General features: G+C 45.3%; 2 protein-coding genes and 3 long non-coding RNA genes across 6 annotated transcripts; 3 read left to right on the top strand and 2 right to left on the bottom strand.

Moving 5' to 3' along the window:
- Nucleotides 1-18,168: 18,168 nt before the first annotated feature.
- Nucleotides 18,169-32,427, bottom strand: LOC103163367. Its single transcript, XR_003482375.2, has 4 exons — nucleotides 32,147-32,427; nucleotides 28,870-28,991; nucleotides 19,822-19,969; nucleotides 18,169-18,352 (listed from the first exon to the last, which is right to left on the bottom strand). It is a non-coding gene; the product is annotated as an uncharacterized LOC103163367 (long non-coding RNA).
- Nucleotides 32,428-32,505: 78 nt separating this feature from the next.
- Nucleotides 32,506-120,762, top strand: Map3k4 (mitogen-activated protein kinase kinase kinase 4). 2 transcript variants are annotated; one of them, XM_027401100.2, is made up of 27 exons: nucleotides 32,506-32,812; nucleotides 68,456-68,646; nucleotides 75,136-76,499; nucleotides 84,365-84,607; nucleotides 87,460-87,606; nucleotides 89,963-90,120; nucleotides 93,025-93,141; nucleotides 94,625-94,724; nucleotides 94,809-94,892; nucleotides 96,212-96,478; nucleotides 97,674-97,823; nucleotides 99,572-99,733; nucleotides 100,205-100,338; nucleotides 101,008-101,086; nucleotides 101,753-101,819; nucleotides 104,810-104,906; nucleotides 105,647-105,799; nucleotides 108,155-108,255; nucleotides 108,776-108,856; nucleotides 110,042-110,233; nucleotides 111,178-111,248; nucleotides 111,939-112,055; nucleotides 112,799-112,958; nucleotides 114,658-114,780; nucleotides 115,162-115,268; nucleotides 118,832-119,011; nucleotides 120,248-120,762. In XM_027401100.2, the coding sequence occupies exons 1-27, from the start codon at nucleotides 32,682-32,684 to the stop codon at nucleotides 120,266-120,268; spliced, it is 4,797 nt and encodes a 1,598-aa protein (XP_027256901.1). In that variant the 5' UTR covers nucleotides 32,506-32,681; the 3' UTR covers nucleotides 120,269-120,762. The 2 variants fall into 2 exon arrangements, with proteins under 2 accessions (XP_027256901.1, XP_027256902.1); XM_027401101.1 differs by lacking the exon at nucleotides 105,647-105,799 and having other exon boundaries at nucleotides 32,682-32,812.
- Nucleotides 120,763-129,217: 8,455 nt separating this feature from the next.
- On the bottom strand, nucleotides 129,218-220,914 carry Agpat4 (1-acylglycerol-3-phosphate O-acyltransferase 4). The gene is made up of 9 exons (XM_027401102.2): nucleotides 220,762-220,914; nucleotides 193,230-193,489; nucleotides 145,284-145,453; nucleotides 135,812-135,973; nucleotides 135,451-135,604; nucleotides 134,079-134,181; nucleotides 132,633-132,708; nucleotides 131,629-131,827; nucleotides 129,218-129,791 (listed from the first exon to the last, which is right to left on the bottom strand). The coding sequence occupies exons 2-9, from the start codon at nucleotides 193,405-193,407 to the stop codon at nucleotides 129,697-129,699; spliced, it is 1,137 nt and encodes a 378-aa protein (XP_027256903.1). The 5' UTR covers nucleotides 193,408-193,489; nucleotides 220,762-220,914; the 3' UTR covers nucleotides 129,218-129,696.
- Nucleotides 220,889-223,535, top strand: LOC118238374. The gene is made up of 3 exons (XR_004768486.1): nucleotides 220,889-221,483; nucleotides 221,582-221,637; nucleotides 221,742-223,535. It is a non-coding gene; the product is annotated as an uncharacterized LOC118238374 (long non-coding RNA).
- Nucleotides 223,536-247,606: 24,071 nt separating this feature from the next.
- On the top strand, nucleotides 247,607-254,517 carry LOC118238375. Its single transcript, XR_004768487.1, has 2 exons — nucleotides 247,607-247,712; nucleotides 253,863-254,517. It is a non-coding gene; the product is annotated as an uncharacterized LOC118238375 (long non-coding RNA).
- Nucleotides 254,518-256,330: the final 1,813 nt, after the last annotated feature.

Consider the following 256,330-nt stretch of genomic DNA (forward strand, 5'->3'; position numbering starts at 1 on the left):
CCGATAATGACTGTAATGAAACCATTGCCAAAACTAATGAGGTTAGGTTAGCCAAGAGCCAATCGTGGCAGTCTTTACAGCATGTTAGATTTGCATATAAGCAGGCAATACCCTGGGAAAGAGGCTGTTGGAAGAATACAAGTGCAAAGTGAGAAGCATGGTAGTGACTACCTCTGGAAGGAGGTAGCTTGGGGATAGACTTAGGTGGAACTGAGCTGGGGAGGCAGTAGGCAAGGAGTGGGGAGGGGTGCAGTACCGAGCCCAGGGATGTGATTGTAAAAAGGTGTCAATGTACATAGGAAGGACAACAGGTGGGGACATGGAGAACTTGAGTGCAGGGACATCCAAGAAGATACAGGTGCTGGTGCAGCCTGAGTGGAAGTGTTTTAGTTTTAGGGTTTCTACTGTGATAAAACATGAACAAAACCAACTTGGTGAGGAAAAGGGTTATTTCACCTCGCAGATTATAATTGTAGTGCATCATCCAGGGAAGTCAGGGCAGGAACTGATACAGAGGCCATGGAGGAGTGCTGCTTGCTGGCTTGCTCCCCGTGGCTGCCCATCCAGCTCTCTTACACAACTCACGATCGCCTGCTCAGGGCTGACACCACCCACGGTAGACTGAGCCTTCCCGCATTAATCAAGAAAATGTTCGATAGACTTGGCTATAGGCCAAGGCATTTTCTCAGTTAAGAGTCCCTCTCCCCAAATGACTCTAGCTTGTGTCAAGTTGATATAAAATTAGCACAGGAAGGATGGGAGACATTAGACACAGGTTTGTTGAAGCCGCAAGAGTGGGAAGTGTGTCCACGTTTACAGGAAGATATTTGTGAGTTAGGGAAGAAAGTACAGTATGATGTTACAGGTCTATCTGTGAACAGACTCTCTCGCCCTCTACAGTGAACAAAGGTTTGGTCATACAAACATCAGCACTCAGGAGAAAACTCATTTTCTTTCTTGAGATAAAAATATGCCAAGTGGTTTCTTACCAAGCTTCACTACATATAGCAACTGTGGGTAGAAAAGCCTATAAATACCTTGGCCTATGAACTTAAAATATCTTTAACAAAGCAAGTCACTGAAATAATAGCATTCATGACCAAATCCTTATACTTACCATGGAAGCCAAAATTACCAATGGCCTTGTGGAACTTTTCCCTAGCAAGTCTGATTCTTCACATATAGCCCTCTCTGACAATGCAAGGGCTCCCTCCTGCTTCCGAGTTCTGTAGTTTCATCTGAGGGATGAAAAGGAATCTAAAGACAGCTAGTGTCACCCCAGAAGAGGACACTTCTTGGAGCTGTACCTTGGGTGAGCATAAGGCAAGCCTACCAGGTATGTTCTGCCTGGGCAGCACCATACTTCAGTGGCCACCCAGCAAATCACATGACCCAAAGGAAGCATGTGCTTAGCCCTGAGTGTTTGAAATCTGTCAACATGGACTTGGGGCAGCCATTCTCTTAGAAAAGCCGAAGGAAAGCGCCTTACCTGAACTGAATCATCCATGTAGCAGAGGAGTTTGCTGCCTCATGAGCAATTCTTGAACTGAAACAAGCAAACCACAGGGATCTAAAAATGTTCATTTGATGGTGAGGTGGAGACTCTCACTATTTACCTTTGCTTTGTTGCTTGGATGGTTTTTCTATGGGTATAGACGGTGTTTACAGTTATCTGTCTTATTGCACGTAGCCATCTGCTCTGACCCAGCCTCCAAAAATGAAATCAAGGGGCTGGAGAGATGGCTCAGAGGTTAAGAGCACCGACTGCTCTTCCAGAAGTCCTGAGTTTGGTTCCCAGCAACCACATGGTGGCTCACAACCATCCGTTATGAGATCTGGTGCCCTCTTCTGGTGTGCAGATATACATGGAAGCAGAATGTTGTATACATAATAAATAAATAAAATCTTAAAAAAAACAACTACTAAAAAAAAAAAAAAAGAAAGCAAAGGTTACCCCATCTTCAGCCATCCTAGGTCCACTCTTAACACAGATGCTATCATTTCTGCAAGCTCCTTCTTTATCTTCTGGTTCTTGATGTCTCTTCAGCAATGTAACTTTTTTTTTCTTTTTGATAGGTTAATAGGTTGGGGATGTGGATTCATTGGTAGAGTGCTTACCTAGCATTCATGGAGCACTGGATTATGTGCCTAGCACCACAGAAACTGCACAGTGGTGCAGTCTGTAATCTAAGCACCTTGGAGGTGGACAGGAGAATCAAAAGTTCAACCTTGGTTCTGCAGTAAGCTGGGTGCCAGACCTCCAGGAGTCTCCCTCTGGGCAAAGAAATGACTGAAGCCCTGGGGACAATCAGAGGAGGACCCTGTTGGCTAGAGATGGAACTTGTCTCCTTGAAAGAGGCTGACAATTTGTCACATGATTTTGCAGGGGAGACTTGGAGCTGAGACGGTAAAGGGCAGGGAACCACACTTGGCTGGACTCTTCTGTTCTACATAAATTATCCCTCTTCTCGGTGTGGCCACAATGAGTGAATCACTTCTTTCTGCTCTTTACTGTTTTTTTCAAAAAATTAGAAGATACTACAAACTATGTTTTCTCTTTCCCTAATTGTTAAAGAGTCACTCCCTTTGTTTTAAAATTGTTTATGAGCGGCTGGAGAGATGATTCAATGGTTAAGCACGGTGGCTCTTCTTCCAGAGGACCTGGGTTCAATTCCTAGCACTCACGTGGTAACCCACAACTGTTTGTAACTTCTGTTCCAGAGGACCCAACATCCTCACACAGACATAGATGCAGGCAAGACACCAATGCACATAAAATACAAATAAATAAACTTTTAAAAAATGTACTTATGAGCAATTTCTTTCCTCCTCCTCTCTGCTCATGTGGTCCATTCTTTTGCACTGGCCAGTGGGACTGCTCTCACTTGTGCTCTTTATTCCTGTTATTCATCGTCACCTGACTGTTTTCACTGTGGCTTTTCAACAGTCGCACTGTGGAGATTGTCTTTGAACACACGCACAGCACAGGCTCCTGTTTCTTTGTAGACTTTTTATTTATTGCCCCATTTTGACATATTTTCTTTCTGCTCCCCACTTTAAAATGAAAGGGTGAGTTTTGATAATAAATAGAAAGAGACTAAAGTATAGTTAACAGCAGGTTGCTTGGCCTTCTGCCTTTCAGAAGAAACTCAAAGGCAACAAACTCCCTGGAGATGTCTAGAAAACACCACTGAGAACTGTTTTATGTAGTTTTGATAAAAACTGATTTGAGGTTCCCTGCCATAAGCTGTTCCAGCTGGTCACTGCACTTGGTGGAAAATATAACTGTCAGTTTGTTTTGAATAGCAGAATTATCTGCAATCTTACAAATACATTTGTACAACTGTGAAAGCTATATATAATCTATCGGCTTTCTCACAAATGCATTTCCCAAATCAAAAGACTACTATTTGACTAGGCTATGTTCAAACTATGGTTTCTTTCTTTCTTTCTTTCTTTCTTTCTTTCTTTCTTTCTTTCTTTCTCTTCTTCTTCTTCTTCTTCTTCTTCTTCTTCTTCTTCTTCTTCTTCTTCTTCTTCTTTTTGGTGTTTCAAGACAGGGTTTCTTTGTGTGACAGCTTTGACTATCCTGGAACTTGCTCTATAGACCAGGCTGGCCTCAAACAGCCTCTGCCTCCTGAGTGCTGTGATTAAAGGTGTGTGCCACCACCACCCATGGAAACTATGGTATTTTACATGCACCTACAAACCAGATTATGTTCTGTACTCATGTCCAGAAGGAAGGTGGAAAATATTTATCCATATTGATAACATTGTAAATTTTTAATTCATATTTTAATGGAGCACCTCCCCCTGCCCCAGATAGATGGTTATCTGTCACACAGACATCTACCATTTCTTGGTGTTGGAAACTTTGAGATCCTTCTTTAGGGTAATATTCTATTAATTTTTCTCAACCACTGTTGGTCTACTGGATTTTTCAAAACATTTTTAAATGCTTCTATTCCAGATATAAAATGCTCTTTTCATTTTTCTAGATATTTTCTATGCTTTTTAGATTTTGTCATTTGTGAATTATAGTCATTTTTCCCTACACATATGATTTTCTAGAAAGCAATCAAACAAACATTTAAATTTTAACCTTTTGTTAAAGAATTTTTGCCAGGGGCAGCAAGTTGGCTCAGCAGATAAAGGGGATTGCCACCAAGCCTGGTGACCTGAGTTCCATCCTGGCAGCCCACATAAAGGTGGAAGAAGAGAACCAGCTCCCCAAAGTTGCCTTCTCACAACATGTACAGTGTAGAATTTGAGCACACACACACACACACACACACACACACACACACACACTACATGCTCACATGTACATACACACATTCACACACACACTCACACATACATACATACACACACATACATACACATATACACTCACATATACACACACATATGCACAGTGATAATGATGGCAAATTAAAATTTAAATAATACCAAGAACTTTGCCAAAGGCCTCTTTCTGAATCTTCTTCTGAACTGGTAGTGTTTCCCCTAATGTGGTGTAGCATGGGGCACGTATGGGTGTGTGCATACAACCTCAGTGTTCACCAAATACCTATTTTTAGATAGGTTCTGCACTGAACTATACAGTTTCCTTTTTTTTAAGTTAACAGCAATATTTCATCTTAAGATGTTTCTAAAACTGTGGTGGAGACTTCATGGGAATAACCCAGCTGTTTTGCAGAGCCTCTCTTTCAAGGTTAGGGAGCTACAAAGAGTTGATTCAATTTGTTACATAGAGGACTTGCTGATGGGGGACCGGGGAGCAACTTCTGCTCACTTAGCCAGTTCTTTGCTACCCCAGTGACAATTTATCACAATGTGACAAGATGTACTTTTCAAAGTCAGGGCTGAGAAGAAACATGGAATTAGTTTGGAGCAGAAAAGCAAGGCTCCTATGGAAGTCTTCAGTGTATTTTGCCCCATATCCAGAAAGGTTATAAATAAACACAATTGAAATATGCAAATGTCCCTAATAGGCACTGGGCTAAGCTTAAAGTACATGAGCCATTAAGGGAAGTGGCACGCGTGATATTTTCTGTCACAGGATTTCTTTCTCTCTTCAAAGATACTTAGGGATTAAAGGTCTTTATGAACTCTATAGCCATCACACAGTTTGCATGTCCAAGTTATAAGAGTACATGAGGTTAGATGGGGCATCCATTTGCCTTTGCAAACTCTGTGGATTATTTGTAGGCCGTTGGCTATCTCTGGTAATCATTTTCAAAGCTTGCTCACTTCTGCTTTCCCTCTGGGCACTTCCTGGGCTTTCTTTGTTTCCAAAGACCTCTTTTAGTTGTGTTTTCAGAATAGGGTTTGCTTCTAAAGCTAGGAGAAGCTGTGCTTAGGAGAGAGGAGCATGTGGCCATGGCATTTGGAGGTAAATGCATGTCCCTTGGGTGATCTTGCTGTAAGTTCTTTGAATGATGACATAACCAGGTAGTGTCTCACTCCCAGAACCAGCCCAGGTGCCAGCCCTTCCCAGTTTGTTTACCTCAGACTATTCTAGAAACAAGTTAAGGGATGACTCAGGGCCAGGGCTGTGCCATCCACTTAGCTCTTAAAATAATTTAGCAGTGTACGTGCTAATTTCTTTGGTAATGAGGCAGTGAGAGCCATTGTATTTTGAAGACAACACTAGGTATAGATATCAGCCACAATAAACACTTCCAGGGACTGAGTAATTCCCTTTCAGGAAACCAACATCTCATATTTGACTTGCCCACATCATCATATCTAGTGCTGGTATGATGAATTATTACATTTTACATTATTGTCAATCTTCTTTCACGAAACAAATGTGGGCTGATACCCTTCCTTTTTATGTGAGGACTTGCAAGGGCGAGAAAATCTTTGTCTTCTATAAGGCCAACAAGTCAAGAGAGGGAAACTGAGTCATTGAAAAATTATCAAAATTGCTGCAATATGAAAATGTTCCTACACACCACGGCTTTCTTGAGAACACAGTGGAAGGGCATGGGGCTCTGCTTGTTGGGGGCAGGAGTATGTGAGGAAAGACTCATGGAGTGTATGAAAGGGTTAACAGCAGCATGCAGCCAAAGGAAGGGCAGGCACAGATGAGGGACAAGCCCATATAACAATATGTGAAGTGAGTGCCTGGATGAGCTACAGTAGTTGTGGTTTGGGGCATTAACAGGAAAGAATGGGGACCGGCAGGGAGAGGCTTGCAAAGGCAGCAGGGCTGACTTTAGAGCTATGTCAGTGTGGCAGTTTAAATGAGATTGTCCCCCATAGACTCATGCATTTAAATACTTGGTCCCCACTAGTGGAACTGTTTGGGAACAGCTAGAATTGAAGAGAGCCAGAGCCGAAAGATGGAGATCATGAGCTTCGAAACGGCAGACCTCAGTGACTGGTTAAGTGTGAGAAGGGAGGGACTGATGAAACCTATGGCAGCACTCTAGTGTAGCAGACTGTAGAGACGGGAAGATGAGAATCGAGGAGTGGGGTCTACTCCGAGGGGAGGTGACAGTGAAGGCTTTCTCTAAACCTGTCACCAAATGCTCACACTCCCATCACATGTCATACTGTCCAGGGCATTTATGCATTCCTGAATTCTCGGTCTTCCCTACCAGGTGGTCAGCCATAGAATCAAGGATGGTGTTTTTACCTTCTGTCAGCAGATGCCCTGGCACTCTGTAGTCATCCATAGAGACAAATGAAAGGCATGAGCTCAGTTTTCAGATCATAAGTAGGAATCAGCCATACGTTGTCAATTTAGTTGCATGAATGAGTGCCTGTGTGTGTATGAGTGTGTGTGTGTGTGTGTGTGTGTATGTCTGTGTGTGTGTGTCATGTAGACCAGAGCTCTACATGACAATGAGTCTGAGTTTACTGCTGTCCTTGCCAGAATTAGGGTCTTGAGCAAGGGTCTTACCATTCTTGTGTTGTGAGCACAGTTAAAGCTTTGGAAAGCTCAAACTGCTCAGGTCTTGCTTAGTCCTAACACTTTCTGAGAAGGGGGTGTGTTTTGCAGGTCTAGTCAAAAAGAGATAAACAGTAATCTGTTGCCACCATTATTGACTATTTCATGGAAACAAAAAGCTCATGGGGTAACCCTGCTGTAAACCTGCTTTGTGACTGCTTGGATTTGGGTAGACTCACTAAATCAAAGAGAATCCATGGTATTTGCTGTGCACGGTCTGGGCATTTTCGAACTTGTCCTGTAGTCCTAACAGTTCCACAGAGGAAAGGCTAAGAAATAGACCCCTTCATTTGCAGTACACTTGGTATTCCCTGAGTCCACCCCCACCCAGCATCTCAGTGTGCACTGCCAGTTCACTCTTGGCCACCAAGGCTTGTCTGTCCCTAAGAAGCCCTGCACTGACTCAGCTCTTAAATGTTTCCTCTCTTTACAAAACATCATTATGCCCCAGAGAAAAGAATGTGAGCTCAGATGTGCCTTTGTCTGAAAGGATGTTGAAGGCAAATTCTTTGCGCTCTCAGGACATTCTGCACACAGTAGTCCCTTTTCTCTTGGAGGCCTGAGCTTCACTTTGATGTACTTTTCCCCCATGGTTCCATCTATTGTGACTTCCTAGGGGTGCTTTACTCTTGACAACTGAACTAGAGAAGAAAGTATGTGTTGTTATCTCTAGTCTTAAAACAAGCTTGAGAAACTCTTGTTTACAGTATTGGGTTATGACTCTAGCTGTAACTATGGTTGTTGTAACTCCGTTACTAATGCACTTGTGCTCCAGACAATTGGTGTGGATCAGACCAGGGAAAATAAGCAAGCGTCTGACAGACGCTCTTGTAAGGATATGCAGGCTGGTCATGAAGACTGTGGCTCACTCTGATGACGCCAACATAAATCAAGTAAACATGCCTGGCTTTATGATCCTGGCTCTCCTGATGACCTAAGACACATAAGCAAGCAGACATACATTGTTCATGTCCCATGTCCTATTGGAAGACCTTTGGCCCCCTTGCTTGGGCTTATTCTGAGACTACAGCGGTAGTGGCTCCATAGACGTGCACTTGGGTATAGGACATTTTCTTCTGTCTACCCAGTAGGGCTCACACTTCATGTTTATTGTTGCTTTAGATGTTCAGTGTCTTGCCCTTGTGTCATGTCCCATAAGACAGGTAAAACACCTGCAAACATGCTCAGTCCCAGGCTGCAGGTAACCTGCCTTGACCACAAGTACCCTGAACTCCAGGGGAATGTTCTTTTTGCTGTTCAGAGACTTTGTTATTCATGGGACAAATACTGGAGGGCGATGCCTGTGTCCTCATGGAAAATTTGTTACCAGAGCAGGGTCACAGACAAGAAGCAAACACCACAAGTCAGGTTGTAGAAAACTGAAACAGGGTGAGAGGGCTTGGACACAGCAGGGTTGTTCTTTGACACAGGGAATTCAGATAAAGCCTTGCTGACACTGTGAAGAGACTGAAGTAAGTCTTGCAGACATCTGGAGTGTTGCAATGGGCACAGCAAAGGCCCTGAAGCGGCACCGGGCCTGCCTATTTGAAGCACAACAAGGAGACCATGAGAATGAAGTAGGTAAGTGGGTGAGAGTGTAGACAGGTGGTCAGAGAGCTCCAAGGCACTCATCTCTCTCAGCTTTCTGGGCTACCAGGGGCCTTTGATTTTACTGAAGGAGGAGAGGAGAAGGCTGGGAGGAGTTGGAGGAGAGAAATGGCAGTTGGTGACTGATCTTTGTCAGACTCATCAGGCCAAGGTGTGAAGAACAGCCCAGGGGGAGAACTGGGAAGTTGGGGCGGTGGCCTCTGTAGAAGGTGTCACTGGAATGATCCTGGTAGCTGAACCAAGGCTAGGGCGGTGAGGTAGCTGAGAAGTGCTTCCGTGTCGCTGTGTTACTAGGTGAAGGTTTCTTCTTGGTTCGTTTTGTTTGTTTGTTTGGTTTCGTTTTTCGAGACAGGGTTTCTCTGTGTAGCTTTGGTGCCTATCCTGGAACTCGCTCTGTAGACCAGGCTGGCCTCGAACTCACAGAGATCCTCCTGCCTCTGCCTCCCGAGTGCTGGGATTAAAGGCGTGCGCCACCAACGCCCGGCTTCTTCTTGGTTCTTGTCTTGCAAAGGGAAGGAGTAAATGGAGAGACACGTATTAAGCAGAAGTTTACTCAGCAGAACAAAGTGGATGATAGATAGTACATGCCAGAGGGAGAGACTGGAGTAGACTAACTCCAGTAGCTGCACGCTGGGTGCTCTGTTGTGAGTTTTATGGATATTTATGAGGCAGTAGCATATTCATGAGATAAGATGGCCCTTCCCCCCTTCCAAATCGTACTGGATCCAATGTCTTTTTAGAATATTTCTTCCCATGATTTTCTGGAAAAGCTTACAAAGGAGTGGAGGGGGACATAAAACAGATTATTGTAATGGTGCTGAGTTTTTTTTTTTTTTTTTTGAGGAAGCAGGATGAGATGTGGCTCAGAAAGCACCTGGTGCCTTAGTTTCTGATGCAGCAGGGATTATCTGACTGCAACTCATGAAGGGGGCATTGGGACATGAGGAGCCACAACCAGCAGGATGCAGCTGCTGCTTTCCTTAGTGCCCTCAGGCCAAACGCCTTGCCTACTCAGCCTCAAACATATCTTGTGGGTAGGGTGGCAGATTGTGATCAAAGATGACTCTAGAGTTTGAGATATAGATGTTGACAACCTCTAAGTTTGGGGCTGAAGTAACTGGAAGAATGATGCTGGTGCTAAAACAAAAGAGGTCAAAGGTAGGGTGTGTTTTTATTGACTCTCAGGAGCATAGTCAGTGACATTTATTAGGCATCATCTAAACCTTCTGGTGACAGCCAGGGCTCAGGCTGGGAGGAGGCAGCTGTTCAGAGTACATCTGTGGGTAAAGACGTTGGACTCACGTAAGCCAGTGAAACTATCTCAAAAGTGGGGTACACAGGGAAGCAACTGAAGGTGAGGACCTGCAGCACTCCAGTGTCATCCATGGCAAGGGGCCAGTGCAGGAGCCTGTGGGAAGGGGTGACCGTGATGTGGGAAAGTCAAGGAAGGCGTGGTGGTTTGGAAGAGCTGTATCACACACACTCTCAGATATTCAAATATTTGATCTCCAACTGATGGTGTTGTTTGAGGGGCTTAGTAGGTGTGGACTTGTTGGAGGAAGTATGTCACTGTGGGGACAGGCTTTGAGGTCTATTTTGCACTCTCCATGTGATCACCAGTTGACTTCTGTTGCCTACAGGATGTAGGACTCTCAGCTATTCCTCCAGTACCATATCCGCCTGCATGCTGCCATGCCCCCCTCCATGATGATAATGGACTGAGTCTCTAAACTGTAATTGAGCCAACCCAAGTAAATGTTTTACTTTGTAAGATTTGCCATGATCATGGTGTCTCTTCGCAGCAAGAAAAACCCAAACGAAGACACTAGGAAAACAGCACTACTAAATGAGGGTGATTGTGATATCATTGGTGTTTTTGATGAAGAAAGAGGAAGACAAAAAGGACTTTATAGACCCCCCACTCTCTACTTCCTCCAATGTTTTTTTTTTTTTAAAAAAAAAAAAAAACAGAAACACACACGTTTCCTTAAACCAAACGACTTTGCTTCCTTGTCACCCAACCCTACAGAGGCAGATGGCTGCCAGGAGCCCTAGGAGTGTCCACTGGGCCAGACTTCTTGAGTTCACTTAACAAGAAAGTGAGACTTGTTGACTCTCTAGAATGTTTATATAGCAATAATGTCAATTCCCATATTACTCCATTTCCTATGCCTTGCCTTTGGGCAAATCTATTCCAAATGCTATATAGAAGTACTTGTACTTATGATCTGCCATTAGTGCTTTGTTAAAAACTGTATGAGAAGGCTCATGAGGTGGCTCAGCAGGTAGATGCTTACTGTCAAGCAGAGATGACCTGAATTCAATCCCTGGGACCCACATGGTAGAAGCAGAAAACTGACTCCCTCCACATGTACACTGTGGCATGTGTAGGTCCCCAAATAAAATGTGAAAAGAAACCTGTGTTATGTGTGTGCTAAATCCCCTGTCTTGGCCCAATCGTGCATTTTTGTTGTTGTTTTTTACACATTGCAGTCCTAAGATTAGAACTGAGGGAGTCTCAGTCAGAGAAAACTGTCAAGTACACAGTCCACTTGGCCACTGAGTAGCTGAAGGCTGGGCGTCCTGCTGGTTGAGCAGCAGAGTGCTAGCAGTAGGAAGAAGGTAAAAGCTCTGCCTTCAAGGTTTGAACACTAGAAGTGGGTGAAATGGAAAATGAAACAGCTTCAGTACTCATGCTGAAGCTCAGATCTGCCCTTTAACCCAACAATTTTCACTTACGGGGACCCACCCAGCTCTCCCGACTCTTCATTATTGCGACTGAATACCAGTTCTGTTTTTCAAAGGCGTCAACGTGCCACGAAGCCTTCTGATGCCAGTCAAATGAGACTGGCGTTGAACACTAGCTCATTAGATGCACACCTCAGCTCACTCGTCTTCAAAGCCCCACAGTTCTACATGCTGCCCCGGGGGCTATTTTCAAACAGTATTTCCAAAGAGTAATATGAGTAGGCCTAGCAATTAACTAATTTCCAGCCAAGTCTGAAATATCAAAGGTTAGTCCCCAGAGATGACAGCCAGCAAAAGAATGGGTCCTCTTATCTGAAAATTCAGCTGTGTTGGTTCTGTCACCCAAGGCTGGAAAGTGGCCAGCAGATTTATTAACCTTTCAAGTCTTCTCTAAGATTCCTCTCGTGTCTAGGATACCACTTATGCCCAAGAATTCAGGCGTCTGCTGCATCTGGAGGGAGGCCTGTTGCAGTGAGTAGAGTTTACTGCCATGGGAAGGGGTTTGGATCAACAGAGTTTGAGGTTAAGTTTTTAACTGAAGTCTAGGTGTCTGTCACTTGGAGTCTCTGTCAAGTTCAGGACCTCTAAGGGCATAGTGAAGGCCCACAGAAAGGGGGGGGGATGTCCCAGCATGTCTCTACTGGGGGATCCGTCCTGATTGTATCTTGCTTTATGGCCTGTCTCTCTCTCTCTTGCCTTTACTTTCTATAACTGTGACCTCTGACTTTTCTGATCTTTTGAATGTGGCTTTGTTGTTGTTTTGAACCAGAGTTGCATTTAACTCGGGCTAGCTTCAGAATCCCTAGTGAGGACCTTGAACTTCCCATCCTTCTGTTTCCACTTCCCAGGAGCTGGGATCTTAGGTGTGCACCACCATGCTCTGTTTGTGTGGTCCTGGGGATCAACCTGGGGCTTCATGTATGCTGGGAAAGCATTCTACCAACTAAACCCCATTGCTTTTCTATTTCTCACTCCTATTTTTTTCTTATCCTCAATCCCTAATGTGTGCCCTGGGGATCTGCCCCGGCTCTAAGGATAATGTCTGCAGAGCTGTGTACCTCAAGTCTGAAACAGCTACTCTCACCTATGAGGAGCACCGCAGAAAATACAGACACATACAAACTGTTGGCAGTGTGATTTAACCAGTTTGAATATACATCAAGAAAAATAGCACAGCCAGGTGGTGGTGGCGCATGCGTTTGATCCCAGCACTTGGAAGCCAGAGACAGGTGGATCTCTGTGAGTTCTAGGCCAGCCTGGTTTACTGAATGAGTTCAAGACAGCCTCCAAAGCTAAAGAGAAACTCTGTCTTGAAAAGCCAAAAAAGAAAAAAGAAAGAAAGAAAGAAAAAGCAGCATATATTGATTCAAGTGCAAAACTTGGAATTTATTCAGAAATAGGTAAGCCAGTAAGCTTTTACAGGCATATTCTTATCACATGAATATGGCAAAAGATTTTTGCCATGGCAGTGGCTCCCAATCCATGGTAGCACAATGACAGCCTGGATTTCACATCCATGGGAAGCTGAAATGAAACACAGCACACAAACCTGTAATTCTTGAAAGAATGACTTATTACATTCCCTCTGCCAAGGGGGTGGTAACTTTGTGTACTCATTTTTCTTTCAGTATTAATTCTGGAAAAGATTGTGTTCATGTCATCATAATTAAAATTTTGTAAGTTGAGTAGTTTCCATAAATGCTAGCTATCAAATGTTTGAAATATCTGAAATATTGGTATAATCAAAACCCACTTTGGAAATTGCTAAGTGTCTGTGCCCTCCCTTGACATCTAGTACACAGTCATAAGCTGCACTTGGGTGCAGATTCAAGACACCCCAGGAAGTAGGGCATGGTGGTGCACTCCTGGAATCCTAGCACTTGGGGGGTGGACTCACAGAGAATGAGGAGTTCGAGGTTACCTTCTCCTTTGCTACAGAGTTCAAAGCCAATGTGGGCTATGTGAGACCCTGTATCAAAACACCAAAACAGAGGACAACATCAACAACCACAAAAGACTACAGGAAACTTATCAAGTCTTTATGGCTTATTATACAAAGAAACAACTATACATATAGCCTTTTAAAAAAGATCAGAACACAGTACCAGATTGACTATTTGGAACACAAAACTTAGTGAGGGAGAAGATATTTTTAAAAAATGAATACAAAGCTCTTGTTCTAAAAAGGCCCAGGGAGTTTAGGCAGGTATTGCCCACCTCGAGGAGATGGTACACACACCCTCACTCTTTCCAATGAGCTCACATCAAAATAGGGTCACTGTACAGTGGAACAACTTGACAAACTGTGCAGGCAGATGGCCAAGGTTAATGCCAACAAGTTCACTGCTCTTTATAGGAGATGATGAAGACACTTCAACTCTTGTTCTTTTTCCTCAACCTACAATCCTAATCTAAACACTAGAAAAACACCTGGCAACCTTCAGGTACTGTTGTAGTTTTTACAGAATCCATGACTGCTGTCTCTTAAAATTGTTATCCTAAAACAAAACAAACAAACAAAACAAAAACAAAAACAAAAACAACAACAAAAAAAGCAGGGATGGCCTGAGACAGCAAGACAGACCAGAAGCTCCTGAGGACACATGGTGACTAGATGTAGCATGAATCTGGGATGGGATTCTGGAATACAAAGAAAGAATGTTAGGAATCTGAACAAGGTGTGTGCTTCAGTTACTAATGAGGCATCCATGTTGGCTGACTGAACCAAAGAGACATTTTCGGGAGAGGAGAGGCAGACTGTGGGGCAGGCGGGAACTCTCTTCATAAGTTCCACAACAGTTCTGTGAATCCAAACTTATGCTAAGTTTGCATGGAGAGTGGTTGCAACAGACCATTCTCATGATCCAAAATGGCTTCCTCCAGCACCTTGCATGCCTGTCAGCAACCAGCAGATCTCCCTCATGTCTGTGCTCTGACTCAGACCCAGTGCCTGTCTCTAGACATTTCCAAAAACAAATACTTAGTTGGTAACATCTAAGTTACTCTACACACCTAGAACTAGGTATAAGTCCATAAGAATCAAATGAATGAGATCCCAGCCGTATGGTTGTGGTGGAAGACCCTTGCCCTTGGTTACTTACTGAGACTTACTTACCCTTCCTATATTATAAGTCTCCATGTAACTTCCTAATTAATATAGGAGTCAAAAATACAAGACACCAGCCCCCAAACTATATTCTGCTGCATAGTTGTGCATCCCCGTGTCAGAATTAGAATCAGTGGGTGTTGCTGTGTTGAGGATGGAGACAATGTGTGTGAGGGTGTTGCTGTGTTGAGGATGGAGACAATGTGTGTGAGAGTGAAATGGGCTGTGAGCTGTGGTGTCTATGGATGGATAGCAGGCTCCTCCCAGGACATTCTTGTGGGCATTGCTCTATTTAGAAGCCCCCAACCTTGCTTTTACACAAAAAAACACATTACTTATTCTCAAAATTTGAGAATTTCATATATAAATGCTATATTTACAGCATTCCCTCCAACTTCTCCTATGCACCCCCATACCCTCTCAAATTCACAGTCTCTTCTTCTTTGTTATCATTATATAACTATATATCTATACACATATATAACAACCTGCTGAATCTATTTAGTGTTGCCTGTATGTGAGCATTTTTAGGGCTGTTGGGTATTGAATGAAATTGGGCATGTTCAGGGTAGTATGGTCATATACATGGGGTCCATTTGATGCTGGATAATCAATTATGGGACTCATCCCTGGGGAAGACTAAGTCTCATGAGTCATTAATTGCCTGTAGCTCTTCATCTGGGGTTGGGCTTTGTGAGATTTCCTCATCCTTGCTGACACATTGGCTGTTGTCGCTGTTCAGGTCTTATCTAGGCAGCCATGTTGTTGAGATTTCATAGTTGTACCTTCCCTGTCCACCTGGTACTCTTTGTATGAAATGGTAACATACTTAGCATACATGCACAAATTGTAAGAATGGAACTAGACCACTTGTCACAAAAAAATAACAAGTCATTCTCATGACATCAAAAAACAAGACCTTGGAAACTCTCTTCATGCCCAGCATCAAGTCCATATGGCTCAAAAGTAATTCCTGCTCTGACTTCCTTGGAAGCCCTCTCATAGCTGAGTTCTGGCTGCATCATGAGGTTTGAACCGTGGATGAGGCAGATGCCTTGATTGTTGAGGTGCTTTGGCTTAACAATTTCAGGAAGGAGCCTCCTTGTGCATGGTGTTTCCCATGCTCCATCCTCCTTGAGACAGACAAGCATCCACACCAGGAATCACCTGCCCACTGTCATGGTCATTTGGCTTGAGTTCAGGTGTGGCTCTTCTGCATACTGATGTCATCAACATTCTTGTACACACACACACACAGACACACACACACACAGTCACACAGTCACTCACTCACTCCATTTTAACTCAGTCAGTCACATCAGCTCCTGTGACACCTCATTTTGTATACAGAAATAGCTGAAGTCCAAAGATGCTCTGAACAGAGAAGATAGACTCCCAGGAAGACAGGAAGGTGTGACAACTCTGTTCCTGAACCTACACTCTGAGACTGATACTTATTTTCAGGTTGCCTCTGCAAAGGTATTTGGCTAACAGGAATACATTTCTGTCTCAATCTGATAACATTAGTTTTTAACGGGATGAAAAAATGATGAGCAGTTATATCTCTTCCCTTAGCTACTCAAGAAGTAGGATTTCCTCCTATTACAGTGAACACCAGCCTGCAGATGCTGGACTTCTTGCTCCATTGTCTTATCAACTCTTCCGAGTCTCTTTTCCTTATAATAAAAAAATAAATTAAGATTTTTAATTTACATTTGTTAATGGAATATACCCATTGTACTTTACTCTGGCTTTCACAGCAGCCAGTATTTAATGTATTTGAAGTATTTATTGTACTTTGATTATATTCGCCCCCACACACTTTCTCTTTCCCTCCTCTCTCTATACTCTCCCTCTTTGTTCCAGCTTCCCCCGTTTTCTCTCCTTGCATATATAAAAATGGTTTTATGGATCTACCTAAAAATCTAAGACTCACACGTGAGTGAAAATTGTCTTTCTGAGTATGGCTTATTTCACATAACATGATAATCTCTTATACCCATTTTCCATCAAAATGACAGTTTCATTTTCTCCATGACTGAATAAAAATGCCACGGTACATATATACCACATTTTCTTCACCCCCTCACATGTTGGTGGACATTGGGTTAATTTCATAGCTTGGCTGCACCTTCTGAGGTCTTAACAAGTTAAGTCTCAGTGCTTAACACAGTGTTTTACTAATGTGATCCATTAAATATTATGATGATATAAACTTTTGAAAGAAAGTGTGATTGGGTCAGCACTTCCATTTCCTTGAGCTCAGTGTAGAAGACATCAGGAACGAGAGTTACAGTAATAAGCTGGTTCAGTTGGTTGCTGGGTTAACTTGTATTTGTACTAAAAGAATCATTTCTATGACAGGTTAAGATGAGTGACTTTAAGGGCTTGGTCCTTTTCCAGGGAGCAAGTGCGCACATTGTTGTAATCCAGTGACTTGTGTTAATGATTTTATAACAGTCCCAGAGTCACCTCTTGGTCTTTATTCATGCATGCCACTCTGGGCAAAGTCCAGCTATAGCCAGAGGTATGCAGGGAACTAAATCTATGCTATCATTTCCTGGCAGGAAGATTAGAGTGACATCAACATTTATCCTCCTGGTTTTTCATGGTTTATAGTGGAAAAGTGCACATAGTGAAGTTAAGTGCACATGGGTTCAGATCTTGACTCCATCATTCAATGGCTGTGTGAATATCTGAAACCTTAGTGGCTATAAATAAAACTGGGGCAGTGGCACTTGCAGGAATTTGGAATTGGAAGACTTAGGTAAAACTGTGCATATAAAATACTGGCATGGTGGTTGGTGCAGTATATCTAATATATGTGAATTTTTGCCCGCTGAATTTACTTTCTTTCTTTTTTTTTTTTTTTAAAGATCTTATTTGTTTATTATGTATACAACATTCTGCTTCCATGTATGTCTGCACACCAGAAGAGGGCACCAGATCTCATAACAGATGGTTGTGAGCCATTATGTGGTTGCTGGGAATTGAACCCAGGACCTCTGGAAGAGCAGCCAGTGCGCTTAACCTCTGAGCCATCTCTCCAGCCCTGAATTTACTTTCTTTATTAGTTCCTGACATGACATCTGGTTTCTAGATGTTTCTTTGTTGGTTTTCATGCCATGAGGTTTTGCTTCTGTCTCTGTGCTGTGCAAGACAGGCCTTCAAGTATCAGAAATAGAAAGACTTTAAGATTCATTTCCCACTCAGCCTCGCTCCTTTGGGTAGGAAGACATGTATGGTATATCACTCCCACCTCCCCCAGCACTCAACTCATCCCCAGTTTATCAGAGTTGTGCATCTACCTCAAGGAAAAAAAAAAAAAAAAACAGATCCAAAGTCTGGCAGGGCACTTTGAGTGGCTGGGCCCAATGAGTGGACTCTGTTGAGAATAGGGATTAGTAAATGCTGGGGTGGCAGCTGAAGAGAAGTTAGAGTCAAGGGCATACACTTTGACCGACCATGGGGCAGAGGCTGGAGGCCTGCCTTCTAGCTCAGGTTGCATTTCTGTCTGACTTGGGTCCTGTGAGGAACCCCTGCTTTTCCTGAGTTGTAGGACCATGCCTCTGCCCCTTGAAACCAAAAGAGCTTGTGTAGAAAATTGTTAGTACCAAGCACACAGAAAACACATACTTCTCCAGGAAATATGACTCTCCTGTGTCCAGATCTCTTTGAAATGAACACTTTCCAGATCTTTGGCATTAGAGAGATGACTAGAAACACAATTGCATGACAAGTTACCACTCAAAGGTTAGGCTTCAGACTGATATTTATAGAGTTAGATCTAATACTGGCATGGAGAACAGAGAACTGGTGGACCAGCAACAGTCTGCCAAGTTTAGATAGATGGATGGTCTTTGCAAATTGTTTCTCTATCTCCTTGCCTGTTTCTCCAGTGGCCATAGGAAGACAGCATTACCAGCCTGGAATAAAAAAAAAAAAAAAAAAGTAATGGAGTAAAGTGTAATGATTATGCAGGCAAAATTTTAATTTGCTGTCAAAGTCAGCCAAGCTCAGATGTTGGGAAGAAAACCCTAGATGACAGCTCCAAGGAAAACAAGACCACCTTTTGCTCATGCATTTGTTAGGAACACAAGCCCATCAAATTTGATGGCCTGCATTTGTAAGCCCCTGGCCGACATTCAAGGGGTCACCTGTGAATTCTCTTTCATGAACTGTAAAAGCCACTGGGACAATTTAGCTAATGGAACTGAGGCTAAGTTTGTACTAAGACAATGAGGTTGTCTTCTCTCAAGGCATTTTGTCGTGTGTGCAGCAGATGAGAATGCACACAGACATTACAGAGACATGTGCTACCATTAGAGGATGAACCATCCCAGTAGCAGCGAACGCCAGCCCATTAGGCTGCACACTCAAGAGTTCTAATTGCTCTGCCCTATTTTTCCTAGTTTGTATTATGAGATATATTTACTTGAAATTATCTTTTTAGCTCCTGCAACACACAATCTTGTAATTTCCAGGTTATGTGAGTAATGCTTTTCTTTCTATCCTTTTTTTTTTTTCTATTTCGTCTGCTGTGAGCTCCCAAAGCTCAGAAGTTCTGTCTTTTCCATCTGTCTCTTCTCAGCCTTGGAGGCAGTGGCTAGCTGGCAAAGAGAGCTTAGAGGATAGTGAGTGAATTTGTAACATTGTAACACGTTAATCTCCAATGGGGATTTCATCTTTTAAAGCTGATTGAAGCACAGTGTGCAAAGTTGAGACTGGGTTTAGCTCTTGAGTTCACATGCCAGCTCTGATGTCATTATCTATACCTTGATTAAGCAACATGACTTCTGAGCACAGCCCTGATCTGTGCAATGGGAGAGAGATCACTGCATGGCAGGTGTCCTCTGAGGCTGAGCAGAAGGGAGAGGATGTGAAGCTCCCAGTACAAAGTGGTACCCAGTGTCTTTCAGAAGTCTTAGAAGGCAGGAGTGGCTGGAAGTCAGGGCTGTGGAATGTGATCTAGGCTCTAGTCTAAGTTTTAGTCTTTATGTGGGATACACAGAAATCACACAGCACTGTGCCTGGCACAAATGAATGATGGACAACTCACTATTGCCAACAAAAGTCAATTGTTGGGATTATCATTCAAAGGGAACAAAGAATTTCAAATTCACTTAGGAGGTAGAGCAGGAAACTTTAAAGAAACTCAGGATGAGAAAATTTCTGTAATTGAACACCAAATCCAGCTGAGAATTTCCTGGCAACCAGGGCAATAGTCACCATAATAACTGCCAACCATTAAATGTCTGGTATACCAAGTATAATACTGATTTATTTACATATATTCTGCCTTGTATGATTTTTCATACATTGAACCAGAAACTTCCAAATACCAGATGCTAAGATATAAAAACATCTATCACCCCCCCCCCATCGTTGGTGGTACCTTCTAGTGAGGGGCCAGCAAATAAGATGGAAGACCTTGGAAGACGTAGAATGTATCCATTTCTTTACTCCCTTGTTGCTCATCTGTCCTGTGCTTCTGTCCAGTCTTGACAGTGCCCAAGAATTTAAAAGTCTGTGCACTTTGTCACCTACAGGTTGAAGATAATTTGTGTCTGTAGGCAGGACACAGCATGAGTACTGGAGAGAGCCACGTGCAACTCTTGTCTCACCTGGCTTTCCTGGGGCATGCTGGGCCAAGGTAAACTGAGCTAGAATAACAAAAGATACAGCTTTTGCTATGGCTAAAAACTGGCCTTGAAATGCTCAAGAGTTTTGTAGAAACTACATCTTGTCTTTAACCTGATTATATTTTTTAAAAGGTTATGAAGAATAAAAGTTTTTTTATGGGGCTGGTGAGGTGTCTCAGCAGTTAAGAACACTGACTGTTCTTCCAGAAGACCGGGTTCAATTCTCAGCATCCACATGGCAGGTCACAACTGTTTGTAACTCTAGTTCCAGGGGATCTGATATCTTCACCCCAATGCACATAAAAGAAAGGTTAAATAAATTATTTAAAAAAACAAACTTTTTTTATGAGCAATAAATGTGCAAAATGGAGTAAGGAAACTGGCCTTCTTACTCCTGGCCCTTTACTCCCAGCTGAGATCAGAAGAAAGAAACCATGGAATTTAGGGAAAGTTTTAATCCTAAATCATGAGTTTAAAAACAAAACAAAACAAACCATGTGTCTTGTTCTGAATACAAGTTACCAGAGGTGCCAAGGACATCATCATTTAATTTGAGGGTTCAAGAGCAGAGAGCAGAAGAGAGAATGACAGCTATTGAGGCTGTTGTTACCTTTGAATCTGAACTGTCACCCCTGGCTCAGTTCCCTGGCTGGTGGCACTATTTTGATAGGATGCTAGAATCTTTAGGAGGTGTAGTCTGACTACAGGAAGTAGGTTACTGGGAGCTGGCCTTAGATAATTAGGACCCTCCCTGGTTTCAGCCAGTCTGACTCTATTTCCTAGTCCACTGCTCTGTTAGGAGTCTAGTCACACTCTCCTTTTGTCACAAACTCTTCCATATCTTCCTTGATCCGATAGATTACACAATCTGAAATCCTGAACTGAATTAATCTTGAGCTATTTTGCTAAGTATTTCTGTTACGGTGCTATAAAGGTAACTAATAAAAAATGGAGGAAGCGATTTAAATATGTGTATGCTATTGCACAGGATACGAGTCCATAATGGGATTCCATCTACACCAAGACTGGGCAGAGTGAATGGTCTTAACACTCTTCTCAGCCCGAGGTGTGGTACACTGGGGCACGGCAGGGAAGCACCATCTTTGTAAGCCATTCCTTAGGCTATGCTTGTAGAAGCCTGGGCTAGTCTGAGTTTGCTCCTGCTAAGGGAAACTGAATCCCTAGGGATTCTGCTTGAACAGCAATGTGTTAAATGTGGCTCTGTTCCTGGAAACAGTGGTCTGCACAGAGCTTTTAGATTCCAGATTCATAGGATTCAATACATTCCTTCCACTCAAAACACATACAAAGCCAGGCATGGTTGCACACACTTGAAATTCCAGTACTCAGGAGGCTGAGGCAGGGGGATTTCTGTGAGTTTGAAGCAAGCTTGGGTTATATAGTATATTATATATTACATATATATTATATACTACATAATTACATATATGTTATGAACTACAGCTTGGCAAACTGTAGCATGAGACCCTACATGCAGGAGGCAAGAGAGGTGGAGTTGCTCTTCTTTCTGAAGGAGTTAGTTTGAGAAAACAAGCTAGTGGGCAAGAGACTTGCTCTTGGCTTCACAAACAGGCCCAGGACCATAAAGGAAATGGTTTCAGTTGTGCTAAGCCCTTCCCCAGGCACTGATGACATACACCTGCAGGAACAGGAGTTTTGAATGTTAAGCTTTTGGATTGCACTGCTTATATTCTAATTCAACACGGCTGTCTTGGGTTTCCAAAAGACCTCTCCAGTTAATGGAGACACACACACACATACACACACACACACACACACACACACACACACACACACACACACACACGATATGTTGTTAGTAAACTCTGGAGACCCAGGGGGACATGGGACCCTCCATAATGACAGTTCTCTGATCTTGGTGGCTAGATTTTGAAGCTTCAAAGGTGTTGTGGTTGATTCATTTCAACAAACCACAGACATCTCAGTGAAAATCACTGATGCTCAGAACCTGAAGCCTGGGAGGAAGTGAAGGCTCTCCCACCACGATGCTATGGCGGTGGTTCCTAACAGCTGCCTCTGTGAAGATGCTGAGGACAACATGCAGATACGTTTCCATCAGTCCTTAGAAGACGCCACTTGCACCTCTGTGACTCACTTTGATATACACACGTGAATGTGGCTCTTAGGTACCTCAGTCTGAGATGAGCATTGATTTTTAAAAGAATGCTTACGTAGGACTATGGAAAGGATATTGATAACGTCAGAGCTGGCTTGCCTGTGACTGGCCTCTTTCTGGGAAGTTAAGACTTTCCAGACAGCCCATGCTTCTGTCTGAACTCCTGGAGGGCTAAACAGGTACTGTGTACATGGTTCAAAGCAAGTGCAAATCTTTCAGTCTAAGCCCTAGGTGTTATCTGGGGACTGCTGGATCCTCTCCATGTGCTATTTGTATGACAGAATGCAAATGAATGAAATTGCCTACCTACTCTCCCTCACCCCACCAGTGGTCTCAGAAAATAAAGCCTCAACCTAGCTGAAGGGACAGACATAACACTGACAGGACCATTAAGTCTTCAGTGAAGGCCGTGAACACCGCGGAAGTGGATTCCTGGGTTTTGAAACTGGCATTTAGAAAAAGGACAAGCTATCTGGAGAGGCTGAGACCTTGTCACAGAGCAGGGGACTGGAGCTAGATCCCTGTGGGTGGAGAGTTCAGTGGCACAGATTGCAGAAGACACTAACTGACCGAGGCTGTCATTAAATGCGTAGGTATGCCTGCTTATCTCCACCTAGATTACATACTGCCTGGTGACCTTTCCCTCCATGACCAGCACACAGCCATGCTTACAGCCAGTGAACAACAAACATCTGAAAAATGAGGCTGTGACATATTCAGAAATAAAGAGGGGAGGGGCATGCATTGCAATTGTTAATGTTAGTGAAAACGTGCTTTCTATCACCGTCATACCCCTGTGTATATGCTTCAGATGCAGGGAATCTTAATGGCTCTGTGCCTTCTGCTCTTACATTGACAACGGTTTGTTTTGTGGATACTGGGAATTAACCCAGGACCTTACATGAAACACCACTCCACCCCTGAGCCACAATCCTGACCCACACAATGCTCTTTTTTAAACCCAGCATGTTTTTTGTTTGTTTGTTTTTTAAACAACAACTTTGATCCTGTTTTAAAGAACCTAAAAGATGTTTCTAAAAAGGGAAAGGCCTGCTTTGCAAGGTGCGTTCTAGAGGGCTTGGCTACTGGGGGAGGTCACAGATTTGGGGGCCCTAATAGCAATAGGCCCCTCTACCCAGGGAGAGGGATTTCTCTGTGAACATGTGCACTGGGGCAAAAAAAGAACGAGTGACAGAGCTCCCTTTTGGACTCTAAGTAAAGAAACAAAGGCAGGGGGGCACTGTATTAGAAAACAGGGACTGTCTTCACACAGATATGTTGTTTCTATTTTCACACATCAACAGCAACTGTTGCTTCATGTTAGAAACACCTTGGATTCTTGTTTTCTAAGATGAAAAGGGAGCAAATCCCGAAGCCAGGCTGAGGAATTTTCTGGCTCTCTCACACAGCTGCACTCCCATGGGCCAGGCATCCTGCTAGCTCATAAACACCTTGATGACTGACTCTGGGAGACTTGCAGGCCTCGCAGGCAGCAGGGGACCTGGGGAAGTTTCATCTGAAATACTGATAATACCGCACCCTGCTAGGGCTCATGTGACCCTGAACCCCCAGAGAGGATGTGGGGATACTCCTGTTGGGATGAATGAGTGGGATGAAATCGCTAAGGGGGAGAGAGAAATCACCTCTAACCTGAGATCTTTGGGTTTTTAGAGGTTCAAGGGGCTGGGACTCTCTGGACATCTCTAGGTGGATTCCTCATTCTAGGGAACCCTTGTTGTCTTGGAATCACCCAAATCTGCCCTCTTGTTATGACAATTTGCATTATACTGAACATCTACAATTAGGGCTCCAAACAGTATAACTTGAGGGCAGCTGGGGATCAAAATGCAGACAAGCTCTGAGGAATCTTCAGTGTCCAACCTTCACCCAGATCTCCACCCTGTCACCCAGAGAATCTGACTTTCTGTCCCAAACCCTGCATCTTTGCTTTCTGCCACCCCCACCCCTGCCATCTCAGTTCATGTCCTTCCCTCTCAGCTTAGTGACACTTTTATGTCCTGCCCAAATGTCACCTGAAACTAGCCTCTCCAAGTGGTCTTTCCTTCTCTATTTCTTTTGGACAGTTGTGGTAGTTCACTGTGATGAATTATGTCTACCTTCCTGCACCAGGTGCAGAATTAGACACTGCAAGCAAGGATACAAAGAAAGGCTAAGAGTTAATATGACACTAGACTCTGCTTTGCACTTGGATGTACATATTTCTAGTGTACCTACAAACACACCTTTGTGTAGTATTTACATAGCAGGTTTCCATCTGAGATTTGTAGATAATTATTTGCTCTTGTACAGAAATGTATTGTGTATGTTTACTAAGTATGTCTGCACTTGATGTATGTATGAAATTATTGTACATACACTTAGAATGTCTAAATATAACAGAAGGAATTGATTTGTTACGTAGAAGCCTCAGTCATACCCAGATTTACTGATTCCCAATGGGGTCTAAAGATCTGTGTCTCCATGGAAACCTCCAAGGCAGTTATCTAGGGCCAGACTCCCAACTTTATAAAATTGAAAGAAGGGTTTCATCTCTCCTGCCTGTTGCTCTTCTTAAACTGTGTCTCTTCCAATGCTGGAAATGGTGAGAGTTCGTGTGATGGGTGACTGGGTTCGTCAGTGTGGTTGGATCATGGTGTCCAGACACATAGTCAAACATTATTCAGGATGTGTCTAAATGTTTCAGCATGAGATTGACATCAGAATTGGTATGTTTTGAGTAAAGCAAATTGATGTCTTCCATTGTGTTTGTGGGGGTGGGCTGGGGGTGTCATCTAGGTAGTTGAAGCTCAGACTAAAACAGGAAACAGAACCTCCACCCTGAATATCATAGTAGTCTCTGAACAGTCTGCCTCCCACCTGTAGCTGGGCACCTAGTCTTCCCTGGTCTCTAGCCTGCCAGCCTACTTGGAAGATTTTGAATTTGTCAACCTCTCTGTCATCACATAAACCAGTTCCGTCAAGTATATCTCTATGTGTCTTCAAACACACGACTGGCTCTGTTCCTCTGGAGAGCTCAGACTTACTGTCTCTGATAAGAACTGAACTCAGCTCCTCACTGCAAAATACAGGAGACTCATGTGCAGTGCAGTGCCCAATGCTCAGTGCGCAGACGAGGTAGGAGTTTGCTGGGATGGTCCAAGGAGCACTGTACAATTCAGGTTCCTCACCTGAAGCTTTCGAGGCTAGGTCCTTTCAGGGCTTGTGTAGACCTGGAACCTGTATGTATAGGAGGCTGGGCTGTTTTTTTTTTTTTTTTTTTTTTTTTTTTTTTTTGTGACCCAAGTTCATCTCACACTGTTAAATTACTCTGATTTAGAATACTATTTTTTTAAAAAAGTTCCTCCTAATAATAAAAACCAACCCTCTGGCCAGCAGTTTGCAGTTTAAGTGAAAATTTCTATTTTAGAGTAACAGCATCACAGTGACCCACTGTCCTGGGTTGCATAGTGTCACCCTAAAGCACATGTCTTTCCGGGAACCTCAGAATGTGACCATATTTAGAAGTAAGGTTGTTGCAGATGTAATTAGCTTAGATGAGGTCATTCTGAAAGAGGGTGGGCCCTTAATCCAGTCTGACTGGTGTCCTTTGATGAAGGGAAAAAGAGACACAGGGACAGATTCAGAGGGAAGGTGACCATACCATGGCAGAGACAGAGCTTAGAGTTAGGAAGTTGGAATGCCAAGGAGCTACTACTGTCAGAACCCAGGGCAGAGGCATAGCTTCAGGCTGTGCCTCAGAATCCCCGGGGGAGGAGCCCACCTTTGTCATTTCTTGATTTTGTACTCGGGCCTTCAGAATTGTGAAAGAATGAATGTCTGTTGCTTTAAGTCACCCAATTTGTGGAGCTTTGTCTGGACTGTTCTAATAACCTAGCTTGTCTACCTGCGGTACGCAGGTCAATGGTTGGATGCAATAAATGCAGTTGTTTTCAGACACTGGACAACTGGCAACGCAGGTCTATAACCCTAAGAGCAGGCAGACAATGGGTGGGGCAGCATCCATGGGACCCTCCATCACTATCAAAACTAACTATGGAAACTCTGCCCTTGAAGAGCAGGGGTTCCTATTGGGAGGAACTTCCCATAAGGGCTGGTACTTAGCAATCTAGACATCAGAACTTCCAACCTCAATCTGCACGGTGCTGCTTACTTTAGGTGCTAAGCACATGATTAAGAAGCACTGTGGCTCCCAGGCTGATCCTGTCCCTGAAGGTTTAGATCTTTAACAGTGATTCTCAACCCTGGCTGGACATCAGATTGCCGGAGGGATGCTTGCAACCCATGGATGTTTACTGCATTTCAGACCAGCTAAATGCAGATGTAGGGGGAGGGTGAGAGGCAAGCATCTGGCATCTGTGTTTCTTCAGACCTTTCTTTGCCTGGGATCTTGAAGATTTTAAAGGAGGTATTGCTTGGTCCTTTGGTTGCCTGATAAACCACTCATCGGCCTCTTTTTAATAATTTCTGTGCAAACTCAACATGAATAGATTTCTGTAGTAAGATGTGGACATCTTCTAAGCTACCCCTGTACTGCTGTGTGAGTGCATTTGCATATCCAACCTCCCAGACAAGAAGGCATTCTGTGTCATGTGACATTGGTGGCCTGATGTCCTCCCCATTTCTAGGGATGTTTTTCTTAGATGACCAGTCATAGCTTCCTGCTGATCATACTCCATTTCCAGGGAAGCTGGTGCTTTTCCTATCCTCGGTGTGGACCCCAGGGATTCTATAATAAAAAGCCATAGACCAACTGAGCAGCCGAGGACAGCAGTGTGTACTGTCTCAGTTCTGGGAGTGAGCCTAGGAAAAGAAGGCATCTGAGGAGCGAGCTGCCTGTGCAGGTTCTGTGGGACACTCCTTCTTGGTCTCTTTCTTAGCTTCTAGTGTTGCCACTGAAACTTATGGATATGCCACTTCTACCTGTGTCTCCTGGTCGTATATTGTCCTCCTTCTATGCTTGTGTCGAAAGCAGTCTCTTCTGAGAAGAATGCCACTTTCCAAACTCAGTACCGAGGAGTACACTTATGATGTAGAATTAAGAAGTATTAGGATTAAAAGCATTAAAATAAGCCATATTGTGGCTCTTTCCAAAACAACAAAATAACCAAACATCAGCAAAAAATGGTGCCCGTTAGTTTGAAAGAAAGGCTCATCCTACTCCAGTATGAACTTATCTTAGTTCACGGGTACTGGGGCCATTGCTTTATTATGACCTGAACGTTTGTGTCACCTCCAAAATCCATGTATTAAGAGGTAAAGTCTCTAAGTGGTAAATTCTGAGGTCAGAGCCTTCACAAATGATACCAGTGACCTTATAAAGGAGGTGAGAGAGGGGCTGGGATGTGGCTCAGTTGGTAGAGTGCTTTGCCTGAGGCTCCATACCATATAAAACTGGCACAGTGGCAGATGCCTGTCATCCTAACACTTCTGAAATAAAAGGAGGAGGATCATAAGTTCAAGATGTGTCTTCTAGTGATTCCAAATCCAATCAAGTTGACATTGATTAACTACCAGAGCTATGGTCATCGTGGTATTATGGGCCGTGTGTCCTTCAGAGAGACATGTTGAAGTCCATCTTAGTCATCCGTGCTCTGAAACAGGGTGGTTTGTAAATAGTATAAAGTCACTATTCGTGTTATGGAGGCCAGGAAGTCCAAGAGCAAGGTTCTGGCTGGCTCAGCGACAGTGAAGCGTCTGGTGTCTGTTTCCAAGACGATGGGACTCCCCATAGGCTGTATTCTCACTCTGCATTGATGAGGCCACTTCCTTTCTCCTTAAGTTTTACTTCATTGAATAAGACATACAGTTCCAACCTTTGAAACAAGATTGATTTGGTAATTTTATGTGTATATGTGTACACCTGAATGAGTTTATGAGCACGGCACACATGCAGGAGAGGGCCAGAAGAGAGTTTTGTATCATGTGGAATTGGAGTCATAGGCGGTTGGTTGTAAGATGCCATGTGGGTGAACCCAGGTCTACTGTAAGAGTGACTGCCCTTAACTACCAAGCCATTTCTCCATCTACCTAACTTTTTAAAAGTATGCAACCGCCTTTATTCTATGTTTAATGAGGATAGAAACTCAGTTTATACTTTGTACAGAAGCAAATGTCTGAAAGGATAGTTTGCATTCCAGTGGAGAAATAACAAAACTAACAAATCTCTTAGATAAACAACAACAAATAAACAAAAAATCCACTACAACATCCCCCCCCCAAAATCCCCCCAAATTGAAGGTTCCGGCTAACTTTTCACTATTCAGAAGTATGCAACTTAGTGTTATAATGGACATTTAAATAGTCAAGTAAATATATTTTATATGCATCCGGTGATTGAGTGTTTTAGTTAGCAAGCAGAGATATAAATGTCCTTGTATCAATCAAGGACAAAAAGGGGCTCAGTTTACCTTGTCCTTGTCCCTACTTGGCATGAGGCTTTTATTCTCTCTCTCTCCCTCCCTCCCTCCCTCCCTCCCTCCCTCCCTCCCTCCCTCCCTCCCTCCCTCCCTCCCTCCCTCCCTCCCTCCCTCCCTCCCTCCCTCCCTCCCTCCCTCCTCTCTCCTTATCCCTTATCTGCCTTTCTCTTTGAGCCTGAAGTGACTGTGAATCAGCCTCCTCCTACCAGGTGCAGATTGGGAAGTCTGTCCTGTTCTTTCCTCTGCAGAGCTGGACAGAGCTGTAAGGAGCCACTGGCAATAGAGATGGCCATGGCTGCTGAGGTCTCCGGAAAGGTCACACAGGAAGCTGGTTGGCAGAGTTCACAAATACCACCAGGAAGGGAGAAAGTTATTTTAAGTAAAATGTATCACCATGCTAGCAATGCTGTTAAAACCTACAGCTTTGAAGTTTGGTCCCTTGAAACAGTAAATTATTGTATAGTTTGACACAAACTTCTTTTTGGATCATTGTAAAAACTTTTGACTAATGAATTACTGTAGAGAGGATTCTAAGATGCTACCATAGTAACCCCTACAAACCCATTTTTCCACCCCCCCCCGTGTGTGTGTGTGTGTGTGTGTGTGTGTGTGTGTGTGTAAGATATACAGACACAACAGTGTGAAGTCCATAAGCATGATGACATGTGTCCATAGTTTGTTACCTGTATATGGGAAGCAGAAGTGTTTACACATGAATGATTTGTGTGTGCATCACCATTGAGCTAGAAATTACTGGTAAATAAAGGTATGAGTGTTATGTACCTTAGCATAAAATTAGTCTTACTAGAATTTTTCTTTTTAGATTATTTTTGAACTGTGTGTATCTGTGTCTGGGTATATGTACATGTGAGTGCAGGCAGTGCCTTCCAGACTCTAGAGTGGATTATTTGGAGCTAGAGTTCCAGGTATTTGTGAGCAGAGTCCAACATGGGTGATGGGAACAAAACACAGGTTCCCTTAAGAGCAGTGTGCTCTCTTAACCCCAGAGCCATCATCTCCCTAGCTCTGAATTGTAACATTGTAATGTTTGAACTATAACAATAATAAACTGTGTGTTGGTGGCACAGGCTTTTAATCCCAGCACTCGGGAGGCAGAGGCAGATGGATCTCTATGAGTTCGAGGCCTGACTGGTCTTCAAAGAAAGTTCCAGAGCAGTCTCCAAACCTACAGAGAAACCCTGTCTTGAAAAACCAAAAAAAAAAAAAAAAAAAAAAAAACAACAAAACCAACCCCCCCCAAAAAACAACAACAACAACAACAAAAACATGTTTGTAAAAATACTGACATCAAAATCTATGGGAAATCATCTCTCTGTGTCTTCAAAATTAATTCATAAAGTGTCCGTTGCATATTATTATTATTGTAGTAATTGTATTTCTTTTTTGAGGTTGTCCTGGAACTCCATCTGTAGATTAGGCAGGCCTCAAACTCACAGAGATCTGCCTGCCTCTGCCACCCGAGTGCTGGGTTTAAAGGCGTGTGCCACCACTGCCTGGCTTAAGAACATGATAAGGCAATGCCACCAGTCATGTGCTGAACAGTAATTTTAATCTGTAAATTAAAATCTCAATGACAATAGGAGTTACTGTTAGTATTTAGGCATCTGTACTGGACTGTCCTTGGGGTCTTGATAGGATACGCCCTCAGCTGCAGCCACTAAGAGCACCACCTGTGCATATTCATTACATTCCTTTAAAAAGGGCCCTGCCCACCTCCTATCCTCCTCCTTCCTCCTTTCCACCCCCCCCCCCCCCGTCTCTTTCTCCCCTTGCTCTTCTCTTCTTCTGCATCTATTCTCAGGGGCAGGTCTCCCCTCTCCCCTCCCCCTTTTCCCCCATTCACTTTCCCCCAATTAAAAAAACCCTCCACTGCCCTGTAGTATGGTGTCTTCCTACTGTGCGAAATTACAACAGTTACTGATGTAGCAACAACACCCTACCCAATGAAATGTCACTTATCTCTTCTGTGGGCTTTTCAGGATTGAGGAGCCCAATGAATGCAAGACCTGGTTCACAAGAAAATTTTATGGAATTTTTATTAATTTCCTAGGATATTCACAAAAGAGGAGAATTCAAAATGACCAACCATGATGTTTTTATACATTTTAGACAAAGAACATTAACTTTGTGAAGAAATGGCAGGAGCAGTCTATATCTGAAAGAGTATTAAATTCTAGGGGTGTTATTAAGAAAGAGAGAGATGGTGGGGGGTGCAGGGACTCCAGTAAGATGTTTGCTTTTTTAGGTTTACAGAATTCTCAGTTACCAGTCTCCAGAGAGTAAGGGCATCTCAGGTATTGCTCTGAGAAGTAAGTCCTCCCACAAAGAATCTTGTCCTGCTGCAGGAAGGTAGTAGACCAATAGCTCCTCCCAAAGGGATTTCAGAGGGAAATTAGCAAGGGGATGACTTGTCATGTTTTGATGGGTGGCTTGTCTTCAACACCTTCAGATAACATTATTTACTAGGTTCTTACCATGTGTCAGCACTGAGCTCTGGTGGCTGGGTAGAATACAGGACCAAGAATGGTACCTTTTCTGAAGGAACACACACTCTAGAAGTAAAGAAACACCTCTGGGAGTCTGAGGGGAGCATGCTGCAGGCTCTCCTGGATCCCTGGAGGCACAGGAGATGCTACAGGGGGAGGGGCAATCAGAGAAACAGTGAATCTTGCACATGCAGGCAAAAAGGCCCCACATACAAACAGAGAATTAGGAACCAAGTAATTTAGGTTTCTATGCACACTGCTTGGTATGATAGAGTGGAACGTAAATTTGTTTGGCTCCTTCTAGAATATACAGTACCCAGCAGAAAATGAAGAAAACATAGTCATAGCTCTCCTGAGTTATGTTTGTCAAGTGTTTTGTGATTGGGAGGCACAAGTGTGCCCATTTGCTCATTTCCAGGCAGTCCGACTTCATTATCTGCTTTTTTTTTTTTTCAATATGCATTCTAAGGAGGTCTCAGGCTCAGCAACGTGTAGAGGGAAATGAAATAGATAATTAGAATTACAGAGAAGTGGAAAATGCTCTGCTGAGCTTTCTTCACACAATGGAAATGAGTCATGTAAAAATTATGTAGTTTTTATTACGAGAGAATCAGTTCATTTCCTTTGAATGCTTGCATTTGCTTTGTCTTTCTCCTTTTATTAGGCTACTTGCTCCATGCAGGAAAGAACCTTTTACTTTGCTCGCTGCTGCATCCTTAGCGTCTCCGAAGTCCTAATACGTACACCGAATACTTGTTGAACGGCACGTTGTTGAATACAGAAATTCAGCACTAGCAGGCCATACACACAATGTAATCTATTGTAACAACAACAAGGGAATGAATGCGGCAACTCTTTTAGAGGCATTTCTGTGGCATAGCTAACTTGTTTAGTTCTGAAATCTTACTTTTTTTTTTTTTTTAACCTTCAGTGCAGGAACTGTGCAGCTCAAGTTTTTGGAAATGCGTTTTCTAACCTTGGGATCCGGGGTGAGGACGGTGTCCTCTGCTGCCCGGCTGATGTCACTCCAATGATCTGAGTCTGCAGAAGGCCGGTGCTTCCATGTCAGAGCCGTGGGCGTCTGGGTGACATCATCCTTACTCCGAAAGGCAGGATCCAGCGCGGCCGTCGACCTTAGGAAGCATCCCCGCTCGTCTAGATAACCCTGCCTCTCCTAGTGTCTCCGGAGCCCTTGGCCTCAGGACCTCCGGCGGCCACCCGGGGCCACTCGGCTACACCTGACGCACCGTGGGCCAGTGTGCTCCTCCCCCCTCCTCCCTCCTTGCTCCGCCCAGGCGGATTCAGCCGCCCGCCTAGGCGTGTCCCTCGCTGCCCGCCGTAGCCCGGCGCTCGGCCGGCCGCCGTTCCCAAGATGGCCGCGGCGCGCACGGCTCCCGCGGCGGGCTAGAGGCGGAGGCGGAGTCGAGTCCCTCCCGCACCCCGCGGCTCCGGGTCCCCCGCACCGGGCTGCAGCTGACGACCGCCGCGGCCATGCGGGGCTCGGTGCACGGATGAGAGACGCCATCGCCGAACCGGTGCCCCCTCCCGCCCTCGCCGTCACCCCTGCAGCCGCCATGGAGGAGCCGCGGCCGCCGCCGGAGCCCGAGCCCGAGCCCGAGCCCGAGCGCTGCCCGGCGGCGAGGTGAGTGCATGGCTGCAGCGGCTGCTGCGGGGGAGCCGGGCTGCGCGTGAAGGGGGCGTGGGGTCCTCGGCTGCGCGCCAGGTGGGCGCGGAGCATCCAGACCTCAGCGGCGGGAGTGGCGTGGTGCAGCCCGGGACCCCGTGCTCGGGCACCGAGGCCAAGCTCCGCGGCGACCCCGGCCCTGGCGCTCATGCTCCGGGGCCCTGCTGCAGACCTCCCCCGTTTGCCTCCAGACGCCGCCGCCGCCGCCGCCGCAGCGCGGGCTGGGCTCTGTGATCTGACGGAAGGAAAGTGGTCCCTCGTTTTCCTCCTTCCAGGAAAGGAGAGGCGTCGTGCCCCTCCGCTCCTTCGCCCCTTCGCACCCCGCCTCCCAGCCTGCTGTCCCTAGGGAGAAGCTGCACTTAAAACTGCAGGCAGGGTTCCTTGCTAAGAAGGTCTCTTTCACTGTCCCTCAGCGGCAGCCCGATGCGGAGAATTGCGCACGTAGAAACTGAGGGTTAACGTGTGAAACTTTGCTGCTGCCGCAGGAAGCTCCAGGATGGAACTTTGGTGCCCAGATTATCTGTTGCGTTCTCTCTCATAGAAGCTCTGTGAACTACTTATAGAAGTCTTTAATTTTTTTAATGGGGAGGTAAACTCACCGTGCCCTGTTTTTGTGTTTAAATCCGCCCTCCCCCCCTTTGCATCCCAGGATAAGCTTTGGCTGCCCCCTGTCCCCTATAGTGAAAACTGTCCCACAGCTCCTCCCGGTTACGGTCTTGCCCTGTAATCCCAGGAAGAAGGCAGTTAAATAGCTCTGCTTTTTCCTGCTTGAAGAAATAGAAAATTTATAGCTTTTTGAGACCTGGACACAGGGGCCGTTACTTGTCATCCTTACTTGTCACCACTGGGTTGCCTGAGAGGAATTTTTATTATTTTTTTTCAAAGCTGTGAAAGCCACTGCTTTATGTTTCTTAATTCCAAGATAGTCCGGTGACATCTTTTTTTTTTTTTTTTTTTTTTCCGAGACAGGGTTTCTCTGTGGTTTTGAAGGCTGACCTGGAACTAGCTCTTGTAGACCAGGCTGGTCTCGAACTCACAGAGATCCATCTGCCTCTGCCTCCCGAGTGCTGGGATTAAAGGCGTGCACCACCACCGCCCTGCAGTCTGGTGACATCTTAAGGGACAATTTCTTTAAAGACTTAAGACAGAGTGCTAGGAGACTCCTTCCAGGATTATTCAGAAGTTGTGTCAGAAAGTGCATGATTTTCTTAATGGGTGGAGTGGTTGAGCTATTTTGACTCCTGCACACGTTATTTTTAGAAATAATAAATTGAGTTCTTAATGCTTCAAGTGTTGCCACTTACCCATCACCTCTTTTAATTCATTTAATTTTTACTACAGTCTTACGAGTTAATTCTGCTAGTCATCTCCTTTACATAGGAAGAAACTGAGGCAAAAGGTAAATAGCATGCATAAAGATTAACAGCTGGTAATAAACACAGGTCTGGCTGCATAGTTTGTGCCTTAATTATCACGAGGAGGAGGGATGATTTCATATCCACAGGCCCGACGTTATAATTCTGTGTAACTGTATGCTGGGGGGGGGGTGCAGAAATGGACTTGAATGTTGTCAGGTAGATGTGGATAGGGCAGAGGGATAAAAATCTGCTGTAAAAACGCCACTTTCCTATTGACAAAGCAGCCTTGCTTTCTGGCCAGGGTTCTGTCTCTTTGTTGTAATAAAAATAGGTCAGGATGATGGGCTCCATCCAACTTTAAGTGAACAGCAGTGTACAGAACAAGACGATCTTTGAAATATTTTTTCTTAGCAACATTGCAGTTGATTTTACAATAGCAAATCTGTAAAGCCGATTCCCTGGTAAAGCTGTTGCTTTGCCTTTTCACTGCAGTGATCAACAGGACCTCTTCTTCAATAGGCAGGGGTGACCTCTGGCACGGTTACTGTAGATCTGTGGTAAGTGGTGTTGCAGGGGATCCCCAGTTGTTTATATGCAGTCCAATTCTTAACTATTTACAAGAGGGCTCACTGTGTACACTGAGAATATGCTCAGCACCTCCTTCCTAACACAATGGAGACCACTCACGTGTTCTTGGTGATACCAGGTTAGCTGGCTTTCTGACAGACCAGAATAAAGCTTCTGGCATTGTTGTTCATCTGCTGTACGTGTGTGTCATTGATCAGGAAGGCTGTATTAGCGCACAGGTCTTTTGTAGGAGTCAGGCCTGTACATGTTGGCCTCCAAAGCTGTATGGCAAGTGCACCACTGGCAGATGCCAGCGCCCAGGACGTCTGCTGTTGGTGCGCTTCGCTCCTGACTCGTGAGTTATGCAATGATGGAAGAACACAAAGCAGGTTGCCAGCTGACAGTGCACTGTCATAGTTAGTGCTTATTGTCCACCTTGGGTAATTCTGACCCTTATTTTTGGTGAAGAATTCTCAAAGGTGATTCTAATTGTTCTTAGAGATTAAGTTTTTGAAAAAGCATTCCTATTTGTTTTTCAAGCATCTGGGTCAGTTTTGGGAAGATCCCGAAACTGCTTAGGAGAACTATTAGAATTAATTTGAAGCAACTTCTGTGATTTTTTTTTAGATTTGTGCATTTACAAAGCAGAATAAATTTGATATTAAGTCTGATACAATGTTCCTGGCTATTGCAACCTTTGCTTTAAAATAGTTACATTAAGTATGGCCTCATTGTTCTCACTCACTGGCTTCCTAAGTACATGCCAATAAATCTCACTACACCTTTTTCTAGCCAGCCGCTTTCTTATTTACTCTATGTCATGTGGCTTTCTTCTAAGTTAATTGTGGAAATAGGATTCGCTTCTTAAAAAGCAGGCAGTCTGATCTAGCTGTCTGTCATCTGGAATCCCTACCTTGAACTTGTTTGTTTCTGTCTCAACTCAGAATGTCACCTGTTCTTATGAAACTGCAGACTGTTTTGGCATCCAATGTGCCATGCCTTCGCAAGGCAGCTCTAGACAGTGAGGAAGGAGCAGGCAACCGGCAGCAGTGACCTAGGGCTCCAGCAATGGCAGAAGCTATGTTCCGGCGAGGATATGACTTGACTGTCCCTGGTTCCTTACTTCTTGAGGTCACTTTATTTCCTTCTTGTGTATCCTCTTGGTGCCTTGAAAATCTTGTTCTGAACTTTACCGAAAAATGGGGATACACTGGTCTTGCCTACTTAATGGATAGATCACCTTAACTTCCTGCTAGTTAGTTCCTCATTCCTCACAGATTATCTGCTCATAGCATTCTCCTGTCTCCATCTTCCCATTAGACCCAGGTGGCATGGATTCTGCTTAAGGACACCATGTAATGATGTTTACAAGTCGGCAGGCTATAGGACATAGTTTTATCACAGGAAAAATGGACGCAGTGTTAGGACAGGAGATTGGTTACTGTTCTAGCTCTTCCCAGGTTGGTGCCATATTGGCAACAAGCAGGTCCAGGTGCTGGGTCTCAGCTTGCTGGACATAGTGTCTCACTGTATCTCTAGCCTGTGTGTGTGTGTGTGTGTGTGTGTGTGTGTGTGTGTGTGTGTGTGTATGTATGTATGTATGTATGTAATTAACGCCAACAGGCTGGGGAGGTAGGCTTGCCCTTCTTGAGCACAGCCGTTGCTTGCATTCTGAGAGACAAGGGTCTTTCTCTTAGGTGTTCCTCTTTTTTGACTTGACATGGGCTACTTTCCCCACCCCTTGTCACAGATTTCCCTCGATTGGGTTATATGGTTTGTTTTTAGTCTTTAGTCTTACTTTAATTAGATTATGGCAGCCTTGTTTTTTTCTGATTTAATTTGGGCTATAGAATGTCCTTACACATGTTTGTTAGGAAACCCTCAATGGTAGGATAGGTATTTTTTTCTCTTCATAATTCCCCCGTCTCTCAAGGAGTCCTTTAGAATGGTTTCTGACAAGGTGTGGTGGGGATGTCCGTGCTTGGTTCTTTCCTAGCTGCCTTCCTAGCTGTGCTCTTCATAAAGGATCGTGATAATATGTGGTTTTTCTGGATTTGAGTCCACATTTTAAAAGTTAATTAGAATTCTGTAGCTATTAAAACCCATGTTGTTAAAGAACATGTGGTGACATGGGAAAGGCTCACAGAGCAAGTCTCTCTGGTGGGTCTTGACTGCCTATTTTTAGAAAGATCCCCAAATGCCTCTACTGTCCGATGTGCCCTCCTTTGAGCCCAGTGGAGGAAGTGGATTACCAATAGGATTTGTAAAGGACAGTTCTGAGTGAGGAGCTGCTCAGCTCCCAGCTCTCCTCCTCCTGCCCCCACCTGAAACCACCCCCCCTCCCTGCGTTGACCCTTCAGCACTGCCCACTTCTTGCAGAGTTCTGCCTGCAGGAATAGACTCCATACCAGACTGTGAGCTGGGGAGAGGAAATAACCATTTGATAATTGAAATGCATCATGTAAAGTCGAGTTGAGAGCTAACTTCCAAAAGCTGTGGCTGGCCTTGGAGAGGTTTGATTTCAGATGGTGATGGAAACTCCCAGATAAAGGTGGAGACTGGAAGAGTCTTGGGCAAGTTATTTCCCTGTGTGCCCAGTGGATTCTCCCTTGCTCTTGCTTTGACCTGTAACCTAATAAGTTCTCCCTCCCTCCCTCCCTCCCTCCCTCCCCCTCCCTTCCTCCCTCCCTCCCTCCGGTATGGTACATGTGTTCACGTGTGTATGTATGTGTGAATGCATGCACCTGTGTGTGCACATGTGGATGCTAGAGATCAATGTCGAGGTCAATGTTGAGTATCATCTCTTGCTTTCCATTGTAGATTTTGGGACAGAGTTCCTCACAGAACCTAAAGTTCTCCATTTCAGCTAGATTGGCTGGCTAATGAGCTCCTTGTATCCCCCCCCCCCCACACACACACCACCTCAGCACTGGGGTTACAGATGTCCATCATGCCTAGCCTTTATGTGGGTGCTAGGAATCTGAACTCAACTCCTTATGCTTGTAGAGCAAACACTTTACTCATGGAACCCTCTTTTCAGCCCCTAAATTCTCTAGTCTTAAAACTATAAATTTGATTAGGTGTCTTAAAATCCTAACACATAGTCTGTTCTCATTTTAAAAACCACACACAGAAAGAAACATCAGGAACACTCATTTTTTCTAAAGCTTTTCATAATGAGCAAGTTGTGTTTATTTTAAAATAAGACATGATGATAGGACTTAGATCTGTGTGTATGTATGTGTGTATATGTGTGTAGTACATGTATTTACACATATGTGTATAGGTACATGTGCCAATGCATGTTCCTACAGAGGCTAGAGGAGAATATCAGATATCTTCCTAAATTGCTTTCCACCTTACCTACTTTTCTCCTTCCTTCCTTCCTTCCTTCCTTCCTTCCTTCCTTCCTTTCTTTCTTTCTTTCTTTCTTCCTTCCTTCCTTTCTCTCTTTCTTTCTTTCTTGAGACAGAGTCTCTTATTAAATCTGAAGTTCAGCATTTTGGCCAGGGTGGCCATTCAACAGGCCCCAGGAATGTTGGGGTTACAGGCTTGTGTAGTCATCCTGGACTTTTACGTGGGTGCTGGGGATCTGAACTCAGGTCCTCTTGGTTTCATGGCAAACACTCTTAATCACTGAGCCATCTCTCTAGCCCCCAAATTCTATTCTTTAAAAAAATTGTTATTTTTATTCATATGTCTGTACATGTGTGTCTAAGAGTGTCTGCCGCTTGTGTGCAGTTTCCTGTGGGGACCAAGAGGTAGCGTTGGTTCTCCATGGTGCTGGAGTTACAGTCGGTTCTGAGTGATCTGATATGTAGCCCCCAAATTCTTAATTACTACATTTATTATTTTAAGTCTCTTTATTTTGAATTTTTACTAAAAAATTGAAATATATGAGTTTCCATATACCACACAAAGAGAATATTGTTACTGAATTTTAAATGAACTTAAATTTTATTTTATTAATTTTTGGTGCGTGTGAATTACCCAAGTTGATTAAAGCAAGCTGGTTTTCTTTAACTGTTCAGTTCATCTTCTATTAGAGGGTACTTGAGTGGAAGCAAAAGAAAGGGCTGGTGTTCTGATGGTCTTTCATATTTATAGAGAGCTTATGTGAAGCCCTTAACTATGCTCCCAGCACGTGTGTCTTGTGAAAAGCGTCCTCTGTTTGCAGTGGCATATCCGAGATGGCCTCATTTGAGAGGGCCATCATTCTGCTGGCAGGGGTGTGGTCGGCGTGTTCTCAGATCTCTGCAGACCTCAACCTCCCATAGCAGTGTTTGCTTTTCAGTGTGTGTTCACTGGCAGCCGAGTGAAGGCCGGCTTTTCACAGGCAAGTGCATTCCCTTGTCCCATTTTTCGGACCTCAGTGCACGCGTTAATCTCCTTGATCTTACAGAAGGCACATGTCGATGAAGCAGCATCGAGTCCTATTAAGAATATATTAGGCATTCTGTCAAAGTGTTTCATAAATGGATTTCATGTCCGCACTATTTCAGAAGGATGAAGCCGTCTGTAGAGAAATGAGAACACTGAGCTATGAAGCTGACAGGTTGCCGCTTTAGGGAGCTCTTTGCTTGTGAGCTGTTTGAAGATGATGTGCTCGGAATTTTGACGAAGGGTTGCTAGAAGACAGCTTAGAGAACTTAGTAGGAATTGTTAACCTTTTTTAGTCTTTTGATAGGGGAAATTTTGAAAACAACCTTTAAAACATTTAAAATCTGAAGTCCTTTTTTTTTTTTCTTTTTTTTTTTTTAATGAATTGTGTTCTCATGTAGCTCAGGATGGGTTCAAATGCCCTATGTAGTCTACCGTGGACTTTGAAGTTCTAGTCTTTCATCTTACTGCCTTTCTTTTGGGGTGCTGGGACTACAGGTATGTGCCACCATGTCTGGTTTATACAGTCTGGAGATTGAGCCTAGGCCTCTGTGCATGCTAGGCAAGAACTCTACCAACTGAACTATAGCCTAGCTACCAGAGTCTAAGTTCTTAAGTTTATTAACACATGTTTCTAATACAGAATAATGTATTTCACAATGGCTGCATGTTCCCATGCTCTTTGATCATAGTCATCTCTCTCATTGCTCTGTCATACTGTCTTAATAATTTCTTCCTCTTTGCATGTGATCATCCTGATAAAAATGTAGATGAATATAACTTGAGTTTCTCATTAAAATTTTGAAATAATTTGTTCTACGGTTTTTCCTGAAATAAAGAATTATGCATTTACTGAGGCAAGTCTCAGGGGTGGTAGGCACTTAATATTCATTTCATCCAACTTCCCAGCCATGAAGAGTTTAGAGTAGGACACACGTTGTGCCTCTCAGTGTAAGAAGAGAAAAAAGTTGACAGAGGCTGTGGTTGTACCAGGTTATAACTCAGGACCAGGTCTCCAAAATTGCTTCTTGCTCCCTTTATCACCCTGAGCCCAAGGTGCTCTTTAGTCCCCTGACTCACATAGCCACGCTTCAGCTCAACCCACGGGAGCAGGGCCCTTGGCCATTATGTGTTCTGGGTAGATCAGTTAGGCTTTCTAGGATCAGTTAGAGGGAATATTCTATTCAGGAAAAAAATGAGAGAAAGAGAGATTGAGATAGAGGGAGAGGGAGGGAAAAAAGGTGAGAGAGAGAGAGAGGGAGGGAGGCAGGAAGAGAGAGAGAGAGAGAGAGAGAGAGAGAGAGAGAGAGAGAGAGAGAGTGAGAGAGAGAGAGAAGAAAAGATGAGAGAAGAAACCCCTTTTCAACTCATTTTACACAACTTTTCCCCCATGAAAATGTTGGTCCTAGGATATACACATGCTAGAGTGCAAAAGATTTTTACATCAGTGGTTGGTCTTTTCCAGGTTGTCTTTACAACAGGCAGGCAGTAGCTCAGGAACTCCAGTAGGATTGTGACCTACAGTAATAAATTGTGCAGAAGTTTGAATGTACTGTATGGTAGAAGTGCATTTATGAAACACTTGACCCTGTAATATGTAATCTATAGTAATTATCTGCTGTACTTAATGTCGTTCATTGTGACCTGCTAAATTTATTTTAAAACTTACAAATGGATTGTGACTTTGATTTTGAAATACATGGTTGTACTAAAACCAAAAGGGATGCCATTGTGCTTTTTGCTTTGTCCCTTGAAACTGAATCAGGAGGACATTAAGAGTGTCATGGTTTGCAGGAGAAATGTCTTCAATAGGCTTATATGTTTGAATACTTGGTCCTGTTGTAGGTGATATTAGGGAGGCTGTGGGCCCTCTGGGCATTAGGCCTACCCTTGACCCCAAAGAGCTATGGGGTCAAGGTTTGAAAGTTATAGGTAGCTGAACTTCCATGTAGAACTCTCTGCTTCCTGGTCTGACAAGATGTAAATAAGCTCTGCCTCAAGCTCCCCCTCACCACAGATGTACTTCCCCATCGTGGTGGGACATGTTCCCTGAACCCTGAGTCAAAACCATGAGTTTCCTCCCTTATATTGCTTGTCAGGTATTTGTCACAGTGGCAGAAATTGTATTCAGAAATAAGGCCTTACTATGACTGTGTACTCTGTAAGGCCATTATTATGGCCATGTGATCTATAAGGCCATTACTATGACTGTGTGATCTATAAGGCCATTACTATGACCATGTGATCTGCAGGCTGTTACTATGACCATAGTCTGTGTAAGGCTGATTACTATGACCATAGTCTGTAAGGCCATTACTGTGACTGTGTGGTCTGTGAGGCCATTACTATGACCTTGTGATTTGTAAAGTCGGTACTATGACCGTGTTATCTATAAGGCCATTAGTATGACCGTATGATCTGTAAGGCTGTTACTATGACTATAGTCTGTAAGGCCATTACTATGACTTTGCAGTCTGTAGGTCATTACTGTGACTGTGTGGTCTATAACGCCATTACTGTGACCATAGCCTGTAGGTCTATGGAACTGGTTTGTGGAAAAGTTTCAACTTGTAGGCACAAAAGCTCTAGAACGTTGTGAGCAGAGCTCACATTGTGCTTGGAGTTGGGAAGAGCAGAATATCAGTGTGCATATAGACAGGAAGGGTGGGCTCCGGAGGTTTCAGTGAAGGACAGGAATCTGTCAGAGATGGGCTAGTGGCCATTCATGGCTGTTTGTGCACTGGGGACTCTAGTGTGCTAACGAGGTCAGGAATGTGGGGTTCCTGGAACAAATTAGAGTGAGACTGATTCAAAGCTAGTGAGTGAGTGAATTTATTTGGTGGCAATGAGTTTAGTGCAGCCTGGCATCGAAGGTGCTGCACTGTTGTTACTGCTTTTGGTCAGGTTTACAGAGTGGAGCAGAAAGGTGTGACGAGTGTGCACTTTGGAAGTAAAAGAGTGAGTGAGCGTAAAGTTTGGACAGAAATGCAGTTAATAAAGCTGTGATGACTGGGAAGCCATTTCCGTAAGTAAAAAGAAGGTATGTATGCTCCATATGGGGCGCACAGGAAGTGTCTCTAGGGTGCTGTGCTCCAACAGGGTCACCTCTAGAAATCTTTCCCTGCCTCCAGCTGTGCAGGGACTTGGAGGCCACTGCAGCTGTGGTGTAAACTAATCGAAGTGTGCAGGCAGACCCTGGTGTTGTCATCCATCTAGTCCTGGGTTTGCGTGTGCGGATCAGCACATGCAAGAGTTGTGAGGTCATGGAGGCTTGCACCAAGGTCCCAAGCTGAGCTAGGCAGTGTGTATGCAGCAGGGTTGGCTTCCCTGTGCGGAGCACCTGAGTAGGCTGTCTGCGAAACTGTGAAGGTGAAGTTTCAGACGCACTGGAGACTCCAGTGTGCAAAGATGTCAGAAACGTGGGATCCCTTGGGAGAAAGCTGAAGGTGACTAGTTACACGTGCTGCAGGCACCAAGATCGTAGGGGTGAGGCTGCACAGCCCTTTTGCAGTCCCAGAACATCACCAGGAGCCCCAGGTATGGACACCGTGCTCCAGGCTTCCCACTTGTCCTGCTGTGCTCCTGCTTTGCTGTGGCCAGCCTTTGCCTGCTGTCCTCCTGTTCCTCTCTTTGGAAATGGGGATTTTTACTTGGTACTGCTTTATATTGTAAGTACGTGTTTTGATTTTACAGGGGTCGGAGTTACAAAATGGCCTTTTGAGCAAGCAGGGTAGGAACTGTGAGACGGTGAGACATTTTGAAGTATGGACTAGATTTGTTCTGCATCATGAATGGCCATGTGTCTGTAGGGTCTATGGCAGACTGTTACACAGCCTCAGTGGGAAATTTCCTCTGCAGACTCACAGCTGGTGTGTGAACAGCTGGTTCCCAGTTGGTGACACTGTTTGGGGAGGTTGTGAAAACTTTGGGGCCTGGGGCCTGGCTGGCAGGCATAGGGTAGGCTATGGGTGCTGGGCTTGAAGCTCTAGGCTGTCTTCCCTTGTGTGTGGAGCTCTGAATCCTGTCCAGTGAGATTCCACTAAACCCTACCCCAAGCCTCTGCTGCCATAATGAACTGTATTCCCTGAACTGGGGGCCAAACCAAACTCCCCATTAAGTTCCTTCTCTCAGGTATATGGTCACCTTGATGAGAAAAGTTAGCAAGCAGAGTGGGGACCAAAAACAATTTGGAGGAAAATAGGCAAAATCTCATACTGCAATGTCACTCACTGTTGGTACACAGGTCAGGCTTTTGTATCTGGTGGAACAGGTGGTTCTCATGCTGTTTGTCCCTGAAGCAGGATGGCTCTAGAGACTGCTTTAAAATTTAGGATTCATTTCAAAAAGTAACACTGGGTTGGAATATATGAGTCCCTTAGATGACCAATTCACCTTTCTCTAAAACACTGACACGTGTTTTAAGATTTTTCAGATAGTGTAACCCTTAAAGATGAAAATTGGAACTCATTTTTTCATTGATGTGTGTGTGTGTGTGAGAGAGAGAGAGAGAGAGAGAGAGAGAGAGAGAGAGAGAGAGAGAGAGAGAGAGAGAAAGAGGGAAGGAGGGAGGGGGAGGGAAGGAGGAAGGGAGGGGGGGGAATAGATCAGGATACAGCAGTGTTGCCTTCACCCTTTCTCAAGCACTGCCTACTTCAGGGTCACCCTTGGCATCTCTGTTGCCCTAGATTAGGGTCCCTCTGTGTGTGTCCTTCCAGCTCCCTAGTTCTTTGTGATAGTGTGTTACATCTGCACTTGTGTGCCCGTACTCTCACTGGTTTATTGTTGCTTGCTGTAAATAAACATGAAACTCCTTGAGGGCCAGGACAGGAAGTTCTGTCGCTTCCTTATCTCATTTACTGGCTGGGAGCCGATTTGCTACCACTGATAGCTCTGGCTGAGAGCCACAGTGCCCCTGTTGCTGAGAGTGTAGGTTTTGAATGTGACCCTTTGATAACTCACTATGATTTGGGGACAGTTATTTAACCTCTTTCTCAGTTTCTTCTGGAAAGCAAAGGCAGTAATGACAGGGATTCCTGGGTTGTTACTGACTTGTCTATAGAGTGCTCAGTGTCAGTGCCATTATTAAATTTCTGGTTTGTTTCTTTGTGCTTTAAGGTAAAAGGAAGTGGGAAAGCCCACTGCAATTGTCTTTAAAAGCCATCCATCAAATACCCCCTGAAACTAGAAATCTGCCCCCATCTGCAGAGGCTGAGAAAATTGAACCTTTAGACCCAGCTTTTCCATAGCCCCTCTTTGTCTCTAGTTGTTACTTGTGCACCCCCCCCCCCAGCCTGGAATTTTGGAAGGTGCTTGGCAGGAACTCAGTCTTGTTGCTAAACTCCATGGTGTGACTACTGATGAAATGTCTTATTGCAGTAAGGTGAGACAGCCAGCTTTTTCTTTGGAAGTTCTCAGTTCTCCATTTCACTGCATGTTTTTATGTAGCTTAATGTGCTTTTCCGTTTTTAGATGTTATACACTATATTTAGCAGTAATTTATTTCTTCAGATTGATATAGTTCCTTCCCAGAAAAGTACATTAAAGTAGCAAACTGCTCACTAATTAAAGTAGCCAGTTAGAAAGGCAGTGCCAGTCCATTGTAGAAAGATAAGACAAGCTCAAAGACTCAGCCGCCACTGCGTCAGGCCACCTCAGTACTTATCCTTGGCATTGTGAAAATGATGAGTAACAGTCACTCTCTGACATTGGGTTGTCTTGTAGGTCTGTGAGCTCCCTTGTCTGTATGGTTTGTAACTCATCATGCCATTCATTCCCTGTGGCATAACAATGGCAGGCATGTTCTTATTTACACGATACAGACTCGTGGATTATGTTGCAGCATATTTATGTTACCAGTAGTTTGTAACTTTTTTTTTTTTATGGCTTGATACAGATATCAGTGTGCATCTTCTAGTATTGCAGTTTTTAAGGGTAAACGTCTAGTTCCTAATGTAGAATTTCAAAGCTCGGGAAACATGTGCTGCATAGAGATACACCTTTACTTTTATTCACTCTGGTGTGAAGGACTCTGCACTGGGTGGTTCAAGTACAGAAGCAGTTTAAGTTTTTAGGAGTTATGTAGATAGTGTATTAGTCTATTTTTATTACTGTAAATGACATACCTGGGCCAGATCAATTTTATGAAGAAGTTTACTTGGCCTAAACTTCTGCAAGTCAAAAGTTCAAACATCCCGGCACAAGCTCTGGGCACAGCCCATTCTGGTGTTTCATGGCAAATAGCAGTGGCTGGGATGTGGGACATGTGTGAGCATGAGGTTCCTTTGCCAAACAGGAAGCCAGAGTGAAACTGGAGTCCCGAGAGAACTGCCTTAATCCCTGTTGAGGGCACACCTGCAGGTGATTTTGGGACTTCCCACTAGGTCTTGCTGGTTAAGGTTGTATATTGTCACTCCAGGGGCAAGCTCCCAACACATGAACCTGTGGAGACAGGCAATATCCATGGCATAGTATACAGGTTTAGGGAATGGTCTTTATTCAACAATCCTTCAAACAACCCATAACCCCCCCTCCCCCCATCTTCAGAAATTCTTCCTCTTCTTGATTTCAGTCAGTAGTCTTATGGACCCATCTGGGAATCCCAGAAATCCCAACTAAGTCCACTGGTATTTTCTCAGAGTTGTTCAAACATGCCTTCAGAAACCTGTACCCAAAAGCACCTGGCATAGTACCTATTAGCCTGCCCTTTTGGAAGACAAGTACCCTGGCCTATGGCTGGCTGCAGGTGCCAGCAGGAAGCAGCAGAGGAAAAGGGAATTGAATCTGTGGCTGCAGAAACTTAGAGTGGCTCACAGCTTACTGCTGATAGTTTCAAGTGTTCAGGGCCCAGTGGGGATTGCTTGTCAGAATAAGGTAGTTGTTTTAGATGTTCGGTTGCTCTTACCACATGCCAACAAGATAAAAGTCAAACCAGAAAGCTCTGGATGAAATCAGCATTGAAGGAAGCATGGCTATTGGATCTAGTTTCCCAAAGTGGACACATGGTCTTTATGGAAGAAAAACGTTTAGCTGCAATGTAAGACAGTCTAAGCATATATTAGACTACCTACACTAAGAATCTGTCAAAAATACCAAATAAAGCTATGCCTCAATTACTCTGAATATTAATAAAAATCCAGAGATAAGTTATGAGTCTTAAAAAAAAAAACTGGTCTAGAGGATGCTACATTCAAATAGAAGAACCTGAGCCCAAGTGAGCATTTAAAAGCATATCTGAAATTATGACTGATAATATCAAACAGAGTAGTGCCAGGGCACCGAAAATGTATTACAGCCAGTGAATGGATTGACACTTCAGTCACTGGAACTTCTAAAGCAAGCAGTGCCCAAAATATTTACATTTGACTTGGTACAGATTTAAACTGGGACAGCTGTGTGTGTGTGTGTGTGTGTGTGTAAATGTGTCTTTTGATTGGATAATCCATGAAAAGTAGTGTCAAACTATCCCAGTTATTTTAAAATAAGGCAGCAGACCAAATCTCTGGTTTTCCAAGGGCTTTCTGGGAAATCTCAAGGACAGTTTTGGGTGCAGAAGGTTTATTTATAATTTAGTTTGGAGAAGGAAGATTCTGCAAGTGGGATGACAAGAACTGTCGTTGGCTGTATACTCAACCAAAGTACAACAGAATTTAAAAAATGTCAACATACACAAGTGGCATGTAAAGGAACTAAAGAGACTTGCTTTCCTATGTAGTTAGGGATCTATGTAAGATCAGTAAGCCAGGGTGCAAGGCATAGGCGGTTATTCCCGGTAACACACAGTTTTGCATGGATGTAACTTAGTTCCCAAACAACAACAACAACAAAAATTTAGAAAAATCGGCTTTGACTGTGAAAAACAAAATTCCCTTCTGTAACTGTGTGTGTCATTAACATATTTGTGTATATGTATCCTTTTTGTGGCATATAAAAATAAACAGAGGCTTATAAACCTAAATCATGTTTAATAATTAATGTTTTCACACTACGGTCTAGGTATATCCAGTGGGCAGCCAGACATTAACTTAGTTTAGTACCAGTTAGAGATGGCTGTGTTGTTAAGGGCAGTGGCTGCTCGTAAACTGACAGGATAGAGCTAAGGACCTGCGTGCAGCTCCCAGCACCTGTACAGCAGCTTACAAACTCCTGGGTCTCCATTTTCAGGGGCTTTGACCCCCCTCTTCTGGCCTCTCCAGACACTTCATGCACCTGGTGCACATACACATACATGCAGGCAAAATACTCACATACATAAAGATCTAGCCACATAGTATTATTATAATAGTTTATCAGGATGGTGATTCGCCTTGATTAAGTGTGAATTCATATTCTCTGTTGGCTTTCTCAGCTAGTAAAATTGCAGTTCAGGGAGGGTGTGTGCATGTTAGAGCAGAAACCTCTACATAATTTAATTGGGAAAGTCAAGAACAAATGTTCTCACTAACCAATGATACAAATTCATTTCATTTCCCAGAGGGTTGCCTGAGTGTTATGAACTTGAATTCTTGGTGTTTCTGACTTAGTTTCTGGAAGATACTTCCTTATTCTCCTCATGTTAAGCAAAGATCCATTTTCCTTCATTTTTGGCAGTTTTAGTGATGTAAGACACATTGAAACCTACTTTGGGGTAGCTGTCTAGAGGTGGGAAATGGTAGTGAGAGGCAAAGGCCCTGAGGTTCAGACATGGAAGTAAAAACTTACATACCCAGTTAAAACATTTTAGCTATGATTAAGAATGAGCACAGGAGTACAACATCCACCGCTTCATCGATCTGGGCCTGTGGGCTTGAACCCTAATTGATTTGTGATCAAATCACAATGAGTCAGTAGACAAAGCAGAAAACCCTGTGCTCTGTCATCTTTCTCTCAAAAGAGATGTTGACCTGTTACCTGTTCATTTGTTTATAGCAATTAGCAGATGCTCAGACCATGACACCCACAGACTCTCACAGAGAATTGTCATCTGCCCCTTACTGGTAGGTCAGTGGTGAGGGCAGGACATAGGAGGAGGCAGATTCAGCCTTGGCCTCTGACTGCAGGCCCCACGCAGGCATCCTGAAGTCAAGTCCCAGCTGCAGTCCACGGTGCCAGAGTAAACTGCATGGCCATGGTGGTTTTATTTAGGCTGGTGTAAGGAGGAAGCACTCACTGATGAGCATGTAGAGAAGGAAGAGGAAACATGACTTGGGAATCAGTGTAGACGGATGAAGGTGAGGTTTTTCTCAGGACAGGGCCAGAGCACAAAGACATTTCTTGTCTGTTATGTTCAGAGCTCAGATGTGTCCAGTTCACTGAGCTCTTTGTAATGCTAAGTATCTTCATTTGGATCAAATAGTTGGAAGCAGTTGATTTTTATTTTATGTGTATGTTGTTTTGGCTGCATATATGTATGTGCACCACATGTGTTCAGTGTCTGAATAGGCCGGAAGAGGGTGTTGGGTCCCATGGAGCTGGAGTTCCAGACGGTTGTGAGCTACCCTGTGGGTGCCTAGAATGAAATCCTGGTCCTTTACAAGAGTGGACCGTGCTCTGAACTGCTGACCTGTCTCTGCAGCTCAGGAAATAACCCCTTATCTGATTCTAAGGATTCTGGACATATGTCTTTACAAACCTTGAAACTCTGTATGGAAAGGCTTCATTCATACATTAAGCCATCGCTTTGGTTCTGTAAAAGTGATTAGACTCCATTTCTGTCTTTGTTCATTTGGAAATTGAGCTTTTGGAGATACTTCTTTAGCTGTCAGATCTGTCATCTTTAAGATACATTGTAATTTTATATATCATTAAAATTTAAGAATCATTAAATTGTAACAGTGGTTGTAGGATGTAGGGAAAGATCTGCGATTACAATGTTGAAAAAACATGTTAAAAATCAGCAAAGTTTGGCTTTGAGTCTTGCTTTTAACTGAAGTTTTGGCGGGTATGTATATGGTAGAGCAAATCTGTTGGCTTCCTTTACATGGCCTTGATAAAGTCACAGAGAGGAGAAAGTGGGACAGGGCAGAAGAAAGTGTGATATGGTGGTTTTTATTGTGTGGTGTTTGGTGCAACCTTTATCTGCCAGGAGAACTTGTGTGGCCACTGAACAGCGAGCGCCCTTCATTTCTCAGGAGGCAGTCAGTGTGTGATTGGAGGCACAGTTTGTCTTAAGTCCTTTTGAACTTTCTGGATGCTTCAGATTCTTTTGCTATTATAAACTTCGTTAAATATATCTTTTTCAGCTTAGTCTTTATGTATATTCAAGGTGTTTTAATAAAGTAAAATCCTGGAAATCTATCTCAGAGAACATTTGTGTATGATCTGTCTTAATTACAGGGTTTTTCTATTGCTTTGTATGTAGTAGAGGCCCACTTTTAAAGAACTTTATATGTTGCTAAATGCTCAGAATATTTGTCTAGTTTGTACTACAAACCCCTGAGTTTATTCTTGCATTATGGTGATGATTTTAAGATGTTATTAGACTTGGGGGATGGGTCAGTGGGTAAAGGCACTTAACCACATAAAGCTTGATAAGCTGAGCTTGATTCCCAGAGCCCACATAAAGGAGAGAATTCACTCTACAGCGTTGTTCTAGCCACATGTGTGTAACGGTTTATGTGTACCCTCAACTCTCTCACCTCTCTCTCTCACCCCCCCTCTGTTTTTTTTGAGACAGGGTTTCTCTGTGGCTTTTGGAGGCTGTCCTGGAACTAGCTCTTGTAGACCAGGCTGGTCTCGAACTCACAGAGATCCGCCTGCCTCTGCCTCCTGAGTGCTGGGATTAAAGGCATGTGCCACCAACGCCTGGCTCCGCCTACTCTCTTTACTCTGTCTCTTGACACACACACACACACACTCTCTTTCCCTGCTACTCCTTTCCTCTACTCTCCACACTGCCTTTAACTCCAGCTTCTGGGAATCTGACGCCCTCTTCTGACTTCTATGGGTACTGCATTCACTCTGCATAAACCCACACCTAGACAAACACATTATTCAAAATAAAAATGAAATATAAAAAAATAATAAAATAAGCTAACGCATCACTTGTAACACTTGTCATGTGTTAATCAGCATTTACATTTCTTTGTTATGTTTTGAAAGTCTTTACATGTCTGTCTTCACTGAACTTGGGGTAGTGCCTGTCACATCAGACGCTCTTAGCATCCCTGTGGCAAATGTTGCTGTCCCTGTCACACGAAGGTCTCAGGGTATTTGTAAATGAGCAAGTGGATTTTTTTGTGGGTGTTTTGGATGCCCATGAGGAATTCCTACAGTATTTCAGATTGTTATGACACGTTTAAAAAGTTAAAAACATAAAGCAGAAGGGTGACTATGAAGGGGAAGGAAGAGGTCTGAAGGGAGGAGGAGGGAGATCGGGGATAATGGGAACAAAGAAAGACAAAATAATGGATGTTTCCTCTCACGGCTGGAACCTAGATTATACATACAGATAGATATACACATATATGCTTATATATAACATAACAGGAGGGATTCTGTTTGGAGTTGGGAGAATAACAAGGTTGCAGACATAAGCAAAATAAAATGATAGGTATGTGAAAATGTCATGTAATTAAAAACAAAAGAGAAATTTAAAATATTTTGAAAAGAATTGTACAGTATTGTAGATAGGTGGACATAGTACTTGATGAGAAAATACCCATTTTAGCCTTTGATTCCAGTGTTCCAGTGTGCTTCAATTGTGTGGTCTTTCTCACACTGCGAGGCTGCCACTGAAAAGACTCGGGTGCGTTTGCTGTGGCCCTTTACCAGTGTGAGATTCTGGACGTGCTTTTAGTGAGGGCAGTGGAAAGAAGCCCCAGTGAGGGCTTGTCCTGGGGTTTCTGCTGCTTTGATAGAACTCCATGGCCCAGATCAGCTTGGGAAGAGATGGGCAGAGAAGAAGGAAGGCTGCTGGACATGGTGGGAGAATGCTCACCTGCTTGTCCGAAGCCCTTGTGATGCGCCTGCGTTGCTCACGTTTTGTGCTTTCACTTAGTCTTATAGCATGTACGTAGTTTCTGTCGGTGGAGCAGTGAAGTTCTGCTGAGTTATCATGACATGCATGGCCTCTTGTGTGCCTTTACCGATTCGTGGAGCACACTGCCTTTTGTTTTCTCAACATGTTCATGTTTTCTGAGAATGAAAAGTAAATGAATGAGTAGAACTAATAAAGACTAAGGCACACTTCCCTTTTCGGCTCCTCATGCTAGACTTGTTCTGTTGGCACAGTTGAGTCACACACCTTCGGTACTTGGACAGAGCCTCCTGAGTGTGGTACTTGAATGAGAGCTAATGCAGAGACTGTCGTAAGGTCCCTATTTCCTCTTGTCTTAATGTAATAGAACTGCCTTCCTTTCAAATACAGCTCTCTTGCTTTTGAATTGCTTTTCAGGATTGGAATAGTAGGTGATTAAAATGGGCTATGTTGGCTGGCAGAGGTCCTTCCCTGTCCCTTGATTTGCCAAACATACTGCTGTTTTGTTTTCTCAGAGGAACAGGCGAGGCACTCTTCTGTGTTGGAGCACTGACAAGTTGTACCTGTTGTGAAGTGTGTATTGGAATTCTGTACCACTGAAAGCCTTCCATCCCTGACATCACTGCTCTAAACTGGATGGGAGGTTACTTGGAGAACAAGAGAACTAGGGGTAGCGATCTTGTCTGCATTGTGGTGTTGTTTCACATGCCATACAATCTACTCTTCAGTGATTCTGCATCAGTGTTTGGTGAACACACAAGGGTTGTACAACCAATCACCATGTAGAGAAACCTGTGCCTCCTCTCTGGTCCCCACTCCTGTGGACCCCCTCCCTCCCAGCCCCCAGTCAGCACCAGTCTGCCTCTGACATCATGTGTTTACTGGGTCTGGACATTATACATATAAATCTGTATGTGATCTGAACTAGCTCTTATCACCAGCATATTGTTCTCAAGTTTCATACATGACATGGTGTGTACAGTCCTCCATTCCTTTGTGTGGCTGAGAAGTGCCCCACCAAGCTATGTACTGCAGTTCATCCTTTCAGCAGTGGGCTTTGGGATGCCACGTTTTTACAGTTAGGAGTAATGTTTCGTGGCCGTACGTGTAGTAGTTTTTGTATGGACGTGACTTGAGTTTTCTAGTCTGTGTCCACCTAGGAATAGAATTGCTAATCACTTGTTCTGCATGGCCTCACTGTTTGGCATTCTCACCACCAGTGTAGAGGGTTCTGATTTCTCCACATCCTTGCCAACACTTATTCTTGGACTTCTAGACTGTCCTCCTGGGTATGCACTGCTCCTCAGTGGACTTTGATGTTAGCATTTTTTAAATGGTGTCCACCTTTTCATGTGCCTGTTGGTCATTGTGTGTCTTATATCATTGTGCCTTTTGCATAGGTCTCTTACCAGATCTATGACTTGCAAATGTTTCCTGCCTTTATATAAGCTTTATTACCTTCTTAATCATAATTGTACAAAAGTTTGACATTTTGTTGATGACAGTTTACCAGTTTCTTGGCCTTTGTTTCTTTCTTTGATAAGGGATTTTGTAGTAGTAAGATTGCATTGCTGCAGCTAAGATCCTGTAGAGGCTCTGTTGGCTGCTAAAATGTCTTAGTTCTTACTCTCCATTGCTCCAGTTCAAATCAATTTTCTTTGCTCAGGGCTCCATTTCATCCCCTTTTCTTCAGCTGGCTGTTGCTGCACAGTCTCTTGAGAACTCTTCCCTTTGAATGATGTTGATACCTCAGCTGAAGCTATTTGGCCATTAGAATGGGTTTATTTCTGGACCTAGTTCTGTTCCATTGATCAATACATCTGGTTTTCTGTGTTATCATGTCTTTCAAGGCTCGCAAAGCTATGAGTAAGCTATGAAAGTGGGAAAGGAAATGCTTCGTTTTTGTTGTTTTCCAGGGTTGCCTTGGTCTCCCTTCTCTGCAACTCTACGTGAACACAGTACAAATGTCTCTGTCCCTCATCCTTTCCATGTTGGTAGAGTCTGTCCACAATGTGTATCAGGATGTGTATTGCCTCAGTAAAGATCCTGTGTGCATTGGGTGAGAGAAAAAGGTGGCTGAGGTCTTAGTGATTAATCAGCTTGGGATTAAGCTCCAAAGAAATGGTTAGACTCAGTACAGTTAAAATTATCCTCGTAAGAGGAATTTATTACTATAACAGAAAGTCAAATTTAAGATAGGTGTTAGAATTACATAATGATTTTGTGATAAGCATATGAACTGTCAGAAGGATTGTTTGTCTTTAGGAACCATCTGTATTCTGAAATATGTCAATTTTTTGTAGTTGGGTATTTTATTTTATTTGTTTTCACTTTAATCAATTTTTTTTATTTGAATTAGAAACAAGATTGTTTATAGGTCAATCCCAGTTCCCTCTCCCTCCTCTCCTCCCCCACCACTCCCCCAAGTAAAACCCTACCTATCACATATCCTTTCTGCTCCCCAGGGAGGATGAGGCCTTCCATGGGTGTGGGTGGGTCATAGAGTCTGTCATATCCTTTGGGATAGGGCCTAGGCCCATCCACGTGTGTCTTGGCTCAGGGAGTATTCCTCTATGTGGATTGGGCTCCCAAAGTCCACACCTATGCTAGGAATAAGTACTAATCTACTACAGGAGGCCCCATAGATTTCCGAGGTCTCTTAACTGAAACCCAAGTTCATGAGGTCTGCATCAGTCCCATGCTGGTTTCCTAGCTATCAATCTGGGGACCAAGAGCTCCCCGTTGTTCAGGTCAGCTGTTTCTGTGGGTTTTACCAGCCTGGTCTGGACTCCTTTGCTCATCACTCGTCCTTCTCTGCAACTGGATTCTAGTTTAGTTCAGTGGTTAGTTGTGGGTGTCTGCTTCTACTTCCACCAGCTGCTGGATGAAGGCTATAGGATGGCATATAAGATGGTCATCAATCTCATTATCAGGGGAGGGCATTTAAGGTAGCCTCTCCTCTGTTGCTTAGATTGTTAGTTGGTGTCATCTTTGTAGATCTCCAGACATTTCCCTAGTGCCTGATTTCTCTGTAAACCTAAAATGTCTCCCTCTATTATGGTATCTTCTTTCTTGTTTTCTTCTGTTCTTCGTAGTTGGGTATTTTAAATGATGTTAGTTTCCCCAGTTAAATTCTAAATTTTAGATATTTTATAATCTTCCTTAAGAAATAAATCTTCAGAAAATCTCGGTGTTCTCATGAATAATCTGAAACACCGGCCAGGGCCAGATGAGGTTAATTGGTACCAACAAATATGTTGAATTTGGACTAGCTGTAAATATTTTCACTTCCAAAACTGAATGATTTTTCCCTTTTGTAAAAATTTATTTGTTTTTGAATAAAATTTCCCATCTGTTTTGCCCCCTATAGGAATCCGTATGTAGTCCCTGTTATGAGTGAAGCTTTTAGATGTGTTAAATACTGCTTTTTCTGTACATGTGGTGAATTAAGTGATATTGCCTCACTTTAACACAGAAAAAAAAATAGCGTTGTTACTTATAAAAATATGAATGTCCTGTTTTTCAGTGATATACAACAAACAGATCCCAATACAGTTAGAGACAACTTAAGTGTAGAGTGGCTGCTTAGGACACTGAGTGCCAGGCAATGTGATCCTAAGTCCCAAGAAAGGAAGCAGACTTGGGGAGCCTCTTTCTTCCTGGGTGCCTGTGTCAGGCTGAGGTGCAGGAAGGGCAACCCCAGGCATCAGGTGGAGGAGTGGATTGAACTCTGGGGACTGAGGCAGTTGGAGGTTGAGGGGCCAGTACTTGAGAAGAAGGAAGAATGCAGAAAAGGGGCTTTAGGCGTCTGTCAGGCCTTTGTAAGGACAGACACACTTGGTTCCGGTACAGACTTCTCAGGGTGAGTCTGCCACTGAGGCGCTGTTCCCAGAGGCACGGCAGCCGCTCGAGGCCAGCGTGGTGATGATGGAGATGTCTGTTGTGCTGGTCTTGGAGCACACAGTAGACTTGGAGCTTTCTCTTAGCGGCGGGCCAGACTTCCTGGAGAAGGGCTTCTCCGCCATTAGCCAAACTGAAGGAAGCATGAATTTCATGGGTGAAGGGAGTTAGAAACAATGAAAACATCCAGCCTTCACCTGAGATTCTAAAACACAGCAGCAAAATTGAAACGTCACTTAACTGTATGACATCTGTATCCAATAAAAAGTGACAGTGAGTGCGGTAGCACATGGCTAAAATACCAGTGTTAAGGAGGCTGAGGCAGGAGGCTACATAAGACAGACCCAGTGGCTATAACAAAACAGAAACATAAAACCAGTCATTCCAGAAGAAGGAAAGTAGGACTCACAGCTGGGGGAACATCTGCACTCTGTGACAATCCCAGAAATGTAAAAAGTATTGGCGGGAGCTGGAAGTGCTATTAAAATAGATAATTATCTTTAAATATCTAAAGAAAGGCATGAATGTTGAAAAGTTTAAGAAATGCAGAAGGTTCTTCTAGAGCTGCCTGAGACTAAAGGTTTGCCATCTGCAGTGACAGCCAGAGAGGGATGGTCGGCCCAGTAAGGACTGGTCTGTGCACTTGTGATCACAGCAATAGAAACTGCACATGTGGTGCAGAGAGAGTGGCCAGAGGAAGGCACTGGGCACCTGGCTCACGTGGTGTGTGCAACTGAGTTCTAGAAATGAACAGCAAAAGGAAACAGGCAGGAAGGACTAATGGCCGTGAGAAGTGTTTTAAATAACTGGCTTCATGCACAGGCTTCACAAAGCATAGGCACCCCCACGAGCACTAGCCAGTCACTGTGAAGTCTCTGTGGGTCTGTATTTTCAGTGTTTGTCAGCCCTGTGAGTGAGGTTGGTGGCTTTCCTCCTACATTCCTACCCACAGAGCTCTGACAGCCACTTCCACTTTGATCCTTCACCAAATCAGTTTTTCTTATATTTCCTTAAAAATCTTTCCTTTTGTTTCCTTAAAAAGCTTTCTCTTGGTTATATTTAGTCTTAGCCTTGGGAGGATTGTTGTAATTATCCTTATTTAATGGTTACTTAGTTCAGTGCTAGCTTACTTAGTTTGCACTTTATTTTGGAGTGTGGGGAGGACTACCACGTCTTAGACAATGTCATAAAACATTGAAAATTATCTTCCTTAGGGAACATCTTAACTTGAATGTGATTTTTCAAGGATAAAGTGTATGTATGTGTATGGGTGTGTGTTTTGACAGCAACTGTAGGGTGAACATCCAGTTTGAGTTTGTTTTGCATCTGGCATCTGTATCATTGTGTTGTCCTTTTGTATTTGTCAGGATGAGACACTTTGGGAAGAAAGCCTAAATCTTACCTATGTCAGTGCTTCTTAGCCTTTGAGGGGGGGGGGGCACAGACTGTTCTAGAATGTGATGAGAACTGTGGACTAGAGTCAGGAAAATGGCATAGGTATTAGGGAAGTATGCACCGAGGAGTTTCACAGACACCATGAATGAGCTAGGAAGTCGTGTGTTCTTCATGCGTGACCTTCATCTTGGACGTGTTGATTACATACTGAAAAGCAGTTCAGGAGCCGCCTGTAATTTTTGTGTCTGGGATGTACAAGGCCTCAAGATCTACATTGCCGGTACATTCCATGTTGGTCTTGGGAGTTCAGTTGCACTTAGGGGTTATGTTTTCCCATGGAGGAAAACAATTAAAAATACCAGCTTGTATGTTTTTATCTGGAAGCCTGAACTTGTGTTTAAACTTGCCTCAGTTTACATAGTTTTCATTTGTAAAGAGTTGTGTCAATGAGTTAAACCTTCTTTTGTTTTACAGTCCCTTCGGGTGTTATTCTCTGTTCTCTCAAGTAGACAGTTGTGTTTCCTCTGTTGTCCCGACAGGTGAACTGGCATTATCGTTGGAGCATTATGGACAGAATAGGTACTTGGGCTAGCTTCACCCATAGTGGTACTCTGAACCATCAAGGTCCCATTGGGGTACAGTGGAGCTGCACACCTTCTGTTGCATAGTGACCTCATCACTGGCATGTTGCTGTCATATTTGTGGCACCCCATTGTACTGCCAGCTGTCAGAAAGTGTAGCACATACAACTATACACAGTATATAATACTTGACAATGATAGCAAACATGTTTCTGCCTAGTGTGTTTGCTGTGCCTTTACTGACATACGTGTGTGTGTGTGTGTGTGTGTGTGTGTGAGAGAGAGAGAGAGAGAGAGAGAGAGAGAGAGAGAGAGAGAGAGAGAGAACTGTACTTATGTGAACAATGTGTTGCTGTGCAGCTGTCATATCCCCAACACGTGTGCTGAGATCAGTCCACGTCTGTCCAGTGACTGGCTTGCATGCTCTATAGCATTTGCACAATGACAAAATCACCTAGTGGTGGACCTGCTGGGACGTAAACACCCCCCCCATGTTGAAGAACGCATGTCTAGAGATGGGAAGGAGAAATCAAAAATCAAAGTAGTGTCGGGCAACTGCATGTCTGTTTGCCTATCTACTGGAGCAGAGTGCTATCTACTGGAGCAGAGTGCTAGGCTGAGTCCTTTGGAGACAGGTTCACAAGCTTCTCTTCCCTGTGCATGCCTTCATTTTATGTTGGGATGAAACACAGAATGCCTGCCCTGTGCCTTCCTTAAGTGCCCTGGTTTTCTCTGCTCGTCTTGCTGTAGTGTATCCTGGCCCCCTTTTGGCCTCTCAAAGGAAGAGCTGTTCTTTCTTCAGCCTCAGGTCCTTTGTACGTGCTGTTCTTTGTGTCAGCGCTCCCTAGACCCTTAGCCCCTTCTGGTCAGAGCTTTGAAGTCTCCATTGAAATATTCTTTGGAGACACTTTTGTTTTCCTCCCAGTTCTCTGGATCTTCTCTGGCAGCATCTTGTCATGGCTGTCTGTTCCCTATGATCTGCCTTGGTTACATAAGCCCTAACTACAATCTAAACTCTTGGGTGTGTAGTTAATGTGGAGTGAGTGGATTTTTCTTATTGTTTTGTTTTTGTTTTGGAGACAGGGTCTCACTATGTAACCGTGCTGGCCTGGTACTCTCTATATAGATCAGGCTGGCCTCAAACAGACAGAGATCACCTGCTTCTTCCTCCCAAATTGCTAAGACTAAAGGCATGTGCATGCCTCTCTACTAGCTTTGTGCTGAAGTCCAAGAAAACAGCAAGAGTGGTTCTTCTGTTCAGAACTGTATTTTCTCACCTCAAGTTCTGTCCAATCAGGTCAGTGCTAAACTTGGTGAGTTCGGCATTGCCCCCAAAGAGCTGACCCATAATTGGACGGTGCATACTATGTACATATGATGGGTGTGCAACAGTGAGTGTGTACTTTCAACTGCAGACAAATTAGAGTGAAGCCCAAGTAACAAAATAGAAATGACCAACAGAAAATAACATCTTAAAAGTTTTACCATCTGTCTTATAAAGAACCCTTACTTCAATAGAAAAAAGGTTAGTGTTAATTCAGATTTTTGGAGCGCTTGTTTTTCCATCCCTCTCAGGGCCAGTTTTTCCTCTTAGGTATAACACACAGCTTGCATGGACCAAGCTGTGCCACTGCCCCATTAAAGGTGCTATGCTGTGCTGTGCGATTGTGCAGGCTTCTTGGTGGGAAAGGTCTGCTCTATCTGAGGGAGAGAGGTTAGCCTTAGGCCTATGACTGGGCCTTTGATCAGTAGGCAAAACCTCAGTTTTCCTCTCACTCACAGCATAGTCAGTGTGAGTCTCCTCCACCTGGATTTAGTCTACTGTCATATCTCTGTTGATGAGGATGTCAATCCCAGCAGGCACTCTGCCAGCCATGAGCCCTAACACTGGCCAGGCAGTTAGCTCTGTGAGCTTCAGGCAGTCCATCCTTCTCTTCCATCCCTGTGGTGTTCCTCTAGCCAGTGGCCCTCAAACCACAGTCTGTGGTAGAAGGGACCTTGCTTGTCTGCTCCCCCAATCCCACCCCCAGAATAAAAACACCTAGTGACTCAGGTGAAGGGCGACCATGGGAGAAGCCTTGTCATTTGGATTAGTCCAGTTCTGGATGAGACATAAAGTTAAGCAGCTAGGCAAATGTCAGCAGCCCATCCAGTGCCTCAAGAATTCTCCTAAAACTGTAGGATCCTCGGGACTACCCAGTAGGCAGAGCTCCATCTAGGGACTTGGGTGCCAGTCTGGAAAAGGTTCTTATGTGAACACATCAGATAACCATCTGGAACTGGCAGTCTGAGCAAAGGGTCTTTTCTCAAAGTGGCCCCAAAGGTTCTGGTAAAGATTAACCTCGGTTATGTGTGGCATTTGGCAGACTGCCTAGCAGAGGCCAGTGCTCACTGTATAATGACAGCAATTACACCAACCTAATAAAAATTATTCTTTTTGTGTAACCAATTACAGAGCCGATTAAAAACACAGATATAAAGTCTGCTTATTGGTTTTAGCCATGGACTTACTTTTGGGTCTTCCTAGGTCTGCCTCTGCCACCAGGATGAATGATAGACACCATGTTTCTCAGGCCCCATCCTATTAGAGCCCACCTCACAAGTTTTTGCTGTATCCTTATTTACTCTTTAAAAATAATTTTCCTACAGGGATTACATTTGTTTATAAGGGGAATTGAATTTTATTGTGATGGTAAATAGAAAGCTGTAATAGTAAGTAGCCCAGATACTTTTTAACATCTCCCTGATGTCCTTTGTATCAGGAGGGGCTGTGCACTGGTCTCTAAGACTGCCTCAGAGCTGTTGAGGAGCCCGAGTTGCCTCTGTGCTCAGCTCCTGGAGGAGAAGTGGTAACCCTGGGAGGGTGGATGAGTAGAGCATGGTATTTAGATAGGAATTCACCACACAAAAATGTCTAAATAATATGGGTTGTGAGTGGAAATGTGTATAGCAGCCTCACAGCCAATACTTCCTAGTTATAATTTCTAGTGTATTTTGTATTTTGACATTAGAGTTGGGATTCTGGTGCATTACTTTTCTCCTCTGGTAGCGTGCAAAGTACCTTCCAGCACCATGAGTGCTAACTAATAGGGAGAAGCTTCTAGTTGGGCAACAGCTCGATTTTTCCTTGTTTGATGACTAAGTAAGCAGTGTTTTCAGCAATAGGGCCTTACCATCAAGTTGTGGAGCGTAACCAATAACCTTTACAATAGCCTGTGATTTGGAGTTGGGGAGGGGCATTGTCTGTGGGCTCCCTTTGGCCAGTCACTCAGCATTATAACTCATTCCTGGCACTGAGGCATACGTTATTTAGTTGGGGCATTGTCTCCTCCAATACGGTGATTCCAGTTTAGTTCCTTTCATATATGCACATATTTCAGAGAATTTCTACAGTAATAGGTTTTAGTTGTTTTGTTTTTGTTTTTGGTGTTTCAAAACAGGGTTTCTCTGTTCTGGAACTCGTTCTGTAGACCAGGCTGGCCTTGAACTAGTGCTGGGATTAAAGGCCTGCACCACAACTGCTGGGCCGCACTAGAATGACATTTCAAATGCCTTTCATTTAAGTTATCCCTCCCCATAGTCCCTCCTTTATCCTGTCCTTCCATCTCCCTCCCACAAACTGGCATTTGCAAATGGATGAAAAATTCTGTAAGAAAGAAAGAAAAAGAAATGATCACACCCTGCAGTTTCCCTCAGTAGCAGGACTCCGTTTTGCTACTGTGTTATTCAGAATAACACACAGGTGAGCCACTGTGGTTGCTAGTGAATCAGATGCCACTTAATTTCAAAGGACATGCTGGAGATGAAAATCCGTGGGCGTTTGCAGAACCCCAGATGTTTCTGAACTTGCTTCACCCCATTGCGCTTCACTCAGGCACCGTTGTAGTTTGCATTGTGTGTCACAGCAGAGCTATTTAACCCCAAGGTCTTTGAAGTTGTGTCTTGTTTTCTTTTTCCACATTTTTGATTAAAAGACTAAAATCCCTTGGACTGAGTTCCAGATGTACTTTTCTGTCCTGGGTTCTAGTGTAAAGTGAATGGCATTTAATGGGGTTTTGTGTTAGAGAGAAGCATTGATTTATGTGGCTGTCAGAAGTTGGTCCTGGAAAGACACCTCACATTTGTAGGTTTTTAGGCACAAATAAGGCAAACATTTCAGGAAGACTCCTGTACTGCTCTCCAATCTCAGCTGCCTGGTATTGTGTAAATAAACACTGTGCACCAGTCAGCCGGCACATTAGCTCATCTCACGTGTGCTGCTGCAGAGTGAGGGTTGGGATGCTTGCGGTTGCTCAACTGAAGTGATGCAAGCTCTTTTGAACACAGCACTAGTATTTATTTTCCTGGCTTTTTGTATACACATACTTTAAAAGAAAACAGTAAGCTTGTTTGATACCTTTCCTCTGTTAAATTTCACTTTTGAGCAAAGGCTCTTCAGATGAGTTGTTTCTCTTTGGCTGCCTTAAATTCAGTACCTACTTCCAGAAAATTGTTTATGATATGCATATTAAATTATGCCTAATAAAACAGTTTTCTTCATAGCTTTCCCTGAGTGTAGTTCTTGAAGTTTGTTGGCTCTATATGAAAAACTTCAGCTCTCATTCCTTTTCGGATTTTCCTGTGCCCGCTTCTCTAGCTTTGGACTTGCAACATGGGTATTAGACTTCTTGATGTGGGCCTGCTGGTTGCTAAGCCCCACCCCTCTTCCCTTGGATCTCATCCAGCTGGGATGGTTTCTGTTGCTGCCTCTTCTGCCTGCCATGTCCAGTTTGCTGTTATTTCCAAAGTATTTATGGCTCAGGGTTAGTGTTCGTTTTTGCATGCTCTGTGTCACTCACTTCTGAACTGCCCCCCTTGGCTTTTCTCTTTGTGACATTTTCTTTTTTATGAACTTTGATAGGTTAGCAGAAATCATGGGTTTTGTATTTTGGGTATTGGATGTTGTTTCAGACTTAGTCCTGATGTGTAGTTAAGTTGCTGCGTTTCCTGGATGAATTGTAAACTAATAACGTTTCTAATCAGGGTGAAGACTGTCTCAACCAAATTAAATGCATTTTAAGAAAGTACAGTGGCAGAGCTTCACTGTCACAGGGTGTGGCCTTTAGCCTTCATGTTAGTTATGCATTGTGAGCAGTGGCTGGCTGGCTCATGGGGTGGCTTTCCTAATGCCTTTTCTGTGCTGTGTAATGATGAGGAAGGGTGTTTTGTGTTATTAAGAGAAGCTGTTTATAACAATGTTCACCTATACTTCAGTGTGATTCTTTAATGTTTGCTTTTATAGTAATTAAGTCAATTAAGTTCTTTGATTTTTGCAGTTTATTGTAACCATATGAGGTACCAATTAAAATCAATGTGTTTTGTTTTTTAATTAATGGTAGAATGGAAAATGAGATTACCAACTTCTATAGAATTATTCAAAGAGTGTATTTTTTTTTAATTTTTTTATTTGAATTAGAAACAAGATTGTTTTACATGTCAATCCCGATTCTCACTCCCTTCCCTCCTCCCCTACCACCCCCAGGGAGGGTGAGGCCTTCCATAGAGGGTCATCAGAGTCTATCATATCCTTTGGGATAGGGCCTAGGCCCACCCCCATGTGTCTCGGCTCAGGGAGTATCCCTGTATGTGGATTGGGCTCCCAAAGTCCACACCTATGCTAGGGATAAGTACTGAACTACTACAGGAGGCCCAGTAGATTTCTGAGGTTTCCTCACTGAAACCCATGTTCCTGGGGTCTGGATCAGTCCCATGCTGGTTTCCCAGCTATTATCCTGGGGACCAAGAGCTCCCCCTTGTTCAGGTCAGCTGTTTCTGTGGGTTTCACCAGCCTGGTCTGGACCCCTTTGCCCATCACTCATTCTCTGCAACTGGATTCCAGTTCAGTTCAGTGATGAGTTGTGGGTGTCTGCTTCTACTTCCACCAGCTGCTGGATGAAGGCTATAGGATGGCATATAAGTCAGTCATCAATCTCATTATCATTGGAGGGCATTTAATGAAAGAGTGTATTCTTTATTTGGTGAATGCAAGTGAATTTTTCCATGTAAGAGAGCACACCACAAATAATGATTGCTCAAGTCATAGTGTCCACTAGAGTTCTTTCACATGTGCTTTCTGTTTATAGCTCATGGCTCAAAGCCATGATGTGTAGATCGAATGAGGACTGTGTGTGTGTGTGTGTGTGTGTGTGTGTGCGCGTGCGTGCGTGCGTGCGCGCGCGCGCGTGTGTGCGCGTGCATGTGTATTGGTATGTGTATTCATGTATATGTGAGTGTGTATGAAATGACCTCTTCCTCCTATTTCACACCCACCCAACTTTGTGTCCTCATTTCTTAAGAACCCACTACATCCCGTTCGTGCTACTTGTATATTTTTAGGTGTGGGGCCATGTGCTGGAGTATGTTAGTCCTGCCAGACTCACACCCTTAGAGAAAACCGATTCTTCCTCTCCCAGCAGACTTCCATTGCCAACAGCTCCTCAGCTAGGAGTAGGACTTCTTGTCCACCTCCCCTCTACGTGCCTGGACTCTGTCTGGCTAAAGCCTGTACAGGTCTTTGTACATGCGCTCACGAACCTCCATGAGTTCCTATGCGAGACTTCCCTGTTGTGTTTTCTTTCCAGGCATGCATCACCTCTGGCTCTTACTTTCTGCTCCTCTTCCACCAATATCCTTGAGCCTTGAGAAGAGGAAGGGTGTGCCACAGATGTCTCATTTAGGGCTCAGCCCCCCTCAGTCACTTAATACCTTGCATCGTGGCCAGTTGTAGGTCTCAGTGTTAATCACCATCTACTGCAAACAGGATCTTCCCTGTGAGGTTTGACAGCTACACTGATAGATGCGTATAATGAGAAATCATTAGGAGTTGGTTTAATACCATGTGCTGTTGGCAGAATAATTGTAGTGGATTCTTTCCTAAGGGTTATGAGCTGTCTAGCCACATGTTCTTGAATGCAGTAACTGTGCCAGGTATGGGTTCCATCTCGTGGATCAGGCCTTAAATTCACTCAGAATGTAGTTGGTTACTCCCATGACATTTGTGCCACTATTGTACCAGTGGGCATATCTTGCCAGACCTGTCATTACTGTAGAGTTCATAGCAGAATAAGATTGGTGACTACTTTTCTCCAGTAGCATATATAGCACCATCTAGAACTGTGAAAACCTAGCCAGTAGGGATGAAGCTCCTAGGTCAACAACAGCTTGATATCTCCATGTTCTGTGACTCAAGTGTTGGTGAATTCAGCAATAAGGCCTTACTATCAAGTTTTGGAGAGTAACCAAGAGTAGTGGCAATAGTCTGTAATGTTTGGGGGTCTGTGGGACCTCAGTGACCAACAACTTCAGTAGAGGTAACCCATTCTTGACTTTGCCCTTTTTGTGTGTCAGTCTGTGATATGCTGTCAACTAGCGGTGTTGTTGCTCCATACAGGGCAACTGCATTTAAGTTCTTTTTAGGCTGTATGTTTATATTTTAGAAACCTTCTGCAGTAGTAGTTTTTCATGTGCCTTTTCAGAAGGTTAATTTTCCCTCGTATTCCCTCTCCTACCCTGCCCTCCTACCCCTCACCCCATCTAACCCTCCCTGTTCACTATCTCTTTCCTTCCTTATGTCATTGCAGTCTATCTCCCCTTCTTTGATTCCCTCCTCTCTCCAAGATTGCGAATTCCTGACCTCTGTAGGTATTCCAGATGAGATACATAGGTCTAAATATTGAAAGCTAACATCTGTTAATGGACAAAAACATGTCTTCTTTCTGGATTACCTTACTTAGTGATGTTTTTGTAGTTGGTGTTGAACCCAGAACCTTCTGCATACTAGGCCACCTCTGTACCATTGATCTGCTGTGCTATCCCAGAACTATTACTATTGATGAATAACATGTGGAAAAGAAAGAAATTACCTTGAGATGTGTAGCTGTGACAGTTAATATTTTTCAGTGAGTACAAAAGTGGAAATAAGAGTTCCCAAGTTAATACATAAGCTATTTGCTATATTACTTAAATGATAAACCTAGTTAGCCTAGTGAATAGGTAGGGGCCTTAGAAACTTACAGTTCAGGGTATTATTGTGTATACATGTTTGGGACTCTGTAGACATTTTTATGAAAGACCTAGAGTGGTCTGGTACAAGTACAGTCACTTGAAAATCAGTTTTAACTTGCTGATGGAATTTATTAATCTTTTAAAAAGTTTTAATTAGCATATTAGTTATACACAGTAGGTTTTATGGCATTTTCATACACATATTTACATGTATCTTGATCACATGCACGGTCCCTTCCCCAGCCTCTCGCACTCCCTAGTTTCCTTTTCCCCCATAGCCTCTTTGTCTTTTGTGTGAGCCAGTGAGTTTCATTAGAGCTACTTATGTGACCTGGGCATCTCACCAGTGGCTATGCCACTGAAGACTTTCGGTCCCATCATCCATATCATCCATCATTGTACAACGCCTCAGGGAACGAAGGGCCCTCATGAGCCCTACCCCTTCTGTGACAGTGTGCAGACCTCTTAAAGTGTATGTGGGCAAATGCAGGTGTTAGAATGCCAATTGCTTGATGTATCCATGTAAGTCAATTGAGAGACTACAGATCTCATTCTGTAGTCCAGGCTTGCCTTCTGCCGCAGCCTCCAATATGTTAGTATTCCAGGTGTGCACCACTATATTCTCAGCAATAGGTAGTTTTCATTGAGCACTTACTGGGTGCTAGGCACATGGTGTATTACATTGGACCTTTTAGTTAAGTGCTTATGGTTTATTTTCTTCCGTGTTAGTTATAAAAATGATATGAAACATTGATTTGCTTAGTTTAACAAAACCCATGTAAGGAACACAGACAACAAGGACTATAGTAGTCTTGGCTAGTGAGAGCTCTGCTGTGCCTGCCCATATCATAACATGCTGTTCCTCCAGTCATAGTGACGCTGCTCTTGCAGGAACAGGGTTTGGAGTTTTGACCATTACAAATAATATGACTAGGAGCCTTTTGTGCACATGTCTGCTACCTGTCTTTAGTATATGTATGTGCCTTGGGATTAACTTGCTGATCTGTAGTAGCCCTTGTGTGGCTTTAGTTTCCACAGGCAATCCAAAACTGGCCTCGTGTTGTCCTGTGCAAGGTATTACTTGTACAAGTAGTTACAGTGATTATTTCTCATTATCTTTTCATCCTAATAAGTTTCAATTTTCACCAATTTGGTGTTGGTTTTTTGTTGTTGATAGTAAAGTTGGGTACTACTTCTCGAGTCTTAGACTTTTTTTTGTAGTATAGGAACCTTGTGCGTGCATACAAGACAAGCACTGTACACTGAGCTATATCCCTAGCCCAATGTTTTCTTTAAAGGTTTGCACAAATATTTTGCCAGTTTTTAAGTGCATTGTTTTTTCTGATACCTGTATTTTGGACTTTGTTGTTTATGTGTGATATTTTCTGCTTTGGCTCAGGTTTTCACTCTGTTGTCTCAGTTGAAATTTTGTGGTTTAAAATTTACTTGATTAATTCCCTTAAGAAACTTTCTTCTCCTGCGAGTTAATGAGGATTTTCTTCAGGGTTCTGTTTAAAAGCTTCTGTTTTCCTATTTGACATGTAGATCTTTATACCACCTGGGATTAATTTCCATAGGCCAGCACCCAATTTCATTTTACTTTTCTTCCATGGAGTGCTCACTTGTTTCGATTAGCTGTACTGCTTAACTCATTTAATCCTCACCACAGGTGTGGTTACTGCTCTTAATCTTTGCTTCTTCAGTTTTCTTGGTCGGATGGAGCAGGGGTCATTTCCTTCTGAATCCTCAGCAGTGAATTAAGTGAGTATGTATTAGCATCATCTTCTGCAGCTCTGCAGTCTGTTTTGGTAGAGTATGTTGTGAACATCCATCTCAGTCGCATTTATTCTGGCCTGCGTGTTTGAGAGATAGCACACCATTTTATCCTCTCTCTCTCTCTCTCTCTCTCTCTCTCTCTCTCTCTCTCTCTCTCTCTCTCTGTGTGTGTGTGTGTGTGTGTGTGTGTGTGTTTACCTGCTAGCACATGAACATGTCTATAGAGACGACTTGATGTGATATCTTCCTTGATCTTCCTTGGTTGCTTTTTACTTTATTTTTTTGAGACAGTTTCTCACTGAACCTGGAGCTCACCATTTATCTGCCAGACTACTTGCCCAGTGATTTCTCCTCAATTCACTTGCTTCTTTGGTGCTGGGACTTGAGGCATAAGCCACCATGCCATACTTCTCACATGGTGCTGGGACTCTGAACTCGGGTCCTCTTGGCTTGTGTAGCAAGCGCTTTACATGCGGAGCATCCCCTCAACCCCCAATCCCTATTTTTCAGGTGATAGCTTCTGTTTTGATTTTTCGAGTTCAATAATGGTGATGTCACACATTATTTCCTTGTGATTTTTGGATTAGCATTGATTTTATATTGTGACATAAGTTACTAGAAAGAAAACTGTATTGGACACAGTTTTGGAGTTGTGTTTCAGATGTACATAAAGCTTATCTTGTTGGCAGCGTTCAGAAACAGATGGGCTGTTGTGATGTATATATGAGGACATTAGTTACCGTTATCCCCGCTTTGAGGCTTTAGAATTAGATTAGCTCTCACATGGCATGACTGGGTTTTACTGTGTGAGTTTCGCAGGAAAGGAAATTTGTCAAAATCGTGGTATTGTTTGAGAATTGGCTGGTGGAGAACAGCAGGCAGTGATGTCAGAAAACAAGTTGTGGAAGCCTTGAATCTTTCAGGGAGGAGCAGGGCAGTTCTTTCTGATGATGCCTCCTCCCTCTCCACCTGAGTGAGGTTTGTATTTACTCAATTGCATTTCTTTTTGTTTGGGACTTAAAAGATTTTTTAAAACTATGTCTTTGTTCTTTGGGAATTTCATACAACATTTTTGACAAATTAAAGCATGGATAGCAAGTGTCACTGTCATAACTCTTCTTAGGTGGCTCAGTGGTGGTGGGTGGGCATCTAGTATTGTCTGGGTGCTGTTCTGTGCCAGCACTCTGCCTCCCACGTGGGCCACAGGAAATGCTGCCTGCTTCTGTTCAGTCCGTGCCCTTCAGGAAGAGTCGGGTGAGGCCCTGGAATCCAGGGCGGGACTGTGCTTGCCCCCTCATTGCAAACTTGCCAAAGCTGGTGCACGGGTCTATTTTTAGCTCTGTCTGATTTGTAACTCTTAGTCTTTTGCTGTTTTCTCTTCAGTTTGTAGTTTTCGGTTTGAAGCTCAGTCAGTTAGAAAGAGCTCCAAAGGTGTCAGAAATGGTGCACTGATTGTGCCCACATTGCACCTGACAGTGCACTCCCAATGTGGCCATGAGCACCATCATCGCTCCCTTGAAGGGTTATGGAGGAGGGGTTAAGATCCTGAGGAGACACAGGTGGAGAAGTTCTGCAGCGTTCTCAGAGAAAGCTGTGACTGCAGTTCTTGTGTGACTAACAGGCTCTTTCTCCATTTGTTTTCTTGTAGGCCGGAGTGCATGTTGGGAGAGTCAGCTTGCAAGAGCCTGGAATCTGACCCAGAGGATTTTTCTGATGAAGTGAATACAGAAAACCTCTACAGCACCTCACCCCCAAGCACGCCACGGCAGATGAAACGCCTGTCAACCAAGCACCAGAGGAACAGCCTAGGGAGGCCGGCCAGCCGGTCAAATTTGAAAGGTGAGCCTGCGATCTAAAAGATGCACCTGAGAGGGGGTGTGTCAGGGGCAGTGTGTCACCTTTATGTGACTGTATCAATTGACAAGTCTTTTTGACAGTGCTAATGACTCTTTTGTTTTAAACTTTACCTCAGTGTTATCTGTAGAGTTTGTTATTTTGAATTATCACTGATAGCTGTGTTGCTAGTAGAGAGACAGGTGGTTTGTTCAGTAGAGGAAGCTTTGTCCTGGGTTGTGGTTGAAGTCAGTGTGTGCCAGCCTACAAACCCAATACTACATTGATGGCCTGCAATTACTCTTTATCTCTTGCCTGGGGTTTCCAAGTCTTCTCTCCAACTGTGGTAAAGGTGGGGGGTGGGAGGAGACAGCCAGGCTGTGGATTCCTGAATTCTGGAACTAGCCAAAGCCTTTGTCTACTGCCAGTGATACAGAGTGTAGGGGTCTTGCTTGCTGTCTCATTCAGGGTTCTCTTGCTGTGAAAAGACAACATGGCAATTGGGGTGCCTTACGATGTCAGAGGTTTAACCCATTATCGTAGTGGCGGGACATGGCGGCACACAGGCAGACAGGGTGTGCTGGAGGAGGAGCTGTGTGGGGTGGTGGGGCTGTCTCCTGCTATATAGGGTGTGCCAGTGGGTATAGCTTGAACATATGAGACCTCAAAGCCTACCCCCACAGTGACACACTTCCTCCAATAAAGCCACATCTACTCCAATACCACCACACCTTCTAATAGTGCACTCCCAATGGGAGCCATTTTCCTTCAAACCACCACACTTGCTAAGCAGCTGCTAGATGGGACCCCCAAAACCAGAAGCCACAGAGGGAAATGAGATGCTATCCCAGATCCAGAAGTCATGGAGGCAAACTAGATGGTGCCCCTGATCTGGGAACCACAGAGGAAACTGGATGGCACCCCATATGTTTGATCATGAAAGAGACATAGATGGTACCCCAGATCTGGGATCCACTGAGGGAACCTATTCTTCCCCTTTCTCTTTGTGTACGATCTCAGAGCCCAGCTATGTCCTGTTCCTAGAAGCTGATAACATGGCTCTTTGTCCTTTTACTTCCCCAGAGCTCATCCTGACTGCTCTTTCCCAAGGCGGGTGAGTGGAACTATGCAAGATGCTGCCTCCTTGTGCTGCCAAATGCGGCCTGTCAGCCCAGCCACTGAAACCTTGGCGCTTAGAGTTTTCTGTTGAGTTCAGCAAACTGCTTTTCTCAAGTTGGATCCCATGGCTTCTTGAAACCTGTTGTGTAGATTTGGGTCCATTTTCACCTCAGCTGAGGTTTTCACCGGTTGACCTCTAGGTCATTTCTTCTCTCCCTGTCCTCAGCCAGCTTTTTCTTTTCCTTGGTCAGTTCTCATCTCCGCCTCCCAAGTGCTGGGATTAAATTTGTGACACCCTCCCATCCCCAACCCACACCCCCACCATGATTTTTTATTTTTTTTTACAAATAGCTAATTTTAAACTCCCTTTTAAAGTGTTTATTTACAGTAGAATTTTTGTTGCAGCTACAGTTTAGAAACTAGTAACAAGTTTGTGACCTTGAAAATCTGTCTCTGTCCATTTTCTCAGAGAAATCTCTCATATGTGCACTGGGGTTTCCGACCTAAAGTGTCAGAGAAGGGGCATCTGCTGAGTCTGGTGTTCAGTCAGTTGCTTGGTGGGGGACAACTGTCTGTAGTATGTCCTCTTTTCGTTGCTCATTGGGCTATGCTCTTCAGCACAGGAGTTGGGCATCAGCTCCCCATCTTACAGACTAGGAGCCTAGGGGATTTAAAGCAGAAGACCTGATTTTGTCTCTAATTCTCTTTGAATTGGTTTTGACTTTTATCTCCAGTTGAGTGACAGAGAGTTAAGTGTAACCAAAGGCACCAGTTGGATTTATTTCACGACTTCCTGCTCCTGTCTTTCTGCTGTATAGAGAATGGATGGAAAAGAAAAAATTGCCTTTTCCTTCTCAACTGCTTTGAATTATTTTGTTTCATAAAATTATAGAGTTTTAGGGATGGCAGGGTCTTAGTTACCTACACGTCTGCTGTTTTTAATGAAGCAGCTGATGCTCTCAGGCCTTTAGAGTCATAGCTGTCTAATCTGAGTCCAGGAACATAGGGACCTTAGTGACTTCTCTTTCTTACTGCAGAGGATTATACACTGGTTGTGAAGCTTAGAAACACAAACAGAAGCATACTGACCATAGGGAAAAAATGAGCTCTTTGAGCCTATCAGCCTGCCATCTGCTTGCATGTCTTTACACTGTTTACTGTTGACAGCTGGCTTCTATGCTTCATACTTCCTGAGGTGCTCATGCCTCAGTGACCTGGGCTCCTGGCTCCTGGCTCTGCAGTGTCATTTGCAGTTTGTCTGAGCCTCTGGGTTTCTGTTTCAAATGTTCTTGTGGGTTGTTAGAATGTAGCCCTACATGTGTCATCCTGTAAGTTATTTGTTGTCAAAAATTTTGTTCATAAATGCCTAGAGCAGATATAATGAGGCATCCATCTGGGGCAAGTGGGCCATCTTAATAATGAGGCATTTGTATTCTAATAGTACAGTAGCCCCTTAGAACTCATTCACCCTCAAAACTTACCTGGGCAGTGTGATGCCCAAGAGTCCAAACACAGTAGCTGTACAGTGTGATACACAAGAGTCCAAACACAGGTGCCAGGTTGTCTGGATTCTCGTCTGGCTCTGGGATGGTCAAGGTGTGCAACCACTGAGTGTCATTCTCTTATCTGTAAATTTTTTTTTTTTTTTTTTTATAGTGTGTTGAGGGTTATGTGGTAACTGTCAGTATTATTTAAACTAAAAACACTTCCTTCAACACTTCATTTTCTCTTAAAATATAATTAAAATCTTATATTGTTTATATATCTTATTAATTGGCAACCCCCATTTTAGGACATGAAGACTAGCTGTTTGTGATCATATGGCTATTTTACCTGCATCTTCTTCCTAAACATCCTCTTCCTGCATCCTCTTCCTACAGTTGTGACTGTAGCTGTTGTTGCTGTTTAGACTTCCTTTCTCCTTCTTCCTTTCCTCATGTCTGTCTTGTGTTTCTCCTTCATTCTTTCCATTGACTCCACAGATACATCCTGTTTTAGATGATGGATAAGCATGGTCCATCTCTTGCAGGGAGCCCACAGCTCAGAGGCAGCACACTAGTGTGGTCAGGTGCATGAGGTCATCAAGGGTGCATGAGGTCATCAAGGGTGCACAGGAGGGGCATTGAGAAGACCCGCTGGAAGACTTCTGGAACAAATGGTGTTTGTGCTGTGGCCAGGCTGAGTCAGGGAAAGCACGATTTCAGACTTGTGCATGAGTCATAACAATCTGCTGGTCCCTTGGTATTTTGAAGAGCTCCTTAGAATCAATCAGATTGGTCAGATTTCTTTTCAGAGCTTTTCATGGTCTGTGGACTAGAGCATTCCTCCTGCTTTCCAGTGGCTCTGTGAGTCATACTGTAGTCAAAGTTAGACTCACTGGACAAATAAGTACCTGATGAAATTTCCATTATTGTGGTTATCTATTGCCCTTTATAAACCACCTTGAAACTCTGGGTGACATTGTATCTAGTCATTGCTCATAATTCTGTCATGCAAGAATTTAGGCAAAGTAGAAGGTCATCTGCCCATGCTGTCTGGAGCCTTAGCTCGAACAGTTCCACTGGCTGGAAATATGGCGTGGTTTGGCTAGAGCCCCAACTTGAGTGCTTAGCCCTTCTCCATGTGGCATCTGCCATGTCTCAGATGTCCCAGGTGCCTCCCTTGCTTTCATATCTGGATCTGAGCTGAGGTAGCAAGACCAGGCAGGGGCTGGCCGACTTTCTATGTGGTAGTTTATGTGGCTGGCCTGGATGTGTGCAGGTGTCCTGGTTCCTGAGGAGTTGAACCTCTCACATGGCAGGTGGCTTCTCTCAGAGCAAGGGTTTTGAGAGTCTAGTGTAGAGGTTCTGAGGCTTCCTGAGACTCTGTCTTGGAAGTCTTGATGCATCCTTTCTGCTGCACTGGTGCTCTGCTATCTCTGTGGGGTTAGAGGATTGGCTCTTACTGAAATTATTTGGTGGAATTGCAGAGTTTCCAATGGATTTCTGTCAGTAATGTGCTGGGATGGTAAACTCAAACAGGAGACATCAGAGGTGAGACACTGGTACTGAGAAGAGCACTGCATCCTAGCGGGCAAACACTGCATCCTAGCTGGTGAGCGCTGCATCCCAGAGGTGCTCTGCATCCTAGCAGGCCAGCACTGCATCTTATTGGGCCAGCACTGCATCTTATTGGGCCAGCACTACATCCTAGCAGGCCAGCACTGCATCCTATCGGGTGAGCACTGCATCCTAGCAGGCCAGCTGTGCTTTGTAAAGCTGCACTGTCACGATGCTTTAAAACTTAGTTGTTAGAGCATGCAGTGCAGGTGAAGGCTGCTATTTCCTGCTGTGTGATGGGTGACTGCCATTCTTGTCAGCACATTTAAACTCATGTTTTCTTTGGACCCATTTTCCTTAGGGGTTTTCTCCCATATTTTCAAATAAGCCCCCCTCTGTGTCTTTGTACACTGTGGAGTTATTTTGGAGACTAGCTACTTAGTGATGGATCTGCTGTACTGCAAAGTGTGTGTGTTTAAAGTTGGTAGGTAGTGCCTAGGCCATTCCTTGGTAGGACTATTCTTGCTTTTACTCTTAGCACAGTATGTGAAAGCCTTGTTTGTTTGTATTTTCTACATTATTAATGTTTTGAGTTTCTGCTAGCCTGCTTTTAGCTGTTTAAATGTGCTTTTTTTTTCTTTTCCCCAAGACAGGGTTTCTCTGTGTAGCTTTGGCTGTCCTGGAACTTGCTCTATAGATCAGGTTGGCCTCGAACTCATAGAGATCCACCTGTCTCTGCCTCCCAAGTGTTGGAATTAAAGGTGTGCTTTGCTACCACCACCCAACAAATTTGCTTGTGTTTCCTAAGGGGAATTGATGATTGCAGTTACATAAAGGTAGTGTGAAATTTGTTAGAAAAAGGAGGTCCAATATAAATACCATGTGTTGACATAGTGTGTATCTAAACCATGATGTGTGCACACCAACAGCTTGAAGCACAGTGTTTTCGGAAAACAGCTTCGAGAAAAATGCAGGAGCAAAGGCCAAGTCGTCTGCAAGTGTTCTTTGTGCCACTGCCATGGTGACTCCAAAGCCCTAGAGTTACCATCAGATTCTCAGATGGAGTCTGTCACCCAGAAAAGGGTAGGAAACACTGACCTGGGCTGCAGAGATGGTTCAGTGGTTAAGAGTGCCTGCTGCTCTCTGGAAGATGGGAGTTCAATTTCCAGCACCCACATCAGACAAGCGGCCTTTAACCCCAGTTCTGGAGATCTGGTACCCTCTCCTGGACTCTTCAGGCACATGCACCCATGCACATGCACACCTATCACATGTAAATAAAAAGAATAATAAAATGAAGTACCAACCTAGGATTTGTCCTACACTTGAGAAGTTTCTCTTCCTAGAATGGCTCATCCCAAGATGTGTTAACACCATATATGTATGAAGGCTTTCATAGGCAGCTAACTCAAACCCATTGCTGAAGCTACAGTCTCTCTTGGTGTTGGTCAGGAATAGACCACTACCAACTCCAGCTGTGTATGTGAGTTTTTCAAAATCCTGACTGACAAAGCCCACAGCAAGGGTGTCAGCATAATTCCAGCTGTGGGGGACACACTGCCTGTGACACTGTGATTGCTGCCTCATCCTTTTTAAATTCCTGCTTAACTTATTTAAACTGTGTGAGTCGGTTCACGTGGTGGGCAGAGGTCAACACTGGGCTTTTCCTTGATTGCTCTGCAGTTTCTCTTCTGTGGCAGGGTCTCTTGCTGAACCTGGAGTTCAGCGGCACTGACCTGCCAGCAGGTGTCGGATCCTCCTGCCACCACCCGGCAGCACTGGGCTCACAGATGCCGTGAGTCCACCTGACTTTGATGTGGCAGTTAGGATTTCAGGCTGCTTGAGTGGAAGGACCTTACCCACTGAGCATCTCCTCAGCCTGGTGCCTCAGGTTCTCATGTCTTATCACCTCATTCTACCAGGAGATTTAAATAGTTTGCCTCTAAATGAAGACATTTTGCAAGACAAAGGCATCAATTGGCTGTTCTCTTGAACTCAGTTTCTGTCACACTTCCTGTGCCATTTCCCCTTCTTAAAGTCAAAGGTGTTTACATCAAATTGAGGGGTTCAGTACATTTGTAGTGTTGAATTCAACAGATTGTTCAGTGGTTGTGAGTATAAAAGAACACAAGTATATAGTAAGAAAAATGAATACAAGCATTAAAATATTGCCAAGTGCTAGGTTTTGATGACTTTCAAGTTTCAGCTTAGGAACCTGTGTTTCTCACAGTGATAGCCTGAGTGGAAGTACATGTGAGTATCAGTTTGGTTTAAAACAGTGACTAGCTTATATTTTAGAGTTTCATACTGCTGATTTTTTTTTTTTCCTTTTCAATAGAAAAAATGAACACACCAAATCAGTCTCCACACAAAGATGCAGGGAAGGGAGTAGAGACTGTGGAAGAATACAGCTACAAGCAGGAGAAGAAGATCCGAGCCACCCTGAGAACCACAGAGCGAGACCATAAGAAGAACGCTCAGTGCTCCTTCATGCTAGACTCAGTAGCCGGGTCTTTGCCAAAAAAATCGATTCCAGACGTGGATCTCAATAAGCCTTACCTCAGCCTCGGCTGCAGCAATGCCAAGCTGCCGGTCTCTATGCCCATGCCTATAGCCAGAACTGCACGGCAGACTTCCCGGAGTGACTGCCCAGCGGATCGCTTAAAGTTCTTTGAAACACTGCGCCTTTTGCTAAAGCTTACCTCAGTCTCGAAGAAGAAGGACAGGGAGCAGAGGGGACAAGAAAACACGGCTGCTTTCTGGTTCAACCGATCAAACGAACTGATCTGGTTAGAACTCCAGGCCTGGCATGCAGGTCGCACCATCAATGACCAGGACCTCTTTTTATACACGGCTCGCCAAGCCATCCCGGATATCATCAATGAAATCCTCACGTTCAAAGTCAATTATGGGAGCATTGCCTTTGCCAGAAACGGAGCTGGTTTCAATGGCACCTCCTTGGAAGGGCAGTGCAGAACCCCTCACGGGACAAACAGTACGGGCTGTTCAACGTACCATGAGCATCTCCAGCGCCAGAGGGTCTCCTTTGAGCAGGTGAAGCGGATAATGGAGCTGCTGGAGTACATAGAAGCACTTTATCCGTCACTGCAGGCGCTGCAGAAGGACTACGAGAGATACGCCGCCAAAGACTTCGAGGACAGGGTGCAGGCGCTCTGTCTGTGGCTGAACATCACGAAAGATTTAAATCAGAAGCTGAGGATTATGGGCACTGTTCTGGGAATCAAGAATCTATCAGACATTGGCTGGCCAGTGTTTGAGATCCCTTCCCCTCGGCCATCCAAAGGCCATGAGCCAGAAGATGAGGGCGAGGACACAGAGGGAGAGCTGAAAGAACTGGAGAGCGGGACCGAGGAGAGTGATGAAGAGCGAACCCCCAGCCCGAGGGTTCCAGAGCTCAGGCCTTCCACAGACAATGTTTTGGACATCCACTCACAGGATTGCATATCCAGGAAACTCGAGAGGCTCGAGTCCGAGGAGGACTCTGCAGGCTGGGGAGCAGCAGACTGTGGCACCGAAGCCAGCTTCAGTAGGCATTGCTTGACTTCTATTTATAGACCATTTGTGGACAAAGCCCTGAAGCAAATGGGGCTAAGAAAGCTGATTTTACGACTTCACAAGCTAATGCACGGCTCCTTACAGAGGGCTCGTGTTGCTCTGGCGAAGAGTGACCATCCAGTGGAGGTAGGTTTCAGTGGGCACTGTACCACACTCACATCTTCAGTCCCTACTTACTGGGCAGTATCAGCCATAGAGGGCTCAATAGTCTTAACGTTGCAAGGCCTAAGTGGCAGATATGAGTCGCATGTGTAATTATTGCCATAAAGTATTATGGTAAGGGGAGCTATGAAAAGCTCATCTAGGTTTAGTGAACGAAGTGAAGGTGGTGTGTGGATGGAAGGCAACCATATAAATACTGTCTAGAATGGGTGAGCTAATCGTACAGTGAGGAGGCGGTCCTGGGTAACCACAGGCCGCAGCTAAGCCAGGAATAAAGTGGGTGGCACACACAGGTATTTCAAAATGGACACAGCCTTCAGAGTCACAGATCAGCCATTCGCTCATTTATTCATTCACTCACTCATTCACTTACTCGCTCACTCAGTCACTCATTCGCTCACTCACTTATTCACTTGCTCGCTCACTCATTCATTCACCCTGGTCCTGAGGAGCCTTGTTCATGTTAGGCAGTACTCCACCACCGAGCTGGATCTCTAGCTATTTGGATTCTCTGAAAAAGTTTGTTCTGGTCTGGGATGCAGTTGAGCGCTAAGCCCTGGATGTAGTCTTGGTCTCTAGCATGGCAAAACAACAAACACAAAACACCAGAGAGCTCTGAATTAGCATTGGAAGTAGCTTACCGCCACACTACGCAACAAAGCCCAGTTTTGGTGACTGGATTTTAAAGAGTTAGAAGTGTGAAAGTCACACACGAGGGACTCACATACTGCCGGTCAAGGCTGACTTGCTCTGTGAAGGTAGAGGGGCTTGGTTACTAAGCGCATCTTCCAAGCTCTGGAGCATGGCCGCTAGAGGAAGAAGGTCGTGATTTGACTTTGGAAGCTTGACTCTTTAGAAAGTCCTTGTTGTTGAGGGTGGTAAAATTAAGAAGGGCCGTATTGTGGGGCACTGATCTAGAGTCTAAAATAGAAGAAGTAGTTTTTCTCTCCTGAGGTTACATGTTCACATGGCTGACAACACAGGTCTGAGTCCTCTGAGATTCCAAGTTCCTAAGTGGGTTGGTGAGTCCAATTTTAGCAGCCATATATGGATATACTTACCACTTTATTTTTTAAGATTTAATTCATTGTGTAATCTGGCTGGATTTGGAGTCAGAAACGACAGAAGGCGTTTCATAAATCAGAAGACACCTGAAGAGAGCCCAGGGTTTGCAGCTTTGTGTCTGCATCCTCACAACCAGGTCAAGTGCTCATACACAGCGAATGAAGTGTTTTTCTTTCTCACACATGAGTCATTATATAATACGATTTCATCGTGCAGATTTCACAAAGCAAAACTGTAGATGTCAAATAAGGATTTGTTGCTGATTTCACACGGTGAATTCTGTGCTTTAGGAATTAATCTATAGGGGCATCAAGACACATGTGGCAAGGCAGGGTTGGTTTTTTATTTTATTTTATTTTATTAAAAAGTTAGTTTTGAGGTGATTCAATTGGCAAAGGCTGAATGAGAATTAACCTTCAGATGGCTGAAGTAGGAAGCGTCCGCTGTTTCAGTTGGGTTCGTACAGTGTCAGATAGTCAAAGAGTCACAGGTACAGCTGGAGCCCTGCAGCCCAGGCCAACCACACTGACAGGTGAGGAGGCCCTGAGGTCACAGTTAACTTGGTGCAAAAGTAAGAGTCTGTGTTCTTCATCCCCACTTCAGGAATACAATGCCTGTAAGTGCAGGCATACGTGCATGTGTGCCACGTGCATGTATGTATGAAGTGTGTGCTGTGCATACATGTGCTTATATGTGTGTATACACTCATCCAGACTTTATTTTGTCGTAGTCGTGTTTCTTAGTATTTCAGGGAAAGAGCCAAATTGTTTTCAGGGCTGGAGGACAATTTCATTAAGGTTTCAAAGAAAACCCCCAGGGTGGGCCAGCTGTAAGTCCCAGCAGCTGCCTGGAGGAGGAGGCTGGGGCAGAGAGAAGGGGAGCACACATCACTGGAGTCAAGCTGGCATGGAGGGAAGGGGCTCCAGAGAAAGAGTGGAGCCCACAGTGAGGGAAGCAGGCTGAGGAGAGAGCAAGAGGAACCAGCAGTGGGCAGCCTGTGGGGCTGGCTGCCTGCTGCAGTTGTGTGAGCAGCTGGCCAGAGCCAGTGACTCTACTCATCACTGACTCAGGCTTTCTGATCCTCAGACTTGTTTCTGTCTGGGAAATACATGTAATAATCCCTTCCTATCTACCCACAGAGTAGTTGAGGGCCCCAAAGATACTTGTGCATATGGTAGAATCTCTATGTGTTGGATACAAACTCCTCCATTATTATTATTATTGTTACATTATTTGTTTAGCTAACCAAAGCTAAGTATAAATCAGTGTGGACTTCTCTTTATTTTTAAAATGTTGTTTTCCCTTTAATGTCTTCTAAATAATGGCACATTGGAGGCATCTGAGGCTTAGGGGTGAAATGTGCTTGTGGTTGTGAGGGGTGAGCCCTAGTACTTGCAACAGTATGCAAGCCCATGTGGTCCTGCTTCAATGTTGGCAGCCTCCAGATTGGCTCAGGCCACAGACAGGGCTGAGCATGCCTGTAATTGCATTTTGTCTTTGTGGTTTCTGGGGTAATGCCATTGAAGGACTTTATAGAAAAGAAAGAACATTTATTTGTGATATTTGGTTTTTTCTTATGTATGACTTTATATCTTTATTCCTTAAGATTAAATTATGTGTAAGCAGTGTTTGTAAATGACATTTAATCACTCTTTGGAAACAAGCTCTACAAAATACGTGTCCTCTAAAGCTTTACTGTATAATTTAAAAGAATCTCAAGCTAGAAATGTTCCGCATCTGCTTCATTTATTTTAGTAACATGAGCAGCATCTATGTTAATGGCCTGTGTGAACTCTGTGGTTGTTGCTTGCTGGTCTGCAGACTGACCTCCCCAGGACACACCCTGACTCCACAGGCTCGCTCCGGTTAGTGGATGCCTTACTTGTCAGAGTTCCCGCATAAGGCACTTGTTTGCCATCTGGAAGAGTGTTTTGTGAGAGACTCTCAGGTTATCACAGGAAAGGCATTTAAGCCTGTATGACAGATTCATAATGCCAGCAGAATCTCCCCTAAATCCAGGACAGTGTAATGTAAGAGGGAGAAAATGGATGACACTCTTGCCTTCTCCCCTCTGCACCTAGAGCTACCCTGAGGTCTTTGTTGCTTCCTGGTTTATCTTCTGGTTGTCTTGCTCCTTTTCCATGGAGCCTGCTTGGCCCTCGGGCCCCCTGCTTCGTCTCACCTCTCTGTGGTCTGAATCCCCAGATGTCTGGTGGCCATTTCCAAACAGCAGGTTGGGCTCCCTGAGTGTGTGTGCAGAGTGCTTGAGTCTCCAGGGCCTGCCTTTCTGGGGATACTGCCTTTGAGTACAGTGACCCCGCCTTCCCAACAGTGCCTGTAGCATGGCTGCTGTGTTGTCATTGCTGTTTTGGGGATGTCTTCCGCACACACAGGGGTCTGTAGTTACTTGTCCATCTACCTACAGCAGGGAGGATGCTCTTGCTATGGTGCTAGCGCGCCACCAACTCTTTGCCCCATATTTAAGCTTTTTTTTTTTTTTTCTTCCTGGTGAGAACCTGTCTGATGTACCTGTTCTCCTTTACCCTGTGAAGACTAAACCTGGAGCCACCACGTTTAAGTATTTCCCTTTGCTATTGTCCTTTCATAGTTAGTGCACTTTCCTAGTGCTCCTCAGGGAGGTTTTATTTGTTTTAGTACAGTGTATTAGATATTGACACTACTTGGCTGCATTTGCTGTATCATCACAAATACTGAGAATGTCTTGATTACTTTCTTACATTAGAAATTGTCATGTAGTTATATATTTAATGGCCAGTAAAATACTGTTTGTCTTTGACAGTTAAACACTCTGACATCTTTCCTGTAACACAGGAAACCTGAAGAGCCTGCCTTTTCTTTATGTTTAGAGTGGACACAGCATCAGGGACTACACTGCCACTTAGTCTTCCCAGGTGCCAGGCAGGGTCATTTCTCAGTGTCATTTCTCTAGTTTACACCTGAGGAAACTGGCTTAGAGAGGGGGTAATCTTCTCCGAATCACAGTGTTGTGGATTGTTAGGGGAACCTGAGCTATCTGACTTTAAAACATGCCTGGTTTCCAAGCCTGGCTACACATCAGCATTGCCCGAAGAGCTTTAGACACACATACCACTGCTTGTCCTGGATAGCAAGCTAGAATCCACTAGTGTTGAATGCAGGGCTGACATGAATCATGAACACATCTGTGGTCTAGCCCAGTGCAGTTCTGAGTCTGGCACTCCAAGCACCAAGGAGGCTGAGGTAATCCTCTCGCTGCCATCCAGTGCAGCATCCATTAGTGTGAAGCTGCTGGGGGTAACTTATTTGCTTCTGTCATTGCCTGTCTGATTTCAAAAGTAAAGTTACAAGAACTCTGGTTGAGTTACAGCTGGAAGCACATACTCGCTCCTTTGCCTGGAGGTTTTCTGTTTTAAAACAGATTTACATGGGGGGAGGCTCTGCCACATGGTTTGACAGCTGTGAGCCAGTGGAATCAGACTTGAGAGTAAAATTGGAGTTGGATGGAAGTCATGGGAAGAGCTGGATACTATGGTAACAGCATAGCAACAGAGAGAAGAGAGCCAGTAGCACCCTGCGCCTGAGGAGAAGGAGAGTCAAGTGACTTGGTCCACCCCAGTACACCCTGTCTGCTGCCTGCTTGGTTCCATAGAAATTTCAGTTTGTTATGGCATCCTTACGTAGCACAGGAACAAATCTGAGAACCAGGGACTTACTGTAATTGCTGTAATTGGTCAAGGGTGCACACGCTGTTTGCAGCAGCACCGGGATACGAGTCCAGAAGTCTGGCTAAGCTGTGCCTGTTCTTGGCAATACTATACTGCCTCCTAGAGTTAACCTTTTGCCTCATGTGCTTTTAAAGATAATATTCTGATCTTATACACACAATACTACTTCTTAACTTAGTGGCTAATATTTTAAATGGGAGGAGTTCATCTGAAACTCTGGGCTGGGGTTTTCCATTGGAACACAAGGGTTGTTGATTCTGGGCCTCATTCCCACACAGGGACTGCTGGCTGGAGCTGACCAGCCGCATAAGAGTGAGTTCACCTCAGCCCCTCCCACCTCCACCCCAGTACACCCTGTCTGCTGCCTGCTTGGTTCCATAGAAATTTCAGTTTGTTATGGCATCCTTACGTAGCACAGGAACAAATCTGAGAACCAGGGACTTACTGTAATTGCTGTAATTGGAGGTCTGGGGGTCAGATGTTTCATGGTGCCGTTGGAGGAGCTGGAGAAGAATCGAGGTGGGTTCTTGTGGGAGTGTTCTCCATTAACTTACTGCTCAGACCAATATTGGTTCAGCATTCTTGTAATTAGCTGGTGATAAACAGTCTTTTCTTCAGGACCAGTGCTCTACCAGGGAAGAATTCAGGCAGATAACTGCACAGTGCTGGATACAACTGAGTAACTAAGCATACATCTGAAAGACATGCAGATTGTGAGAAACATGCTCCCTGAGGCAGCCACAGACAACTGCCGGAGGTGGGCATTCAGGCCTCCTCTTGAGGAGACTGAGTTGTTTGTCAGGGATTGGCCTGTGCAGATTCACATAGCATGATTGCTGTAGTCAACACAGTGTAAGACCTTATACCAACCTTCATGGTTGGTACAGTCAGAGTCTGTGTGTGGATATCAGACTTTTGGGCTAAGTAGGTACTTAGTGTGCACTGAATTTCAACTAGAAGGGCAAGCAAGCCTGAGAACAGAGGCATGTGGGACTGCTCAGGGTCCGTGAGTTATGATGTCAGGATCTGGAGAAGCTGTGGAAAACCAGCTCAGATGTGTAGAAGGTAGACGGGAAGAGTTCACAGAACTCATGTATGGCCCAAGGTGGCTGAGAGCCATATGCACTGGAAACAGGAGAAACACAGGGACAGGAACCCATCTTGAAGAGGGTAATTGACATGAGTCATCAAGTCAGAAGCCAAGGTTTATTGTAAGTCAGCTATTGAGCCCTGGAAAGTTGTAGTTGAGGATGTACATCATAAACCTAACTTAAGATGCCTTTGCCTGGGCTGCATAGCTGGCTCAGAGGTTTAAGAGCACTGACTGCTCTTCCAGAGGTCCTGAGTTCAAGTCCCAGCAACCACATGGTGGCTCACAGCCATCTATAATGAGATCTGGTGCCCTCTTTTGGGTGTGTAGGCATACATAGATGCAGAATTCTATACACATAATTAATAAATAAATCTTAAAAAAAAGATGCCTTTGCCTCCATTTGCTCCAAAGCAACAGAATAGGAGGCAAAACAAATGGTTTTTATAAGTACCCTTTCTGCAGGTTGCTGTATTTAATCTGTGTAAGATGGACAGTGAGTGAGAGGGAAGGAAGGAAAGGGAGAGAGAGAATATGTGTGTTGAGGTTAGGCAAATACATTATACTAAGCTACAATCTCCATCCCATGTCTGTTTTTAAAATAAAGAAACAGTCTGAGGAACTCCTTGATGCTTCCAGAATAGAGCTAATTAAATGACCTAAATCTAGGCTTTCTGACTTTTTGAACCTTGATTTTTTTTTTCCCCCTCATTGAACTATGATATTCTATGATGGCAGTCAAAATGATCTCAAGGGATAGTGAGGTTGGCATGCTGTAGGGTGCAAGAAATCTTTAGAAAGGTACCATTGGGTGAATCTTGGAAATTAGAATAAGGTAGGGAAATTCCTAGAGGAGCAAGCAGCGCAGGCCAAGGTCAAAGATGGACACATGTGTGAGGGTCAAAGAAATCTTGTATGGGAGCACTGAGGAGAGATGAGGCCATCTAGGAGGGTGGTAGCTAGGCCAAGGCTTTAGTTGGTAGATGGAAGGTGGACTTGAAAGGGACAGGAGAGTCTTTGCCTGATACAGACATTGGATCCTGTAGATTCTGGCTAAGACTATAGTTTAGATACCATCAGGTGAGTCCTCTGAGTATGTTTTGAGCTTGGCTCCTGTGTGAGGAACAAATGAGGTCAAGATGTGAGTGGAGAACAACCAAGGGTTCCCTAAGTGACAAGAAGGACAGACACCGATGATACTATAGGCGCAGAACGAGCTGCAGTTGGAGATGCAGAAAGTTGAGACTTTCAAACTTTGATGACCTCACTTCATAAAAGAGTTCAAGGGTTTTTAATACTGGTGATAGATGGAGGAGGTGGAGGTGATGGTGGAGGTGGAGGAGGAGTTGGTGGTGGTGGTGATGTCAGAGGCTTAAGAATGATGGGAGAAGGTTTCAGGTTCTCTATTTTCTGGGGAAAAGCTTAAGAACTCTACAGGAGGACACCTGAAGGAGGAGTGGGTGAAGACACCCAGGACACTCAGCAGGACCTCCAGCTGTATGAGGTGACAGGTGACTGAGGGCTGCTGTGGGAAGCAACAGTCTTCTGCAGCATGAGGAAGTGTGACTCCAAATGAACTCAAGGTTGGCTGAACTCTGTCATTTATTTCACAAAAACAGTTTAAGAGTTTTGTAATCTTTTTCTTGTAATTTTAACAAGTCCTTGATTTCCCAGTCTAGACATAGTTGTTGATAGCACTGTGTGTAATATGTCCCGATGGTTTTGTTTTTTTTAAAAGAAACTTCATTGTTCTGCCTTTGAAGTGTAAGTTGGCTTTCTAACACGCGGGGACTTGAGGGCTCTGTGTAAATGCTGGATTTTTGGAGATCCTTTTTCATTTTAGAATGAGAACCTTGTAGATACATCAACAGGTTGTAGCAAAGCCTATGACCACAGCTTCAGGCAGCGTCCTGTGCACAGTTTTAATCTGTCTTGAACTTTTGCTGCAGTTCTCTGACTTTCCAGGTCCCATGTGGGGCTCGGATTATGTGCAGTTGTCGGGGACACCTCCTTCCTCAGAGCAGAAGTGCAGCCCTGTGTCCTGGGAAGAGCTGAAGGCCATGGACCTGCCCTCCTTTGAACCTGCCTTCCTAGTGCTCTGCCGAGTCCTGCTGAACGTTATACATGAATGTCTGAAGCTACGGCTGGAGCAGAGGCCTGCTGGGGAGCCTTCTCTCTTGAGCATCAAACAGGTTTGTTTCAAACACTTTAACAGGCAGAGGTCACCACATTACTGCTGCCTCCTCCCTCAGTTACTATGAACAGTGAAAAGAACATGTCTGTCTTAGTGTTTGTTTTTACTACTCCCAAAGGACAACCTAGAATGTTCTTTACCTGTAGTCGTCAAAGATAAGAGTATATTTCAGATTTTTTATCATTCATTTTTCTGAAAAGCATAAAGCAGGGTGTGTTGTGACTCTGTCAGTCCTCTGTCAATCTTGATGTCTGGCAACAAAATTCTCTTTAAAAATGTATTTATTTTTGGTAATACTTGGGTTCAGACCCGGGGCCTTACGTGCCAGGTGACATGTCACTGAGCTATATCTCCAGCTTTAAAAATTTATCCCTAGAAGATGGTTTAAGTCCATTTGGGTTCTTTCTTTATTGTGTTGGAGGCATGTGTCAATAGGAAACTGGAGATAATCTGGACTTTGTGCTTGCATAAGTAGCCATGGAGATTCAGCGGTAGGGTCAGCTTTTTCCTTCTGAGCTGTGAGTTTCAGAGGGTGGTCTTCGTTCAGTGGGTTGTGTTTCAGGAGCAGCAGCGGAATGACTGGAAACAGTTTTATTGGACAGAGTGAAGGCTGAGGAGTATCTTTTAGGCTTTGTGCTGTTAACATGTTGACATGAACTGTATAGCATAGTCTTTCAGGCCCTCACAACCACCTGCTAGAGGCTGAAGGGCTACGTGGTTCTGTGAATCATAAGACAGTGCGGTTGAGGAAAGACAGGGCAATCAGGTCACACAGCAGGTCCAGATAGAATATGTGTCTGTTTGTTTGGTCAAGTGTAGATTAGGGTGACTAATGAGTCATTTGGGAGTAGGCCCCATGTCACTTGTCACTCCATCTGAAATTCTGCACCAGCCACAGCTGTTGTCTCTACTTCCTTCACACTGTCATTTTTCCTTACTGTCTTCCTGGGCTACCTGGCCATAGTTTTATCTTGTTCTATGTACTGCAGTAGGCAGCTCAGCCCCGCTAGTGAAATAAATACCTATCTCTGTTCCTCATCAGATAGTTGAGATACAACCCTGTGAGACAGGGTGGGGTCCACTTTGCTAATGGAACAGTTTATGTGAAAGCACTTCAAACAGTGACCAACAGTAGTAGGGCTGATGCACTATTTCAGAGAAAGAAGAGAAAAGAAATTTTCTGTTATAAAGATTCAAGGATCATGGCTGGGCATTGGTGGCGCGTGCCTTTAATCCCAGCACTCGGGAGGCAGAGGCAGGCGGATCTCTGTGAGTTCGAGGCCAGCCTGGTCTCCAGAGCGAGTGCCAGGATAGGCTCCAAAGCTACACAGAGAAACCCTGTCTCGAACCCCCCCCAAATCCCCCCCCCAAAAAAGATTCAAGGATCAGCCGGGTGTTGGTGGCACATGCCTTTAATCCCAGCACTCAGGAGGCAGAGGCAGGTGGATCTCTGTGAGTTGGAGACCAGCTTGGTCTACAAAAGCTAGTTCCAGGACAGCCTCCAAAGCCACAGAGAAACCCTGTCTTGAACACCACCCCCGCAAAAAAAGAAAAAAAAAAAAGATTTAAGGATCAGTGTAAATACCTACATGGCATTTAATACAGAAAAGTTGACATAGACACTTTTAGGACATTTGGCTTGTAGCTATAGTTCTTGCACCATGAATAATTATTTTAAAAACATTCAAGGGCTTCTGTCTATAAAAGCAACCTAGTTCTTGTTTTAGACAAATTGCAAAAGCATAGAAAATAACACAAATCAAAAATAGTTCCCATTCTCCTGGCACCCAAGAGATAACCACAGAGCATGTGTGTTTCCATTCAGTTGTCTTCCCTGCACACACACTTCCTACACCAACCAGTAAGAAAGAGAGTTGGTGTGTATGTGTTGTACATGTGTGTTCACATGTGGGAAGTAAGCCTTCCCACTTTTCTCTAAATATTCTATCAAAACCAGATTTTAAATGGTCACAGCAGTCCCCTGGTACGTACACACACACACACACACACACACACACACACACACACACACACACACACACACACACACACACACACACACACACACACACACACACACACACACACACACGGGTAAGTCTCCTTTGCATCTCTGATTATATCTTGGGCCACAAGTGTAGTGGTGAACAGTGCATTGCCCATCTTAGAGTCTGGAAAGCTGCAGCCTTCGCTTCCGAGCCACTGCTCTGGACTCCTTTTGTGGTTGCTGCCACTACAAATTAGTGTGGCTGTGTAGGTCTGTCCTCAGTCCCTGGGACTGTAGTTGGAGTGTGTCATATTCCAGCTCTGATCATGGAAGGGGCTTTCTAGGTTGCCTCACCCCTGTCTTCCGCCACACATCACCTACTATGCCAGTATAGTGCAGTTATTGCCATCTTTTTCTGTTTCCCTTGAATTCTGATTTGCAGCTTTTCATAGTAAATGAAGCCATACCCTGCAGAAGGTAAACTATGCTACATTACTCAGAAGCCAACGTTTTCTGTGGTTTGTTATTTAAATCTTGGTTTTGATTAAAATTCCTATTTCATGAGGTTCCCCCCCCCTTCTGCTTCTTGTCTTACAGTATACATTGGTAAAAGTGGCCTGATTAAGTGAGTTTTGTTTTCACTATGAATTTATCTGTAGACAGCTGAGCAGTGGCTGTCGTGTGATTCTTCACTGTGTGATCATATGTTACAGATGGCTGAATTGTCACACACAAACAGCATCTCAGGAGTCAGTCTATTTCAGGTTCCTCAGAGCGAGGTCCCTCTGGGGCTTCTGTGAGGGTATTTGTGTGGCCAGGGTATGCTGGTGACAGCTGTGTCTTTTGTGTGTGCTCTCTTGCAGCTAGTGCGAGAGTGTAAAGAGGTCCTGAAGGGGGGGCTACTGATGAAGCAGTACTACCAGTTCATGCTGCAGGAGGTTCTGGACGGCCTGGAGAAGACGGACTGCAACATGGATGCCTTTGAGGAAGACCTGCAGAAGATGCTGATGGTGAGCGAGGGGTTGTCGGGCTGTGTGCAGTTTTGGGGAGGGGCAGTCTGACCTGCTTTTGTCTGTATGGCAGTGGATGACATTTTTCTCCCCAAAACCATATTTTAAAAAGTTCTCAATGATTTTTAAATTGACATTTTGGACTAGCCTTAATCCAGTCCATTGTTTAATTATAGGGTAGTGAAAGAATTAAAATTGTTTCTTACTCTGTCTAACCCCCAAACAGTAGCCCTTTTTACAATTCCTGAGATGGGTGCTGGGGGCCTTGCATAGCTCAGGACATACTGGAGAAAAGGAGAACACCGCTGGTGGCCCTGGCTACAAGAGCCGCTTCCATTCCTGCGTGTCCAGGGCTGTGGAAGTCTGCTGAGCCAGGGACCCCTCAACTTCAGATTGTCCACAGAGCGCTTCATTTCAGAGATGGGTCAAGGTCTCTTTCCAGAACCAGCCTATTCAAGGACTCACAGTGGCTCGACTGGTCAGAGCAGGCTGCGTTTTATTTCTTCACAGATTCCATACTTGCTGTCTTAGTTAGGGTTTCTGTTGCTGTGAAGAGACACTGTGACCATGGCAACTCTTATAAGGAAAACATTTAATTGGGGTGGCTCACGTACAGTTTCAGAGGTAGGGGCATCATAGCATTGCTCCCCTCTGCTGTCCCTGCTGCTGCCTTGTGTGCAGGGTTCTTACATTGACCCTAAGACAGCCAAGGTCTGAATTCAGTAGATGGCAATGTAAAGGGCCTCATAGTGGAGGTGGTAACACAATCTTCAAGGCAAGATGAAGTTCCTGCTGTGTGCTCATGGCTTTAGTTTTGCTTTTATGAGTAAGGATATGGAAGAGTGGTTGTTTTAAAGAACAGTGAAGACAAGAGGATGCCAACTCTTTGCTGACCTTGAGTAGGCAGTCACTCCCTGAGCCTACTGGGAGAGTGGAGCCAGCTTGCAAGGATGCCTCTAGAAGTGAAAGGTCAGCCTTGGGCCTGGCCTGGAGGGGCGTGTTGCAGCAGGGAAGATAGTGTGGGATCCATGAAGGCTGGGTTCTTGTGTACAGCTCCAATCATAGAGAACCTGGGCCTACCGGGTCCTGAGCCACAGGTTACAGTGTGCAGGACCCAGAGCAATCAAAGATAGCACAGAAAAACTTCCTGGAAATAAATATAAAATAGTCTGCTGGCTGAAGGATATTCCTTGTGGGGAGTACTTGGGAGTTGGCATCAAGGCTGACAACAATCTCTTCATGGCAATATCACAATGAGTGTGGGAATGTGGAGCTGTCTCTCCACAGTTCTGATGTGGAGAACATGGCTCAGATATTTTCTACTCAGTCATCTCATCATTGGATCAGAAAACGCACCAGTGGCATATTTTGTAGCAGCCTTCCTTTCACAGCCTGCTCAGGGGAAACTGCTTGTTGGTGGAACACTGTCTTAGCTTCTTTACTTGCTGCTAGAATAAATTGGTATTGGAAAAAGCAACTTGAGAGAGAAAGGGCTTTTTGTGGCTCACAGGCCACAGGTACAGTCCTCATGGCTGGGGTGCCAAGATGGCAGGGCCTTGAAGCAGCAGGTTACATCAAATTCACAGTGCAGAAGCAAAGAGCAGTGAACACTTGTAGCCACTCAACCCTCTTTCTCCATTTACATAGTCAGGATCCCAGCCAGGAAATGGTGCCACCCATAGTGTCCTGGTCATCCTGCCTCAGTTAACACCAACAAGGCAATCCTCCACTTGAGGTAACATAGTCAAGAATCCTCCACAGGTATGTTAGGGACCCATTTTCTGAGGTTTCTATTGGTTCTGTCAAGTTGACAGTTAATTCTAAGCATCACACACCAATAGAGAAATGAAGGTGGGAATTTAGGAAGACTAGAGCTTGTAGTGGGTAGAGTCTCAACCTCAGATCACCTGGGCGTTTTGACCATGTACCATGATTTGTATGTTAGAAACCTTGGAAAATTCATGTCACAAATTTGGACATCAAGAAGGGTTGGTACTAATAACCCTCTCCAGCTAGAATAAGTAACCAAAGTAAAATGCTAACCTCTCAAAGGAGCCTTGTCCATGCTCACGATGAACGTTTTTAAGGGCTATCTTTTATGTTACTGTGCTTTCCTGTATTTTGTGACTATGAGTTATTTTACAGGAGTCTGGAAGGTGGTAACTGGTGTTGCTGAAGACTCATGCAGTTGAAGGAGAGCCCTCGTTTAGGCACCAGTTGGCTGCGGTCTTGTTCCCCAGCATGCCATGTTTTCCATGGTCGCTCTGTCTCACCCTTCCATTTTATGTGTGTTAATAGGTCAAATTATGAGTTGCTGGATTCTCTGAAACATGTCGTTTTGTATTTTTGTTTTAAGGTGTATTTTGATTACATGAGAAGCTGGATCCAAATGCTACAACAGTTACCCCAGGCTTCCCATAGCTTAAAAAATCTGTTAGAAGAGGAATGGAATTTCACCAAAGAAATAACTCACTACATCCGAGGAGGAGAAGCGCAGGCCGGAAAGCTATTCTGGTAGGAACCTTGTGCTCAGAAACACTTCCCTCCCTCCCTCCCTCCCTCCCTCCCTCCCTCCCTCCCTCCCTCCCTCCCTCCCTCCCCTTGTACATAGGAGTGTCAGTTAGGTGAAATCGCAGGTCCTGCCTGTGTGAGCAGGTTCTCACCTGGGTGGTTTTGCCCTCATTGGGACAATCCCAGTGTGTGGAGACAGTTTTTATCATCTTGGTGGGAAAGGGCACTGTGCTAGTATGTGAGCCACAGAGGGCAGAGTGCCTCGGCTCCACTGCCAGCACCGGGCAACAACAAAATGATCCACCTCCAGTGTGGGTCTTGAGCCTGAGATCCTTTGAATTGGCCTCTTTCTCTTGTTTTGTTGTTGTTAATGAATGGGTGGAGACATTGGGTCCTGGAAGGGAAGACTAGAGCAGTGTGTTTGAACTTGGTGGGGACCCCCAGAACCTAGGTCTTTAGTTCTCATTGAGTGGTTTGCAAATGTAATCGAATTGTGTCTCTTTATAAACTCTATACAGTGGAGGAATAGGAGTGGGCTCAGGACACTTGTCTGCTTATTGTGGGAAATGAGCGTCTTGTGCTCAGGCCCTCTGTAGCCTCTGGCAGGTCCCTGAGTTCCGACACTGAAGCAGGATGAGGCCATGTGCTTTGTAGACCCGTGGCCCATGTGCTGCTGAGCCATGCCTCCCCTTCTTCCTCTTCTTACTTCTTTAACCTCTTTCTGTGAGGCTGTGCACAGGCTCAGGTGTGCATCCCTCCCTGTGAGGAGTGTGCACTGGCCCAGGTGTGCATCTCTCCCTAAGGAGGAGTATGCACTGGCCCAGGTGTGCATCTCTCCCTGTGAGGAGTGTGCACAGACTCAGGTGTGCATCCCTCCCTGTGAGGAGTGTGCACAGGCTCAGGTGTGCATCTCTCCCTGTGAGGAGTGGATCACTAACAATTGGGCTACAGGACTTCTCTGCCCTCTCTTGGTGTCAGAATTTTGAGTCTACCTTTTTTCTTCTTTTGATGTCTCAGAAGCATGTGCCACTTTCCTGTGTGGATCTTGGTTCTTACACTGCGTATTCATCTTGAGTTAGCAGTGAGCTTGCTGGCTTTGCAGCCCTTCAGGCTGTGGGGATATCCCTTGTGTTTTCTGTCTCCACATTTAGAGGGTCCCACTTAGTGTCAGTCTGTCCTGGTGTTCAGTTTCACTCTGCTCTCACTTCTCCAGTCACGGTTGTGTCTATGTTTCTACTTGTGCAAAAGCCATCTCTGGATTTGGCCTTTGCGCCCCTTGTTCTGTGAACAGCTCCCAGGGCTCTGTGGCTGCCCTCCTTTCACTGCCACCGCTGGCCTAGCTTCGTGCTCTTCCCATCCCCCGAGTTGGAGCAGCCACTTCCACTCCAGGTTCAGGCAGGGTGGAACCACGAAACTCCTCCTCAGCTGGCACAGGTGCTCCTCATCTTTGCCTTTGGATGCCCCTGGTCTGGATTTCCTGTCCCCTTTCCATCTCTCTGTGTACTCCATCATTCCTTGTGTACACAGCTCTCAGTCCCCTGTTCCTGTCCAGATCCCCTACCCCCACTTACTCTCAGCATCAGCTGTGTTAGGCAGTCTGTCAGTCAGACTGTTTCCTGGGGAACGCTCAGCAGCCCCCTGTCAGGAAGAACACCCAAGCAGTGGGAGATGGGGCTGCATACAGTCGGCCTTCTCATCCAGTGTGTGTCCTCATCTCCCGGACTGCACACTGTGTAGCCACAGCAGTCCCTTCCATGCTCACAGGCTGGGCAGGTGAAGCTCACTGCCCCAAATGGACTACTCGTCCCAGTGATTTTCATGACTAACTCATTTCCCCACTTCCTGCAGATCTTTGTCCATGTGCTGCCCTCCTATCACACTCAGAAGCTCTTACCCACTCAGGATTTCATTTTTTGTTTGTTTCTTCTATCCGTAAAGGGCTTTTGTCTCTTAACTTCATTGCTGCCCAGTAGCTTTTAAATAAATGCATCCTGATGTTTTATATAATATTCTTAAAATCCTTTTCTGGTCAAATCTCCTTCCTACTCAGCCCACCTGCTTTGATGGCCATGTGCTTAAACTAGTTATCATGGTAGCCAGGCCCTGCAGAGTACAGCCTGACCTCATTTGCTTCGGAGTCTCTTCAGGCTTTGCAGCCTGAACAACTCTCTCTGCTCCTTTCAGGTCAGATGCTTTGCTTTTTCCAGGTGTGCCTTCATACCTTAGTCCAGTTCAAGTTCCTTGTCTTTCCTAGAACCCCCTACCCCCACCCCCTGTCTTCTCTCTGAAGATCCACCCATTCCCCTTTGGATGACCCTGCTGACATTCAGTCTTTACCAGGATCAGGGCTTTCTGCCCATGAGAGGCTTTGCTGCCAGCTTGCTTTGGTCTCCTCATCTGATACCCTGTGTTCCCCACCATTTGATGGTTGTATACTTACCACTCTCTTTCTCTACCTTTCATCAATAGTGAAGGTTTATCACAGTCATTACCTCACTCTGTGTGCTTGTCTGTTCATTAATACTAGTGTTTAAATGGTCTGTTCATTGAGAAATTCAGGTGTGGAGTATTTGTCTTCAACAGCTGTAAGAGCTAACCTCAAGGGGAAGTTTAAAACCATCTGTGTTTCAGGAGTTTGCTTTTTCCAGCCTATCATTTGGGTTTTTTGAGGCATTTCATACCATCATGAACATTTAAGCAATAACAATGTAGAATCACATAGCTACTGCATACAATTTGCCGCTATGGTTTATACTCAATGTCATGTAATAGAACAAAGGTGGGTTGTGTTATCTAGGTTTCTGTTTCTCATCTGTCATGTGCTAAGAGAAAACTCCTGTTGATTTGGAACTGTTGCGATGACAGCTGATTTTCCTTCTGCTTTGCTGTTTGTCCCCGTCCCCCCAGCGACATTGCAGGGATGCTACTAAAATCCACAGGGAGCTTTCTGGAATCTGGCCTGCAGGAGAGCTGTGCAGAGCTGTGGACCAGTGCCGATGACAACAGTGCTGCCGATGAGCTAAGGTTGGCACCACACTGGCTTTCTGTCTTACTGCAGGAATCATACTTCCCCATGGGCTTCCAGAGATCTTTGTTCAGACTGGTTTGTGATGGACCTCTGGGGGTGTGAGTGGGGACACGAATGACATGAGGAGGAGGCATTGTTAGTGGTCTCCTGGTTGTGCCTTTACATGGAAAAAGAAAAACTTTAGAGACAAACTTCGACTTTAACATGATAAAAATATAATGGATATTAACTGAAAATGGCCATAGCAACAGTCTGTACCCATGTTTTCCTAGAGTGTCTTTAAATGTTACGTTTTTGTCCGTTAAACTCCTGTAGCACATGCTACCTTTTAATGCCATTTGGCACCTTTCTGTTGTTTATGCTTGGCTTATCCCTTCTGTTGAACATTCGGGTAAATGCATGAGCCATGACTCACCTGTGGAATTCCCTCCAGTGTCATGCAGATGCCACTGATCCATTGGATTGCACCCACTGTGTGTGTGTGTGTGTGTGTGTGTGTGTGTGTGTGTGTGTGTATGTGTGTGTGTGTGTGTCTCAGTGTGTGTCTCAGTGTGTGTCTCAGTGTGTGTCTGTATGATGTCTGATGTGTCTCTGTGTGTTGTCTGTGTGAGTGTATCTCTATGTATATCTGTCTGTATTCTGTGCGTGTGTCTGTATATGTGTATTCTCTGTGTGTATCTGTGTGTCTCTCTGTGCATATCTGTATGTGTATTTGTCTGTGTTGTAAGGTGTTGCCCATAGAACCATTTTGTGGCCATCTGTCTATCAGGTGCAACACTGGTCAGTCTGTACAGTGCATGTTCAGAGCTAAGGCATTTTACTCACTGACCAAAATCTGGTGAAGAGCAGTTGGGTTTCAGAACATCTGTATATAGACGTTCCCACCAAACTGGTAAACACTGATGGCTGAGACACCCAGTGAGCCTTTGTATTTTGAGTTACAATGTAAAGTCCACATGAGACTTAAAGAATGGAGGCAGTAAACTAGGTAGCAGCTCTTTGATAGCTCCCCTCATATGCCAGGGATGTGGAAGGGCCTTTGTGTGCCACCAGGCCTGCTCCATGGTGTCCCACTTCTGTGACCAGCACTGTGCCACACAAGTCAGCACGAGCCTCCAGGTGGTCCTAGGGGTACTAGCTGTATTCACTACACTGGGTGTGTGTTTTTTTTCAATTACTATGAGCTCTTAAACTCCAAGAACTTGTCACAGCAATGTCTAGAAAACTAAACATACCATGATTTGAGGGGTATTTGATGTTCCCTGTATATATGGAATATTCAAGTCCTTTCTGCCAAACCTGGAGGATCAAGCTCCCAGTACTGTGGCCACAATCCTGGTAACTGCTTGTTCCCATTGATGAAATTAACAGGTGCTATTTGTTGTTGTGATTTGAAATCTGCTGCATGTCTGTTACTAGCATGTCTGTGCTTAAACTCTGGTGGCCCCACGTGAACTAACTGAACTTCACCCCTGGCAGGAGGTCTGTCATAGAGATCAGCCGAGCACTCAAAGAGCTCTTCCACGAAGCCCGGGAGAGGGCCTCCAAGGCGCTGGGCTTTGCAAAGATGCTGAGGAAGGTGAGTCCACCAGCCTGGCTGCTGCTGCCTTTCTCATCTTGATCCTAAAGCCGATCCTAAGAGGCTTCTCTTCTGTGATCCTAGGACCTGGAAATAGCTGCAGAATTCGTACTGTCTGCCTCGGTCCAAGAGCTCCTGGACGTCCTGAAAGCAAAGCAGTATGTCAAGGTGAATCCCATGGTGTTCCTGGAGCCCTTCGTGTCCCTGCATTCTAAACAGGCTGTGGAGGCCGCACACTGACTGGACATGTTCCCAGAAGAACACACATTTTCAAGTTAGCCTTCTTATAAATGCAGGCAAAGAATCAACCACAGTGCACACTGGTTATTAATTTAGTTATGCATATTTAAAGTAGTGACTACAATAGTGGATACAAACGATATTACTGACTTTTGTATCGATTTTAGCGTTTGCCCGCAGGTCTCTGCAGTCCAAGGTCTCTGTGTGATTCTTTGGCAATGCATCCTAGTTGTCACTGTAGTTACTTCTTGGGCCCATCTTTACACATCTTTAAGTTTGAGATTTATCACTTTGGGACCTGCATATGACATGTCATTGTCAACTGCATGCCAAGCCCTGGTGTCTTAGTTAGGGTTTCTGTTAATGTGTGATAAATCACTATGACCAAAGCAACTTGGGGAGGAAAGTGTTTGTTTGGTTTATACTTTCACATCACTGTTCATCACTGTAGTAAGTCAAGACAGGAACTCAAACAGGGCAAGAGGAATCTGGAGGCAGGAACTAATGCAGAGGCCATGGAGGGGTACTGCTTACTGGCTTGCTCTCGATGGCTTGCTCAGCCTCTGCCTGCTTTCTTATGGAACCCAGATCCATGAGCCTAGGGATGGTACCACCCACAATGGGCTGGGACGTCCCCATCAATCACTAATTAAGAAAATGCCTTATAGGCTTGCCTGCAGTCTGATCTTATGTAGGCATTTTCTTAATTGAGGCTCTCTCCTCTCCAGTGACTCCAGCTTATATCAAGTTGACATAAAACCAACCAACCCCAGGGATGTGTGAAGTAGGCCTGGATTTTATTGCAGCTGTCATGGCATTGATTTCCATGTTAAGTGATCCTCACCTCCTGGTACCTAGCACTGAGTTTTTTCCAGGCACCCTCGTGAAGAATGCGGTGTTGGATGTGGGATAGTGAAGTGGTGCCCTGTATCTGGAGAAACTTCAGCACTGTCCCCCAGTCTCCTCCCAGCCCATCGTCCTTCTTCCTTCAACCTCCCATAGCTGAGCCACTCACAGTTGAGCTTGCTGTTGACACTAATGCCTCTCTCCCACACAGCCTTTTCCTTGAACCTGCTTGTCTATCCACTCCTGCCCCCAAACCCCTAGGCTGGCCGTGAATTCACTATATAGCCCAGGAAGGGCTCAAACTCATGTCCTCTGAGTACTAGGAATGCAGACATGTATCTCTGCCTGGCTGCTTTTAGTCTCATATTTCTTAGCTTGAGACTGGGTTGTTTGCTTTCTAGGTACAGATTCCCGGACTAGAGAATTTGCACATGTTTGTCCCAGACAGCCTTGCAGAGGAGAAAAGAATTATTCTGCAGTTACTCAATGCTGCCACAGGAAAGGACTGTTCAAAAGATCCAGATGATGTCTTCATTGATGCCTTTCTGCTTCTGACCAAGCATGGGGACCGAGCCCGTGACTCAGAAGATGGCTGGGCCACCTGGGAATCACGGGCTGTCAAAATCGTGCCTCAGGTGGAGACTGTGGATACCCTGAGAAGCATGCAGGTAGGTGAACTTGCCATTCAGTTGTGATGGCAGTTGGAATTCTTTTATGAAACGGACTCTGGCAGCTTATAGATGTTACCCCTAATAATCTGAAGTGTATGTTCCCCCCAAATGGGCCTGTATGCTTTATGATATGAATTGTTAGCATGATTGTACTAGAAGTATCCCAGCAAGTTTAAGTGTGACAGACTATACTGGAATGTTTGAAATAGCCTGTATGCTTGCTATATACCTTTTAGTGTTCAGTGAGTTAGATTTAGAAAATGTCATTTCATTGATGAGTCCTAATTCTAGACAGCCCAGTCCTAGAGTGCCCCCCAAAGGACAAAAACTGTTTTTACTTGCATAGTGAAGGGCACCTCATGGGTCCTGGGCAGGTTCTGAGACTCACTGATGACCACAGTCAGGATCCTCCTCACATGTGTGTCCAGCTCAGGGGCAGTGAAGGCAGGTGTTCACGGGCACCTGGAGTTCTGCTGGCCCAGCTGCTGTCTCCTCCACCCGCCCACCCCTTCTCTCTTGTGCACTCTCAGGCAAGCCTGCCCACTCACTTGTCTAAATCAGAAGCGTGGCAGCAGATGAATGTAAACGTGCCCTCCCACTCCTCCAGCTAATCACCAGCCTGGCAGCCAGACGTGTGTTCAGCAAATGATCTGTCTGGTGTTCCCAGGGCCACTGCCACAGCTCAGGCGTTGTTGCCTTTCCTGAACAATTGTCTTTCTCGTTTGTACTTTTCCTGCCTCAAGCCCCTTTCCCTCCCCCAGTTCTCCAGTTGGCTTGTGGTTTGTTGGAGAGTAAGCATATCAGCATGCAAATGTAGCTCTATCCTAAATACTGCCATGACTCTCAGTCTCTTGAAGGTTAAAAACCATACAGCCTCGATGCTTTAGTAATTGATGCCAAGGCTCTCATCCTGTCTTTTCCATCTCCACGGCTGCTCCAACACATGCAATCCTTGCATGCTGGCCCACGCCCTTCTCCAGTGGAGTGTGGGGGTTTTCTTTCCTTTGCTGAAGCGCTGGGTCACCAGTGCTTGCTGCCCTGGTCTATGGGAGCTGTGCCTACTGGTGACCTTGGTCAGGTGGCTAGCTGTTGCATGGTAGTCTTGAGGGTGGTGCCGTTTGAGGATGGCAGTTGCAAGAGTGGGACAACGGCCATTGATCTGTTCTTATGTCGTGTTTGGTTTTCCTTCCAGGTGGACAATCTTCTCCTGGTTGTCATGGAGTCTGCTCATCTCATAATTCAGAGAAAAGCCTTCCAGCAGTCCATTGAGGGACTGATGACTCTCCGCCACGAGCAGACTTCCAGTCAGCCGGTCATTGCCAAAGCTTTGCAGCAGCTCAAGGTACTGACCATGCTTGCCTCTGGGTATAATGCTGTGGAGATGTCACATGGTGTGAGGTGATGCCATTGGAGGGCTGTGAGCGTGGCCGCCATTCTTCCTAGTATACACGTGTGTGCATGCATATATGAAACATTTCTTCTGTGTTTCCCTGAGCCGTAGAACTGGGAAGGATGGAAAACCAATGGTTCCTTGACTTTGTGTATGTCTGTCTCAGGCAGGGCTGGTTGTTTAGCAAAGTTGAGATTGGGGCTAGGTGTCTTACTTCCGTAAGTTTCTCTTGCCTTTAGCAGTGTCCAGTATTTGCTGCAGGTGTTCCTTATTGATAATGCATGGTCTAAAAGTATTTATTGTGTTGTTTCACACATGATTCAGCCAAGTTGTGGGCAGACATGAGAGCCTCACAGCTTTGTAGCTTCCCATTCTTCTGTTTTCATTGCTGTGTTTGATGCTGCATTCTGGGGCCCTGCTTTTCTCCGTCAGTTAAGCCTTTGTAGTCACAGAGCTGTGGCTTGTTGGAGGCTCCTGGAAGGTACAAATCTTTCAGTGAATGTCTGGTTTTCTTCTGCCAATCCAGTTTATTGATACATCTCTTATTAACTGTTGACGCGCCCCCCCCCCCACCCCAATACCAGGGCAAGGGGGACTGTTGTCTTTTCTTTTAGTTCAAGCCAGGGCACTCTGGAGAGCATAAGTTGTTGTGAGGTGTTGATTTTACTTTGATTTAGAGCATACTGGCTCTGGGGCACGAACTGTCACACTGAGAGGTCATTGGTCAGCACCTCCTCACAGCATCTGGAAATCACATTATGGGTAGCATAGCTCCGGAGAGTTTCGAAATAGGAAGGATTGGGAGTAACCGATACAAGAAACGTTTGGGCATCGATGTCCATGGATCAAGGTTATGGATCTGCTGTCAGTGCGTCACAGTCTGGCTTGGTGCACACATAAAGTGGGGAATAATATAGGAGCTAAATGGTGACAGGTCAGCAACACAGACTGGTTTGTTGAAAAATACCAAATTTTATTTCCTGAGCCTCGGAGGTTTGGGAGATTTCTGAAGAATGCTTTGCAATGAAATGTGGGTGATCGATTCCCAGTATACAGGGTGTGAGATGGGTACAAAGAGGATATGCTTGGAGCCAGCATGATACTGCACACAGAAGAGCTTAAACTAAGATCTGTTTCTCAGCCACTGCCCTGTTGACATTGGGGCCAGTGATTGTTGTATGGAGGGATAGGGTGTCTCTTCTGCTGTGTGGGGTGGTGGGGCTGTCTCCTGCTATATAGGGTGGTGGAGGTGTCTCCTGCTATGTGGGGTGGTGGGGGTGTTTTCTGCTCTGTGGGGTGATGGTAGGGTGTTTCCTTTTGTGTGGCTGGTGTCTTCTGTTGTTTGAGATGGTAAGGGCCGTGTCATGTGTGTTGTGGGATATTTGGCAGCATCCTTGGTCTCTACCTACCAGGTGACAGTAGGCCTTACCTCCTCCTCTTGTTTTGATGATCTCTCGTGGAATGCACAAAAGTGCCAGTGACATCAATGCCTATTCAAAGGCGAGTTAGGTGCAGCCACTTTATGTGGGTTGTTTTCACTCCGTGTGTGTTAAAGAACATCTCAGACAAACACTGGTGAAATAGGATTTCTCTGTCATATTTTTGAAGTGCCTCAGTGGTCTCTGTGGTGAGTGTGGTGTCTTCCTGTGGGTAGTGCCGATTTGCTTCTCCTTGGACTAATTGTGGTTGGGACCCTTCAGAATGATGCCCTTGAGCTGTGCAACAGAGTGAGTGATGCCATTGACCGGGTGGATCACATGTTCACGCTGGAGTTCGATGCTGAGGTGGATGAGTCCGAGTCTGCCACGCTGCAGCAGTACTACCGAGAAGCAATGATTCAGGGCTACAACTTTGGGTTCGAGGTAGGTACCAGGCGTGAAGGAACACCACATTCCAGAAATTGCTTTGTGGATTACAAGAGACATTGTGGACTCTCTATGACAAGTCTTCCATTGATTATAGTCAATTGCATTGTCAGGAATGTCACCCTACTGTGAAGTGTCCAAAATGTCAGTTTCCTTTTAAACTGTCAGATGTTGCCCGGGTTTTAGTTTCTACTCACAGCTCTCTACTATATTTCAGAACTCCCTTTAAAAGATACTTAATATCATAAAAGTACATTATTAAATTAATTTAAATACCAATAAAGTATTTACCAAACTATATTTTGTTACTATATTTTGTAATTCTATGGGCTATTCAAAGTATATGTACTAATTAGATTTTGCTGTTCATTTTTAGAAAAAGACATTTTAGGTAGCTGCAGCATTATTGTGTATAGATATCTCTAGGTTGGTTTTGTTAATTATGATATACATGAAATCTTCTTACAGTATCATAAAGAAGTTGTTCGTTTGATGTCTGGAGAGTTCAGACAGAAAATAGGAGACAAATACATAAGCTTTGCCCGGAAATGGATGAATTACGTCCTGACCAAATGTGAGAGTGGCCGAGGTACCAGACCCAGGTAACAGCTGAGAAGCACACCCAGTTCTTATAGGAGGCATGTGGGGCTGGTAGTATTTTGTTTCTTTGCGCCATGTGACATTCATAAGCAGATCATAGAAGATCACTCATTCTAACACAGTTCCAGTCAGTACTTTTTAAGTTGCAGTAGGTGTATATGAAGCTTGTGACTAATAATAGAGGAAATAAAATCTTTAATGTGTCCTGAACGACCTGCCTCCTGAGAGGGACCTGCAGGGACGTGTGTAATTGTCCCTGTCTGTAACACTCTGCAGTTGTTCCACTAGCATAAAGTGGCCCCTGAGCATGAGTGAAATGTGGCCAGACTTTGTAATCCATATGGGCAAACGGGACATTTGGAAGCCACTTCCAAGTCAGAGCAGTGCAGACACGTGAAACTCAGAGTTAGAATCTGAGGTGACAGGCTCCTAGATGATTAGGTGTGCCTGCTGTCCTACATGTCTTCAATTGACTTTAAAAAGCTATCCTGTCCATTACTATAAGCTTGTGCTGCTCAGGTGTTTGTACAGTGGCACCCTCCCCCTCCCCCCAATTCCAAGCATTTGTCTTAGATAGTAAGTTTCCAATTACTTTTACACTAATTTTAGTATTGTGTAGTCTGCAGCTTTCCCCAGCTATTATGTAACTGTTAAATATTTTCATGTGACAGGTGGGCCACTCAAGGCTTTGATTTCCTACAAGCCATTGAACCTGCCTTTATTTCAGCTTTACCAGAAGATGACTTCCTGGTAGGACATACTCTGAATACTTTTTCTGTCAGTCCCTTCCATCTGCGTGGGGTATTTTCTGTGGAGTCCTGTTTCTCAGGGCACGTCCTGTCATTGACATGAGGACACTGAGCCACAAAAGCTCCCCTTAAAATGTGGCAAGGTTTCCAGTGTTGTTCAGTTTTCATGGCTGTGCGTAGCTGACTGGCAGATTCTCCACCCTCACACTTGTGAAATAGATGCTAGTGTCTGTATTTTACCAACTGCCAGCTCATGGGCTGCCCTTCAGAAGTTACTGAAGAACAGGATTGACTGTGTCCCCCCCAGTGCCATCATCGGAGTGCAGTGTCAGTGCCACAGGCTGTCTCCGTTCTGAGCAGTCACATCAGATGGCCACGCTGCTGCACAGATGTAGATTCTCTCTTGTTGCCCTCTGGTCATGGAGGCACTTGATCTCTGCTTATGGATGCCATTGTTTCATGGGGGAATAGTCTGCTGAGTTGCTTTTGTTTGTGAAACTGGAATGTATCACATAGTATTTAAATGGTATTTAACTTGCATCCATTTTATCATTGTATCTTTTGTCTTTTAAACTGGAAATACCTAAGGTCAAATAAACTGAGCCTAGTGTGCCACTTACAGAATTAAGACTTTTTTTTCTTCTTCCGATTTTTCTTTGGTTTCCAGAGTTTGCAAGCCTTGATGAATGAGTGCATTGGCCACGTCATAGGAAAGCCACACAGCCCTGTCACAGGTTTGTACCTTGTGAGAACAGCACACACTGGTTGTGATGAGCAAATTCTCTTAGGATTGACATTATTTATAATAATAAAAGATATATTTAAAAATAGAAGGTGACAGAGAAGAGGTTTATCCAGGAACTCCACAGCCATCATTCTAAAGCCTACAGGAAGATTAAAATGCATCAGTACATTTGAACTGGTTTTGTTTGTCTGGTGTTAATACTGTAGCCTGCTCTCCTTGTTAAAATCTTTGTGTATAGGACAAACAGGGAGGGGTTCCTCTGATCCTCCCTTATCTCATGAAGGAGGGATGTATGTTTTTTTCATGCTTTTCCAACTTACTTGAGTAAATTTTGAAGGGTTTCTCTGTGTAGCTTTGGTTGCCCTGGAACTTGCTTTGTAGACCAGGCTGTCCTTGAACTCACAGAGATCCACCTGCTTCTGCCTCCCAAGTGCTTGGGGTATTAAAGGCATGCGCCACCACTGCCCTTCTGGTTTCAATTTTTAAAAATGAAATTATTAGCTGGGCTGTGCTGGCATACACCTTTAATGCCCCCCAGTACTTGGGAGACAGAGGCAGAGTTTTAGGCCAGCCTGGTCTACAGAATCAGTTCCAGGACAGCCAGGGGTACACAAAGAAAAACCCTGTCTTGAAAAAAAAATAAAAAAGAAGAAGGAGAAGAAAATATTTATTAAGAGTGTGTCATCCTTGATACAGTCTGTGAATAGAACAAAGTCATAATCATGCCGTAAGCACTCCAAAATAGAAACTTTAAATTGTATAAAGTAGTTCAGAAATGGTAAATTTGCCAAACATCAGCTGTGTTGGTTAAAAGATAACTTGCTGGCCACAAAAAATTTAGTATATGAATAGGCCTTAATCACTGCTTTTGTTTTAGAATATAACATTCATATGATTTATATACTATCCTTCTTCCCAAGGCTGTCATGAAAGTGACAGTTGCTATTGTAAAACTACTCACATTCATTTATAGAGAAGAGCATGTTTTCACAGAGCACTGTATTCTCTTCTTGACTGGGTCCAATAGCATCAATAGAATTTGATCTTCTGATTTCTTAAAAGATTTTCTACATGATCAGTAACCTGGTCAAATTACTTCTTTAAAATATTTTATCTAAAACAATTTCTTTTATTTCTAAATTATTATTGCATATTTATTTATTTATTTATCTATTTATTTATTTATTATGTGTGTGTGCCTGAGCACACACATATACATGTATGTCAGGGTGCATGTGTGAAGGTCTGAGGGCAACATGGAGGAGTTGGTCTCTTCTTTTCCTGAGTGTGCCTTGGAAATCTGACTCAGGTTGTCAAGCTTGGCAGCAAGCACCTTTTTATCCACTGAGCCATCCTGGTGGCTCAGGTAGAAATTTCTTTATAGAACAATTATAAAGTAGAAAGATATAGAAGGTGGACATTTCTGGAAACTTTCAGTGTAAAAAGTTAGAGAATATAAACGCTATCACTGTCGTCATACTAAGTGATAATCACCAGGGACATCTATGCAAGGCTTCTGATGTGCCTGCTCCTCTAAACTGCTGTAGACAGTTAGGTTCCTTCTGTGTTGTTTGTTACATTATCCTTTGTCTCCCCACTACATACATATATATGTACATACATACATACATACATACATACATACATATATACATACATACATAGATACATAGATACATAGATACATGCATGCATACATGGGGGGGCAGAGACAGGGAGGGGGAGAAAAGAGACTCTTAAATGTTTTGTGCATGGAGAATGTTAAACGTGTTTTTGCATAGTTTTGTTTTGTTTTAACTGTACTGTTCACTTCACACCTTTGTGGGAAATTCTTGTAATTTTTGACTGAGCAGTTGCCAGTGTCTGCTGGCTTATGACATCAGCTCCATCAATTGTTTTTGCCTCTCTCCCATGTTATTATGACGTTTATTCCATTTGGCATTGTGAGACTTGAGATGACGAAACAGACACGGACAGCCTCACCCCTCTGATGGGCATTTAATTTCTATTTGCAAGGGAGCTACAGAGCTCTCCGCTTTGATGTGTCTCACTGTGTGTGTCACATTACTAAGAAGAAACAGAGCATTGACACAAGGATTTCCATTTGGGGTGAACTATATGTGGACTAAAAGCAACTGTAAGAGAGAGACATGTTAGAACAGACTGACGGTGGCATGTCAGTCACTGTCTCCACGTAGTTACTGGGGAGGTGAAAAACTATGTCCATTTCCTAGTAGGAAAATCACTGGTTTTACATTTTTCCTTTGAGTTTCATCTCATTTTTGGACTGGGACATAGATTATATTCCTAGCGTGTGCTGGGCCTGGCTTGAGTCCCCAGCACTGTCAAGTTTGTCAGTAATAATGACATCCAATTCTAAATATCATATGGCTTTTCAATTTTAGTTTTATCTTAAATTGTGTCTGCGTTAGTCTCGTATTAGCCTATTTAAAAGGAGAAGAGAAGACTTTTATCTACTCTAGGAAGAAGCCAGGGAAATTGTGCCCATCCCTGGCCCCGTTTGGTGTTAAGTAGTGGTGCATTATTGTATGTGTTTGAGTTGCAGAGATCTCCACTCAGAACCTTCACAGACGTCCACATGTGGAATCTTCACACATGGGTGGCACAAAGAGTTCCTTTTTTATTGGCAAGCTGCCAAATACACCTCAGTGAACCACTGGGTCCAGACGGATGCCAGTCATTTGTTCAGCAATTGCTACGGAGTGTTCACACTGGGGTTTACAAAAGCATGGTTTCGGTGGAGAAAAGTTTGAGTATGTAATATAACTTTGCTAACTTTTATGAAGGTGGCATATTTGTTAATATTTGCTTTGTTTTTTTTTTTTTTCCACACCCAGTGAGTGAATTTGTCTTGGTCACTGACAAAGTCAATTGCCATCCCATTTATACTTAGTGGCCTGGCTTGGCAGTGTTCTGCTGCCAAGTTCAACAGGTTTCCTTTGTTGCCATTTTCTGCAGCTATTCATCGGAACAGCCCCCGTCCTGTGAAGGTGCCCCGATGCCACAGTGACCCTCCCAACCCACACCTCATCATCCCAACCCCAGAGGGATTTAGGTATGTTGTTGTCACTCCTGCATCACGGACTCGTCTCTGCTGTGCTTGCTCATGCTCTGGAGTCAGCGGGTGCTTGCTGTGGAGTGCAGGGTTTTTCCTGCTAACCAGCTAGATGCTTCCTAGATCTCTTCTCACACTGTCTTGAGGACATTCCGCAGTGTCTTAGTTGCAAAAAAAAAGACAGCTGGAGTCTTTCAAGATGACTTGGCTCCCAGCTTCCTTATAACCCCAGCTACTGGGTGCTTTCTGGCTTTGGAGTAGTTCTTTTTCTTTCTTGGAAAAAATTACCTTAGGAAAGCAGATTTAAGCATGCAAAGCATTAGTGAACCTGTGAGGAAAGTTCTCAGTGTCTCTCTAAGAGTGGAGGAAGCTGGAGTGACCATTCCACTGTTGACATTCTTGAGTGTGTATAGTTGTGAATTAAATTGACCGTCCAGAAGCACACGCATGTCCACAGTGATGCTCCAGGATTGGCGTTTGCACATCCGGGGTAGCGAATGGCCTCGTTTTCTCACTTTAATCCCTTTGGCAAGCTAATTTTATGTGGTAGCGTTTTCTCAATAAGGATCTTTGACACTAGTTTCTGTTATTTTCTTTCCCCCCACACAGACCAGAATTCTCAAGTAGTGATGTACATTTTATATTTTTATAGATTTTTTTTTTCACTTCATACCCATGTACTATGTGCCATTCCACCCCCTTTCCTACCTGTGTTCCTGAAGCCTTTCTTCTCGTCTTAGCACTCGGAGCGTGCCTTCCGACGCTCGGAACCATGGCAACTCTGTTGCTGCTGCTGCTGTTGCTGCCGCCGCCACCACTGCCACTGGCCGCCCTGGCCCAGGTGGTGGTGACCCTGCGCCGGCCAAACCTGTCAACACTGCCCCTGAAACCAGGTAGTCCCACCACACCAGCAGTGTCTCCCACCCTATTGCCCCTCATACACTTCCATTGGGTTCTTAGCATTGTGTCACAGAGTGACAGCTATGGGCATGGTGCTTGGGGGTCCCTGTTGGGTTGTCACAGCCTCCAGACCCTGGGAGCAAGCAACAGAAATAGACCATTTACTGGTGGTAACACTTCTCCTTTGGAGCCAGCACTGGCTAAAATGACCGCGGCTCTGCCGGTCTTTGCCCTAGTACACCAGAGGACTCCAAGCTGGGCCTAGCAGTCTTTCCCCCATAGGAGCAAAGCAGTTCTGTCTTAACCCAGTGTCTGCCAGCATTCTTCCAGCAAGAAAGGGGGTGTCCCAGAGTAGTGGTATCGGAGAGATTTAACCAAAACAGGAATGCTGTTGGAGTGTGCCACGTGGGGCACCTAGGGTGAAGCAATAAGGAAGCAGGATGATAAGGCTCTGTGGCTCAAAAGAGTACAATGCTGTTGGACTGATTTTAATACCGGTCTACAGACCGGTATTAATTAAATGTCCTACAGACATTTCTAGTATTGCTACTCATTAAAATAATTAACAGTCCTAATTTTTAATCATGTCTGTAGCCTTAAAAGTTAAATGTTTTGCAGCTTAATCCATTAACAATAAAATAAAATAATATTAAAGGCAACTCCCATTTACTGCGTGTTTTTAGTTTTGGAGAACACCATGGCACATGTCTTCACATTTGCGGGGCATGTGCCGTGCCACAGCCACCTCGTGTTGGCCAGCACCTTTACGGGGCACTGTGGAGGTCAGGCTCTTAATTCACATCCACTTGACCTCGAGAGGTTTGAGTAGCAGCATTATTTTGAAGTTTTTTATTCCTGTTTTTTAAATGCAAAGTAACAGGGTTTGCTTTGAGATAATATGTCTGTGAACATCAATAAAACAAGTGAAGTCCCACAAAGGCTTGTGGGAGTCCAAGACTCCTGCCTGCACCACTCCCTTTTGTGGCAATCCCAGGAGTATTATGAGGGCCTGCTGGGTGGCACACTCCTGCCCAGGCCTGCTCTGTATATACTTGAGAACCCAAGTCCTGGTGCAACATGGGCCTGAAAATGGCAGCCCCAGAGACAGTGTTCAGTGACATTTCATTTTGTTGACTGTGGAAGTAGCTATTCTGGGCTTAAATTCTGCCATCAGTATTTATTTGAAAACAAAGCATTTTTGCAGCGCTGGCCTTTCCCAAGCCAGCATCTACGGCTGCTTAAGAACCACCTGTTCATTTTCAGCAGATTCAAGAAATGGGTGAACTTTGTAACTCACCCCACTCCCCTGCCTCCCATTCACAAATACACTGCTTCTTCAAGGACACTTCTTGTCATTTACCCTGGCAGAAATCTCTAAAAGTCACGAAATTGACTTATTTCACCTTCAAGAAAGCAAGAAGGTAGAGACATCAAGTGACCCCTGTGGCCTCCCAGATATGGCCCTGCTTAAGAGTGGACTGTGTCCTCCCTTTTGTCAGTGGCCTGGCCCTCAAGTGCCACCAGAGCTATTCCAAGGAGCCACAGGCAGCAGCAGCAGCACTGCCTGCATCCGGTGTCCTCAGAGCAGCCTGCACTGAGGCCATGGCTAGTGACCCTGCTACCCTGGGCCCTGCTCAAATGCACGTGCTCTTGGGTTACGTGGACTCCGGTTTAGCACTTCTGAATTTAATCACAGCCTTACCCTGTGAGCTCATTTTTCTGTGAACATTTCACTTTGTTGCAGGAAAGCAGCTGCCTGACTAACCTCTCTTGCTCTCTGTTGCTTGCTGCTGCTTGAGAAATCATTAGACGCACCTTTCTTACTGCTAGACATTTGCAATCTGTGAACCATGTACTGATTTTAGTACTCTTGTTATAGTTAATCTAAATATAATTTGCTGGCAACCTTAAATATCACCTCATTTGTCTATTACCCCTCTATTCATGCTAGGCTTAATCTGTAGACCTTTCCATGCACTGCCGTTTAAATAGATGGGCTTTATTCGTGTTTCTGTTGTTAATGTAGAATGAACAAACTTTGGGGCCAAGTGCCCTACAGTCAGTCCCTGGGGAGACCCAGTCTCAATGGCTGCTCCATTTTTTTTTTTTTTTTTCTTTTTTTGAGTGGTAGATTTTGCAGGGCTTGCCCAGGGATAATACTCTGCCCCCTAGATGTCAGTTGCATCTTCAAATCAGCAGTTAGCACAAGTGTCTACAGACACTGTCATGATCCCCCAGGCAGTATTGTCCTGTTGAGACTCAGAACTCTAGAAAAATCTCACAGACCTTTGCATTTTACTCTCTGTTTACTTGATAGCTCAGTTGTTGTTGTTTTAATGTTGAAACAGAGGTTCCAGTGTCCCAGAAAACGATCGCTTGGCATCCATAGCTGCAGAGCTACAGTTCAGATCCCTGAGTCGTCACTCGAGTCCCACGGAGGAGAGAGAAGGTCAGTGTCATAGTGTCAGTATGTTTTCCACCAGCCTACCTGTTCATCTTAACCCACCAGTTCTGAAGTCCTTGAACAGGACTGGTGGGAGCCACCAAGCTTTAGGGGAGCCTAAGCCTTTGAGTACAGCTTTGCATATTCAAAGTCTTCTTGATTGTATTCTACAAACAGTATCCCTCTTGGCATTTTAATTCTTAAGTACTCTTCTTATCACTTTAGAAATACACAAGTGTTACTTACTGTGTTGTAGTGTGGTGGCAGTCCCCAAAACTTGCCTCTCAGATCGGGTTCTCCCAGAATGTTGTCTTCATGTGTTCTGTTGTCTGTTGCTTATAGAAGGGTCAAAACGATGTAACAGTTGCTTCATGAAGTGCCATTTTCTAGAAGCGAATAGAGGATATCAGAGTCACTGGGAATGAGCCAGCAATAAGAGCAGATTGGAGTGATTGTCGCCAGTCACCACCACAGCACAGTGTAATATTTTTGTAAATCTTAATTTGTATGAAAACCTTTCCTCCAGAGCCAGCGTATCCTCGAAGTGACTCAAGTGGATCAACACGGAGAAGTTGGGAGCTTCGAACACTCATTAGCCAGACCAAAGGTATGAGTGAAACCCGTATTCAGGCTCTGAGTCATTAGGTCTTGCATCTGTGATCTCACGGTGCCTCTGACATCATAGTTGCTGCCGTGACCTTTCTGGACATTTTCTGTTTCTTACAATAAATCACAAGAGCCTTTGGGCATACTCAACCCTTAAGTAGCATGGTTCCTCGGTTCCTCTTCAGGCTAAGAAACTGGGGCAAGGAACCGTGGCTGGTGGGAAGTGGTAACTTGGAAGTTGCTCTGAGAAAGTTGTCTTGTCAGCTGAATTAGGGGAGAAACGGGGCTTAGTTAGAATTCCAGTACAGTGATTCAGGTTCATGGGAGGATTAGATTAATTTAACACAGGTTTTCAGAGCAGGTCGGCTTTGGTGCAACAGTTGTCAAGCCCTGTGCAGGTTCATACATATTCATACATATTGAGGGATATGGGAACCAGTCTCTGTGTCAGCCCACCTGTAACAGTAGTTCCTGTGGACACGGTGTGGCGATGACTCTGTCCTGCTTTTGAAAACAAGTACTTGGTGGTCAGGTAAAATTGGGACCCACTGGGACTATGTCCCCCTCTAAAAAGCTGCAATTTCCAGTGACATGTTAAAGTCCAAGTCTTCCGGAGAGAGGCTCACTGGTGTATAATTAAGCAATCTTTTCACAGATACTTTGACGGTTGGGGTCCATGGCCTGACAGTTGTGAAAAACTTGTCCAGGCAAACCTGGAGTATTGTATATTTGGGTAAAAGAAACAAGTTAGATTTCCAGGTTTAAAGAAAAATGCTTATAGTAGAAAGGAAGAAAACAAAATAAACTAATTGAAACATAAATTTTTTGGGAATGTCACTTTTCAAATGAACCTTACCGTCATCCAGATCTTCAAGGACCTTTGTCTGCTGGACAAAGCTGAGGCACTCCATCACTGTAAGTCACAGTCGTAGCCCGTAATAGCTGGAACATCTGAGCGTGATCAGCTGTGGTGTCCATCAGCAGAGGATATGACAGAAAATGTCACACATGTGCGTGTGCACGCATGCACACATACCATGGGGTACCGTGCATTGGCTAAGAAGGAAATTATGTCATGCCAGGGAAACGGATGGAGTTAGAGATCATGTATTGCTGTTTCCTTTGTGTCCTCTTGGAAACCAACTTTCCTACGTTCTGGGACTGATGAGTTCACGTCTCCCTGCAGACTCTGCCTCTAAGCAGGGGCCCATAGAAGCTATCCAGAAGTCAGTCCGGCTCTTTGAAGAGAGGAGATATCGAGAAATGAGGAGAAAGAATATCATCGGTCAAGTCTGTGATACCCCGAAATCCTATGACAATATCATGCATGTTGGCCTGAGGAAGGTGACGTTCAAATGGCAGAGAGGAAACAAAATAGGTGAGGAGGCTGAGGGTTGCCTCACCAGAAGCAGCTCTCTGCCCAGTGTGTTGTGGGTGATTCGTTTTGATGTTTTGTTTCTAAGCTGTGTTTAAAACGAAAATTGAGGAAAGACTTTTAGGTAGTTGGCTAAACTGACTAGTTTTGTTCAATAATTCTAGAAGTTTCCATCTGAGAAATACTGAAATCTGCCCTCTTGTTCATCTGTGTTTTTATTCCTACAAGAATCTTTGAAGAGAGATTAGATATAAATCAGGACAGGACAAATATTGCCCTAATTGATTTCTAGGTGGAATTAACTCTTAACAAAATAACTAGTGATAGAGTATGATGTCCAAGACACTTCTCCCACTTAAATACATGTATCTGTCAAACATTAAGTCTGAGAGGCAAACACCATTGTAAGAATTTTGTGAACCCCAGGAAACTAGAGGTGTACTATCCATGACCAAACAATCAAATAATTTATAAAACATCTTAATTGTAGCTCTTGTTCTCCTTCAGTAATATGTCCCTTCATTTAGTGTCCTAGAAGTAGTGTTGGAAGATTTCCCTCACACTTGAGGCTCTGTAGCAGTGTGGCCAGAGGGTACAGACATGCTGCTGGCTACTCCCCTCTGCCCCAGTCGCAGCCCAGGCCTCTTGAGGGGAACAGGAGCTCAGAAGGGTTCTGGAACAACACACCACTTACTTATCTTCATAGCTGTCCTGGGGTTCCCTAAAGCTCTTCTCCTTCACAATGACATTTGCAGATAAGATATGTGTAGTCAAGTGATTGCCCAGAACTTTGGATGTCAGGAAACACTAAGACTGCTTTGGTCTGAAGTAGCAAACTAGAGTGAGCATAATGGTAGCTCTGTCCACATACAAGTTAGAGATTATTGTGGGCTGCATTGACGACTGTCTGTATGACTGGAAGAGTGGTCTGTTGGTGTTGTTGGCAGGAGAAGGACAGTATGGGAAAGTGTACACCTGCATCAGCGTCGACACGGGGGAGCTGATGGCCATGAAGGAGGTGAGTCACGGTTCCCTGGGCCTCTGTGTCACGTAAATCTGGGTGATTTAGGTTCAGGGAAGCCTCCCTGTGTGTGGCCCTGGTGTGTACAGCTGGCCCCAGGACTCTTGAGTGGTGAGTTGCTTAGCCCGAGTCCTGTGTTTTAGCCTTTGATGTTTGGGAGCAGCTGGCAGCTCTCCTGAGATGACTTAGTGGAAGATTAGTGACACTAGAAAGGACTTCAGAGAGCAGGGTCTCAAGGAATTGCAATGCAGAGTGGGTGGGTGTGCCCTATGGAGGCAGCTGGGAGTCCTGAGGAAAGCTTAGGGATGGAGCCACCACTGGCCCCTGTGGATACTTGTGAGGAAAAGACAGTGAGCTTCAGAAGTGAGGATGGGCAGGAGCAGGGGGAAGCTGAGGAATGGCCACTAGAGGCCTCCAGCCTGTGGGGGACTAGGGGTGAGGGGGAGTGTTGGTGACCAGCTAAGCTGCAGAGCTGGCAGTCACCACTGAACTTCAGTGCTTTTTTTTTTTTTTTCCTTGCCCTTGCCAGCCTTGCTCCAAATTGACCAAATATATCATCAGCCTCTTAGATTTTAATGTTTACATGCTGGCTCTGGTCCTGTAGGCTAGGAACTGACATGTCAGGCGACAGCTTCCCACCCTCCGTGTTCAACAAGTATCCACAGTAACCATAGTTTTCCTTCTCAGATTCGGTTTCAGCCTAATGACCATAAAACTATCAAGGAAACTGCAGACGAACTGAAAATATTTGAAGGCATCAAGCACCCCAACCTAGTTCGGTACTTTGGTGTGGAGCTTCACAGAGTAAGCCGGCTGCAGTCATACTATGTGGGGAGTCAGTGGGCTGCATTGCAGCCCTGTTGTGTCACAGGTCTTATTGCAGAGCACTAACTGCCTGATTGTCAGGGAACCCCCATGACTACATCACTTCTGCCTTCTCTCCGAAACCAGAGGTGCTCTTCCTGGGATTGAGTTGCAGGCTCAAGGCATCAGCCCCATGTCATGAGCATTGACAGCCATCCTGGCAGGGGGACATTCTTCTCAAGTGCCCTTCCTGCTGCTGTGCCAATTGTCACAACTATTAGACACCCACTCTTCCCTCTGTTGTTAATAAGCCTGCATGGGATAAGAAAAACCTGAGACCGAGGATTATTTGTGTGTGGAGTGTTAAGACAGAGAGGGAAGGAGGACAGCTTGCAGCATGCTGGTGAGGAGTCAGCACCACCGGGGGTTGATCATTGTCTGTTTTCACTAGTGGATTTGTGGTTGACAAGGATGTTTCAGTGCTTGGTAATACCCGTGGGCACAGCTGTCACATCCTGTCTAAGGTTGCATGGCAGATAGTCTTAGGATGAACAATCCCCGCGAGGAGGCAGGCAGCCCACTGCAGGAGAGTTAGGCACAGCTGTGCCTCTCACTCCCTCAGCACTCAGGGTGGAGTCCACACCCCACCATGAGGAACACAGATTCCTCCGAGTGGGTCCTGGGGTTCCGTGTATTCACGGAAGGAAATACAAAGTGTCAGTCCTGTTCTGTTCCCTCCCCAGGAAGAGATGTACATCTTCATGGAGTACTGTGACGAGGGCACGCTAGAGGAGGTGTCAAGACTGGGGCTTCAGGAGCATGTCATCAGGCTGTACTCCAAGCAGATCACGGTTGCCATCAACGTCCTCCACGACCACGGCATTGTTCACCGAGACATCAAAGGTACACCTTACCTGGCTTCCACAGCCCAGGTGTCCAACCCAGAGTAGGTTCAGCAATGGTTGCTCCCATGCCCACCTATTACTTCTTCAGGTGGATGCACCTTTGCTTTAAGCACTTCTAAAGTGGGCCTTGAGCCAAGAACTGGCAGAGAACCCAGGAGTCCATGCATGAGTAGAAAGTCCTTGCTGTCTCCTGCTCTACTTTCTACTTTAGAGAAGTTGGTTTCCTGGAAATGAAGTGTGTGTACTGCTTTTGGTGTAGCTTAGTCTGTGCTCACTGTGACAAAGCTCCCTTGCCTGTCCCATGTCAAGGTCTTTGTGCATTCTTGTCCAGATGCATGTTGTAAGTGCATGAAGCAGGTGTGAACATTCATGTCTGAATGCCTGTTGTCAGTACATGGAGTGAGTGTGAGGCATTCATGTCCCGATGCGTGTTGTCAGTACACAATGCCTGGGATACTGGAACATACAGCTATGGCTTTGGAGTTGAAAGGAAGTTGTGTCCCCCATGCTTTTCTGTCTCAGGAGAGTAGCCATGCTCCCATTTCAGAATTCTCACACTGTCAGTGCCTGAGCCACACCATGATGATGACCTTTCTAGGAGTCTGAGAGATATCTCAAGCAGGAGAGTGCTTTCACACCTGGTTGGCTCAGAGTTCCATCCTGGCCTGTATTCTGAGGTTAGGCCAAACAGTTATTCAAGAGTGACCTGCCTTCTGACTAAGGACTAGACTGGAAGCTGCTTTGACCTAGGTCTGAAAATTGTTTATGTTCTCTTCTGGGTGCCTCACCCTGAATCCCCCAGTCTGTGCCAGCTTGATGGCTGCCTTGCCTGTCTGCCACATAGCTGTGCTGGGTCAGACTGGGATTTGCTGACCTGTCAGTGCCCGTAACCAGTTGTCCTGCCTCCTACACCACACTCAGTCTCTGTTTACCCTCACAGTATAACCTCTGAACCCTACAATCAGTTTAGCTCATTGGTATCCTCATCAAATAGTGAGAACAGTTTCAAAATAGCCACGGTGCAGTCTGTTATTGATGCTGCGTCTGGGGGGGCTCTAGCTGTTATGGACAGAATGTCAGAAGTTCACTGCATAGCCGAGTGTCCAGTGTGATACTGTGGGACTTGGTAAAGAGTATTGTGTGACTTAATTACAGCAGTGCCATCTTGCCTGTAATAATCTAGGCTACCCTGGGAGATGAGCAGTAACCCCAGGTTCTGGCAGGAGTTGATACATGTGTATTGCTTGTCGGAACGTTGGAATGGAAAAGTATACAGGACTGTTTTCAGTTACTGCTAAAATGGGCTTAGAGGTGGTCTTAGTGTGTGTCTCTTAAAGTTCCCAGTGTGTGCAGGCTCTCTTCTGTGCATCCTTCATGTTAAACTGCCCATGGCAAACAGTCTCATGTTCATTGACTGCCACAGACATCTGATTTTGTATTATATTTCTCTGTAAGTATGTCTTGAGTTTTTAATGAATTGTGTGTCTTTCAATTCAGAATGTGTCTCTTGATTTGCAATAGTTTGTAGGTGTGGTCCATAAATCTTCCTGTGTTTGCACATGGTAAATGAAATTCCAAAACTCGGTATTATTTAGTTTGTGGATGCAGTTTTCAGGAGCTTGGATTACCACAAAAACATCATGAGGTGCCCACATTGTGTTTCATAGCCTGCTCAGCAACTACTTGTTTCTGTTTAGGTGCCAATATCTTCCTCACGTCATCTGGACTAATCAAACTGGGAGATTTTGGATGCTCAGTAAAGCTTAAAAACAACACCCAGACCATGCCTGGAGAGGTAAACAGCACCTTGGGAACAGCAGGTAAGGACTGTTCCACCTGGCCTCTGGGCTTGGCTTGAGGAAGCCTCCTCCCCTCTCAGGACATCTGGTGGCTTACAGTGGTAGATGGGAACTGTGCTGGTTTAAGTAACCACAGCTACAGTAACTACTCACTGTTATTGACCATTGTCAGGTTAAGCTTCCTGTTTCAATTACAGTTCATTGCAAATTTTGACATTTAGAGTTGCTTTTTAAAAGAGAATTTTGTTCCTAAAATATCTGTCAAGTTAACTTGAGAATGTAACTTTTCAATATTGGCTGCCAAGAACTGGGGGAAGGACATTGTTCAGGATGAATGTACTGCTTGGTGCTGTCACTGTGTACTGCTGTTAACCCTTGCTATCACCATGTTTGACTGTAAAGCTTACATGGCACCTGAAGTTATTACCCGAGCTAAAGGAGAAGGCCATGGACGTGCAGCAGATATCTGGAGTCTGGGGTGTGTCGTCATAGAGATGGTGACTGGCAAGGTAAGTATGCTGTGCACCTGGAGGAAGACTTCTCCCACGTCGAGCACAGAACTGAGGTTTTATTGCAAGTGCTGTGGACACCTTCCTCCTACTTGAGCTCATTAGAGATTAGTGAGGCCACTCCAAAGGTACAGTAAGGTTCGTAGAAATGACAAGCTGAGGAACACCTGTCTGAAGGCACATGTCATAGATAGTTCTGAGTGAATTCATAGCTTCAGCTTTGAAGTAAAGTATAAACCCATGCAGCCGTAGACACCTGATTTTTGACAGAGGTGCCAACAAATGGAGAAGAGACAATCTGTTTGCCTGATGCCATGTATGGAAGAGTGACATCAGATCCTTGTCTCTCATACCAGACAGCTCCAGATGGGTCAGATCCTTCACATACTACTTAGAATTCTGAAAGTGTGCAGATTCAACAGAGCCGGGGCACTATTCAGGATCTGGGGCCTTATGAGATCATAGTGTTTCTGCACAGGTTCTAGGGAGACAGTGTAGTTGGAAAGATGCCTTTCATGCAAGCATCAGATTTCTAGCATGCATGTAAAAAAGAGAGCTGATCACGAAAGCATATGTCTGTAACCCAAACAAACAACTGCACAGGCACAGACAGGGGACAGGAGGATGTCTGTGTCCCCAACACCTGCATAGGCATGGACAGGAGGATGTCTGTGACCCCAAAACCTGCACAGGCACAGATAGGAAGATGTCTGGGGCTCGATGGCCAGCTGCATAATTAGACTAATGAGTCCCCAGTTCAGTGAGAGAGGCTGGCACAGGAAGTGGGCTGGAAAGCAATACAGGAAGACACTTTGTCAGCCTGCAACCACCATGCACATTTAGCCTGTGTATGTGAACCTACAAACATACATGCACACACCCACATGAACATGTATATACACAAGAGCTTCTGAAGTGCAAAGAGAATAGTTAGCTGAGTTAAGAGGTAGCATGCAGAACTGGACAGCAGTCTATCAGCTGCACATGTGACAGGGTAAATACAAAAATACGCAAAGACCTCAAAAACTAACAAGCAAACAGACCAACCAAAAAAGAGGCGAGGAGCTGAACAGAGAGTTCTCAGAATGAGAAATAAGTGACAATAAATATTTTAGGAAGTGGTCAACATCCTTAGCCATGGAGGAAATACAAGTTAAAGCTGCTCCAAGGCACCTGTCAGAATGGCTGTCAAGAAAACCAAAGGGAACAAATGCAGGTGAGGATGTGAGGAAAAAAGCTGGTGCAGCCACTATGGAAATCAGTGTAGAGGCTCCAGAGAGACAGACTGTCTATTGTATGATCCAGCTATGCTGCTCCCAGGAGTGTGGCCGAAGGAATGTGTGCCCTGTACAGAGACCCTTGCCCCTCTTACTGCTTCATTCACAGTATCAACAAAAGAAATCAGCTTAGGTGACCACCAACAGATGAGTAGGATAATGAAAATGTGGAATAGTGTTCAGCCACATTTTCATGAAGTTTGCAGGAAAAATGGATAGAACCAGAAAATACTAACTGAGGCAACACAGTCTCAGAACAGTAAATATCACTTGTTCTTTCTCATATGCAAGTTCTAGCTTCTAATTTTAATATATACATATTTATATGGGAGTAGCTGGATATAGGTACCAGGAAACTAGAAAGGGTCCCATGAGAAGAGGTAAAGGGGACTTTAAGGATAAGCAGTAGGGAAGGCAGGAAACACATGTAGTAGGAGAGTGAAAAAGAAATGCTGCGATGGGAGTTAGATGGGGGAGTATGCAGTTGCAGAAGGACACATGAAGTCCAAAGCCAACATCTTCGCGGAACCTGCCCGTGAATGCTCATGGTGGCTTTATTCAAGAGTGCCCGAACTTGGACGCAGCTAAGGTGCCTTCAGTAGATGCATGGCTCAGCAAACTGCACCTCCCCAATTAAAGGGGTTAACAAACCATGTTACAGCCATGCAAGTGACTATTACTCACAAAAACAAACGGGAAAGACAGGGAGGCAGAAGCTGCTTATTGTGTGAGGTCTTCACAGCACTGTGAGAGGCAGAGCTATAGTAAAGAGATCCGTGATCCAGGCTTGATCTGCATTCACAGCAGATGGCGGGCTGAGCTAGGTGGGTCATGAGCTTGAGGCCAGCGTGGCCTTCATGTCAAGACCCTGTTTCAGAACTGACCAAAGTTCGTGGTTACAAGAGTAGGAAGCAAAGGGCGATAAAGAGAGGAAAGGGATTCTGGGGATGATGAACCTCTCCTTTAGTGCATCAGTGGCTTTCTCACAGTGGTGACAAAGATCTTCAAACTACAGCTAAGTGAGGCAACTAATGACATCATACCAATAGTCAGGAAGCAGGGGACAGAAAATGGAGCCAGGCCATAAAACCTCAAGGCCACCCCCCCCACACACACACACACAACACCCCATCCCCTGTGGCCTACTTCCTCCACGAGTGTTCCACCCACTAAAGATTCCACAACTTTCCAAAACAGCACCACCTTCTGGGGGCCAGGTATTCCAACATAGTCGCCTGTGAGGGGGCAGGTCACATTCAAACCACTCCAGGTAATGGATTCTCATCACACTCTTATCTAAACCCACAGAATGTACCAGACAGAAGGCCAGCCCTGATGGTAGAGGCTTACTACCAACATTGTAGACATGGATTCACCGGGTGCAAAAACGCATGGCTAATAGGTGAAAGTGGGAGGCGAAGGCAAGTGAGGGTGTGTGTGGTGCAACCACCTTCCGGTCAAGTTTTCTATTACCTTAAGATGCACAAAGAAAGCAAGCCTTGTTGCTAAAAAGAAACACACACTCATCTTCATTATCACCAGAATAGTACATTTCAAAGTGAAATTTTTTCTTAGCACATGAATAACACAAGATCTGTGATATTCGCCTTAAGAGAGGTGTGAGAAAACAGACATATGTTTCAGACAGAAATTCAAAATGGAAGAATGCTCTAGGGAACAGTTTTCATACCGATGAAACTTAAATATTCTTCACCCTAAAACGAAGGGGATTTTGCTTCTGATGAAGAACCTGCTGATGAATAAGTACACAAGTGTGTGGTGCATTTCAGAGTGGTTACACAAATGTGTGCGCAGCATGCGGCTACTGTCTGATGTTATTCATGCAGCACAAGACTGGAAGCCCAGATATTAGGAGACAGTGGGCTGTTCCTCAGCCTCCCTTGCAGCTGCAGGGAGAGTGCACAGTGAGAGCTTGGCGAGAGCGAGCTCTGCCACTTCCCTTAGCATCTGAGTGGGAGGATGCTTGTGACACCTGTACTCTAGTCAAGCATGTGAAAACAGGTGGGCTGGAGAGTACCTGTTAGAAATAACGGAAGACTAGTATGTAAATTAGGGTGCATATAGACCTCATTCCTGTCCTCTGAATCTTTTTCCTGGGATCACTCCTTAATGTGAGTCTACTGAATCTCTGACAGACACCACATGGTCTCTAAGCCTTCCAGCAAGTGTTTGCTGCCCTGACAGATGCATTCTTGAAATATCTGAAGAGGGCATTTGTGGCTGTGACCATGTATCCTGAAGCCTGGTTCTTTCCTGTCTTTCCAGCGGCCGTGGCATGAGTACGAACACAACTTTCAGATTATGTACAAAGTGGGAATGGGGCACAAGCCACCGATCCCTGAAAGGCTAAGCCCTGAAGGAAAGGATTTCCTCTCGCACTGCCTGGAAAGTGACCCAAAGATGAGATGGACAGCCAGCCAGCTCCTCGACCACGCTTTTGTCAAGGTTTGGCCAATTGCTGAAATTGTCCTCCTCAGGGTTAAACACTTAAGCTTGGTTTTACATCTGGCACCAGAAATTTGGAAACTTAAATACAAAATACTGATACCTCAAATGGACAAGAACTATCAGATTTGGATCCGTCAGGACACTGAGTGGGATTTTAAAGAGACACGCATAGCTCTTGTCCTTGAGAATGTGTGGTCAGCTAGGCCCTGTCGTCGTATTAAGAGCTGTGATGTGATGGAGACAGATGTGACTTGCAGGGTGAAAGAGGATTTAGAACTGGAACCCTGGAGTCTCTGAGAGGGTGTGGATAGGCAGGAAGGACAGACCAAGTGTCAGGCATGGAGAGGCTGAGGGGAGCAGAGCCATTAAGGCTTTTCTTAAGTCAGCTACGAGGGAGCACAGATATTGGAAGTGGGAGAAGATAAGGCTGGAGAAGATGCAGGAGCAGCACTTGAGTGGTCTCAGTTAGCATAGACATAATGTGGCTGATGGCCCTTCACACAAAGTACTTCAAGGAAGCTGTGCCACAGGCTAGCAGAGTGTGGCTCCCGGCTCTATTGAGGAATTGGAGTGGCCCAGGCTCAGGAGCAGGTTAGAGATGAAAATGAGTTAGAGGTGTCGAGGGTGCTGCCATCTCCTGGCTTGTTGAATCATGAAGGTTGCATCTCCCAAAGTAGAGCCAAAGGGCAGCCTAGGCATTGACAGTCTCTTTGGTAAGGTCAATTTAAGGTTTGCTTGAAACATTTGCCTTGGGATTTTAGGTGGGTATTGATTGCTTCAGGCTGGCAGGCAAGAGATTGATTGCCACAGCACAGTGGACTTTAGTAGAGAATGGGCACATTGTGTTGCTGGGGAAGCGGCAGGAGTGTGGTGATGGTGAAGAGAACATACCACTAAGCAGCATAGCAGGACCCTGTGTGGAAGTCTGGAAGGTAGAGCATGGGCTCCTGCACGTGGACTGGTAATGAAGGAACAAGCATTTCTCAGCTGTACAATAGATGAGATCCATTGCCCTGGGAATACACATTTGAAGAAGCTGTCTTGTAGTCTGCTTTCAGGGAAGACTTGCCATACGTCTATTTCCTGAGGTTTCCCTCACATGTCGGGGGCTGGTGCCAACGGGGCTACTATGTCATGTCTGTGGGCCAGAGGCCGAGCATAGGCACATGGGCGCACATACACACAAATATGCTTGCAGCAGCAGGGGCTCAGCTTTCTCTTGCTTCCTCACAGGTTTGCACAGATGAAGAGTGAAGCTAACCAGTCCGTGGCCTAGTAGTGTGTGAACAGAATCCCTGATCACTACTGTATGTAATATTTACATGAAGACTGCCGAGTGCAGTGCAGCCTCTTAACCCTCCAAGACTGAACACTGCACAGGTGACAAGCCTCACTTCTGCTGCTCCGTTGTCTGCTGTAGCACAGGACCCTCCTGAGTGACAGTTGACGAGGTTAAAGACGCTGCATGTTAAGTGCCATTACTACTGTACACGGACCATCGCCTCTGTCTCCTCCGTTCCTTGAGTGACTGAGAACCGTGACATCAGTGTAGTGTTTTTGAGCTTCTGGGGTTCAAAAGAAAATGTAGTGTTGTCAGGTGTCCAGGACCTTGTTTTACTCTCTTGTTTGTTGAGTGCTCTGACTGTGAAACCTCCTTGTTGGCAAGCTACAAGTTTGTTATGCAAAGGCTCGTAAGTGAAACTGAAGAAAAGGTTTTTTCAATAAATGGTTTATTTTAGGAAAGCTAAGTCAGCGTCTGTTACTGGCTCAAAGCTTAAGAGCTAGCAGGACAGAGTGTGGGGGGTCTGTCACTTGCTGTTCCTAAGTAGAAACAGCTCAGGCAAGCTTGCCCAGTAGGACACCAAGCCAGGTATGTCCTACTGGTTGGTAGCCTGTGAGCTGTGTGTGTCTCGGGATAGTTCTTAGTGGGGCTCAGTACAGTTGTAGATGTCAGCATATCACAGTGTTTAAGATTGGGCACACCTGATCTAGAGTCAGCTTGATGACAAGCTAAGGGCGTGACATAAGGGCTGCTAATGATGAAGGTGCCTATGGCAGAGGCCTCCTGCCATAGGCACAGGAGGCTTGGCCCTGGTGTTGCTGATATATAGAAGGTGGGGACAATGCTGCCTGATCTCTTGATAGGCAAATATCTTTTCAGAGCATAACCTGACTCTCAGCAGCTAGGACTCTGAAATGGCCAGGTTTTGTCATTGTTGGCATTTCTCTGTACTGTTGTTTTTTCATTGCTTGACCATAAAGCTTCCCCAAGTCTCTGTAGATCATATATTTCTCCTTACACACAGCAGCCAACCACAGCTGGGTTATCGAGTGTTATTGGTCTCCTCTGCCCGGAGACGAATGCCCAGAGAATGGGGGTTAGGATTTTACTTAAGGTGTTCTTGTGTAATCTTTTAGGTTATAACTTATTTGCATTGTGCACCAGTAGTTTTTATCATAGTTGTGGAGCTGTAGAGCTGTTTCATAATCTAATTCTACTACCTTTTCATTTCCCACAGGAAAAACTCAGTCCAATTTGCCATTCCTGTCGTTGTGTAACTGTTAAATCACTTCCCTGCCTGGGACTTGCTTGCCAAGGGCATTCTGTGTAATTAGGATCTTACAGTGTGATGGTCTCTCACTTGGTGTTTTTGTAAGGTTGTCACAATAGAGCGTGTGCCGGCACATGCTTCTTGTCATTGAAAAGTCCGTTTCCACTGTACACGAGTGCCACCTGCTATCTTTATCAGTGTACTTGTTGATGGCAGTAGACCGCACCCTGTCGGGATGTTGGCTTTGAACACACAGGTGTTTGCATGGATGTTTTCATGTCTCTCAGGAGATAGGAATGCTGGGCTGTGTGGTAAGTTCTTTACCCATATTTTCAGACCCTTTTGAGCTTTTCCCAAAGGGACTGTATCATTTCCTCCAGCAGCTATGAGGCTTCTGGTCCCCATACCCTCCCTGCTGTTGCACTCTTTGACAGTGGCCTTGCTAGTGATGGTGAAGCAGGCTTCACTGTAGTTTTGGTGTGTGTTTCTCTAATGATGGTGATTTTTGATCAGTGACTATTGGCCATTTGTGTATCTTTTGTGTGTGTGTGTGTATATATATATCCATTTATTACTTTATGTGATGATTACTTTATATGTTTGCATCTGTGTATGTCACAGCACATATGTGGACAACAGAGGACAATTTGCTGGAGTCAGTTCTCTGCTTCCACCATATGGGTCCCTGGGCATTGTACTCAGGTCAGAAGGCTTGGCGGCAGGCTCCTTTACCTGCTGAGCCATCTTGCTGGCTGCCCTTCTATCTGCTTTTGGGAGAAATGTCTATTCAAATATTTTGCCAAGTTTAGATTTAGGTTATTTGTCATCCTGCGGAGTTGCAAGTTTTGTGGGTTTTTTGTTTTTTTTTTTTTTTTCATGTTCTTGAGTAAACCTTCTTTACCCAATTTGTGGTGTGATCTTTTATTTCCTTTGTAGTGTCTATGAGAACCAAAAAGTTTATTTTTAGAAGGCTATTCACTATCTTGTTCTTTAGTGCTTGTGCCCACCACCTGGCCTAACTTATCATCTTAGCTCTTAAACTAGGCCTCCCTCTCTTTCAGTTAATTTTTGTATAAAATAATTGTCAAAGGTCCTGATGCATCTCTTTGCTAAAGAGACTTCTTTCCCCAGTGGCTCTCTCTTCACGGTGCTGTGACTGAAAATACATATTAATTCACATTCAGCTATTCATTGCACATGGACACAAATTATTGAGTTTGTGTGTTTCAATCTTCTAACATGTGGCCTTGCTGACTTCATTTAAAAATCGCTGTAGCTGCCTTTGTAGACCTCATCCATATGCAGAGATGTGTGAGCAAGGACAGTTCCCTCTTTCTGGAGTAAAATCTACTTTGCAGTTGAGTGTGTTCCTTTTATATACCCCTGCACTCATTGGTGATATTTTTTGAGGACTTTTCCCTCTGTGTTTCAGGTGGTTTTTTCTGTAGTTTTCATTTCTGGGGATGCCTTTGACTCCCTATCAGGGTGGTGTAGCCTTCCTAGAGCAAATTGGAAATCTCTTTTTCTCAGAGGTGGTATGGGTTGTGTTTCTCTTCATCTCGTGTCTTGGATAGAACTCACTCAGACAGCTGCTGGGGCTGGGCCTCTCTTCGTGGAAGGCTGTGTTAAGTTTCTCTGAATCGATTTTAGAGTTTTCACTTTATCTCACCAAGTTGTTGGATTTCTCGGCAGATGGTGGTGCCCATCACACCTGGTGTCTGCATGACTGCTCTCTGATCACACTCACACCCATCTGTCTTCCCTCTTGCTTTGCTAAAGTTCTGTCTATCTCATCAGTCACTTCTGGCATCATTAGTGTTTTCTCTTGTTTTTCTGACTTCTGTTTCTTCTGTAGTGATCTTTATTGTTTCTTTCCTTCTGTGGACTTCGAGTTTAATTTGCCCGTCTTTCACAAATTTGTAAGAGTAGAAAATGGTGAAGACAAAATTCTGGTAAAAATGATCTGCCAGGCTACTTTGGTTAGTAGTTTACATATCAAGCCTATGTCTAAGGTAACTTCCAAGTAAGAAAAATCAGTTGTAACACAGGCACCAAGGCTGTTTAAATGGCAGCTTCTGCCTGCTGGTATTACCGTAACAGGTGCTGTCTGGAAAGGTCCAGAGGGGCTGATGTTTGGTTTATAGGTCACATGGGCTCAGCTACTCAGCTCTGCAGTGTGGTATGAGGACAGCTGTAAGGCAGTAAGTAAATACTGCAAATGGTGACTGTGTGGACATGCAGGATGCCTACATAGGTGCCACAGCAAGTGTGTGGAGGTCAGAGTAGTACTTCGGAGAACTAGTTCTTCCCTTCCACCGCATGAATCTGGAGGACTGACTCATGTCTCTTGGTGGTAGGCACCTTTGCCTGCTCAGCCATCTTGCCAACCCCATTTTCTCAAATTGAAATGTTATATAAGAATTTATTTTATTTTATCCCATCCATTGAAGGTGGGCCTCTTACTGCTGTCTGTCGACAATTCATTAATCTTATTGTTGCCCAGCCCATTTTGCTCAGTAACAATAAGAAAAGATTGCTATGGCTCATTGTAGCCCCCGTTACCGTCTTTGTATTAAAGCCCAGCCACACATTGTTGGTACACTTGCAATTCTGTCTGATACTCGGCTGAAGAAGATCAGGTTTCCTGGTTTGAGATTGTGCTTGACAAGTGTGTTTGCTCAGTTCAGTGGCAGGCGCCACTGCTTGCCAATACTGAGTCATCCATTGCTTGACCTCCTAGAATGCTGTGATCTTTGAGGGCCTATTCATGCTCCTCTTGCCTCTTCCCTCTCCTCTCCTGGTATTCTCCCCCTCCCCCCGCCAGTCCTTTTCCTTAAAGATCATCCCAAAGTGGGTCTCAGTAACCCCTGAGCCTGAACGACCCATTGCTCACCCAGAATACCTCATTCTGACCTGCACACCTCACCCTGGTCCTCCCTTTCGGGTCTTTTCTCCTTGATAAGCAAAGCAGTCCAGAAAGCACAGTTTCTACATCAGTCACACCTGTGCGTGCAGGAGGCTGCACTGCCTGGGAGTGTCTCTCTCCCGTCCTCCCTGAGCCCTTGGCCTGTCTCTAGCACAGTGCTCAGCAGGCTGCAGCTTTCTTTATATTCACTTTGAGAGCCCAAGCCACTGCAAAGTTTTGCTTGGGTAGAACATCACCTCAAACACCACTGGGGACTGCCGGGTTGACAAACACCTGGCTAAAATCAGCCCTAGGGAATAGAAAAAGGGAAAGCAGTACATATACAATTTGACTCATTTTAGAAATCCCAAGGAATTAACACTTAAATAACCCTCACTGTATCCACACCTCTTACCTCTTGAATGTCGAACATAGCATGAATGCCAGAAATTTCAAAACTGTCTACTGTGGCATGTGGAGTACACCTATCTTAAAGATCTAATTGTAAGCCATGCCCAATGAAAACCTTTTTCACACAGCCACAGGAGATGCTTCTGGACACTGGAAAGATCAAAGCAGGTAGCGAATCCAGCCTTGTAGTCAGTTCGAAGCTCTGTACTAACCAGGAGCAGGTTGCAGTTGGAGGAGCCTTGTTTGTCACCATTCATGCTCTGGAGAACACTTGGCATTGAACCAAGAACTCATTTATTTCAGCGTAGTCATGCTAAGGCACTTGCCTTCACACTTTGGGAAGGCAAATGCTGACATGATGGGCAATCTCTGGTTCCGTTTCTAAGCCTGCATCCCTCTTTTAGTAGCCTGTATTCACAAGACCAGCTGATGAGGCTGTGGGCACTCGAAGCTATCCCTGCCCCAGACAGACGGTCTCCTAAAGAGACTGTACCAAAATGGTGATATGTCTGTGTTTGCTTTGTTCTTGACCAAAATAATTTTGAACAGTTGAATATCACAAAACGGGTACTTTGCCAGTTGGTGACTGATGCCATGAATGGTATTGATGACCTCACGCCTTTAGCCTCCTCTTGTGAGATGTCCGATGATAGATCATAGACCCAAAGCATGGTTTGGCTTTTGTTTAAATTTCAAATCAGGAACTGCGTGAGCCAGAGTGGGGTGGGTGGGTGGGTGGTGTGTGTGTGTGTGTGTGTGTGTGTGTGTGTGTGTGTGTGTGCGCGCGCGCGTGCGCGCGCGCGCGTGCGTGCATAAAGATGTGATTTAGGTAGGGCTGGCCAGCATGATCACTCGGTGCGTATGAGGAGTTGGTGGCACCTTACCTTTACCCACCTGAATGGTCTGACTATGGAGAGCCAGAGGGATTGTTTCTATAAAGCTAGCATAACCCTCTACCCAGCATGCATTCTACGACTTACTTTGGAGCCTCGTTCATTCTAATCAGAAAGGAAACTGTCTCCAATGAAGTCTAGGGAAGCATTTTTAGATGCTTGCTGTATTACCGGCAACAGTTTCTGATATCCTCAGACACTCGATGTTTATGTACACGGGGAAGAATCCAGACAAAAACTGCAAGCCATTGGTCTTTCTCAGGTTCATACGTGAATGATTGGAAGAGGCAAAAAGAAAGGTCCCGCCTGAGAGGTCACAAGTTGTCACTGCTGAACACCCTTCATTCACAGCAGGTGTCTGAAAGGATAGCCAACTGCAGACTATGCAGGGGGCACGGGGCTCTCTTGGCAGTAGACTTCGGAACATTTTTGTTTGAAGAGTTGTGACTGGCAGCACCTTTGCCACAGCTCAGCTTTCTCTTCTGTGCTGTGCACCGAGCCATGACTAGGCCTTGGGGTGTCAGAGGGAGCTAGTGCCAGCTCCTCAACAAGCTCCATGTGTTTACGTCTGCCTGACTTTGCTCTCCAGAAGCTGCACTCCAAACTACGTGAGATGATGGACTTGGGGAGTGTGTTCCTCAATGCTCAAGGCAGAGAACCCCAGCAACTTCAGGCAGCCTCAGATACCAGGAGGGAGGTACATCTTTCCCCTTTCAAACTCCAGTGTAGATGCAAATTGTGCGGCACTCAGCACTACTCAGGACAGCTGCAGCCCCACAGGTCTAGCCCTTGTTCTGGCAGGTATGTGTAACACTCCCAGTGCTTTGGTGAGACGGGACCATCCCGAAGAACCCAGTGACATCTCTGTCCATGGTTGTCTCTTTATGAACAAGCTCGGAAGCCACTCTGCTCCACACTGCCTGGGGACTGGCCACACTGTTGTTAGCTGCCTGTGACCAGTTTGAGCTGGACAGTACCACTCTTTCAGACCACAGTGAGCATCAAGAAAGATGTAGATGTAATGTTTTGAACATCCTGTTAGCTTTGCAGGGTTTTAATTTAGAAATTAAGCAGTCAAAATGTATTCCAGGTCTGTGTCAGCATGTGGAAATTTGACTGTCTGAAAACCTAATGGCATAGACTCCTGGTGAGCCTCGGTTCTTCTGTGGCCACTGTGACGAGACTCTGTCAGAGAACACCGCCATCCCCCTCTGCCCCAGGGGAACAGGCTAGGAACAGGGCCAGGCATGCCGGCACACAGCACTTTTTTTCATGGAGGTCAACTTGGTGGTGTAAGGCCATTCAGAATGCCACCGCCCACTCAGTGTTCCTGAGATGTCTGTAACCTGGCACCAAAGGCCAGGTCTCAAAGAGGAGTTGTAGCACTGCCCAGCTCTTTCTGAGTACTTGGAGAAGTTGCCGAGTGGAGGCAGCCTACCGTTCCTTCACCTGATTGGTCCAATTATTCTACCTTCTCAAAGTGTGTCTTTGTACCCTTAAGCATCATGCCCATTTTACAGAAGGTCACCTGGGCTCAGGGAGGGCCATAGGCTGGGTGGCCTGGATCGAATACTTATGTGACCTAGCTGTGCAAGCACCAGAGCACCTACCTAGCTCAGGTCCCAGTAAAGTGGCCTTAGGGTCCATGGGAGGCCTACAGAGATATTCACAAGCAGCCTCAGCAACCCGGGTTCCGCTGAAGAGTAATGTCCATTCTCCTCTGGGCATCTTTGGACCTTGTGCTAGGTAGATGCACACTGGGAACTCGACCTCCAGGCGCTCTGCTCTGCCCCACAAAAGCCAGAATGTGGTGGTCTGATTTCTGCAAACTCAGGCTCATTTGTATTGACAGTATGTTGCTGTGCCTTAAATGTAAAGGGCTCTAGAACTCTGGTCACTTCTTGACTCTTCAAGGTAAGTCATGTGGATGCCATTTAGTTTGCTGCACAAACATCCTTCTCCAGTGACTTTGGAGAGGATGGGCCTTTGGTGGACCATAAGACCAGCGTCTCTAAGTGGGGGTTTGTACCAGATGGTGTGTACCCACACCCAGTTCAGGTGTCACTGGCCTCTCCATCTAAGGCGGTGGTTCTCAACCATCCTCATGCTGTGACCCTTTAATACAGTTCCTCATGTTGTGATGACCCCCATCATAAAATTATTTTGCTGCTAATTCATAACTACTAATTTATAACTAATTTTGCTACTGTTATGAATCATAATGTCTTAGGTGACCCCTGAAGGGATCGACACCCACAGGTTGAGAACCACTGCTCTAAGAGGACACTGTCTAGTGTATAACTGATCTCTTCCAGAGGGAGCCCATTTTTTCCCCTCTATTGGGCCTCTGTTGACTGCCCTCAGTCTGCAGATGTCTGTTTATGCACCATTCTCCAAAGACTGCTGAAGGTACAGGAGAGCCAACCAAAAGCCCAGTGGGGTAAGCAGAGACCTTAGGTTGGACTCACCTGTGGGATGTGGCTTCTTAGTAGGTACCCACACAAGCTGAAAAGGAGTATAGTATCATTTTGTGAATGACCTTGCCCTTGTTTCTAGGACTCGTTCCTTTGACTGTTTTTGGTATTTTCATAACATTTTGGTTTCAAAATTGGCTTAAGTCCTTCAAGACTACTGGGTGCCATTTCAGCAAGACTGGGAAACTGGAAGCGTCACCTACTATCCCTCTCTGTGACTCAAGGAATCCCTCAGTTGGTGTCCTAGCACCTTCATCTTCACACTTGAGGGGGCTTCCACGGTACCCATGTCTCTTATAGTAATATCCTACATTGGCATACCATATCGGTTAACGTGGCTTGCCAACTTGACAGGCTCTAGAATCGCCTAGGAGACAAGCCTCTGGTCATGCCTGTGCAGGTAATTGAGATTAGAACAATGGAGGTGGGCAGACCCACCCTCACCATAGGCTGGGGTCCTGAACTGAACAAGGCAATGAGAGAGTGGAGCAAGCACTAGCCTTCATCTCTTCTACTTTCTGACTTGGACTGTGACTTCCCCATGGTGACAGACTTGTGAGTCAAAATGACCCCTCCCAAGCCGGGCGTTGGTGGTGCATGCCTTTAATCCCAGCACTCGGGAGGCAGAGGCAGGAGGATCTCTGTGAGTTCGAGGCCAACCTGGTCTCCAGAGTGAGTGCCAGGATAGGCTCTAAAGCTACACAGAGAAACCCTGTCTCAAAAAAAGCAAAACAAAAAACAAAAAACAAAAAACAAAACAAAACCTTCCTGACATTGATTTTGTTCAGCATTTTGTTAGCCTGACAGGTCATGTGGCGGCGGGAGGGTCTCAGTAACTAACGTCTTGTGGGAATCTTGAGTCAAGGCCCTGGCAGCCCCCTCCATAGAGCACAGCTGGTGAGTGACTGCCATCTGGAATGCCCAGATTGAGGACCGAGGGGAGGTGGGACATTTGTGTAAACACGTGCCACGGACAACCCAGACAAACACTTTAATTTTCTTACTTGGAGGCGTAACTTAGTTGTCTGTCTAAAGCACTGTTCACTCTGTCTCTGGCAATCGAGGGTTAGAGAAGATGCAGCACCACAGGATGACAGGGACATCTTCCCACCCCACCCCAGCCCCACCCTTCCCTGCAGCCTCATAGACCCCAATGTCACAGGGTCACAAGCATACACGCAACCATTCTGCTCTCCCACACACGGACACACAAAAACACGTGTGCAAATGAAAAGAAAGATAACCAAACCCAGTAATTCACACGGGGGAAAAGGGTTTAAGGACGTCTTCCTTTTCCGTCCAGCGCTGAGACAAACTCTGTGAATGGAGAGGCTGTGGTTTCTGCTCGTCCCAGCAAAGCTCTCCAGTCTCCAGCACTGAACCCTAAGAAGACTAGGCAGAGGCCAACAGTTCCCCAAGGTTCCCTTTGGAGGGTGACATCCCCAGGTCAGTCTGTCTGTTTCTGTTTGTTGTCAATATTGCCGTAGGCAGAGCCCTTGTCAATTTCTGTCACGCCAATCATCCATCGAACTCCCATGGAGGCTGCAGAGACAGGAAAAAGCAGTTAAGCCTCTGAACACACTCTAGGGGTGCTTTGCCAACAGGAGGCCATTGGCTGCAAAATACAAGTGACTCTGGGGTACCATTTGACCACAGTTTCTGGGCATTCCTCTGCACATTGAAATGACATTAAAAGGACAATGGTAGGGCTGCTCTGGGGGGAGGAGGAGGTGGGAAGAGCTACCCTTGCATAGTGGTGGTAAACACTTTCCAAGGCAAACAAAGGTGGTCCAATGGAGACGGTGGAGGGGGCGGCTTTGTGAGGGTGCAGGCAAAGCCTAGGACATGTAGGTCCTACATACCCACACACTCCACCACTGTCTGGGCCGATAGCAAAGAGCAAAATCACTGCCCTCAGTGAAAGAAAGCCCTTGCTCTCTGAAGCTGTGGCTGTCACAGAAGGTGCTGGGACCTATCGAGCAACTTGCTCAGAAACTGTCATGTAAGCTAAGCAGTCACCTCTGGAGAGGAGCTTGGTGAGCTCCTTGTGTGCCAGGCCACATATTAATGACTGGACAGACAGCCTGCAAACACAGTTTAGGGGACAGTGAGTGGGAGAGCAGATGCAGCTTTGGTGTCATGGTCTCCATCCATATAGCCTGCTACTCAAGACTGTGCAGTGGACAGGGACAGGGAAGCCAGCCTGTGCAAATGAAGAGTTGTCTGTTTGGACACCTGATGAAATGCTGAGACATAAGCTCTGTCCCATTCGTGGCACTTGGGTGAAGTACCCTGTCGGCAGGAGGGACACTGATGACCTATCAGAGATGTGGACTCTGGTCCAAAGGACTCAGGGAGGGAGGAAAACTGGACTATGGTGTCAACCAGGACACAGCCATCAGGTGTGAGAACATTTCTAAATAACCACAGTACCCCAGGCTGAGTGTTCAGGCCACTGGGCATGGCTTTCCCCATCCCTCTTCATCTTTAAGGAGTGTAGCTCTCCCCCCCTGAAGGGCATTGCCTCTGCTGTCCTTCCTGCCATCGCAAGCAGAGATAGAATTGAATTTCTCCCTTGCCCGCAAAGCCCTGGCCAGCCTCCCTTCCCGGCACCCTGGTGCACACAGATATGTTGGGGTGCTCACTGGTCACTAAGAGAGAAGAGTGTCCAGAGGATGTGCCCAGGGGGTGTGCCTTCGTGCTTGAGAATGCAGTAGTCCCCGAGAGATGGCCGTCAACTCCAGGCTCCAAGTGGGAGTCCATCCTGAGACACTTCCTGCTTAAGCCCTTTGTGTTGCCCAGTGATGTTGCCCAGTGACCACCGTATTATATGTTTCACAGAAATAGCCAGCCTGTTGGCTCAGTACACACCAATCTCCTGGCCTTGGCCCCATGCCATTTTTCCTCAGTAGTGGAAAAGTTGAAGCTGCCTATGCTGGCATACGCCTGTCACACACAGGTCAGTGACGGAGCAGTGTGCACACAGGCATAGTGTAAGAGGACCTGATGGAGTTGAACAATACCGGGGAAGTACACCATTGTGAAGAATGAAGAAGGCACTTCCTGAGCTTCCTCACCCAAGCCCAGTCTCAGGAGGAGTCCTGGAGGGAGGGCCCCATGTCCTGTGTCCAAAGGAAAAAGCTTGCAACTCTATCCATGCTCTCCTCTGGAGAAGGAAGGGAGGAGTTTTAGGGGTGTGAGGAATTCCAGCTCCAAGTCACACTTTTGGGCTGAGGGGTTGCTCCATGCACACCTCTAGACCCCAGACAGCATTGTGAGCCTGGCCCCTGTGGATGCTACACAGCCTGCAAGGAATACCCGCACACATATGGCACCCACCCAGCATGCTCCCCCACTGAGCCTCTAGCTCTCTACTCACCCATACAGAAGATGAGGACCAAGCTAGCCAGCGTCACTGATGAACCGCTGCTGACCATGCTAACAAGGAACTGGAAGAAAGGATAGAGCAGCAGCGACGCCCAGAACAGCCAGTTGACCAGAGCCCAGGGCCGTCGTGGGGGAACCCAGGGCGTCTCCGGGAAGACCCCTGTCCTGTAGTATTCCTCCTGAAAGGCATCCTGGGGGACAGAAAAAGTGCCTCAGACACCCACTGTGCTGGGTTCCAGGTGGTACCTACTGGGCCTCTGGTAAAACCTTACAGAAACCGCTCCGTGGGCAGCTGCTGGGAAGTTTCAACGCTGTCTAACGTCCCCTTCCTCTAGTGTCACATAGCTAGTGACTGTCTGCTACTGTCCTGCCTGGGTGGGAGGGAGGAGTCTCAGGCACTGAGGAAGCACAGCGGGACAGTGGTGACAGGTTGAAGAAAAGAGAAATGAAAGGTTTCTTGAACTTCACCCACAAACAACCAGGGACACACTTTCACTCTGGTCTCTCAACCTCCACATTCCCTGCAGCCTCTCTGCAGTCCTTGAGCTTAGATGACAAAGGCTAGGGGTCCCAAAGGTACTATTCACAGGAGGTGCCAGCACTTCCTTGGGACAACTTCCCTTAGACCGAGTCAGGACACTAAGGAAGCACAAGCTGGAGAGCTGGGCCAGGGATGCACTCTTATTCAGGTCTCACTTCCAAGTGACAGAGGCACCAAATAGCTTGCTCAGGAGCAGCCAAGACCACATCTGTCACTAAAGTGAGCTCTCCCATAAGCTCTCACCCACTTGAAAGTTCAGCTACTGTGGCTTATTGTCTGGACCACACAGAACAGCCATTTCTTCCTGTTGGTTAACTAACTCGAACTATAGTATCACTTTCTGCTGCATTCTTTTATTGCTTGACATGTAGATCATTAGGGGAACCAACAACTGGCTCCCTGTGGCCACCCATCCAAGTGGCATCTTCCACCCTAAACCCCATAGTTGCACCCACCTTCTCCTGATAGAGCTTGTGTAGCCAGGCTGAGCACTTCTCCTCGTCCTCTGGGATGTCCTCCATAGGGATCCTCCTGTCAAAGCAGAGAACAGCTAGCAAGGAGAGAGCCACACTGAGCACCCAATCCACATTTCCGATGACAGTTCTGGCTGCGCAGGGAGAGGGGGCAGTCCATGGGTGGTGTGGTGGTGTGAATGTAATTGACCCCTATAAGCTCACAGGGCGTGACACTATTAGGAGGTGTGGCCTTGTTGGAGGAAGTGTGTCACTGTAGTGGTGGTGGGCCTTGAGGTCTCCTATGCTCAAACTACACCCAATCTCAGCTCACTTCCTGTTGCCTTCAGATCACGATGTAGAATTCTCAGCTCCTTTTCCCACACCATTTCTGCCTGTGCACTGCCATGTCCCACCATAACTATAATGGACTAAACCTCTGGAACTGTGAGCCACCCAATAAATGTTTTCCTTTATAAGAATTGCCATGGTTGATGGCCTCCAAAGCCACAGAGAAACCCTGTCTCAAAAACAAAAACCAAAAAACAAAAAAATTGCTGTGGTCATGGTATCTCTTCACAGCAATGGAAATCCCAAAATGTAGCCATGGCCAAACAGTCAAGTAAGGGTCAAGTCAATGACACAAAGATGGTGTCATGAGTGGAGACCTGTCTTTTCCATCCTTCACCTCCCCAAACCTGACACTTGTTTTCCCCAAAGTGGAAAGCACCACCTTATTTTCTATGTGATGCAGTCCAAAAGGTGCAGAATCCACACACAGGGGACAGGACCCTAGTACTCTCTTCGGCCAAGGACCAACAGGAATGGCACTGACGGGCTATCTCACAGATTGGCTCCTTTGGTCTCTGCTGAGGTACACCTACACTAAGGCAGATGCTGGAAGTTCAGGCACCGCAGGCTAGGGCATCTGGGTAAGTTACTCTGCCCCTGAGTGGCTGCTCATTTCCTGGGTAGCTTTCAGGCTGTGACTGGCAAGGGTGGGAGCTTATCTGTTAGCAAAGAGCCCATCTCAACAGGGAGAAGTAGCTTCCAGGTCTCTTGTGCTCTATGTTCTTGGAGCACTGCCTCTTGAAATTTCCAGGGTGTCCGTATTTGTCACGATTTTCCATGGGGACACTTCATAACCCAGTGTGCTCAGAAATATCTCAGTGAGGAGAAACTTCAAAGATTAACCCAGCATGTCATAGGGGTTCGGAGGAGAAGCTGGGATAGCATGTTGTCAGCCACGACTGTTAGGCTGACCATCACAGGCTTAGTGGTGGGGCAGTATTCTCCATTGCTAAAGACATCCTGTTATTAAGATCCCTGTAAGCTCCTCTGAAAACACGTCCCTTCTTGCTCTTTTGTGATTTCTGAAGGTGACATTTAGTGACTTAGTACTTAGGAACAGGCTCTCCCTCATCTAGGAAGGAAGCAGGGCCAACTTACCTAACGTAGCAATCAGCATGATATTTCTTTCCATTTAAGACTCCCAGCAACGTTGGGTTTTCATTGTTTCTGAAATTGAGTGTACAGTCATATACAGCTGGGACTATAAGACAAGACAAACACAAGGCAGTATATAGCAGGTGAGGCTGGTTCTGCTTGGTAGTCACACACTGGAAGACATAAGTACACTGTAACCCATCTACCAACAACTCGTGGGATTAGACATCCCTTCCTGGGTTTTTCCAGATTATTCACTTGCTCTACATTGGACAGGAATCATCTTTTGTAACCAGAAAGCCAGCTGTAAGCTAGTCATCACAGTAACTCCTGTGGTCAAGTGGGCTTTAAAGCAGTGATGGCTACCAGAACTAGATTGACAGTAACAATAATAGGTGACTTTCGAGTAGGCGGAGCCTATTGTGGCTAGCAGTTGTGGATATTTGGACAAATATGGGAAGAAAATGAATTAGACTCATCTAAGTCCATGTCTGTTACAGAACTCTAACCATTTACTTTTTTTAAATGTAAAAATTGTAAAAGATTTATTTAACTATGTGGATGTGTGCATGTGGGTCTATGTGCCCATGAGGCCAGAAGAGGGCGTCAGATCCCTTGTTGATGGATTTACAAACCGTTGTGAGCCACTAGAGGGCAGTGATAGGAACCAAATTCCAGTTACTGCAAGCACAGTAAGCACACTGCTGAGCCATCGCTCCAGCCCTGGTGTAACATTGTCTATGAACATATGAACTACCTTTATGTGCATCACCCCCCCAATGAAGCAGCCACAAAACCGGGATATGACGTCTGCATCCTGGCACATAAAGCTCTAGGAAGGCCTGTCCAACCCTGTGGTGCCTTCACATTTAGAGATGTGTCAAGTCCTATCCAGCCCAGGTGTGACATCAAACCTCTTTCGGAGCCCAAGGGCCAGGGAGCAGGGATGAAAGAAAGGCACATAGGAGAACAAGAAAACATGTTTTACATTGAAGATGAGGGTTCAAAAATAAATGGGGAGAGTCATAGCAGGATGCCAGAGGCAAGTTACCACTGCTTTCTTATGTTTGTAACCTTGAGCATGGGGCTCAAGACTCACAGGTCAGCTGCCATAATATATGGATTAGGTCATCTGCAGGTGGTGGATAGCAATAGACAAGCAAGAAATGTCTCAAAGACCCTGCAACTCCGCCATCGCAGCTGCCCTCCAGGGACCCAGCATTTTCTGCATGCTCCATGCAGTGATGCCACTGGCCAGAAGGGGGAGTTACTCACTGGGATGCAGAAATATGAGGGGCCCAGCCAGACTTGCACCTGCCCCTTGTCACAAGTTCCACCTAGCCTCGAAGACCCCCTGCTTTGCCATCATCCTTACCTACATCTCGCAAGCACTTAACGGTGATAGCAAAGCCCTTGGTGCGAGGCAGCAGGTGGTGCTTGAGGCTGGGCAGCCCCTTGGCTTGGGCCACCTGCATGCTGATTTGGTGTTTCTTCTCTGTGAACCGTGTGCCCTCACAGTGAATCAGGAACTGGAAAGCAAAGGAAATGGTCACACAACCCCAAGGTCAACCAGAGGCCACAGTCCCAAAGAGGTTGAACTTTGAACCCAGGTCAGCCCTAAGGTCACACACAATTTCAGGTCACACGCAGTTCTGGGTTCACCCATGTTCCTGAAGTGACTCCTAAGTGTGGTGGCCACAGGAGCCAGACGGCACACTGCTCCTGAGCCTACATACCAGATAGTTCTCTGGGTAGTCCCGGAGGTGCAGCAGGCTCTTGGCGACCGTCTGCCGATCCTGCTCCCACTTTCGTGTGCAGAAGATCATTTCCACAAAGTACCACATCCAGCCAATGATTGGGACATAAGCCAGTTCTTTCTTGGCCAGGACTTTGGAGTTCTGAAATGGAGGAAGAACATCAGGGTGTCTGTCCAGACAGGAGTTACTTCATGGCTGTTGGAGATCTTAGGGGTGAGGAGGGACCAGTTAGACCAAAGGCTGCAAACCAAACCCTTGGTGCTTGGAACCCTTCCCACTGCATTGACCTGAGGTCAAGATCATACTCATCACTCTGTGGTGGACTGCTCCGTGATCAGGAGTCTGTGAAAGTGCCAGCTATCCGCTGAGGGTAGAGAGGCTGTGTGGACCAGAGCCCTCCTAAGTAGTTGACATGTGCAACCCAAGCCCATCTGCAGCTCTGTCTGGCAAGTCTGTATTACTCTGTCCCACAGATGAACCCATCAGCGACTGAGTTCTGCAGGCAAGGCCAGCAAAATTCACTTGGCAGGGGAGGTCAGCAGAGTTAGAGAAGCCCCATAGCTGGCATGAGGAACAGGGGAGGCTGGGAAGCCAACCTGGATCATATGTCTGCTCGCCTGCCTCCTCCTCCTAACCCACCCCGGCTGTGTATGTGTGTGTGAATGCAGGCACATGTGCTATGGCATACATGTGGAGGCTAGAGGACAACTTCAGACATCAGCCCCCTTGTTTGGGGCAGAGGCTCCATGTTATTTACTGATTATTCCCGGACAGCTGGCCCACATGTGTTTGGGGATTCTCCCATCTCCACCTCTCACCTCACTGTAGGAGCCTTGGGATTACAGACACTCACATTATGTGTCTGACTTTTAGGGAAGTTCACTTTTAGGATCAGCCACCTCCCCAGCTCCCCTCTCACCATCACCCTTCAGTTTGGAATTGCCTGAGATGCTCCCTGCCTCTTGAGATGATACCCAAGTTGGCAGCGTGGACAGCTGAAGCATCTGTCTAGTCCTGGCCCTAAGCCTGGTCTGCCGAGAGGGGTGGGCACATGCTTCCACAGCCCCTCCCCATCCCCTCTTCTTGGCTTCTCAGCTTCCTCATACTGTCAGCATTTCTACCCTGCTCTGGGACCCTTAGGCTGGCTTCTAAAAAGGACTCGCCTGCATCTACACCCAGCTTTTCTTCTCAGCAGAGCGACCTTAGAGCCTCAGAAGGGGGAACAAACTGCTGGTGTGATCCTACTCATATGCCTGTCACCCTGAAAACCAAACTGTCTTTGGGGTCACAGTTCTCCCTGGGAGCCCATTGCCCTGTGTCCACACTAGACTTCAGACCCTGGAGTTCCCCTAGCTCCTGTCTGTGACAAGGAGGGACATTCCAACTGGCTCTCACCTTCTCTTGTTTCTGCCACCTCCCAACTTAAGATTGCTATAATGAAAGCTAACAGAACCAAACTAATGGTTCCACAGACTAAGCTCATCTTTCTGGAAGTTAAAAACTATTTTTAAGATTCTGTGTACTGTATCTTGCAAAAATTACACATGGCAGTGCTCAGGAATTACAGGATGACCCACACTGCTACCCGCAGATTCTACGGGCTCTAACATCCAAGCTACTGGGCTGGCTGGGTGGTCAGTCTTGCGTAGCCAATCATGGCTGTGTTCTCAGGTGCACTTCCTATTCCTTGTTCTCCTAAGAGACTCAAGTGTGTGTTAGCATTTGGCTTTGGTAAATGGTGGAGAAGGCTGCCCTGGTGGGTTGTGTATCCAGGGGTTCAACTAGAGGGGGTGACTCAAGGGCCTGTATTTCCATCACTGTCTTATCAGCAAGAGCCACTTTACTGTCCCACAGTAAAAGCATTGACCACAGTGTATACTCCACATCAGACAATATATAATGGTAATAGGTGAGTCTGCAAACCAAGGGCCACTCTTCTCTGCCACCCGATGGTGTCAATGCAGTTTTACTGGCACAGGAGTTAGCATCCACCTGAACGTAGCAGCAATGCAGCTGCTACCTTAGGGCAGTCCACAGGGCTGAAAATGCTCACTCTCAAATTGGTCAACCCTTAATTTACAGCAAACCATACAAAATTGTCCTGTTACACTAAGTAGGAGATGGATAGATGAGATCCGGGGTTGTGGTACCAACCTCTTTCACAAGCTAACTCATTTATGACTGGAAACGATTTTAAAAGTAAGACATAAACATGTCTAGGGAAACCTAACATTTTTATAGGGTAACCCACAGCCACCAGGTGCTGAAGTGTCTGCCTTGGCCAGTTTTTAGGTCACAGTCCATCCTACAATCAAACATTTCAGGAAATTTTCTGGTGGTGGGAGGACAGGGGGATGAGAAAGTTAGGGGTGTTACTGGGTCATAAGGGATGAGCATCTAACTACCATGGGGTGCCCCACCCAGCCAGGGAGGACACCACCCATCTCTCAGTCAGAAGTTAGCATCTCCAACTAAGGCAGCACAGCATATGACCAGATGGCTGTAGAAAAAGTGGTTTTAAATAGCATAGGGACTCAGGCATTTTAACCCTCAGATTTGGTAGCTTTTACCTCACAAGACTTCAAACAAGATCCCTTTCTAGGTCCAAGACAGTGGCCTGCCCAGTGGAGGATGCAAACTAGTGCCTGGCTGAAACCTGTTCAGGACTGAGGTTAAGGACTGAGGTCACTTTGCAGGATGGATCCTGGTCAAGGGTGTGCTCTAATTAATACCTTACTAGCTTCCAAACACAAAAGCATTCCTGAAGGTTTAATCAGTTAGTCCTTTGGGTCTAGCCATGGTTGGTTATTTCTACTAAATATATAAAAATTAGAGCTGCAAGATGATGGCTCAGTGGGAAGAGGTGGCCTGAGTTAGAGCTCCCAGACCCATGGAAAAGGAGAGGACAGAACCCTGTACTGTCCTCCAACCTCCACACACCCCTGCACATTTTCACACAAAATAAATAGATGCAATTAAAATGTTTTAGTTACTGAAATTCAGTGGTGCCATTGATTACGAGCCTGTCATTCATCATTTTGTTCTTAAATAAAGACAACAACAACAACAAAAAATGAGGTCACTTCAGTGGAATTTTGAAATAGGTGAGATGTTTTTTAAAAAGTAAGCAGGTCAAAGGGCCACACTTCTAGCATGTTCCTTGCATACAAACTGGAGACAAGTAGCAAACACCAAAGTCTGTCAAGGTACTGCCACGGAGTCAGGCCTAGCCTGATCTCAACAGAGGACGGGCAAGCCAACCAACACTCAGACTTGGCACCCACTGGTGACATGAGAGTTTATCTCCTGGAATTGTTAACCTCAAACTGACCAGTCCATGCAAATGAGCTCTAGCAAGGTTCCCCTTTAGGTCAGGCATGGTGCCAGTGCTGGGGACACAAGGGTGGATGGAACTGTGACCTTGAGGTAGGCCAACAGTGGTAGCACAATGGAGAATGGCTGAGTAGCTTCCCCTGTAGCTGCCCTCCAGTGAGAGCAACGGGCACATGAAAGCTCTGATGTGACAAAGATGAGACCAGTGCTCAGAATGCTGAACTGGGTGGGCGCAGCAGTGGGTATCAAAGTGAGAGACTCTATTAGGTGGTACACCTCTCTTACGGTGCTAGCCCTGCTATGCAGAATTTCCTACCAGAAAGTCCCAAGAGAGTCTCCAAACAAAACAGGACCCTGTTACACAATTAGTCACAGCCACCAGGGAAATGCACAGGCCAGACATGAAACAAAAAGCACTCTAAGAATTTATCTCTCAGGGGCTGGAAAATAACCGTGTGTTGTTTATCAAAATCAAGCCCGGTGTTCGAGGTCCTTTGTTCGGTCCTGAACAATCTCCCTCAGGCTTTTCTAGACTTGACAGGTGTGCAGAGTGTAGTGGGGAGGGGACTGGTGTTTGGTGGGCAAGAAGTGTGCTGAGACCAGCAAAGGTATTTTTCACCCAGGCTCTTCTCTGAGGAGCCGTGGTGACCAGAACAACAACAGAAAAAGATAAAAAAGGAGGTTCCTACACTCACCACTCCCATTGCCCCCACCCCTTGTCACTCCACCTCTTACTGATTTGAAAGGCTAGCCTGGATGCTTCCAGAATTGCCTTAGGCCAGAGCATCTGGGAAGTAAGCAGGAGGTGTTGCATGGAGTGGGGTTGGGGTGGGGTGCAAAACAGGGGCAGACACAGGAGATAATGGGATGCCTTGTTCTGACAGGTGCCGGGTGGTGTGGCCAACAGAAAGAGTTCCAGTGGCAGGTGTGCAGGGAGGGCCCTGGGCAGCAACAGATGGGTGTGTGGGGGTAATTAGTGGGGAGCAGAACTGTAGAGAGCAGATGTCACTGGCTGGGGCTGTTTGCACAAGAAGGAGGTGGCTGTGACCAGCCCTGCTGTCAGGCAACCTAGTCTCTGCTTGGTTCACTCCTTGCCAGCACAGGCAAACTTAACTGGCTTGCCGAAGAAGGGGCCATGCTTAGGGATGGCTCAGGAGTGTATTCAGGGAGGCCGTGCCTCTGTGAGCTGCCTGGAACTTTTCTCTACCCAGTATTCACTCGGTCACCTTGTAGGTACCATTTACTTGGATTCCCTATCTATATAACATCAGGTTTTCACTCCCCCCACCCCCGACTCAGTGAATGAACAAACGATCAGCACCTCAAGTGGCAAATCTGTCCAGTCAATCTGCCGAAATCTGCAGTTAGGGTACCAATTAATCTTGGCTGAGATGTAAGGAATTAATTATTAGGGCCCATTTTCAATACAAAGTGCTCTCAGAGTCCTTCAGAGAGTCAAAGACAAGCAGGAGTACTAGGCCCCTCTCCCCTAGCTGGCGGCTGGTGGGCAGTCTCAGAGCTCTGAGAAGTTGCAGGCCATCTGTCTGCTTCATGACTGAGCCCGCCATCAGAAGAAGGGACAATCTCAAGCCCCAGGATGATAATTAGCTAGGAGTGAGAATCCTGCACAGATGGAGTAGGAAATGGCTAGAAGAAGAGCATAGATTCTGACTCGAGCTCCAGCCTGTAGGAGAAAGAGGCTGGTTTGGACACTCACTCCACATCATCTCTCTACGGGGCTCAAACAGCTTCACTAACATCCAGTCCCAGGTCATCCCATGATGAATTGAGCACTAGAGGTTGGGGTGGGGCCTAATATACACACTTAGCTCTACGGTAGTGGGGAAACCTCAGACGTCACACCCAGGCTACTGTGGTCCCTGGACCAATGGGTATACCATTTATAATTTCTCAAGCGTCCACTCTCTTGGGTTCCCTCGTGGGTCCCTTCACCTAGACCTCTTGTCCCTTCCTAGAGTCATACCCAGTCTTTCCAGGCTTCCCTTTGACAGTCCCCAGGAGGCTCCTAAACATCCAAATGCTAGGCTACTTAAAATAGTTCAGTTTATCCCCACAGGTGGGTTAAGGAGCTGCCACTCTCCTCAGCACACAAAGGGTTAACAGCCACAGTCCAGAGTGACTTATACATGTTCAAGCCTAACAGCATCCCAGAGGTTGTCCCATCCCTAACCAGAGCCATGTGCAATTGATCCCTACTGGAAAAGTGAAATCAGTTTTCAATTACAGAGTGTCACAGGGTACGTGAACCACACTCCAGGTCAGGCCCCGTGCCCAGGAGTAGCTGGCCAACACAAAATGGACTTCATGTCAGTTTGGGTGGGCTTTTTGTTGCATTTCCTTGTTGTTTGTCTTGCCAGTTCTTTGACTTTGTGTGTGTGTATGAAGAGAACATAAAGTTGGATGGGTAGGGAGGTGGGGAGGAGGAAGAGGGGAAAAACATGATCAAAATACATTGTATGAAAAAAATCCATAAATTTTTTTAAAAATTAAAAAAAAATTAACAAGCTGGGCAGTGGTGACTCACGCCTTTAATCCCAGCACTTTTGAAGGCAGAGGAAGGCAAGATCTTTGTGAGTTTAAGGCCAAGCCTCGTTTACGGATGGAGTTCTGGGACAGTCTACATAGAGAAACCCTGTCTTGAGAAGGGAGGGAGGGAGGGAGGAAGGAAGGATTCTCCTCTTTTGTTCTGTGCACAGAGAAACTCAACAAATTCTAACCTCTTTGCAGGCCATGCTGCCCTGTAGCACCTGACTGATATTTACTAGGAGGAAGACATGAGGGAGGGTCTCAAACAAAACGCCAGGGTGTGGTGGGCGGCCTCTGAGATGGTCCCACCACCTAGAGGTTTCCCTGGATGTGGGCTGGGCTCCAAGTTCACCCCTAACAACTGGAATCTGATACAAGATTCCATCACACATGCTGTGACTTCTGCCCTGGTTACTTGCTTGCTTCTGCTCTCTTTGACATTGCATACCTTTGGAGAAGGGGCTACCCTGTCCAGGGAAACCCTACAACAGACCGGTCTGTCAGGGATTCAGGCAGGACAATAAGCCTGTGACTAGCTTGGAGGCTAGCCAGTACCTGCCAAACTTTCAGATGAGACCATCACTCTGGCAACCACATGACCACAGCCTTGTTAGCTCTCTTCTGGAAGCCCAGCTGGTTGGTGCCTGACTTCCCAACAATGCCGGCAGTTGCTAGTCTGCATGCCTGTGCTTTAACTTGCTCACTTCGGAGACCACACACTGCCACGAATGACTAAGACACATAGCTTCATTAGGGATCTGAAGCAAAATCTCCCAGATGGCCTCAGAGTTAGCCCAAATGCCACAGCCTGGGGGGCAGATGAGCTCTGGTAACAGCAGCAGGGTACCACATCATTAATGGGGTTATAAGCCTGGCACTGTCCAGAGACTGTACAATCGCAACCTTGACACAGTCATGCTTCACTCAGGCAAAGACATAGCAAATAGGACCAGAAGTTGTAGGTTCATTGAATGGTGGGACATTCCCTAGCTATTCCCAGGTCACACTAGTCCCAAGAGGAAAATTCAGCCTGTGTTTGAGAGATTCATCATGGCCTTTGGAACCCTGATCCCATCCAGTAATGATAGCCCAGCCTCAGGGGAACCTGAGCCTCCAGGGCAGGGTGCTGGGTTGGCCTTGGCCTCCCAAGTGGGGGTTCAGTATTTTCAAAAGGTCAAACCTGTTTCTAAAGAAAATCCTTATCCCTTGTCCTTCATAGTCAATGTCAAAAATTCCTGTAAATTACATTTATTTTAAACTCATTTCTTCTTAGGCTATTCCAGATGGTGATAAAAAAAATGCCATCAGGATTGATATGATCTCCATTCATCCATCCATCCATCCATCCATCCATCCATCCATCCATCCATCCATGTGTCATCTCCCTCCACCACTCTACCCCTCAATCCCTCCTCTTAAAATAAGCAATTTCCTTCAAGGTTCTCAGTACCATGTTATACAAGGAGAGGCAGAAAGATGGGTAAGGTGTTGTTGTTTTTAAAGGTCACTGGAGACAAAAGAGTCTGGAGAGTAATCCGTTTAAACAGATACTTTCCCCTGTCCTTTCAAAAGCAGTGGGAATCACACAGGTCGCTCTGGGACGAGGCAGGCACCTCAGCCAGCATTTCAGTGGCTACAGCACCTCTGAGGGACAGCAAAGTTGCCTTGGCTCATGGCAGGACACAGTCCAGCAGCAACCACTTGTGAAAGTAGACACCCCCAAACTTCCTTCCACTCTTCCTCTTCTTCTTCCTCCTCTCCCCCTCTCATCTCCCTTCTCCTCTTCCTCATTTTCTCCCATAGTCTTGCAGTCCTTGCAGCGATGGCACTGTCTGCTTCTCTGGAGAAAGCTAGTGAATGATTCACTGCCTCTCAGCTCAGTTGTTTAGGAGAGGCCAGAGCTGGGGAGGTACTGCAAGGTAAACCTGCCTCCCAGCCTGCACACACACACACACACACACACACACACACACACACACACACACACACACACACACCAGTCACTGAAGAATAAATGGAAAAACAAACGATGCTGTTGACAGAAGGCTCTTCACCTGCTTGAAGGAAGCTGAACTACAAATTCTCTGACCCCTCCTATACTCCCTGGTCACAGCTCAGTATTCTAAACATGACGGATTGTGCTCATGTGCTACCAAACCAAGTGTTCCCTAAGCAGGCCACCTGTCTGTGGGCCATCATTACAAATGCAAAACTACACCTCCAAGGTCTCATGAAAACTTCTGGGGCCCTTTCCACCCTGGGGCCAAAACACATTTGTTTCCATTACAATATCTGAAGGCCATTGGTGACTTTGAGTCATTGATGTGGTACAAGCTCAAGCATGGCACACCACTATGTGCCAAAGGTGACAAAAGCCAACTGAAGACACCCAGTAAGAGCAAGGAAACTGCAAACAAGAAGTCAGACTAATTCAAGGGAAAGAGATTAGGAATAATTCCAAATTCTGCTATTAAAACTTTGCCACTTAGAGACTCAACATTCTTAAGCCTGGAGCAATTTAAAATCAGGTGAATTCTGCCTGTGAGTTGAGCAACTAAGAATAGGAATAGGGGACAAACTAGACAAGCTCCAGTTCAAATCCAATTACAGCTGGGTGGTCCTGAGAAGCCTACAGAAGCACTCTCTCACTGAGGTGTTTTTTGAATGGTGGTGTGTATCCATTCATAAATGCTTCTATAGGGATTAAAAAATAAAAAAAATTCACAGTAAAACTTATTTGGCATTTGGTGCAGCTGGGTACATGGTACCGCTCATGACCCCGTGTCTAAGAAAGAAGGACAAGCATCATGATGGTCAATACTGTCAAGTTGGCTGGTCCTAGACACACATGAGACAGGCTTCCAGGCACATCTGTGAGCCATTGCCTGGGTTAGAACAACAGGTGGAATGACCACTGTTACTGTGGTGAGCATCGTTGTTACTATTAGTGCCATTCCATGGCCCAGGGCCCCGGGATTAATTAGAGGGTTAAACTGATGAACAAGCTAAACACAAGCCTTCAACTTTCTGCTTCTTGACTGCAGAAAAAATGTGCCTGACTGGATGCCTGGAGCTCAGGCTGCCAGCCTTCTCTACCAGAATGCCGATGCCTTTAAACTGGACCTTTACTTCCTCAAGTTGCTCTTGTCTGGTATTTTGTCACAGCAAGGAGAAAAATAACGAATACAAGGAGCTTTTGAGAGCATTTCGGCCAGGCGGTGGTGGCACATGCCTTTAATCCCAGCACTCAGGAGGCAGAGGCAGGTGGATCTCTGAGTTTGAGACCAGCCTGGTCTACAAGAGCTAGTTCCAGGACAGCCTCCAAAAGCTTTCATACTATAAAAACCAATCATAATAACAATCACAATAAAACAAACAAACAAAAGAACACCTTGCTAAAGTTGGCCATGGTAGCTCTATCTTTAATCCCAACTCTCTGGGAGGCAATGAACAAGTTCTAGAACAGCCTGGGCTCCACAGCAAGGTCTTATCTCACCTCTATCACCCAAATAAAAGCAGCAACAAATCTAACTCAGAGAAAAATGTGAAGGGTGAGGCATAACCCACTTACCCCCAGGATCCCAAGTCGCTCAGCCAGGCTCCAGCCACAGAGAAAGTCAATCTCAAACTTATGATTGAGAACGACGATGGCGTTTTCTTTCCCATAGTGGGGGGAGGACCTCGGATCGGTGTAGATGGTGCACTCCGTGCCTGACCACCACTCCAGAAGCATCACCAATTCTGCAACAAACCACAAGGACACACACATATTTACATCACTGTCCTGGGGGTCCTGGGTCTGCTTTCCTGGCCCATGCTACAAGACAAAGCTGCTTCTAAGGCTAAAGTAGCAGAGCATTTCGGCCAGGACTCAGATGTTGAAAGGGTTTCAAAGCAGAAGGGTTATAAATAAGCAAAACCCTACACAACAGTATTCAGGGAAGGAGAGACTTCTGGGTAGCCTTCATAGCTCTTGACAAAGTAATTTGGAAATGGTATCAGGTCTGGATCCACCCACATCCATGTCCTTGTGGTGACAGCATGAGATGATGTGTGTTCTAGAAAACAGCTAGCTGATATGCTTCTAAACTCCATCAAAGAACACTGTGGACCAGCTCCTCTCCCTCTCGTGATACCTGCTGGCATCCACAATGAGCAGCAACCACTGTAGAGGAGAGCACAAGTTTCTCCATTTCAGTGAGTCAGAGCTGTCATGATGTAGGCTTCAACAAAAAGATTACCATATTCTTTGGAGGGGCTTGTGAAAATTAAGAATTGTTTTCAGGCAACAATCTGACTGTGTTCCTGGGTGATACGTTTATTCTATGCGGCCAGTTTTCTGAGGCTGGTGGTCTCGGAAAAAGACTGTATGGTGGGAATAGATGATGGAGTTGAATAAAGACACAGCTTCTTGAGTGGCCCTTCAGAGTGGGAGGTTTTGGTAGCTGGGTGTGTGCTATATGATTTCTCCATGAAGGTTGCACCCTTGCTCATACTGCTTAGTGGGATACACATTGTGTAGAGGGCTCCCATACTCTACATGTCCACAAAGACAAGTGGATCTGACATTGATTGCCATGGAGACGCCTTTCTCTCCCAGACTGGAGGCTGAATATGGAGCACTAGAACAATCTAGAAGGTTTCATAGTCTAGTTTCTAAGCAGTGACACTGCAGCTTTCCATATAAACTAACCCCATGGTTCGGTCATGTCTTTATGTCTTTGTCTTTGGGGCATGGATGCCTCAGGGGGTCCTGTAAAAATTGCAGGACCACTGTGGTTCCTTCTTTGGAAGGCCACCAGGGAGATGCCAGAAGCTGCCAGGTCACGAGAATGTCACCGATCCTGCTGACCTCCATGCCGTACCTTTAATCACTGCCAAAGGCATGCTCCTGTGACCTGAGGCTAAGTCACTGGGTGGGGACCTGCTGTCCTCAAGTCCAGTAAACAAAAAAGGTAGAAGACTACACAGACATATTGTACCATAGAGACGCATCTGTTGTCACCTCCGGTCACCCCCCATGAACTGACTCTACTGAAATAACCAAGACAGTTCTCCCTTGCTCAGTCTGTGAGTTGGGCATTTCAAATGACACCAACAGCCACCAAGTTCCCTTGACTGTTGATATTCAGTTCCCCCTGGGCCTTTGTCCTATTGAAAGGCAGGTCAAAAGCCTGACTCTGCTGTAACTGTAGACGTGGGAGCCATCTGACACATTCCCATGGGCTTATGGGTAGGATATAGCCCCACTTTGTGGGTGAGACTTATGGTTCCATTGTAGCTGGTTAGTTTGTTCTGGAAATAGGAGTCAGGCATGGGACAGTGTCAGGTGGGTCACACACAGGTGAGAAGCCATCCTAGTTCACCTTCTTCAAATCCTCAGGGCTGGCTCCTTTGAGAACTACTGGCTAGACACTTAGTGTGAGTCATTCATTGTCCTTTCAATAAATAAATCCCATTTGATGAGACTATAGGCAGAATTTCTTAATACTTCCAGCACTTAGAAAATGCCTTTGCTGGAAAATGCTGTCTCAAGAGGCAACTGAAAAAAAAAGGATAAAAACCTGGCACCAGTGCCTCCATTCTGTATCTGTCTGCCTTGTCTTAAATCACTGGGACAGACTTGCCTAGCTCTGCAGGTAGTCCTGCCCATCACTGAAGGGGTATCTGTCTGAATACAATGGGACATCAGCATGAAGGAACAGATAAGACTGACATGTCACTATCAGCGTCCACAATGTCCTGCACAGCACCCACTCCCAGAGTGCCTCAAAGTCTCTAGCCAGCATTTAACCCTGCAGCCACCTTGGATTCTGGGAGCACAGAGCCTTATAGATCACTCCCTGACCCCAAGCAGGAGCCCTCATTTAATGGGAGTGGGACTGTCCGGTGCAATGGGGCCTCCCTCTCCAGGTCCACCTTGCAGAACCACCTGAGATGCTGAGCCAAGACCATAGTCTGATGGGGGTTCCTTCATCATGCAGACCTCAGGCTCCCGCCCCAGTTCTTCCTATTTAATCCCTACAGCTCATGCTGGTACCCAAGCTGGGCCAAAATGATGATCACAAGCCTTTGCCACCCTCCCAACATCACTTCACTTTGCTTTCTCCGAGACAACAGTAAACTTGAGATGGTGGGGCTGCCAGGGTTGCGCCTCTAGACTAGGTTACTGTGCAAGCAAAGAACTCTTCCATCATCCATGAAGGAACCTAGGTTCCATCTCCTTTGTTCCTCCTCTTGCTATCCTTCCCTTCACAACCCTCTGGATTCTGTGGCCTGAATCACTCCATTGCAGCACTGCGCCAGGACAAGAATGCTCTGTGCTCTGCAGAAGCCCTATGGATGACGTGACCAGAGCTGCAGCCTGGTGATCACTATCAAGAGCCTCCTGGTAGCCTGAGCATCACTGGTCACAGGCACAAGCTTTGGAGGGGGCCGAAGCATCTGACACACATTTAGCCTAGCTGGCTGCCTTTAACAGTGCTTCTGTCTTCAGCCATTTTCCCAGATGACTAGAAACAAGGCACAGGCCTTGTTTTGTGGCCCCTACTTCTATCCACAAGCCACTTTCTCTGCAGTGGGAAGGACGGGAAAGCATTCAGGGTCTCTCAGCAGTCAGCAGCAATTCTCAAAACGTCTCTCATTCCTCATGTTTCTGTTTTCCCCATGCTTTCCACATCAGTTTTCTCTAGGCTGTTCCCTGGAACAGAGGAGTGACAGCTGTCCCTTCTCAGAACACCTGGTATCCAGCCCTAGCCCTGGTTCCTGGTTTATCGAGTTGGAATGTTGCAGGTCCAGCGCCAAAGTATCTTGGTCCATCTTTAGCTCCTTTTGATAATTATGTACTGCCCTTCCCAGTGTGTGACTGTCAATTAAAGTCCGTTGGGGACTGTAAGAATGGAGCCCTGGCCACCACTAACCTCCAGGCTCAGAATGTCATCAGATAGCGTCAGAAGCCTGTAGTCGAGGTTTCCCAGTGTGTGGATTTCCATCCATCTGATGCTTCCACTAAAGCATTTTAAAGTATCTTGGTCTACGATTTTCTTAGTTCTGTTATTATAAAAGTTTCACACAATGGTTGTAGAGGTGGCTCAGCAGTTAAGAGCACTGGCTGCTCTTACTGAGAAACTGAGTTCAGTTCCCAGCACCCACATGGCAGCTCACAATCATTTGTGCCTCCAGTTCCTACAGATCTGATGTACTCTTTTGGCCTCTGCAAGCACCAGGCATGCACACAGAACACATTCATACATGTAGGCAAAACACCCTCTACACACACACACACACACACACACACACACACACACACACTTCTTGTATATGTTTGTTTATATTACATATAGATAATAAATCTATCTTTAATTTTTTTTCATGAAACCATTACTGCATTGGCTCATGGTGTATGGAGTAACCTAAATCTGGGTTCCCAGGCTATGGTCACTCATCTTTGGCTCCAGAATAAATTATATATATAACATATGTATATGTGTGTGTGTGTATTCATATATATACTATAATGTATATATTTGAGATAAAGCTGTGTATTTACCATTGTCTGTTCTTCTGGGGACAACATCACCCCATCATAAATACTTGATATATCTTGGAATGTTCAGGAACACAGAAAATGGCTCAATAGAGAAGTCAGAGTGAGGAATTTCAGAGTGGGAAACCCATCACACACAGAGCAAGGGCCCAGCTTTCTCAGAAGCTCCCTCCAATGGCCACCTTTTTAGTCTCAGTCATCTTGCCTCAGTTTCACCTTATGGTCCAGGCACCTGAGTGGGAAATGTAGATAGATACTCCAGAGATCCCAGGATAGGGCTAGAAATGTCACAGACATTACTCTGCTTTCCAGTCTGGTGACATAGAAATGTAGTCATGAGAAAGAAATATGTATTGCTGAATTAACTAAAAATATTTTTTAAAAAATACAATAAGAGGAGGTGCCCAATAAATAAAGCCACACAGTATCAGGAGGGCCTGGTGTCCCTGAGGACCGAGATTCGAATATAGTTCCTTGGGCCTCTAGGGATCCTGTGAGAGGGGCGTCAGGCTTGGCTGAGAAGGTGGAAGTGAGAATATGGACAGATGAGGGGCAGGGTGCCAGGGTATGACAGATGGTGGCGAGTCCCCACTTCAATCCTCTGGAGTTGTCTGGGGACTGCAAATGGTAATTTAGGTGCCTGTATGAGAGACCTTTGATTACACATAGCGCCTGCAGGTGGCGCCCCATCTTGGATGGGAGATTCCAGACTCTTCATTGGAGTACCAAGACACACACAGATGCACTGTGCTCACTGTTCTGGCTTCTGCCCCACTGTCAGGGCCCACTGGGGACAGCCATCCTGGGTACACAGCCAGGCCTCAGTCAAGCCTTTCTGTTTGCTCAGGTCCCACTAACTGAATTTGTGTTCCGATTTCAGATTTGGTCAGAGCATGGAGCCAGTATGGAATTTGTGAGCCAGCCCTAGTGTGGTGGTATGGCTCTGTGCACAGTAGAGCTACTGTTTGTCTCTTCTTGACTACGGGGAAATGCAAGGGACACCTGTGTCTTTAGCACTGGGAGACAATGTCACGGTCCTGCATCAGGCATGCTTTGCATTTCAAGGGATTTTGAGGAGAGGTTTCATTTCTAATCTAAATTATCATCAGTTAAAAGTTAACTTATAAAAGGACCTTGTAAAATATAATTACACATACTCATTGTGTCACCAATAGCACATGATTACCTATGTAATTACATGTGTATTAAAATTAGCTGAAATGAATGATTAACACACCATTGTCTCTTGAGTTGGGCCTGTGTCTACTGATGTGCGCAGTTCTGCTGGAGTCCTATCAGAAAGTGTAAGCCACCCCAATTAAATATTTTCTTTGTAAGAGTTGCTGTGGTCATGATGTTGTTTCACAACAAGAGAAACCCTGACTAAGACACTGTCCAGCCTCATGGTGGCTCTCACTATCTCTTGATAGTTTTCTATGTAGTCTGTCTGTCTCCAAGGTCATTGGGTTTTCACAACCTGCTGCTACTCGAATGCAGGCACGCCCTTCCACTGGCTCCTTACCACAGGCTAGGCACAGTACTCCTCAGCCACTGTGTATCCCCGACTAAGACTTCCTGGGAGCACACTGAATTCCTAGGCCCTGAAAACCAACAACCTGGCTATAGCTAAATTATTCGGAAACAGACATCAACTAAGGAGCCATGCATGGTGCTCACTTGTAATCTCAGAAATTGGGAGATAGAAGCAAGAAGATAAAAAGTTTGAAGTTACCCCTAGCTATAGCAAGCTCAGGGTAAGCCTAGATGGCACAATATCCTTTAAATGTTCTTTTAAAACCATCTAAGGGGGCTGAAGAGATGGCTCAGTGGTTAAGAGCACCAGCTGCTCTACCAGAAGATCCGGGTTCAATACCCAGCACCCACATGCAGCTCACAACTGTCCATAACTCAAGTTCCAGGACCCCTTCATACCAATGCACATAAAATAAAGTTAAATTAAAAAATTGAAATAATAACAACTAAGGAACCAGGCATGATGGTGTGCACCTGTTACCCCAAGACTCAGGCATGTGGAGAGCAAGTGTGAAGGCAGCCTGGGCTGAAATCAAGATCTTGTAGTAGATACGACAAAACAACAACAAAAACATAAAATGGGTCAGTCCTAAGGCCTTTGAAAATATTCTAAAAACAACATCAGAAATTGCCAGTTTTTCTGAGTATGGTGGCTCACATCTGTAATCCCAGTACCTAGAAGGCTGAGGCAGGAGGATCGCCATGAATTTGAAATCAGCCTGGACTACAGAAACTGCATCCTAAAACAACAAAAATAAATTAATCATCTTTCAATGAAAAGAAATGTGTGTATGAGTGTTTTGTCTGCCTGTATGTTTGTATACTGTGTGTATGCCTGGAACCTGTAGGGACCAGAAGAAGGCTCAAGATCCCCCAGAACTGGAGTTACAGAGGGTTGTAGCCACCATACGGGTACTGGGAATCAAACCCAGATCCTCTGGAAGAGCAGGAAATGCTCCTAACCTCTGAGTAATCTCTCCCACATCAATTAAGTATCATTTATGGAATGTTAAAACTAAAATTTAAATCTTCACAAGAAATACCTGCTTTACATTTTAATTTTTTTCTACTTTGTTCACATTGGGAAAGAATAAGATTTATTTTCAAAATACAAGCTCATTACTCAGAAATAGGAATGTATGTACTTACACATGTGTATACACACACACACACACACACACACACACACACACACACACACACAAACCAGCTTTATCAGAATTTTGAAAGGAAGAAAAAGATGCTAAAGTGTACACAACTACAAAACTGATTTGGAGAGAAATGTGAATAGTGAGTGTGGCCTCCTTACATAGTTCTGAAATTGCACTGAAACAGTGTTTTTAGAAACATTTCTTCCCAAGAGATATCTTTCCTTAGGCTGGGATCTTGCGATATCCAGTTCTGTCTCTCTTGGAACACAGAACCTTTAATAAAGCCACTTAATTACGTAGAAAGGACCAGCAAAATGGCTTAGGAGGTGCTTATCACCAAGCCTAACATGAATAATTTTTCCCTGGGTCTCACATGGTAGAAGGAATAAACTTCCACAAATTGTCCTCCGACCTTCACAAATATGCATGACGTGAACACAACCAAGCACATATGCAAATAACAGAAGTATAAATGAAATACACATGCAATTACATAAATGTAATAAAAATTTTAACTATGGAGAAAAAGGTATAAATTGTATGTTCTTCAGTCAGACTGGGGACCAGTGAAGTTTCCACGTAGTCCTGCAGTCCTTCCCACACACAGCTGTAGGTCCTCCTCTGATACCAGTTGTTGCCAGTGAAATCTTCAACCCTGGTAAAAAGGTGACTTTCTGTCCCCTTAATAAGGTCACTGGGTCAAACACAAGGCATACAACTAACTTTTAATTTCTCATAAACTGCACATCATTTGCTCACATAAGTATGACCATGTGCCATCAAATGGAAGGCATATTTGTTATAAATTATGAGACATGCACCAGTGGAACTAAACACTAAAACATTATTCATTGTTTGCCTGAGATTCAAATGTGGCTGGTGCCCTGAGTTTCTATTTGTTAAGTCTGATGATCTGAGCCCTCATCTGCCCAGCAGTATCCATGGCAACAAGCCCTGATGCAACTCACAGATATAGCTTGGGAGGATGGGGAAGTAACCTCTCAGGGGTGAACAGCATCCAACAGCAGAGGAGGGCCTTCAGTGGCCAACAGCACTTGGAGAGATAGATGTCCACACCTCAAATTACAGATGAGGCTTTCCCAAAGTCAACACGGGTCCAGGGAAGCACATGGGCAGTCCCGAGTTGCTGAGATCCCAGAACCCTGCCCTCTGACTCTGCTGGCCTTGTGCGAAGGCAGGATACATGTTTATAGCACATTAGTAAGTCTGAACAGTAACTCCAGACTTTAGTTACACGCCGCCTTCTCAGAGGGCCCGATATTTAGTCTGAGCTTGCCAGTGAAGTTATGAGTGACTGTCCAAACCCTTATGGCCTGGCAGCCCGGGGGACACCAGGAGTCAGGGTGTGGACCTCTGTGGTCATCCATCTGGCCTTTGGTATGGAAAACAAGCAAAATGTTCAATCTGAGGTTGTGGAATCTTGGACATATGGGGCTAGCACAGCAGTGACACTGGAGGAGGGGACAACCAGGACCCGGGTAAAGGTGCTGATGGGATAAAGGCATAAGGAAGGCAGCGAGGAGTCAGGCAAGGGTTATGGCCAAACACTGTAGACAGTAGACAAGGCTTAGGTCACATGAGAACACATTTCTGCCTGTCAGGATTCATGTTCCTCTAAAAGATGAAGAAAGAGGCTCACAGTGTGAGTGGCTTGCCACAGGCCACAGAAAGCCAAGACTTCATGATCTGTGTCCTTCTCACACAGTGGATCCAGGCGGCTAGAGGCCACAGCCATGGGGGGGGGGGTGTACTCACCCTCAGCACTCTGTGCCCACTTCTGTGCCTTCGACAACTCACTCTCTTGCCACCTGCTCCAATTCCTCCTACCCACTGTTTGGACTCTGAGTCATGGTATAAACAGGTAGAAAGGACAAACCCCTTGCCTCATGAAGCCCCTCCATATCCTTTAAGGACATTCTTACAAAGCTTCCTTTCTCTCAGTTCTTTTTTTACCTCCCAACCGTGCTATTGTGATATAAACACTGCCACAGAAGCCTCTCTGAATGTTAAGTTAGGCCAAGCAGGCCAACCTCCAGGCTTCTTTAACGGGAATCAAGGAAAAGGTCCAACATATTAGCTGCTCTCTGAAGTTCTGAGATAGGAGAAAACAGAACCAGACTAGAGGTGACACGCACACACTGGTCCCTCACCTGTCATAGCCCAGAAGATATGGATGGAATAATTAGGTTAAGAATACAGTGGGAGTAGTGGGTGGATGGGTGGGGGGCTAGGTTGGAGGTGGGGGAGGAGGGATGGGGGTGAGGGAGGGAGAGGGAGAAGGGACTTATATGTGAAACAAGCCTGTTCCCTAACTTGAAATAAAAAAAAAAAAAAAAAAAGAATACAGTCAAGATTAAGTTACAGCGTGTGACTTTTGTAGACTGATACTTAAAGTGTCAGTGACAAAGATTTTCTCAGATGTCGACCATGTGTGCCAGAAGACCGCCCCCATGCTGCCGTATCAGCCAGTAATGTGGCTACAGGAGAGACCTTTCATGGATGCAGAATGAAACCAAGGTCTCTGTTGTTTATATGGACTCTGTAGTCAAGGGGCTGCTTTTCCAAATGATCATGGGCAAACAAGCTGTTCTTATATTCTGTTTTCTCCCTCCTTTCCTTCCTTGACAGGGTCTCATGTAGCCCAGGCTCTCAACTCCCTACCATAGCTATGGATTAGCTCAGACTTCTGATGCTAGTGCTCTTAGCTCTGAAATGCCTGGGTTATGTGGTACTACAGATTGAACCCAGGGCCTTGTACATGCTGGTCAAGCCTCCACCTGAACTACACTCTAGAAACTGTTGATTCACTGGTTAGGGTCAGGGCTAGTGTGCCATCGGGGAGGTTGACTGACTAGCTTAGGTGTCAGGTCAAGTGACACATCTTCATTTTTTTTTCTCACACATCAGAGGCACAGTTGCATCGTCTGACACTCTTTGGGAAGCGATCTGTTGTCTTCTGCCTGCCTACATTTAATATTTTCTTTTGTATTTCTGGTGTTCTATAATTTTACTACAATGTGTCTTAATGTGACTTTCTTTTCCTCGCAGATGTCATTGAGTTCTTGAACATTTGGAGTCATACATTCATCAGCTCTAGAAAATTCTTGGCCAGTCCATTAGACAGACCCAACTCCTTCCTCATACTTTCTGATGTTTTTTTCATCTCTGTGTTTCTGTCAAATTCTGTACATTTCTTTGATTCATCTTCTAGTTCACCGGTTTTGGTTTCATGTGTTTGTAAACTGACAGCAAACCTAGACACTGAATTTCTTTAATTTAGTATTTTTTTATTTCTACAGGGTTTTTTCTTTTTCTGCTCATTAAAACAAACAAAAAACATTCAAAATGCAAAGAATAATTAAACACACACACACACACACACACACACACACACACACACACACTTACTTCCTAGGAGCCAGTGACATGACTCAGAAGGTAATAGTGCTTGAACAAGCCTAACAACCTTTTGATCCTAGAAACCATGCTTTATTTATAAATAAATAAATTAAATAAATAAATAAAAAGCCAAATGCAGTGATGTGATCTGAAACCCCAGTACTGCTGTAAAGAGATGGTAGGCAGATACTGGAAAATTGTCTAAAAGCTCACATGCCAGCCAGCCTAGAGTACAAAGCATAGTAGGACGATGAGAACCCCTGCCTCAAGAGGTGGAAAGGAATAATGGACTTCCAAAAATTGTCCTCTGACCTCTATACACTAGCGTGCACACATACACACTTTTATGTGACATTATAGCTACTCGGGGTCTTGTTTTGTGTAGTCAGTATCTCCCATCTGACCACTGGCAGGCTCTAGCTCCCATGTCTGTGCTGAATGGATGGCACTGGAAACCCAGATGCCCACACTGCCGCAGGACATATTCTCAATCATGCTTCCAATGTAGTGTGCTAAGTCTCCAGGTTCACAAATTCCCGGGAATTTTCACCTGAATGTCCTTTTTATCTTGTCAACTCTAACTCTTTTAAAAAGAATTTTAAATGCATGTTACCCAGTGTTTCAAGTTGTTTGTAGATGAAGGGAAAAATACCCTAAGGTGTCAACACTTTTGGAAATGAGTCTGTCCCACTTGATGGTAGGTAAGGTTTCTGAGCCTTGACTCCCCCACGCAAAAGGATTTGCTGCCACCGTCCCCAGTTGTCCCAGTATGGCAGCTGCAGCCATATGACTGCCAAGCATTTGAAATTTGATCAGTCCAAACATATAAGATACAAAAATAGGGGCTGGAGAGATGGCTCAAGTGTTAAGAGCACTGGCTGCTCTTCCAGGTGACCCAGGTTTGGTTCCCAGCACCCACATGGAGGCTCATAACCATATCTAACTCCAGTTCCAGGAGATCTGACCTCCTGGAATCTGCACTTCTGACCACCACAGGCACACATGTGGTACAGATACATACACATAGGCAAAATGCTCACATGTATAAACATGATAAATAACTAATAAAAAGACACAGCTATAAAGTTCACAGAGACCTCATGAGCTGTCACTGACCCCTTTGTTGGCCTGGTTTTGCCATTCCTCTTTCTCTTTCTCCCCCTCCCTTGTGTAAGTGCACTGCTGCGACACTCTTGCATGCTCACATACATGCACTCCTGCGGTACTCTTGCATGCTCACATGCATGCACCCCTGCATTACACTTGCATGCTCACATGCATGCGCCCCTGCATTACACTTGCATGCTCACATGCATGCGCCCCTGCATTACACTTGCATGCTCACATGCATGCACCCCCCTGCATTACACTTGCATGCTCACATGCATGTACCCCCTGCATTACACTTGCATGCTCACATGCATGCGCCCCCTGCATTACTCTTGCATGCTCACATGCATGCGCCCCTGCATTACACTTGCATGCTCACATGCATGCGCCCCTGCATTACACTTGCATGCTCACATGCATGTGCCCTGCATTACACTTGCATGCTCACATGCATGCACCCCTGCATTACACTTGCATGCTCACATGCATGCACCCCTGCATTACACTTGCATGCTCACATGCATGCACCCCCTGCATTACACTTGCATGCTCACATGCATGCACCCCCTGCATTACACTTGCATGCTCACATGCATGCACCCCTGCATTACTCTTGCATGCTCACATGCATGCACTCCCTGCATTACTCTTGCATGCTCACATGCATGCACTCCCTGCATTACTCTTGCATGCTCACATGCATGCGCCCCTGCATTACTCTTGCATGCTAACATGCATGCGCCCCTGCATTACTCTTGCATGCTCACGTGCACGCGCCCCTGCGGTACTCTTGCATGTTTACGTGCATGCACCCCTGTGGCACTCTTGCATGCACCCCTGCAATACTCTTGCATGTTCACATGCATGCACCCCTGCAATACTCTTGCATGTTCACATGCATGCACCCCTGCAGTACTCTTGTATATTCACATGCATGCCCCCCTGCAGTACTCGTGTATGTTCACGTACATACTTCCTCCATAGAACAGTTACTTGAAGAAAGAAACCTGCTTTACTCATTTCTGTCACCAGATTTGGACCTAGACATTTATGACATGAATGGAGGCCACATTTCCTTAGATCAATATGCATGACCTTTAGAGAGAACAGTCTCTCCTTAGCCATGGCTTCTCGTGGCAGGATCTTTCTCCAGCAAACCCTGGCATTCTGGGCTCTTTCTCGGAGTGACACTCTGGATTTGGTTATGTCATCCTTCACTTGTGCATCCTACTGCCTCCATGATCTTCCCTCCTTGACCTCTAAGGGCTGCCCTGGGCCATCTGCCTAGCCTGGGGTCTGGCCATCAGGGCACTTGGCTTTCACACCAAGCGGCAAAGGGTGAGATATTTTGCCTACTCCCTGATGCACGTTTGCTCGCTTTTTTTCAATTCCCTAACAAAGGCAGCTGCTTCTGGGAGCCTCTGAAGCCTTCACCATCACCTAGGTCAACACCAATCATGCTATTTGTCTAAACAACATTATTTATAACTTATTTTAACCCTATGAGAAGCTTTCAAGGTAAGAAAATGGCTTCTGTCTTCAGGGCAAGTCTAACTTCCCCTTTGCAACACAGATGCAAGTATCCTGAAAGAGCCAACACACAGACAACTGGACAGGAATGCATGCTGGACTCCAAACACCTAAGCAAACATTCACTGGTGCTGAGCTATGTGGCGAATTTAGGTCATGCAAACTATCTGGAAACACAGTGGCCCTGAGATTGGGAGAAGCCGTGTCCTGCAGGGCAGAAGGGCCAGTGTAAGGGCTGAAAGGATCTCTTGAAGTGCACTCACCTGACATGACCCTTGACCAGGCATGTTTGTGATGTGTGCAGAGAAATCAGACACAAAACTCATCAAGTGGCCCAGGAGAGAAACCTGAGGGTGTGGACAGTACAGGCTGAGCAGGGCGTTGGCAGCCTCAGCCACCCTGGGAGGAGAAATTCCAGGAGGGAACATTGCAGGAAAGCCTGTTCTCAGATCTCAAACTACTCATGCCTAGAAATATGAGACAGGAAAGGAGGACCCACAAACACTATGTCCTGTCCTGGCTGGCTGGCCTTTGGATGGCAGGTCAACCCTCCAGCCTTGAGGGGTCAAACAAGACTCCGGTTTTAAGGCTTATCTGTTTCCTAAGTATAATGGCATTGCTGGCACTCACCTCACCCTTCTGTGGTCACCTAGCAGCTTCTCACAAAGCTGTACAAGTGACAGTTGTTGCACTTGGCATTCAAGAACCTACAAAGGGTTGGACTTTGAGGAACTAACATAATTTAAGGGGCCTGCTATCACGGTTGAAAACGGAAAGCTGACTTTGATGCCTCCCTTGAATGGTTTGGCCTGTTTGTTCTCAGGATTCTAGCAAAGTGGAAAGAGATGGTGGTGGGGGACCACCCAGGAAGACAGGAGGTGCATGTGTCAGGTCCTTGCTTGGAGAGCAACACTGGGAATTATAAGCAAAGCTGGGTGTGGTGTCACCACCTGTATCCCCAACACAGAAGGTTTGTAAGTTTGATGCCAGCCTTGGACTACATAATAAGCTCCAAGGCAACCCGGATAAAAAAAGGAAGACCCATCTCCAAGGTCAATCCATCAATTAAAAAATTAGTAAAGATGAGAGAAAAAAAAGGAAGGAAGGTTCTGAAGAGTGGGGGGGTGGAGTCAGGAAGAATGTCATAAAACTGGCTAAGAGACTGAGAAGGAAGTAGGAGGAAATGTGTATAAAATGGCACAGAGAAGTGGTATCAAAGATGAAATAGGGATCTGGGTGAGGCAGTTAAGCCAGAGAAGAAGGGTTAGGGGGAGTGGGAACCTAGGGTTCCAAAGAGGCCAGAAGCAACATGGGGTGAAAGCTAGAATTTAAGGTCATGTTCAGATTCACTGTGTGAGCCCCCAAAAGTGTGGAGAGGCCACCCTGGGGAACCAGCAGCAAGCCCGATGTCTGGGGGAGTAAACATTGACTCCTGTTCATATGGAGCCATTGTTCTAGAAGCCTGATGGGGTGTCTAAACTGCCCCGGACAAAGTCCATGTTCTTAGAACCCTGAGTCTCAGGAAAGAGATGAGACTGTAGGATAAGAGGTGGCAAATGCCTTACAGGAAAACAAAACAAAACAAAACAAAACAAAACAAAACAAAAAACCGACATCCCAGGGAGACTCCCCAAGAGAGAGTCTAGAGGAAAGGTTTTATACAGTAGATACAGGAGGCTTCTCACCTCAGCACAGACAGGAATCAGAAGAGACAAAAAGTCAAGGGATGGGAGACAAAATAACTTCCTCCAATGAGCTGCCTTCTCAGACAAGGCACTGCTTCCCAACAATGCTACAGTATAAATTCACCAGGGGGCTGATGCCCGTCACCAGGGCAACCAACCCCCAGTACTGGAGCCTGCAGGGGACATTTCTCAATCAAAATATAGCATGGTTCTTTTGCTTTGTATTGTAAAATATTTCTCTTAACTCTAAAAATAAAGGAACTGGAATAGGCTTTTCTGTCAAAGAGTTTTGTGTTTCTTGTTCTCGGTTTTAAAGTTAGATAAGAAAAACGATTTAAATATTGTTTCCTAAATATAAGAAACCACTCTAAACAGTGTGGCTTTCTGTTCTAATCAGCAAACAGTTTCTCAAAGTCTGGGAAACAGCTCTCAGCCAAGAGCTATCCCCCATGCCTGGTGGCATCCCCTCCCTGGGGGCATTCTGGCAATGTCTGGAGATACTTTAGGCTGTCACACCTGGGGAGGGGTGTTGCTGGCACCGGCAGGTGGACTTCAGGAATGCAGACAAGCATCCTACAATGTCCCTATGGCAATCACACAGCATCAAATGTCTGCCATGCTACCACAGGGAATCTGCTTTATGGCTACTGACCATCACAAGGAAGAGACACAGGCACAATATACCCCCATGGGGTTCAATCAGCTGCAAATTACTCACTCTGCCCTGTGTACTGGCACCAACATCTACTACTTACGATACCTCTAAGTTGTTTCTTAACCTCGTGCTGTCTCAGTTTCCCCATCTGTCATGGGAGAAGTGCCTAAGACATTGTCTGCTTCATGGCCTTTTTTAAAGCCAAGCATGTAAATGTTAAGCTGGGGATTGGCCTTGTGTATTATTTTTTAAATGAATACAAGAGTATAGCTTAGAAGGAAAAGCAACTTGCTTATGTTATCTAGGATTCCATATTTGAACTCTCTGTAGAAAACCCTTAAAGTAACATACACCAGAATTGTTGCTAATATAGACTCCACTGACATCCCTAAGAGAAACGCATGTCACATGTGTCTTTGAGAAAGATGTTCTCCATTAATTCTAACCATTTGTCACTGGCCTGTTAGAAAACATCTGCATGAAACAGGCTTGCCTAACGACACAGGTTTTTAAAGAATTCCAGTTTGCTAATTACAGAGAAATGACTGGCTTCTTGGTCTTTCCTATATAAATGACACAATGCAACACTGGGTCTAGCTTCCAGAGACATAGAAGAGCTGTCGCATGGCACCATGAGCATATTCGGCAAGCAGGTGCTCTTACCTTGCTAGCATCCCTCTGAGTCACACCCTCGCCTCCTCTGTATGAAACACAGTTCTTTCTCTTTGGCTAAAGCACAGGCCAGTGTGGCCAACAGTCAGGTTAAAAACCACAAGTGGGCGCTTTGCCATGGTTAGTATGATGGCAGCAGAATTACCTACTTGGCTGGGCTACAGTACTAACGTGGGCGCTGCTACAAAGGGGTCAATTTGTGGTTCTATCCTCACACATACACCAATAAACACACAACAGTGACCCTTTAAAAGCCTGGCCAACAGAGCAGCCCACACTGGCAGCAGCCTGAGAGGTACGGAATGAGGGCCATGCCCATTGTGCCAGATGGAGAAATTGTCTGGGTTGCATCCCTACCCCCTCCCACCAGTGTGATAACTCTGTGTAAAGACGCTATGTTCTTTGGACTCCTAGACCAATGCTAGCTTGCAGTTTAGAAGTTTCCTTCAGCATGACCAGAACAACAGGAAAGAAAATGGAGAAAGGGGGACAGAAAAGAAAGGATGTCGAGTATATTTCTAGAGGAGCAGACTTGGCATGAGGATAGATGGGTCAGTTGGGGATGGAACGAGAGATTGAAGGACAGAAGGCAAATGGGAAGTCCACTTCAGTCCTTCCAGGCAGGCAATGAAGCCACATGCTCCTTCGATGGGAAGCACAGAACAGAGGGAACCAATGCTGGCATTGATTGCATTCACTGAACATTATTAATATTTTAAGTTGAGCTCTATGTGCCAAACGACCCTACAGGAAGGGGTTTACAAGCCAAAAAAATAATGGAGTAGGCTGTCTAGACTTGGAGTTTTCTCTTAGTATACCACTGTATCTTCACATCTTTGTGCTAAGACCCTAATTATCAGTGAGAAGTTTGGCACAGTGTCTAACAGATCTGGCCCTGACCCAGGAGAAGACAAGTGTGTGGATGGTATGGACCACAGGTGTGGGCCCTTTACCTGCTCCAGGTAATGGACCAGGTACAAATTCCATGCTTAGATCCAGTGAGGATCCAGGTGTTCCTGAAGCAATCTGGCACATGATCCACTTGGCATGTGACCATCAGGCAGCACCAGACTCTTGGGTTATTTTTTTTCCCTCTGGCTTTTATGATGCTAAGGAATTGAACCCATGGCTTTGTACGTTGTAGACAAGTGCTCTACTGCCGTACCATACCCCCAGATCCCATCATTCCTGATTGTCCAAACTCAAAAGCACAGAAGAATTGGTCCCTGCCACAGTGTAGGTTACAAGTTGAGCTCTTAGACCAAAACAACACGTCTATGCCCCAGAGGCTGGAGACTACACAGCCAATAGTGCTAAACCCAGACTGAGCTGGGAGATCTCTCCATCAGCAGCCGCTGGAAGCTCCAAACTTCTGGCCACCCATACAGCAGCTAGCCAAGAAGTCATTACAATTGAGCTGTGTGACAAGGAAATCGCATCCCATTGATCTGCTCTGGCTCCCCTGTGGCATTGATGGTTCAGTTCCCCTCTGGAGAAAATGTGCTAAGGGGTGGGGGTGGGGGGCACTGAGGCTCGTCCAGGTAGACTCCATTCTGTACCTGATCAGATCAGATAAGGCGAAGGTTAAGAAGTCTTTAATGACAAACGACAGTTTTCCCTGGGACTGGATTAATGAGCTGTGGTCCCCAGGGAGATGTTGGTGTATCTGAAGAAAAGGAAATTACAGGGACCAACTGACTCTTTTTTTTAGTCTTATTTTTATTCAAAGAGCGCTTTGGGTTAAAAATAGAATGCAGAAGAAAGAAAGTCATTTATAAGAACCAGGAGAAATGTTGAGTTTTCTGCCTCTCTTATTAGTCACTTCTGGCTTCAAGGCTGTTATCTCGGTTCCCCTAGCAGGAACTTCCTGGGAGGTACCTAAAACTCCACCCTCGGAGGGGGGCTTTTCAAACCAGAATGTGCCCTGTAGGCATGGACCGTGCTAGTGTGCAGAGCCTTGGGTCAGGGACAACTGCCTGAGACTCTGCATTTTGTATCTGTGTGTATGTATACGGACATATGTGTATATGTGTATTCAGGTACAAGTGTGTGTACATGCATGTGCAGGTCAGAGGTCAACCTCGGGTGTCATTCCTCATGACACAATTCGCCTTATTTTTTTGAGACAGGATCTCTCACTGGAACTTGGGGTTTGCTGTGAAAGTTTTTCTAGCTGCCCAGCAAGCCTTGGGGACCCACCTGTCTCTACCTCCCCAGTGATGCATTTCAATCACATGACAACACCCAACTTTGTCATGTGAATTCTAGGGATCAAACTTAGGCCTGAGCAGTTGACCAACTAAGTCATCTTCCCCAGCTGAGTCTGTTTTTTTTAAAAGCAGATGAAGGGTGATGCCAAGGCTGATTTAAGACACACACACACACACACACACAGAGACAGAGGCACACACAGAAACAGAGACACACGGGGGAGAGAAGGAAGGGGATCATTGTGTCCCTAAGGCCCGAACGAGGCCTCATCTTTTTTAATGACTCCAGTCATTCTCCAACCTGACCAGGAGGAAGCCCCATTGAATGGACAATGATCTAGGTTTGGGCCATTATTCCCCACAATTCCTATTTCTGAAGTTCTCACGTTCTGATGCTCTCATGTGCACACCTTGAATGGACATAGTCCTCCACGCTGTGATGCCCAGCTGGACACATTGGCTGCCTGCTGCTGAGCATGAAGGCTCAGAGCAACAGTGAACACGGATTATCTCTGCTGGTCAAGAATTCAGACTGGCATGGTTCAGCACTGGGTCTCTGACAAGGATGGTCAAGTAGTAACTCTACTGCTAGGGCTAGTAGTAACTCTACTAGCTAGGGCTACTGAGGCCAATAAGCAATGTCCAACAACTAGTTGTAGATATTAATGTCTCATCCTCTCAAGGGCTCCTCAAGACCACTTAATGTGAAGGGGCTTGGTAGCTGGCTTCCTCAAGAATGAAAGAGGAAGCGCTGGAAAGATGGCTCAGAGGTTAACAGCACTCGTTGCTCTTCCAAAGGGTTCAGGTTCCAGCACCAACGGTGGTGGCTCACAATGTCTGTAATTTCAGTTCCAAGGGACATAATGACCCCTCCTGCCCCGTGGGCAATAGGCATATACATGGTATACATATGTACATGCAGACAATCGTACACATAAAGTAGGAGAGAGTGTGTGTGTGTTGGTGGGGGGGTGACACATGTGTAACAAGCATGGAAGCCAGAGGTGGGCATCCGGGATCTTCAGCTATTACCTCTTAGTTTTTGAACAGTGTCTCTCCATGAACTTAGACCAGGAGATCATGAGTCCCTGGGATGCGCTTGTCTCTGTCCCAGTGCTGGTTGTGCTACAGTACCTGCATTTAACATGGATGTTTGGGTCCCAGGACTCCTCATGCTTGGGCAGCCAGCACTTGACATGCTGAACTATGCCCCTAACCCTTAATGGTCGACTTTCAAGGACAGGTCATAAAAGGTAGCAGTCCCCTATCCTCTGAGGGAAGACACCCACGTTCAGAGCCTGGGACAACCAGATTAAGAGGCTCACCATACTGATGAGCTTGTGTGAGGCCCCAGAAGGCAGCTGACATCAACTGCCAGGCCTGGGAATAAAGACATCAGTCTTGATTCCTGTTCCACAGCTCAGAGAATTCTCCAGTGAAAACCAGGCAACCTGGAGCAGACCCCAGCTGTGTCCAGTGGGCCCCAGTCTCTTTCCAAGCTCAGAGAATCCAAGGACAGAATGAATGCTTGCTTTCAACCCCCCAGGTGCAGCGATAATTTGTTACACAGTGGTTAGGAACCAGAACACATTCTCCATTGTCTGTTTATGCCTTTGCCTGCTCTTACCCTAAACACACATTTTAGACTATGAGATAATGACTCTCTGGGACAGTCTGCAGCGCCTCACTCAATGTATGAAAGCCAGTGGATAGTACAGGGCTTTGCATGTGATATGCACCCAACATGTTTATTGAACAAATAATAAATGTATCATGGTTGGTGGGATCTGGCTGGGTGAGTTCTCTCTGGCTGAAGTTCCTGAGGTCCCCTAGTTTGCAGCCCTGCAGCAGAGTTACTATTGACCATGGGTAGTACCTGTCTTCCCCATTCTTTGAAGAGCTGTTCTATTTCACCCTGACCCTCTTTTGACTTTCTAAATTTAAAAGGAAAACATTTACCAGGGATGCTGCTGCAACACAAGTACTTGCATAGCATTAGCATAAACAAATAGTCACAGGGATTAGAAGAGTGGCTGTGACCTCCAGCCAAAGACACTTAGGATTAACGCCGATTCTAGATTGTTACAACAGTGGCCTCTTGAGTGGACTTGACCTTCTCAAGTCTAAACACACAGTCAGGAATGTGTTTAAAAACCCTTAACTTACATTCAGATGAGTGGAATACATTGAGTCTTCACATTAATAAACACTTAGGAGCTTATGGGCCCACTCATCCATTACTTTGGCTTATCTTTCCGTATAGATGGAGTGTATATGCCCAACAAGTCTGTTTTGAACACATGGTGCTGGTGGGCCTGGATAAAAATTCCTCAGTCAACTTTCAAGACGCCTCTACTCTACGCCTCAGTGAGCTTTCAAAATACTTCTCGATTGACTCAGCCACTTGGTATTTTGTTGGGTTTAATAATATTCCAATTAATATTTATACTGCTTAGTGTATAACCAGTTCCTCCTTTGAAGGTAAATAAATAATTCAATTCCTACTTAACCCCCACGTGAAGCCTGACATCTGTCCTTCAGCTGAGGACAATTAACTAAAAAAAGCTCTTTCTCATTATCCCATTATCTCATGATTAAGTTTAACGCCCTGAAACTTTACAGATGCTAATTAAATCTTAAAAGGAAAACAAAGTGTCAATCAAGGCTGATCTACAGTTGCTTGCCATCAGAAGCAGCACAGAATTTAAATGCTGTGGTGCCAAGCAGAGGAACCACACTCTGGTGAGTTGATGAGGGGCAGAAAGCGTGTCCCACACCTGAACATTCGTGACGGCCATTATTGACAAGATATCGAATTGCCTGGGAGATATACCTCTGGGCATGCCTGTGAGGCAGTTTCTGGGTAAGGTTAACTAGAGGGAAAAGACCCAACCTAAATGTGGGCAGCACTATAGCATGGGCTGGCATGCTCAACAGCAAAGAGAAAGTGAGCTCAGTGTTCATCCCTCTCATTGCTGACTGTGGATACAATGCGACGAGCTGCCATGACTTGTCCACTATGATGCATTGCACCATTGAACTGAGAGCCAACAGAACCCTTTCCTTCTTCCGTTGCATTTGTCAGGTATTTTCTTACAGCAAAAAGAAAAGTAGTTAATGCAACAAATGTTGGGGAGAGCAAAGCTTGGACAGTTCTCGTCCCTTGCACCCACTGACTGCTTTGGAATTATTTCTAGGTCAGATTTAGGGTAATTTCAGTTGTGGTTTTAAAAACCAAGGTGATTGCATTAAAAAAAAAAAACTGGTATGGACAACTTGGTGGCACTATTGGTTAAACAGCCTTCAAAACAGGGCTTCAAAGTCACTGTTAGTGACAGAGCAAAGGAAGTAGACTGCCCCTCTGTGCCACTCCTGAAGCTTGAGAGGCATAGTAATGATGGCTTGGCTAGAATCACAGGACCCAGAACCCAGTGGGCAAAACTGATTCCAAACCCATACTGTGTGCCTTTGTGCCTCCACCCAGGGCTCTCCTGGTTACCCCAGAGCAGGTGCTAGGATGTGTGCCCTGCCGAGCATGCGCCCTGTGCCAAGAGAAGTCAGCAGTAGAACCCAGAGTGAGAATGTGCCCAGACCATGGAAGGGGAAGCCTCAAGGTTCCTTCCAGTGCCTGTGTTGACACTAAGCTTAGAATATTCTCTCCCTACATCAAACACAAGCAGTACCACAGCTCAGCCAGTAGTCCAGCTAGCCAAGGAAGTCATTACTTGCATCATGGTTGTGACAAATGACACCACCCCCTCACCAAAACAACTTAAGCAAGGAGGGGTTTCTTTTGGCTTACAGTTCTAGGCTACCATCCATGAGGGTGGGGAGATTCATGGCATTGGAATCACTGTACCCATAGTTAGAGAGGTGGTTATTTATGCTTAGCTTGCTGTTTCCAACTTATTCAGTCCAGGACCCTAGCCCACATTTAGGCTGTATTTTCTCATCTTGGTTTATCAAGACAATCCCCTATAGGCATGCACAGAAGCTAACCTAACCCAGGTGTGCCAGAGGTTCGTCTCCTGGGTGATTTTAGACTCTGTCAAGCTGACAGCAAATATTAACCATCACAAGCAGGGAGAGCAACACCTCCAGGGGTACACAGCCAATGCCAAGTCCATCTCCATCCAGGTACAGTTTCAAATGCAGTTACTTGTCTCTTCTCAGAACAGCCCAACTATTGGAAGGATGGCCAGACAAGTACCAAGTCATAGGGCTTGGGATGTAGCTGAGCAGCAGTTAAACAATATTTGCAGGCTTCAACTTGAGACAAAATATAATGGGTCACATGACTACCTCATCTCCCTAGGTTTAAATTCATTTAAAAACAATAGCAACAGCATATAGAAGATGTTTGCAATGAGTTCCTTAGTTTAAAAAAAAAAAAAAAAGCTATCATTCCCCACTTAGTTTTCAAGGCCTAATGTTCATTACCATAGATGCTGAAAAAATAAAGAAATGGAATAGTAAATGTAGTCAAAAGGAAGCCAAATAAATAAGAAAATAATACTTTTCCAAATATTTGCATAAGGCACAATAAAACATAGTTTGTGCTTCATTCATTCATAATTTGTAACTGTTGAGGCAGAAGACAGGATAAATGTGTGGCCAGCCAACAGGAAAGGATTGTTCATGATAAGATGGAATGATGCTGTCAGCACCACTGTGGGGGTATCTAAGAACAGGATGGACCCACCCTCAAGGGAATCCCCAGACCATACACGGCCTCCCATGAATCAGGAAGAAATGACTCACACACAACAGAAAATGGAAATGTAACCCAATAGGGAAAGCTGGACTTCCACCCAGTGTAAAAGAGAGATGCCTCCCTGGTCCTTGGATGAGATGCATTATTTCTCAAAGTAGAGCATGGGGAAGGAGCTCCCTCCTGCCAGGACCCTCTGAGGAAGAGCTGAGCAAGCAGAAACTCAGAGATTTAGCCAGGCCTGGGCACACACACACTTGTGATCTCAGCATTCTTTTCAGTTGTACTGGCCCTAAAAAGAGAGAAGAGGAAAAGAAACCCAAAGACTGCCCCCACCAAGGTCTGCTTCCTTTTCTGCTGGCATCATGTCACAGTCTGTAACAGCTCCTGATGCCATGTGGACCACAGCCCCACAGAAGAGGGTTTGGGTACCACTCATTACAGAGGAATAATCCCAGCCCAGGGAAAGGTTTCCCAATTCAACTACAAATGCATTCATAGTTCTAACAAAGGGGGCAGAGGCTGAGGTTATTGGTTTTCTTTCATATTAAGCTCCATCTGCCCCACAGCTAGGGCACACGGAAGGCTTGAAACCTACAGAAGCAAGATTGAAAGCTCAGGGCTGGAAGGAGTTAGAGCCAGGCAGGGCAGGCCACAGCCAGGGAGCTCAGCCAAGTTTATTTTGGCTGCTTAAATCAGCGAGACTCGCCGGGCATTGGTGGCGCACGCCTTTAATCCCAGCACTCGGGAGGCAAAGGGAGGTGGATCTCTGTGAGTTCGAGACCAGCCTGGTCTCCAGAGCGAGTGCCAGGATAGGCTCCAAAGCTACACAGAGAATCCCTGTCTCGAAAAAACAAAACAAAACAAAAATCAGCGAGACTCCTTATCTGAGCCTAAAGACCTAGGAGTCCCTCAGCTACAGGGCAGTAGTTCTCAACCTATGGGCTGTGACCCCTTGAGCGTCATATATCTGATATCCTGCATTCAGATATTTACATTGATTACAATCCATAATAGTAGCAAAATTATACACCTATAAAGTAGCAACGAAGATAATTTTATGGTTGGTGGTGACCATACTTGAGGAACTGTATTAAAGGGATGCAGCATTAGGAAAGTTGAGAGCCACCGAGCTACAGGAAGATTGGAGTTCACATCTTGGGGTTTCTCCAACAGAGATACAAGCCCAAAGTATGTCCTCATTTGTGTGCCCTTCTCCAAGAACAGGGTATGGCTTGATAAGGTCTTGATCAAATGTTTGTTAAATGAGTGAATGAAATAAATCAAGATGTATGTACAGATGGTGAGTCTGAGACCAAATTCAGGCACGAGCCTGTATAAGGCAAGAACTGATGGAGACTCATCTAGTTAACTGAGCCGCAGTTCCTGTGTGGGAACCTGACCCAGCCTGGCTAGCCTGTGGCCTTCAGGTCACCAGGTACATCTACCTGCAGTAAGTCGAATTCAAAAGTCACTTCCTTGGTGTCTTAGAGTTTTCATTGCTGTGAAGAGACACCATGACCACAACAACTCTTAAAAAGGAAAACATTTAACTGGGGTGGCTCCCTTACAATTTCAGAGATTTAGTTCATCATCATCATGGCAGGGAGCATGGTGGCATGCTGGAGAAGTAGCTGAGAGTCCTATCTTGCAGGTAACAGGACATCGACTGTGACACTGAGCGAAGGGTAAGCAAAAGAGACCTCAAATCCGGCCTCCACAGTGACATACTCCCTCCAAGAAGGCCATACCAACTTCGACAAAGCCACATCTTCCAATGGCCCTTGGGGGCCATTTTCTTTCAAACCACCACACTTGGTCTCACATGCCTCCCTAGGTATCACTTGGGAGCTGCCTGCCTGCCTGCAACATGTCTGCCTAGAGAAGCCACAGAGGATATGGAAGACTCAATTCAGTATTAGGCCAGCAGGAATGTGCTGTGCCGAGCTCAGCTGTCAGAAGCCCCCGCTACCACCCCACTACACACACACACAGCACACATACACACCACACACACAACACATACAACACAACATATACACGCCACGCCACACACACACAGCATAACACACACACCATAACACACACCATACACTCACAGTGGCTAAAAGGAATACTTCAAGAGTGGCCTCCACACCTGTCCTACAGCTGTACCTAGATGAGGCTAAGATAAAGGCAACAGGGCTCCTAGTTTCCAACGAGAGAAGTACACATTCAGCATGACACTGTTGCCTGTCTGCTCCTGTGATATTTGAACCCTCCAAAGACACTCGATAGCCACTTCTCATTCCTACAGGCCAGAGTACAGTTCTAACACTTGTTACACAACCAGTCTTCCCAATTTGGCAAGAGACACTAATTATTCTATTTAACTGATGGCCCCACTCCCACATATGACTGCTTGCCAAGCTTCTAATGTGTTATTAGTTGGCAAACGGCTTCTGCCTTTGTGTGGGTTGGAGAGTCTGTCGACCCCAGTGGGCAATGTTATGCTGGACCTCAAACTCCCTGAACTCTGCCCACTCCATCCCCACCACCCTCACTCCTGAACTGTCGCGGCACATGTTCACAATAGTGAGTATAGAACAGCAGTGGCTTGTTATGGTCCAGTTCTGTCATCACACCTAACAGTCTGGATGCTCAGTGTGAGCACTGCCTGCATCTCTCTGTGATGAACGGAGACTGTGTGTTTTCAATTGGCAGGTATTCCAGTCTGTATGTCCTGGAATAGTAAAGTCCTTTGACAGCTAAGGGTCTGCTTGCATGACTCATTTGACACAATGGCCCCCAAAAAGAAAATAAGGGGTGGGAGGGAATTGGGGGGAGGCACAGCACACACCTGTAATCCCAGCAGCAGGAGACTGAAACAGCATTTGGGGCCATCATTGTAAGGTTACATATTAAAAGTCTAGCTGCAAAAATTCAAAAAAAAACAAAACCCATGACTTGAGTTGGTAGCTGAGATTCAAAAGTCCCAGCATAGTCTCCCCAGGCTACAATCACTTCTCCTTTTTAGGTAGAGATGCCTACCCAAGCAGTGCCTATGGAGGCACATGCCACAGTGAGGAGAGGCAACAGGTCTCATCAGCCACTGCTCACAAGCAATGCTTTGCCATGCCCTCCCCTTTGAAGGGCCCTGTTCTCTGTCCAGGAACTGGAAGCTGCCTGGGTTCAGAATGCTTGCTCGCCTCTCTCTGCTGCTCTGCAGCTAGTTGACAGGGATTAGAGAAAACAAATAAAAATTGCCATTCAGTGAGAGCCAAACCCCAGAGGCTGCCAAGGGCTGCCTCCCTCCCGTCTTGACAAGGCGGCTCCTTCACAGTCTAACAAAGAAGGTTGTGACATGTTTGGACACAAATACAAGTTGGCGATGTCTCTTTTTCAGAATTCTGAGTTCACTGAATTCACTGTGGGCTGGGTGAGAATAAACGCACAGATCAAGGGGCCGATGCTCTTCAGGCAGCGTCTCTAGGATCTCAGCAGCAAGCTCTCCTGAGTTCAGGAGGGCAGATGGCTGCAGTGTTGCCCTCTCCAGTTCCTACCCCGAGCTTCATCAGTGGAAGGGGTGGCACGCGTGCGCGCGCGCGCGCGCGCGCGCACACACACACACACACAACCATCCCTGCCCTCTTGCTCCTTAAGCTGCTGGTGTGGAAGCCCAAGGACACACATGCATCATTCTGGCACCCAGGCTGCCCATGACCCAGCCAGCCACTCTATCTCCTGCAGTCCTCCTTCCTACACAGGTTTTGCTTCACTTCTTTCTTCCCTCCAGCTGATGCCATGCCCATGCTGTACTTCTTATTCAGATGTTTCCACTCCTTGCATTATTTCCTTTAAGGCATGTCCTTGTTCTGGCCTGCCTCTGCCATGAGACATCCCAGAGAGCAGAGAAAATGAGGAATGGTGTTGGGAGATACGGATTAAGAACAGGTGTGGGACGTGGAAAGACAAGATGGCTATCCTGCTTGTAACCAAAGCCTATTGCTGGGGCCGGGAATTGTAGCCTCAAGACAGAAAAACGGCACCAGTCATCTCTGGGTCCAGCACTTAAACACAATGCCGGTGTGTGTTAACAGTGGGTGCTCACTGAATGTCTACTGAAAGGGTTAGAAGCTTATTCCATTGTTTGAGCATGCTTGGACATCAGGTGAACATTCGGTGCAGGACCGTTCAAGCCAATTGCAGCATTGTACATGCCTTTTCCTATGCTTTGAGGTCCGGTTCTGTTTAGGGTAACCCAGTATAAAAGTGAAGGTCTTGTCCCGGTGGGTGATCCCACTGATCATAGTTTGCTCCAGTCGGAGACATGGGTACATAACCAAAGGGTCCAGAAACAGGAATATGGAAGTAAAGGACCCAGGATTAGGAATATAGAAATATAGGAATGTAAATTTGTAGCTTAAAAAGTAAGAGCTGACAGTCACCAGTCCTGTCAGCAGTTAGCAATAAACTTTTAACAATCGTGTACCTTGCTTTATGACGGACCAGTAGCTCTGTCTCTGATCAAAGGTTAGTATTTTTTGGGTTAACTATCAGATAACTCTCTCCCACTTACAGCAACTGCTGTGAACTAAAGTAACTTTTAATACTGAGTTGTGACTTTTGGTTACTTTGTTCCATAGTCTTCCCTGCCTTGGGTAAACCAGCAATTGCCAGGGAAGTTTAGCGTTTTTTGGTAAACAACATTAAATGTGCATGAGAGGAACAATAGGCTAACATAAACACTAACTTAGCCAAAGACCTTGTTAATGGAAATTGAAAAAAAAAATCTGTACTTAAGTTTTGCCTTGAGAATGTAAAAATTCTTTTGTCCATGACTAATGCTTACTTCTTACTATAAAAGGGGAGCTCAGAGTCTGCCCAGATTGTCACAGTTTCAGAAGCCCAAACTCTGGTTGTGGTCTCAGTTATAGCTGACAAGCGTTTTGTGCCCTGTGGTGATTTCTTTTCTTTTTCTGAAATAAAGTCTGCTTCTGCTTCAAACTTCAGTGGTCTGTTCCTCCACCCTTTGCACACACACCCCACCAGACCCAATATGACATTTGACTTCTGCTTAAGAAGCCTGGCTGTTGTGGCACTCGGGAGGTAGAGGCAGGTGGATCTCTGCGAGTTCGAGGCCAGCCTGGTTTACAGAGGGAGTTCCAGGATATATTCAGGACCATCATAAGCATCACAGTGAAGGCATTATCCAGAAAGCACAATGACTCACTTTAACACCTGAGACATAGCCTGCTCCTCTATGCAAACAGTAAAGAGCCTCTGTGGTCAGCTCTGCCACACTCCTCAGATGCTGGGATGGTCTCATAAGCATCAGCCAGGGGACGGCTCTCCCACTGGACCACAGCTGGATTCAGGGCAGGGTCCCTGGGTCATCTTGGTTTCCTCTGCTCCCAACCCACCTCTTCCACAGAACATTGTATTCTACCGAGACCCAAAGACACACCTATGTGGCCCCTCTCTCACTTCAGCTGTCCTCTGTGAAGCCTGGGGTCTTGGATCAGTCTGATACCCTTTGCTTTTTTATAAGAGAACCACATGCTCAGGTTAGAGTAGAGCTGCAGCTATCCACAGGGCTGGCACACAATGGTATACTGGAGATGGTTAACCCTTGGCTAAGAGAGTCTTGAAGAAAGGACAAAAGCACCTGATCTATATTAGCTGCTTTCCTCATTATGTGATAAATACCTGAAAAAACAACTCAAGGAAGGGCACTGTCCATCAGGCATTGTATCCACCATGATAAATGGTGATGCCAAGCTTGTTTCCCCTTTCTACCCAGTCCAGGACCTGCCTTTAAGAATAGAGCTGCCTGCATTGGGGGGGGGGGTTGTCTTCCCATCTCAGTGAGCCCAATTTAGAACCCCCCACACACACATGCTCCTGGGCAATTCTAGATCCTGTCAAGTTCATAATCGATATTTGCCATCAAAATAGCTTTGCCAATCTCCATATTTCCACCATGGTAGAGGCAGCTAGCAAAAGGAAAATTACTGAATGTGAAGTGGGAGAAAGGAAATTACTGAATAGAAAGTTAGGGGGCAGGATGATGTGGTAGACTTTGGGGAGCCCCTTTTGAGGGCCTTACCCTGCCTGGGGAGTGAAGGGGGGATGGCTAGGGGCAGGTGGGATGGTGAGGGGGAGGGGAGGGAGAGGGAGAAGGGATTGACATGTGAAGCAAGCTTGTTCCTAATTTGAACTAATAAAAATAAAATAAAAAGAAGGTTATAGCTTTAACATAGTAAGATTATATACAATAAAGTAATTACCAAGTTAAAAAAAAAAGAAAGTTGGGGGAAATTAATGAATGAATAGTTAGGGGGAAGGAAATTATAGAATGGAAAGTTAAGGGGGAAGGAAATTAATGAAAGGGAAGTTAGGGGGGAAGGAAATTACTGAATGGGAAGTTGGGGGGAAAGGCCTACTGTCTGGATTGCAGATAGTACAATGCAGTCAGCTACCTGGGTAGTGCTGGGTCTTGAACATTGATTTGGTTGTATGATGTATCACAGATCTGCAGTGTTTGATAATGACTTGGAAAATCCCTGACATTTTAGCAGCTGGCCTGTAGCACAATACTGGATGTGGAGTCAGGACTGTTATAGAGCAGGCCAGGCACATGTGTCAGGGGCCCTGACTTTGGGGGTAGCAGCAAAGACAACACAGAGAGCAGGTAGCACTGCTGGCAGCCAGGCTTCCAGGAGAAAAGACATCTTTAGAGGACAGAAACCAGACACCTTCCTAGCACAGCCGTGTAGCGTGTGGCATTTGCCACATCTGGAAATGCTGAAGTTTGCCTGTCTGCCTGTAGTAAGGTCTTGTGAGTCAGCCTATCCCTGACTTTGGTTGGAATTAGCTCATTTTCAGGCCCACACCACTAACATTCTGAACATTGGTCAAGGCTGGTCAAGGGCATGCCCCTCTTGAAGCCTTCTCTGCCTTGTCCAACCTGGTCACTTTTTTTTTTTTCCTTTTAAGACTGGGTCTTAGGCAGCCTAGGCTAGCCTCAAACTTACAATGTAGCCAAGGATGACCTCGAACTTCTATCTTCCTGCCTCTATCTCCCTAGTGCAGAGAGTCCATGTGTGGGCAACCACACTTGGTCTATGTGGTATTAGGGATCAAACCCAAGGTTTGGGACATGTTAGGCAAGCAGTGTGTCAGCTGAGACACAGTCCCAGTCCTAGTCATTTTTCTTTTTGTGGGAAGTCCCAATACTCATTATGGATACACGGATCAAGATTCACTGGACTAGGCTCAATATAGTTTAATATAATTTTATTCAGGGAGAAGGCACTTACACAAGAAACAGATGACCACCTTAAGTTCCCTCTCCAAGGATGCACCGAGGCTGTTCTCTGTGACCTGAACTGACCGGAACCAAGAGACCCACCTGTGCCCCGACCCCAGACCTAAAACCACTCTCCGTCATGTCCGCACCTGTGACCGTGCCTAAACGGATTGTGGTCAGCGCTAGAGGTGCAGGCAGGATGGATATCTCATTACAACTCATGTCTCTGATATGAAGGAATTGGCAATGTTGCTATGTGTGTTCTTCCTATGTGTTACAATTGGTTTCATGACTACAGCTGGATGAACCCTTGCTGGTCAGCTCTGAGCTCATTAAATCATGACAACTTGCAAGCCATGGAATGCAATAAAATAATCCTGGTCTTCCCCTATGCCAAAGGTTAAGTAAAAGTATCTGCAGGGTCAAAGTTGGCAGTCTGTACAGTATAGGGGCACTTGGTGTAGTACAGGAGCACTCACCAGGTCTCCACAGTAATAGATATAGTCTTGAGCATTCATTCAACCACACAGGAAAGGGACCAGGATAGCAGTAGCTGCTGACTCTGCATCTCACCCCTAACCTAACCCACTGGCCTTGGAGTGTGCAGTTTGCAGCTGGAGATGAGCATTGTCAGAAGTGAACAGGAGAGGCCAGGAAAACACATCGTCCACCAGTGATTTGAGTGGCAGCAACTGAGTTTCTTTCCGAAGTCTCAGGGGCAGTGGTTTAACATGTCAGAGAGAGACCTCGGGAAATAAGGAACCTGGTCCTTCAGCGAGACAGTAACCAGACCACCATGCTACACACCCACGGGAGGACATGCTACACACTGTGGAAGGAACTGTCTTTGGTGGCAGATTCTACTTAATTCTCTGAATGCCCAAACCTTTCATTCCAGGAAGAATCCCCAGTGTGACACACACACTATTCTCATACAAATGACATGAAAGTGGTTTTCCACTTTCAGGCCCACCACTAATGCTCCATACAGCAGCCTGCAGGGTGATGTGCACAGTACAATGACCTTCAAATAGAGCACCCAGCCATATTAAGCTAGAAACAGAAACCTCGTTTTCATTAATTGCTGTTGAAATTGGTATGGCTCGTTTCTTCCTGCCAGCCATAGCTACTGGCTGATGCAACACACACCAAAGTCAGATTTATAAAACACAGTGTGATTGTCCATGTTATTTACCCTGACCGTTCACCCCAACACATCACCTAAGAATTCTGCCAAAAACACTCTCTGGAGAATGAACAAGGGCAGGGTCTTATGATAAAAGGGACGAGAGTCCAAGGTTAAAACTGGAGAGCCTGTGTATCGACTGTCCTTGCCTTAAGGTCACCCACCAAGTATGAGCACTTGACTGTGGGCACTGGTTAAAGTCTAGGGATTCCCACTTGGAACAACCACCTTTCCTAGTTTGACTGGGTATTGCTCTCTTACAGAAAAGAAGGTTCTACATGCAAAGTGAGAGACAGACACAACCCCTGCCCCCCACCTCCGGGCAAACATGATACAAATGGAGAAAGAGCTGCATGGAGCCGATCAGCCTCTCCCAACTTCCTCCACCTTGCCCATTCCCTAGAGCTAAAAGCAGCACTGTGGCCATAGCCACGGGCTTTCCCCACAGTGTTTGCAGAACTTCTAGTCAGTGCAAAACACAACTGTTCTTGCCCAAAGTTTTAACCTCATTATCATGGCTTGCTGTGTCCATCTCTCTGCCCATCTAGCACAGGCTCAGACTTGGTCTCTCCTACCCTAACTTCCTTTCTTTCTGAACTGAGCCTGATTCTTTTGTTAAGCCCTAAGGGTTTAACCTCAGGAGAATATTTTCAAGGAGTCAAGGGGAAACTTTCAACACAGCAGCAGTGGTACAACCTGGTATATCTGGTTAAACATGCTTAGGCTCTATGGCTTGAGGACACAGGGAGCAAAAAGCGTTGAAGAAACCCCTCATGTTCACGCCAAGCTACATAGAACACCTGAGAGGGAACTCCCTGAGTCTGTGAATCTTTGCTTCATCCTGGGTGGACCCTATGCCGAGGCCTCTGTGTTCATTTCTTACGGAGCCTTTGCCAGGTTCCTTCTGAGGTTAGGAGAATGTTGCCAGGAAGTACTCCTCCCATAAAATGTCCTTTGACACAGGAACACAGCTTTGACAACCCCCAGGTCCATCCGCCCAGGAATCCCTAGCATCTACCTCCTTCCACATTCCTCCACCTCTCATCGTACACACCACCATCCCACCCAAAAGCATTCTCTGCACACATCCCTAGTTGTCAAGCTTCTTGAAATGCATGTGTGCTCAGTGCCAGCTAATATCCTGCTTATCTGACTCAGTGGGAAATACCTAAGACCACCCCTGCCTTCCTTTTTGTTTTTGGGGCATGCTGACATGTAGTTTCCTGTTTCCTAATAAAAAAACAAAACAAAACAAAAAACAAAGCACCAGCTAAAGTGTCTGAGTCACAATTCCACAGTAAGGGAGCCCACAGCTGGTCTTCCCCTAAACAGCCACACGCAGGCTCCAAAGGGACCTTCAACACACTGGGGATGCTTGCTCTATTCAGGGTTTCCCCACACCACCAGCTCAACCTGGGGATGGGGAGTGGCATGGTATACATTTTTAGTCAGAGGGATGACTCGAACATTCCTAGGATTTAAGGGAAATGGGAATGCTTTCCACCAAAGACCTCCTTCCTGGAAACTCAGCATCCATCCAGACAGGGAAGCCTGGAAGGGATTGGGGATGCCTCCTAGGCCATCAGGACCCAAGATAAAGTGAGCTGGAGGAAGTCAGGAAAATGTGTTTTGCTATGAGGGATCAGGGCCTAATGAGAACTCTACCCCCACTGTACTTAATTTGTAATTAAGTCATTTTATTTCCAACTCTGGTATATTAAAACAAAATGCTCCAGGCTAACCACAATGCTTTTCAAATATTTTTCATTCTTTAAAAAAATTAAATATGTATCACTGGCATATGCAGATTTTATAAATGTAAAATGTACTTTACATAATTTATAGAATATATTAAACTGTTTGCTTCTACTCAGAAGATTGATATAACAAAAGGTATGAAAGTGGAAACCCCAAGATGTCTTTCCTGGCAACATCAGTCTCCCAAGCCACACCCAAGACACCAAACTCACATTCCAAGCCAGAGTGAAAGCCAAGGAGAGCCACCAGCGAAGCTTAATACTGCTGCAAACAAATGAGCACAAGGACAATCTATTTCTTTCTAACCCATAGCAATAGCTAAGCCAACCTGACACCAGCTCATACTGCCCAGTGTGTCAGCTGAATCCCCAAACTCGCTGGCTTTTCAGTGGACCCAGCTGTAAACTTTACATTGTAAACTTCCCTCCATTGTAAGGATGTAAAGTCGCTTCTTTTACCAAGTGATCCATATGACTGACACACACACACACACACACACACACACACACACACACACACACACACACGTTGGGGGAGAAGCAGGAGCAAGTGGATCGTTATTCAAAGTAAATAGAGTGGTGTAATTATATTACTCTTTTTTTAAAGGTTTTATTTATTTTATTTTGTATACAGTGTTCTGGCACGGATGCCTACACACCAGAAGGCGGCACCAGATCTCATAGATGGTTGTGAGCAACCATGTGGTTGCTGGGAATTGAACTCAGGACCTCTGGAAGAGTAGTCAGTGCTCTTAACCTCTGAGCCATCTCTCCAGCCCTATATTACTCTTTTTAAGGACTTAAAAGCCCCTGTGTTTGTGGTACAAACAGAGGAGCTGAGTTAGATATCCAATACCCATGTATAAAAACCTGGGCAGGGTGACAAGAACCTGGAATCCCAGCAATGGTGGGAGTGGTGTCAGATGGGAGGGGCAGAGACTAAAGGATCCCAGGACTGGCTAGCTACCCATCTAGCCAAATCAGCAATGCTTTGCAGGAATTATCTCCAGCATACATTTTATGAAATTGGTGCTAGATGATGTTTACAGTTTGGCATTACACTATCTTGACTTCATAGTACACTTAAGTGACAACAGAGTACCAACAACTTAAAGGCACTACTGAGCACCAAAGTATACACATCTACTCTCTCTCCTACAGGCCTCTGGGACTGTTTCTCGGGACCCAATTCATTCTCACTGCAGCCTCATGTCACAGAAAGGATGCCATGGATACCCTGCACATTCCCTGAGTCCATGCACCAGAAAGCAACCCCCATATGCATGTTAATGGTATCTGGCAGCGGAGCATTTGGGAAATAATTGGGATTAGTTGAGGTCTTGAAGGTCCCCAAGTGGGTTTGCCAAGTGATGTCCTTTGTCACGAAAAGGTGCAGCAAGACATCTTCTCCAGATGCCCTTGATGGTCCTTCAACCAGGACTGTGGAGAGCTACATAAACTTCTTTACGTAAGTATGCCGGCCTGTGGTATTCAGTCATAGCAATGGAAGATGCACTTAGACAAAGCTGTGACAATGAGGCCATGATGACCTTATGGGTTCTCACTGACACACACATACCCATTCTTTAACACCTGGTTTGCGATAAGCTTCAGAGGCACAGGGGCCTCAGTTTACCATGGTTTCAGTCTAGAAGTCTCCATGAGGTAGCCCACCCCTGCCTCCATCTCTGTTTAGTAAGTGCCCTCCAGGTGTGCCTTTGAATTAAACTCCAATGCCTGGTTGTGAACACCTGCTGAGAGCCTGGGAGTGCGGCTCAGTTAATGGTCTTCCAGGCGTGAAACCCTGGGTTCCATCCCCACCAAAATGTACAATTGGTTGTGGTGGCCCATGCCTGTAATCCTGTCACTTGAGAGATGGAGCCAAGAGGATCAGAAGTTCATCTTTGGCTACACATGAAGAACAGAAACACAAAGACAGCCTTGGATACATGAAATCCTGTCTAACAGCAGCAGCAACCAAAACAAACACAAAAACCAAGACACCTGCTGAGCAGGGGCAGGCACTTTGTGGCCGCCTGGGGCCTGAGGCAGGGATTAGCTTGCTTGAGTTGGTTCTGGCCGCCTTCTGCTTTAAAAACCTACAGGTGTTAAGAAAAGCTGGCATAAAGCATTGCATTTGCATATCTCAAAAAGTAGACAAAAATTACTTTGAAATTTCTGCCCTTTTACTTACTGCGTGGCCTTAAAGCCACTGTAGCTCCCATGCATTAAGAACTGATCCACAAAATGAAGGACTACCTATTAAAAGACAGCTAGCTGTGTGACTAAACCAACTGCAACTAGCTAACGCCTGGCTGCCTCTCTCTCTCTACAACCTGTGGAACATTATCTCAAAAGTTCCACTTTAAAGGCATCGCCAGTCATGCAGAGAGCCACATGTGCCTGCCTAGCTCATGTGTAATTCTGCTTCTGTCCCAGGCCTCCTGCAACTCCCTGCTCAGGGCTTCAGGGACAGCAGTTAGTGGCTGCAGGTCAAATGCATGCTTTTGGAAAGGGCTTTGTCTTAATGCCTGCATTAGTCTGGGTTCTCTAGAGGAACAGAACTAATAGTGTGAATATATATATATATATTATATATATATATATCATATACATACATACATACATACATACATACATACATACATACATACATAAAGGAAATTTGCTAAAGTAGCTTACAGGCTGTGGTCCAGCTAATCCAACAACAGCTATCTCCCAACAGTAAGTCCAAGAATCCAGTAGTTGTTCAGTCCACAAGGCTGGGTGTCTCAGCTGGTCTTCAGCATACACTGGAATCCCAAAGAAGTAGGCTCTGCTGCCACCGAACCAATGGACTTGCCAGTGAGGGCAAGCAGGCACAGAGAGAGAAGCGGCTCTCTTTCATGTCCTTATATAGGCTGCCACGAGAAGGCGTAGCCTAGATTTAGGGTGCATCTTCCTACCTCAAGTGACCCAAATTAGCTGAAAATTCCTCACAGGTGGGCCCAGCTTTCAGTTTAGTTAATTCTAGATGTAGTCAAGCTGACAACCATAATATCCATCACAATGCCTATTAATACAACCTGTCCCAGAACCAGCCTACAATCCAGCAAATTGGATTCAATGCGTTAGGGGTGGGTTCGGGTGCCCCAGAGGTACCTTACAAGTATTCCTCAACATCAGACAGAAATCTCTGATGTCTGGGTGCCTGATAGGATTTCTGGGAAGAGTGCCCGCCTTCCAGTGTCTTTCCACCCACTGTCCATCTGTCACCTGGTAACAAATATCCCTTAGGTGGAATCACAGTGGGATGATGTCCTTAGTCATTTGGCCTCAGAGGCCCTGACAAGGGAAACACACCCTGGCACAGGAGAGCCTGGTCCTAGGGCCTAGTGTGAGTTCACATGTCCAGGTGGCCTCAATGCCTCAGGCAACATCTCGGGAAAGGGGCTAGACTTGAAGCCCTAAACAAATCTTGGTGGAGTCCTTAGCAAGGCTGCGACACAGAGAACAGGGGTGCCATTCATTCCTGGGTGTGTCTGCAAATGTGTTTCCTCCTCAGCTCCTTCTCTTGGAGTTCCAGACAGCCTCCTCCCTTCTTCAGTTCCCCTCTGGCTTCTCCAGAGCTTCCCTCTCACAGACAAGACAGTCCTCTCTGAGACCCAGGTGAGCCCACCTCCACCCTCTGCAGAGGTTGTTGGGGGACTCCATAGGTCATGGGGTTCCTGTTGCGTCCCTGGAGAGCCAGCCTAGAATCCAGATGACTGGATGCTTAGAGTGTGTCTGGTTCTTCTCTCCTCCCCCATGCAGCCCCTCCCTTCTCTTCACACTGGCCAGGGCTGCTTGCTCCCTGGGCTCCTTTGCTTCTAACAAGGTTGGTGTCCAGATGATCTCTGTCACTAACTCTACACACCACAGGCTGGTGAGCCTCTCTCCTCTCAGCAATAAAATGTCTGCTTGTGCAAGGGATGGGCACGGGCCTGGCCTCACAGGGCTGCTGTTGTTCTGATGTCCTTTATAAGCTCAAGGGAGCAACCACCTTTAGTTGATTTCTGCTTTCCCAGATCAGATAAGTGGGAGGTGCTGGGGAGCTGTGGTAGTTTTTTAAGGACTAGCCATGCCCAGAGCCCACACATCAGCAACAAGACAAAGTGCAGGTCTTTCACCCATAGCAGCATCTTGGTCCTGTCTCTACCTCAATGGCCCTGGGACACAGACCATGAGCTTGCCATCTGCCCTTCCTCATAAGAGTTCCCTAGATGAAGCAGGAAGTGAAATCCTTAATATAAATAAAAGGAAAAAAAAAGTTTTGTTTTGCAATTTGCTGCATTCAATATAATGTACATGGGGGGGGCTGTTAGTCAGTGAGGAAAGGGAAGTTCATACTCAGGTGTACCCCAGCAGGGCGTTGGCAGCCACACCCAGACATACATTCCAACATGGCAGAACATGGAGGGCAGCCCAGCGTCTTTAGACACCACAGGAGCCTGCCCTTTCCCTCATGTACAGCCCTTATAGAAGCTATGATTGACAAGGCACCAAGCCCGGACCGACCCCTTCAGACGGGAACAGGGCAGCTTCTCCCAGGCCTGCTGCACCTCCCTGCAACACACCTTAAGTGCCCATTACTCATGAGGCAGGGAAATTGGCCTGTCCCAAGAAGGATCCATACAAATTCTTTAAGAGATATCTAAAGCTTGCTCCTCCCATGCTCCACCACTGCCAATCAGCCAACTACAAACACAGGATAAGTGACCTCCAGGTTGGGGTACAGGAAGGGGATATAAATACCTTCCTGTGACCAAACACAACAACGACAAATGAAAACACTATACCAGAAGCACAGGACTCCTGCTCAATTCTTTCCCATCCTCTTTATATCAAATATTGAGTTCCCAAAGTTGCCCAAGTAACAAGCCACCACGGGAAGAAAAAGACACGCATGTTTACCCAGTTTCCTCGAGCTCCTGCCCCTCCCAGCAAGGTCTAAGCTTCATCTTGAAATCCACTTATTTACTTATCAGTTTATTTTGAGGCAAGATCTCACATAACCCTCGTGTACCAAGGCTTTTTGTTTGGGGCCACAAACCAGCTCCCAAATCATGACACAGCTGAGACTCATTATTGGTTTTGAGTGCTCGGCCTTAGCTTAGCTCTCATTTTAATCTGTTTCCTCTTTATGTACATTTTGCCTTGTGGCTTTTTACCATTTTCTCTGTATGTCCTACTCTGTGTCAGTTGGCTGGTGGCTCCCTGGCTGTCCTCAAGCATCTCCCTCCCTTTCTCCCTTGTTCTCTCTTCTCCTCTCCTCTGCCAAGATTTCTCCCCCTACTTACTCTCTCTGCCCACCAGCCTTGCCTATTCCTCTCCTGCCTACCTATTGGCCGTTCAGCTTTTTTATTAGCCCAATCAGGTGCCTTAGGCAGGCATGGTGAAACAAATGCAGCATAAACAAACGGAACACAGCTTTGCCTAGTTAGAATAATATTCTACAACACCCTAGGCAGATTTCAAACCAGCTCTGTAGCTGAAGATGACCTTGAACTCAGGCATCACCAGACCGGATTTACATGAGTGCCCACTATCTAACTGGAGTCTCCTGAATGCTAGGCAAACACTCTACCCACTGAGCTGTATCTCCAGCCTTACTTATGCAATGTAGGAATCATTTTGTACAAACACCTCATTCTGCATCTTCCATCAGCAATGGGGTCTTACATCTGGACTGAGGGTTTCTGCGGCTGGTCAGTGGCTGGCCTGTAATTAGGCAGGCAGAATATTTTATTTGGAGGTTACAGACCTCCATGTTACAACTACATGCTCAGTAGTTAAGAGCATGTACTGCTCTTGCAAAGGACCTGGATTCAATTCCCAGCACCCATATCAGGCAGCTCACAGCCACCTGTAACCCCAGTTCCAGGGGAAATCTGATACTTCAAATACTTAGAATATTTTATTTGGCATCCTAGCACTGCAAGTTGACTCTCCCCTTCCCTCATGTGGACTTGCACACGGGAGGGACTCTGTGGGGCTATGTAACTCGCAGCTCTTTGAAACCAGGAGCAGTGTGGCCCAAGGACTCTCCTACACAGGCTCAGACTTCCCAAACCTCTGAACAGGAACAGTGAACTTGGCAGCCAGGCCCCAAAGCTGGGGTCAGGGCTGAGGGGAGTAGTTGTCTCTATGTTTTATTTCCTTGATCTTTTCTAAAATAGGAGCTCCATTTCAGCTCTCCTCACCAGCTTTTTCTCCCCTGACATTAATAAACCACTAAGTTTTCTGGTTTTGTTTCAAGTTTATAGTGTCAGGAAGAAAAGAAAATGAAAACATAGTCTCAGACTAGCTTGTCTCAGCCTCCTTCCCCTAGAGGTTAAAAAGCACAGGTCCTCTAGACCAGTGCTTCTCAACCTTCCTAATACTGTGACCCTTTAATACAGTTCCTCATGTTGTGGCAACCCCCAAACCATAAAATTATTTTGGTTGCTACTTCATAACTGTAATTTTTCCTACTGTTATAAATCATAATGTAAATATCTGATATATAATATATCTGATATTTGACCCCCCCCCCTTTGAGGGGGTTGTGACCCACAGGATGAGAACCACTGCCCTGGAGATTAATCTGCACACTGCAAAGACAGTGAGATCCGGCCTCCATCCCATGTCTTACAACTGTCTTCCTTTTTCCACTTCCCAGGCGCTTGCTTGGTCGGCTCCTCCCACTCTTAGCACACAGGGTGGGGCTGACTTGGCGCTTTCTGTCTGTATAGTGAGGACATCTAGGAATGTAAGGCAAAGCATTGCCTACCAGCCAGTCCTCCCTTCCCCCACCCTCCAGGCCCATCACTCACAAATTATCATCCATGAGCTTAGCTCTGTCCACTAGATTCTCTGCTCCCTGGGTCCCGCTGGTGACTGGAGTGTCCATACTGTGATTTATCTGTCACTGAGGCCATTATGCTCAGAGCTGGATGCTGCCCTGGACTCACTGGTGACAACGGCGAGCTCGAATGTTTAACAGAGGAAAGGAAGAAAACATGACCAGGGTCCAGCTCCAGGAAGCAATGCATTCTGCTTCCTCGTAGAGGATCGGCTGCAAATGATGGACTCTGCAGTTTCTGCTCCGAGTGACTCCTTGTGCCAGAAGAAACCATTACACCCCAAGCACAGTTTTCATCATAACTTGGAGAGAACATGGCAAGGTGGGCCCAGTCAGCATGGCACAGCTCTCTGCTGACCAGGCCACTGTCCAGGCTGTGACCCGCAGGCTGAGGAATCAAGGCCTGGGAGAATGTCCTACATAGTCTGGCCTTTTGCAGTTTTTCAATCAGAGAAAGCTAGGAAAACAAAATGGATCAAAAACTGACTGTGCTCCACAACACTTGCTAGGACACCAGATAAGAGGTGCTGTGGAGATGAGGCACAATTCCTAGTCAGAGGCATCAAATGGAACCCATGAGCCATGCCCAGCATGGATCACACTCTGTCGACCTCATTCTCTTTCCCTAGGAACCACACTGGCTCCTCACAGAAAGCACACCCCTTTTCCATTCACAACACTGCAGAAATGACTCTATACTGCTTGACCCAAAGACCATTAGCAGTGTCCTGGGGAAATAAGAACAGCGCATATGGGACATACCAAGACAGCCGGTGTAAGGACTCAGGCATTATGCTGGCCTGCCCGTGTCACCTAGCACTCAGGCAGTGCTCTGGTCAGCCCATGTGCAAGGACCCCTTTAAAAGATAGACTTGCTCTTCTTCTTCCTCCTCTGTTTCCCCTGGGGCAGACAAGACTTTTCCTGTCTCCCTCTTCTCTTCTGCCCTCTCTCCGTCTCTGTGTCTCTTTATCTCTTTTCTCCCCCCAACTCCCCTTTCTAATAAAACTTTTCACTTAAGCTCTGTCTGCCTGGCATGTTTGTCAGTCACCCTTGCCTGCCATGGACTCCACCAAGGTTCACCACACTTTATCATAACAGCAGGTCTTCCCTCTTATTTAGACTGCTTACCCTTAATTTTGCTCAACCCTGAAATACCAGTTTTCTGGAGTAGTTAATTCTGGAGTTTCACTTGGAATTCGTTCTGCATATTTTACTTGTAATGATAAAAAATTATTTATTTCTGTATTGTTACTCATTTTAATTTCCACCAGAAACCAGCAAGTATGTGAAAGTACCCTCCAGATATCTCCACGAGCAATCCCACTCTTAGACATGAGCCACTGCTGACTTCTAAACCCAAATGAAAAGCCTGACTCTTAGCTACCTGTTTGATGGCTTATGACAGTGCAAACAGATACAGTCTCTCAAACTGGCAGATTTTAGAATTACCTGAAGTATATGTAAGACCTCTAAATGTGATTTTAAAAAGTAAGTAAAAGAACACAACCAGCATTGCTTTGATAAACCTAATTTCATACAGAGAGCCCTCCCCCTGCTGCAGTGTGGAAAAATAGTTTTAAAAATGCAAAGTTCACCTCGGTCATCTATCTTCTCCCCCTATTTCCACCCACTTCTTTAGGCTTTGATGAATGTTCCCTTTTTCTACACCACTGTAGATGCCTAAATACTAGAAGCACGAGAGAATAAAGCAGATGACATAGGAAGGCACACTACATGGTCCTGGACTGAATGGGTGTTTGTATCCAATAAGCCACAGACGATGGGCTTAAGACGTCTAGCCTTAGGATGCTGTGAACATTCTTGACATACATGTAAAACCCTCCAGGACTAACATCAGGATCAGAAATGGTATCAGATGTTATTTGGAATTCCGGTTGGTAAAGGGAACCCTGAATAAGGATGTTGCTATCCTGTTTTTTCCTTGTATTTTTGAAATTTACCAAAAAAAAAATGGAAAAAAAGAAAGAAAGAAAGAAAGAAAGAAAGAAAAATAAAAAAGGCACATAAAAGGATGATGGGATTGAAGGATGGCTGACTAAGTGTCTGAAGTGTTTTTCTACAAACCAAGTTCTCACTGTTTCAGGAAGAGCCCCAGAGTCCTGTGGGGATGTAGGAGTGCACAGAACAGGGACACACAATAGGTTTATAAAGGGACTGGGTTGCATGACACCTTTCTTCCACATATCCCAGAGATAATCCCTAAAGCAAGAGGGCCTTTGCTCAGTAAGCAAACAGCCTCGAGACACAGACATTGAGAGCTTGGTGGCTGGGTGGGCAGGCAACCTTTGCAGGCTCTGTACCCTGTGCAGGAGCTGCTGAGTTACCACACGGCTCCATGGCTCTACAGGATAGCCTGCCATATACCATGCCTGAAGCAGATTTCACACTGCAAAAACCACCGACATCTTGAGACGTTGCCCAGCAGGGGTTCTGTGAAGTAACCAGGCAGCTGTCTCCAATGACTTCATCTTGACCCTTAAACCAGTCAGGTGGCCCTGCTACACTCCCCCACCACAGGAAGCAGCCAGCTGTGTGCTGAGTAGCTCAGTCCATGGGGGCCCCTGCCTGGGAAGCAGGCAGGTGGTTGTGTCTACCCACACTTTCCCCACAGGAAGCAACTGAGATGCCTCCTAAGCAGCCCAGCCCACTGTGACACCTGGCAGTCCTACTCACCCCTCTTTGAACCTTGTCAACAGCTAGTCAGCTTGCCAGAAGAGCTTGATCTACCATGTGTCCAGGGAGGTCATCAAGCTGGGCTACTCACCATTCCATGGCCTGGAAGTTACCTAGCCTTCCTTGAGTTTCTTGGCTGACTCTGACACCAGGAAGCAGATAGGAAGCCCTCCCTGAGAAGTCTGCCAACCCTCCCCCCCTAACCCCCCTCCCCGAAGGCCCTATTGAAAGGTTCCACAAAGATACCTTCCCAGCTCAGACACAGAGATAAGAAACCACCCTGGCCATCAGAGTGATTCTCACACACTCAAATGTACATACCCTTCCTACTTTGACAGCTACACACCACCTACATGTGTTTACTGACTCCAAACCCATACAACACTACAGTCAGCAAACTTGCACTTAACTGCTGTATCCCAGAAATCCCACAAACCCTCTGCTCCCAATGCCCATAGCCCAGTTCTCAGTCACACACATTTCCAACATTTATTACAGCTGATGAAGCTACACAGGCAACTACTGTGCTAACTTAGCCTACTTACGCCACAGGAGACTCACAGGAAAGCTCTCAGGTTGCTAGCCTGGAGTGCACAATTCAGCAGCAAGAAGCAACAAAACAGACCCTGCCTCAAAAAGGAGGAAGAAGAGAACTGACTCCCAAATGCCCACCATAGCTGGAGCATACCCATACAACCAAGAATGATAAATAACACATTTTTAAAAAGAAGAGCTTGGACAATCAGTGGGACAATGAAGAAATCAAAAAGAAAATTCAAAATTGCTTGAAAAAAATAAAAATGGAAATACAACATACTAAACCCTTTGGGATAAATCCAAAGTTGACTGAGAGGGAGAGCTTACAGAAGCAAGCTCATGTATCAATATAGAGAAAAATTCAGATAAGCAAACCAATGATACAAATCAAGGAGCTAGAAAAACAAGAACAAAACAAACCTAAACTTAGCAGAAGAGAAGTAACAGAGATCAGACAAGAAATAAACAAAACAAAGTTTTACAAAACAAATGTTTAGATACACTAACTGAACAAAAGACCAAAGAGAGAGAAGACCAAAACAAAAGGAGGAGGAAAAAAGGAGTCACTAAAACGGATGTCACAGAAACAAATGGTCAGGGACTGTTATGAATAACCAGAGGCCAACAACATGGATGATCTAGAAGAAATGGCTAAATTCTGGTACATACAACCTACCAGAAGGGAGCCATAAACACACAGAAAACCTGAAAAGAACAATGAATTGTAAGAGAGAACCAGATATAGTCTCCTGTGGAGGAAAAGCCTGGGACCAAACCCTTCACTGTGAAATTTTACCAAGCTTTTAAGGAACTGACACTATTTCTTATCAAATTGCAAAGAAAAAATAGAAGAAACCCTTCCATACTTATTCTATCAGGTCAACATTATTGCAATGCAAAAATCAGACAAGGACAATGAAAACCACAAGCAAGAAAAAAAAAAAAAAAAAGAAGGAAAGGAGAGAAAGAGGAAATTACAGACCACTATCCCCTTGATAAAATAGCCAACAAAAAATTAAATACAAGATCCAAAAGATTATATATAATTATACACACACACACACACACACACACACACACACACATATATATATATTATAAAATGACCAAGTAAGATTTACCTCAGGAATGCAAGAATGGTTTAACGTTTGCAAATCAATCAACATGAGAATACATCGATAGAATGAAAGACAAAAAAAACAAAAACAAAAACAAAAAACCCTTATGGTCATCTCAAATAAGTACAAAAGAAGCATTTGATAAAATCATGATGAAACTACCCCGCCTCAATTATATATAGAAGGAATGTGCCTCATGGAAACATAACCCACAGCCAACAACTTACATGAGGCTGAGATTCTTTCTTCTACATCAAGAATGAGTAAGCAATCTATATTTACCACTCTGCCTTAGAATAGTCTCACCCAGGGCAGTAAGATAAAGACTAAAGAAAAAGGAGGAGCTAGTTATCCCTGTCCACAGATAACATGATTTTAGATATAGAGAAAAACTAAAGGCTCCATCAAAAACAAAACACCCCATTAGACAGATAAACTCAATAAGGTTGTAAGAGACAAAATCACAAACAAAACCCAGCAGCATTGTACATCAAGAAATCAGGAAGCAATCTCACCCACAAGACCCAAAAATTATAAAAATACTTATGAAAAAACTTAACCAAGGAATCATGTGACTTCTTACAATGAAAACCACAAAACCCTGATTAAAGAAACTGAAGAGGGGGGCTTAGGGTACAGCTAGTAGCACACAGTGCTTATGTATCATGTCTGAAGCCTTCATTCAATACCATCAAAAGGGGAAGAAAAGTTAGAGGAGACACACATACTGGGTACACACACAGAGAAAGACATTCCATGTTCATGAAAGAATTAATGTTGTTAATTAATTAATGTCCATACTACCCAAACTGACTCTACAGATGTAATATAATACCTAACAAATACCACTGGCATTCTATCAGAAGAAGAAAACAAACAAAATATTCACTCTTAAAATTTGTATGGGCCTGGCATTGGTGGTGCACGCCTTTAATCCCAGCACTTGGGAGGCAGAGGCAAATGCAGGCAGATCTCTATGAGTTCAAGGACAGCCTGGCCTACAGAGCAAGTTCCAGGACAGGTTCCAAAGCTACACAGAGAAACCCTGTCTTGAAAAAAAACATACAAAAATTTGTATAGAACCACAAGAGACTCTCCATAACCAAGGCAATTGTGATCAAGGGGACAAAGGGACAGAGGGACAATTGTGAGCCAAGGGGTATAACCTGACTTTATATTTCACAAAGCCATGGAGCCAAAGCAGTAGTAGTGACCCCTACACCAAGAGAACAGAATAGAGAACTGAGAATAAAAACCTATTTACAGCACTGACTTGCTACCAAGGCACACGTCAGAGAAAACCGTCTCCTAGATACTTGGGAAAACTGGGTGTCCAAATGCAGGAGAATGAAGCCAGTGCATCTCTTTCCATGTATGAAATTAACTCCTAGTGGAGGCTCAAATGTGAGACCAGAAACCATAAAATGACTAGAATAAAGCAGACGGCAAAAGTTTTGTGACATTAGTCTCCAGGAGAGGAAAACACACATCAAAAGCAGAATTTAGAAATGGCACTGTAGCAAGCTTAACAGCTTCTCCACATGGGTGTCCTTGCAGAGGCAGAGTAATGGCACAGCAGGGTATGCACGACAAAGACTGAGTGTGTATTTTGTGGTTGTATGGTGTGTAGAGGGGACCTGAAATGATCCCAGTACAAAGGAGTAAAAAGTGTGTAGATGATGGGTGTGCCTGCTAGCCTGCTTTGTGTGTGTATGTAGCAAGACACTGCATATACCTCAAAAATATATATGATCAATGTGTCAATTAAAAATACCTGGGGCTGGGACTGGAGAGATGGCTCAGCTGTTAAAGGCGAGGCTCACAACCAAAAATAAAAATACCTGGGGCTGGATAGATGGCTCAGTTGTCAAGAGCGCATACTCCAGCTCTTGCAGAAGCCTGGAGTTCAGTTTCCAGCACCCATGTCAGAAGGCTCATAACCACCTGTAATTCCAGTTCCAGGGAACCTGAAGGGCTCTTCTGGCCTCCATGGGCATGTATACTCACATGCACATATGTATAAACAGACATACACACTGGAACATAATAAAAATAAAGTTTAAAAGTTAAGAATATATGCGGCTAGGGAAATGTCTCAGCAGTTAAGAGCACTGTCTGCTCTTCCAGAGGACCTGGGTTCAATTACCGGTATCCATATGGCAGCTCACAACTGTCTGTAACTCCAGTTCCAAGGGACCCAACTTCCATGCAAAACACCAATGAACATAAAATAAAAATAAATAATTTTTTTAAAAAAAACATAAAGCCGGGCACAGTAACACATGGCTGGAATCCCAACATTCAAAGAGTCAGGGGAAGAAGATTACCAAGATCAAAGCTAGTTTGAACTACATAGTGACACTCTGTCTCAAAAACAAAAACAAAATAAAGAGCCCCAATAGAGGACTTAAGGTTTTAAGAAGCACATTTATGTTTAACTTCATTGTTCTTTGTTTCGGACAGATAATAGTTCTGTCTCTTGGCCATGATCTAAGGTTACAGAGATATTTTCATTGCTTAGTTTGAATGAAAGAGGCCATATTTTGAATATCTTTTCAACCATATATATAGCTGATCATGAAACAGTATTTTCTAGTTTAGGAAATAACTATAAGCTTAGCATTTATCAACAACAAAACTCACCACTAGCACTTGGGAGGCAGAGGCAGGCAGATCTCTGTGAGTTTGAGGCTAGCCTACAAGAGCTCTACAAGAGCTAGTTCCAGACAGGTTCCAAAGCTACACAGAGAAACCCTGTCTCAAAAAACCAAAAGAGAGAGAGAGAGAGAGAGAGAGAGAGAGAGAGAGGAAAGGAAGGAAGGAAGAAAGAAAGAAATTAAGAAAGAAAGAAAGAAAGAAAGAAAGGAAAGAAAGAAAGGAAGAAAGAAAGAAAGAAAGAAAGAAAGAAAGAAAGGAAAGAAAGGAAGAAAGAAAGAAAGAAAGAAAGAAAGAAAGAAAGAAAGAAAGGAAGAAGGAAAGAAAGAAAAAACTCACCACTAGATGTTGCTTTCAATTGTGGAGACTCTGGCCAAATGACTTATGTTTCAAACAGCTCAGCATAAGCACACACACAACACACTCACCGCATGCACAGACAGACAGACAGACAGACAGACAGACAGACACACACACACACACACACACACACACACACACACACACACTCATTCTATCAGTTCTTTTCCTCTATAGAACCCTGACTAAAATGACTACAATGATGAAGTTAATGGAATTACTACAGGGTGCTTGGGCATAGAGCCAAGTTCCTCCCCTTTTCCTCTTACATCACCCAGTATGGAATTTGGAATTTCACTCCACACTTGTCTATGATGATCACAAAATAAGAAGGAAAAGACAAAAACAAGGAAGAGAGCAATATGGTGTGTTGCCATTTAGTTTTTAAAGACACAGGTATACTTGACTGCTTAACTAAACCAAACCACACCAAAGCTGCGTGTGAATTGTGTGTCTACCCACAGACTCAGAGAGAGCCCATTGCTCTTGGGTATTCACCAGCCCTAGATTAACACCATTTCCATCACATAACTAAGCAAAAATGGACCACCCACTTCTGAGAAGGAAAGCGGGAGAAACGGTTATAGAAGGTATATGTACTGTTCCCAGTTCACCCTTCATGGCTGGTCAGCCTTGCGCTATGGGCATTTCTCACTGGCAGGATAATTTTTGTGGAGTGGGGACAAAATGGGCATTTCAAATCTAAAGCAACCAAGAGCAAGACACAGCAGCCCAGCCTAGTGTGCCAGCCTAGCGAATGCCTGTGAGGAGCCAGAAGCTGGGTGGGCCTCCCATCTCGGGGAAGAAGCAAGCATGTAGGGTGCGGATCTTACGGCTGGAGATGCAGTAGCACAGTCTGCCATTGATCTTGCGGAACAGCTGCTTGTTGATGGGCCAGAGGACAAGTGTGCAGAGCTGGATGGCGTTGACGATGAGACCCGAGGCAATGAACACATAGCAGAAGACCAGGTGGCACAGAAACTGGGACTTCAGCAGCCCGATGAGGTCCATGACGTGGGGATTCTCAAAATAGAGAAATGTGTATGGTGGGATAGTTCCAGGTGGGAGAAAGATCCGGGGCTCAGGGAAGTGTCTGAAACACACGAATGTTATACATTAGCAAAAGCATGGTGTACTTTATATTAGAAACAGACAACACACTTACAGGAAGAATAGATGCTTGAAGTTAAAGGTTGACTAATTTTTATTTAGTAGGCATTGATATGGTCTTGTCTATTTGGCAGTCTAGGCCCTATTGGGGCAATCGTCCTTTGAATCCTCCCAGCAGCCTCTGGGTCTGGTATCTTTATAACAGGTCAGGAACTAGGCCTGAAAAACTGAAGCAACTAGACCAAGATCATTCAAGTCATCATTCAAACAGCAGCAATGGTGGCTGGCATAGATTTCCAGACTCACACTGAGTGGCCTCTTCCTCAGGTGACACAGCCCTTCCCAGCCCTTCCCTATCTCCCTCTGCTTACTTTCCTACTGACCTCACAGTCACCACTCCCTGCTGGTTAGATTTCTCTGAACTCAAGATTACCCTGGATGACATTAGAGGGACATAACTGGGCTTGGCTCTACCCTCAAGCGCATTAGACTAGTTCCCATTTACTGCAGTGGACAACTCAGTCTGCCACTAAGCTGCCTGCTGTCCTAACTGGGACTATCTAGTTCATCTTCTCTCCCTGTACCTTAGGCCAATCTTCAGATACATATATATCTATATTTATAAAATTTGTGTGGCTATGTGCACACCCACCCCATAAGAGTTGTTAATCAGTAACTCAGCCTGCACAGAAAGGCCAGACTCCTGGTGCCATTAACCAGTCTCCAGATCTGGAACAAAAAATGAAATGATCTCACAGTTCAGCAGAAAGAGCTTTGGAACATAGGATGGAGGCAGGCTCGCTTCTCCTAGGAGCCAAGATGACTGCCGACTACCCAGGAAAGTCTCAAGCTTTAGGAGAAACTTCCTCACAGTTGGCAGAAGTTAGAATCATTTTAATTTGTTATCATGCAAAAGATGACCGATCTGTAGACCCTCACATATCTATTAGCTTATCCTAGACTTCCAGGAATCCCATGAGTGGAGGCTTCTGTTTTCAGATAGGGTCTCACATATCCCAACTCACTGAGTAACCAAGAACGATGACCTTGAACTCCTGCTCCCACCCCCTGAATGCTGGGAATACGGCTGTGTGCCACCACACCAGATTCATGCGGTTCTGGGGATGAAACCCAAGGCTTCCGGCATGCTAGGCAGGGACTCCACCAGCTGAACCATATTCCAGAGCAAGGAATGGGGCAGTTCCTAGGCTGGGTGATGACATAAGGTCGTGGCAATTAATGGCTGACTTTTAGGGCTTCTGTCTCTCTCCCCTGCACCTGCCTGGGATATTCTACCCCTAGACTGTGAGGAGGGCATTCTTCTGGACTCTGAACCCTTCTCTGAGAAGCAGCTTACACAGTCCCCAAAGGGCAAGGGGCAAAAGACAGGATGGCCTGCAGTGAAGTTCACAGTCACAGAGGACACTTGGGTGGGAGGATGGAAGCAGAGACTTGGGGTCATCTGCACTGACTTTAAGATGGTCTTGACAATGAGGAAGGGCACAAGAGAAACACTGATACTTGCTAAGAATTTCAGGGCGGTACTGGCAATCCTGTGCAATTCCCATACCTCTCTGGAAGGAGAGAAATGTATGGGGAGAGCAGGCTCAATTTCTTAGCAGTCAGCTTGGCATAGCAGACATGGCCCATCCCCTGTGTCACTCTAGCTTTCGGGTTGTAATCTATGATCACTGCATCTTGGTCTCTCCCCCATTTTACTCCCAGAAATTTCCAGCTTGTGAAACTCTCTCCATGGTTCCAATGCACCCAGTCTCTCTCTCTCTATGGTGCTACAGCACGGAACTAGCAGTTTGTTCTCCTCTAACTTGTCTTTAGTGGCCACATACACAGGGTACCTTTCACTGGGTACAGCCTGGCAACACTAACAGGTCAATGTTGAACACTCCGGAAATATATTCACTGCCCCTCCACTAACCACAAATTGCTTCAAAACAATCTGGGCACAAGTTTAATTCTTCACTGGGCTCCAGGGGTCTAACATTGTTAATTATTTGACAAATCCTTTGCCTTGCAGACTAGACACTTAGAAAGGGCAACCGGCTGGTAAGTGATGTGTAAGGGTTAAATATTGACTCCCTCACTGCCCTGCTCAATGCCAGAAACTGAGTTTTCTTTCCCCACTGTTAAATTCCAAGGACTATCACACCCTCTGGAAAACTTCTCTACTGGCACACTGGCGTCTAACATGGTGTCAGTGAAGTTAAGGGACATCATACATATAGACAAGACATAAGAGGGACCAGAGAGGCCTTGGCTTCTCTTGGTTGGGTTGTTAACAGTCACATATATTCTCATGTGTGCGAAGATAGCGGTATAGACTTGGGGGTTCCCTGAGTAGCTTGGATTTGAAGCTGTGATCCACTGTGGCTACTCCACTTTTATCAAAATTCTAAGGGAGATAATATTTCCTGGCTCTGTGGAACTTAATTTGCCCTCCACAGTCTGGATATGGTTTGTCCACCAAAGATTCGTGTTCTAGATGTTTGGCCCTCAGGGTGTTGATGCTCAGGTGGTAGAAGCTCTAATAGATGGGGCCCAGGGGAAGGTGGAGAGGTCAGGGAACTGCCCCTGGAAGAGATTAACATACATTTCATAGAACAGGTTAATTCTCCCCAAAGTTCTCACTCTCCTGTCTTGACAGGTGAGCTTTGGCTCTCACATGCACCTGCCATCATGAGTTTACCTGCCACAATGCCAGCACCATGTGCTAGCTGGTCTTATGTCAACTTGACACACAAACTAAAGTTATCAGAAAGGAGGGAACATCAAGTGAGAAAATGCCTCCATGAAATCCAACTGTTAGGCATTTTCTTAATTAGTGATTGATGGGGGAGGGCCCAACCCACGGTGGGTGGTGCCATCCCTGGACTGGTGGTCCTGAGTTCTATAAGAAAGTAGGCTTTGGGGCTGGAGAGTTGGCTCAGCTGTTAAGAGCACTGACTGTTCTTCCAGAGGTCCTGAGTTCAATTCCCGGCAACCACATGGTGGCTCACAACCACCTTGAATGAGATCTGGTGCCCTCTGCTGGCCTGCAGACAGAAGACTGTATACATAATAAATAAATAAAATCTTAAAAAAAGAAAAGGAAAGAAAGAAAGAAAGAAAGAAAGAAAGAAAGAAAGAAAGAAAGAAAGAAAGAAAGCAGGCCGAGCAATCTATAGGAAGCAAGCCAGTAAACAGTACCCCTCCATGGCCTCTGTATCAGCTCCTGCCTCCTGGTTCCTATCCTGTTTAAGTTCCTGTCCTGACTTCCTTTGAGGATGAACAGCAATATGGAAATGTAAGTCAAATTACATTTCCTCCCCAAGTTACATTTGGGTCCTAGTGTTCCATCGTAGAATAGCAATGGAAGCCCTAACTGAGATGGCCAGAAGCAAAGGAGAAGTAAGCAGCAGGCTATAGAAACCCCAGAACTGAAAATCGGGTAAATTTCTTTTCTTGATACATTATCCAGGTTCTAGTATCTGGCTGTAGATATGGAAAATAACCTAATACAGAGTTTATCACAATTATATGTAAAATGAAGTACAAGGTAAAAGAGAGGGAGAGAGCTCAGGAGAGCGAGCTAAATCATGAACAATCATGGTATGAATGTTAATTCCAAATAGAAGTTGGGGACTTGCCATTCTGAATTAAAAGGAACTTTCTCTCCTAATGTGGCAATTAGCTAATTTCACATCAGGCCAAGAAAAGATGGTATAAATATCTAAACAGAGACAAAAAATAGCTAATGAGAGAATATTGTAAGACACTTTGCCTATTTTTATTTCAGCTTGGAAGTCCTTAGAAGATGTGGAAAATCATCCCAGCAAAGTCGCTTCAGCAGTCTATTATCAGATGAGGCAAGGGCATGACAGAATTGTACCCTACATCTGAGACTATCCAAGCAATAAGTTATGGTATTCAGAGATCAACACATGACTATGATGCTGTTTCTAAGTTACAACTGTGTAAATAAGGATTCGTGTGATCAACACAGTGACAGTGGCTTAACCTCCTCAGTCATCAGTTTCCCCAGAAATGAACCAGCATGAGGCAGTTGTAAGGAGAGAGATGGTAGATGGACAGTAGATAGAAAGATGACAGATTCATAGTGAAGCAATAATTTATAGATGACAGATCAAGGATAGGTAGATATACATTGGTGGTAGAGAGGTGATGGATCAAGAATAGATTTCCAAATAGATGATAAATTCATAGGTGGTAGTAGATAAATGATAGGTGATAGATGGTAAATAGAGAAATAAATAAATAGACATATAGATGATAGGTAATAGATATAGATGATACATTATAAGTGACAGATAGATGACAGATAATAAATGATGGACAGACAGATGGACAGAGTGACAGAAGTCACCTCTACTCCATCCACAGCCATCTACCAATAGTGACTTAACTGGTGGAAGAGTTATGGCTTAGTTCTATGCTTTACTGAGAATGTGACCTGTCCTGCAGGAACAGAACTTGACGGACCCCTGTCCCAGCTCTTAGAGGTTGTTGTAGCCAATGACAAGCATGCAGGGTGAAGGGGAGGACACCTACATGTCTGTGAGTGGGGAGAAGCATGCTGCTTACTAACTGAGAAGAAAGCAAGCAGGGGTCATCCACCAGTGAGTAACAGGGGAAATGCTGGAACGTGAAGGAGCTGGGGCCACTGAGAATTCCAGTCCCACAGAGTGCACAGGGCAGCGTGACACAGGACACTATAAACTGGTACCTGAACCTGGCAGCTCAGACACAAACCCAAGCTCAGCCACTTCACCATCTGCAAATTCCTCTCTGGGAAATCATAGTGGCTCCATCTAGCTCAGGCTCTTGGGAGGGCAAAGAGAATACCATGTCTGAGGTGCTAGCATGATGCCTACAAGGAAGTTCTCTCACTTCCAATAAAGTAAGCAAGCAAGGAGGAAGTGGCTAAGACAGAGCAATGTGGTATATCTGGGGAAGTTGTGGGCTGTGGGTGGATTCTTCCTCCTTTTAGTTAGATCCTTCATCCATCTTACTTAGAAGCTGGCATCTCCTCAGTGTGTCTCAAAGCAGGTCATATTGCTCATCCTCCAGGTTTTCCTTCTCATCTATGCTTCCTGGTAGGGACTTGAGATGGGAGTTGATGCACCTCAAAAGCTCTAATGGCCAATCAAGTAAGACAGCTCCATGGTTAAGAGCACTTGCTGTTTCTACAGAAGACCTAGGTTCAAGTCTCAGCACATCATCACACACATCACACACACACACACACACACACACACACACACACACACACACTGAGGCAAAATACCCATGTAAAATAATAATAATAAAAATCTCGTAAAATTCAGGTGACTTCATCTCCTTCATGAGCTGATAATCTTACAATAAAGTGGAAACCAGCAGAAACCACCAACACACTGGATTCTTTGGGCAGTCATTTAATGTGGAGCTTACAGACACTGAGACACATAAGTGCACACACATATACACGGCCTTCATATTCTTGCATTGTTAAGGATGCTAAAGCAGATAGGTCCATTTGCTGCCCAGCCTGTACTGATGGAGACACAGGCAGATTCTACCCAGGAGAGTTTGAACTGTACTCTTGTCTCAACAGAAACATGGCTTACATAAACAGGAGACCTAGGTCCTCTGCCTCATCCAGGGTCTTCAGCTATGAAGAAAGCATGAGGACATCACACTCAGGAGGAGATGTCAAACTAGGATTAGTCAACGGGTTCATTTTAAAATTATCCATCCTCACCCCCCAAAAAAAACCTCTCTCTCTCTCTCTCTCTCTCTCTCTCTCTCTCTCTCTCTCTCTCTCTCTCAATTGACCCATCTCTCATGTTATAGCAACCAACCAGGCCAATTTGTAGAGAGGCCAAACCTCTTCCTGTGTTCTAAGTAAATCAACCTAAGAATTGCTGAACAACTTTGGTTGGGCAATAGTGGGGCCCGCCTTTAATCCTAGCACTTGCAAGGCAAAGGCAGGAGGATCTCTGTGAGTTCGAGGTCAGCCTGGGCTACAGAATGAGTTCCAGGACAGCCATGGCTACACAGAGAAATCCTGCCTCAAAAAACCAAAAGAAAAAAAAGAAAAGAAAAAAGGAATTGCTGAGAATTCCATGCCGACTCAGCACCAGCATCATAACCATCTGAGGACCTTAGGGTTTCCAAATCCAGAGCACTGTACAAAACACACAAAAAGAGACCAAAGAAGCTGAAAGCCACATCCAACAAAGCTTGTTTGTTTTTAACCACAATGCTCCATTCTGAAGGAACTGAGGCCCAGCGGGCCTCATGGCTTCCATGGAGCAAAAACTCACTTGTCTTCTTTGCAATTAAGCAGTTACAGGGCCCTAAACATCTTCATACTACTTGATCAATCAGATTAACCACTGGTGATCTATCTCAAGGAGAAAATTAACTGTCCTGCAGCCGATCTGTAGTGAAAAGGATACATTTTCACTATGATATTAAGTGACAAAGGGTGCAAAGTTATACATAATTACAGTTCTGAAACCAAATGTAGAAGGAACACCAAAGGCTTAGCTAGAATGTTAACCGCAGATATCTTCATATACATACACAAGGCATCCCATATATACATGCATTCATATACTACAGGAATGTACACACTAAACACACATGCATATACATACTTGTCCACATATACCTCACATCCCACACATGTGCATACACACTCACCTCACACATACACACATGCCATGCTCATGCAAGCCAGCCTGCCTGGAGCCTGGCCTCAGGTAACCACCTGAGGAAGAACGGACAAAGGTAAGTTACCAGGTCCTTCCCAAATCCTCTCCACAACACCCACCTGCAGGAAAGGTCTTCAAGGAGGCCCTAGTGGCCAGATAAATGCAAGCACAACTCAGCAGTGGCTGGCAATGGCAGCCTCGGCTAAAGTGGGGACAGCTGACAAATACAGTTTCTATGCCAGTATCTGTGGTCTGTGAGGAGTGGTGCCATCCTGGGAGGAATGAGTGAAGTCATTTTGGGGTGTAGATCATTCTGATTACTGGGTACACTTCAGCTGGATGAGTTTAGCCATTTTCTACAAAGATGGCAAGGAGTCTGTGCAACCCCAAGCAAGCCACTTAGTCCTGAGAAACAGGCTAAGTTTAGGTTTCAGAATCTCTTCAATGATGTTGGCCTAAGTCCCCAAAACAACACAGAGAGAGTGTTCTAGACTGAATTTAACCATCCACAGGACCATGTTGAACCAAAATATTCCCCAATTAAAATATCATCATTGTCTAATGGTTTGGCAGACGCTTATATAAAATTAGCTTGTTTTAAAATTTCATAGAACAAGGTTCTGTCCAAGTTCTCTGTATGGTACTCAGTGTCCATTAAGGAGTGTCAAACCACGAAGCCCATAAATCATTCCAGACTTCATTACATCCTCTAATGAACAGCCCTTCATCCCTCTCCAGGATCCAACTACAGGGTGGTAAAACTCAAGACACAAAAAATATACACCTTTGTTTATATTCAATAGTTCCGAGACGCTTACAGGAGAAAAACAAATATAAAGACCTCTATATCCAAGGAAACAAAAACTCAGAAAAACAGATGGATAATGTGAGAAGAACCAGAGGCAGAAAGATTGCCTTTCTTTTAATGATGGGGACATAGAGGAGAGAGGAATATGCTTATGGCAGTCAGCAGATGAGTTTATGAGATGATTCACCATTCTATACATGGGCCCAGGGATGGCTGGGTTGGTCAGACTTATACAACAGTCAACTCTATCTGCTAAACTGTCCCCTGAACCCACCATCCCTCCCTTTCTCTCTCTCTCTCTCTCTCTCTCTCTCTCTCTCTCTCTCTCTGTCTCTCTCCCTCTCCCTCCCTCCCTCCCTCCCTCCCTCCCTCCTTTTTCTATCTTTTCTTTTTCTTTGAGAAGGCTCTTATACTGTAGCTCAAGAGCTCACTAAGGAGTCCAACTGGCTTCAAGTACAGAGTGGTCTTCAAGTCTCTGCCTCTCTGGTGTGGGGTTACAGCTGTGAACCCCCACAGCAAGTAAAGGAAGTGTGATTAAGCAAATATTCACTGGGCCTTCTGAAGCCACATCCCAGTGTATGGTGGGGTCAGATCCATACAACAAGTGGGTCACACTCTCTCACTGTCACACAAAGCCACCAGGGGAGGTGCACCTTCTGACTGCATATGAGCAAGCAGATATCCATAGTCCAGCTGAAGAGCAAAGGTTAAAAGGCCAAGTTTGGACCAGGCTCTGTGCTTTATCACTGTAGCCCTCCCTGAAGACAAGAGGGTCTAGATGAGAAACTCCACAGATAACTTCTTCAGCCTCCCAGGACCACTCCAAATTCCCATCACTGGCTCCATGTCTGTGATAGGGTGATGGTGAGTTGTTTGGCTACCACCCTTGACACTCAGTCCCAGATCACCCGAGATGTGCCCTCCTCCCAGGCAGGATGTTCATTGTCTTTGATACCAACCCTGCTCTCCTCACCTCACTGAGCAGGGTGAAGACAGAGAGGGCCCAGGGTAGCCACAAACCCTACCCTCTGTCTTCACCCCTGCTACAGGCGGCCTTCCTCTCTTATTCCACCTTTACTTCCCTACAGCTCCCCAAGTGACATAACCATAGGATGAGCATTCCTTTGAAAATCTAAACACAAAATGCACCAATGTCCCAAAATCCCTCTAGAAAACTGCTTCATGCACAAAGTTATTAAATATATAAGATCTCTTCCAGGCTATGCGTGTTAAAGAACATGAAACATGTGAATTTCAAGTTTAGACCTGAGACATCTCATGATGTATACACAAATTTCTAAAATCCATATATATATATATATATATATATATATATATATATATATCTTGAGATCTCAGCCATTTCAGCCAAGGGATTCTCAATGCTCAAAGATCTTTTTCTTACTAATTTTTCCTCTTGTGCCTCTGGTCATCAATTTGAATTAGTCAGACTTTTCCTCATCTTGTACTAAAATTAGGACTTAGGGAAATTTTCAGAACTTTGTTGGGAAGTTCCTTGAAGTTATTTTATCATCGAGTAGTTTATTTCTTCAATTTATTTTGTATATATTTGGGTGTTTTGCCTGCATATATGACCATGCATCTTGTGAACCTGGTATCTGGAGGCCAGAAGAGGGTGTTGGATGCCTTGGAACTGGAGTTACAAACAGTTGTGAGCAGCTAAGTGGGTGCTGGGAATCGAACCTGGTTCTTCTGCAAGAGCAGCCAGTGCTCTTAAATGCTGAGCTATGTCTCCAGCCCAGTACTCCCATTTTTATGACTATGTGGGAAGGCATAACCATAATCATTTTGGTTCTCTGTGATCCTTAACTAGGCTCTAGCAAGGCCAATTACAGCCATATCCTGCTGCTCTGTGATGGTTAAGCAGGCTGGACACTTTTCGGGGAGACAAACCTAGTCACCAGAGGCGACCAAACCAGTCCTTTCCATGCCTTGTAAAGCTGATAGGACTACACATTGCCTCCAACTGTTCTGGTCCCACCCACCCCATCTGTCGGGGCCAGCTGCTCCATTAGGACTGTCATTTCATACAGGATAAAATATTATCTCTGGCCACATGGCATGGCTGTAAACCAACAGAGATGGTGAACCACATAGACAGGGGTCCAGCTTCCCGCCCCATGGAGACTCCTGGGTTGAAGATAAATTCTCTCAGACCTGAAGTGAGAGGATCCAGAGCTCAGAGGCCAATAACAAAGCTACACAGGCAGGAGACACACTACATGTAAAGCCACATGGGTGGGAGACACTCTACAAACCAATGAGCTTTGCAAAAAGCCCTGGAAAGCATTAAGAAGAGCTGTACTTTGTGTTGCCATGTACTTCCCAGGAGCCTAGAAGCAGGGCTCTGTATGGTGGGATAAGTAAGTGCAGAAGGAAGACGTAGATCCCTATAGTTGGGGCATATGAATTTGACCCTTGAGCATCTGTGCCAAATCTCAGCTTCCTCATCTGTCATCAAAAAACACTGACCTCCCCATGTCCCAAATCCTCCGCATAGTAGATTTCCACAGATCCAGGATGGGCAGATGCCCTGTGGGCAGACTGTAGACCCTGTTATCAGTGCTAGTTTCATGGCTCAGAAAATGAGGTATGGGGCCATTTGTCCACTCGCCCTGTACCCTCATGTTTGGGTTTGTGGAAATGAACATGCACTTGAACTTGGGGCAGCAAGGAAAGAGTGGTGATGGTTCCACAGTACCACAGGAACTTGTCTTCTGCGGCTGACCCAGGGATTTCTCCCCAGAAAAGGCTAGTGTGGGGAAACAGGCATTTCTTTTCCTTCTGCATCTCAGATACCAGCAGCTGGGCTCTTCTTTGTCCTCGCCCTGTTTGTGAGGTGCCCTTGACTCCTGAATTCTTGGAGAAACTGCCTGTGCCGATCTTTCTTTTTTTGGTAAGGACAATGGAATCAGTGAGAGATCAATGTAACTACCTTAAAAAAATACTTCTGCTCTGATTTTCATTACAGGAATGTCAAATGAACCCAGGCCGTTTCCCCAAGTAGACCCGACATAATGGACCTAAAAAGAGTCGCACTAGGACACAGCCGCACTTAGGAGATTCTCTGACATGAATCATTTATTGGAGACAGAGCTGCTGGCTGTGAGTGCCTGAAATAAGCTGACTTACAGTACCCTGGTTTCTAGACAGCTCGGAAACACAGCCGCAAGCACATCAAAGCACTCAGGTCTGGATGATGCTGTGGGGATCACTGCGGACTGGCTGTTCCTCGAAAAGCTTCGTGAATATCAACAGGGATGACAAAGCATGAAGCAGAGCCTTCACACGCCCCCTCTTTTCTTAGTCCTACACTGGGGAGCCATGCAGACATTTCACCAAGTGGTGATGGTGTACCAGGTTCTAAGTAGAGCCCGGGATGGGATTCTTATCACATACTCGTTCATTCACAAGTTTATTCATTCACTAGGTTGTCTGTGTTTGGAGCTTCATTCATTAAGTTGAAAAATTCATTGATACAGATGTATGAAACATCGTGATGGAACTCATTATTTTGTATGCTAACTTTAAAGTCAGCAAAATCAATCAAACCAAACAAAATCTATCGCTTTGGACCCCAAAGATGGTGCAGCCGGTAACAGATCTTGCCACTAAGCCCGACAACCAGAGTTTGATCCTGGGGACTCACATGGCAAAATAAGGGAACTTCTGCAAGTTGTCCTCTGACCTCTACATATGCCATATGGCGTTCCTCTGTGTAATGTACACACACACCAAATGTAATTTAAGATTTTTTTAAATTGATTGTTTCGCATTTGGGCAGTTGCTTTATACACATATTACATTAGACTTGTGATCCTAATGGGCCCCTCTCTAGGTTTGCAGAGGTAAGATTGCATCTAACGATGTAAAACACTTAACAGGTCATGGGTGGGGGGGACTCCTGTCCCTTCCCCCTCTCACAGAACACCCAGATCCTCAATAAATGTTGACTGGATCTCAATTTCTAGGTGATGTAATATAACTAAATTTCTGTGCTGACGGCTCTGAATTCTCAAAGAACCTGAAAGCAACAGCAGGAACAGATGGACCCTTCGTCCATTGCTACTGCAGCCAGCACAGGGCAGAGGCCTCATCACGGTGCCTGTTTGCAAAGGCTAGCTAGCACACAAACCTACAGCATTGTCATCTAACCCATCACGTGTCATAGGCAGCACAAAGAGCCTCTTCATGGCAATGCTGCAAAGGTACCATACCATCTATCAAGCAGACTCAAATGTCACAATAACACAAATGAGCTACCTACACCCCAGATAGTAGATGGAGGAACCCACAGTGGGTTCCTCATCCTTTTAAAAAGGAGTTTTCCATTAAATTACAAATCAATCTGCTAAAAACAAAGGATCTTGTACTATCTGCATGAGTCATTTACCAAGTCATGGAGTCATGAATGCTTTGAAATTATCCCTATTCTTATGATGATTCACACACACCAGGAAAAAGCTCTCAGGTGGAGAACCCAAATCTTCCTGAACACTTTAACCAGCCAGCCTGGGCTGCAGGCTTCTTTTCTAGTTTTTAGTATATGGTAGAAGGCTTTGTTTTGTTCTTACCAGCTAAACCATTGCAGGGGAGTCTTGGTTTTTAAACATGGTTATAATCTTGTGTGTAAGTGATTCCCAGTGTTCTTTCTTTAACCCTAATATATAACTGTCCATGTAGCAGTCGTGATAGGCTATGAGGATCACTACTACCTCATGGCTTTGTCATTGTATATTTAAGCTTTTCTTCCCGCTTTCTTTTGAGACAGTTTTGCCTTATAGACCAGGGTGACCTAAAACTCACTATGTAGCCCAGGCCGGTCCTGAATACTGGGGTATCCTCCTGTTTCAGTTCTGAAATTACAAGACTACACCTCTGTACCTAGCTTTGGTTTTTCTTTTTATTTTTTCCTTTCCAAGAGTAAATAATGAATTGGCCAACATTGTGGACACAATCTCTCCCTGATTAGTGGATTATTTCTCTAGAGGCTATAGGTTTGAGAAACAATCATTTGAAGGCACCCAGTGAACACTGTCAAATTACTTTTTATGAAAATGTAACTGTTTACTTTCTTACCAGCACCACCGTAAACACCCCAAGACTTCATACCTTAAAACTTGTATCTTGTTTTTATGTTGCTTTTTGTTCTGTTCTGTTGTGAGATACATCTCACCTGCAGCCCAGGCTGGCCCGGAACTCTGGCTCCTCATGCTGTTATATTTCTTGCCTTCTCAGGTAGAAGCAGGGGGATCTCTGTGCGGCCATCCTGGTCTACATAGTGAGTTCCAGGACAACCAGAGCTACAAAGAGTGACCCATCTCAAAAAACAAAAACCGGACTTTTTGTATGTTAAACAACCTCTGACATACAACATTAAAGTGAGCACTTTTTTTTCTCAGTTTGTTAGCTTTTACTTTGGGCTTTGGGAGGGTTTAAATCACTACAAAGTAGAACGGTGATTTTTTTTTTTTTTAACCGTGTTTAAGCATAGACGACTCTTCTTTCTACACTGATTTCTCAGTCTGCAGAAAATGAGTAAATGCTCACTTTTCTAACCTGCTGTTTCCACAGTTAATACTGGTTTCTGTTCTTTCCCACACACCCAGTTCCAGTTGTTTTAATGTATATTTTCTTTTTCTACGTGTGTGTGTGTGTGTGTGTGTGTGTGTGTGTGTGTGTGTTTTATGCGTGTGTAGGGGCGCACGTGAGACCCAAGGTTGATGTTGGGAATTACCATCAGTGTTCCTCCACCTTATTCACAGAGGAAGGGTTTCTTGATCAAACCCAGGCTCCTCCTTAGCTAGCAGGCTCTGGGGACTTCAGTCTCCTGCTGAGGCTGGAATTCCACGTGGGTGGGTCACCACACATGCATGCATGGCATCTACACAGATTCCAGGGATCCAAACTGAAGTGTCACATTCTCCCAGGAAGTTATGTAACCCCCGAGCCATCTCTGCAGCCTGTTCTAGTCATTTTAGCAACGATAGAATATTCTTTAGAAGGAATTTGGCAAACTCAATTTTTTCCCATACTGGTGGATATTTCACTTTTTTTTTTTTTTTTCCACTGCCATGGGCAATGAAGTAATAAATGTTGGGTCTGGAATCACTATGGCACTCTGATGTGCACAGCTCCAACACTACCAGTTATTAACAGCTCTCTCTCTCTCTCTCTCTCTCTCTCTCTCTCTCTCTCCCCTTCCCTCCCTCACCATCTCTCTCTCTGTGATTTTTTTGTTTTGTTTTTAGAGACAGTGTTTCTTTGTGTAGTGCTGGCTGTCTTGAAACTTCCTCTGTAGACCAGGCTGGCCTTGAACTCCTGCCTGTCTCTGCCTCTACCTTCCCAGTGCTGGGACTAAAGGTGTGTGCTGCTGCTGCCGCCACCGCCGCCACTGCCAGCAGCCAGTTTACTGTCAAAAAGCCACACTCTAGTGGATGTTCTACTAGTGAGCTCATGAGAAGTATTCATTTTCTTTTTCACACTTCTCTGGGTTTTCCGATTTTTTTTTTTCCGAGATTATCTACCATTTAGTTAACCCATTTACTTTTTAAAGCGCAAAGCTTCACAGTGAGTTTAAGAAATACTTAATTTTTTTGTGTGTGTTCACATATACATATGTGTGCCACGTGCATACAGTCTCTGCAGGAGTAAGAAGAGGTCATCATCGGATCCACTAGACCTGATGTCACAGGGGGGTTGTGAGCTGCCGTCTGAGTGCTGGGAACTGAACCTGGGTCCCCTTCGAGAGTAGCCAGTGTTCTTACCAAGGAGCCGTCTCTCTAACTCCTCATAGTGCATTTTTAATATTCATGAGCAAGTTTATAGTCATCACTTGATGATCACTTTGTGATCTGTTATTTGTGGTTTATTTATATGTACATTTTACATGTAAGGAGCGAAGGCCCAGGGAAGTTCCCTGACTTGATTCCTTCAGCCATTCCTCTGCTGTCTGTCCCCACACCTCTCAGAGCCTTGGTTCCTCTTTCGAAGCCTCCTCCTGACCTGACTCACAAAACCACTGAGAACATATAATGAGAAGACTGGTGGGAACACGGTGAACGGTTAAAGGTATGTGTTCGCACCCACGGGCAATTCTAACTAATATTATGGAGTACCTACTGTGTGCTTGGCAATGCTCACCTCTTCTGCTCACAGTAAACATGACTCAGGGGCAGAGCACAGAGGGAAAAGAACTCTTCTAGAACCCGAAGGCACTGTTTCATTTGGTCCTTCTCAGTGGCATGAATTAGCAAATTCTGAGGTTTACTAAGAGGACTTAGAACTTCTTCTCTTAAGCCTTGGCCCTAAGCCTTATGCTAATAGTAATTTAATTAAGGATCATTGCCCAAGGCCAGACTGAGAGCAGCCCTGGGCTCAGTGCTGATGAAAACTGTTTTCTGGAGGAGGTTCCCTCTCTTCTCAGAACTCCATGTCTAAGAAAGCAAATCCTGGCATCTGGAAGCTCTAGAAACACAGAGGGCCATGCCTCACACCAGTTAGCAGATTCCTCAAATGGTAGAACACACCACAGGCCACTTTTGCTGCCCCGAGGGTAGTGCTAAAACAGCTGATAACACATTCCAAGATGTTCCAGGGCTGGGATGGGAGGATGGCTTAGTGCAAGCCTCACAGGCATGAGAGCCCAGAGTTCACAGCCCCAGCATTTGTGGAAGAAGCAGAAACAGTGGTGTATACCTGCATTCCCAGTGCTGGGGAGAAGACAAGTGGGCCCCCCAGAGCTTGCTAATTAGCTAACCTGCTGTAATGAATGTGCCCCAGGTTCACTGAGAGACCTATCTCAAAAATTAAGGCTGAGAAGCAAGCAAGGAAATGGCTGATGTCAACCTCCGGATCGATCTCTCTCTCTCTAACTATAACACACATGTGCACACACATGAGCACACCACCTGCACACACACACACACACACACACACACACACACACACACGCGCGCGCGCGCGCGCGCGCGCGCGCACCATTGATCCTATAGAAGACAAGCCATAAACACAAGCAGCTTAGGTTCACGTGGAAAAGTGGGCAGACATGGAAATGAATGAACCCTTGAGCAGGAAGAACCCAGGAAATTCTAATTACAGATGAAGGCAGCACACCCTCAGCCATGGCATGGCAAGGGCTCCAAAAATGTCAGAACTATCAAACTCTGGGAAGTACCATGAACCTTCCTACACGGACACAACATCCGTGAATCCAGAGCAGAAATAACAGTCAGATCCAGAATCATCCTGACCCTGAGCACAGCCAGCAGTTGGGAAAGGCTATGGGGACATCACAGTGACACTGCAGACATGAGCTATCAACCAGCCTGCCGAGCAGAGGCCTATGTGCCCAGCTGAGATTGCCTCCATTGAGAAAAACCAGGCTTGGCATGAAGTCTCAAAGGAAAACTAGAGCAGTCACAGGACTGTTTCTCTTCACACAAGGCTCCTTCAAAAACCTGAGATTAAATTTTCTGCTGTTACCGGTGGTAAGAGCGGTGCTCACTAATGGCTGCAACGGTGATTATATGCACCAAACTCATCAGGCTGCAACTCCCAAGAAACTTCATGACTCAAATATGTGAGAGAAAAAAGACAGGGAGAAAGCTGACTTCTGATCGCCAGTGTCACTAGAGTCAGATCCTTGGTTCACTGATGGTGGCATTCAGTGGACACTGAGAAAGACTGCATTGATGAGGCATGGGGAGTTGTCACAAGCATGAGGACGTAAACAATGAAGAAGAAATGTATTCAAACATATTGGCTAGAAGCTAAGTTAGCCCCCAGATAGGAATCAAACATTGATGTCCCCTTTTCTAATTTTATATTGGGGAGACTTCCCCAGAAGTCTACCTACAGCGTCAAACCCAAAACATACTGTTGTATATTTGGACAGGGTGCCATACTACAGTAATCTCTGCCTCAGGAAGTAAAGGCAGAAGGAACAATAGTTCAAAAGGTCATCTTTAACTACATAAAAAGTTCAAGGCCAGCCTGAACGACATGAGGCCCCTACTCATAAACAACAACCCCATGTTTGAAGCTCCTCATGTCTGATGACCCATGCCATGGTTTTGTAGAGAAAGCCACTCTAGCTGGCCCTCTTAGTTTTCAATACAGAGGTCTTCTGTACTGAGATGAAAATAGTGGCAAGATGAATGGGACTCACTTCTAATATAACTTTGAGTAACAGATAAAAGGGTAAAATTAAAATGAAGTGAACACTAAAACAATTCCAGATATATACTACCTACTGAACAGGTGAATGAGATATGAAGCCCCCTCACCATGGTGATGCTCACCATGGCAAAGGAAGCCATGTGAAATAGAGTGAACCCCAAAGATACCTGCTGCACGGAATGAACCAGAACCAGAATACGATGGAATTGGCTCACCAACATGCAATAGCTAGTCAAGGCAAATCTACAGAGTTAGGGCCTGGACCACTGATGGTATGGACCCAGAGTTCTAAGGAAACAAAACCAGGGCAAGAGGGGTGTTCCTGTGGTGAAACTGGTCTGGATTTTTTTCCCCTTTTCTCTTTACTTATGAGTGGGATCTTCGGCTGTTTCCAAATTCTTACAACATGAAACCCTGAGCTCCCAGTACCCGAAGGGGCTGTAGTGTGAAGGTACTGACCTTGACCCCAGAGCAGGGATCCTAAAGCTAAGAAGCAACTTGTCATTATAACTTAAGCAATCTCCATCCATAATGACAGGATTACCAGAACTCAGAAAGAACAGGGTGTGTCCTATAATAACTCAGAAGGGGTTCATCCCAGCAGGAGTAAGGAAGCTCCTAAAACGTAGGTTATCAGAGACAAGGTGAAAAAGAACAACCCTCTATTGAATGTGCCACTGGCAGAAAAGAGACAGGGAATGAAAAGCAGCCATGCCAAGAACAGTCTTGGCTGACTGTGTGTTGTCACACAACCACACTGCCCCTTCTAGGACTCAGACTTGCATCTGGAGATAGATGGTAGAGAGACAGGCATGAGAGGACTTGGGGCCAGCAAGCATTCCTTCCTTCCCAGAGTTACTAAGAGACCATGCAAGTTGGTGTTCTTCTCAAAATTTTTCCATAAATATTCCCCTAGCAGGGGAGCTCATAACTAAGTACCAAGAGCCTTCAGCTAGCTCTTGTTTTAACTTGTTGTTGTTGTTGTCACTTTATCCCCAGCATTTATTTTCAGGGGCGGGGCATGCAACTCCAGCATGCCTATGGATGTCAGAGTTCTCTCTCTCAACCATGTGGAACACAGGTCATTGGGTGTGACAGCAAGCAGCTACCTGCTGAGCCATCCCACTGGTCTGTTTAAGTTTTATGAAACAGAATCTCACATAGCCCAAGCTTGGCCTCAAAAGCTGGATGTTCTTGGAGATGACCTTGAACTTCTGACCCTCCTGTTTCTGCCTCCAGAGTACATATGGCTGTTTCCACATTTCAGAGTCTTTTCCTCAGAACTTTCAGCACCACTGAGGCCTTAGAGAGAGGATGGCATTCCGTCAGCACACCACAGATGACCCCAGAGCTGGTGCCTTGGTTACTAAGTTTGCTTTGGCCCTGGACTCCTTGCTGACCACAAAGGAAACAAAGGCAACACTCATAGAGACATCTGATGAGCCAACCCCTTGTGCCAGTGGCAACATGAGCCGGGAAACAGCTCTTGGTCTGTGTTCAAGGTCTTGAACAGACAGTAAGTTGAAGGCTATTCATGGGGCCAAACCCAGACTCCAGACCGAGTGCCCTGACCTTGCTTCCCTCTGCACCATGCTGTCCCTCCTAGTCCCTAACAGGCTCCCTGTGTATGTGTGTGTATGCTGTTCTGAGAGTGACCAAATTAAAAAGCAGGCAGCATCCTTGATTCTCACCAATGGAATGTCTGTGTCACTTTCGTGTTGACCAGGAAAGGGCACTGTTGATTGGCAGGTGGAAGCCGGGTAACAAACATGGTTAGGAAACAGCTCAGATGGAGGCTGCCTCAGCACTCCCAGGACACAGCTGGATCTGACCTTACAGTATAGTGGCTAAGGAAAAGCATGGAGCAAGATAGGAGCTGTCAAGAACCAGAGATGTTCAGACATCGAAGAGGCGAGAAGGAATGGAGAAGGGAAGGGAGGCTCAATGATGCAAAAATTGGAACTAAAATAACCAAACAACTGGGGATATTCACAACCTTCTATTGTCCTCTCTCCCATCCTCAATAAAATGTGAACCATGTTAGTCCTCTACAGCAGGCAAAATTGGGATTTAAGTGACATCACAAAATGTTCATTATATAATTTGGTCTATGTGGGTTTATTTTGTTTGGTTTGGTTTTTTGTTTTTTTCCAATCTTTCCCCTGAGTCACTGGGGTGAAATTGAAAAACAAAACAAATCTCTGTAAATTTCATTTTGAATCTGAGAGAAGTCTTTTTCACAGCAAAAGGCAATCTACATCAATTTGGAGAAAGGTGAGGCTGTCCAATATGTGTATGCAGTCGCTTTATAATTCTGTACAGAGCCAACTTGGGGGGCTTGAGTACTCTTAGCACTGAGACTCCAGTGTGGTAACCTTTCTGGGCATGAGCTTCCAGTCAGACCAGAGAAAATAATCCATAACCTTCACAGTTGACATGCACTATGCAAAATGTTCAACCTCTATGACTGCTGACAGAGGGACATTACTTAGAATAGTACAGAGCCTATGTGACAGGTGACTACTGGGAAGAACAGCATAGAAAACCTTCCCTTTTCTTCAGTGTCTAAGAGCTCTCAACACAACCAGTCGCCAACTCCTAGATCCTCTGACCTGTGTCCTCTCCTCCTCTACACATCTGGTCTCTACTTTCCACTGGACAGCCCATTTGTTTCTCCACAGGCCACAACATCCCAGGCTTGCCCATTGTCCAGTTCCCAATACCACCCAGCTACATTCCTCTCCTGTGTCATTTCTGAATTCAGTTCTGTGATGGTGAATGTTAGCTGTCAGTTTGACCAGAGTCTAGAGTTACCTCAGACATGGGCATGCCTGTGAGGGGTTATCTTGATTGCACCAAGTTGGAAAGACCTGCCCAACTGTATTTGGAGGCCTTTTCTGGCTGGGATAGGGACTGTACGAATGGAGAGCTGAGCAGTGCTGTATATTCATTGCTCTGTTCTGACTGCAGATGTATTGCAACCATTTATTTCAAGCCCCTGCTGCCATGACTTCCTCACTGTGAAGGGACTACGCTTTCAACTGTGAGCTAACACAAACCATTTCTCCATTGAGTTGCTTTTCTCAGAGCATTTTATCATAGTGACAGAAAGGCACCTGAAACCAGTTACCTTTGTCCAGGAAAAGCAAGCAGGCTAAGATAAGACAGTGTGAGGGTCTCTAGGAAGCTTTCCTAGGCAGCAAACTGGGTAGGGGTGGACAAACAGGCCTCTTTGCTGGCTCTCATAGAGGCCAGCTTCTTACCTCACAGTGCTAGAATGATCTATGTAGGCTACTGCCCTCCTCCAGGGCACTAGAGATGTCTGGTTCCTTCTTGGACCCCCTGTGGTAGGCAAAGGGCAGCCTGAGTGCAAGGACTTGACCAGAAATGTCTTAAGAGTATTGCATTGTGTGAGAATAAAAGACTTGTTCTGCTCACATAAATCTTCAAGGCTGGAATGAAAGATGGGGAGGTGAGAAGACATGAACCCTGGATCTGCCAGGGCTGGTCAAAGAAGCTCAGTGTCTCAAATGATTGGAAGTTAAGGCCATAATCAATGGCTGGCCTTTAGAAGGCAGTTAGGGAGGCCCCTGTGTGTGAAACACTGGGTCAGAGCTAGAGGGAAAGGCTTGTGGTTGGAGTAGGCATTGCAATGGGACTTGGCAGCTAACTGGTACATTAAAGGAGTCATGAGACCAACTCAGCATAAGGGAACAGAGGCAAGTTTGCAAAGTAGCTCCCCAATTCTCTGACATGTTCATCTATTTCACCAGAGGGACGTGGTTCCTGACTCCAGCAGGGGCAGATCTAGCTGCACAGTTATAGGTCGCTGGCAGAGCCTTGTCTGACCACCCAACCTCCAGCTGCTCATCTAGGGTGGGTGACACCTAATGCTACAAGTAGGTTTACCAGGTCAGAAGGTGTGAACTGTTTCAGTATGGGCTTGTTGACTACATTGTCTGCTTTTTACTTAGCCCAGTATTTTTTTTTTTTAATTCTTTAGCAAAGTATCTAGGAATTTACATTAGGCAGTTGCCACTTCCGGTGGGTGAAAAATCTGTGTAGGCTGGGTTTATGCAAATTAGTCCTGAAAGATTGTTTCCTTTGAATCAGGGAACAAAGAGATGAATTCCTGGAGTCACAGGTGAAAATTCTCTTGCACAGTGCCTCTCAACTTTGGGTTGGGGGGGGTGCTTAAATCCTTAAGGACATATCTAGCAGTTCCTGGAACATGCTAGGTTGTTATGACCACGGTGGGAGGACTTATTCCTGACATCCCATGGTAAAGGCCAAGGATGCTGTGATCAGCCTACCTTGCATGGGACAGTCCCACAAACAAGAGCCATTTGGCCCCAAATGTCACAGTGATGTGACAGAGCAGTCTTGCCTTTAAGGAAGGCCATGTGGGATCCCGGACTGGGAGTCACACAGATTTGCAAGTTGGACAGCCTTGCCCCCATCTTTCCTCCAGCCAAGGATGCCCTTTTCCTGCTTGCTGCCCTGTTCTGTGCTAAACATGGTTCCCTTGAGAAGCCCACCCAGTCCATAAGAACCCGACATGGTAATTAAGGTAGTGCCAGAAAGAAATAACTGCCATGTGGCATAATTATGCACCTGCATATCTTTATAGGACAATGGGAGGAGAACATCAGGAAAAGAGAGAGATGGTATCAGCGTTACTGAGAAAGCTGTGATTGTTTATATTGACTGTCAACTTGGCAGGACCTAGAGTTACCGTGGAGACAAATCTCTAGGCAAATCTCTGACAGAATTTGTGGTTGGGGTTAACTGAGGTGTGAAGACCCCTCTTAAATGTGGCCAGATCATTGCCACATGCATAAGGCCCTGGTCTGAATAAAAGGGACAAAGTGAGAGACGTGGAGCTTCCTCTCTTTCTCTGCTTTCTGAATGCAAATGCAACAGATGCCTTCTGCGCCTGTTGCCACTTGTCTCCTTGAAGTGTGAGCCAAAACAAACCTTCCCATCCTTAACTTGCTTTCCCCAGGCATTTTATCACAGCACCAAGAAAAGTAACTAACACATAAATGGCCTAGACTTTATCCTTAGGCCTCCCACCTACCCCTCCTCACAGCAGGAGGGAAGGAAGGAGCTAGGGTGATTTTCAGGACAAAAGTTTTGACAGTTGCACTGATTGTGTGTGCTGAACTACCACATCCTGGGAAGAAGATGTGCTTGGTTCTTTAAAATTTCATCAGCCTTGGTGAGCCTCCTACCCACAGGGAATTGACTGCTCACACTGAGCCAGAGAGATGTGAAGCAGACGAGATTTCACTCCTGGGTCAATTCATTTCTCTCCTTTCAAAGTCTAAAAGCTCAGCAGCATCTTCACAGATGATAGTCTGCCCTTTCAACTGGGTTTTGAAGGTAAACAAAAAGGAAGAAAGCCAGGTTCCATCCATCCTGGCCTGCAGTGGGGGGTCCTTAGTTAGAAGTGACTCGGTGAGGCTTGCTCCTTGGGTAAACACAGGTCTTAAGAGCAGCTCATATTGGCTTTACTGTATGCACTGCCACTCTTTCAGCTGTTCTTATCAAGGGCCCCTTTCCCTGCCCCTACTGTCTCCCAGAAAACTACAACACTCTTTGGAAATGACAACTGCTTGTCTTACATGCACTGTTTCTCCAACTTCTAAAACACTTCACTGCAGACATAAAAATAAGTATGAAAGGCATGTGAGGGAGATCCACAGGAGAGAGAGTCGCTCATCTGAAAACAAACGTGTTCTCTCTCTTGTGGCTGGGGATGCACTTCAGGAGGTTGAGCACTTCCTAGAAGCACAGAACAGAGGGGGTGGGGAGTCCACCTCTAGCGATGCATGAAAAAAGTATCAGCCTAGTACACACTTGAAACTGCAGCATTTGCAATGTGGAGACACAAAGAGCAGAAGTTCAAGGTCATCCTCAACTAAATAAGGAGTTTAACGCCAGCCTGGGATATATGAATTCTGTTTCCCCCACACCCTCCCACTCCCCACCCCACAAAAAAAGTCCCACATGTCCACTGGTCTTCTAGGCCAGTGGTTCTCAATCTGTGGGTCTTGACACCTTTGGCAAACCTCTGTCTCTGAAAATATTTACATTACGATTCATAACAGTAGCAAAATTACAGTTATGAAGTAGCAGCAAAAATAATTGTATGGTTGCAGGTCACCACACCATGAGGAACTGGATTAAAGGGTCACAGCATCAGGAAGGTTGAGAACCACTGCTCTAGGCTCTGCTTGGAATTGGGGCAGAGAAAGACATCACATACCAGGATAGGTGTCTTCTGTCACTCCAAGGCAAGGCTCTGGAAAGCAAGTGACCAAACCCCAATGCTGTTTGTTACTGTCCCAGATTGAGTCCCTTTACTAATCTTTGTACAATGAATAGTGACAATGGTTTCTACATGCAAATTTTTATGAGCATAAAACAAATTGGTATGTGTTAAGTTGGAACAGCTGATTGGCATATAGGAAGCCCTGGGCAAAGTGGGGGTCCCTGGCATTCTCGTGGATCATACACAATGGCTAGTCACATCAGTGTCTCTGCAGGCCACTAATCACCCCCAAACTGAGGGAGGAGTCATTTCCTGCAAGACTTCAAATGCCAGCTCCAAACTACCATGAAGCTCAAAGGTACTCTTTCCCTTCCAGGACCCAGAGCAGAAAAGCCAGGAGGGGGCTTAGGTATCAGAAGACAGAAGATACATTTGAGGATAATCTCATCAGAGATTAAAATAACAAAGAGAGTGGGAGTCTTGCTAAATGTTTTCTCCCTAGGTCAGGCAGGCAGTCAGAAGAGGGTGTTTTCCCTAGAGAACTTTGTCACACTGCCTTGTCCCTTCCAGGCTGAAGGTAGAGTTAACATCTGTAGGATAAGATGAGTCTACTGAGAAAACCAGGAAATACACTGAGGGAGTGCTTAGGTTACTGGATGCCCCAGGGTCCGGAGGAGAGCTGTGGCTGCTACAGACTGCCTGACGGAAGTTATGAGGGGGCTAGACACTTGTTTCTATTGGCACTGCATGGGACAGCATTTCGTTATAGAAAGAAAGCTCCAGAGAACCTGAGAAGATTCAGTGAACCAATGAAGCCTTTTTAAAGTAGCCTTAAAAAAAAAAAAGGAAAAAAGAAAGAAAGAAAGAAAGAAAGAAAGAAAGAAAGAAAGAAAGAAAGAAAAGAAAAGAAAAGAAAACTATTGTATCTGCTGGGAAGAGCCACAGTCCCCAGGAAGTACAAGGAAGCCAGTAGCTAGTTATTCTCCTATGGATCCAGCACTCGAAGTACCATCCCTTCCAGTTTTGGTTAATTAACATATGTTTCTCAGCCTTACCCTCAACCAATATAGGAAACACAAGAAAACATTAAGCAGGACAAGAGTCAACAGCTAACCACTTCCTTCCCCCACTGCCCAGTGTAATCTATATGTATATATATAAAAAAAAATGTCAAAACAACATTCAGTCAGGGTCATTAGCTAATGAATGTTTCTATCAGTATCTCAGGGGTGAGGGTGCTTGCTACGTGTTAGCTCCTAAGCACATATCCTTAACACACAGCACTGCAGCATGGTCCTCGATGCTGTTCTGTGAATGAATGACTATATGGAGGGCTGCTGGACAATGGGTACAGGTAGAAGGATGCACAAAAGTAAATGAGTAAATGGGCACTAACAGCCCTTAGAGGCTAGGAAAGCACTAGAACAAATGAAAAGAAAGTAGGAAACAGACAAGAAATTTTCGTGATACAAGAGTGTATTTTTTTTGGGGGGGGGAGCAGTTTCAACATAAATCACTCTCATTTTATGGCATTTTCTCTTATTTTGCCATTAGAAGAAAAAACAACAGATTGGCCAGTCTTTGAACTTTCAACACCCTCCTCACATGGCTTAAAACTGTAACTGCTTAACTTGTGTGTCCTTAGCTCCTAACACATAGTAGACACACAATAGTTACAAGCCTCAAGAGAGGCTGAGCAGGAACCCTTTTTCCCACAGCCCTGGCTTGCTGTTGCCCAGAACTCACTGGAAACAGAATTTCAGAGTCAAATGCTAACTTTCCAAACTGACTGCACAGATTAAAAACTGCTGAGCTGGATTTACACAGGTTCTCCTAATGTTAGAGGATTACTAAACCAGGCTTAACCATGTATCCATCTTTAAATTACTAAACCAGGCTTAACCATGTATCCATCTCTAAATCAAAAGCCACTCAGAAGTGTGCATGACTTCTTTCCTGCCCACAAGACCTCCCTTCAGAAGATGACAGCAGGTCTCCAAAAAGTGTTGCTTAGCCAATTCGTCTTCCGAGCATCCATGATTTTAAGGCAACGGCCAAGATAATTAAGATGACACACCCCCCTCACCCCAGCTCCCAAGCCACAGCCAAGGCCATGACACAGGCTGGCCTTCCAGAAAGTCACCACTGGGTACCTTGCTTCCATTCAGCTCCAGCTGTCTTCCACAGGTCACACATGTCACTCTCTATCTGGATATCAGGGAATGGTTTTGTCTATTTAGGTGTATGCTGCTTCCTTGTGGATTGGGTTTGCGTTTTTTGCTGTGAAATTCCTGAGTCTGGAATCTCACAAGTGACAGGCTAATATATTTGTGGCAAAATGACAGCCAGATCATTCTTATGCTCTATACCCATCACCTGGTTCCATTAATCCTGTTTTTCTCTAGTTAGATGTGTTTGTTTTGAGGGTTCTAGGGACGCTGGGCAAGCTTTCTACCACTGAGCAATAAGCCCAGCCCTGTAATTTTGTGCAGTGCCTCTCCGCTCCCATCTGCAGATAACTTTTGTATCTGAAATGCTTAAGAACTCTGGCACTATGGTCAATTTTTAAGACAGAGGTAATAGCAGTTAGATAAGGAACTTTCTAGAAACTGCTGGTCCTTCTTGATTCTACATGTGGGGTTCAGGGGACTGGAGTTCAAAGCCATGGCTTGGTCTTTAATAGCCTGAAGGTATCCTGAGGCCTTTGCAGTTCTTACCACAGATAATGTCAGGAATTCAGGACCCTTAAGGAGGTGTACACGAAGTACAAGAAGAGGGTCCACTATCAGGCCTTATTCAGATGTACTGAAGCCACACCTGCTAATTGTACCTGGGTGAAATGAACTGTTTGGCACTAGTTCTATCTACCTCTGTTTATCACTAGGCCGGTGCTAGTTTCCTCTCACACCTAAGTTTTCTTCTGAAGGTTTTTTCCCCATGTTGATCAAGAGGATATCATAGTTTTTGGGGCTCCTGATTTTTTCTTTCTCAAACAGGAACCCAGCCCCCTCCAACCCCCATCCACACAGACACATATGCACAGGAGCCTGCCTCCCCTACACACACACACACACACACACACACACACACACACACACACACACACGCGCGCGCGCGCACAGGGCCTGCCTCCTATACACACACACATGCATGGCTTCCCTTCTCTTGAGATAACTTTTTCACTAGCAGAGGATGTAGACTGGTAACTCTTCAGATGAGCAGATCCTTACAGGTTTGGGGAGACTGATGGGTGATCAGTGTCTAACGCAGGTGAGAGCACAAAGAAGGTCACCCTAGGGACCCTGCTAGGTAGTTAGCATTACTTACATTAACCGAACTTTGATTTGTGGCTAAATGAAGTTCAGAGTAGAGCCAAGACTCATCTCATACATGTTTAGACTTGTGGGCAACCCTGAGCAGCTGATAACGTATTTACCACTGTGAATTCTCAGTTACTTTCCAAAACTTTATTTCAAAGCCTTCTCGTCCTGGAAAGAGTTAAACCCTCCTTCTCCTCTAAGCTTGTTTCAGTATCATGTCTTAAGAAATATTTGTGTTTTTTTTTTAAAGCCACCCAAAACGCTGGAGAACTTCATAAACATAAAAGCACTCCCTTTAAAAATCCCGACATCTGATGGAGAACCCAGAAGCTTAAAATTAAGTAAATACGGCGGTGATTACAAATGCCTGTTTCCTTGACAACTCCCCTCCCCCAGCCCTTCTGCGATAGGGAAAAACCAAAATGAAAACGAGGAGGGGGTATCTACAGAGTCATGCCGCGCTCCAGCGAGGCCCAACCAGGCCATGCCCAGGAAGGAAATACAAATAAACCAATTTAGATCCGGACTGTATTTTGTGGAGTATATTTTTGTGGTTGCCATAGAAACACCAGAGACAGAAGAACGTGTTGCACGAACACAAAAGAGAGCCCGTGTATGTAACAAGAGGATCCTCTACAGCTTCACTGGTGGCCAAGAAAAAGCTTCCACCCTGGGAGGGGTGCTCGCGGAGCCCCAAAAGACACCTCACAGCCTGGCACAAAGCAGTAATCCTCGGAGGAACCCCTGTGTCCCCCCTCCCCCGCGCATCATTCTCCAGGACCCCACCAGCCTCCCAGCCTGTCCCGAGTCTATCCCTTCCAAAGTCTTAGGAAAACCAGTTGAGCGGAGGAAACCCTGCTAGAGAAGGGCATCTGACCATTGCACGCCCCACCCCAGGAGAGGGTGCCTGGAAACCGTACGGACACCACCTACCTCGTTCCCGGCAGCTCTGTGCATTGGCGCTCACTAGCCAGAACTGCGAGGCAGCTGCCTAGGGTTCAGAAACTGCCTCTACTTTATAGAAGCTGTAAGTCAGCCAACACTGGAAAGAAAAAGCGAGACTCCACCCAAAGGGGTGGACCCTTCGGGAAGGAAAAAAAAAAGGGTGGTCCTCGGCTGACGTCTCTCCCCACCCATGTCACTTCCTTTTAAAGCTACGACTTAGCAGCTACCGCGAGGGAAGCTTGGACCCGTGTAACATGAGTCACCCTCTTCTCCTTCCAATGAGTGTGAGGAAGTGTCCGGCTCGACCTCCTGTTGGATTCAGATGGGATCGAGATCGGCAAGTCGCCGGCGTGAACAACAAAGCCCCAGTGGCCTGACGGCGCTCGCCCGACTCACGAACCCTGTTGCGTCTTTGTGCAGAAAAGGCCTGAGCAATCTCGGCCTCCTGCCCTGGAAATCGCCCTCCTGTTTTGTTCAGCGAGGAGACGGGATGAGGGCTGAAGCCCGCGCACCCTAGTGCCCTCCTCACCTCTCCTGGCTCCCCCGAGCTTAGAAGGAGGCTGTGTCTTTAACTCCTCGAGCCCGGAAGCCCCTTCCAAGATCACACCCAGAGCTCCAGAGACCAAGATGTGCAGAACCTGGATGCCAGGAGCTCTGGTGGATGGATGCTCTCCTCCAAAGCCAGGCGCCAGGGCCGACTACCGCTGCAAGTGCGCACACGCAGGCAACACGCACATGCACGTGGCATTTGCACGCGGGTGTTAGCAAGGGTCTGAGCAGACCTTTTTTTTTTTTTTTTTTCTTCCAGAATAGAGTCGTGAAACTTTAAAGGAGGGAGGACGGTTGGAAGCGCACGAAGGCCAGGTGCGTGACATTCCTGGAATGACGATTTCAATCACAAGGTGCTTACAGTGCCCTTCAAAGGCGCACTATTCCAGCCACTGTCACAGACGTTTATGTATTTACAGAAAGAAAGCCCGGAGGTCGTTCTGCTCCCTGGTTGCGCTCACAGTATCGCGGAATTCCTAAGTGCTGTACAAGCGCATAGCAAACAGCGCCAGAGCGGTGCAGACAGGGGCCAAGACAGGGGAGGCACTCAAGAATCAGGAAACAGGGTTTGGACTTTGACATCCGGGAGACTATCTGGCACGTTGAGAAGAGCAAAGCAGAATGGGGGTGGGGGGTGGAAGCCTAAGGAAGAATCCAACCCAAAAGCTCATTTGTGGGGTGTAGAAATTAACTTGATCGGCTAGCAAGGGCTATTAAAAAAGGTTAATCTAAAAGTTTCCTGTAAGTACTGGAGATGCGATAACTCAGTGGTTAAATGTGCTTACTGATAAAGAACAAGGTTTCCTTTCTGTCGCCCACATCTGATGGCTCAGAACCACCTGGAACTCCAGGGAATCCAGCACCCCCTTCTGGCCTCCAGGGGCACTTGCATGAATGCGGTGTGCATGAGCACACACATATACACATAAATAAGATAAATTAGTCTAAATTTTTGTTTTCTGCGTCCGAGGCGATCTCTTTAAGAGTTCTGTGTAGGACCCGGAGAGATGGCTTGGTGGTTAAGAGCACTGACTGTTCTTCCGGAGGACCTGAGTTCAATTCCCAGCACCCACATGACAGCTTACAACTGTGTATAACTCTAGTTCCAGGGGATTTGATACCTTCACCCCAATCCACATAAAATAAAAGTTAAATAAGTTATTTTTTAAAAAAGAGTTCTTTGTAAACCCCAGTTCCTAGAAGGCTGTGAGGTGAGGGCTATGACAGAAGTCACATCTGCTTTCTATTGTGGGATCCATGCCACGAAAACAAGAAATCAGTGCTCATTCTTAAGGTAGAAAGAGACATGTAAAGAATTATGATACAGATGTACACAATGACTCCAGTGGTTGGAGAATGGAAAGGGGAACAGGGCAGGGTTGGGTCAGCAAAGTTTCTCAGTGTATTTCAAACTCTAAGGGGAAGGAAGGGCACTCTCCATTATCACGACAGTAAGAAATAATTATTGCAAAGAAGTCAACTTAGGCTGAGCATCACTAACCTAAAAATCTGAAACCTTCCAAAATCCAGACCTTCTAGAGTTTTTGTGTGACACCTACCTCTTGTCCTGGGCCCCAATCAAAGTTCAGAATGCTAATTAATCATTTAGTATTGTGTAAAATTAACTTTAGGCTACTTTATAAAGTATATATAAAATAAAAAAAAACATTTGAAGTGTTCATACCTAGGAACTGGAGAGATGCCTCTCTCAGCAGTTAAGAGCACCCATTGCTCTTCAAAGAGGACCTGAGTTTGATTCCCAGCACCCATAAGGCAGTTCAAACTGGCTGTAACCCCAGTTTCAGGGGACCTAAAGCCCTCATCTGGCCTCCAAGGGGACCAGGGACATACTTACATGAGGGCAAAACACCCACATGCACTAGAAAATAAATAAGGAAATTTTCATGCTTAGATTTGGGTCTTGTCTCCAAGACACATCAGTCACTATGTATAGTCAAATATTCCCAAATCTGGAAAAAAAAAATCTAAAACACTTTTGACCGTAAGCATTTTGGGTAGTCAACCTATCTAATTAGTCAACCTATCCAATGGAAAAAAGAAGAAACAAGATTAGAATGAGATACAAGGCAAAAAGTAGTAACTCAGAAAAGGCCATATGAATAGCTAATAAACAAGAATATAAAAACCAAAGTTTCACCAAAATAGGAGTTCAGGGGAAGTCTTGTTTCTCTGGGCTTTCCAAATCCTGCAGACACCACAGGCTCAGTGTGAAGACAGCTGTGTGCCAAGGACTTCTCTGAGAGTTGACACAAGCTCTGGAATTCATTTAAACAAGGCTTTTCATGAGCCTGCATTCCTTAATACAGTCATACTGCTCACTGTAGCTCTACCTAGAAAGTGGGCAGGGAAAACCTGAAGGCTTAGGCAATGCCTACCCATTAGGAGCAGCTTAGTGACAGCCCAGGAGTATATTCATACCAGAAGCTGCAGGTCAGTTCTATAAACCATGGCTTGACTACCAGGTGAGCCTTTATGTAAAAATTGAAAATCCTATTTTTGAAAACCAGGGAAGTTTTCCATGCTATGGAAAATAAGTGGAAAGGGAACAAGGCTATGTAAAAATGTAACCTTCTATATCAGTTATTTCTCCTGTTGCTGTGTTAAAATACCCTGCAAAGGCCACTTTAAAGGAGGAGTTGATTTCCATGCACATTTTCAGCTGTAGCCCAGTAGCTCAAGGAAGGCAACAGGTGTGTGAGGCGTTTGGTCACATTGTATCCACAATCAGCAAGAAGAAAATGACAAGTTCTGGTGCTCAGCTAGCTTACCCCCTTTTTTTATGCAGTCTGGGAGCTCAATTTTAGTATGGTGTTGCCTACGTTTAGGGTGACTCTCCCCACCTTGCGATGGTTAGTGTGTTCACCTAGAATCACCTGAGAGATGGCTTTGTTTGGGAAGTTATCTTGACTGCATTAATGGAGATGGAAAGACCCAACCACTGTGGGTGGAGTCATTCCCTAGATTAGATCCTGGACTGTGTAAATGGAGAAAGGCAGCTAAGCAACAGCGTGCATCCATCCCCTTCTGCTTCCTGATTGTGAATGTGATGTCACCAGCTGCTTCAAGTTCCTGCTGTCTCAACTTCCTGTCATGATGGACAGAACCTTGAACTGTTAAAGGAAACCCTTCTTTCTTAAGTAGCTTTTGTCAGAGTGTTTAAAAAATGTGTGTGTGTGTGTGTGTGTGTGTGTGTGTGTGTGTGTGTGTGTGTGTGTTATGTGTCTGTGATTATATGCCACATATGGCAGGTGACCATGACAGCGTAGGAGCTGGAGTAACAGGTGATTTGATTTGAATTGCCTGGCATGGGTGCTGGGAAATGAATGAACTCAAGTCCTCCGAGAGCAGCAAGTGCTTCTAACCACTAAGCAAATCTGTCTTGGTCAGTGTTCTGTTGCTGTGAAGAAACCATGACCAAGGCAACTACAATAAGACAAAACTTTTAATAGAGGCCAACTTACAGTTTCAGAGGTTTAGTCCACTATCATCATGAAAGGAAGCATGGCAGCATGCAGGAGTGATGCTGGAGCAGTAGCTGAGAGCTACATCCTGAGCTTTAGTCAGAGAGAGAGAGAGAGAGAGAGAGAGAGAGAGACAGAGAGAGAGAGAGAGAGACTGGGCCTGGCATGTACTTTTGAAACCTCAAAGGCCATCCCCAGTGACACACTTCTTCCAATGAGCTCACACCTAATCCTCCTCAAGTAGTGCTACTCTCTAAGCATTCAAACATGGGGGGCGCTATTCTTATTCAAACATGGGGGGCCATGGGGACCATTCTTACTTAACCCTCTCTCCAGCTCCTTGTCAGGGTAGTTTATCAGTACAGCATGAATATCTCAGTTAAATTGATCTAGAAAATTCCTCACAAACATGCCCAGAATCAATCTTCCTTGATTCTAGTTCTGTCAAGGTGACAGTCACTAACTCTCACACCTTCTGTATAACAATTATACAAATATAAACTGTATTGTGTGTAGTAGCTCAGTAAGTGTCTCCCCAAATCCACAACTACCCAGAAGCAGGGTCTCTGTAGATGTGATTAGCTATGATGGGCCTGGTTGGAACTCAGAGACATAGCAATAGTCCAGTATGGGGTACTCGGTCTTCATTTGTACCCTGGGGGAACCTGGACAGAGTCCTGAGGATAGGGGGGGCCCTTAGACCCAATGGGTTTATGAGGATAGGAGAGAACTAGCACAAGTAAAGACAGGCAGCTGGATGATGATGTCATCAGTCAAGAGACACTAAGTCCTGCTAACAACTGAAAGCTGGGGAGACACGAGAACAGGCCCTTTTTGGGGGTCTCCAGGAGGACCAGCCCTGTTGACTCCTCAGGGCCGGTCTCTTGGCCACTGAGAGCTCATATTGTTCATTTTTTAAGGCACATGATATGCAACCATTTTTCACTATGGGAACCCAGTATAGCCAACATGGAATATGCAAAGGCTGCTACACTGCTCAAGGTGACCGCTCCTGGAGAAGGAGATGGCAGCTTTCCATTTGCTGTTTTATATTTATTGCTCCATGTGTACTTTCTACAATATATGTACATGACTTTGAAAACTGTGGCTAATAAAACAATCCTGGGGCTGGGTAAGCAGCTCAGTGGTCAAGGTTACACACTGCTCTTATATAGGACCCAAGTTCATTCATTCCCAGTATTCATGTTGGGGTACTCACAACCATTGCCTGTAACTTCAGTTCCAGAGGCTGTGACACCCTCTTCTGGACTCTGTGGGCACCTGCACTCACACTCACACAGATCCAAACATACACATAATTTAAAAATTAAAATGAATCTTTTTCAAGAATGGCCTAAGATTTCTGAAAGTGTTTTAGGGCAAGTTAGGACAGAAGCAAAGGCTCGGCGGATTACAGACTGTTACATCTCAGGGCAAGGGTGTTCCTAGCGTCTTGTCCAAGGGGAGGTCTGTGTGTCAGAAACGCTTTTCTGCTATAGGTTTTGGTATTCACAACAATGACCACCACTCATGCAAAATGTTAACTTACATACTAGCTATCTAACTGCTGCACTGGGTGCCATTTCAAACTACTCACTGTCTAACATAGTGTTAGCTCTATATTCACAATTTTTTGGCTTCCTGTTGAGAATATTGATACAGATATATGTGTGATCTGAACTGTTCATCTGAATTCTATTGAGTGTCAAACCCCTAAGTTTAGAATGGTTTATCATAGAGTTTTGAACAAGCAAAGCATGTACTAATAAAAAGTCAGAAAAGTGAAATAATGTTTACAACAGCATCAACTTCCCCTGTGAAAGTGTGCCTGGTTATTAAGAGGAAGACAGTAAAATACCACTAAGAGAAATTAAAGACGATGTGCATAAGTGGAGGGATATTACAGAATAACACCAATTCAAATAATTATGTGGAGTCATAAATCTTCATGAAACTGGTCTATAGTTTTCAAGTATTACACTTATAAAAATACGAAATGCAAAGGCTGATGCTAACACTTACATGGAAATGCAAACAGCCAAGCACAAGGAACCAGGTGGTATTCCACTTGCTTCAGACTTCAGAGGTGTGTATGCGTGTGTTGTGTGTGTGTGTGTGTGTGTGTGTGTGTGTGTGTGTGTGTGTGTGTGTGTGTGTGTGATAAAGTTGCAGTGATTCTAGCATGTAGAAGACTGAGGATGAAGATAGTCATGAGTTTGAGACCAACCTAGATTGCATAATGAGGCTGGCAGGGCTACAGGACTAGACCCATAGGTAACATGAGATACTTGGAAAGGTGTGTTACAGGAAATATCTAACTCACTAACAAACATTCAAGATGGTCAACTTCAATGGAAAACATCCATCAGAATGGCTGCCAAACAAAAGATGAGATATGCCTGCCAAGACCATAGAACAGTCGATAGAGACTGTGTAGGAAGACAAAGAGGCCAGGCATGGTGGCCCAATCCTTTAATCTCAGTACTCAGGAGTCAGGCAGATAGATCTCTCTGAGTTTGAGAACAGCATGGTCTACAGGGTGAGTTCCAGGACAGCCACAGCTACATAATAGAAAGACCCAGTCTCACTAAAACAAGAGACAGACAAACAGACAGACAGATGGACAGAGACACCAAAGGATGTCTTTTATCCTTTGAAGTCCCTCAATCAATCTGGAGAATCATGGAATGTGTTCTAATGACACTGAAGACATGCAGAGCCTGTTGTTCAATGCATGCCTAGGAGAATCAGAACATGCATGGTAATCTGACAGTGAGCTGAGACAGCCAATAGTTGGGTGCTCATGCATTGCAGAAGAAATGAACAAACACATTGTGATGTGTGTGTGTGTGTGTGTGTGTGTGTGTGTGTGTGTGTGTGCTATATTATCCAGCCATGGAAACGAATGGAACTCAGCTATACGTAATGATAAGAAAGAATATCACACATGTAATCTTTAACCCAAAAAGGCTAGGCACTAAAGTTCATCTACTCCATCTGAATTTAGTAGAGCATGCCTTTAATCCCAGCACTGGGAAGCACAGGCAGGCAATCTCTGTAAGTTTGAGGTTGGCCTGGTCTACAGCGTGAGTTCCAGGACAGCCAGGGCTACATAGAAAGACCCTGCCTTAAATAAAATAAAAGATCACCTACTCTTCAGTTCTACCAATTAGCTCAAAACTGTGTTGTCAGAACACAGGCAAGTGCCCTGCCTTTGGAGATCCAGAAGACGACAGAGTGGAAGGGGACAGGAAACTCAGGAAGTGCCATAACATTCTGCTACTCATTTCAAGCAGACAGAAAACTGTGTATATAATAAATAAATAAATTCTTAAAAAAAAAAGATTTGTGCCCTTTATAATCATGTTGTTTTAGGAAAAAAGATCTGAAAAGGGGGTTAGTGGGATGCCACTTGGTGGTAGAGTGCTTGTTTAACATGTATGAGGCTCTAGGATTACTGTAAAATATTCTAAACCAAATAAACAAATAGCTAAAGAGAAAACAACATACCCTAATGTGGTGGTTTGAAAGAAAATGGCTCCCAAAGGGAGTGGCACCATTAGGAGGTGTGGTCTTGTTGGAGGAAGTGTGTCACTGTGGAGGCGGGCTTTGAGATCTCATATATGCTCAAGTCACACCCAGTGAGACAGTCTACTTCCTGTTGCTGCATATTAACATGTAGCAGCTCCTTCTCCAGCACCATGTCTGCCTGCATGCCCCCATGCTGCCACTATGACGACGATGGACTAAACCTCTGAAACAGTAAGCCACTACTTCAATTAAATAATAGAAACCCTAACTATGGCACCTAACTTCTCCATCTGCTATTTAAAGGAAGACTCTCAACCTCCCACTCCAACTCAGTAGACTTTAGTCTTCCAAAGCCCAACACGGATTTGAAAGTCAATTTCTATTTGTTTGGGGTACCTGGAGCAGAATTGGTTTTAGCTGTGACTTATGAAAAGAGCTTCAGGAAGCATATTTTAAGAATCATGGCTGGATATGATTGGCATACATTATAATGCATCTGTTGAGAGAGACTTTTTGTGGTTATTCTGTGGGTTTATTTCATCCCACAGCCATTTGTTTGGACTCCTTTCTGTAACATGAGGACACATCCCATAACTTAGTATTTTTAATTATTATTTTTTGTGGTGGTAGTAAGCTTCTAATAAATAGTGACCTATTAAAGATAGATTTTATGGATATTGCCAAGAGCTGACCAAAATGATCCAGCCAGGGAAGACAGCCTGCTGGTTCAAGTTAGGATGAACCAAAGGACTCGCTGATTCTGGACTTGTGGCATGGAAAAAAGAAACAAAGCAATAAAAGCCAAGGTAATAAAGAGTAGTCCAAGGACTCAGGTGGCACAGCTGGAGGACATCATCTGTAAAGATCAGGGCTGTGCCTGGTTGTTCTATGTCAATGTTTTATGTTGTAGTTATTTCAGAGGAGGTAACCTCAATTGAGAAAATGCCTCTAGACGACCAGGCTGTAGGCAAGCCTGTAGGAAATTTTCTTAATTAGTGATCAATGTGAAAGCAGCCCAGAACATTATGGGTGGGGTCATCCCTGGGCTGGTGGTCCTGGATTCTATAAGAAAGAAGGTTGAGTTAGATCTGAGGAGCAAGCCAGTAAGCAGCATCCTGCCACGGCTTCTGCATCAGCTCCAGTCTCCAGGTTCCTGCCCTGTTTGAGTTCCTCCCTTGGCATTCCTCAACCGACTGGGATTCTGATATGTAAGACAAATAAACACTTTCTTCCCCCAAGTTGCTTTGGTCTTGTGTTTCTTCACAGTAATAGAAGCCCAAACTAAGACACCACTGAAAGAAAGGTAGTACTGGTTATTGTTGGGCTCAAAGGAAACTCCATTTCCCCTGAAAAGCCAACATTCTTCAGAAACTTGTGAAGCCAGTTTCCTTCTGCTAAAAGGAGCCCTTTCCCTTAGCAGTGACAGAAGGGACAAATGGCTGTCTGTAGTGACTATTAGCATAGTAAGTGCATACTGGCCTCAAGGTACTTCCTCCCCTCCCCTCATTCCCTATAACCTCCTATTTTGGCTATGTGCGATCTCTTTTGCCCTCTGGGTCTTCCTCTCTTGGTTCCCCTCACCACCTGTCTCCCCTCCCCTTCCCCCTCTCCCTCTCTCCCTCCCTCTATGTTCTGTGCCTGCTTCTTTCATGACCAGGTCCAGTTTGTTGGCTGTAGTAGGGACCTTTTTGTCCCACCAGCTAGCTCCCAAATAACCACACAGGGACTTATTAATTATCAAACTCGGCCAATAGCTAGGCCTGTTTCTAATTAGCTTGTAGAACTTAAGTTAACCCATATATATATATTTTTTATTAATCTATGTTTCACCATGTGGCTTTTATCTCTATCCCATTTTGTGTGTCCAACTCATTCCCTGTCTGGCCAGCTTCTCTGCCTTTCTTCTTCCCAATGTCCTTTCTGTCTAGATATCCCACCTAGATATCCTGCCTACCTAATGACCATTTAGCTTTTTTTTTTTTCAACTTTTTTTATTTGAATTATAAACAGGAATGTTTTACATGACAATCCCAGTCCCCCTCTCCCACCCGTCCTCCTCTACACCCCCAACTAAAACCTTATCTGTCACATATCTTTCCTGCTCCTCCCTGGATGCAGGCCTTTCATAGGGTGTCATCAGAGTCTTTCCTATCCTTTGGGATAGGGCCTAGGCTCACCCCCATGTGTCTTGGTTCAGGGAATATTCCTCTATATGTAATGTTTAAGCCAATAAGAAGGTGCCTTTGCAAAGACACATCTTCATAGTGTACAAAAAGATTATTCCACAATTGTTAGCCGTGTTCAATCTACTTCTTTCTCTCTTCTGGACTCTTCCAAATTGCCAGCTCTCTCTCTCTCTCTCTCTCTCTCTCTCTCTCTCTCTCTCTCTCTCTCTCTCTCTCTCTCCTCTCTCGTAAGAACCTTCCTTTAAGCACACCATGGAGCAGTCATGAGGTCAGCTTATATAGTTAAGCACCTATTCATTAACTGGGCGATGACAGGGCCTAGGCGGCAGGAGTCTGAGATGCAAGAGAGACCTAAACTGGAGATAGGTATCTTGGTGGCATCAGCAGAACACTGGCAGCTGCAACCTAAGGGTTGACAGGCAAAGCACAGAACATCTAATTATATTTAGATCTGATAAACGGGGAACAATTGCCAGCCTGTTTGATGCAATATTTACTTCTCAATGAGGCACACATTGACAGGTAAGGTTTGGAGCCATGTGAGACATGCTTGCACTATAAAATGAGTCATGTATCTGAAATTTAAATTTAACCCGGAGTTGTGCCCTTTTATTCAGTAACTGTGGACATACAGCACTGGGAGTAAGAAAGGGAGCTAAGTCTGAAATCTGAGTCCTACAGTAATAAGAATTTCAGATGGAAGGCTAGAGAGATGGCTCAGGGGTTTAGAGACATGACTGCTCTTCCAGAGGACCTGGATTCTGGTCCCTGAACACATACTTTGGTTCACAATATATTTAACTCCAGTCACAGGGCATCCAATGCCCTCTTTTTGCCTCTGTGGACATTGCATGTATATGGTGCACAGTCATATATGCAGAAAAAGACACCCACACATTTAAAAATGAACTTTAAAATATTTTAAAAGAGTATAGGAAAGACAGAAGGCATAAACGAAGCAGAATGAACGGTGAATGAGACAGGAAGGAAATGCCCTGTGTGCAGTGGCCTGGGCACTTTGGGAGAAAGGTCATCTGAGAAGAGGATGTGATCCTCAGGTCTCCAGTGGGACAGAGATGCCAGTTAACCTGTGCTGCCAAGGGAGCAGCCATTGGGGACTTAATGGAAAGGGCTTCCCAGACCAGGAGCATTTGGTGAAGCCATGACTGTTAAATTTCTGTCTGCTCAATTACACCCAGTTGAGAAGAGTGTTGAAGAGGGGGTGGGCAAAACGGCTCAGCAAATAAAGGTGCTTGCTGCCTAGCCTGATGTCCTGAGTTCGATCCCCATCATGACCCACGTGGTGGAAGGAGAGAACTGACTCTGCAAGTGTCCTCTGTTGTCCCCCTCCCCCCTGCCACCTCCCCATCACTCACACACAGAAGCACACTTACACATGTGAACAAATAAATATTTTTTAAAAGGGCCCATGATGGATTTCACTTTGTGGTTCACACCTGCCTTCTGTTTCCTTGAAGTTGTTGCCCCCTTCCCAAGAAAACAGTTTTCTGTGTGTTCACTGCTAATCTTCCTTGGGGAATAGCAACCTTGAGCACATCCATCAAGCCACAGAGATGAACGGCAGCACACACAGGGCAGATAGGTGAGCTGACTTACAAGAAAGGGATGGGAGTTACCATCCTGAGGATCATGGAGACACACCAAGCCTTACTCCTGAGACCAGGGGGAGCAGGAGGGCTAGACCGGCTGGGGACCAAACTGCTCAAGAGCTGTACACTCTTGGAACTGAACTGCACACTGAGACCTGGGTTCAAGTGTATTTTTCCTGAAGAGGAGAATCTTGGTGACACCTGAGTCCTTTACATACTTTTAAATGTAGCTGTTGGCATTAAGTTCCTTAATTGAAGGGAAAACAGCACCCCATGCTCTCTTACAAAGCACTGTATCTCAGCAAATAGGTTTCATTTTAGAGCTAAAAAAGATAAAGACAACGTATATCCTGGCCTTCAGCTGTTGAAAACAGTGGTGAATGTGGGAGAAGAGGCAACTGTCACAGAGTATAATGACAGCCTAGATTAAGGCTTTTGTCAAGTTGAGAACACATGAAGACCGTAACTTAAAACATTCCTGTTTTAAATATTAATTCTCATCTTTTGGTCCACTCAGATCATGTCATGCTGGGAAACCTCCCACTTCTGCACTCATGACGAGCTGGAAGTTGGGAGGGGTATTCTTCATGACTTTCAAGAATAATGTTCACTCTCACAACCTATGGCTCCACATACACGGCCTTATGTCTTATTCACCCTGTTCTTCCAAGTGATCCCCTTGAAATTTTCAATAGTGTGGCTTGAAAAACAATTTCTGGGATCTTCACAAGCTACTTATAACAAGACTTTTTTTAAAAAAATTTAGGACATAATTCAATCAGTGGGGATAACTGGTCAACCATACTGCTGGTTTTTCTAAAAGTAATATGAAGTGTGTTACAATAAACAGGAGAATACATATTTATCAATTATTTGTGAGAACATAATTGGTGCATCCTGGTACAGGAGCTGTATGTCAAGGTTTTTTTGTTTTTTGTTTTTTGTTTTTCAACATGTAACAAATTTTGAACACATGCTGCTCACATTTTATCATCTTCCCAGAGGTAAAGTGGTGAGGCTGAATTCCATGGTCCTGCAAACTCCATCCAGGCAGTAAGTAGTTCTCACACTTTGCAATACACTAGACCCACCTGTGGGACTTGTCAGCTCACAGAGCCCAGGGCCCCACCTCCAGAGCTTATGATTAAGTATGTGGGTGGAACCTGAGAATTAATCTCTGTAGAAGGTTCCCAGGTTGTGGCTGTGTCTTGAGATGTAAACTCTCAGCTACTGCTCCAGCACCACACCTGCCTGTCAGCTGCTGTGCTCCCCTCCATGATGGTCATAGACTCGAACCCTACTCCAGCACCATGCCTGTCTGTCTGCTGCCATGTTCTTTTTCATCGTGGCCGTACACTCTAACCTTGCTGCATTAACATGCCTGCCTGTCAGCTGCTGTGCTCCCTCCATAATAGCCACGGACTCTAGCCCTCTAAAACTATAAGCCCCAAATGAACTCCTTCTTCTACAAGCAATATCACAACAATAGAGAAGTAAGTATGACAATTGCAGACTGTCATAGTGGACTGACCTGGTCCAGGGTGTCAGGGTATTGTTGACATAGTATCTGATCTGGAAGCAGAAATAGTGGGCCTACCCTAAGGGCCCACTTTTATTGGTCAGGCCCCACCCTCTAAACATACTGCAAGCTGGAGACCAAGCATTGCCAACACAAGCCTGTGGAGAAACCATTACAGGAACATTCACACAATGGAATATTACTGGGACACATAAAATGAACTATGGACACCTGCTTAATGGGAAAAAGCCAGACACAAAAAAACACATAATGTGTAATTCCACTTGTATGTGATATTATAATAGGCGGACTGACAGAGACAGTGAAATGGAGGCTGCCAGGGCCTGGGCATAGGGAGAAATGGGGAGTTTAGGTTTAATGGTGCATTATTTTATTAGAACTTCCATAACAAAGTACCAACAACCAGAAGGCTTGAACAAAATATATAAGTGGTGAATTACCAATACGTAGCCAGATAAGATTAGGGTATATTTATTAGGGATGTGCCTTACTAACAGAGCACCTAGCCAGCCAGCAGGTTTTTCTCAGCTGTGGGGGACAGAAGTCTGAGTTCAGTGTGTCAGTGGGTGGATTTCTTCTTGGACCTCCCTCCAGGGCTCCCAGATGTCTCCCTTCTCAAACAGTCTAGCCTCTGGGTGAGTCAGTGTGCAGATCTCCATTTCTTACAAGAACACATTCACAGTGACTAGGACCCACCTGAATGACCTCATCCCAACAAGTTACCTCCTTATAGATTCTGTCTCCAAATGTAAAGACACTTTGAGGTACAGGGATTGCGATTTCAGCACGAAGTGCTGGGGTGGACACAATTCATCATGTTGCAAATGGTATCCAGACTGAGTGTCCTTGATGAAAAGTTCTGGAAATGAATAATAGAAATGTTTGTGTAATGAATGTATTTAAATGCCATTCACTGGACACTCAACAGTGAAAATGGAACGTGTTATGTTTTACCACAATTTAGGGGGGCAGGCAGGAAAGATGGTTTAATAAGTAACAGTGCTTTCTGCACAAGCATGAGGACCAGAGTTCAAATCCCCATGTAAAAAGCTGGATGTGACTGTGCACATTCCTATAACTCCAACACAGTAGGGGTTTAGAGGAAGACTGCAGGGCTTGCTGAACTCTACTTGAAGGAGAGACCCTGTCTCAGAGAAATGAAGTGAAAAGTGATACATCAAGATGCTTGATGTTCTCCTCTTGTCTCACCACTCAATACCCAAATGTATACACATGACACACATACCTATAACACACAGAGATGATAGATAGATAGATAGATAGAATGATAGATAGATAGATAGATAGATAGATAGATAGATAGAAAATGCAATGATTCTTTGGGTGTTTTGTTGTGAATGGTGAGACATGCATAAACTCTAGTCTCTCATCAGTGTGTTGCTGACACCTGCAATTAGTCCATGAATGCTTCCAAGAGGAGCTTCTCCATGGGTGCTGGGTGGGGAGAGGGTGTGTATTCTTGCCTGGAAACAGTGTCTTCATGGACTTGGGGCTTTCCCTCACACTTCTTGAAGCTATAGCCTGCAGAAAATGATGCCAACCCCAACAAGCTCAGGCTGAGACTTAGGAGATTGGATTCCAGTCTTGTTCTGTCACCAGTTTTGTAACCTTTACTTCTCTGGGACCTTTAGTTTTTTTTTTTTCCCCTACAGAATGAAAGTGGTAGACCACGTTAGTGTTTCAATACTTTGCAACGCCAATGTTTCTGAACCTACCTGAAGGTGATAGGCTTGATGAGTGAATGAGTGAGTGAAGTATGAGTGAAGTATGTCCCGAGAATGAACTGAGGGAAGGCTCTCTCCAGAGGAATGGAAAAAGCAGGGTGGAACTGGGCACTTGTTACCTCTGTCCCTACAAAGTCAGAGAAGGTATTTTCCATTGCTTAATCTCAGGGCAAGAAGGAACTTCTGGTGTTCACAATGATGTACAAGATAACGACCCATGTCCTAAAGGTCACGATGCTCTGAGGGCTCAAGGGCAAGGAAAGGATGGGGACACCAAAACTTGACAGAAGGACCCGGATAGGACAGTCAGAACTGGGACTTCTGCAGGCAAGATGATCCTCCTGGGGTGGAGCCATGTTCTACAGCTGGAGATGCTGCAGATAGAGGGGGAGATGAAAGTGTCCTCTCTACTTTGAAGGGTTTGTTTGGGGGGGGATATTCATTTTCAGCCAAGAGAAAAGAGGCAGAGATGCGATTTTCAAAGGCCTTCTCCATTAGTTACTTTTCTCATTGTGGAACAAAAATACCTAACAGAAGGGGATAGAGAGAGGCTTAGTAGTTAAGAGCACTGGCTGATTTTCCAGAAGACTTGGGCTTGATTCCTCGAACCTACTTGGTGGTTCACCACCATCTATTGCTCTAGTCACAGGGGATCTGATGTTGTCTTCTGGTCTACCCAGACACCAGGCATACGTATGGTACACAGACATACATACAGGTAAAACACTCATACACATAAAAATTAATTAACTAGTTAATTTCAAGCAGAAGCAACCAAAGAGGAAGGGTCATTTTGGCTATGTTTCAGGGATCATAGTACATTATGGTAGAGAAGGCATGTTGAGTACATGTTCCATGGATGCTACCGTAGCTCACGGATGCTACCATAGCTCCCGCCTGCTACTTTTCACATCACGGCAGATTAGAAAGCAGAAAGCTTGGGTACCAGCAAAAGTAGGTATCACTTTCAAGGCCTCCATCTAGAGACTCACTGTTGCTAGTTAGGTCACATTCTCCATGGTTCCACAGCCTTCCAAAAACACTTCCACCATCTGGGGATCAAGTATTCAAATACATGAATCCTATGCAGGGCATTTCACATTCAAACCATCACACTGCCCTTAAAGTTTTGAAATAACAGTTTAAGACAAGATTCCTGATATTTGAGGCTGGAGAGATGGCTCAGAGGTAAGAGCACTGGCTGCTCTTCCAAAGGTCCTGAGTTCAATTCCCAGCAACAACAAGGTGGCTCACAACCATCCATTATGAGATCTGGTGCCCTCATCTGATGTGCAGATACCCATGGAAGCAGAATGTTGTATACATAATAAATAAATAAAATCTTTTAAAAAAGATTCCTGGTATTTGGAAACCACAAAATTCTCAAGAAAGACAATGCCAGCTGCCTTACAGATTCACAACTTGGTTTTGCAGATAACCCCATTTCTGAAGGAAAGTTGGAGTTATAAATGAACATGGTCATGTAAGCATATTGTGTCAACTTCAGAAGAGCTAGATTCACCTAGGGGACAAATCAGCAGACCCTGGAGGGATGCTTCTAGATTGGGTTGACTGAAGTGGGGGGACTGTCTTAGGGTTTCTTTTTTTTTTTCTCAGATTTTTTTTTATTTGAATTAGAAACAGGATTGTTTTACATGACAATCCCAGCTCCCTTCTCCTCCTAGTCCTCTCCTACCACCACCCTCCCCCCAACTAAAATCCTACCTATCACATAACCTTTCTGCTCCCCCTGGATGGTGAGGCCTTCCATGGGGTGTCATCAGGGTCTATCGTATCCTTTGGGGTAGGGCCTAGGCCCACCCCTGTGTCTTGGCTCAGGGAGTATCCCTCTATGTGGAATGGGCTTCCAAAGTCCACACCTTTGCTAGGGATAAGTATTGAACTACTATAGGAGGTCCTGTAGATTTCCAAAGTTTCCTCACTGAAACCCATGTTCCTGGGGTCTGGATCAGTTCCAACCTGGTATTCCAGCTATCAGTCTGGGGAGCAAGAGTTCCCCAATGTTCAGGTCAGCTGTTTCTGTGGGTTTCACCAGCCTGGTCTGGACCCCTTTGCTCTTCACTCATCCTTCTCTGCATCTGGGTTCCAGTTCAGTTCAGTGATTAGTTGTGGGTGTCTGCTTCTACTTCCACCAGCTGCTGGATGAGGGCTATCAGGTGGCATATAAGTCAGTCATCAATCTCATTATCGGGGGAGGGCATTTAAGACAGTGTCTCCTGTGTTGCTTAGATTGTTAGCTGGTGTCATCTTTGTAGATCTCCAGACATTTTCCTAGTGCCTGATTTCTCTGTAAACCTAAAATGTCTTCCTCTATTATGGTATCTCCATTCTTGTTATCTTCTATTCTTCCCCTGACTCAACCTTTCTGCTCCCTCATGTCCTCTGCATCCCTCCTCTTCTCCCCTTCTCATTCTCCTAGCTCCCTCCCCCTGTCTTAGGGTTTCTAACTAAGTTTCTATCATGACCACAGCAACTCTTATAAAGGAAAACACTTAGTGGGGTAGCTTACAGTTTCAGAGGTTTAGTTTGTTATCATCGTTATGTGACATGGTGATGTACAGGCCAACATGATGCTGGAGCAGGAGCTGAAAGTCCTACATCTTGATCAGCAGGCAACAGGAAGTGAACTGAGACACTGGGTGTGGATTGAGCATATATGAGCCCTCAAAGCCCACCTCCACAGGGACACATTTCCTCCAACAAGACCACACCTCCTAATAGTGCCATTCCCTTTGGGGGCCATTTTTTTTCAACCCACCACAAGGACTCACCTTGAATGTGGGCAGCTCCATTCCATTAGCCGGAGCCCAGACTGAATGAAGATGAGAAAAATCAGTAGGGCACCAGTGTCTACTTCTGTCTGCATCCTGACTGTGGATGCAATGTGACCAGCGGCCTCATGCTCCTGCCACCTTGCCTTTCACACCATGATGGACACCACCACTAGATTGTGAGCCAAAGTAAAGCATTCCTTCATGAAGCTGCATGTTTTTTTCCGGGTATTTTTGAGAAAAATATCTGACGCCAATGCCAAGTTTAAATGCTATCACACACAGTAATACCATCTGCTCTTCCACACCAATTGTCTTCTCTGACTTCGAAGCCCACAGTGCACAGCCTCACGGCACGAGCAGAGGGCTCTGCAGAGGCAGCTTGGCCTGCAGACAGTCAAACTGTTGGCACTGTGCAGGGAACAGCTCCGCTGAAGTCAGTTGTCTTGGCGGTGGAGTGTTCTATGGTTCAACAACAAAGTGGTTTTTAGCTCTGTGAAGCATTTGAACAATGGAGTGCATGGATTGCCTGTTTCCTTACGCAGGATTTTCAGAACATACTCTAACCTTTTCCTTCTTGACTCATCATGAATCACCATTATGAATCAAAAACATAGAACTTTAGTACAAAAAAAAAAGGCACCTCAGAGATCAGTTAGCTCTGGCTTTCCATACTCCAGAAGCATGGCTAGAGGAGTAGGGGTGCTGAGAAGGCTGTGCTAGGAGGAGATGGCCTGGAGTCCCCACTTCACCTTTTGGTTGTGGGTCTGATTCCCACATAGGAAGCCTGGTCACCCATATGTGCTGTGGATGCTGCCAGGCCAGGCATTACTCTGCAGTGTAGGCTGACACCCAGTGCCCTGGCCTCTGCATCTCTACCTCTGCAGTTGGCTGACACTCTCAGCCCTGGGGGTGCATGGAGGATTAGAGTAAGAGTGCTCCTCCCCTGGGGTTCCCTGAGGCTATGAGAGACCACAGCGGGGGTTCACAGGAGCCTTTCCATGTGAAGCCCAGCTCTAGTCTCTGCCCACTGTCTCTGGTCCCTGGGACAGCATGGGGCCCTTCTTTGTGGACTTCTCTCCCTACATCACTTTTAGGACTGGCCGCTAAGCTGGGGCCTGAAATCACCAAAATGTATTTGTCACGGACCTGAAGGAAGATGTTCAAGAGCAAGGCGTCTGCAAGCTGGACACCCCCTGGTTTATAAATGGCTCTCCTTGTGTCTGTCACCATGTGGTCCCTCCTTTATGTCTGTCAGCATTCTAACCGCCTCTGCTTATTGGACACCAGTCATGATGTTTAGGGCTTACCCTAATGTCACCCCTTCAATTTACATCTTCAAAGGCTATTTCCCCAAATATGGTGACGCTAGCAACTTCTGATGGTTGGGACACCAACCAGGCTATAATTATCCCTTTGATGGCTCAGGTTACAGTGAATGAGGCAGGGAAGACGAACAGGGTGATGGTTCCAGGACCTTTAATCTCATTTTTTTAATGCATAAATAACCCTTAAACATGGGGCTGGAGAGATGGCTCAGTGGTTAAGAGCACTGATTGCTTTTCAAGAGGTCCTGAGTTCAATTCCCAGCAACCACATGGTGGCTCACAGCCATCTATAATGAGATCTGGTGCCCTCTTCCGGTGTGCAGGCATATATGGGGGCAGAATGTTGTATACATAATAAATAAATTCATCTTAAAAAAATAACCCTTAAACAGACATCTGACTTCTTTGAAATATTCTTCTTACTAGCATGCAAATATTCTCTTATGGCACTGTCCAAACAAATATTTGCTTGCTTCTCTCCTCCTCCCCACATCCTCTTTCCCCCTAGCAACTTCCTGCTTTCATCCCAAGTGACTTTTTGCCACCCCACCACTCTTCTTCAACACCTCCTGTCTCCCTCTAGTGGACTCCTTGCTAGTCCCATAGTCTATACTCACCGTCCCATCCCCTTTATTATATATGCAGAACAATAAAAGTTAAGGTTTGCATATGGTAGAGAATATTTTATCTTCCTGAGTCTGGGCCATCTCACTTAATAGAATAATTTCCAGATCTATCCATTTCCCTGCAAATTTCATAGTTTGATTTTTCTCTTCATTACATATGTATGCGTGTATATATGCACACGTGCATGTATGTATGACACATTTTCACGAAGCTATCACAGGATCTCTGGATACTTCTCAAGACTGCATAGGGACTGCTTGGTGGGTCCTCGCTCTTACCACATCACTTTGGGAAGGCAATGATGGACTCTGCCCTGAGCCCTGGAGACTGCCTACTAGGCCTGCGGGGCAGGATGAGTAGAAGCCTGTAGGTGGTCCTCTGGCTACAGAGCAGGGAGCACAGGGTGGCAGAAGGCCACTCAGGAGCCTCCTGGGACTGGCAGTGATCATCTCTGTTCAAACTTGTCTAGGTCCATGCTCCTTCTTCGGTAACAACATGGCAGTCAGCTGGGTATTAAGCTATGACTCATGTTCTGTAGAGCAAGGCACACGCTCCGTGCCTGAAGAGGACAGAGCCCTTGAAGGAACAGAGGACACCAGGCTGGGACTGTGTCCCCGTAAGGCTTCCTGGATACTTTGCTTTGTCGTTGCTCTCCTGGGCCCAGAACTGGTATGCTGACCTCTCTCTCCCTTCCTGACTTGGTGATGACATCTCCTCCTTCCCACTTGCCAGGTTGCCTGCCCATGCTGGCTGTGGAGGGAGAGCAGCTACCTCCCTGTACCCCTGTCCCCTCAATCCTGCAGGCAGGCCCTCCTTTCCTCTTTCTCATACCCCACCCCCAAGTCCACCCCTCCTGCTTTCTTATTTATCTTACCAGGATCACTGTCACCCTTGGGACAAAATGAGCTCACAGCAACAATGTTGCCTGAATTTTAGGGAATGTCTGGGGAACCATAGATGCTGCTCTCTGATTCCCTTTTCTCTGGCATCCTGTACAGTTACACAATTACTGCTTTTTTTTTTTTTTTTTTTAAAGAGAGAATGTAAGAGCCAGAAACAGTCTCTCCTAGAAAGGGCTGACTAGACAAGTCTGGAACAATGGTACTATCAAGGGACATATTAACAGGGAAGGAGACTATCTCATGGGGCCCACCCCCTAGACAAAGAACTAGTGACTGCTGGAAGGAGAATTAGCTCCCCCAGGGACAATCGTTATTGGTTGTCCAGTACAGAGCGGTGAGCCTTGAGACCACATGCACACAGCAAAGTCAGAGTCAGCAGGCTCTATTGTGTGTATTTATACACACATGTAGTTAACACACAAAATCAAAGGGGGGAAAGGCTCTTGACTTGAGAGTCGGGGGGCATGAATGGATATCTGAGGGGGCCTGGAGGAATGGATGGGTGAGGGGAAGCGATGCAATTCTATTTCAATTGAAAACTTTTTAAAAAGGTAGGTGGGATGTCACAGAACTCCTTTGTAGAAATCACACTAAGAAGAGAGATATAGAGAGAAAAAGTCACTTTGGAATCTAAATGCCCTCTTATATATGCTTGGTTTGTAGAGATAAGAGCTATGCCACCATGGAGGGTCAGAAGGATGCTCTAGAATTCTAGGGTGGTCTGTCAGCCCACCAGCCAATGCCATGCATGAGTACCAGGGTCTTGGATTTGTACTCTGGCAGTTTCCTGGGACACTGACTCTTCCACATCTAGTACAGTGCTCCCTCTAGGATCTAGACCCTGTGAGCTCCCCAGGGGACTGGGAATCCTACAGCAATATAAATACACCACAAATTAAATTAACCCCATGAATGTAACTTGCACAACTGGTTCCTGTTCATCTTCACACCTGCCTCTGGCCATAGTCAGAAGAAACATGACATAGGTTGACAGTGCCTGAAGCTGTCACTGTCTTATGCCTACAGGAGAAATTTCCTACCACACCAGTTCTTGTCACTGTTTCTCAGCTGTCTTCCAGTCTTCCCTTCCATACCCATCTCTCTAACTCCTCAGTTTGACTGAGCCCTTACCCTAGCTTCCTTTATCCCTACCCCACACACATTCCTGGATCTCTCTCTCTCTCTCTCTCTCTCTCTCTCTCTCTCTCTCTCTCTCTCTCCTTTCTGTGCTAAGTGGCTCATTCTAATGTCACTCCAGGATGGTTTTCTTCCAGCCTTGCAAGGCTTGTATTTCCTCACCAAGGACATCTAGCCTTGTATAAAGGATCTGTTTACTAAGGGGAGGGTACACCCATACATGACGCCAGCAGCCCACCCAAGCCTGAGATAAGGATTGGAAAAAAATATCCAAAATCCTCTCTGAAATAATTCAATATCTTTGAGTGATCATTTTGAGAAAACCATTATTGTGTTTACGTGTGGCACATGTCTAAATCATAAAGGGGATTCGATTGCCTTGGTTCCTTTGTATAAAGAGTAGAAAAAAGAAAAGAAAAATAAATTAATTCTGCCATCACTTAGTATAATTGCTGACACACAAGACTTCTGTGCTGGCCAAGGCAGCTATGCCCTTGTGTGGTGCGTTTGTGAGTGTGTGTTTTTAAAGGCATCAGTGCTCAAGAGATCTCCCCTAACAGAATGCACAAGAGGCAGGTGGTGCCGAGAGATGCAGTCTGGAATCCAGGGACCAGGCCTGGGCAGGCTCCTGGGATCTGTTCTCAGACACATCTCTGGCTCACTTAATCTCTGTGAGCCTGCTCTGGCATGAGGAGATTCCCCAGATAGTGCCTACAATAACAGTGGCTATGTTTGCCAGGAGCCTGATTCCCCATGTTGCTGCCTAGGACACAGCAGGTGGTTTTCTGGGATGAGGGATGAACAGCACTGGTCCTTATGGCTTTGGTTGCTTGCTAATCGGGTGGTCAAACTGTACCGTTCCCAGACTTGTAGGACTTATCGACATTAAGAGATTTTTACAGCGCTTAACAATGTTTAGCATCTGGGGTTCTTCATCTGTCTCACTGCTAGTTGCTGATATTAAAAAGACGACCTTTTAAGAGGTGACAAGGCCACCAGGGTTGCCTAATCAAAAATGGGACTAGTGTCCTCGTCGATGGACTAAATGGAAGGGGTTTGTCCCTGCTACCTTCCCACCTTCTGTCACTCAGCATGGCCCCACTAGTTGTCATACACTGGCACTTGAATCTCATCCTACCCAGCCTCCAGAATTGTAAGAAATAAATGCTTGTTCTTTGTAAATTATCTAGTCTCTGGTGTTCTGATACAGTGGCAAAAAGATACTGTCTCTCAGAGAGAGGTGTATGCTGGAGCTACTCCAGGCACAAGTGTGACGTGAATGAGGCAGACGGGGAGATAGAGAATGAGGGAAGAAAAGGATGTGCCCATGTGCTAAGGAAACAGTGACCTTGGATGTCTCCAGCAGTGAAGCTGTTGCCAGGCCACCCGATGAGCTGAAGAAGCTCTGCGAGCCATTCAAGTCCAACATGGTGACAACTGAGACACAGCTGCATCGATCAAAAGCTGGGAGAATGACCCATCTCAGCTCAGACCTCAAGTGGCCCCTTCTTTTCTCATCCACCCTTACGGCATGGCTTTGAGATGCAGTATGATTGGCAGACTTCTCCATCACAGTTTGGGTCTAAGACCTGACCTGGAGCTGCCCTCTTGGATTCCTCTGCACAACAAAGAGCTTCCCAGGGGTTAGTACAGGTCTCGGGAAACATGGCCCTCTGTATAGACACTGGTTTCAGCAGGACTTGCTGACCTGCTCAGGGCTTTCTTCTTGATACTGGAGTTTGTGGGTATGGTGGCTATATGTCAAGCAAGGATCCTCATCCAAGACTGTAGAGCCTTGGGCTTGGTCCTTCTCATCCAAGAATATAGAGCCATGGGCTTGGTCCTTCTCATCCAAGACTGTAGAGCCTGGGGCTCAGTCCTCCTTTTCCATATTATTAGGAACACATACCTCATCAACAATGTGTGAATTTCTTGAGGTTGGAGATAATAGATTTTTTGTGATATGAAAAAATTCAAAACTGCAGTGGTAGTATTTGAAAAAGACAAGGAATATCCCTATGCATACTATATGTGTGTATCTATGAGTACATTCTACATACATACATACATATCTGTGAGTATATACTATATGCATATCTATGAGTGCATACAGATATATGCATATCTATGTAGACTTTTTGAAGACTGATAGTTGTAGACATCATGACATGTCACCCTTAGATATACATACCTCAAGTACAATGGCCTTCTACACTACACACTCAGTCGTTGCCACAACTCAGCATTGCTTCAGTATTAGGATAATACAATGTGTTCTGTGACTTCAAGCCTGCTCATTTACTTCTCTCTCTGTCAACATTTGGTACAAAATGATGCAGCTAGACATCCCTAAATGAAGGTCACTCCAATAATTAAGAACAGAAGGATGGGTCTTCAGCCTGGAAAAGATGAGTGACTGCCTTGGGCTAGGGAGGTGGCTCAGTAAAACACTTGCCTTTCAAGCATGAGGATCAGAGTTCAAGTTCAACCCCCAGAATACAAACGGAAAAAGCTGGGTGTGATGGTGGCACACACTTATAATGTCAGTCCTGGGAAGGTAGAGACTGATGGAGCTCTGGGGTTACTGGCTGGCTAGTGAGAGATGCTGTCTCAAAAGATGTGGTTAGACAAGGGCTAGAGCAGTGGTTCTCAACCTGAGGGTCATGACTCATTTGGAGTTACATATTAGATATTCTGCCTACCAGATATTTATATTATGACTCACCACAGTAACAAATTTAGAGTAACGAAGTAGCAATGTTATAATCTTATGGTTGGGGATCAGCACAACACGAGGAACTAACTGTATTAAAGGGTCTTGGTGTTATGACAGTTGAGAATCCCTGGGCTAGAAAGAGACTCAGGGGTTAAGAGCATAGCTCCTGGATTTGACTCCCAGGATCCACAGGGTGGTTTTCAACCATTTGTAATTCCAGTTTGAGGGGATCCAATACCCTCTTCTGACATCCACAGGCACCGTGTACACATGTAGTATATATACATACAATAGGCAAAACATTCACAATATGGTAAAATCTACACATCTTAAAAATCAAACAAAATTGGTAGACAGTATCCAAAGGAATGACACCAAAGGTTGGCTTCTTCCCCTCCCCACACACTTGCACTTACACACACACACACACACACACACACACACACACACACACACACACACGCACATATACAGACTTAAACCACACTCAAGCTATTCTCACTGGTTGAGATGGAAAACTGATACCCTGACAAGAATAGTTTGAGGCTGAGGCGGCTTCATGTGTCATTGAGTGATGAAAACTTTAGTTTCTTGTGGTATGAATACAGGAATGTGCAATTGTGGTAACTCCTTCTGTCATGCATCTTAGAGCTTAGAAGTGCCCACAGTCCCACAGCACAGCCAGGGATGGAGAGTGCTAACCACTTATCACAGAGCCACACAGGAGAAGGGCCAGTGTATTGTAAGAGCCAATGGACCAGGAATTCTGTGGGAGCTTGTGTCTCCTAGAAATAACAGGGAGGAGTCACCTATGGTATTTCAACAATACGGTCACCTAAACAAGACCTGATCAAGGACAATACCATATAGATATGCTAACATGGAAGAAGAAATCTCATATGACCCCATCCATAGCCAATGAACCATAAGCAACTAAGGGATGCAAAGAGCAGAAATAGTCTTCCACCATGGATGAGCCCTCTAATTTGTTATCCAATACCAAGTGGTACATATAAATAACATGTAATGAACTCAGTGGGAGGAAAATGAATGGAGGGAAGTGATGTAATTATTGTTTTGAATAAAAACAAAAGTCATTTTCTCAATCCCTTGTACAGACTTTGATTCATTAAAATATACCCAATGAAGCCAGGCATGGTGCTTGTAATCCTAGCCCTTGGGATGCTGAGGCAGGGAGATTGCTCTGAGTCTGAGTGAGCCATAGCTATACACAGAGACTGTGTCCCGAAGCATTACAGGCAGAGTGTTTCCTGTGTGAGGAGTACCTCCAAGCACTAGGCATTGATCAGGAAGCTCAGTACACTAAGATCTCTGACTTTAAAGACTCCCATTCATTATTGGGGTGAGGGCAGCCCCCACTTCTTACCCTCTTTCTGTGGGACACAGTGACCATCATGCCACCAGTCACACATCCATAGCTTTGGCTCCAATGTGGCACAATGAGAGTTCTGTCCATGGGCACCACCCATTGTCCCTTTGAGTATTGCATTCTTTTCCATTTTTCTAGAGTGTACCTCATGTGAATTGATCAAAGGCCACTACATTTGGGGAAAGTGGCCTGGCAGCCCTGGGCTGAGAACCACAGTTTTCATCTTTACTCAGCAATCTCCCCGTTTCTCTAGTGTGTTTCCTTGGTCCTGGTTCATTTTTGCAGAGCATCTTTGTCTAAATTTGTAAGAATTCCTCTTGCACAACAGTCCTTCAAATACTCCCTAAAATGAAGGGAATGTAACAAACCCTAATGGCTCTATCTTACCATACTTGTGAATAATGTCCTATAGGACAAGATACTCTTCTAATTGGATGGTTAGGGTTTATTATTTGAATAATCACTGTCTATTTTATTTGTTTTTTTGAGACAGGGTTTTTCTGTGTAGCCCTAGCTGTCCTGGAACTCGCTTTATAGACCAGATTGAGCTCAAACTCACAGAGATTCTCCTGCCTCTGCCTCCTGAGTGGTAGGATTAAAGGTGTGTACCATTACCATGCCCAGTGGAGAGTCACTGTCTTTGGTAAATTAAACCTCAATGCAAAATTGCCAGTCTGGGTAGTCTTGCATTAGTTCCACTGTGAGGGAAGGATGTGAACTTCAGACAAAAATCAGGGTATGAAGCGGTTGCCAAAATCTATTCATGTTCTCATTATTTCCTCTTTGTCACCAATGTTCTAAGAGGATGAGGTGGCAGGACCACAAGTTCAAGGCCAGTCTGGGCAACTCAGTAGGACCCTGTCTCAAAAAAGCAAATCAACCAAGTAAATAGAGAGCTGAGTATACAACTTATTGACAGAGCGCTTACCAATAACATGCAAGGCCTGAGGTTCAGTTCTGAATATCACAGAGAAGGAGGGGTAGAGATAGAGAGACAGAAGAGGAAGGGAAGGGGAAGAGGGAGAGAGGGAGGGAAGAAGGGACAGAAGGAGGGAGGGAAGTGAAGAGGGGTTGTCTAACAAGAGAAGGAAAAGAAGGGAGACAAGAATTACCACAGGCATTTGGCTGTAATAGTACTTTTCTAAAACACAACTTTAGCTTACATGATCTTTCCCTTTCATGATTTGGGGAGGCCTTGAAAGGAACAGTATGGGGCTGAAGAGTGACTCTGCAGTCAGGTGCTTGTCCAGCATGCACAAGGCTATGGGTTTGGTTCCTAGCACCAGAAAAAAGCAGACAGGAGCCTGGTCTCAGGGGAGATGTCGGAGTCACCAGAAAGCTGACACAGGGACACGGTGTGCAAAAGGCACAGTAGGCTCACATTCAGAGGGAAGGTAAAAGGAGGTAAGTGAGGCAGGGCAGCTACTGAATCGCACAGATCTGAGTAGATTGGGGGCGGGCCAGACAGGAAGTGGCTTCTGGGGGGTGGGTTGCTCTTCTGTTTCCCAGTGGAGTGTCAAGTTTTGACTTTGGGGAAAATGGACTGCGGTGCTATCTCCTGATCACCAACCCAAAGACTCTGGGTCAGGGGGAAAGGATGACTCACATCCTGAGAAAATCCCTTGCTAACTTCCCTAACTTCAGCAGAGGGCAGAGGGAGGTTTTATGTCAACACTCAAAGTGAATTGGAGGATAGAGGTCCTTAGCAGGGCTGTGACACCAGAAAATTAACCGCAGTGGATACCTGCCAAGTATGCAAAGTGAGAGGCACTTCTAAATAATAGAACAGGCAATGCACTTGGCATCATGAGACTAACACAGGTGAAGGGCCTGGGCACAATGCTGGGCTCTAGGGCCATCTCGGGGTGTGACACTGGGCACTAGGGCCATCACTTTGTGTAGAGGAAAGAGGTTTAATACATAGAATGTTCACAGATCTCACAGCATATACAGGGTTCCACGGAAAAAAATTTTTTTGGTCATTTTCTAATTTGCAGAAAATCATAGTGATGATTAGAAATGTCTGGCTGGGGGAGGAATTGGAAAACTTCGCTGGGGAGTTCCAACCCCCCAGCCTCGGAGAGAGAGGACACAGAAGAGGGCGTCATTCCCCAGAGTTACAGATGATTGTAAGCCACCATGAGAATGCTAGTAATCAAATCTGGGTCCCTTGGAAGAGAAGCCAGTGCTCTTCAATCCTGAAACTCTCTCTCCAGCCCTAAAGCATACTCTCTTACCCCTTCTGATGACACACGATAGACCTAACGGCTGCCAGGACATGATTCATTCCTCAGCTTAGAAATCCTCAGAGTGGGCAGCTCCTGCTCTGTTCCAGGCTCTACAGTCAGGTTCCATGTGTAGATGTGGCGGCGGTGGGGTGGAGCAGGGTGAGGGGCTGCCGCAATTTGTATCTGACATTGTCTGTAGCATGGTTACTTACAGTCTAACTTGGGAGGCAGAGAGCCTTCTTGTAGGATGGACAATGGCATGAGTCAGAGGAGAGTGAAGTTCCGGGGTCGTTCAAAGATAAGGGAAAAGTAAGCTTGGTTGGGGAGGGTGGAGGTGACCCGCCTGGTTGAAGACTCATGAACTGGCAAGGACAGGAAGGGTTTCTGCATGGAAGGCATTCTGCACAACATGCACAAGTCTGTGGGAGAGCCATCGCATGGATTAGCCTGGAAACTAGAGTGTCTGGGTACAGTGCCTGGGGAGGAAACTATAGGCAGAGCTCATGCAGCCATGATACACCATGGTACAGTTTGACTTAACTAATGGCTGAGACGCTGTCTTGTGCCCTTACCCATCTTATTTTTGTCAGTGATGTCTACACTTATAACTCAGACTCTGTCTTTGTCACCCATGTTTCTGGTTACCAAGGTTTGCCTCTCCACCCCCACCCCATATAGGAAGGTGAGTTCAGTCAATACCTAGGAGAGGGGATTTTAAAGGAGAAAGTCAGCTTCAGCTCATGGGTTTGGTCCAGAGTTGGCTAGATCCACTACTTTGGGTCTGAACATCTTGATGGGCCAGAAGAAGCTAGCCATTTCATCATTTCATAGTGGACAGTATGAAGGAAGAATGGAAGGACGGAGGGAGGGAGGGAGGGAGGGAGGGAGAGAGAGACATAACACAGGCAAAGATAAGTCCCAAGGTTCCATTTCCTTTAACTTGTCACCTTAAGTTTCCATTATTCCCAAAATAGTGCTGCCATGTAGGGACCAAGTGGTCTACGTGAGTCTGTGGGGGATCTTTCACATTCAGATCATAACAAATGGTCTTGGAGTCAGTGTCATCCCTCTGAACTACTTCTTGTCTGTACCATAGAATAATAAGTGATGTTTAGAGTTGCTGTAAGACTCAATGTGCGCGCGCGCGCGCGCGCGCACACACACACACACACACACACACACACACACACACACACACACACACACACACACACACACACACGCCCCTCCAGGACATGAGTGGTGTAGAGATGCCTGTTCTCTGTTCATCTTCAGCACACATGCTCTGCCAGGCAGCATCAGCACCTACCTGCTTTGTTCCCCACCTTCTATTCTCCATGTCTAGTCTCCATTCTACCTATAGGTTCCCACCCCTGCTCTCTGCTGGGACTTTGGTCCCTATCCAGGGAGTTAAAGCAAACCCTGGAAACAATGTACAATTCATTAATGGAGATTTTAGGGTTTTGTTTTCTAGAAGTCAAAATCCTGAATGACGTTCCTCCTGAGTTTGGGGAGAATGTTCTACCATTTCCATAGAGCAGTTCACTGATTTGTACGGATGTGTGTGACCACGATGGCACCTGACCAAAGCGAACAATCAGCTGCTTGAGCTCTAGGAAGCTCAAAATGTCCCTAGATCATGCAGTTCCTTCTCACACATAGTTAATGTAAGTCAGGGTTTATTTACTGAGCGCTCAATCAATAACGCTGTTTAGACTTGGGCTGAATGGACGTGCCCATTCTTCACCTTGAATATCAACTGATTACAGGAAAGACAGCCAAGACTTCTGTTTCTTTTGGATGTATATATTATTAGGAAAACAGTTTTATAAGTAGATGTTTAAGTAGAAAAAATGGAAGCTTCTATGAATGTAACAGAAACTACCCTATTTCTGTTTGCTGAAGGCAAAAACTTTCATTTAGAAAGCTATGATGAAGCCGGGCATTGGTGGCCCACACCTTTAATCCCAGAACTTGGGAGGCAGAGGCAGGTGGGTTTCTGTGAGTTCGAGACCAGCCTGGTCTACAAGAGCTAGTTCTAGGACAGGTTCCAAAGCTACACACGGAAACCCTGTCTTGAAAAACAAAAATAAATAAATAAATAAAGAGGAAAAAAAGAAAAAGAAAAAAGAAAGCTATGATGAAATGTGAATAAAATGCATAGAAATAGACATATCTCTGCATATCCTATAGAGGCTGCACATTTTGACTGGAAATCTCTATGAAGCTGGCTCGCTAGCTGTGCTCCTCATCTGAGCATTGCTTTGCTGTTCATTGTCTACCTCTCTGTCCTAGAGAATGGAAGGAAAACCTGGGTCCCCAGTTCTTGGCTTTCATGTTCTGTCTCAGATACAGAGCAGGGTGAGAGTGCCACAGTCAGGTCTGCACAGCTGCCAGACCCAGCACAGCCTGGTGTGTGTGGCCAGTGAGGTTTTATCAGCCTCTTTCCTAACAGACTCTTTTCCTTTCCAGGAGCCCTGAAGGCAGTGACTCGAGGCCAAAGCACACACACACTGTCTCTAGCCTCTTGGGTCACTCCCCACCTTTTAGCCTGAGTCTCCTTCCTCCCAAAGCTTTAGAGGAAGTTGTTACAATGACACCCCCCCACACACACACATCTCACTCTACCTCACTCTCCTCTTCCTTTGGCTGTATCCTTAGAGCCTTCTCATTAACCCTCAAGAGGAGAATATTCTAGAACACCAGTTTCAGATCTGTTCTTTATCTGACATGTGTCCCAGGCTGTCCTTTTGCTTCCACAAGCACATGCACACATGCACATGTACACCACACATACACACATGCACACTCACACACACACACTCACATATACCACACACACATTCACACACACATATCACACACACACACACACACACACACAAACCACACACTCACACACATATACCACACACATGCACATATACCACACACACACACACACTCACACACACACATATACCACAAATATGCCACACCCCCACATATCACACACACACACTCTCACACACATATACCACACATATGCACTCACACACACATCACCACACTCACTCACACACACACACATATACCACACACACCCATACATATACCATACACACACACATACACACTCACACACATATACCACACAATGCACTCACACACTCACATACACACACACACACCACACACACACTCACTTGCACACACATATACCACAAATATACCACACCCCCCACATAACACACACACACACACACACACACACACACACACACACACACACACACACACCCTGCAGCCAGAGCATAGTAATTTAATAGAGATTTATGGTCTTACAAAGCCTATATAGTTTGTTCTCTGGATCTTTACAAGAAAAGTGTGCTGACCTGGCTCCAAGTCTTCATTACTCACCAGAGTTTCAGGCTTCTTGACTTGCTAACACTCTTTCTGGAGGTTCTCCAGACTGGCAGGGTTCCCCTGCATGTCCACAGCCAGCTCTGTGAGCATTATCTCCATAATAGTCTCCTCCATTGGTGTGACAGTCAGGGGCATAGGCAGGACATCTACCCACTCTGTGCTGACTGAGCCCAGTGAACAGGCTGGGAACTCACTCTTTCCATAGAACCTTCCTGAACCCACAAATGGCACCCACACTTCTGCAGTTGTTATGTCACAATTGCGGGGAGGGGGGAGGGTGGGTATACCTGTTCAAAGTCTCTCTGTAGCTTGAGCTATATCAGCTGCCACTCAAACTCTATGGACTGCAGGATAAAGGGAAGGGACAAACATGTCATCTAAGACATTGGGTGGGAAGAGGGACCAGGACAGTTTTTCTAAGGGTTGGTATGTGGGGGCAGCTGGAAGTTATGGCTCCATTTACATAGGGTGGCTAAGTATCACATGATTGCAAGCTACAAGGTGTGTGTGTGTGTGTGTGTGTGTGTGTGTGTGTGTGTGTGTGTGTGTGTGTGTGTGTGTGTGATTTAGGGCCCTAGCTGTCCTCTAGACACCTGTCCAATCTACAAACACAGCCTACTCTGTCTCCCTGTCCTCACAGCACTGGAAAACAGGCCAAGTAAATGTGGGGCTTGTTTAGACACAAAGGGAAGGTGAGAATTGTGAAGCTGGGAAGGCTGCTTAAGTGAGAAGACAGTGGCTGAGTCAAGGCCTCCAGGAGGGCAGGAGGCAGGCCAGCAAGTGGAGACAGTCAGTGTGACAAATCTGAGGCAGACAGGCTGGAGCAGATGAGGACAGGATGGAAATAAATTGTTGGGACCCCTGTGGCATCAGAATAGTGTAATGCCTGTGTAAGATGTGGTCCTGAAGATAAAGCCAAGGTGCTAATGCAGAAAAGCATACTGGGATTCAGGGATTATCAAATACGTGGCAGGTCCCTGGGGAGGATCTGGGGCTTGCCAGGGCTGCTTCCGATGTTTTCCAAATGAATTAACTCCTGCAGGATGATCAGTGTTGGGGCCATGGGCATTTTGATCAATGGGACTGCCAGGGGATAAGGCCTACATCACAGGGGCAGGTTGCAATCCCGTCAGTGGTTAATGAAGCAGAAAACACCTAGCTGGGACCTGGATATTCTCTAGGTAGTTAACTCTTCCTGCCTTGCTTCAAACAATCCTGGCCAAATCAGGAAGTCTGGTAGCCCTGCTGTAGGCCAAGCAGGGGATCATGGTAAGACATTTGAGAAATGTCAAGTTTACACCAGGGTTGGGGGTCTGACAGAGTGAGTACCTCAGAAATCCAGTTCATTTTCTCCTTCCCCAAGTTATCCAAAGTCTTTGGCAAAATCCTCTGGAGGCTGTAGAAAGTCATCAGACATATCCACTATCACTGTAATGAAGTTCAGCTGATCAAAGATTGGACCAAGTGACTAGAAAAATCTTTGCTATTTAGTTGCATACAATATAGGGACCTTAAAGTGTTATGGGATATTGCACCAAAACAGGAAATGACCAGAAAATTTAAAGACCCAAACAAACAAGAACCAACTATTTTTCATTATAAAGTCTCATTTTTTTTACCAAAAAAAAAAAAAAAAAAAAAGTGAAGCCAGGCCTTTAATCTCAGCACTTGGAAGGCAGAGGCAGGAGGATCTCAGAGTTCAAAGCCAGCCTAGTTTACAGAATGAGTTCCAGAACAGCCAGGACTGTTACACAGAGAAAGCCTGTCTCAAAAACAAAACAGAAACAAAAATGAAACTGAGTAAAAAAAAAAATCTCATATAATGGTTGTTACTAGGCTTGGCGGTTAGCTCCTTTACTATTAAGATTATATGTTAATAGTAAGTTGTATCTTATTTTATACCTTGTCTTGGTTCATTCAGGTTGCTATAACAACAGACCATCAGATGGCTGCTTATGTACAACAGGAAGTTATTTCTTACAGTTTTGGAGGCTGGATGTCTAAGATGAAGGTGCTGCAGATCCCATGTCTGGTGCAAGTCCACTTCCTGTTCCACACGGTGGAAGGAGTCATGGCCTCTCTCAGAGCTGGGCTCAGATAACATCAATCATCAGGGTCTACCCCCATGATGTAATCCTAATCATCTCCCTAATCCATACCTGCCAATATGGTTGCCTTGGGAGTGAGGAGGTTGGGAGGGGACAACCAACAGGACTGTGTGAGTCTTTCCATCAGGCTTCCGTTGCTCTCCCACTGTGGACATCATAGTGTACTCACACCTTCGCAAACGCCTTTTGTTTGCTTCTGTGGGTGTGTGGCGCTGGGAAGGGAACCTCAGGTCCTGTCCTGTGCGTGCTAGGCAAGTGCCCTAACACTGAGCCACACCTCCAGCACTACTGGAAACCAGCTTCTCTGTAACACACAGTTTCTATGTCCAAACTTTCAAATGATTATCTTATGTTTGGATGGTTGCATTAGATCTAAAAACTTAAAAGAAACACCGATTAATTGGCACATGTGATACAGGCCATGATGAAGCCTGGGGACAGTCTCATTGAATAAATTAATTGACACTATGTGTATGTTTTTAGAATTAATTTTGTGTACGTGTGGGTGCTTGTGTGGAGGTCAGAGGACCACTTTTTGGAGACAGTTGTCTCCTTCCACCATGTGGGTTCCTGGGACTGGATCCGGGTCATCAGGTTTGGTGGCTAGCTCCTTTACTCACTGGACTATATAACTGACCTGACACTAAGTAAAAATAAGATGAGAAATAATAATGTTTTCTTTTTGTTTGTATAATGAGCACAAAAAATAAATAATTATTTTTATAACATAAAAACAATGTAAAGTAAAAACTTTCATGAAAATACACTGAGTCATCTGATGCTAAAAAGCATCTCTCCAAAAATGCCATCTGAGTCATTCTTGAGTTTGAAATTCAGAACCAGGAATTGTGGGGACACACCATCTGCTGGGAGAACATAGCAGAGCTGTGTGTGCAGGCTCTGTAAAGCAGAGGTGGCACGGCTCCTTTGACCTGGGTGGGGTGAGGGGAGAAAACATGGACCAAATGTCTCGGGGACCCTCTAGAATAAACTCACACAAACCTGAAGCAAGCTTTCCAGCCTCAACCAGCCTTGCCTTTGTAGCGGGATGCTTCTGGCCAGATTCCCATAGCCAACAGCACCAGGCAGGCTCCACAAGCTAGCTTTGCACTATAATGGTATTTTGATATGGATTTGTTCAGATTTCAGAGATGAAAATCCATAGTTACAGCCGTTCGGATCTGACGGCTATAGAGCAGGGTATCTGAGGGTGTGCACACAGCTCTGCTCTCCTTACCTGCCCTTCAGAGCCTGAGGTTACACAAACAGCTTGGTCAGTTACTGCTATGAATAGGAAGTCGATGCAGGCCCAGAGCGGTAGCCAACACTTGTGGGACCTATAGAGGGAGAATTCAAGGTCGGCCAGCCACAGTGGGGCCTGAAGCTCTAGTAAGGAAGGCTCCTGGGCAGTTGGAAATTTGTGCATGGAGACAAGGAGATAAGCTGCTGATATGGACATCTCAGCTAACTCTCTTGTGAGTTGGATTTATGTGAGTTGGTCTTTTGGGTTCCAGTTACCCCTTCAGAAAGTGACAACTGATTTTCTCAGCCTAACAGCTGAGAACAAGATGGGGACAACTCGCATCCTTCGGGATAGTGCCACACGATCTGTATGGTCCAGCAATCCTTTCCATACAGCAGTCCTGGTCAACTCTGCATGGTTATTCAAGCCCAGCAACAGTTCTCAAATGCTGTGGCTGGACAGTTTATCCATAGGTGTTTACTTGAAGAAGGTTCAGTGCTACAGTGTGTGATGTCTGTTCTTGGTTGTCAGCTTGACAACATCTGTAGTTAACTAAAACTCAAATGGCTGTGCACACCTGAGAGAAGTTTATTATAATTATTATCATTATTATTATGTACCAATGGCACACACACAACACACACATACACACAATACACACACATAACACACAATACACACACACACAACAAACAATATACACACAGCTAGAAAGAACAACCTTACCCTTACAGAGAAATTTCAAAAACTCAAATGGCTGGGCACACCTGAGAGAGGTTTATTATAATTATTATCATCATTATTATTATTAAATCATTTGAAGTGGGAATACCCTCTTCTACTCTCTGTCTGTGAGGTGGGAAGATCCACCTTTAATCTGGGCCTCACTTTCTGGTGGCAGCCTCTATAAGGGACATGGAAAGATGAAGCTTGCTCTCTTTGTCTGCTTGTTCTTGTCCTTGATAGCAAGTCCATTCCTTCACTGGCATTACAGCCTACTTCTCCGGGATTCCAGCGTACACTGAAGACCAGCTGAGC

This window comes from Cricetulus griseus, chromosome 2 (assembly GCF_003668045.3).
Source record: "Cricetulus griseus strain 17A/GY chromosome 2, alternate assembly CriGri-PICRH-1.0, whole genome shotgun sequence".
Taxonomy (NCBI): domain Eukaryota; kingdom Metazoa; phylum Chordata; class Mammalia; order Rodentia; family Cricetidae; genus Cricetulus; species Cricetulus griseus.

Coding starts and splice junctions, on each gene's coding strand:
- Agpat4 (XM_027401102.2), bottom strand. CDS start 193,407: ATGGACCTCATCGGGCTGCTGAAGTCCCAGTTTCTGTGCCACCTGGTC. Junction 145,454..193,229: donor GTGCTACTGCATCTCCAGCC/GTAAGATCCGCA, acceptor GGTTTGTTGCAG/AATTGGTGATGCTTCTGGAG. Junction 135,605..135,811: donor ACTACCCAGAGAACTATCTG/GTATGTAGGCTC, acceptor TTTGCTTTCCAG/TTCCTGATTCACTGTGAGGG.
- Map3k4 (XM_027401100.2), top strand. CDS start 32,682: ATGAGAGACGCCATCGCCGAACCGGTGCCCCCTCCCGCCCTCGCCGTC. Junction 101,087..101,752: donor TACCAGAAGATGACTTCCTG/GTAGGACATACT, acceptor TTTGGTTTCCAG/AGTTTGCAAGCCTTGATGAA. Junction 114,781..115,161: donor CAGCACCTTGGGAACAGCAG/GTAAGGACTGTT, acceptor TTGACTGTAAAG/CTTACATGGCACCTGAAGTT.